The sequence below is a fragment of the Mobula birostris genome, chromosome 32, assembly GCF_030028105.1.
Source record: "Mobula birostris isolate sMobBir1 chromosome 32, sMobBir1.hap1, whole genome shotgun sequence".
In the NCBI taxonomy this organism is placed as follows: domain Eukaryota; kingdom Metazoa; phylum Chordata; class Chondrichthyes; order Myliobatiformes; family Myliobatidae; genus Mobula; species Mobula birostris.
In genome coordinates this window covers 8,319,150-8,558,384 of record NC_092401.1, presented here as the reverse complement: position 1 = coordinate 8,558,384, position 239,235 = coordinate 8,319,150, and the positions used below count along the sequence as shown (strand labels likewise).

Sequence of the window (239,235 nt, the reverse complement as noted above, 5' to 3'; positions counted from 1 at the left end):
CAGGCCCCCTTTAAATCTCCCCTCTCACCCTAAATCTATGCCCCCTAACTTTGGATTCTTATACCCAGGGAAAAAGAGTGTTATCGTCCACCCTATCGATGCCTCTCCTAATTTTGAAAATTCATATAAGGTTGCTCCTCATTCTCCTACATTGCAAGGAATAAAGACTTAGCCTGGCCAATACCTCAGGCCCTCTAGTCCTAGTAACATTCCCATAAATCTTTTCTGCACTCTTTACAATTTAACCCTGTCTTTCCTGTAACAAACTTGACAAAGTCTGCAGTTGCTGGAAATCCAAAGCAACACACACAGAATGCTGGAGGAACTCAGCAGATCAGGCAGCATCTATGGAAAAGAATAAACACTTCTTCAGGACTGAGAAGGAAGGGAAAAGTTGCCATAATAAAAAGTGGGGGGAGAGGGAAGCTAGCTGGAAAGTGATAGGTGAAGCTAGGTGGGTGGGAAAGGTCAAGGGCTGGAGAAGAAAGAATCTGATAGTGGCCAATAGGGGGAGGGGACTGGGGGAGGTAATAGGCAGGTGAGAAGACATGAAAGATCAGAGTGAGGGACAGAGGAAGGGGTTGGGGGTTATTTGTTCACTGGTAGGAGAAAATAATACTCATGCCGTCAGGTTGGAGGCTACCTGGATGGAAGACAAGGGAATACACACAATGTGCTGGAAGAACTCAGCAGGCCAGGCAGCATCTATGGATGGAAGTAAACAGTTGACATTTTGGGCCCAGACTCTTCGGGACTCAACCAGTACTGGATGTTAGCAGAGAAAGGAAGTGTGATTGAGGTGAATGAAGAGCGGTTTCTTAATACTTTGGACTATGAGAGCAAGTGACTGACCATCCATCCATGATCAAAGTGAACCTCAGCTGTATTATCCCAGTGTGAGCAGATGTTTTTTTTTGTTATGGGAGTGTGGTCTGATTCTGATTAATACTTGAGTTGTCAGACCTCTGGATGTGCAAGCATAAAGACCCCCAGGCTAGTTCTCCAAGAGGAAATCTGCAGATGCTGGAATTTGAAGCAACACACATAAAAGTTGCTGGTGAACGCAGCAGGTCAGGCAGCATCTTTCAATTAGTCCTGACGAAGGGTCTCGGCCCAAAACGTCGACTGTACCTCTTCCAATAGATGTTGCCTGGCCTGCTGCGTTCACCAGCAACTTTTATGTGTGTTGCTTGTAGTTCTCCAAGATTATGAGTTTGCTGCAATGTCAGTTATAGTGAGAGTCCGTCTATGCTAATCACATTGGGATATTGTGAGGGATAATGTAAAAGAACTACTTTTTCCTTTGTAGGACAGACAAAGGATTTAATTGTTGGAACCCACCAATGCATTCCTTGCGGCCTCATTAAGAACACACCTTTATTCCAGCTGTGGTCACCACTGATTTCAATCTACCCTGCCAATTTTTTAAAGACTCTTCACTGCCTCATTGGTGCAATGGACAGGAATCGTCAATTTCCCCTCTTGAGGAGAGGAAACTTCTTGCCATCTTCCTGTTATCTATCATTCTCTCTCTCCTCCTCAGCCCCCATCCCAGTCAGCCTTCCCCCCAACCCCTGCCTCCTATTTCCTTGCATGGTCACCAATCCCCTCTTCCTCTTGATCCTCTCCCAGTTATTTTCAGGTATGCGGCTGTCCTCGGCTGTTGGTATCTAATTGCAACTTCGACTCTGTGTGTGTGTGTGTGTGGAGTTTGCATATTCTACCCAAGATTACATCGGTACACCATTTTGGGAACTACCCCAAGTGTAGGTGAGTGAGGAGACGAAGTAAGTTGATATTTCAGAGAGGATAGGTAACAAGGAAATAAAGTGGGTTGGTGAGACTGATGGGTTTGCTCTGAGAACCAGCATGAAGTTAAGGGGCTGAATGGCCTTCGTCCTAGCAATGTCCTGCGATGGGAAGTCAGGGTCGCGCATGCGCCTCGCTTCAATGCCGCCGGCCTGCTGATGGCGGTGACTTGAGTCCGGTCCGGTCCCATCGCTCTGTCTATGGGTCTGAGTGCGCGGGTCCTGGGACGGTGCAAGGCACTGACCCCGCGGCAGCCTCTGCGCTACCCCCGCAGGCCCCATGGAGCCCCAGGCCTGCAGCTGATGCTGGCTTCCAGCCCCGCGCTGCTCCGCCGATTATCCCGGGACATAGAGCTGCGGCCCGACTTCCTGAGCCCGGCCGAGGAGGCGGCCCTGCTGCGGGAGCTGGAGCTGGAGCCGCGGCTGAAGCGGCAGCGCTACCAGCGGGACCACTGGGACCAGGTAGGCCGCAGGGACCGGAGCAACGGGGAAAACAGCGTCTGTCGAGCCGAGACAACCGGCGGTCTCACGGCGGGAGAGGTGGTGCAATGAGGGGCAAAGGCGATCAGTATTGAGCGATGATGGTTGAGGGTTAAATATAAACACGAGGAAGCCTGCAGATGCTGGAAATCCAGGGAACACACACATAATATGCTGGAGGAACTCAGCAGGTCACGCAGCATCTACAGAAATGAATCTTCACACCTCTTCTATTCCCCACTTCTTCTTACCTGCCTTTTACTTCCTGGGTCCAGTTCTCCCATGGTCCACTCTCCTCTCCTATCGGATTCCTGTTGCTCCAGCTCTTGACCTTTCCCAACCACTTGGCTTCACCTGTCACCTTTTGACTAGCCTCCTTCCACTACCCTGAGCCCCAACCTCTTCATTCTGGCCACCTTCCCCTTCTTTCTCAGTCCTGAAGCGGGTCTCTGCCCGAAACGTTGACTTCATTTCCATAGTTCCTCCAGCATTTTCTGGGAGTTGAATAAGGTCTTCCTCTTCCCGCATAAGTCAGCGGTTGGGACCTACATCGAAAAGTAAGCACACAGCCATGCAGCACAGAAGTTGTTCTGTCTGTCTGCACTAATGCCACTGGCCTGGGTTATGTCCATATCCTGCTATGCCAAAGTAAATGTATTATCAAAGTTTGTATATGTTACCATATGATAATAATAGGCATCCATTAGTCTCGTGAGACCATGGAAGGTTTCCGGGGCGCAGGCCTGGGCAAGGTTGTATGGAAGACTGGCAGTTGTCCATGCTGCAAGTCTCCCCTCTCCACGCCACCGATGTTGTCCAAGGGAAGGGCATTAGGACCCATACAGCTTGGCACCGGTGTCGTCGCAGAGCAATGTGTGGTTAAGTGCCTTGCTCAAGGACACACACGCTGCCTCAGCCAAGGCTCGAACTAGCGACCTTCATTTCACTAGACGAAGGCCTTAACCACTTGGCCACGCACCAACACCATATACAGCACTGAGGTTCATTTTCTTGTGGGCATACTCAGCAAATTCGTAGAATGGTAACTATAACAGGATCATTGAAAGATCAACCAGAGTGCAGAAAGCAAAAAAAAACTGTGCAAATGCAAATATAAAGAAATTGCAATAAATAATGAGATATAGAGTCCTTGAAAGTGAGATAGTTGGTTGTGGGAACATTTCGATGATGGGGCAAGTGAAGTTGAGTGTAGTTATCCCCTTTTATTCAAGAGCCTGGTGGCTGAGGAGCAGTAACTGTTCCTGAAACTGGTGGTGCGAGTCCTGAGGCTCGTGTACCTGATGGCAGCAGCGAGAAAAGAGCGTGGTCTGGGTGTTGGGGATCTCTGATGATGGATGCTGCTTTCCCTTGACAGCACTTCATGTAGATGTGCTCAGTGGCCATGCCAATTCAGACACAATGGCTTGGCTTCTACAGCTGCCTGTGACAACAAATTCCACAGATTCACCATCCTCTGGCTGAAGTAATTTCTCCTCATCTCTGTCCTGAAGTACATCCCTCTATTCTGAGGCTGTGCCCTCTGATCTTGTGCCTTCCCCTACATAGGGAGCATCTTCTCCACATTCACCTTATCTAGGCTTTTCAACATCCGATAGGTTTCAGTACCCTCCACGTACCCATTCTTCTGAGGAAAGACATCCTTGCCATAGAGGGAGTACAAAGAAGGTTCACCAGATTGATTCCTGGGATGGCAGGACTTTCATATGATGAAAGACTGGATGAACTAGGCTTGTACTCATTGGAATTTAGAAGATTGAGGGGGGATCTGATTGAAACGTATAAAATCCTAAAGGGATTGGACAGGTTAGATGCAGGAATATTGTTCCCAATGTTGGGGAAGTCCAGAACAAGGGGTCACAGTTTGAGGACAAGGGGGAAGCCTTTTAGGACTGAGATTAGGAAAAACTTCTTCACACAGAGAGTGGTGAATCTGTGGAATTCTCTGCCACAGGAAACAGTTGAGGCCAGTTCATTGGCTATATTTAAGAGGGAGTTAGATATGGCCCTTGTGGCTACAGGGATCAGGGGGGTATGGAGGGAAGGCTGGGGCAGGGTTCTGAGTTGGATGATCAGCCATGATCATAATAAATGGCGGTGCAGGCTCGAAGGGCCGAATGACCTACTCCTGCACCTATTTTCTATGTTTCTATGTTTCTAACTTCCAGCAACTAAAGGCTCAAAGCTATCAATTGCTCCTCATACATCTTTTCTTAAATAACAGCCCAAAACTACTTGCAGCACTCCCAAGTGAGGCCTCACCAATCTCTTATAAAGCCTCCGCATTATATCTTTGCTTTTATATTGGAATTGTAGCCATCTCTTTGGAGTGTGCTTTAGATTTTCCTTAATCTTGGCTGCTAGTCCCATCTTGTGCCTCTACTTTGCCCTGCTAACTGCATTGTGAAGAATATTCTCCTGTAAATGGTTCGGGGTTTTAACTGAATTTTTTTTTACTATGTTAACTGATGTGAGGCAATCCATGGGTATCGGGAGATAGAGAAGTCCCAGTGGACTGAGCAGAACACAGCTGTCCTGCAGCGGCTTCGAGATGTTGCCTTCCTGCCAGGTGTGCCTCAGCTCTCAATGGTACATGTGTTGGACCTTGAAAAGACTGGCTTCATCAATCCCCACGTGGACAGCGTGAAGGTTAGTGACCGAGGCTGCTGTACGTTCTCTCCGTCAGTCGCAAGTTTGTTGTGCCGCATGTTGGGCTCTTCTTTCTTCCACCCTTCCTTTTCCACTCTGAGAATCAGAAAATTACAACACAGAAACAGGCTATTTGGCCCAGGTCCTTGTGTTGAGTTTGATCTCTGCAGTCTATTTGGAGAATGTTGGCACTGGGGTTAAGAGAAATATTTGTTGCCCCTTTGGAAAGTTTCATTTACTTTCTCTTCCTAATTTAATTCTTCAAAGTCCTTGTTGAGATCTCCTTCCATAACATATTTGGGCAGCACACCCTAGAACAGAGCAACTTGCACTGTAACAGACTTTTCTTGTTCCCCCTTGTATTATTTTGCTAATTATTTTTAAATATGCATGCAGCTGCTACTGAATTCTGCTTCTCACTGCAAAGATGCCTCCTATCTCTGCCATCAAACCTCTATAAGCTTCTAAGGAGGGTCTGCACATCTGAAACCTCTGGCAATAAATCTCAATAAATTGCCCTTGCATATTTTGAGTGTGGAGCCAGAATTATATACAGTTCTCCAGTGGGCCAGGCTTACAGTTTGCCCTGTTTAGCAGGAATTCCTGGTTCACTACTTTGTCATTACTTACAAGTCAACTAATTACTGGCCATTACACAGCTGGTATTTAGGGCAGCAATGAAATTCCCCCATCTCCAACAGTGTTCAGGGCTTCCTTCATCGTGTCAGTAGTTTCCTCTTGGTTTTCACCACTGTCGGTTGTGCAAGTCCTAGGTGGAGACTCAGGAATACTGTCACACTCAGATGTAGGAGGATTCTTCATTGCTGTTTCTGTAACAGTTTTATTTTACCAGTCAGGGTTGTTAGCCCTGAGTTAAAACCCCGAACCTGGAGGACCTGTGGGCCACTCTTAGTCCAGCTTCTATCCTTTGACCTGTTTGGCACGGGTGACCCTACCAAGAACCAAAGCGTAAAGCCCTGACTCTGGCCAACATAGCTCTCCAGGTCATTGAGGCACACAAGCCTCCAGACCCTTCGACAAGCTTGTGGTCCTCTTGGAGGACAGGTCTTTAGGCTTCCTCCAGTACTTTAGCATCTGAACATCTCTCTCCAGTTGGAAACAATTCTCTTCACTGCTCCTTGACCTTTTTTTTCCCCTCAGGTATTGGCATTCTTATCTCAACATTGTCCACTGGTGCTCTTCTGTTTGTATCAAATGATTTTGGAGCTCCATGAGTACTGCAATTGTTAGCTTAGACCAAGTATGCCTTCAATAAATTTGTGCAGTGTACTCTTTAGTGATTAGTTCTTTTTCCATTGAGAATTACTGCCATGAGCATTAGTCTCTCAATGTTTGCCTGCTGCTGATGTTAACCTCATTGTAGTTTCTACCTCATTTAGACTTTTCCTCTTTACACTGAAGACCTAAGTTTTGCAATGCGCAAGGATCAAATTTCAAAGTAAATTTATTACCAACGTACATACTGTATATGTCATGATATACCACCCTGAGATTCATTTTCTTGTGGGTATGTTCAGTAAATATATTGAATGGTAACCATAACAGAATCACTGAAAGACTGCCCAACTAAGGTTGTTCAATTAGAGTGCAGAAGACAAGAAACCATGAAAATAAATAAAGAAATAATAAATAAATAAATAATCAATAAATGTCAGGGACATGAGGTGAAGAGTCCTTGAAAGTGAGTCCATAGGTTGTGGGAACACTTCAGTGATGGGACGAGTAAAATTAGCTCAAGATCCTGATGGTTGAGGGGTAGTAACTGTTCCTGAACCTGGTGTGTGAGTCCTGAGGCTTCTATACCACCATCTTGATGGCAGCAGCAAGAGAAGAGTGTGTTCTGGGTGGTGGGAGTCCCTGATGATGGATGCTGCCTCCCTGCAATAGTGTTTCATGTACATGTGCTCAGTTGCAGAGAGGGTTTTTCTCAAGTCAAATCCAATCAAAATCAAATTCAGGTTTGGTTATCATTCGACCATACATGAATACAACCAAATGAAACAGTGTTCCTCTGAGGCCAAGGTGCAAAACACACACAGCACATTCAAAACAGCGAGCACGCACACAGTCACGCAAAAAAAAAACCATAATGAGCCCAAGTTCCTTGGTGACATGTCCTGCAAAGTGATGGTTCAGTTCCTGGCAGTGCGCAGACGGACATATGCTGGTGATCCAGCTAGTCATTCTACCGATCGAACACTGGAGGGCAGCACTGACAGGAAAGGTCAGCCCCCAACCGAGTACGATGCCACACTACACCACCTCCGGCGTCTCCTCACCTGGACTGCAACAGCAGGCACGGCCACAGCTTGAGGCCTAGTCCTCGCTACAACCGAGGCCACGCAGCTCCCTCGCTGTCTGTCACACCACCAAACAAGGGAAACAGGTAATGCCCAACAGATTCTTGTGATTGTGAGAGAAACATTCAATACAATCACCCATGGTTACACTGCATGCTGCCTTCGCACATCGACTCTGATGCCGTCGATGCTTTTCAGTAGCAGGCAGCAACACGGTCTGCACCTAGTCTAGCTCCTCTTATCAACGGGCAGCTTATTTATGGGTTAGACCAGCAGTACCCAAAGTTTTTGGGAGTCCAGTATTGTCTCGGGATTGTAAAAAAAAAGTTTAACAAAGAAAAAAATACCTTTGGTTGGCCCCCAAAAGGCCGCTATGTCTGAAGGCACCACTATCTTACTCATGATGGACTGGGCTGTATCCACTACTTTTTGTAGGATTTCCTTTCAAGGGCGTTGGTGTTTCTGTACCAGGTTGTGATGCAGCCAGTCAATATACTCTCCACCACGCATCTATAGAAATTAGTCAAAGTTTTAGATGTCATGCTGAATCGCCACAAACTCCGAAGGAAGTAAAGGTGCTTCCTTGCTTTCTTCGGAATTCTGCTTATGAAGAAATTGCCCCTACATCCAAGGAAGATTTAAGGATTGCCATCAGAGCTCATGCTGGTGCCTCACCATATTCTCTTGTCAACACAGGATAAATCTGAAGTGACTTATTACCATGAGTAATGTCAGTCATCTTTTCTTCTTGTTTCCTGGTGAAGATAGGATTTGCTTTTACCTTGGATATACACTCTGTGGCCTTTTTATTAGGAACCCCCTAACCTAATGAAGTGGCCATCGAGTGTAGGTGGTCTTTTGCTGCTGTAGCCCATCCACTTCAAGGTTCGACGTGTTGTGCATTCAGAGATGCTCTTCTGCATATCACTGTTATAACAGTTTCAGTTACTGTCGCCTTCCTGTCAGCTTGAAGCAGCCTGGCCGTTCTCCTCTGACCTCTCTCATTAACAAGGCATTTCCACCACAGAACTACCATTCACTGGATGTTCGGTGCATCTTTGAACTGTGGGAGAAAACTCTACACTGTCACGGGGAGAACGTACAAAACTCCTTACAGGCAGCAGTGGGAATTGAACCTGGGTCTCTGGTACTGTAAGTCGTTGTGATAACCAGTGCACTACCCACTTTATGGAGCTGAAAATTCCGAGCTTATTCTATCCATTTCAAGACTTGTTGCGCACACCCATGTCTCTGTTGATTCACCCCCATTGACAGTGCAGCTTTGTTTATATCACCTCTGCTCGTTCTACCAAAGCGTCTTACTGACGTTCCCACTGTTGGCGAATATGCAGTTAGAATTGTTGTAAAATTTTTGCTGATGGATTTTGACTCTGTGTGTGTGTATGAGTGAGAGAGAAGGTGTACGGCTCTATAGAGACCATAAGACAACGGAGCAGAAGTCGGCCATTCGGCCCATCGAGTCTGCTCTGCCATTTTATCATGAGCTGATCCATTCTCCCATTTAGTCCCACTCCCCCACCTTCTCACCATAACCTTTGATGCCCTGGTTACTCAGATACCTATCAATCTCTGCCTTAAATACACCCAATGACTTGGCCTCCACTGCCGCCCGTGGCAACAAATTCCGTAGATTCACCACCCTCTGACTAAAAAAATTTCTTCGCATTTCTGTTCTGAATGGGTGCCCTTCAATCCTTAAGTCATGCCCTCCCGTACTAGACTCCCCCATCATGGGAAACAACCTTGTCACATTCACTCTGTCCATGCCTTTCAACATTCGAAATGTTTCTATGAGGTCTCCCCTCATTCTTCTAAACTCCAAGGAATACAGTCCAAGAGCAGACAAACGTTCCTCATATGTTAACCCTCTCATTCCCGGAATCATTCTAGTGAATCTTCTCTGTACCCTCTCCAACGTCAGCACATCCTTTCTTAAATAAGGAGACCAAAACTGCCCACAGTACTCCAAGTGAGGTCTCACCAGCCCCTTATAAAGCCTCAACATCACATCCCTGCTGACATATATGCTGACATGTCAACACCCCTCTCTCCCTCAAAGTTCTGCGGGGACACGATTGCGGGCATGTGCCTCCTGTCGAGCAGTGTGATGCGGCTGGTGAGTGAAGACAGCAGTGAGGACTGGGTGGATTTGCTACTGCAGCGCCGATCTGCTTACGTCCTGAGGTGAGCTGCAGAGTGGGCTATGTGTATGGCGGGGGGTGGGGGTATGATTGAGAAATGGGAGGATGAAGAGGACAAATGATGGAGCCCACCTATTTTAATTCCACATCCCATTCCCGCCATTCCGATATGTCCATCCACGGCCTCCTCCGCTGTTGTGACAAGGCCTCACTTGGGTTGGAGGAACAACACCTTATATTCCATCTGGGTAGCCTCCAACCTGATGACATGAACGTTGATTTCTCTAACTTCCTGTAACGCCCCTCCCCACCCTTCACCGTTCCCCATCCCCTTTTCCCTCCCTCACCTTATCTCCCTGCCTGCCCATCGCCCCCCTCTGGTGCTCCTCCCCACTCTTCTTTCTTCCATGGCCTCCTGTCTCTTTCACCAATCAACTTCCCAGCTCTTTACTTCATCCCCCCACCCCCAGGTTTCACCCATCACCTAGTGTTTCTCTCACCCATTCCTCCACCTTTTAAATCTACTCTTCAGCTTTTTTTCTCCAGTCGTGATGAAGGGTTTCAGCCCGAAACGTCGACTGTACTCTTTTCCTAGATGCTGCCTGACCTGCTGTGTTCCTCCGGCATTTTGTGTGTGTTGCTCTGATTTCCAGTAACTCTTGTTTGTGATGGGAGGAAAGAAAAAGAGGGTTTTGTGGGAACGGTAGAGGGACAACGCGGGGAGGAAATGAGATAAGAGGACTTGGGGGCACAGTAGTGTAACGCTATTACAGTAGCAGTAACCTGGGTTCACGTCCACCGCTGTCTGTAAAGAGTTTGTACGTTTTCCCTGTTACTGTGTGTGTTTCCTCTGGGAACTCCAGTTTCCTGCTACATCCCAAAGATGTACAGTACCAGTTAGGAGGTTAATTGGTCACATGGGTATAACTGGGCGGTGGGGCTTGTGGGTCAGAAAAGCCTGTTACCGTGCTGTATCTATTAAAAGAAGTCTTGTGTCTTTGTGTGTCTTTCTGTCTGCACGTGTGTCTGTGTGTGTATGTCTCAATGTGTGTGGGTCTGTTTCTGTACCTGTGTGTACATTTTTGCACATGGAAGAGGGGAAAGATGATATGGGGTGTGAAGGGAAAGGGGAGAGAGTGTGGTGTGGGACGAGTGGGTGAGATTACAAGGAGCTACAGATACTTCTTCATGGGTATGTTTTACAGGGGAGCTGCCCGATACCAGTTCAGCCACCAGATCCTGAGAGACGAGGAGTCCTTCTTCGGAAGCCGGAAAGTACCTCGAGATCGGCGGATTTCCATAATTTGCAGGAACCTGCCCATCAGCTCAGAGTCAGCTGATCATCCCTCATATACCCATGGTAATTTATAAACCAACGTTCATTTATAAATTAATCCAGCTTGTGAGTTGTGCTGTTTGGTTTTGTTGGGCAATTTCTCCCCGACTCTCACACTGGCTCACAGTAATCACACTCTGGGCTGACACAACAGAGGTCTTTATTTGAACAGAGGGAATAAGTCCAAGCGTTTTAACAGCATTCTTTAAAATAAATAAATAATTTAGATACATAAATATTTCTGACGATACGAACCACCGGCGATCTCAGCCTCCAGCTGCTTGTCACTGAGTCAACCTCCTACTCTAACCCCCACCCTGCCCCACTCTAAAGATCGAATTACCTTCGTCACAGATAATGGAAATGTTAAAGAGCGCCAGGTTCAGTATAAATACTTACTGTATTTACAGCATCGAGCTTAGCGGCAGTTCAATAGGCAACAGAAAGTCTTATGTTTCTTGAAACTCCTTTATTCTCTCCTTGAACACCACAACCTGCCCCCCCCCCACCCAATCCCCTCTCTGAAACCCTCGGTCCGATGAGGCATCAGTTCCTTCATTCACCTCCTCTGTTACATCTCAAGTGTCTGTCTGTCTGTTTCTGTGTGCAAAGTTCCTTGGGCCGGTGACTGCAGAGTGTGAGCAGTGTGGGAACAGCACGTAGGACCTGCGATCCACCCCTCCAACCGCTCAGGGTCGTGCTGACATATTCCCAACTGCCTGCCTGCTGGTATCAAAGCACCTAGCCCAACCCTGGAGAGATGAGGAACTTGGGATGGAAAGGAGATGCACAGGAGAGAGAGAGATCTCCACCATATTGAGCCCTCCCCTCAACCACTATCCCAGGGACCGGTCTCAGTCATTTACCCCAACACAACCTTTTTGGATCTTCGGTTACCCTGTGGAAGGGGTTCCATTCATGCCCACACCCTGACCTTTGTTCTTCACCCCCAACCAGCTCAAGAATTTGCCTCGTTTGGATTCCCACTTTGGTCTCCCTAAATTCCCTCACAATCCCTCCACCCCACCCCCCTCCCGCCAGCAATGGTTACCCGATACAGCTGCACTCTGAAGCTGACAGCTTTTCCACCCTGTGCCAGCGGTTCTGGTTGTCCAGGAAGCTGACATCCTTGAACTGTGTGGGCCGGCAGCATGGGTCGCTGACGATCTTCTCCCGGGACAGGTTGAGGAAGTCGGCCTTGCGCAGGAGGAGGGAGAGGGTGAGGTCGTGGTTGGTGCGAGCCAGGGGGCAGCTGCCACTGCAGTACTTGAAGAGGATAATTTCGTCGGAACGATAGCCCAGACCCAGGTCCTGCACCCGCAGCTGCAGTGCCCGCAGCCGGCAGCTCCTCTCCTCCCACGCCTCTCCCTTCCTCGTCACGGACATTTTCCGCTTTCTTCGCGACCTCCCCGCATACGGCTGTGGGTCTGAAGCTTCGAGAGACGAGACCGATGAAGGGGACGGTGAAATGATGAATTCCCCATCTGGATCTCTGTCGGATCGTCGGAGTGTACTCGCCCCCGTCTCTGACAAAAGCAGAAAATGAATTCATACAGTATTTCATTTCATCCATTTCATCAGAAGTTTTATTCACTAACCGCAGAGCCTTTACAAGCAAAACTAATGTCTGTCCACTCCTGGAGTAAGGGAGCAGCTAATCACAGCTACTGTGCTGGGTCTGCTGTTTTTTTAGACCAGGTATTGAAAGAATATTAGTGAACCAGACAGGTTGTTTATAAAAATCCCGTGGCTTGTGATCACGTTACTGATACCAGCTGTTTATTCCAGGTTTGATGAATCTGTCATGGGAGTTTATTTGAAGTTGTGGTGGAGGAAGCACGGGTGCAAATTACCGGAGTAAAACTTCAGGGAAGTTTGCCTCTTTCCGACAAAAGCTACAAACGGGGGAATCCCAGTTTAACATTGACTGGGATCACATCCCAGGCCCTGTTTATGTAATCCAGGTTCTCTGTGTGGGTGGAAACAGATCCCTCTGTTCACCTGAGTAGGTGTTTCCAGCAGGAGCCACGAACCTGGTCTCTGTTCCTTCCAGTACTGGATATAGACTCTAAAACCGTACTGTGGCCTCACCCGAATGGAACTTCCTTTGGATTATGTTTTATACGATTAATAATCTTGGTGCAGGTTATTTTATGAAACAGACATTCAATTATAAATATATATTTATTTAGAGATACAGCCCTTTGTACCGCACCGCCCAGTAATCACCCGATCCAACCCTGGTCTAATCATGAGACACTTTTCAATGGCCAATTAACCTAACTGATACGTCTTTGGACTTTGGGAGGAAACCAGAGCACCCAGAGGAAACCATATGCACACGGGAGGGAACTTGCTTACAGAGGAAAACGGAATTGAACTCCAAATTCTGACGCCCAAGTTGTAATAACGTCATGCAAACTGCTACACTACCCTGACAGCCTCTGTGTGTGTGTGTGTGTGTGCGCACACTATCTTGAAACTCGTGTTGATAAACTGAATGCGTGAGTTTTACTTACCTGGCAGATGCGGCATTGGATCCCTGTTCTCTGGAGATCCGCTTCCCCTGGCTGGTTGATAAGCAATGGGAAAGATGACCAGGAGCGTTAGCAACAATGGGGATGTCATTGTCCCAGTGTGCAGAAAGCCTCTCCACAGAAGAAGATACTCTTGTGATGACCAAGCAGAGCGAGTTCCCTGCGTTTGCTCTGATTTCTTTATCTGATTTTAATTTCAGCTGCTCTTGCTTTGCTGCTGCAGGATGTTTGTGATGGAGTGAGCGAATTGGAGTATTTAAAGCGCATCTGTACCCTGAATCCTTGCACTGACACATATTTCATACGACATTCCTGGCATGGCTAGCCGGTGAGCTGCCGGGTGTCAGCAGGTCCAAATACCTCAGACTGCTGCAGAAACCACGTTAACCGTGAGCAAAGCAAATCTCATCCAGCTCCAGCCAATGAGTCATCAGCTGTAAGGCAGCAGTACCGGCAGAGTCCACCAGAGGCAGCACGTGCCTCAAGACTGCTCCAGGAGGACCTCCCTCACATCGGCCTGCTTTATTCTTAAACTTCCTTAAAAGGATGGCAGTGGAGCAGAGACAGCTCTCTGGCTCCTCTATTAACCTTGGAGTAACAATGTCTCTTCAGAAATTGCAGTTCAATCCTCTTTAAGTCTGCACAGAGTACTGCATTCACCAGACCCTTACTGTAACACACATGCACATGTTCTACACGTGAGCACACACCAGACCAGTGGTGCATTCGGTCACATCCGGGTTGGCTCGTGCACCTGGGTCTCATTTGAAGCCTGTGCCACACCCAGACCCTCTTGCACCTGTCCTGTGAATCAGACCCATCGTACACCCGTGCCACATTGAGAACCCAGGTCTCATTTTATACCTGTACTCCCATGATACTTCCAAAAACCCATCAGACAGCCGGGCTGTGTTCTGAAACCTTTGCACGTCTACACTCTGTCCAGAACTCGCAACACATTCGAGCCCTGTCCAGTGCCCCTCACACGCCAGAGTCCAGCACGCTTGTATTGTGTAAATAATCTGGGCCATAAATGACCTTGGACTTCAAAGTAGCAAGCAGCGTTTACGATCACGAGAACCAGGTGATGACCATCATCAACAGCAAAACCTAATCACATTTCATAATATTGAGCATTCGCCAGTTCCCTGCAATCGATGTCCGAGTTGACGAGGAATTTAACTGAACAAGAGGTCCTCTCTCCTCATCACCTACGGCACACAGCAGGAGCACAGTGGAATGTCTGCCATCTGGAAGAAATGCAAGTAACTAGTCAACAAGCGTGACCGAGCAGCTGGTTTGGATCGGGAGCTCATCCAACCGAAACTACGGTCACTCCACAACTGGTAACACAGCGGCTTCAGCGTGTAATTTGCTGAGGCTAATCTGGCAAGACCTTTCAAACTCTGTGGCCTTTACCACCAAGGAGTAGAAGCCTTTGAAACAACAAGAGTATGACTACCACGTTCCCTCCACTTCGCCTCATGGTCACTCACTCCTCACTGTGCCATTACTTTTTCCCTTGAACTATGGGATTACAGAACGCTCCACAAGCACAACCTCGTTATTTTTATTTAGAACATAGAAGAGTGCAAGCACAAGAGCGGCCTTCTCAGCCCACAAACCAGCTAAAGAGCAAATCAAAAGCACCCAAAACTAATCCCTCCTACCTACGTAATAGCCCTATCCCTCCACCTTTCCCACAGTCATGTGCCTACCTAAACGTTTCTTAAAAGGCTCGAATGTGTTTGCCTCTGCCACCACACCAGGCAGAGCATTCCAGATATCCACCACTCTCTGAGTAAAAAAACTTACCCCCACATACCCCTTCTCACTTGCAATGGTTTTGGATGTTTCTACCCTGGGAAACATGCTCTCTGTCCACTCTATCTGTGGCCTCTCATTATCTTATAAACCTCTATCAGATCTCTCCTCAGTCTCACCACTCCAAAGAAAACAACCTAAGTTTATAGTCATAGTTATACTTTATTGATCCCGGGGGAAATTGGTTTTCATTACAGTTGCACCATAATTAAATAGTAATAAAACCATAAATAGTTAAATAGTAATATGTAAATTGTGCCAGGAAATAAGTCCAGGACCAGCCTATTGGCTCAGGGTGTCTGACCCTCCAAGGGAGGAGTTGTAAAGTTTGGTGGCCACAGGCAGGAATGACTTCCTATGACACTCAGTGTTGCATCTCTGTCGAATGAGTCTCTGGCTGAATGTACTCCTGTGCCCAACCAGTACATTATGTAGTGGATGGGAGACATTGTCCAAGATGGCATGCAACTTAGACAGCATCCTCTTTTCAGACACCGCCATCAGAGAGTCCAGTTCCATCCCCACAACATCACTGGCCTTACAAATGAGTTTGTTGATTCTGTTGGTGTCTGCTACCCTCAGCCTGCTGCCCCAGCACACAACAGCAAACATGATCACACTGGCCACCACAGACTCGCAGAACATCCCCACCATCATCTGGCAGATGTTAAAGGACCTCAGTCTCCTCAGGAAATAGAGACGGCTCTAACCCTTCTTGTAGACAGCCTCAGTGTTCTTTGACCAGTCCAGTTTATTGTCAATTCATATCCCCAGGTATTTGTAATCCTCCACCATGTCCACCCTGACCCCCTGGATGGAAACAGGGGTCACTGGTACCTTAGCTCTCCTCAGGTCTACCACCAGCTCCTTAGTCTTAGCTGAGCTCTCCTGATCGCACATGCCCTTTAAACCAGGTAGAACTATTGTAAGCCTCTTCTACACCCTTTCCAAAGCCTCAATATCCCTCCTGGCAAAACAGCAAATTTCATATCACCTAGTGGTGATTGATCTTTCGTACTAAGCACTGTGTATCTTGTCACCTACTGTACCTTCAGTGCTCTGTATGTGTCACCCTTCACATTGTGTGTTCTATAAACCATCAGCACTACACCACCTCCTGCACCATCTACCAGCTCCTTGCCCAGCACACCTCTCATACACACAGTGTGATTGGATCCGTCAACACGGTGAACCGCAGCTGCGGAACAACAGAGAAGACGGCCAAGGACAGACAGTCGTGGAGGACTTTCACTGCTGCCCTAAACACCAGCAGTGTAACAGGCAGTTACTAACTATTGGAATCCACACTCCCATCAAATTATAAACGTCAAGCTAACATAATGACAAGAGTAACAGACACAAAATGCTGGAGGAACTCAGCAGGTCAGGCAGCATCCATAAAAATGAATAAAAAGTCGATGTTTCAGCCGAGATCCTTCTTCAGGACTGGAAAGGAAGGGGGAAGATACCGGAATAAAATGGCGGGTAGGCTAGGGGAAGGTGAGTGGAAATGGTCAAGGGCTGGACAATTTGGGATCTAATAGGAGAGGAGAGTGGACCATAGGAGAAGGGGGACTTGGGGTTTAACATAGTGGGTTGCTCTGATTGCTGTACAACTGGCCATGGGTTAGGTGCCATCACACCACCAGCAGACAACCCTCTGTTGAGTGCTGGATGGTTATTCAGCAGGAAATGGTATCCTCACTCAGGAGCGGGAGAGCCCAGGAGTCTTGCAGTGGTGTGTGGTGGGCCGGAGAGGGACGGTCAGTCAGCCACCGAGCTGGCTCCTGCAGCCTCGACTTCTTCGCAGACCTGGAATGCTGAGGGAATTCCTGTGGACTTTCTGAACGAGGTGCTTCTCCCATCAATCTATCATGCACAAGATGCTTTTGACATTCACAATACTTTGAAATGCTCAGTCAAATTTTCTCCGAGTAATCCTGCAGACTTTCCTCGTAAATCCCTCAGCACCTCTTGTCAGCCCTTCACAAATCACCCTTTCTGTTTCAGACAGAATATTTCCACCGACGAGCTCCCCTCGCTGCGACCGTGAGCAAAAGCATTAACAGCTATAAGGCAGGAAGCACCTGCCTGCATTGACCATTGGTGGGAGTGATCAGAATAGGTTGTGGTTGCATGGGGTCTCAGCTCCCTTTGTTCTGACCACCTTCCCCACAGTCAGGGCCAGGAGATGGTCTGTACACCGACTGATGTGGGTCTGCTGCGCAGAGTCACTCTAGGTCAAGTCACCAGTAAAGAAGGCTAATGCAGCGTTAGCGTTCATTTCAAGAGGGCTAAAACATACAAACAGGGATGTATTGATGAAGCTTTATGAGGCTTTGGTCAGACTGCATTTGGAATAGAATAAGGAATTTTGGGCCCTATGTAAAACCAATGATGTGCTGACCCTGGCAAAATTGATTCACAAGAATGATCCCTGGAACAAAAGGTTAAATGTATGTGGATAATTCAATAGCCCTGGACCTGTACTCAGTAAACACAAAATAATCTGCAGATGCTGGGGTCAAAGCAACACCCACAACACACTGGAGGAACTCAGCAGGTCGGGCAGCATCCGTGGAAAAGATCGGTCAACGTTTCAGGCTGGAATCCTTCATCAGGACTGTAGAGGGAAGGGGCAGAGGCCCTATAAAGAAGGTGGGGGGAGGGTGGGAAGGAGAAGGCCAGTAGGTTCCAGGTGAAAAACCAGTAAGGGGAAAGATAAAGGGGTGGGGGAAGGGATAGGCAGGAAAGGTGAAGAAGGAATAGGGGAAAACAATGGGTAGTAGAAGGAGGCGGAACCATGAGGGAGGGGGCAGAGTGAAACTGAGGGAAGGGGAGGGAATTACCGGAAGTTGGAGAATTCTATGTTCATACCAAGGGGCTGGAGACTACCTAGACGGTATATGAGATGTTGCTCCTCCAACCTGAGTTTAGCCTCATCATGGCAGTAGAGGAGGCCATGTATGGACATCAACCGACCTTTTCCACGGATGCTGCCCGACCTGCTGAGTTCCTTCAGCATGTTGTGAGTGTTGCCTGTACTCAGTGTTCGGAAGGATGAAGGAGAATCTTAGTAAACAACTGAATATTGATAGAGTGGGTGTGGAGAGGCTGTTTCCATTAGTAGGAGGGTATAGGATCTGAGGGCACATCTTCAAAATAAAAGAAAATCCCTTTAGAATTGAGGTGAGGGGAAATTTCTATAGCTAGATGGTGAGGAACCTACAGAATTCATTGCCACAACAACTGTGGAGGCCAAATTATTGGGTGTTTTAGGCAAAGAATAATAGGTTTTTGATTGGTAGTGGGGATTACAGGGAGAGGGCAGGGGAATGAGGTTGAGAAAAATGCCAACTATGATGAATAGCAAAAGCACTGTAAACCCGTAGAATCCTGGCTCGTCCTACACTGTGCATTGAGAAGAGCTGGTAAACTATTGACTGAGAGGTTAAAGTGCCCTGTGTATCACACAGTTCCCCATAGAATGTTCAGGTCAGTAAGGGGATGCTTACCCGTATTACGTGGGAAGCTGATGAAGGAATTTTCACCATTTCAGCAGGTCTCTGTACACCCCGCCACACACACACCAAGTCAAGTTTATTGTTATCTGACTGTACATATACAACCAAACAACACAACATTCCTCCAGACCATGGTGCACCTGTGATACATAATTCACACACAGCACAGAAAATAAAGTATTACCATAAATATGTTAATACAATTTAATTCAAAGTGCAAATGAAATGTGCAGTGTGAGTAAACGGTGAGCAGTACAGTAAACAGGTCCCTGTCCTTGTGATGAGATCTCAGTGGTGGCAGGACATTCATTAGTCAGACAGCCTGAGGGGAGAAGCTGTTGCCCATTCTGACAGTCCTAGTCCTGATGCCCCTGAACCTCCATCCTGATAGTAATGGATCAGATTGTGGAATAGATGGTTGGGATTCTTAAAATTGTTTTGGCCCTTCATATACAACGGTCCTGGTAAATCCTCAGTTTCCATACCACACAGTGGTGTAGCCAGTCAGGACACCCTCGATGGTGTTCCTATAGAAAGTTATTAAAATGGGAACGGGGAGACCTGCACGCCTTAATCTCCTCAGAAAGTGTAGACCATACTGTGCCTTCTTGACTAATGAGGAGGTTCTAAGGTGTTTGCCTAACTCCTATAATCTCAAAAGCAGATTTGGGTAAACCTTTCCATTCTGTCTGGTGTGGAGCGAGCCAGAATGCCCCAAATACCCAACCATTCCAAAACCAGAAGAAGGATCTTGTCCTAAGATTTTGACTGTGTGTCTCCCACTGCAGATGCTGCCTGATCCTTCAGTAGTTTGCTTTTGGCTCCAGGTTCCAGCATCTGCAGTCTCTAATGTCTCCAAACCCCGATACCCCTATACATATATTCTAACACAAAAGGAATTCCATTTCTCCAGATCCCACCAATCAAGGAAAATCCTTTATCCAAATTCTTTCACTCCAGGAACTCCCTCTGAGCTCTGGTTGTTGGTGGGCAATATTGATGGAGCTGGGGGGTGGGGGGGGTGCGGGGGGTGGAATTGAACACTGAAAGTGGAAGTTCTGTCTAGAAAATTTGAATTAGGCCTTTCAAGAGGAAAATGAGGGAACATTTCTTTCCACAAAAAGCTGGTGGAAATCTGGAATTCTTGCTCCAAAAGGATTGGCTGCAAAAGGACATTTGGAGCTTCTAAGGCATTGCATTTTAATTGGGAAAGGATATCAGAGGATGAAAGGGCTGAGTAAAGGATTTAAGTATCAGTTCCAAGAGCCACATTACCTCCCAGTTCCAGGGTGGATATTCCACACTGAAGTACATTTGCAGGGGCTTTCTATTAATGTTGAGGAATGGGAATTATTTTCCAATGACACATTCTTGTGTGTTCTTTCACTGATAAGGGATGAGAGCTTCAAAGACAGACTCTTCCTGGAATTTAACTCCTGAAGACCAGACCCCTCTCTCTGGTAATTAAGTCTCAAAATTCAACTAAGACCATCCCATTTTTGCTCCTTATTTCTCAATTTTATCCTCCTTTGGGCATTTACCCTTTTTCTGCATGAAGGCTCTGATTGAACTAGTCAACCGGGCCACTGACCTCATGTTCCAACCATTCAGAGTCTTGTGATGTTCACCGCCCTCTGGGCTGTAAAGTGACCTTTCACCCCAACTCCCATCGTCCTACTTATTGGCCAATCCTCTTTAACAGGCATCTCAGGCTACGCAATCTTCGGCCACCTGAAATAGTGTCTGTTTACTTTACCTAAACCCTTCTTCCACCAAATCTCCTCTTGATGTTATGGACTCTAAGAACAATCATGGAATTGGTTGTGGACTTCAGGAGGGGGAAGTCAAGGGAATACAAACTCATTGAGGGATTGGCAGTGAAAAGAGTGAGTAGTTTCAAGTTTCTGGGTATCAACATTTCTGAAGGTCTTCCCTAGATGCAACATATTGATGCAATTACAAAAAGACACGCCAGTGGTTATATTTCTTTAAGAATTTGGTATGACACCAAAGACCTGTTAATTTCTACAGATGTACTGTGGAGAGCATTCTAACTGGGTGTATATCACCATCTCGTTTGGAGGGGCCACTACACTGGATCAGAAAAAGCTGCAGAGGGTTGTAAACTCAGCCAGCTCCACTATGGGCACCAGCATCCTCACATCAAGGACATCTTCAAAAAAGCATCATCTGTCATCAAGAACCCATCACCACCCAGATCATACACTCTTCTCGTTACTATGGTCAGAGAGAATGTACAGGAGCCTGAAGGCACACACCTAATGTTTTAGAAATGGCTTCTTCCCCTCACTGGATTTCTGAATGGACAATAAATTATGTATTTTACTGTACTGCTGCCATTACACAACAAACATCATGATATAATGTCCATGATAATAAACTTGATTCTGATTTTGATCAATTCCAACTTTTCCAGTCTTTCATTCCAGGCACAGTCCAATATATCCCTCAATATTCCCCTGAACTTTCCATGGCTAGAATTGGACTCATATTCCAGGTAAGGTCAAATTAGTGTTTTATATGAACGTTCAGCATACTCTTTTGCCTTTTGTACTAAGTTCAGGGTGTCAAATGATTCATCAGCTGTCTGGTTAATTGGTCCTACCATGTTCAGCTGTTGCATACGAGCAAGTCTGGTCTCTGTCCTCGGAAAGCAGCATCCATCATCGGCAACCCCCACCATCCAGGCCATGCTCTCTTCTCACTGCTGCCATAAAGAAGGAGGTACAGGAGCCTTAGGTCCCACAAAACCAGGTACAGGAACAGGCATTACCCCTCATCCATCAGGCTTCTGAATCAGAGTGGATAACCTCACATGCCCCAACACGAAACTGATTCCACAACCTACGGACTCACTTTCGTTTCTAATTCTGCTCCTGCATGTTATAGTCCTGCCCTGCCTCGATGGCATAAACCTACCCAGAACCCCCAGCAAGTGCTCCCTAAAGAACCACCACATTTCTGTTGTGCATTTCCGAGTACATCCATTCCCAATTTATGCTCCCCAGTTCCTGCATTGTAGTTCACTTTCCTCCAATTAAATTCTTTTCCTTGCTGCCTGCTCCTACCACTCTCCCAGGCCATGGAGTTGTGGTCACTCTCTCCGAACTGCTCACCCACCAAGAGATCTGACACCTGACCTGATTCATTGCCTCATACCAGATCCAGGATGGCCTCTCCTCTAGCTGGCCTGTCTACATATTGAATCAGGAATCCTTCCTGGACACACCTAACAAATTCTGCCCCTTCCAAACATTTTGCACTAATGAGCTACCGATTAATATTAGAGAAGTTGAAGTTCACCATGACGACAACCTGTTACTTTTGTGCCTTTCCAAAATCTACCTCCCAATCTGTTCCTTGGTGCCTCTGGTGCTATTAGGGTGTCTATAGAATATGCCTGATAGAGTGGTTTCTCCCTTCCTATTTCTGACTTTCACCCATACTGACTCAGTGGACAATCCCTACATGATGTCCTCTCTCTGTGTAGCTGTGACTCTACAAATGAAAAGGTTCAGACCAAACATCAGGATGGGGAATAAACGTCATCTCAGTGACTTTGATCGTGCAGTGATTGTTGGTGCCAGACAGGGAAGTTTCAGTTTCTCAGAAACTGCTGATCTCCAGTGATTTTCATGCACAACATTTTCTAGAGTTTACAGAGAATGGTGTGGGGGGGGGGGGGGGGACCCAAAATCCATTCAGTGGCATTTCTAAGGGCGAGAATGCCTTGTTAATGAGAGAGGTCAGACTGGTTCAGGAGGATGGGAAAGTAGCAACAGTGGGATACAGAAAAGCATCTCATATGGTATGTCAAACCCTGAAGTGGATGGGCTACAGCAGAAGACCACGAACATACTCAGTGGTCACTTCATTAAGTACAGGAGTGTGGCTACTGAGTGTGTGTGTAATTGTCAGTAACTTTTCCAGGTACTGTAGTGAAGATGATTTGTATTTTCTAGAAGCTCCCCAGTTTCTGTGCAGCAGGTGTCTTGCTGTTTGAATCTGGCTAATTCATAGGTTACATCTCATCAATGGAATGTGCTTTTATCTCTAGTCTGAGTATGAGACAACCATGGTTTCTTTTTTTCCCTTCTTTGTAATAAAATGGCCATAACCATCAAATTTTATTCCTCATATTGACTTCCGAAGAATCTCCGGATCAAAAACTCCAGATCCAACATCAGTCATATTTAAATAATGATCAGACAGGTTATGGGCCAGAGGGTAACAGATACCAGTGACTACAACTAGCCAGCTGCTTTTTGGGGAGGAAGGAAAATTTCAGGAATTGCAGTGGGAGAGAAAATGGTCACGTGTGCTGAACCATTCTATGTGCTATGTTCTGAAGAGACCAGAATCCCAGGGAATGATGGATTAATAAATAAACAACAAACTGAGAGAGTTTCCTCTCTGAGTCCCAGAACTCACCAAGTTAAAGCCCCCCTTCCATCTCAAAGGAAGCAATGGGACTTGTTTAATGTGATAACATGGCCTGTGCTCCAGCCACTCAACCTCTACGTGAATGATTTGCATTTATGATTAATCCCTTGTGTCTACAAACATCCCGTCTTGCTGCAGCATAATCTGAGGTCAAAAGCAGGGAGTTGTAGCCACATTGTCTCGCAGGCATGCTTCAACAGACTGAGTCTTGGGATGATGGGATCGTTCTCTGAGGATAGCTGGAGTAGGAGTTCCCTCAACACAGTGGAGGCAGGAGGACTGAGAGCTGACCTCATTGGCTGGAGCAGGGTGAAACTCCAGTGAAACTCTGATGCATTGTCTCCTTGGCGGCCACACTCTTCCTTAGGCATGGTTTCTCCAATAGCCGCCACAGCTGCAGTGAGGGCTCCAGTAAAGGCCAATGTACTGTTTTCACTCCTAACTGTGTACTTGCATGTTAACTTCAGCTAAACAAGAACCCGTCGTATTACAGAAAAGATACTGGTATGGACAGAAGACTGGCTGACAGGCAGGAGGCAAAGCAGTGGATATACACAGGACCGTGTGGGAGGCTGAAAACCACACAGATGAGACCTTTACTGATCATAGTTGGGAACTTAACATCCAAGGATATGTATTGTATCGAAAGTACAGGTATCATTATCGGAGGAGCAAAGGATTAGCAACTCAAAATTCCTTGGTGTTATTATTTCGAAGGACCTGTCCTGGGCCCAGCACGTAAGCGCAATGACAAAGAAAGCAAGACAGCACCTCTTCTTCTTAGGAGTTTGCGGAGAAGGCCTCTCCTCCAGCTGGCCCATCTACGTATTGAATCAGGAATCCTTCCCGGGGAGTATATTGATAATATCAGGGACCTTCACCACCCATGACATGCTCTCTTCTTGCCGCACCATCAGGAAGAGGGTACAGGAGCCTCAGGACTCACCCCACCAGGTCCAGGCTCAGTTATTACTCCTCAACCATCGGGCTCTTGAACCAAAGGGGATAACTTCACTCAACTTAACTTGGCCCATCATTGAAATGTTTCCACAAACAATGGACTCACTTTAACGGACTCTTCATGTCATGTTCTCAATATTAATTTCTTATTTATTTATTATCTTTTTGTATTTGCACAGTCTGTTGTCGTCTGCACATTGGTTGAACACCCCAGTTGGGTGGTCTCTCATTGATTCTGTTATGGTTATCAGTAAATAGATTTATTGGGTATGCCCACAAAAAATGTATCTCGGGGTTGTATATGGTGACATATATATACTTTGATAATAAAATTACTTTGAATTTTGAAATTTGAGGTAGGCAGAGGGATGGTTCTGTTGGTAAAAATGAAATCAAATCCTTAGAAAGACGTGACATAGGATCTGAAGATGTAGAATCCTTGTGGGTAGATTTAGGAAACAGCAAGGATAAAAAGATCTTGATGAGAGTTATATACCTGCCTCTGAACAGTAGACTGGATATGGGATATAATTTGCAGTGGAAGATTAAAAAAAGGTATGTAAAAATGGTCATGTTACGATAGTCGTGGTGATTTCAATATGCAGGCAGATTGAGAAAATCAGGTTGGTGCTGGATCCCAAGAGAGGGAATTTGTAGAATGCCTACAAATTTGAGAGGTATTTAGGTCAGCTTGTGATTGAGCCCACTAGGGGAACAACAATGCTGGAATGGGTGTTATATAATGAACCAGATTTGATTAGGGAGCTTAAGGTAAAGGAACCTTTAGGAAGCAGTGATCATAATATGATCAAATTCACTCTGCAATTTGAGAGAGTGAAGCTAAAGTCAGATATATCAGTCTTATAGTGCAATAAAGGGAATTACAGAGGCACGAGAGAGGAGTTGACTAAAGTTGATTGGAAGGGGACACTATCAGGGATGAAGGCAGAATAGCAATGGCTGGAGTTCCTGGGGGCAATACAGAAGGCACAGGATATTGCAAGGATAAATAAATATTCTAAAGGGAGGATAATGCAACATTGTTTGACAAGGGATGTTAAAAACAGTACAAATGCAAAAGAGAGGACGTAAAATATAGCAAAAATTAGTTGGAAGGCAGGGGATTGGAAAACTTTTCAAAACCAACAGAGGGCAACTAAGAAAACCATAAAGAGAGAAAAGATGAAATATGAAGGTAAGCTAGCCAATAATATAAAAGAGGATACCAAAAGAGTTTTCAGATATATCGAGTAAAAGAGAGATGAGTGTGGATATCAGACAGCTGGAAAATGACACTGGAGAAGTAGTAATGATGGACAAAGAAATGGCAGGTGAACTTATCGAGTATTTTGCATCAGTTTTCACTGTGGAAGACACCAGCAGAATGCCAGAAATGGAAGAGTGTGGGGGGGGGGGCGGCAGAAGTGAGTATTGTTGCTACTACTATGGAGAAGGTGCTTGGAAACACTGAAAAGTCTGAAGGTACTGTAGCTAAGTCATCTGGACCAGATGGAGTACACCCCAGGGTTCTAAAAGTGGTAGCTGAAGAAATTGTGGAGGCATTAGTAATGATCTTTCAAGAATCAGTGGATTCTAGAATGGTTCCGGAAGACTGGAAAATTGCAGATGTCACCCCACTCTTCAAAAAATGAGAGGGGCAGAAGAAAGCAAATTATAGGGCCAGTTAGTCTTACCTCAGTGGTTAGGAAGATGTTGGAGTTGATTGTTAAGGATGAGGTTTCAGGGTATTTGGAGGCACAAGATAAAATAGGCTAAAGTCAGCATAGTTTCCTTAAAGGAAAATCCTGTCTGACAATTTTGTTGGAATTCTTTGAAGAAATAACAAGCAGGATAGACAAAGGAGAATCGATGGATGTTGTCTATTTAGATTTTCAGAAGGCCTTTGACAGGTGCTGCACATGACACTGCATAGCAAGATAACAGCCCAAGGTATTACGTGAGAGATGCTAGCATGGATAGAAGATCGAATGTTACAACTTAATTAACTTGTATGAATATAGGGGAAGGAGTCTTTATATGCGATTTAGTATAATGTACTGATATATTTTTTTTCCTGTACTCTGTATTCTTATATGTAAATTAGTTAATAAAAATATTGGAAAAAGAAAGAAGGTTGACTTACTGGCAGGAGGCAAAGAGTGGGAATAAAGAGAGCCTTTTCTAATTGGCTGTCAGTGACTCGTGATGGTCTGCAGGGGTCAGTTTCAGGACTGCTTCTTTTCAAGTTATACGCAGTGCCTTGAAAAAATATCCAGCCCCCACAACTATTTTCACATTTTAATATCTTGTTTTCTAAATTTAAGATATGTCGAAGTAGGCTTTTTTGTACTAATCATCAAAACATTATGCCTTATGTCAAATAAAAAGAAAAATTCCAAAACCTGTCTACTAAAAATTAAAAACCAAAATTGTGAGGTTTTATAATTACATGCCAACTTTCCTCAGGTATATTACCTTTCCTACTCACCCAATTTGATGATGTATAAAATTAATTTTTTCAATGAATTCATAATAATAAATACCCCCTTGCTCTGTAAGGTCCTACAGTATGGTAGATTTTCAAAAGGCCAAACCAAAACGAAGACAAAAGAGCATTCAAAACAAGTCAGGGAAATGATAACAGAAAAGCACAACTCTGGGGAAGGGTACAAGACCATCTCAAAGGCACTGGCCATGTCTCAGGGTTCAGTGCAGTCCATTGTGAAAAAGTGGGAAAAATATGAAACTACAGCCACACTGTCTAAGTCAAGCCGCCCCTCTAAACTTAGTCACTGAAGAATGACACTTGTAAGAGAGGCTACTGTGACACCAACAGTCACTCTCAGTGAGCTGCAGAAGCGAGTGACTACAACTGGAGATGAAGTTCATGGCTTCACAAGCTCTAAGGCCTTCCTTGCATAAAACGGGTTTATGGAAGAGTGGCAAGGAAGAAGCCCTGGGTAAAAAAAAAATGCAGTGTATCCTTGCCCATGAAGACATTACAAAGCATCACTTAGAAGATACTATAAAGATGTGGAAGAAGGTTTTGTGATCGGATGAGACTAAAAGAATGGTCTAGGCATGAAATGGCAACTGTTTATTCATTTCCATAGATGCTGCCTGGAGTGCTGAGTTCCTTCAGCACTTTGTGTTTGCTGCTTTGGGGTTCCATCATCTGCATACTTTCCCGTGTTGATAAGTGGAAATTTTTGGCCTCAACATTAAGTGGTATGTGTGGCGTAAATCAGCAAAGTAACACTGTCCCTACGGTGAAGTATGGTAGAAGTAGCATCATGCTATGGGGATGCTTTTCAACAGCAAGGACTGGAAATCTGGTCAGGTTGATGGGAAGATAAATGCTGCTAAATACAGAGAGATCCTGGATAAAAACCTGCTAGTCTCTAGTCTCTGCCATAAAGCATAAACTGGGAAGGTAGTTTGTCTTTCAGCAGGACAGCAACCCAAAGCACACTGCCAGCACATCGATGGAGTAGCTTCAAATGAAGAAAGATGTCCTTGAGTGGCCCAGTCAGAGTCCTGACCTTAACCCGATCAAGCATCTTTGGCAATGAATCAATCATCTAAATGATAGAATTCAACCACAAACAAGAGAAAATCTGCACATGCTGGGAATCGAAGCAACACTCATAAAATGCTGGAGGAACTCAGCAGGCCAGGCAGCAACTGTGGAAAAAAGTACAGTCGACGTTTCGGGCCGAGACCCTTCATCTGAGTGATGGTATTGATGGCTTTGTGGTCAAGCTTGCAGAAAATACAAAGATAGGTGGAGGGGCAGGCAATGTTGAGCAAGCAGAGATTCTCTGGAAGGATTTGGTCAGATTAGGAGAAGGTGCAAAGAAGTGGCAGATGGAAGATACTGTAGGGAAGTGTATGGTCATGCACATTAGTAGAAGGAATTAAAGTATAGACTGTTTTCTAACTGGGAAGAAAATTCATAAATTGGAGGGGCATAGGGACATGGGAGTCCTAGATCAGTATTCTCTAAAAGTTACCTTGCAGCTTGAGTTGGTGGAAGGAATGTGAATGCAATGTTAGCATTCTTTTTTGCGAGGAGTAGAATATAAAAGCTGGGATGTAATGCTGAGGCTTTATAAGGCATTGGTGAGACTGCATTTGGAATATTGTGAGCAGTTTTGGGTCTCTTTTCTCAGAAAGGATGTACTGGCATTGGAGAGGGTCCAGAAGAGGTTCACAAGAATGATCCCAGGAATGAAAGTGAAAGTTCTGGTTCTGATTCTGAAGAAAGAGGTGGCAGGGGTAGGGGTGATTTGGGGATATCAGTGAAACCTATGGAATATTGAAAGCCCTACACAGAATGGATATTCAGAGGATGTTTCCTATAGTTGGGAGTCTGGGGTCAGAAGACACAGCCTTTACCACATCCCTTTAGAACAGAAATGAGAAGGAATTTCTTTAGCCAGAGGGTGGTGAATCTGTGGAATACATTGCCACAGACGGCTGTGGAGACCAGTTCATTGTGTATATTTAAAGCAGAGGTTGGTAGGTTCTTGATTAGTAAAGGTGTTAAAGGTTACCGGGGAGAAGGCAGGAGATTGAGGTTGAGAGAGGTAATAAATTAGCCATAATGGAATAGCAGAACAAACTCAATGGCCCAAATAGCCTGTTTCTGCTCCAAGGTCTTGTGGTCTTGACACCCCTTGGTCAACATTAGCTATTTCTCCTTTTGGTATAAAATATTGTTCTTCCAATAAAATCAGTAATCCTGTATTTTCCTATATTATGCACAATCTTTTCCCCTTCAGTTCTCTGGTGGAGTCTCTGCATCCTTTTCACAGGCAACTTTATCACCCTTGTATTTTTTATATCAGTAGCAAATCTGCATGCAGCACACCACACCTTTGTCAATAACGGACTTTAATTAAGTGAGTGTACAGATCCCATAAGGCATAGGAGCAGGAGTAGGCCATTTGGCCCATCGAGTCTGCTCCACCATTTCATCATGGCTGATCCACTTTTCCTCTTAGCCCCAATCTCCTGCCTTCTCCCTGTTTCCCTTCTGCCTCTGACTAATCAAGAATCTATTAACCTCAGTCATAAATATACGTAAAGACTTGGTCTCCACAGCTGCCTGTGGCAAAAAATTCCACAGATTCACCACCCTCTGTCTGAAGAAATTCCTCCTCGTCTCCATTCTAAAAGGATGCCCCTCTATTCTGAGGCTGTGTGCTCTAGTCTTAGACTTTCCCACCGTAGGAAGAATCCACTCTCTCAAGGCCTTTCACCATTCAATAAGTTTCAATGAGGACACCCCTCATTCTTCTGAATTCCAGTGAATACAGGGCCAGAGCCATCAAACGCTCTTCATATGACAAGACATTCAATCCTGGAATCAGTTTCAGCACATCCCTTCTAAGATAAGGGACCTAAAACTGTTCACAATACTCCAAGTGAGGCCTCGCCCATGCTTTATAAATTCTTCGTATTACATCCTTGCTCTTATATTCTAGTCCTCTTGAAATGAATGTTAACATCAACATTGCTTTCCTCACTGCTGACTCAACCTGCAAACTAACCTTTATGGAATTCTGCACAAGCACTCCCTAGTTTCTTCATGCCTCAAGTTTTTGTATTTTCTCTCCATTTAGAATATAGTAAACCCTTTCATTTCTTCTATTAAAGTGCATGACCATAAGCTTCCCAACACTATTCCATCTGCTACTTCTTTGCCCATTCTCCTAATCTGTCTAAGTCCATCTGTAGCCTCTCTACTTCCTTAAAACTTACTGCCCCTCCAGCTATCTTCATATCATTTGGAAACTTTGCAACAAAGCCATCAATTTCATCACCCGAATCATTGACATAATGTAAAAAGAATCAGTCCCAACACAGACCCTTGTGCAACACCACTAGTCACCGGCAGCCAACCACAAAAGGCTGCCTTTATTCCCACTCTTTGCCTCCTGCCATCAACTACTGCTTTATCCATGCTAGAATCTTTCCTGTAATACCATGGACTCACAGCTTGTTAAGCCATCTCACGTGTGACACCTTGTCAAAGGCCTTCTGAAAATCCAAATACACAACATCAACCAATTTTCCTTTGTCTGTCCTGCTTGTTATTTCTTCAAAGAATTCCAACAGATTTGTCAGCCAAGATTTTCCCTTGAGGAAACCACTCTGACTACAGCCTATTTTATCATGTGGCTCTGTGTACCCTGAACCACATCCTTAACAATCGACTCCAACATCTTCCCAACCACTGAGTTCAGACTAACTGGTCTATAATTTCCTTTCTTCTGCCTCTCGCCCTTTTTGAAGAGTGGAGTGACATTTGCAATTTTCCAGTCTAGAACCTAGTGATTCTTGGAAAATCATTACTAATGCCTCCACAATCTCCTCAGCCATCTCTTTCAGAGCCCTGGGGTGTACGCCATTTGGTCCAGTTATCTGCCTTCAGACATTTCAGTTTCCCAAGAACCTTCTCTCTAGTTATGGTAGGATCACACATTTCACGACCCCTGACACCTGGAACTTCCACCATACTGCTAGTGTCTTCTACGGTGAAGACTGATGCAAAATACTTATTCAGTTTGTCCGCAATTTCCTTGTCCCCCATTACTAATTCTCCAGCATCGTTTTCCAGCAGTCCGATATCCATTCTTGCCTCTTTTAGACTTTATGTAGCTGAAGAAACTTTTAGTATCCCCATCGGCAACAGGCTAACAATGTGAGAATGACTTTTCTTCCTACACTCTGGAAATAATTCAAAGGTACATTTAATATCGGAGTACATACAGTATACCACCTGAAATTCCTCTTCACAGACATCCATGGAACAAAGAAACCCCATGGAATGACTGATAGAAACATTGAAGTCCCAAAGCCCTTCTTAGACAATAGACAACAGACAATAGGTGCAGGAGTAGGCCATTCAGCCCTTTGAGCCAGCACCACCATTCACTGTGATCATGGCTGATCATCCACAATCAGTATCCAGTTCCTGCCTTATCCCCATAACCTTTGATTCCACTATCTTTAAGAACTCTATCCATCTCTTTCTTGAAAGCATCCAGAGACTTGGCCTCCTCAGCCTTCTGGGGCAGAGCATTCCATATATCCACCATTCTCTGGGTGAAAAAGTTTTTCCTCAACTCCGTTCTAAATGGCCTACCCCTTATTCTTAACCTGTGGCCTCTGGTTCTGGACTCACCCATCAGCGGTAACATGCTTCCTGCCTCCAATGTGTCCAATCCCTTTATAATCTTATATGTTTCAATAAGATCCCCTCTCAGCCTTCTAAATTCCAGAGTATACAAGCCCAGTCGCTCCAATCTTTCGACATATGACAGTCCTGCCATCCCAGGAATTAACCTTGTGAACCTACGTTGCACTCCCTCAATAGCAAGAACGTCCTTCCTCAAATTTGGAGACCAAAACTGCACACAGTACTCCAGGTGTGGTCTCACCAGGGCCCTGTACAGCTGCAGAAGGACCTCTTTGCTCTTATACTCAATTCCCCTTGTTATGAAGGCCAGCATGCCATTAGCTTTCTTCACTGCCTGCTGTACTTGCATGCTTGTTTTCAGTGACTGATGTACAAGAACACCTAGATCTCTTTGTACTTCCCCTTTTCCTAACTTGACTCTATTTAAATAATAATCTGCCTTCCTGTTCTTACCACTAAAGTGGATAACCTCACATTTATCCACATTAAACTGCATCTGCCATGCATCTGCCCACTCACCCAGCCCTCCAAGTCACCCTGCATTCTCATAACATCCTCCTCACATTTCACACTGCCACCCAGCTTTGTGTCATCAGCAAGTTTGCTAATGTTACTTTTAATTCCCTCATCTAAATCATTAATATATATTGTAAACAGCTGCGGTCTCAGCACTGAACCCTGCGGTACCCCACTGGTCACCACCTGCCATTCCGAAAGGGACCCGTTAGTCTCTAGTCTTCCCCCTCCCTTCACACAAGCAGCACCAAAAACATCAATCCCCCCCCTCCCCCAAGCCCACCTTGCAAGCAACAGCTGGAGCACCAAACAGTCCTTGACCTATATTTGAGTAGAAGGCCATCAAAGGTACAGGCTTGAGGAGGAGGGAGGTAGGTGGAGTTAAAGGCTTTAAACCCAAGGATGATCAAGGGGTCAGAGTTGAGGCAGTGGAGATCCTATGAAGAGGGGGCAGATTGTGGGGTGAGGTGGTAGGGGTTGGTGGTTACAGAGTTACTGACTTTGTCAGCCAAGAAAGGAAGTGTGGCTGAAGTCCTGAGGAAAACCCTTCAGGGCCAGCAGAGGGTGATGTCCGGGAAGAGGAAAGAGATGATCAGTAGCAAGGGGAAAGGAGGCAGTTAGCCCGTGGGGGCAACGTGGGGAGGGAGAGCATGGGTGAGAAAGTAGACTGGGGCCAGGAGATGCCTAGATAGAGCAGAGGTGATCCAATATGTACTCCTCCTGATTTGGGCTCGACATCAGCCTAATCAACAACTTTACCCTCAACTCCTGCCCATGGTCAGACGCACACTCGCCCTTCATCAAAGTCTAATTTCAGATTCCTGAGAGATCAGGTTTCGCATTCCCTCGGGGAGGTAAATTTACCAAATAAAGAGAGAATCTTTGCGTTTTTTTTTCATTAGACTCGCTAGTTTTACTGTTAAATGTTTTGCAATCGTTCAATGAATACAAACTCCGCGCGGGATTATCGATATTGTCGCTCTTACCCGTCGCCAACAGGAGCAACTTGGCTAACCCACAACTATGCAGGAAAACTTAGAAGAATGGGAGGAATTCTGATAGCAGCCAAGTAGGAAAATACCGAAATTTATAAATACAGAATTGCTGTAAATCAGACTGCTTTTTGTGGTCAATAGTTGTGGGATCCAAGTGTGCGATGGCTGTGCGCGTTCGAGTTTGATCTTCACAGTACCTGTCTGATGGGATCCGCCGATGTCCAGACTCCCGAGGCAGTAGGGCTACGAGCTCCAGCGCTGACCGGCACCTGACCTGTGAATTGTAAACACGCACGGTGCAGGACGGGGACACGGGGAAGAGTGGACAGACATTACGGGCAGGCGAGCCGGGCCTGAGAAGGTCGGGGTTGCGTCTGTTTATCGAGAGGACGCACATCTGCAGTGTCTTGTGGCTCTACAGAGACAGAAATTGGTGAACTGATTGAGAGGAGGCACCCCACGCAAATCGTAAAGGCAGACACAACACAGGGACACAGGGGTTACAGTTCTCAGTACAAAGAGGCCCCTCCAGTTACAGAGCAGCGGTCGATCAGGCGAGGGAGTTCACCAGCTTCCGCTTTCTTCCCCAATACCAACACGAAACGCAGACATCACACCTACACAATCCCGATTCCTCACTCGGTACAGACTTACAGGCACTGACACTCACCGGAGTACAACAGGCACCGGCTCTCGCTGGGGTACAACCCCACGGAGCCGGACTCTCACAGGGATACAGTCGCACAGAGACTAAATCCATAGGGATATAGTCGCACAGAGACTAAATCCATAGGGATACAGTCGCACACACTGCAACTCTCCCGGGGTATAGTACCACAGGGACAGATTTCCACTGGAAAACATTCCTACAAGGGCACCAGCTTTCATCAGAGTACAGTTCCACAATGACACGTGAGTACAATTACACAGACTCTGACTGTTGTGGATATCTCCACCAGGGTACAATTCTACGGGCTTGCATCTCTCTGGGCTGCAGTCCCACTGTGATAGTTGTCAGACAGCGACTCTCACTGTTGCACAGATTCATCAAGTCACTCAGCACAGAGACCGGTCCTTCAGGTCATTCCATACTGACCATCAAAAGCACTCCCGGTTACACTGCCTGGTGTGTGGACCTCCATGATCTGGGAACGCAGATGCCTCTTTATAGTCATAGTCATACTTTATTGATCCCAAGGGAAATTGGTTTTGGTTACAGTTGCACCATAAATAATTAAATAGTAATATGTAAACTATGCCAGGAAATAAGTCCAGGACCAGCCTATTGGCTCAGGGTGCCTGACCCTCCAAGGGAGGAGTTGTAAAGTTTGATGGTCACAGGCAGGAATGACTTCCTATGACGCTCTGTGTTGCATCTCGGTGGAATGAGTCTCTGGCTGAATGTACTCCTGTGCCCAACCAGTCCATTATGTAGTGGACGGGAGACATTGTCCAAGATGGCATGCAACTTGGATAGCATCCTCTTTTCAGACACCACCAGAGTCCAGTTCCATCCCCACAACATCACTGGCCTTACGAATGAGTTTGTTGATTCTGTTGGTGTCTGCTACCCTCAGCCTGCTGCCCCAGCACACAACAGCAAACATGACAGCACTGGCCACCACAGACTCGTAGGACATCCTCAGCATCGTCCGGCAGATGTTAAAGGACCTCAGTCTCCTCAGGAAATAGAGACGGCTCTGACCCTTCTTGTAGACAGCCTCAGTGTTCTTTGACCAGTCCAGTTTATTGTCAATTCGTAACTCCAGGTAATTGTAATCCTCCACCATGTCCACAATGACCCCCTGGATGGAAACAGGGGTCACCGGTGCCTTAGCCCTCCTCAGGCCTACCACCAGCTCCTTAGTCTTTTTCACATTAAGCTGCAGATAATTCTGCTCACACCATGTGACAAAGTTTCCTACTGTAGCCCTGTACTCAGCCTCATCTCCCTTGTGAGACCTCATATTCTGTGAGAGTCTCCCAACACCTCAGGTTTATTCCCAATTCCAACCAGCCTTTGGGCAAAAGATTCTTCTTTAAACCTCTAACTCCTCAACTTAAACCCAATGACCACTCTGTCTGTGTCCCCTCATCTCCTTGTACCCTTCTACTGGTTACCCCCACCCCCCCCAAGCCTCCTCCGCTCCCAGGAATACAGGCCCAGGCTGTCCAAGTCTCTCCCTTAACCCATATTCAGTTCCGAGTCATCGAAAACTACAGCAGAGAAACAGGACCTTCCTCTCCATCTAGTCCGTGCTAAACCATTCCATCGTTTGCCCATTCTCTGTCGTTTAAAGTGCCTGACTTTTGTTTGAGTTTAGTAATTTGTAGACCACATCTTTACTGCTGTTTGTGGGCCTGCATACAACTTCCATCAAGGATTTTTTTTTACCCTTACAGTTCCTTAGCTCTATCCACGATGATTCAATCCCTTCCAACCCTGTGTCACTTCTTTCTAATGGTTTGATTTCATCAATGCTGTCCTCTCTGCCTTCCCGCCTTTCCTTTCCATACAATGTGTACCATTGGACATTAAGCTCCCAGCTATAATCTTCTTTCGGCCATGACTCAGCGATGCTTATGGCATCATACCTGCCGATCTGTAACTGCTGCAAGTTCATCTACCTTATTCCAGATACAGTTCACATTCAAATATGTACAACACCTTCAATCCTGTATTCACTCTTTTTAATTTTGTCCACCTCTTATGTTGTAACTCATCTTGTTGACTGCAATTTTGCCCTTTCAGCAGCCTCTCCTCGCTACACTTTGCCTCTGTTTGTAAACTAGCTACCTCATCTTCAGCACTGTTACTGAATCCGCCTTTCCTGCGATACTTCTTACATTGAAATATATACAGCTCAGGACACTAGTCGCACCATGCTCAGCTTTTTGAAACCCAACTTTGGCTGAGGTCTTACCTCCACAACCTCTCCACTAACTGTGCTGGCATTTTGGTTCCCATCCCCTTGCAACTCTAGTTTAGACCCCCCTGTGCACCATTTACAAACCTTCCCACTAGGATATTAGTTCCCCTCCAGTTCAGGTGCAAACCATCCCTTTTGTACATGTCCCAACTGCCACGGATCCAAAAATCTTATGCTCTTCCTCCTAAACCAGCTCCTTAGCCACGTATTAAACTGTATAATCTTCCTGGTTCCGGCCTCACTAGCATGTGGCACGGGTAGCAATTCCGAGATCACAACCCTGGCGGTCCTGCCGTTTAACTCAGCACCTAACTCCCTGAACTCCCCATGCAGAACCTCGTCACTCGTCCTACCCATGTCATTAGTACCTACGTGGACCATGACTTCTGGCTATTCACCCTCCCACTTAAGAATTTTGAGGACTCAATCTGAGTTATTCTGGACCCTGGCACCGGGGAGGCAAGATACCATCCAGGAATCTTGTTCTCGCTCACAGAACCTCTTATCAATTCCCCTTACTAACGAATCCCCTATCACCGCAACGTGCCTCTTCTCCTCCCTTCCCTTCTGAGGCAGACTCAGTGCTAGAGATCCGACTACTGTGATTTTCCTCTGTTAGATCATTCCCCCCGAAAGTATCCAAAGTGATATACCTGCTGTTGAGGGGGGTGGCCACAGGAGTATTCCACACTGACTCCTTCGCCCCTTTCCTTTTCCTGACTGTCACCAGTTTCCTGTGTCCTTCACCTTGGGTGAAACTGTCCCTCTATACTGTATTTCCTATCAATCACCCCCTCAGCCTCCCGAATGATCCAGAGTTCATCCAGTTCCAGCTCCAACTCCTTAATGTGGATTGTTAGAAACTGCAGCTGGATGCACTTCTCACAGTTGTAGTCATCAGGGGTACTGGAGGCCTCCCCGCTTTCCCACATCCAGCCCTACTATCCTAGCTGAGCAGATATAAAGAAGGGGCGGAAAAAAACTCGAGTTTTTCTTTTCTTTTGCTTTCTCTGTCTGAAGCCTCTCTTTCCAGCAGCCTCGAGATCACCACTCGGACTGTCCACTCGAGATCACCGCTCGGACTCTGTCCACTCGAGATCACCACTCTGAGTCTGTCCACTCGTGATCACCGCGTGACTCTGTCCACTCGAGATCACCGCTCGGACTCTGTCCACTCGAGATCACTGCTCGGACTGTCCACTCGAGATCACCGCTCGGACTTTGTCCACTCGAGATCACTGCTCGGACTGTCCACTCGAGATCACCGCTCTGACTCCGTCCGCTCGAGATCACCACTCGGACTCTGTCCACTCGAGATCACCGCTCGGACTGTCCACTCGAGATCACCGCGTGACTCTGTCCACTCGAGATTACCACTCTGAGTCTGTCCACTCGAGATCACCGCTCGGACTGTCCACTCGAGATCACCACTCGGACTCTGTCCACTCGAGATCACCGCTCGGACTGTCCACTCGAGATCACCGCGTGACTCTGTCCACTCGAGATCACCGCGTGACTCTGTCCACTCGAGATCACCGCTCGGACTGTCCACTCGAGATCACCGCTCAGACTTTGTCCACTCGAGATCACTGCTCGGACTGTCCACTCGAGATCACCACTCGGACTCTGTCCACTCGAGATCACCGCTCGGACTGTCCACTCGAGATCACCGCGTGACTCTGTCCACTTGAGATTACCACTCTGAGTCTGTCCACTCGAGATCACCGCTCAGACTGTCCACTCGAGATCACCACTCGGACTCTGTCCACTCGAGATCACCGCTCGGACTGTCCACTCGAAATCACCGCGTGACTCTGTCCACTTGAGATCACCGCTCGGACTGTCCACTCGAGATCACCGCTCGGACTTTGTCCACTCGAGATCACTGCTCGGACTGTCCACTCGAGATCACCGCTCTGACTCCGTCCACTCGAGATCACCACTCGGACTCTGTCCACTCGAGATCACTGCTCGGACTGTCCACTCGAGATCACCACTCGGACTCTGTCCACTGGAGATCACCACTCGGACTGTCCACTCGAGATCACCGCGTGACTCTGTCCACTCGAGATTACCACTCTGAGTCTGTCCACTCGAGATCACCGCTCGGACTGTCCACTTGAGATCACCGCTCGGACTGTCCACTCGAGATCACTGCTCGGACTCTGTGCACTCGAGATCACTGCTTGGACTGTCCACTCGAGATCACCGCTCGGACTCCGTCCACTCGAGATCTCCGCTCGGACTCTGTCCACTCGAGATCACCGCTCTGACTCCGTCCACTCGAGATCACCACTCGGACTGTCCACTCGAGATCACCGCGTGACTCTGTCCACTCGAGATTACCACTCTGAGTCTGTCCACTCGAGATCACCGCTCAGACTGTCCACTCGAGATCACCACTCGGACTCTGTCCACTCGAGATCACTGCTCGGACTGTCCACTCGAGATCACCACTCGGACTCTGTCCACTGGAGATCACCACTCGGACTGTCCACTCGAGATCACCGCGTGACTCTGTCCACTCGAGATTACCACTCTGAGTCTGTCCACTCGAGATCACCGCTCGGACTGTCCACTTGAGATCACCGCTCGGACTCTGTCCACTCAAGATCACCGCTCGGACTCTGTCCACTCGAGATCACCGCTCGGACTGTCCACTCGAGATCACTGCTCGGACTCTGTGCACTCGAGATCACTGCTTGGACTGTCCACTCGAGATCACCGCGTGACTCTGTCCACTCGAGATCACCGCTCGGACTGTCCACTCGAGATCACCGCTCGGACTTTGTCCACTCGAGATCACTGCTCGGACTGTCCACTCGAGATCACCGCTCTGACTCCGTCCACTCGAGATCACCACTCTGAGTCTGTCCACTCGAGATCACCGCTCTGACTCCGTCCACTCGAGATCACCGCTCGGACTCTTTCCACTCGAGATCTCCGTTCGGACTGTCCACTTGAGATCACCACTCGGACTCTGTCCACTCGAGATCACCGCTCGGACTGTCCACTCGAGATCACCGCGTGACTCTGTCCACTCGAGATTACCACTCTGAGTCTGTCCACTCGAGATCACCGCTCGGACTGTCCACTCGAGATCACCACTCGGACTCTGTCCACTCGAGATCACTGCTCGGACTGTCCACTCGAGATCACCACGTGACTCTGTCCACTCGAGATCACCACTCGGACTGTCCACTCGAGATCACCGCTCGGACTTTGTCCACTCGAGATCACTGCTCGGACTGTCCACTCGAGATCACCGCTCTGACTCCGTCCACTCGAGGTCACCACTCTAAGTCTGTCCACTCAAGATCACCGCTCGGACTGTCCACTCGAGATCACCGCTCGGACTCTGCCACTCAAGATCACCGCTCGGACTCTGTCCACTCGAGATCACCGCTCGGACTGTCCACTCGAGATCACTGCTCGGACTCTGTGCACTCGAGATCACTGCTTGGACTGTCCACTCGAGATCACCGCGTGACTCTGTCCACTCGAGATCACCGCTCGGACTGTCCACTCGAGATCACCGCTCGGACTTTGTCCACTCGAGATCACTGCTCGGACTGTCCACTCGAGATCACCGCTCTGACTCCGTCCACTCGAGATCACCACTCTGAGTCTGTCCACTCGAGATCACCGCTCTGACTCCGTCCACTCGAGATCACCGCTCGGACTCTTTCCACTCGAGATCTCCGTTCGGACTGTCCACTTGAGATCACCACTCGGACTCTGTCCACTCGAGATCACCGCTCGGACTGTCCACTCGAGATCACCGCGTGACTCTGTCCACTCGAGATTACCACTCTGAGTCTGTCCACTCGAGATCACCGCTCGGACTGTCCACTCGAGATCACCACTCGGACTCTGTCCACTCGAGATCACCGCTCGGACTGTCCACTCGAGATCACCGCTCGGACTTTGTCCACTCGAGATCACTGCTCGGACTGTCCACTCGAGATCACCGCTCTGACTCCGTCCACTCGAGGTCACCACTCTAAGTCTGTCCACTCAAGATCACCGCTCGGACTGTCCACTCGAGATCACCGCTCGGACTCTGCCACTCAAGATCACCGCTCGGACTGTCCACTCGAGATCACTGCTCGGACTCTGTGCACTCGAGATCACTGCTTGGACTGTCCACTCGAGATCACCGCTCGGACTCCGTCCACTTGAGATCTCCGCTCGGACTCTGTCCACTCGAGATCACCGCTCTGACTCCGTCCACTTGAGATCACCGCTCGGACTCTTTCCACTCGAGATCTCCGTTCGGACTGTCCAGTCGAGATCACCGCTCGGACTCTGTCCACTCGAGATCACCGCTTGGACTGTCCGCTCGAGATCACCGCATGACTCTGTCCACTCGGGCCATGGCCGCTGTACTTGCCCCGCCTTCTTTTAATGAATTCTTTCTAATCATTCTCAAATGCCAAGTGATCGCTGGTCAAATCTTTTTTTCACTATGCGACTTGCTGCTGGCATTTCACCTAGGGCAGTGACCCTGACTGAAATCACCTACTCTCAAATCTTCTGATGTCCGATTGGCGGTTGGTCAAATCTCAATAAATAAATAAGAATCCGGGTTGGGGGCAGGGTGAAGAATAATAGGAATGTCCGGGGAAATAAAGAGGGATCAGTGTGGCTAGATGGTTGATAGTGAGCACAGAATAAATGGGCTGAAGGGCTTGTTTCTGCTCTGTGTGACTCCAAGTTTTCTATTGCTTATGTTTTATGATGGGGCCATTGCAAGGTCCGAGGAGTCCCAACCGAATGTCTAGCCACAGACGCTGAGCTCAGGAAACTCAGTGACTCTGGCCAAAGCTCCTTTGGGCATCAGTACCACCGAGGACAATTCACAGGATGTACCTTGTGGCTCCTCTTTGGAAAATCATGTCCCGTTTGCTTTCCTTGATTCGCAAAGGGACAATCTGATTCTTGGCAGTCTAGGACTTGAGACAATGCAAAAATGAGAGAGTGGGGCCTGTCAGAAGAGATCAGGAAACGCATCCGTCTGTGAGTATGCTGGTGGAACACTCCAACGCAAGCTCCAACTGATGCTAGGACAAATATTCATTTTGTTTCTGAGATTGACAGACTTTTTCACCAAAGGTATTGAATAATACAAGGCAAAGGTGGTTAGATGGAGTCATATCACTGATTAGTCATGATTCCCATTGAATAGTGGAAGAGTACTGAATGCACCCCCCCCCACCTCCAATATTCAGTGGAGCAGCAAGTAGTGCTGCTGTATCACACCTCCAGGGACCTGGGTTTAATCCTAACCTACGATTCTGTCCGATATTCTCACTGTGATGTGTGGTTTCCACTGGGTGCTGCAGTTTCCTCCCACATCACCAAGACGCTGGGGTTGGTGGGTTACTTGGCCAGTAATGGCCCCTATTAGGGGTCAGAAGATTCAGGAGATAATGGGCAGGTGAGAGGGAAAAGGTTTCGGTGAAATAAGCAGGGGAATGGGATTACTCTCAGAACCAGTATAAATCTGATGAGCGAAAAGGCCTCCTAAGTAGCAAGAAGACCCAACAACATACATAACACTCCAAACTCACATTGTGTCGGGACTGAGCAAACCCTCGGAGAGCAGCTGAAGGGTTACTGCGAACACAGAAGCCAGTGCTGAAATAAACAGATTGTTCTTTAGGACTCTGACTAGAAAGAACTTTCAGAAAATACAACGTGGGAACGCAGACCCATCAATCCTCCACACTTCCTCAGAGCCGTCCAGTGTCAGCTCCTAATTCCAGGTAATCTCCTGATAGTTGAAGAATTCCAGCCACCTGTGCTTTGGAAGAATTCAAATCGGAATCAGCATACAGAAGCCATACCTTTCCCTGCGAGATGCTTTTCTTGGCAGCCCCTGTCAACCTTGACTAACTCTCCTTCAGCCCAGAAACTCATCTGTCGCAGAGGCGCCCAAAGATGGCAATGGAGAGAAGGATGAGGGGCAGTTGGAGGAAGACAGAATCAAGTGAACAAGCCATCAGCAGATTTCAGCAGCTAAAAAGTAACTCGGACTCAGCTGTACTGACACTCAGAGAATCAATGAACCATGCATGAGATTTAATCCCAATTAATTTAAAGCCACTTACTGTCCCTGACCAATGCAGTATCCTAAACAATCATTCATGCTGCCTTCACTGGCTTCTGGTAAAATAATTCTAGGTTACAGGATGGTTACCACCCAGATAATTCATTCCAGTCCGGCAAACTCTTTCATTGTACTCCTTCCCCCAGTAACCTTTCTGGTACCATCGGAGATTTGCTTCATCCTAACCAGACAGCGTGGAAATTTTTATATGACATCTTGATTTTAACCTAATCTTCAAACTCCTCCATGGCTCTGCGATTTGTTGGTCACCATTATATTTATTGAATCCCTTAACTCTCTCCTCCAGCCTCCATCTAACCAACCACATTCCACATCTCTCTATGGGTCCTGACATCAGATTGTAGAATCATAGAGTCATAGAGCACAACAGAGCAGAAACAGGCTCTTTGGCCCATCTAGTTCACGCCAAGCTATTATTCTGCCAAGCCCATCGACCCCGATCTGGACCATAGCCTCTCCCATGTGCTCATCTAAACCTCTGTTAAATGTTGCAATACTACCTCCATCCACCACTTCCAATCTGCAGTTTGCTCCTCACTTGCATCACCCTCTGAGTCAAGAAGTTTATCCTCTGGTTACCTTTAAATATATCACCTTTCACCCTTAACGTATGACCTCTAGTTCAAATCTCATCAAACAGCAGTGGAAAAAGCCTGCTTCCATTTACCTGCCTATACCCTTTATAATGTAAATATCTATAAAATCACCCCCTCAATCTCTTACAATCCAGGGTATAAAGTCCTAAACCGTTCAAACATTGCCTATTATTCAGGTCCTCAAGTCCTGGCAAAACCCTTGTAAATGATCTCTGTATTCTTTCAAGCATATTGGCATCTTTCTAGTAAGTAGGTGATTAAAACCTCACACAATACTCTGGCCTCACCAATATCTTATACAACTTCAAAATAGCATCCCATTTCCTGTACTCAGTACTCTGATTTATGAAGGTCAAGGTGGCAAAAGTTCTCTTTACGACCCGATCTACCTGTGACACCACTTACAAGGAGTTATGGAAGTGTATTCCAAGATCCCTTTGTTCTATCACATTCCTCAGTGCCCTATCATTCACCATCTAAACCCTACCCTGGTTTGTTCTCCCAAGTGCAACACCTCACACTTGCATGCATTAAATTCCATTTGTCTTTTTCCACCCCATTTTCCCAACTGGTCTAGATCTTCCTGCAAACTTTGATAGCCTTCCTCGCTGTCCACTATACCCCCAATCTCAGAGTCATCTGCAAATGTGCTGATCCAGTTAACCACATTATTATCCAAACCATTAATATAGATGACAAACAACAGGACCCAACACCTATCCTTGCAGTCATATACTTATCACTTTCTTGGCTTCTTCTGTGAAGCCAATCTTGAATCTAATTTGCTACTGTAACATGCTGTAAGGATTTACTGATAATGTAATGGCTTCTCTGTAATGTTCAAAGTAACGGTTTCTCTGTAGCAGCAATGTTTGTGTTATGGCTGGATATAACAGGACTGTGGTTATACATGTTAGCCAATCAGAGATTGTTGCTCTGTCTTGTGAATCTGGAAGGATGTTTTTTTCACGGTCTTTTGTTGAGGAGAGATGAAGAGGGAAGACGCGTGTGGAGAGAGCTGGTAGACCACTGAACAGAGTGGTCTGGGATCTGAGGGTCCAAAGGTCGGCGATGCTTGGAGACCGATGGTGGAAGAATGACTACTGAGTGAGCTCCAACGTGAACTTTTGACTTTTCCTTGAATTGGGCCTTTTTTTATTTTCATAGTCATAGTCATGGTCATACTTTATTGATCCCAGGGGAAATTGGTTTTAGTTACAGTTGCACCATAAATAATTAAATAGTAATAAAGCCATAAATAGTTAAATAGTGATATGTAAATTATGCCAGGAAATAAGTCCAGGACCAGCCTATTGGCTCAGGGTGTCTGACCCTCCAAGGGAGGAGTTGTAAAGTTTGATGGCCACAGGCAGGAATGACTTCCTATGACACTCTGTGTTGCATCTCGGTGGAATGAGTCTCTGGCTGAATGTACTCCTGTGCCCACCCAGTACATTATGTAGTGGATGGGAGACATTGTCCAAGATGGCATGCAACTTAGACAGCATCCTCTTTTCAGACACCACTGTGAGAGAGTCCAGTTTCAGCCCCACAACATCACTGGCCTTACGAATGAGTTTGTTGATTCTGTTGGTGTCTGCTACCCTCAGCTGCTGCCTCAGCACACAACAGCAAACATGACAGCACTGGCCACCACAGTCTTGTAGAACATCCTCAGCATCGTCCGGCAGATGTTAAAGGACCTCAGCCTCCTCTTCATTACTAACTCTATATTCAGATTAAGATTCATTAAGTTCAATCATTTAATTGCATATGGTGTACTGTCTGATATTTTGCGTTGTGGGTTTGTAACTGGGCGGTACATTACACAGCATTCACACAAGCGTAATTTCTCAGCTTGGCAGGGCCAAAGGCTGTTCCCCCCCCCCAGACGAACACGAGCTGGGCAAGCCTGAGGGTTACACTACTTTATCCTGAATGCCAAGTATGATTTGTCCATCAGTGCTGATCACCCCATCCTTGACCAAGCTGTTCCACCGTGAACGCGATCTGTTATGAGTCAACATGATGCTTTCAGATTAGGTCATGCATAGCACGTACCTCTGCCGCACCGCTCAGGTGTGTTTCTGGGGTACAGGGGCTAGTGACCCTTGGGCCTGTTATCTGAGCAGCAGTGAACCATCTGATTGGCCTGTCAGAGTTCTCTTTGGGAACTAGTTGACTTGATCAGCATTTCTGATCTGGCTATTGTTCATGACTGCACTTAATAAAAAAAAGTAACTGCACCTTCCTGACCAGCCTCTCATGCAGAACTTTGTCAATGGCCTTGCTAAAGTCCACGTAGATAATGTCCACTGCCTCTCCTTCATTAACTTTCCTGGTAACCTCCTCAAAGAACTTTATATGTTTGGTTGACATGACCTGCCACACACAAAGCCACGTTAACAATCCCTAAAAACTACAGACAGGAACTCAGTCTTTTAAAGGTAGAGAAAGTGGAGAACGCTTCATGATTAACTCACCGTGGCGCACAAACATGGTGGTTTCTGTCTCAATCCTTCTCACCTGACCTAGAACATGTAGCAGTCAAGTGTCGTCCATTTTATCTGCTGAGCGAGTTTTCTGGCACCATCTCAGTAGTGGTGTACATTCCACCTCTGGTTAATGCCAGACAGGCAAAGGAGGAGTTGAGCACCATGATCAGCAGTTATGAAACAGTGTACCCTAATGTCTTTCCAATCATTGTAGGGATTTCAACCAGGCCAGCTTGAATAAGTACCTGAACAACTACCACCTACGTATCACCTGTGGAACCAGAGGAGCCAACACACTTGACCACTGTCAAGAACACTTACCATGCCATTTCACAACCACACTTTGGAAAGTCCAATCACCTAACTTCTACTCCCAGTGTAAAGGCAGTCTAAAGACTGCAGCAGTAGTGGTGAGGACCAAGAGAGTTTGGTCAAGGGAGGTGGAGATTGATTACAGGACTGCTTTGAGTTGGTGGACGGACAGCATTCAGGGATTCATCTTTGAATCTGAATGAATACACCACAGTTGTCTCCAACTTCATTTAGTTCTGTGTTGATGTGTCTGTACATTTACTGTACATCCCCAAACCAAAAGCCATTAATGAACCAGAACTATATAAGAATGTATTTACTTATTGACACACATTGCAAAGTAAGCCCTTCAGACCCTTTGAGCTGCACTGCTCAGCAATATTCCAAGTTAATCCTACCCTAATCACGGGACAATTTACAGAAGGCTATTTTTAGAGTTAAAAAGAATTCCAATTTAAGTTACAGATGGAATTGGATATACATCAGCTCTGGCAGTGTTTGCAGACTATTACTTCTTACAAAGCGAACTCTGTAACATGATGAATGACAGTGAAGCTTCACTCCCAGATGAACTCAATGCCTCTTATGCACACGTTGAAAGGGAGAATAAGATTACACTTGTGCAAGTTCCTGTAGCATCTGGTGACCCTATAAGCTCTCTCAGATGCTGACATCAGAATATCTTTCAAGGGGGTGAATCCTCACAAGGCATCAGGGCACTTAAAACCTGTGCCAACCAACTGGTGTGAGTGTTCAAACACTTCTTCAATCTCTCACTGCTGCAGTCGAAGGTTCCCATCTGCTTCAAAAAAGCAGCAATACTTATGCCCAAAAAGAGCACAGTGAGCTGCTAAATGACTATACCGATTACACTCACATCTACTGTGATGAAGTGCTTTGAATGATTGGTCATGGCCAGAATCAATGCCTTCCTAAACCAGGACCTGCATTTGCTGCAATTTACCCATCACCACAATAAATCTACAGTGGATACAATCACACTGGCTGTCCACTCGGCCTTGGATCACATGGACAACAGCAATACTTATGTCAGGCTGCTGTTCATTGATCCCAGTTCAACATTCAATACAATCAGACCCGCTGTACTAATCGACAAGCTCCAAAACCTGGGCCTCTGTACCTCCCTCTGCAATTGGATCCTTAACTTTCTCATCTCATTGAGGATCACATTTCAGATCTCCTGAGGCAAATGATGTGCATTTGATCGATAGGTGTTCCAAGTCAGGGGAACAGGAGTTTGACATAACCGTCATGTCGGTATATCAAAGAGAAATGACCAAAAAGCACATGCCGCCACCCTCTTCCTTACCAAAGTTTGATGGCAAGCACAAGCACATGGCACAAGTAACAATCTCGACTTCACCACCCTAGTGATCCTGACCTTTAACTTGGCTCCTAACATCCTGAACTCGCTTTGCAGGGCCTCATCACCCTTCTTGCTTATGTCATTGGTATCAAGGTAAACACAACCACAGGTTGCTCATAATCCTTCTGAGATGCTCCTGACCCTGGCACCTGGGAGGAAACATGCCAACAGGGAATTTCATTCTCAACCATATAACCTCCTGTCTGTTACCCTAACCAATGAGCTCCCTGTAACTACTGCTTGCCTCTTCTTCCCCTTCCCCTCTGAGTCAGAGCCAAAGACCTAAATGCTGGGGCTTTACTTTGTTAGATTAATAGAATCCACAACAATATACTTGTTACACACATCAGTCCTCACTGAGGGATCAGAAGTGGAGAGAGTGAGCAATTTCAAGTTCCTGGGTGTCAATATCTCTGAGGATCTAACCTGGCCCCAACAAACTGATGCAGCTACAAAGACACAACAGCGTCTATATTTCATTTGGAGTTTGAGTAATTGTCACCTAAAACACTCACAAGGGGACAGTTATACCGTGGAGAGCATTCTAACTAAGCATCACTGTCTGGTATTGGGGGAGGGGCGGGAGGTGTGTGGTGGTGGCACAGGATCAAAGTAAGCTGCAGAGAGTTGTAAACTTAGTTAGCTCCATCATTGGCACCGGCATCAAAGAGCGATTTATCATTGCTACCATCAGAAAGGAGGCACAGAAGTGTAAAGGCACACACTCAATGATTCAGGAACAGCTTCTTCCCGTCATATGATTTCTGAATAGACAATAAACTCATTAACAATACCCAACTATTTTTTTATTTCCATTTGTGCACTACATATTTAATATATATACTTACTTTAATTCATGTTTTTTTTCTATTATGTTTTGTAATGTATTGCTGCTGCAAAGTCAATGAAATTCATGACAGGTACTGGGTATATTAAACCTGATTCTGAAGGAATTGGCCATAGGAATACACTGGATCAGCTGCCTGACCCAGACAGTCACCAAATTATCTGTGTCCTGCACTTTAGGTGTAACTCCCTCTCTGTATCTCCAATCAATCCCTCTCTTGAATGAGCTGAAGGTCATCCAACTACAGCTCAAGTTCCCTAATGTAGAGCTAGATGCGTCTTTCAGGTGTAGTTGTCAAGGATACTGGAAGTCTCCCTGTTTTCCCACATCCCGCACGATGAACACTGCACTATCCTGACTGTCATTCTCACTGCTCTACTGAAAGAAACTTACCTTAGCCTCCAACTATCCTTGCTGAAGCCTCTTGAACCAAAGCCTCGGCTACCCACTCTAACCCTGGCCGCTTTGCTTAAACCTAACGTTTTATTGGCCTTTACCAAGTACCAAATAACCCATTTAATTTCAAGCTCCACAGAAAGTCTTAACAGGTCTCACTCACTTTTTAAACCTGATCAGATTTTCTAAAATCCTTCCAGGGAGAAAGATGCCACTGATTTATAAAACTGTGAGAGTCAAAATATCTGTGGGACTTGTAACCAAAGTTAAAATCCAAGCCTGTGGAAACTGCATTCAGTGAACGACGTCTGTGGAATATGTAGAGTTGTAAAATTCAGGGTCTGTGGTCCCAGTGTCTGTGATAACACTGAGTTCATATCTATATGGAGCAACAAGTCTGTGACACCCAGTGTTGCTGCAGAGTGCCACGTCAGCCACTGGAGTGGTTGTGGAGTTGAGTGCTGTTACTCACGGAGTAAGAGTATCGCAAGCATTTCAATTTGCTGCCTAGCCTCTGGCTCATCAGCAGCCCTAGTCTTCACAATGCAAAGCAGTAGAGTAGCATAGAGGTTAGCATAACGCTTTACAGTGCCAGCAACCCGGGTTCGATTCCTGCGGCTGCTTGTAAGGAGTTTGTACGCTCTACCTGTGACCCTGTGGTTTCCTCCGGGTGCTCCGGTTTCTTCCCACAGCTCAAAGATGTACTGGTCGGTAGGTTAACTGGTTATAGTAAATTGTCCTGTAATTAGGCTATGGTTAAACATGGCGTTGCTGGGCGTTGCAGCTCCAAGGGCTGACTTTGCACTGAATCTCAATAAATAAATCTGTCTGTAACAAATGAGCTCTTGTGCAAGAGGAAGCAGAAATGGAGGTTGTTTTTGCTGTTGTTGCTTGTGTTGTTCTGCTAAACATTGTGGGCATGCTATGTTGATGCCAGAATGTGTGGCGGCACTTGCGGGCTGCCCCCCAGCACATCCATGGGCATGTTGGTTGTTAACACAAATGACACGTTTCACTGTCTGCTTTGAGTATGTATGACAGTGAATCTGACTAGACAGCACTCAGTGCCCATCGATGCAGTTGTGTTGAGGAAACAGATTTTCTGTGCAATTTCTCTATGTTACTCATTCCTGAAGAGCAGGCTTCATCCTGTAAACAAATTGAACTCAATGTAAAGCCGCTAGAATTTTGTTTTTACAAGGAAATTATTCCGCAGCGTGGTTCTGTACAGTCAGACAGCTGGCATTGTTTTGAGATTTAACAGATGGTTGGATCACCAGGGTAGGAATGCACTGCTGGTACTGGAACTAGGAAATGAAAGACAGGTAATTGTCCAACCCCAAAACCTTCAACTCATAAATAAATTTCATTACTGGAAAAATAACCCTCTTTTGGTTTGAGAAATGTGTGCGCTGCAGTGAGGATGGTTAACAGGCCTATCGCTGCTTGCCGGCATCTCCTGGAGGTGACACTGAGCCTCTGGAATGCTTTGAATACAGTTGCTAACTCGCAGCATGTCTGTGGTATTAAGATGATATCTCAAGCATTTGAAGCGAATGCTTAGTCCCAGGCTCACCGCATCCCTAGTCTTCCACAGTGTTTGCAACACGACGCGACACCTCCAGGCACATGACTCTGACCTGGTTAGCCAGCGCACTGTCCAGAGCAGATCATCACCACAGGTCCACACCCTCACAGGACAAATAGGGGATAGGATATGTCAATATTTGGATAGGCAGGGCCTGATTAGGGTAGTCAACATGGCTTTGTGTGGTGTGCGGTGCCACAGTAGCATTGCACTAATTGCCCCATGCCACTATTGCACCTCAGGGTATGGGAGTTTTAAATTTAATTCCGATGTCATCTGTAAGGAGTCTGTACTGTATGTCCTCTCTGTAATGAGTGGGCTTCCTTTGAGCTCTCCGGTTTCCTCCCACAGCCCAAAAGATGCACCCATTAGTCTGTTAATTGCTCATTGTAAATTATCCCACGATTAGACTGGGGTTAAATTGGTAGGTTGTTGGCACAATGGCTTGAAGGGCTGGAAGGGTCTGTTCTGCATTGCATCTATAAACGAACACACAATCTGATAGTTTTTTGAGGTTTAGCAACAAGATTGATGAAGGAAAGGTAGAGGATGTTGTCTTCATGGAATTTAGCAAGGTCTTTGATAAAGATCTACATTGGAGGGTAGTCCAGGAGGTAAGGTCGCTTGACATTCAGGATGAGGTAATAAATTGGATTTGACATTGGCTTTGTGGGAGAAGCCAGAGAGTGGTAGTGGATGGTTGTCTCTCTGACTGGAGGCCCGTGACTAGTGATGTGCCGCAGGGATTAGTGCTGGGTCCGTTGTTATCATCTACATTACTGGTTTAGATGATAGTTTGGTAAACTGGATCAGCAAATTTGCAGATGACACCAAAACCGGGGTGTAATGCACAGCGAGGTAGTATCTGCATCAGCTGGGAAAAAGGGCTGAAAATTGTCAGATGGAATTTAATGCAGACAAGTGTTGGGTGTTGCACTCTGGGAGGACTAAGCACGATAAGACTTGCACTGTGGTAAGGCACTGAGGTCTATGGTAGAACTGAGGCGTCTGGGAATACAGATCCAGAATTCCTTGGAAGTGGTGTCTGTCACAGGTAGACAGGCTGGTAAAAAGGGCTTTTGGCATATTGGTCTTCATAAAGCAATGTACTGAATTCAAGAGTTGGATGTTATGTTGAAGCTGTTTAAGATGTTAGTGAGGCTGAAACTGGAGTCTTGTGTGTAGTTCTGCTCACCCGACCTACAGGAATATATCAAAAAAGCTTGAAAAAGTGCAGAGAGATTTACAAGGATGTTTCCAGCACTTGAGGACCAGAGCTGTAGGGAAAGGTTGAAGGACTTTATTCCCTGGACCATTAGAGAATGAGGGGAGGCCTTAAAAAAGGTGTATAAAATTATGAGGGGTACAGACAAGGTGAATGCTTGCAGGCTTTTTCCCCGTCAGGGTGGATGAGACATAGGATCAAAGGTGAAATGTTTAAGAGTAAATTTCTTCACTCGGAGGTTGATGCAAGTGTGGAATGAGCTGCCAGTGGAGGTGGTAGATGCGGTTTCAATTGCAACATTTAAATGAAATTCTGATGAATACATGGATGAGAGAGGTATGGAGGACTACGGTCTAGGTGCAAGTAGATTGGTCAAGGCAGAAAACCAGGCTGGTATAGGTTAGTTGGGATGTAGGGCCTGTTTCTGTGGCTGTAGTGCTCTATGACTCTATAACTGTGATAAATGCAGTCAGTTATTTAGGATGGTGGTGAGTATCAGTAGCTCGGGTTGAAGTGTTTGCTGAACTTAGCAATTAGCTTGCGGGTATCTCATCACCAGTCGAGGTGACATCCTCAGTGCGCAGTTGTTGGTGTTTCTCTCTGGGAGTGTTTGCATTTATATAGCCCCCTCCCCCCTTCCCTTGCCTCAGTCCTGATTGGCTACCCCTTCAGTTGATCTTTGAATTCTATTGGCTCGCTTCTTTTGGCTCTTAGCGGTTTGTAGAAGGCACCTGTTTCGATATGTTTGTTACAGAGTTATCAGAAGGCAACTACACTTCTAAAAATTCTTGAGCCTGCTTCATGTTTGTCTGAACCTCCACAGTGTCCCAGTTAAAGTGATTTCCTTCTTTGTGTTTATGTACCAAGATCAGCGACAGCGTCTCCGTACCCCCAGTTTGCGTTCCCGTAAATAAGTTGAGAGTTTACATCCTGTCTGGCCGACAGTTATGACTCATAGGAAAGCGCTCTGGTCTCCGAGTGAAGAGAATGAACGTATGGTGAACTTCAGACATGAGAGTGCTACCCCATGATGGGACACTGAATGCCATTCCTCCCCCTGCATCCCGCAGCGTGAAATGCTGGCTGAGGCAAAATCTTGGAAAAAAAAGACCGTCCACAAGTTCAGGCAGCATCTGTGTGAACGGACAGGGTCAATGATCTGGATCTGTGTCAGTGCCTTCAATCCAAGACCTGCATTGTTGTCTGTGTGGAGCTTGCACGTTCTTCTCACGTCTGCATGGGATTCCTCTCACAACCCAAACTCATGCAGGTCAGAAGGTTAGCTGGCTATGATAACTCAACTGTAACTTGCATTGCTGAGAGTTTAGGAATAATGAGGTTATGGACAAGTGGCTGGTTGCTGGCTCACACAGTGCACTGAGCAATCTGCTTCCACCCTGTATTAGCTAGGAAGGAGAGAGATGCAGGTAAGTTTACGTTTGGTATGAAGGTGAGGGTAGGATGCTTAAAGCAATGCAGAGCCTGTAACAGGACGTTGAACAAAGAACAAAATGCTGAAAGAACTCAGCAAGTCGAGCATCATCTACTTAGGCAAAAGAGTGGTCACGGCTTCCAGTAAAGAGCCTATGTGAGGATGAGTCAAAATGGCTCAATGGGGCCAGCTATCAGCGTGTTAACCTACCAGGCCTGTGCAATGAGTTGTGAACAGTGAGACAGTGGGACCTGCCTGGTAGGCAGGATGTATATCTGAAGGATCAGGGAAATTTCGCAGCACCGGTGTTTGCTTCCATCTTCCAAATTCTGTGGGTTTAAAAAAAATTAATTTCCTGGCACTCATGGTGGGTGTTACATTATTGACCCCTGTGGGGCACTGTCACAGCGCCCACCTGCTGGGGTTTTGCCTCACAGCCCATCCATGGGTAGGGCGATTGTCACACCAGCACCCACCAGAGGGGATGTCGTCTCACTGCCCATCCACAGATGGCGTTGATTGTCACCCCAGTGCCCACCAATGGGTGTGTTGTCTCACTGCTCACCCACAGGTAAAATGGGGAGATTGTCACCTGAGTGCCCAACTGTGAGGGTGTCGTTCAAGTGCCCACCTGTGGGGGTGTCATCCCAGTGCCCACCTGTGAGGATGTCGTTTGAGTGCCCACCTGCGAGGATGTTGTCCCAGTGCCCACCTGTGGGGGTGTCACTCCAGTGCTCACCTGCGAGGGTGTTGCCCCAGTGCCCACCTGCGGGGGTGTCGTCCCAGTGCCCACCTGCAAGGGTGTCGTCCCAGTGCCCACCTGCGAGGACGTTGTCCCAGTGCCCACCAGTGGGGGTGTTGTCCCACAGCCCACTCATGAGAGGGAAGGGGTGTTGTCACCCTGGTGCCCTCACAGCTGACCGGCCGACTGCAGTGATGAAACAGACGGGATGAAAATCATTGACCGTTTTATTAGAGGGTGGGTTCTGTCTCAGGAACACACTGAATATCACAAACCACGTCATTCCAGAGTCCATGACGAGCAAGGCAGCTGCTGACAGAAGCGGCTCCGGGGATCGTCACTCAAATCATGCGTTCCAGTGCTGGCCCCCAGTCACAATGATGCCCCTGGGTCAGTCCTATCATGCCCGGGGCTTTGCTGGGGTCTCAGTCTCCACTGCAGATGGTGTGTGTCACCAGCCCTGGTTCATTTGTTTGGGTAACTCCATCTGACTGTGATCACTTCTGTGGTCAAACGGCGATGGTGCAACAGTACTGGCAGTAGGGAAGGTGATGTGTGGGGCTGGGGAGAAGGGGTTTAAAAAGTTAGAGGGCACTCTCCTTGCAAACTCAGCTGTACTAGCAAGCAGCATTCTTTTCAAATTACATACCTTGGTCCTGGCTTGGATGTGGATTGGTCCTATTCGGGAACGGAGCCTTTATTGTGAAGCCAAAAGCTTCCCTGTGGCATTCCCGCTAAAAATTGCTGCCTGGTTGGGAAGGGAGGAGTGATAGCTCCAACAAATGGAGGCAGTTCTCTCATCAGCCTGGAGACAACCGCCCCCCTGTGTCTCTGGGAAGTTTTTCCTATCTCACACCCCAAGCCCATCTCAGGTAAAGCCCTCCACCCTCACTCCATGAACCACGCTAGGAGGGTGAAAGGAAAATGCATGAACCACAATTAACGTAAGGCGACAGACTGCTGGGATCACCCCTTATACTGAAAGAGTCAGAAAGCTACATACACACACTGGCTGGCCAAGCCCTCAGTTGATTTCCTTGAGGAAGAAGTGCATCTTGTCGTTGATCATCTTGCGCTCGGGGTTGAGCTTTTTCAGGATCTGTGCCAGCACATTGACTGTCTGCTCGCTGCTTAACCCGGTCTTCTTGGTCTGGAACTTTTTCAGCAGGTCCTTGGTGGTCATAGGCTTCCGGGTGAGGTATCGGCGTACAGCTTCTTCTGTCAGTTGGATATCGCTGGGAAGAACAGGCAGAGTTGTTATCATAGAATCACAGAGCAGGGAAACAGGATCTTCTGCCCACCGACTGCAACCTCCCAATTTATTCTGCCCACATTGTCATTAACCGCCCCCAGATTCTACCCCTCATCTACACGCGAGGGGCAATTTACAAAGGGCAATTAACTAACAATATATCTACACACGGGAGCAATTCACAATGACCTATACATCTACACACTATGGGCAACTTGCGTAGAACGTAGAAATCTACAGCACATAACAGGCTCTTCGGCTCACAATGTTGTGCCGACCATGTAACCTACTCTAGAAACTGCCTGGAATTTCCCTACCGCATAGCCCTCTATTTTTCTAAGCTCCATGTACCTATCTAAGAGTTTCTTAAAAGACCCTATTGTATCTGCCTCTACCACAGTCGCTGGCAATGCATTCCATGCACCCACCACTCTCTGTGTGAAAAACTTACCTCTAACATCCCCCCTGTACTTACTTCCAAGCATCTTAATACTATGTCCCCCTCGTGTTAGCCCTGGGAAAAAGCCTCTGGCTATCCACACGATCAATGCCTCTCATCATCTTATACACCTCTATCAGGTCACCTCTCATCCTCTGTTGCTCCAAGGAGAAAAGGCCGAGTTCGCTCAACCTATTCTCGTAAGGCATGTTCTCCAATCCAGGCAACATCCTCGACAATTTACAATGGCCAATTAACTCACCGATACATCTCTGAGGGATGGGTGAGAAGGAAACAGAACGAAGAGTCACAGGAGGAACACGTAAACACCACAGAGACAGCAGCAGAGGACTGTAGCGGGTGGTCAGAGCTGTGAGATAGCAACTCTACGAACTGTGCCGTCCCTGGATGTGGAGACTGTTTTACACGAGGAGAAGTCTCAATGATCAATCGCACCCAGGTCACTGCTGGCCACAGCACATCACACCCACCCCTCCCCACCAGGAACTCAGCCCCCCAAAAATTCACCTCCTCAGCTCCACCTTCAGAATCACTTTCATAGTCTCTCATTCTTCTTCAGAATCTCTCCTCCACCCTTTACGCCCATCTCTGCAACACCTCAATCCCAATCCTGCATCCCACTCCTGCACTTACCTGCTGCTGGGGGTGGATTTGCCCGACTGTGGTTGAGGGGTGGATTTTCCAGATGCCGACTGTGCTCCTGTATCCATTTTCAGCCGTTTGGCCACAGGCGTTTCCGCAGATCCGGCCTGGCGTTTCCCTGGGAATGAACAAACAGGCAGAAGATAAAACAACCTACTTCCCAGATTTAGAATCCTTGGACACTGGAAATAAAATTAGAACTGGTTTATTACTGCTACGTACCAAGATACAGCAAAAAGCTTTTCTTGTGTAGTTTATACAAATCAGACCATTGCACAGTGCACTGAAGTAGAACAATGCAGAACAAAGTTTAGCAGCTACGGAGAAAGTGCGGTGCATGTAAACAATAATGTGCAAGATCATAATGAGGTCAAGAGTCCAATTTATGCACTAGGAAACTATTTAACACGGTTGGCATCTGTGTGCAATACACAGGGCAATCGGGGGTTTGCAAAAGCCAGCACCGGCGCCTGGGTCAGCAGCTCCTTCAGTGACTAAAAGGCCTCCCCACATTTTGCACCCCTCCTCGGCCCAAAGGGCTCCAACAGGCTAAGATGTTCTCCACCCTCCTCTCCTTTTCTCCCCCCTCCCTTTCTTCCCCAACAGTTTCCTCGTGCAATAAATTGATAGAAGCTGTTCTTAGTCTGGCGGTACATGTTTTCAGCACTTTGTGTCTTCTGCCCGAGGAGACAGAGAATAAGAAAGAATGTCTGGGGTGGGTGGGGTCTTTGATTATGCTGGCTGCTTTACTGAGGCAGCAACAAATATAGACAGAGTCCATGGAAGGGAGACTTATTTCCGTGAAGTACTGAGCTGTGTCCACTACTCTGCAGCTTATCGCAGTCACGTGCAGGGCAGTTACCATACCAAAGTGTTCTACATCTTGATATGATGTCTTCCATGGTGCATCAATAAAAATTGGTAAGGATCCACAGGGACATGAAAATTTATTTCAGTACAGCACAGGAACAGGACCTCCACCCTACAATGTGCAAAGCTGATTAAGCTAATGACATCTAATCAAACTTGTCCCCTCTGCCTGCATATGGTCCATATCCCTCCATCCTCTCTACGTTCTCATTTTTATGCCCCACCTGTGACCTGGGTCCCTCTGCACGTGAAGAAGCCATCCCAACTCCACACTGTAACCAGCACCCTCCATCTTCCACAACTTCGGATACACAAATACATAATTACAGCACTAAATAAAAAATAGAAGCAGGAGGTGCTCACAAATGCTTTACCATTCAATAAGATTATGACTGATCTTTTATCTCAGAGCCACATTTCTGTCCCAATCACATAGGTCTTGATTCCCTTAATATCAAAAAATTCTTATCAATCTCTTGTCTTGAATGTAATCAGCAACCAAACTTCCAGATCTCTCTTGGGTAGAAGATTCTTTACCCTCTGGCCAAAATTATTCTTAGTGCTGAATGGCTGACCCCTTACACTGAGGCAGTAACAGTAACATCCCTGCATCTACGTCTAGAGGGCTATGTTGGAGGGAAGGGTTAGATTGATCTTGGAGTACATAGAGCATCAAAGCATATTACAGGCCTTTTGGCCCACGATGTTGTGCCAACCTCTTAACCTGCTCTAAGACGAATCTAACCATTCCTCCCGACACAGCCCCCCAACTTCTGAACATCCACATGCCTACCCAAGAGTTTCTTAAATGCTCCTAGTGTATCTGCCTCTCCCACCATCCCTGGCAGGGCGTTCCACATACTCACCACTCTCTGTATAAAGAAATTACCTCTGACATTTCTTATACTTCCCTCCAATCATCTTAAAATTCCATGGGTTGGAAAGTTAGCACAAGATTGTGGGCCAAAGGATCTGTATACTGCTGCAATGTTTGATGCTTCACGTACTCCATCATGCCGTATGGGAATTTTCTATCTTATTTTTTCAAATTGCAGAAGAGGACAGGTGCAGTCTATTGCATCTCTCCTCAAAGAGAACCCGTCACTCCACTGCATATTTATCATTCATTAGATAGGGATGCTAAACCTAGAAACAATATTCCAAGTGCCAGTAATATAATTCCAGTAAGACATCCAGGCCTTGGCCTCAAATTCTACCTCCGTATGACTTTGCACATTATTGCTTACTATACTCTTCTACTTAGAAGCTCTTGCAAAGGTGGACACACCTCTAGCTTTCCCCGCTGCAAGGGCACGTCAGTAATTGATGCACAAGGATACCCAGGTCGCTCTGAACATTGACAGCTTTTAACCTGTGACTCAAAACATGCCTCTCCCTTCAGGCTGGACTTTAGGGTCATCAAAATTCCACCACCCTCCAGACTGCCTGCCCCTTCTGGGCTGTGTGATGGGCCAGTCCCTGGGTGAACCACCTCACCTTGTTCCAGTTTGCTGGCCGCTGCTCTGAGAGTGTTGGAGGTGCTGATTTGCGGGGTGGGTGTGCCTGGGCGACTGTTCCCTCGTGAACTGTTATTTGAACCTCTCCAGTCTTTCTTTGGAGGAGTTTTCTTTTTCTTGGGGCAGAAGCAGAAAGAAGAGTTTTAATCATCAGTCAAGTTCCAGGGGCAGTGGCTCCGGATTCTAATCCACGATACTCACCAGCATGAAGAGGGCTGAGGCGGCTTCTGATTCAATGTCACTTTCATCTGACGATTCAGACTCGTCACTGCTATCTGTAAGAAGCACAAAGGATGCATTCAACTTGTTATGAGGTTAGGTTTAGTGACTCCTGAGAGTCAGAAGTATGTATGGGGGACTCTGCTACGGGAGAAGGACCATGGACAGGGTATTGCATGGATGTCTGGCTCAGTCAAAGCACAGTGTTTCTGTTCTCCAACGATGCTGCCTCCAACAAGATTAAAATCAGCAACAATCAGACAAATCTTGGGGAAATAGGAGCCATTGATGACATTTACCTTTTTTATAATAATAATAATAATAATGATATATAAAGTGTACAAATTTGAAGAGATGGGTAGAAGAGCTTCAAGCAGTATCAATGAGTTCCAAGTTCCTGGAGTCACAGAAACCCACCACCAAATCCCAAGTGACAGGAGATCCAAGTGATCAGATCCTGAGCTCTGGGTCCCAGAGCAGAAACGCCCATCTAACACTGGGAATTTGGAGCAACCTGTCCCTCCCGGCCAGGGTACAGCAGTCTGTGTATGTGTATGGGGTGTCGGGGGTAGCACCCCTGGTGGGGGAACATGTCCTGTCCTTTTCAAGGCGGTTAGTCCACCTTTGGTCCCCACCTGGCACTCAGCTCTCACCTGTGGCTCCCCGTAGCTGTTTGCATGTGACAGCGGCCACACCCTGGGCAACGGCTTCGACAAGCTGGCTAAACCAGGTGAGGGTAGCCGACGGGTCTCAAACCCTCGGTGAGGTAGGGAATTGTCTATCCCAGCATGTGAAGACAGACTCCGGCGGACTGAGCGGACGAGACCAATGGAAGGTCCAACGGTCAAGAAGGCGGTCTCTGCAAGCGTTGTGGAACGTGTAGAGCAGGACAAGACACAGAAGACGTCTTGGTCATCCATTGCGCCTAGTCCCATCTCCAGCCGTCTCGACTCTGTCTTGCCACTGGATCCAGATGGGAATTGGGAAGAGAGAGTGAGGCTGACGCTGCGCAACTCTCCCTCACTTAAATCCATAATGGTGTCAAGGTCCTCAACGACGTCGATGATGGACGGACATGTGACCTTGGGACAGAAGGGAAGATGGAGAGGTACAGTGGTCTCCATAACATATGAAGACTGCTTGGGGGGCCATAAACAGCAAAGGAAGGCTCAGAAGATTTGGGGAGGTGATAGCATGTGGGACCAACTGCAGTACATTGAAAACAATAAAAACAAATGACGAAGGAACAAATAATGTACAGGCTGTGATCATGGGCTCCTGGTAACACAGTGGAGAGCGGCTATCCAAAGTACAGCATAACACGACTAGAACAAGGGACTCACTCAAACTCACCCTTCTTCTTCTTTTCCTTTCTCTCAGGGCCCGTGGATTTCTTGTCATCATCGTCCTCTTCTTTGTCTTCAGCGGGCTTCTCCTCTTCACTCTCCTCACTGCTCTCCGAACCTTCATCAATTCCTGCAGAGCAAAATTCCACATCTGGAATACCCAAAACACCCAAGGACTGGGAGGGGCAAAGGGTGATAGAGGTGGGGGGGGGGGGGAAATGGAAGTAAAGAGAGAGTCCAAAATGGGCAGTGTGTGAGGAATCCCCATTCTTTTTATGTGAACTATTTCTCTGTCTTCTAGGCCTGTGGCTGCCATTAATAGAACTGGCCATTTCTAGGACTGGACCAAGAACAGTCTAATCCTGTTGTGTATATATTGGGTATGCATAATCTCAAAGACACAGTCTCATGAAAGGTAAGGGCTTATTCTTGACTGCACTCAACACTCAGCCAATCGAGTAACTCGAGGTTTAGATTAGAGACCATGTCTTATGAGGAAAGGTTGAGCGAGTTAGGGTTGTTCTCTTTGGAGCCAGGGAGGATGAGGTGTATAAGACAATGAGGCATAGCTAATAGTGGACAGCCCGTGCCTTTTTTCCAGGGAGGTAATGGATAATGTGAGACAACGCAATTACAAGATGAGTGTAGGAAAGTATAGGGGAAATATCAGGGGTAATTGTTTCTTACAAAAACACAGAGTGGTGAGTGCCAGGGACGCACTGTTGGGGGCGGTGGTAGAGAAATTTTTAGTGGACTCTTAGGTATGCACATGGCTGAAAGGAAAATGTGAGCTACGTTGGAGGGCAGAGTGAAATTGATTTTGAAGTAGGTTAAAAGTTCAGCACCACATCGTCGGCTGAAGGGCCTGTAATGGACTGTACTGTTGCTCTATATTCACATAAGTACATTATGCTCTTTACAAATGGCAGGCGTCTTTACCCCAGAAATGAAAGGTTTTGTGCTATGAAACCACTTCCTGTATTACGGGTAGGTCTAGGAGGATCAGCAAACATCTGTCTCCACCTGGTGCATGAATTCCAATGGACGCTGCCCTCCCACCCCAAACACCAGCTGTCTGCATGGGTGATGTTGGGCCAAGCACCAAATGATTAGTGGTATCAACTTGCGTTTACCTTTTGGCCCATCCTCCTCTTTGTCAGTCTTTGCTTTCTCCGTTTCCACTTCGTTATTATCGCTGGAAGTCAGAACACAAAGTGCTGTAAAACCTTGAACTTCTATCCATTGCTCAGCAACTCACATTGCAGACTGAGCTCAAAGGCTTCCAACAACTTGTAAGTTATTTACTGTCCACTTGAGTCTGCCAAGGTTCCATGCCATCGCCCCCTGCTGGAATGTGTTAGCAAGAACAGCAAGAGCAGGATTGAGGTTGGCCAATATGGTCCAATATCCTGCACCAAGCCTCTCTTAGAGAAGCTGCTTGGATAAGTGCACAGCCTCGTCTCTCCTTACTGAACGCTGCCCTCCCACTCCGGTGTGAACCCTGCTTTGAAAGACAACAGCCCCCCTGCAAACCTTTGTATAGATCAGTATCTCCACCACTCCTGGTAACAACACACCACCCCTTCGTCCCTACCAAAATCTTGTGTGAAGATCCCTGTACGGGAGCTCTAACTCCATGCCCCCCACCCCCTGACTCTAGACGGGAGCAGATGACCCTGAGATTGGCAGCAGACAGAAGGCACCGATACCTGGAATCATCATCAGAGATGTAATCTACTTCTTGACCCTCAAAATCACCGTCATCACTGTCCTCAAATGCTTCATCATCCGAGCCTTTCTTCTTCTTTTTCTTCGACGCAGCTTTCCCTTTCTTCTTGGCCTTTGTGTCTCGTTTGGTGTCACCTGGAGAGGACAAGTTGCATGTCTGAACCCAAAACCATCAACCCATTGGGAGTTGCCAACCTGTCCTGAGAGATGAGGGAAGGAACCTCAAGTGCAGCAGATATGAAAGGATCAGGGACAAAGCTCAGACAGAGTTATCCCAGGCAATGACCCATCTCTGTAGGGGTGTGTCATAATGATCAGGGCCATCCAAAACAGATTGTGGTCAGTTTGAAGAGGGTGATTATCTTATCCAGCACTGCCTCCAACATTTGAAATCCAAGGTATGATATTCATAGTGAAATACAAGTATCAGAAGATAATTAGGACTGTTTAAATATCGGCATTCACGGGGATAGGAATTTTGACCTCAGTCCCCACAGTCTCCAATCCCAACTCTCCATAGATGCCGAGCACCATGATTACAATAGGCACGGCAATACCTTCCACGCTGGAGTGGCGGGATGGCGGCTACAGTGTTATCCATTCTCCCACTCCTGGACAATGGATTACTAAGGACCCACATCACTCAAGACATGCCTTGTTCTCATTGCTACCATCAGCAAAGAAGTACTAGAGCCTGAAGGCACACACTCAATGATTCAGTAACAGCGTCTTCCCCTCTGCTATCTGATTTCTGAATGGACATTAAACTCATGAACACTACATCACTACTTTTTTATTTGTTTTTACACTACTTATTTAATTTAACAATTTAATACATACAGTTGCAAGAAAATGTTTGTGAACCCTTTGCAATTACTTGGTTTTCTGTTTTACTCATAAAATGTGGTCCGATTTTCATACGTCACAATAATAGACAAACACTATCTGCCTAAGCTCATAACACACAAACAATTATACTTCTTCTCATCAATACTGAGTACATCATTTAAACAATCACAGTCTAGGTTTAAAACAGTATGTGAACCTCTGCGGTAATGCCTTCTACAAAGCTATCTGGGGTCAGGTGTTCCAATCAATGTGATGAGATTGGAGGTGTGGGTTGCAGAGGTGCCCTGCCTGATAAAAAAGACACACTAAGTGTGGTTACTGATAGAGCTTGCTCTTCTCAAGAACAACCTGTTTATGTGTACCATGCTTCAATCAAAACAACTTTCAGAGGGCCTTAGAAGAAGAATTGTAGAGATGCATGAAGCTGGAAAAGGCTATAAAAGCATTTCTAAAGACCTGAGTGATCATCAATCCACAGTAAGAGGAACTGCCTCCAAATGGAGAAAAATCAGTACTGTTGCTACGCTCTTTGGGAGTGGATGTCCCACAAAGATCACACCAAGAGCCCAATGTGCAATGATGAAGGAGGTGAAAAAGAACACAAGCGTAACAGCAAAAGACCTTGAGAAATCTCTACAACTCACTAAAGTCTCTGTCCATGTGTCCACTGTAAGAAAAACACTGAACAAGAACGGTGCTCATGGAAGGCCACCACGGAGGAAACCATTGCTCTTCAAAGAAAAAAAACACTTCTGCACATCACAAGTTTGCAAAAGACTACCTGGATGTTCTACAATGTTTCTGGGACAATGCTTTGTTGATAAGAGTAGAAAAACGTTTGACTTTTTGGCAGAAATGCACACCGCTATGTTTGGAAGAAAAATGACACTGCACACCAATACCAAAACCTCATCCCAACTATGAAGCACGGTGGAAGGCCCGTCATAGTTTGGAGCTGTTTTGCTGCCACAGGGCCTGGATAGCTTGCAATCGCTGAAGGAACAATGAATTCAAAATTGCATCAAGACATTTTACAGGAGAATGTCAGGGTAGCGGTCTGTTACCTGAAGCTCGAAAATTCGGATGATGCAACAAGACAATGATCCAAAACACAAAAGCAAATCAACAGATTGGTTTAAAAAGAAGAAAGTTCATGTTTTGGAATGGCCAAGTCAGAGTCCAGACCTTAATCCTATTGAGATACTGCGGCATGACCTGAAGAGGACCTGAAGGTATCCTAGAAATACTGATGAACTGAAACAGTTAAGTACGGAGAAATCGTCTATAATTCCTCCTCGTTAAGCCTTATCAGCAGATACAGGAAACATTTGGTGTAGGTTATTGCTGCTAAAGGAGGCTCTAGCAGTTACTAAATTCAAGAGTTCACATACTTTTCCAGCTTGGACTGTGAATGATTAAACACTGTGGTCAATAAAAACATGAAATTGTTTTGTGTTATTAGTTTAGGCAGATTGTGTTTGACTATTATTGTGACTTAGATGATGATCAGATCACATTTTATGAGTAATTATTGCAGAAAACCAGGTAATTGCAAAGGGTTCACAATCTTTTTCTCGCAACTGTGTATACTTACTGTAATTCACAGATTTATTTCTGTTATTAAGTATCGCATTATACTGCTGCCACAAAGACAACAAATTTCACGACATATGCCTGTGATATTAAACCTGATTCTGGACATGTACAGCTCCCCTCCTTACAGACTGGAGCAGGCTGCTGTGAAGAGCCCTTAGCCAGGGCACTGGAATTGCTTGGAGCTCTGCTCCAGGTTACAAGGAAGACCCATGCCTCGCTCACACAGAATCCAAATGCAAAGCGCAGCGGGAAAGTCGCAGTGCCCTTGTGCTACTCACTATCATTGCCACTCTCCCCGTCACTCTCGTCCGAGCTCATTTCCAGGTCGTCTTCCAGTTCGTGGATTCGCAGGTCATTTCCTTTCTTCTTCTTCTCTTTGCCTTTCCTCACCTTCTCTTCCTCCTCTTCCTCTTCCTCTCGGTCCTGATCCTTCAGCCTCTTCTGCAACATGATGCTGAAATGATTCACCACCTTGTTGCGCCTGAGTGACGGAGGCCACGTTGGAGGGTCCCCAGGTAGCAAGTTAGAAGAATGTAAATGGCAGAAGAGAAAAAGTAACATGTGATTAGCTATGTTAATCCTTTACCTTTCCCATCTACCACCTCCCAGCTTCTCACTTCACCCCCTCCCCCTCACCTGGCTTCACCTGTCATCTTCTAGTTTATATTCCTTCCCCTCCTTTCCCCCCTCCTTGTTATTCTGGCTTCTTCCCCTGACTTGAAACATCAACTCTTTATTCCTTTCTACAAATGCTGCCTGATTTGCTGAGTTCCTCTAGCGTTTTCTGTGTGTAAGCTCTGGATTTCCAGCATCTGCAGAATCTCTCGTTTTTATTATTCTCAACCCTATCCACTCTCCCCTTCCTTATTGAGGATCCATCAGGCATTAAAACCCTGGCTCCGGATTAGCTTGATCCACATATGCAAAACTAACACCCATTTCCCTCCACCTAGTTCCTCTGCTGTGATCTCTGTGCTTTTGTGCCCTCTAGCTTGGCAACTTCACCCTGGTCAACCTCCCAACCTCATTTCAGCTGCCTTAATCTTACACTAATCTAGTCTGTCCTTATCAGATTTCCCACAGCAATTAGGATAAGGAACAGAAATTTGGAAACTGCTTGTATGAAGCCAGATTTTGCCAGCAAAGGCTTCCTGGCCTTAATAAGTTGCTGAATTGGTGCCAAGTGGTGCAGGCAGTAGAACTGCTGCCTCAAAGTGCCAGTGACCTCTGTCATAGTCAGTTGGGGAACTGTCCACTCTCCCTGTGACCAGGTGGGTTTCCTCCTACATCCCGACAACATACATGCTGGTGGGTTAACTGGTTCTTGTAAAATTGCAGTGTGTGTGGTAAAACCCGGAGACAGCTGATGAGAATGCGGAGAAAATAGAAAAAGAAAGGGATTAATCCAGGCTAAGTGGAAATGGGTGGATGATAGTTGGCATGGTCTGGATAGCTGAAAGGGTAGGTTTCCATGCTACCTGTCTCAATGACCTCTGCAAGCCTAGGGCTATGCTTTGGATTCAAATCAATTAACTTGCTGCTGTGGGTAGGAAGGAAAATGAATTTAAATTTTACACATTATACCACCTCTGTTATTGTATGGTAACTAATTCAGAGCTTGCCAAAATAAAGCTTGATCCTACTTACAAAGATTCAAGTATAGAAAGTTTGCTGCACCATAATTACAGCCTCTCGTAAGAACACATGTGTGATGAAAGCAGAGTTAAACTACCTGATGAATTATATATTATCAATTACTCGAACAGAACAGGACCAGGTAGAAGTCATTAATGTCTGCACTGTGGAACCCAGATTAGGTCAATGTTGATCAAACGAGAAACCATAGTTCAATGATATGATAAAACAGGCCTAGTCAGCATGGTTTCCTTAAGGGAAAATCTTGCCTGACAAATCTGTTGGAATTCTTTGAAGAAATAACAAGCAGGATAGACAAAGGAGAATCAGTTGATGATGTGTTCTTGGATTTTAAGAAGGCCTTTGACAAGGTGCCACATGAGGTTCATTAACAAGTTAAGAGCCCATGGGATTACAGGAAAGATTCTATTATGGATAAAGTAGTAGCTGATTGGCAGGAGGCAAAGAGTGGGAATAAAGGGAGCCTTTTCTGGTTGGCTGCCAGTGACTAGTGGTGTTCCACAAGGGTCTGACTCGGGACTGCTTCTTTTTACTTAGTACGTCAATGACTTGGAAGGCTTTGTGGCAAAGTTTGCAGACTATATGAAGATAGGTGGAGGGGAAGGTAGTTTTGAGGAAGTAGAGAGGCTGCAGAAGGACAGACAAATTAGGAGAATGGGCAAAGAAGTGGCAGATGGAATACAGTGTCAGAAAGTGTATGGTCATGCATTTTGGTGGAAGAAATGAAAGCATTGACCATATTCTAAATGGATCGAAAGTTTAAAAATTTGAGGTGCAGAGGAACTTGGGAGTCCTTGTACAGGATTTCGTAAAGGTTAATTTGCAGGTTGGGTCAGTGGTAACGAATGCGATCTTAGCATTCATTTCAAGAGGACTAGAACATAACAGCAAGGATGTAATGCTGAGGTTTTATAAAGCACTGGTGAGGCTTCACTTGGAGTACTGTGAGCAGCTTTGAGCCCCTTAGCTAAGAAAGGATGTGCCGACATTGGAAAAGGTTGAAAAGAGGTTCACAAAAATGATCTTGGGAATGAAAGGTTTGTCACATGAAGAGCATTTCATAGCCCTCAGCCTGTACTCACTTGATCTCAGAAGAATGAGGGGTGACCTCATTGAAACATCAAATGTTGAAATACCTCGACAGCGTGGATGTGGAGAGGATGTTTCCTGTGGTGGGGGAGTCTAAGACCAGAGGACACAGCCTCAGGATAGTGGGGCGTCCTTTTAGAACAAGAGGAGGAGGAGAGCGGTGAACCTGTGGAATTTGTTGCTAAAACTGGCTGTGGAAGCCAAGTCATTGGATATGCTTAAGGCAGAGGTTGATAAGTTCTTGATTAGTCAGGGCGTGAAAGGAATCGGGGAGAAGGCTGGATATTGGGGCTGAGTAGGAAAATGGATATGCCATGATGAAATGGCAGAGCAGGCTTAATCCTTCTTTATCTTATGGTGTTAGTTATACACTGAGGGAAGGCGAAGTTCATGAACTTGCGTTTGAGGCTTTACCTTCCCCACTCCTCCTCTGCCTCCTCCGCAGTCAGGGTCTTGTGTTTTGCCACCGGGACAAAATTATACCAGGCGTTAACAGGAAAGGCTTCAAACGCCCCATCCGGACATTGCGTGAAGATATAGTAGGATGCATTTTCAGTGACCCCACCTTTCCTCTGACCTTTGAACCTGAAAAATTGAAAACTCCTGTCAGATGAGTGAGAGGGCTGTCTCAACCAACACCTGTCTGTGCACCTGGCTGGATTACTTACTTACGACCTGCCTTTCCATTAACTCTCAGCAGCCAGGGCTGGTCTTCTGCCTTAAACTCCCGCGTAACAATCCCATACTTCTTCTTCCGCGATTCCTCTCGCAGTTTCTTGCCGTACTCGCTGCCAGCGCCAAACACTGGCTGCTCCTCTTCCTGATAAATCTTCTTGTTGCTTAGATCACGCTCCATTTTTGCCTACAAGGAAATATGACGTTTAACATTTCAGCTCCCAACAACAGCAGCAAGCACTTAGAGCCTTTGCGTCAGTGATCTCCATCCAGGATACACAAGGACCTCTCCCTCTATTATACCCAGCTCACGACAGACACAGCTCAGGGAAAAAAAAAACCCTACCCTGGTAGTAGATAAATACATCAATTTCCTTCCCACCCATTTCTCAAATATACACAATGGAAAATCTCCCAAAAGGCAAAGAGTGAATGTTAAAAAGAACAATATTTTTGGCACTCTATAGAACGGAGTAACGTTGAGCTGACATTGTTAGGTCAAAATACAGCAAGAAGTCACAACCTTATTGGAAAAGCTTTTGCACAAGGAGATGACATTTCCATTGCTGGCACCTTTATAGAAAGAGAAAATTCCATAAACGGTAGCAGGCCTGACAGCATCTTAGGTTTTAAAAAAACACAACAGTTCAGCTTGGTAAGGGCCCTTCAGCCCTCCACGTTGTGCTGACCCATATAAACCTACTCCATGATTAATCTAACTCCTTCCTCCTACACAGCCCTCAACCCTCCATACTGCTTTCATCCACGTGCCCATCTGAGAGTCACTTAAATTTCTCTATTTATCTGGCTCAGTGACCATCCTGGCAGTGCATTCCAGGCACTTACAGTCTCTGTGTTAAAATAAAAAATACCTCTGACATTTCCACTACACCTTTGTCCTTTCACCTGAAAAGGATGTCCTCTGCTATTAGCTACTGCCACCCTGAGAAAAACTCACTGGCTATCCTCTCTCTCTATGTATCTTAATCTTACACAGAATCAAAATTAATATCACTGGCATATGGAGTGAAATTTGTTTCCAAAAAGCCAACCCGAGCAACCAATATTCCACGATATTTCAAATTACACTACACACACACACACGCACATATATAATATATAATAGTTAAATTAACTAAGTAGTGCAAATAGCTAGATATAAAATAAGTAGTGTTCATGGGTTCACTGTCTATTCTGAAATCGGACGGCAGAGGGAAAGAAGCTGTTCCTGAATCACTGAGTCTGTGCCTTCAGGCTCTGTACCTCCTTCCAGGCATGTCGTGGGTGGTGGGAGCCCTTAATGATGTCTTACTGGGGCATCGCTCCTTGAAGACATTCTGAAGACTCTGGAGGTTAGTGCCCATGATGCAGCTGGCTAATTTTACAACTCTCTGCAGTTTACTTTGACCCTGTGAAGTAGCCCCCCTACCCCCCCCACCCCATACAGCTGGTGATGCAGTCTCCATGATAATCTGTAGAAATTTGAGTGTTTTTGGTGACATTCCAAGTCTACAATCTATCACGTCACCTCTCATCCTTCTTCGCTGAAGAAAAAAGACCCAGCTTGCTCAACCTTTCCCACCGATTTGAAAAGGGTTTAAATGCTTCTTGACTCAAAAACTTCCATAGATGTACTGTGGAGAGCATTCTGACAGGCTGCATCACTGTCTGGTATGGGGGGGGGGCACTACCACACAGGACTGTAAGAAGCTACAGTGGATTGTAAATTTAGTTGGCTCCATCTTGGGTACTGGCCTACAAAGTACCCAGGACATCTTCAAGGAGTGGTGTCTCAGAAAGGCAGTGTCCATTATTAAGGACTTCCAGCACCCAGGGCATGCCCTTTTCTCACTGTTACCATCAGATATGAGGTACAGAAGCCTGAAGGCACACACTCAGCGATTCAGGAACAGCTTCTTCCCCTCTACCATCCAATTCCTAAATGGACACTGAACCTGTGAACACTACCTCACTTTTTTAGTACTTATTATTCCTGTTTTTGCATGATTTCTAATCTATTCAATATACAAAAACTGTAATTGATTTACTATTTACTTATTACTATTTTCATTTTTTTCTTCTTCTATATTATGTATTGCATTGAACTGCTGCTGCTAAGTTAACAAATTTCAAGACGCATGCTGATTTCTTACAGCAGTTTGATTTTTGCTCCAGACAACATTTGCAGTCGTGTGTTAGCCTGCTTCTTTGGGTATAAAGATTGGACGGTCAGCACTACAAAGGCAGACACAACAAAGGCCAGTTGCTAAATAAAATGGCAGTAACTGGGCACAATCTTGGAGGAATGAATTTTGTCACAGAAAATGTCTGACATATAAGCAAGCCACTTGACCTATTGCACCTACACCAACCAGAAAACAGGAAAGTAACTTTGTATGCATTATGATCAGAGATTAAGGGAGCTAGGGCTTTACTCTTTGGAGAGAAGGAGGATGAGAGGAGACATGATAGAGGTGTACAAGATGATGAGAGGAATAGATAGAATGGATAGTCAGCGCCTCTTCCCCAGGGCACCACTGCTCAATACAAGAGGGCATGGCTTTAAGGTGAGGGGTGGGAAGTTCAAGGGGGATATTAGAGGAAGGTTTTTTACTCAGAGAGTGGTTGGTGCGTGGAATGCACTGCCTGAGTCAGTGGTGGAGGCAGATATACTAGTGAAGTTTAAGAGACTACTAGACAGGTATATGGAGGAATCTAAGGTGGGGGCTTATATGGGAGGCAGGGTTTGAGGGTCGGTACAACATTGTGGGCCAAAGGGCCTGTACCGTGCTGTACTATTCTATGTTCTATCCCAACACCGCAGGTTGTGGCTCTTCAAGTCTACACCCAAGTACAGTATTGTGCAAAAGTCTTAGGCACATACATATAGCTAGGGTGCCCATGAATTTTGCACAGTACTGTAGTAAATTTATGTATTGCACTGTACTACTGCTACAAAAAACCCCAAAAAATTTCATGACATGTGAGTGATGATAAACCTGATTCTGATATGGGTTTCTATTGTGGACTGAAGTGGGAAGGGGGCAGGGAGAGGGGAATCATGGTTGGGAAAAGGGGAAGGGAGATGGTAGGAAGCAGGATGCACCAGAGAGGTCTTCTGTAGCGAGCAATAAACCAATTGTTTGGAATTAAATGACCTTGCCTGGTGTCTTGGGGCTGGGTGTGTCTGTACCCACGCATTTTCCTGAATTTCCTTCATTTGTAGTACTGGATTTCCTCCACTTTTAGACAATTTCTCTTACTGTGGACTGATGAACACTCAGGTTGTTAGAAATGTTTTTGTAGCCTTTTCCAGCTTCATGCATCTCTACAATTCTTCTTCTAATGTCCTTTGAAAGTTGTTTCGATTGAGGCATGGTGCACATAAACAGATCTTTCATGAGAAGAGCAGGTTCTGTCAGTAACTTGATTTTGTGTGTCCTTTTTATCGGGCAGGGCATCTCTGCAACCCACACCTCCAATCTCATCTCATTGACTGGAACACCTGACTCCAAATAGCTTTTGCAGAAGGCATTATCCCAGAGGCTCACAGATTTTTATGACCCTAGTTTGTGATTTTTTTTAATGATGTACTCCATATTGATGAGAAGTAGTACAATAGTTTGTGTGTTATTAGTTTAGGCAGATTGTGTTTGTCTATTATTGTGACTTAGATGAAGATTGGACCACATTTTATGAGTAATTAATGCAGAAAAACAAGTAATTGCAAAGGTTTCACAAACTTTTTCGAGCAACTTTATATGTGCCTGAGACTTTTGCAGAGTATTGTAGAGTTTAATTGTGAAAAGGCTTTCTGATTCCTCCATCCTCTGATTTCCTTACCCTTCTTTACTCCTTCCACCAATTTAAATGCATGCCCTTTAGTTTTTCATCTTCCTGCTTAGGGAAAGTAGTGCTTCCTATTCATCCTGTCTGGGCATTTCACATAGATTCAATACTTAGGAACGCCACAAGTACAATTCACCAGCAACTTGTCCTACAGTGCACACTGAGCAGCCAAAACCAAGACTGCAGAAAGTATGCAGGCTCCTGAACCCCACAAGCTCTCTCCTGCTCCCTAGCTTATCTACCTCACCAAACTAGCACCCTTCCCCAGTCCCTGTATCTTCACGCTAATCTCTGTACCTTCTCCTCCAACTACCCCTCCCATGAGCATCCATTTCCCCACAGTCTCCTGTCCCTGATCACTCATTCCCCCAAAACTCTATACAGTACCACCTCAAACTTCAGTCATGATAAAGTTTACAGGCGCTGAAAATCCAAAGCAACACACACAAAATGCTGGAGGAGCTAGGCAGGCCAGGCAGCATCTATGGAAATGAACAAAGATTGGCTTGTTTCCTTTCTGTCAGTCAGCAGGTCACAGCAAGTGGATGGGCTTCACCTCACCCCGGGGCCATACCTGAGTCCATGTGGAGAAGTTGATCTTATCAGCAGCGTTGAACGCCATAATGTTGTGCTTCTTGGTGTTATTCCTGTACGGGGAGAAATTCAGCCAATTAAAGTGTGGCCAGACCCACTGACCCCAGCTCTATCACTCCCACAGCAACTCACTTCCCCATAATACCCTCCTGTTGTTCCAGCTACCTACTCTTACTCCTTCCCCCCACGCAGACCTCACTCTCCTCCATTTGCCAACATCTCTGACTTTCATCCACACTGCTCCCAGCAGATCACCACCGTCACACCAACTACTCAACAAATCTTTTTTACTCTCCTCTCCTCGCAGTCAAACCACCTTCACTCTCCTCTCCTCAATCAAACCACCTTCACCCTCCTCTCCCCAATCAAACCACCCTCACCCTCCTCTCCCCAATCAAACCTTTCCACACTGCCTTCATACTTTAGCTGCTCACGGCTGCACTTTCTTTACAGCTCCTCAGTTCTTCCTCTCCCTCCCTCGCCACCCGATCCGAGCAACACCGTTCAGCCATGAACCTGATCTGTGATTGACTGCAGCCCATTCAGTCGCACTCAAACCCCTCTCCCCCCCCATTACACAGACACACACACACACACACTAAAGACTCTGTAGGGGTTCTGTGAGAGGTACACTGCTGGAATTCCTTGGCATGATCCTGACTGATCTACTGGTTTGACATGTTGTGGGTGCCTGGGATGGAGGGCACTCGGTAAATGCACTCCTTATACACACCTTGTTATACTGCGGTCTTGCACAGAGCGTGTGCAATTTCATGTCTTCCTTGGTCTATCCTAAACTGAGTTGATGCTCAGGTTGGCTTCATGGTGCCTTTACTGCCATACTGGATGGAATATTTCATTCCTTTAGTAATGGGGATGTGTAAATGTGTAATCGTTTTTGTATACTGTATTTAAGGTAGACACTTCTGTTTAGTTTGTAACATGATTGTAACTCCATTGTGGGGTACATTATATTCCAATTCATGTACAGTCTTGTTAACTTTGGGCAATTAAGGACGGTATGTCCTAAATTGAATAAAAAAAGGGGGGGGGGGGGAGAGAGAGAGAGAGGGGAGAGGGGAGAGGGGAGAGGGGAGAGGGGAGAGGGGAGAGGGGAGAGGGGAGAGGGGAGAGGGGAGAGGGGAGAGGGGAGAGGGGAGAGAGAGAGAGAGAGAGAGAGAGAGAGAGAGAGAGAGAGAGAGAGAGAGAGAGAGAGAGAGAGAGATGAGAGAGAGAGAGAGAGAGAGAGAGAGAGAGAGAGAGAGAGAGAGAGAGAGAGAGAGAGAGAGAGAGAGAGAGAGAGAGAGAGAGAGAGAGACTGAGACTCTCTCTGTCTGGCAGGAGGTCACGTTGAATAACAATTTCTTAGGCATCCGTTAGTCTTGTGAGACCACGGATCTGCACCTGGAAAGTCTTCACTCTCCAGGGCGCAGGCCTGGGCAAGGTTGTACGGAAGACTGGCAGTTGCCCATGCTGCAAGTCTCCCCTCTCCACGTCACCGATGTTGTCCAAGGGAAGGGCATTAGGACCCATACAGCTTGGCACCAGTGTTGTCGCAGAGCAATGTGTGATTAAGTGCCTTGCTCAAGGACACAACACACTGCCTCGGCTGGGGCTCGAACTCACGACCTTCAGATCACTAGTCGAACACCTTAACCACTTGGCCACATGCCCACACTGAGTAACAATAAATACGGGGCTATTAGTTTGTTTTCTGGTAGATATACTCATGTAAATGCTGGCATTTTCCTTTAACTAATTTTTGTAAGTTTTATTTTTGATGCACCTAATAAACACCCTTGAACTAAAGAGCTAAACGACTCCAGCCATTCTTCCTTTGGTCACAACTCACGTTTGAACAGTGTTAATGCAAATCTATAATAAAAAGAACTGCTTACTTGGGGACACGGACTATGTATTCAGTCACTGCTTGGCTGCTGGAACCCTGTCAAAGGAAACAAGAAATGCAATCAGTAGTGAGCTATAAACAAATTGCAGTCTTCACTTGTGATTCAGTAATTGCAATAATCCTTCCAATGGTAACCATTCAGATTCCCATCCCAAAGCCCATTTCAATCTGCCTTACCAGATTTGCCATGGTGATAGTTTGTTTTCAGCTTCCAATCAGATCGTATTTAGATTCTGCAAGATTAGTAAAAATAAAGACAGATTAACCTGGGTTATTCCCCACCTTCCTCTGTACCCTGCATACTTCCCTCTGGGAGGACGGTTGGAGGGGAAAACAACATTTAAAAATGGCCACAATTTAGAACTACAGTTAACAGTTTGGAAGAAGTCAAAGGCATTGTATATAGAACATAGAATACCGCATAGGAGCAGAACCTTTGGCTCAGAATGTGGTGCTGAGCCAACTGAAAAGCAGATTAAAAAAAACAGAAATGAATCCCTCCAAACTAGACAATGTCAATATCCCTCCATTTTCCACAAATTCATGTGCCCATCCAAACATCTCTTAAAAGCCTCTACCACTGTACCAGGCATCCACCACTCTGAGTAAAAAACTTACCCCTCACATCCCCTTTGATCCTACCCCCTCTCACCTTCAATGCATACCTCTGGTATTAGACACTTCAACCTTGGGAAAAGGATCCTCCGTCTACCCTATCTATGCCTCTCAAAATCTAAATCTCTGCCTCCGCTGCTCCAGAGAAAACAACCCAGGTTTATCCACCCTCTCATGATAGCAGAAGCCCTCTAAACCAGGCAGCCTTCTGGTAAACCTCTTCTGCACCCTCTCCAAAGCATCAACATCCTTCCCTACAGTGGGGTGACCAGAACCGTATGCAATACTCCAAATGTGGCCTCACCAGAGTTCTATAAAGTTGCAACATAACGTCTTGAATTTTGAACTCACTGTATCATATAAAACTCAAAACAGAAGCACAAAGATGACACGCTTTACAAGAATGAAGTCAACGCATGGTAAATGGAGGTACAACAAGGTTGTCTAAACATGATTTTTGAAGCTGACACAAATGATTAATAAAATTGTGGTATTTGAAACTTTACAAGTAGAGGAACAGGGTACAAAATCCAGGGAGTTAAGCGTTTAACACACAGGACCATGCTTTAAAAATGTTGCAAAAATTTAGGGAGGGGAAGGGAAAAGATGAAAGTTACTTGTTTCATTCCAGAGACAAAGGATTTATAGTGCAAAGTTCAAAAGCTCGAAGTACATTTATCATCAAAGGATGTATACTATATACAACCTTGAGATCTGCCTTCTTGCAGGTAGCCACAAAACAAAGAAACTTAATGGAACCCATGAAACAAAAGAGCGTTGAACACCTCAATGTGCAAAGAGAGAGAATAAAACAAACTGTGCAAACAGTAAGAGTAAGCAAATGGCATTCAGAACTGAAGTTCACAGAAGTGAGTCCACAGTCAGGCAGCTTCAGTTGCAGGCCGTGGCCTCAGTTCAGAAACGAGACGAGTAAACTACGGAGCAGTGAGCTGAACCGGCCCGGCCCTCGCCTCCAGCCCCAACTCCTGACCTTTCCCTCCGGCCAAGTGCTTAAACTGACCAAAGCTCAAAAAGTGAGGTCTATTCAAACCGTGGGGAATATCGTTATGGTAGAGGTGAACATGAGGAGATATGGTGGAGGTGTGTACAGTATATCATGAAGGTTTAAGATGGGTAAGTAAAAAGAAAGTTTCCAGTGGCTGAAGGACTGATAGCCACAAAACACATTGATAAGGTGTTCAGCAAAAGTAGAGAGCTGATGTGGCAGTAATTTTAAGTATAATGAGCAGCTTTGTTTCAAAGACAGTGGAAATCTTTACAACAGCAACCTTCAAAGGAAATTAGGTAAATACTTGAAGACTGGGAAATGTAAAAGACTGGCACTAACTGGTTTGCTCATTGCATTAGACAGCAGGAATCTGATGGAGTGAATGGCCTGCACTCTACTCTCTAAACTCAGTTGTCTATGCAATGATTGGTCAGCTTTCTTAAAGGACTGTCTCTACCTCACCTCCTGCAGGCAAATTCTGCAATTGTTTCTCTGAGTGAGGGCATAGTACCAACAGACAGGAGCAGTTCAAAGTTAAGGGGTGGCATGCTAGTGCAGTGGTTAGTACAACACTACTGCCTGTAAGGAGTTTGTACGTTTTCCCTGAGACCACACGGGTCTGCTCCGGGTGCCGCAGTTTCAACATCCAAAGACATTGGTAGGTTAATCAGTCATTGTCAATTGTTCCGTGATTAGGCTAGAGAGGCTGGGCAGTGAATAGGCCAGAAGGGCCTATTCCACACTGTATCTCAATAAATTAAGGCTGAGAGTTTATATGAAACAGAAGCTCAAGTGCTCAAGACAGAAGATGCATTGGGTAGATGATGATAAAAGAGAAGCACTTATGAAACAAAAAGGGAGAGGAAGAGAGAGAGAACGAGAGCGTGAGAAAAAGAGAGAAGGAGAGAGACATTGAAATGAAATTCACCCTAGCCTTCAATGTGCCACATTTGCTCGTTTGAGGAAAAAGATATTTGAAGATCAACACCTCAGACCGAGCACAAACTCACTAATCTATGGGGCACAGGTTATCTCTGTCCTTCTGAAACATGTGCAATGTCACTGGAAAAATATCACTGAAGCTGAGTCTAAGAATCCTCCAACTGTACTTGACGGAGAAGAACACCAACATCAGAGTCCTCTCCCAGGCCAACAACTTCACTATTGAGACCCCTTTTGTACCAGTTGGCTACAGAGGGCAGACCATATTATTTGCATGCTCAACACTAGATTCCCGAAAAAGACACTTCATGTGGAATTCTGTCAGGGTAGATTATCAGGCAGCCAGTGGAAAAGATTCAAGAATGTGCTCAAGGTGCAACATCCTCTTTGAGAGGGTGGATGGGTGGGGAGGGAGGCAAGGCTATAGGTGAGTGGGGGACAGGGGATGGTTAAAGCTATGATGGGTGACAAGGTTCACAGGATTAGAGAACAGGTTAAGTGGAGGTTGTGATTGGTAGTCCTTGGGGGGGTGGCTGTATAGAGCAGTTCAAGATTCATTTCCATAGGTGCTGCCTGACCTGCTGAGTTCCTCCAGCATTTTGCATGTGTTGCTTTGGATTCACTAGCTGTGTGGAGCAAGATTCATGAGTGGGCGGAGGTCAGAGGTCAAGGTTCAGAAGACACTGAGGGACAGGGTGTCATTTCCAGAGACAGAAGAGGCTAGAGATGCTGGAATCTGAAGCAACACACGAGATGCCGGAGGAACTCAGCAGGCTAGGCAGCATCTTTGGAGGGAAATAACCAACATTTGGACTGATGAAGGATCTCAACCTGAAACATCAACTGTGTATTTCCCTGTATGTTGCTTGATCTGCTGAGTTCCTCAAGGTTGGCTGGGTGGGAGAGTAGGGGTTGGGTGGTTGGGTGGCTGAGTGGGACAGCAGGGGCTGGCTGGGTGGGAAGGCTAAGGTCTATGGGGATCAAGGTTTAGAAGAGAGTGGGGATGGTTTGAGGTTCAGTGACGGAGATAGGGACAAATAAAGGATGTGTCGGGAAATTGAGGTTCACAGGGTTGGTGATCTGGGGAGTAGGGTTGGCCTTAAGGTCCACAAGTGGGTGCAGGGCTCCGTAGAAATTGGTAAGTGGTTGGGGAGATGATTTAAAAACGTGCGGTACATAGATGAGGGGTGAGAATGACAGGAAGGGGAAGAGGAGGGAAGAGGAGAAGAGAGCACCGCATGCTCACCCGGGATTTACAACAATATCGGCTTTTTTTCATACAAAAATCGCCCAATCGACAAATCAATAACTTAATGACTGGCCACGTGGGAAAACACTGTGCTGAAAAGAAACACAAACGAAAGATCTAATGTTAAGCCCTTCACTTCCTCCCGTTGTCCAAGCTCAACTCACCGGAATTCAGTCCGACACTAAACCCACTCCCGCCAGAATCCGGTCCGTTACTAAACCCAACCCCGTACGGCGCTCAACCTCATCCCGGCGAAATCAGGCCCGGCAAAAACTTCCCAGCCCGTTCACCCTCCTGATTCGGCCGTGGGAAACTGTTCAAACCACAGGAGCCATCGATCCGACGGAACGCTGACCTAGACAGTATATTTACCGAACCATTAATTGCGCATTTCCAAGATTTTAGTTGCTCAGTGCGTACAATCCGCAGAGTTCTCTTGATCACGATAGTGCACAGTAGAATTTTTGGAATGAATGCGCTCGAACCCTTTATAAGAGGCACAGAGACTATCTTGGAAGTAAGCTGACAACATGGACAAGAGGCTGTGAGGCACACTTGCAGCTAGCAGTTACTTGATATACAATTTGCAAGATATTAACTAAAAGGGATTATCACAGCGGGGCCCTTAAAACAAGTTGAGGTTTTTATTTGGACACACAATCAAGCAACGAATACAGTCAGTGTGGCTGCTAACCTTGCAAAAAAAAAATCACAGATGAACCGAGAGAGCCTTTTGGCAGTCAAGCAACACACAAAATGCTGGAGGAACTTGCTGATGTTGTTTGGATTTCCAGCATCCGCAGATTTTCTCGTTTGCCATTGACAGTTCAGTTTGTCACTCTACCTCTAAGCTAAGGTTCATAGCAGGATCACACACAAAACGCTAGAGGAACTCAGCAGGCCAGGCAGTATCTATGGAAAAGAGTACAGTTGACGTTTCGGCCGAGACCTGACCTGCTGTGTGTTCCTACAGCATTTCATGTGTGTTGCTTGGATTTCCAGCATCCGCAGATTTTCTCGTTTGTTCATAGGAGGGTGCTCATTGTCACGTGTGTGTGTGTGTGTGTGTGTGAGATTATTGCAGGGAATGTAGAGAGTGTGCTACAGAAGATCTACCTGAGCTTCAGTGAGGAGACGGTCTGACCAGTCTGGCCAAGCAGACGCAGAACGTCATAGTAAGCAGGGCCGCATTTACCATGGAGGAGATGGCTAATCTGGTACATCTGCTCTTGTGAGGAAGACTTTCCCCTATCCTCTCCACAAGAAATCATTGACACCATTTCACATAATATCTATTTGTCAAATTAACAGGCACCAGGTCTTGTCCATATTGGTAAAACACCCTTTCTCCGCAGTCCAACAGTCTTGGCACATCACTGCTATAGCAAACTGCCGTCAGGATTACTTCCTTCTGGGATTCTACTTTGCACAGGAAGAAATATTTGGCACTGGTATCTTCACACCCAATATCAGAAGACTGTGCTCTATAGAGTGTTGTTAGGGAAACATACTTCAACGGGCTGCCAAAAAAACCCCATTAATTTAGGGAAATGGGTCCTATGCTCCAACCAAAACTTTCCTGCTTTTAGTCTAAGGACCTGCCACCTGAGTCTTGCTCCCTCACTCTCCATGCTCCAGGATGCACTAAAATTGTAACCTATGCAAAGGCCCTTTGGGAGAAGGCTACTTTGTAATACATACTAGTTCTATAGGAATATTTTAGAGAAATAAACTACTGAATATTGTGAAAACATTTCTCCTTCAGTAATCTAGTATTACTTTTCCCCTCTCTCTTTTTCAATTGCATGCTTAGTCATCACCCCCAAAATCCCTCTGAACTGCATCCTTCCCAGTAATCAGATAGGAACAGTTTAGGAGAAATCTCACAGGTCTCTTTACATTTGACCTGACTGATGTTTGACAAGAAACAGAAAAAAAGAATCAAGAGGTTAACCAGAACAAAGAGTATGACTAATAGGAAGCTGGACCTCTGTTCTGTATTCTAAAAATAGGTTGATCTGTCAGAAATCTTTAACATTAGTAATGAGTTTGTTAGCTGGTCACTGAAAGATTTCCACTTCTTAATAAGAACAAAACTAGGGCTGTAAATAGCAATTATTAAATGAAGTAACGAATTCCAGAGAAACCTTACTTCAGAACGAAACACAGCTCCTAGGGCATGGGGGGAGGGGTGATGGTTGTTGAGCTAAGTCGCTCAGAATGCAGAACCTGGATAAATACAAGGTTATTCATATGGGCCTGTTTGCATTTCAAGTTTGATATAATTCTGTGAATTGGCCATTCCGATATTCCCAGTTTGTTCCTGACTTTATGGAGGCAACCTGAAAAACAATGGAATTTTGGCCTCTGTGACAAACTTCACAGATCAGTTTTGGCACACAGAATTTCTCTGGTATTAATTTATTGCACAGGAATACATTAAAAAGTCAGGAGTATCAATACATTATTTACGTTCATGCACAGCTCAGGAACTGTCTGCATCCGAGTTGGAATCAGAGTAATCAGCAACAAGTGAGTTGGCACTGACATCTCGATCCGTGTCCCTCACAACCTCAGACTGTGGGAGAGAATCAGCTTCCCCTTTAACACTGCCGCTTCTCTCTTGACCCATACAGTCTGAAATTAAGCTCCTTTGATTCTTTCCATTCCCCGTCTCCATCGTGGTCTGTGTATCCCTGCTGATCAAGTCTGGCTGCTCCTTCTGGTTCACCGAAAACTCCGCTGATTTCTTTCGGATTATTCCCAAGTCATTAGCAACAATTCCACTGGGACTATTTACGGGTCTGGTGGTTGATATTTTGCTCACTCCCAGTTTCTTCAAGACATCTCCAGTCTTCTCTCTCGATATGGCTTGGGGAGACGAAAACCAGGACCTTGAAGTGATCTCCTTCCGTTTCAACCTCTGCTTGTCTTCATAGGCTGCATAGGAAACACAGTCAGAGTCACTGGTGTAACTTGTTCGACAGTAACCGTACTTTACTCGAGGGATCACTCTACCTACATGAGGTCAGGCAGCAAGAATCAGCTGTGAGGTTATTGTGAAGATACTGGGTCCTCAAACCTCACTCTTTGTGGGCTTACCCACATCTGGTTCAAGAAGGTAGCTCACCACTTTCGCAGATGCGCCATTAAATGCTGCCTCAACCTGTGAAGACCACATCCCTTGTATGAATTTTAAAAAACCGTAGATTCCAGCTGAGGTAACTGGACAACAATTGATCAGTGTTGGGATCCCAAAAGTTATAGAGACCATGCGATGCTTGTTTGTATAGACTGCTCAAAGCAGCGAAATTAGCACAGCCTGGGGGCCAAGCAGTGTGTGATCGTATCGCAGTGTATGATCATGCCATTGTGGCAGCATTTCCCACCCACTCAGAAACCAGGGCAGGCGATCCATTTCCTCGAGTTTTTATTTTGCCAAACATTTAATCTCTTACAGCAAGGGTTCCAACCTGGGGGTCCACGGACCTCTTGGTTAATGGTAGGGGTCCATGGCATAAAAAAGGTTGGGAACCCCTGTCCTGCAGGCCACGTCAATTGCAGCAATCTCATTTTTTTTTGGAGGGGGGGGAAATTCAAGTCACTTTGTAGAAAAATCCTCTCTGATTTTTGAGTTTGTCCAAGACATTGTAGCCACCATCAACTAGTCTCCACTAATATTGCTTCCATGTCTGGCACTGATCCCCTCAGCTATCATTCCTTGCCACCCTTCTAGCCTTAGCTGCTGTGTTTTGAGGAGTGTACACTGCTTGTTGTAACTTGAGATTACTTACTTGGTAACTACTGATCCCAAATTTGTGCATAAATTGCAGCTCACATTTACGTTCAAGTCACCCACTCTTAGCCCCAGGATCAGAAGAAGACCTACTGCAAACCTCCAGGTATTCGATTAATCAGTTTGGAGCCATTCTTTTGGTGGAGGAGGAAAGATCTAAATAACTCGACCAAATGGACTTGGTTTCCAGAGTTCAGGTGGGGGCTGTGGAGACCACTGAGGTCAGAATAGGAGCAGGGCATCCAGCTCTGTTGTGGAATAGATCGCAGCTGTTCCAACATTCCTCAAGTCCTCTTTCCTGCTCTCTCCCATAACTCTCAAATGCCTTACTGATTAGAAGTCCATCTCCACCTTAAATTTTTGCAAGGACTCAGTCCTAACCTCAACAGCTCTCTGTGGCAAGTTCCAATCTTTAGAGAACAAATTCTTCCTCATTCTAGTCTTAAATGGGTCTCTTCATCTTCATCTCATGTTCTTCATATTTATTGCCTCTTTTGGCTTTGCACATTTTGTTGTCTGCTGCAATCTGGTTTAATGCCCTGGTTGGGCAGGCTTCCATTGATTCTGTGGTGGTCATTATTCTATAGATTTATTGAGTGTGCTCACAATAAAATAAATCTCAGGGTTGTATATGGTGACATATATGCAGTTTGATAATAAAACTTTGAACTATATTCTGAGATCATTTTCTTTGTATTCTCCGATCATGCACATAAGGATTCTAGGACCGAGGAGCAGTCAGTCAGTCAAAAGTAGCTAAACTTACTGAGCACAGACACAACATACACAATCCCAGAATGTGAAGGTTCCCATTTCAAACTGAGATGAAGAAGAATTTATTCTCTTGGAAGGTTATGATTCGTTTGAACTCCTATGAGGAAACATCTTCGGCATTTCCCTTGTCTTGACTCCAAGAATCCTACATATTTCAGTAAAATTATTTATCATTCTTTTAAACCTTAGTGAGGAGAACCCAGCCTGCCTCACCCTCCTTCTAAACCCCAGTGAGGAGAACCCAGTCTGCCTTAGAATGCAAGAGCGTTCTTTTAAAACAGTGAAAAGAAGGAATTTCATTAGCCAGACAGTGGTGAATCTGTGTAATTTAATACCCAGACAGCTGTGGAGGGCAAGTCATTGGGTACATTTAAAGCAGAGGTTGATAGGTTCTTGATTTTTAAGGGCGTCAAAAGTTACAGGGAGAAGGCAGGAGAATGGGGTTGAGAAGGATAATAAATGAGTTAATAATGAATGGTGGAGCAGACTTGGTGGTCTGAATGGCCTAATTTGCTCCCACGTCTTATGCCTAATATCCTTCCATATTCATGTGCCTATTTAAAAGCCTCTTAAACGCCTCCATCACTCCTGGTTAAGTGTTCAGGCAAACCTCACTCTCTGTGTAAATCTTCTTTGAACTTTTCACCTTATATGCAAAGAGATGAAGGAAACCAGACCTACTCTACCTGTGTCTCTCATAATTTTATACATCTCTATCACTTCTTCCCTCAGCCCCCGCTGCTCCAGAGAAAGCAACACGATTTTTCCAACCTCTTCTTGTAGAACTGCCCTTTGATCTGGGCAACATCTTGGGAAGCCTCTTCTATACCCTCCCCAAAGCTTTCACATGCTCCCCATAACAGAGTGACCAGAGCTGAATGCAATACTCCAGGTGTGACCTAAACAGTTTTAAAAAACTGCAACACAACTTGATGATGCTTGAACTCTATGCCTCAACTAATTAAGGCAAGCATGCCATACACTTCATCTACCAACCTATCAACTTGAGTGGTCATTTTCGGGGAGCTATATACTTGGACCCTAAGATCTCCCTGTGCATCAACTCTGTTAAGTGCCGTGCTATTGACTGTGTACTGTTTGATTCATTGGCTGAATGTAGTTCACTTTCTCCCAAACTTACAGTCTAGAGCACGTAATTTGAGGAGGGAAGCCAGGTGTTTATCTTCTTCAGACTCCTCAAGTAGTGGGATGCTGAGACATGCTTTGTTCCGAAGAGCTTCATCTTTCTCTTCCCCCTCTTTCAGTATCTTCTTCTCATCCTAAAGGTAAATCAAATCTGGAATCAGCATTCCTTTGTAGGTGGAGCAAAGCCATTGAAGTGATGTGATTCACAGGCACACAAAGGATAAATTAGAAGCAATATCCTGCTGATGCTGGAAATATGGTCACAAATCAGATGATGCTTGAAATGTTCAGCAGACGGGAAAGGAGTTATGCAGTGAGAAGTAGAATTAAATTTTCAGTAAATGACCTTTATCAGAAGCTGCCTGACCTTTTGAGTATTTCCAGCATTTCTCTTTCTTGGAAGGAAAATATGATGGCAGAATATAGTATTAATGGTAAGACTCTTGGCAGTGTGGAGGATCAGAGGGATCTTGGGGTCCGAGTCCATAGGACACTCAAAGCAGTTGCGCAGGTTGACTCTGTAGTTAAGAAGGCATACGGTGTATTGGCCTTCATCAATCATGGGATTGAGTTCAGAAGCCAAGAGGTAATGTTGCAGCTATATAGAACCCTGGTCAGACCCCACTTGGAGTACTGTGCTTATTTCTGGTCGCCTCACTACAGGAAGGATGTGGAAACCATAGAAAGGGTGCAGAGGAGATTTACAAGGATATTGCCTGGATTGGGGAGCATGCCTTATGAGAATAGGTTGAGTGAACTCGGCCTTTTCTCCTTGGGACGACGGACGATGAGAGGTGACCTGATAGAGGTATATAATATGATGAGAGGCATTGATCATGTGGATAGTCAGAGGCTTTTTCCCAGGGCTGAAATAGCTGCCACAAGAGGGCACAGGTTTAAGGTGCTTGGGAGTAGGTACAGAGATGTCAGGGGTAGGTTTTTATACGCAGAGAGTGGTGAGTGCGTGGAATGGACTGCCGGCAACGGTGGTGGAGGCGGATACGATAGGGTCTTTTAAGAGACTTTTGGATAGGTACATGGAGCTTAGAAAAACAGAGGGCTATGGGCAACCCTAGTAAATTCTAAGGTAGGGACATGTTCGGCACAACTTTGTGGGCCAAAGGGCCTGTATTGTGCTGTAGGTTTTCTATGTTTCTATGAAAATAGCACTGACATAATTAACATAGCTGGCTTTAGATTTCATGACTACCTTCACACTCACTGACTGATTTCCTACAGTAATATGATAAGATGTCAGAGAGGAGGAATACCTTCAATGAAGAAGCCTTGTTGAGGAAATTTTGCACATTAACTGGTGGTATTGAATGGGAGAGGTAGTTGCGGACTGACTCATACTTCTTGGGGGAATTAATAACCACAGAATTATGTTAACTCTCAGTTGAGGGTACAGGGTGGGCAAAGGGACACTGAGCCATAGTCTGGTGCCTTTACTCTGATATTTATCATTTGCCCTACCCGGAATTTCTTGCGTAGCATGCTGTTAATGGCAAAGTCGTCTTTCCATGCGTTCTGCATTTCCTGGATATTGGACAGGGTGGGAATAGCAATCTTTAGCTTCTCCTGGTCATCCACTCCATGTTCTAGCTTGTACATAGGATCCGTTTCCAACTTCTTCTTCTCTTCATGCTCTGAAGAATGAATGGTTACATTGTCACCTCATGGTTAAAAAACGTAAAGCACAACACTCACCCAAATCTCAAATACCAACTTTACATATAGAACCAGCCATTACACATCACAGGTGTAAGAGCCAAAGCAAAATTTGAAGCAGAACATCCACACAGAAGCATCTTGCTCTATATTTTAACGATTGGACCTGATCTCATAACTCAGCACTGTTTTCCCACTTTATCCCAAAAGAGTCCAAAATTCTATTAGATTCAACTTTGAAAATACAAATACTGAGTTTCCACCTCCCTCCTGAAGCATAGAATTCCAAAGATTTACAGGCCTTTGTGAAAAAGGTATTTATCCTCATCCCAGTCTTAAGGGACTGATGCTTAGCTTAAAGGATATGCCCTTTAATTGTAGATAAATAGGAAGTAGTCTCCTGGCATCTACCTCGCCAATCCTCTTCTGAATCTGTATGCCTCAGCGAGTTCCCATTCTTCTAAATTCTTGTAAATAAGTTAGTTTACTCAACTTGTCTCATGTTCAGGACCCTCATCCCAAGAACTGATCTTGTAAACCTGAGCTTCCTCAGTAAAAGATCAAAACTGCAAACGGTACTCCAAATATGGTCTCAACAACCCAGTGGAATTTCTGCAATATCTCCTTACTTTTGTCCTCCAGCCACCATTTGACACTTGCTTTCCTAATTGCTTTGTGTCTCCTGGACCAGTCCACATCCCTTTGAACACAAGGGTTTTCCAGCTTTTCACAAGTTTTATTTAGTTTCTCTGTTTACTCCTACTAATGTGCACAATCTTGAATCTCCTCATCAGATTGTATCTATATTTTCTTGCCTTTTAATGAACCTATATCATTTTGCAGATTCTCTGTTGTTCCTTTCCGCTCTTTGTGGCGCATCAGGCGGCATTTTTGTAGCGTTTGTCTGTTTTTCTCAAAGGCTTGACGTACAACCCAGCACGGATGGAAAGTGTGCAAGGAGCTGACAGAATCCGAACTGAAAAGTCTGGTGCTGATGCCACGACACCACCAGCTGGCAGATTCTCTGTGTCCTCTGTTTACTTCACAAGGCCAATCAGTCTCTAATTTCCTATTTTTCCCCATCTTCTTCCTTCCACGAAACTGTGACAATTGCTGCTTCCCAGTCTGGGGGATAGCTACAGACCACAGGCATACTGCAAGATCAGCATTAATGATTTCATTCTTTTCTCTGCAGTGCTTCCTTTTGAACTAAGACATCCATGGTATTTGTCAGGTTTTAAACTCCTTAATGTCTTTAGTGTTTTCTCTTCAGAAATATGAACTACCATCCTACTATACTATTTTTAAACATCTGGTTTCCTTCTATTTTTGGTGGGAGGAGAAGATGGTGATACGCCTGCGCAGCCCTCTGGTGAAAAATGATATCGTATCTGTTAAATAGGGGCCATGGACAATTCTGATTTGATGGAGAATGGACGCGAAAGCATAGAGGAACATCTGGAGAAATTTCTGAAACGCCCGTTAGCTGCTGTCGTTACTGTGTGGTTGGGAATCTTTTGGAGGGTAGGCCTCAAAATCCCCGGCCTCGCCTGCTTTTGACAACCGAGAAGGAGGTCGAATCGTTCGGACAGAGATGGCGCTCAGTACTCGGTGTCGGAGAGCTGATCAGAGCTCGAAGTTTTCGGATGACTCAGAGTCGGATTGTGGTCAGCATGGCAGGGAGAGTTTTTCTTCCTTCTCCCATCTGCGTGAGGTGTGGGACGTTTGAGAAACTTTGAACTTTACTGTGCTCACGGACTTCTTCATCAAGTTATGGTATTGTTACACTGTTTGTAACTATATGTTATAATTATGTGGTTTTGTCAGTTTTTTTCAGTCTTGGTTTGTCCTGTGTTTTGTGATATCACACCGGAGGAAATATTGTATCATTTCTTAATGCATGCATTACTAAATGACAATAAAAGGGGACTGCGTGTCTTCATAATCACAATCATAGTTCTGTTAGCTTTTCTTTGTCTTCTACCATGAAGACAAATGCAATAGTTATTTAATACCTTTATATTGTTTTTTGTTGTTCCCCATAATAATGTTACCTCCATTTGTCCTGAAGACCCTACAGTCATTTCAGCTATCCAATTATTTTTCCTTAAAATAAAAACATAGCTTTGGACCTCTTACAATCCATTTATTTCGTATAAATTTATTCTCATAACCTATACTTCAATTTTTCAGTTAATTGTTGCTACTTCCTACAACTTTTCTAATACCCTGCCAAACCACATATTTTTGGTATATTAAGTTTTTTTTTAGAATTTATTATCCTTGACCACCCTAGCTTGCCACAGATGCCTCACACCTATTGTGATTTTTTTGATGGAATGTACATTAACCATATAGCAATTACAGCACGGAAACAGGCCATCTCAGTTGGCTGAAATATTTGAAGTATTTCCTTAAACATCAGCTAATTTGTCAATTGACAAACCATTTCATCTATTTTCCCCAAACTGCCTTAGCCAATGCACACCTTACATCTGCACAATATCTGACCTTAAGTTCTGGCTAAACTGTTTTCTCCCCCATCTCCATACAAAGCTTCTATCACATCAAAAGCACAAAGAACACAGCAGGGGAAATGGGTGGAGGGAAATGGGCATTAGCTTGACCTTTCATCAAGACACCAGATTTGATGAAAGGTCAAGCTAATCCGGAGCCAGGGTTTTAATACCTGGAGGAACCTGAGCAAGGAAAGGCATAGTGGATAGGGCACAGGATAATAAAAACAAGATATTATATAGATGCTGGAAATCCAGAGCTATACGCACAAAATGCTGGAGGAACTCAGGTAGCATCTGTGGAGAGGAATAAACAGTCAACGTTTTGGGCTGAGACCCTTCTTCAGGAATTGAAAGGAGGAAGAAGCCAAAATAAGAAGATGGAGGGATTAAGATGAGCACCATTGCAGGATTTCCCATGGGCCACTAATTTTAATCCTACTTTCCATTCCCATTCTGACATGTTGGTCCATGGCCTGCTCCATGGTCATGATGAGGCCATCTTCAGGTCGGAAAATCAACATCTCATATTCTGTCTGGATACACTCCAAACTGATGACATAAACATTGATTTCTATAACTTCCGGTGATATCTCCCCTCCTTCCCCTTACCCCTTTTTCCATTCTCCGTTCTGGCTCCCCTCTTACCCCTTCCCTTTTCCTCACCTGTCCATCACCCCCCTCTGGTGCCTCCTCCTCCTTTCCTTTCACACATCTTCTTTGTCCTTTTCCCTCTTCTACCCATCACTTGCCAGCTTCTCACTTCACCACCCCTCCCCACCACCTTTCTCCTCGCCTATCACTTTCCATCTTGTATGCCTTCCTTTCCCCCTATCTTCTTATTCTGAATTTTTCCTCTTTCCTTTCCAGACTTGATGAAAGGTCTTGGCCCGAAACATTCCACCCCCCCCCCCCCACCCGACAGCGACGCTGCCAGACCTGTTGAATTCCTCCGGCATTTTGTGTGTGTTACAGGATAATAAATGCTGTTGCATAGGAGTTCAGCATGGAACTGCCAACTGGAGAGCCACTATCAAATGACACGTTGACACTTAGTGTATGCTCACCCACCTCACAGTGAGCTTCGCTGCAATCACAGCCTGTCCGATTGGCCATCAGCACACACTCCCAGCCCTTCATAATCTGCAGGGTACTCTGTTTCCATTACCCTGCAACCTTCTCCCACCACGACCACGTTTCTTCTCCCCCCCACCACACCCCACCATCCAACAACATCTCTCCACTGGCAACTCCTTGGTTACGAACCAGTTGTTAAAATCTGTTCATTGTCCTTCATGTCCCAGCGCTCTTCCTTCCGCCGGGCGCCGCTCACGATCACGTAGTCACAGTTCGCTGGGTCAGTCTGCATCTCAATGTAGTTTACACACAAGTGACACTTCATCCGAAATCTGCAATATCCAATGTCGGATTCTTACCAAAGCACAGCCTTAAGGACCCATTACCCCCAACCACCCCAACCATCCCAAATAAGATAAACTGAGGCATACGTGGATACAAATCCTGTCTGCGCCACGGGAGAGGTAGAGAAGACAGAAAGATGAACACTGATCTTGCCCACAAGCTGACAGAGAACAAGGCAAGGATACAGTATAAGCAGATATTAGAAAGGATGTAATCCCTGTGAATCACATCACTAAAAGAGGTTCATAAGTCATATCTTACAGTCAATCATTCACGATCTGGAGAACAGTGTACTGGGCTCTAATTCAATTCGTGGTTAAATGACAGGCAAGACTTAAAACACCAGAATCGCACAGAACTTGAGGAAAATGAAGTCACTCTTATTTAAGCAATAATTATTGAAATGCCTCTTTGTAAAATTGATGAAGATTTTCCTGTACAAATTCATCAATGCCAAAGTTGCAAAGAGGGCAGATGTGCTCATGAGGGTTTTTTTTTATATAGAGGACAGAAAGAACTATGTCTTGAAATGGTTGTGGATCAGCTGGGTCAAATAACAAATGAATGGTGAAGCGCTGGTGGTACCTGTAAATGGGTGTTGTGTAGTAGTTTCCAACTTTTTTCTTCTCTGCATTGTACCGGACACCTGAAATCAACGAAGAGATTTGTCAACAGCTGTCTAAAGCCAGAGGAAAGCTTCACTGCTGCATCCAACAATCTTAGGAGTAGTAGTAGGAGGTAGGCATAGAGTAAAGCTTTCTCTACACAATCCCATTACCCTCTGGGTATTAGGGTTAGAAAATGAAGAGGACATCACTGTACTTGGAAAATGTAACTGCATTTTATTCTGGACAGCCACACTCAGCATCTCAACATGTTCCATTCTGCTATCAGAACTAATTTTGCCAGTGATAAATAGATGATAATCCAACTGACATGCTTCCACCTACATTGACAAGATGGTGAGATAAACAGATCTGGTTCATTGATGTCTTTTTTGGAGAGAAATTTCCCATCCTTATCTAGTTTGCATTATTGTGAATCAAGACCCATTTACAGGGCAGGTTTACTAGAGCTGTTGGGAATGGTTTAAACTAATATGACATGGGGGATGGGATCCAGTATGATAGAGCTGAGGATGAGCCAGCAAGTTTACAAGTAGGTGATGTGTGTAACATGATTGTAATGAAGGACAAGCCAATGATTGGGTACAAATGCAGACAGAACCAAGAGTTAAATTGTACCACAGAGGCAAAATTCAAAAGGATGAAGAATGCAGGACTGAAGGTGCTGTATTTAAATGCAATAGCATTTGGAATAAGGTTGACGAACTTGTGGTGCAATTAGAGATTGGTCGGTACGATGTTGTGTGAATCACTTGAGTCGTGGCTGAAAGAAGACCATAGTTGGGAGCCTAACATCAAAGGATATACTTTGTAACAAGAGGACAGGTAGGAAGGCATAGGCAGTGGTGTGGCTCTGGTGGTAAGAGATGGAATTACATCTTTAGAAAGAGGTGGTATAGGGTCAGAGAATGTTGGAGCTTTGTGGGTGGAGTTAAGAAACTGCAGGGGTAAAAAAAACATTATGGGAATCATATATAGGCCTCCAAATAGTAGTCAGGATGTGTGGCTGAGATTGCAAAGGGAGCTGGAAAAGGCATGTAAGAAGGGTAAAGGGTACAATTGTAAAGGGGGCTTCAATATGCAAGGGGATTGGGAAATTCAGGTTGGTGCTGGATCACAACAGAGGGAATTTGTTGAATGCCTATGAGATAGCTATTTAAAACAGCTTGTGCTTGAGCCTACTTGGGGAAAGGTCATCTTAGATTGGGTGTTGTGTAATAACCCAGATCTTAATTGGCAGCTTAATGTAAAGGAACCCTTAGGAGACAGTAATCATGAAATTTGAAAGGGAGAAGCCTAAGTTACATGTATCAGTATCACAATGGGATAAAGGGAATTACAGAGGCGTGACAGAGGAGCTTGCTCAGGTGGATTGGAGGAGGATACTGGTGGGAATGATAGCAGAACAGAGATGTCTCGAGTTTCTGGGAATAGTTCACAAGGTGCAGGTTTGATATATCCCACTGAAGAAGTAGTTCTCAAATGGCAGGGGTATGCAACCGTGGCTGACATGGGAAGTTAAGGACTGCCTAAAAGCCAAGGAAAGGGCATCTAATGTAGCAAAAGTGAGTGGGAAGTTGGATGATTGGGAAGCTTTTAAAATCCAACAAAAGGCAACTAAAAAAGCTACAAGAAGGGAAATATAAAGCAGGATACCAAAAGTTTTTCCAGTTATATAAGGAGTACAAGGGAGATGAGAATTGATATTGGACCACTGGAAAATGATGCTGGTGAGATAATAATAGGGGACAAAGAAATGGCAGATGATCTTAACGGGTACTTTGCATCAGTCTTCACTGTAGAAGACACTAGCAGTGTACCAAAGGTCTGTGACTGTCAGGTAGCAGTGTACCAGAGGTCTGTGAGCGTCATTGCTATTGCAAAGGAAAAAATGCCAGGCAAACTCAAAGGTCTTAAGGTGGATAAGTCACCTGGACCAGACAGACTACATCCCAGAGCTTGAGAGAGGTTGCTGAAGAATAAACCGATGCATTGCATGATCTTTCAAGAATCACCTGATGCTGGCATGGTCCCAGACTGCAAATGTCACTCCGCTCTTTAATGAAGGGACGAAAGCAAAAGGAAGGAAATTATAGGCAAGTTAGCCTAACCTTCATGGTTGGGAAAGTATTGGAGTCTATTATTAAGGATGAGGTTTCCGGATAAAATAAATCAAAGTTAGCTTGGTTTCTGTAAAGGGAAATCTTGCCTGATAAATCTGTTAGGAGTTCTTCAAGGAAGGACAAAGGAGAGGCAGTGGATGTCATTTACTTGGATTTTCAGAAGGCATTTGATAAAGTGTCACATATGAGGCTGCTTCACAAGATAAAATCCTATGGCGTAACAGGAAAGATGCTGGCATGGATAGAGGAATGGCTGACAGGCAGGAGGCAGCGAGTGGGAATAAAGGAGGCCTTTTCTGGTTGGCTGCCAGTGACTAGTGGTGTTCCTCAAGGGTCGTTATTGGGACCACTATTTTTCACATTGTTGGTCAATGATTTGGATAATGGAATTGATGGTTTTGTGGCCAAGTTTGCAGATGATATGAAGATAGTTGAAGTGGTAGGTAATGCTGCGGAAGCAATGTGATTGCAGTAGTACTTAGACAAATCGGAAGAATGGGCAAAAAAATGGCAGATGGAACACAGGGTTGAGAAATGTATGACAATGCATTTTGGGTAAAGGACAATAATCCAGACTATTATCTAAATGGGGAGAAGGTTCAAATATCGGAGGTGCAGAGGGACTTAGAAGTCCTCATGCAACACTCCCAGGAGGTTAATTTACTGGTTGAGTCTGTGGTAAAGAAGGCAAATGCAATGTTGGCATTTATATTAAGGGGAATAGAATATAAAAGCAAGGAGATAATGCTGAGGCTTTATAAGACACCAGTATGGTCAACAGTTTTGGGCCACATATCTCAGAAACAATGTTTTGTCTTTGGAGAGTCCAGAGGAGGTCCATGAGGATGATTATGGGAATGAAGGGGTTAAAATATGAGGAGTATTTGGCAGTTTTGGGCCTGTACTCATTGGAATTTAGAAGAATGTTGGGCGGGGGGAGAATCTCTTTGAAACCTACCAAATATTGAAAGGACTAGATAGGTTTGATGTAGAGAGGATGTTTCCTATGGTGGGGTATCCAGAACTAGAGGGCACAGTCTTAAAATTGAGGGGTGACCTTTTAGAACGGAGGTAAGGAGGAGTTTAGAAAGTGGTGAATTTGTGGAATGCTTTGTCATAAACTGTGGTGGAGGCCCAAGTCCATGGGTATATTTAAGGTGGAAGTTGATAGTTTCCTGATTGGTCAGAGCATCGAAGGATATGGTGAGAAGGCAGGTGTATGGGGTTGAGTGGGATCCGGGATCAGCCATGATGGAATGGCCGAGCAGACTCGATGGGCTGAATGGCCTAATTCTGCTCCTCTGTGTTATGGTCTTACGTATTTAACACAAGTAGCATAAACAGGCCACCTGATAGTGGGAAATCAGTGATGAATGAAAAAACCAGCCTTGGCAGTGAAACTGCAATTCTCATAAAGTAAAATTTACCCTCCTTACCCATTCCGATATGCTTTCCACAACCATCACACCAGATGTTGTATGGCATCTCAAACCTTTGAGAAAGAAAATAACTTGGTTATTGAAAAACATCAAATTACTAAACCAGAAAGGCACTGCACAGGAGTAGGCCACCATCTGATGTCTCTCCCAAAAGGCCACGGTGTGAACACTGCCAGGCTATTTGACAATGCAGCTGTCCACACCAAGAATTATTACTGAATGAACACTGGAGGGCATTAGGACAATGGAGAGAACCATTAAACTTTCACCCAGGGTCTGTTGTAACTTAGTGGTGCTTGGGACAAAATTTGCACCCCCCCTCCGCACCAAACACACTTCATAGAGCACAACATATAGTTTTGAATAAAAAACTTACCGGATGATGAGGATACCTTGAGAGAGTTTCCGGGCCCTTTCCCGGAGAGGGTGACTGTTCCTGTATTTGTTGAGGGAGCCATGCTGTTGGGTTAAAAAGGCATATTAAGAAAATACAAGAACAGTATGTGGCAAAACTCATTCGTAGGTTGAGTAAATACCCCCACTCTTCCACTTATCCTGCTTCTTAGTGCTTAGTAGCCCTTTTGCAACGTGCTGTGAGTTCAGTATTATCTACACTTGTCCTGGAGGCAGTGCAGCATAGTTAACATAGAACAGTACAACACAAGAACAGACCCTCCAGCACAAAATGTTGCGCGAACCAGCTAAAAAGTAAAACCCCCCCAAAAACGAATCCCTCCTACCTAACAATGTCCATATCCCTCCATCTTCCTCATATTCATGCGCCTATCTACATGTCTCTTCAAAGCTTCTAATGTATTTGCCTCTGCCACCATACCAGGCATCCACCACTCTCTGAGCAAAAAGAGACTTTGAAAAGAGAAAGAAATACCTTGAAGTGTGCATGTGTTCACTGGAGTTCAGAATAATGAGATTTTATGGAAAAATGCAAGATTCTGAGACAAATTGGCACATTAACACTGAAAATGCTTCCTGTAGATATAGGGGACCAGATTCATGATAAGTGGTAGGCCATTTTGGATTCAAGTGAGATTTTTTAAGAAAGTACAGGGTAGCAAATGATTATTTATTGAGATAAGCTCAAAATGGGGAGTGACGTGTTATTGCGCTCTGAAAGAATTAAAAGTTAAGGGAATCAGACAGGAAAAGGTTAAGGCCAGGAACCACTTCAATTACTCAATGGCAGATTGAATGCATCTAAACTTGGGAACTGTCCAGATGTTCAGGATTCTACTATATTTGTGAAAATAATCAGGACTCTGGAACTTTGGAGCAAAGTACTGGTTGATTTGGGCTAAAGAAGCCTGCTCCCAGGACCATCAGAGTGCAGTTACAGTCACAGCTGTCCATGTACTTACAAGAGCTGTAGCCCAGAAAGTCTCAGAATTGGAAAAACTCTAAAGCTCCCAGATAGGCTTTAAGGACTGCACCCATTATGTTCTTATGATTAAGATTGCTAACACACACACACACACAGAGAAAAATCATAGTACTATGCATTGCTCCACAACTTTTCAGTGGATACAATTTTCATTTTCACTCACTGTTCAGAGTGTTTCACCATACACAATGAATACTAACCTTGGCAGGATCAAAGTCGGGTGGGTAATATTTATTCACACCCTTCCGTTCACCCTGCAGAAGAGAAAAGAAAATGAACTATGAGTAAAAGGTCCTTTTCCTTTGAATGTGCCCCTCCCTTCCTCCAAGAAGCACTGATTCATGAGAATGTAGGTCCCATTGGGAAGGTTACCCTCTGGATCTCAAAGCCGTTTTTTATTAGACAGCTCCAGAAGAATAGTAATCAGTATTATCCACACTTGCCCTGTAATCAACAAGGTCAACATCACGCCAGCGTGCAATACTCCCTTGGTTCACATCTTGCAGATAGCTCACAGAAATAACTTTTTTTACTTCTTTTAAATCTGTTTTTCCACCTTAAATGTGTTTCTGAGATGGTGAGTGCCTGCAATTTACAGCTTGGAGATCATTTGAGTGACCCAGTGCTTTGCTGGCTTTGAGAAGATTCAGGGGAGCAAGTGCATGCTCGGATGGTCTGAAAACTTCGAGGCAGGCTGCAAGCTGCTGTCCAATAGGTTTCAATAGGTACATTTACTGTCAGAGAAATATACTTTATTGTCGCCAAACAATTGATACTAGAACGTACAATCATCACAGCGATATTTGATTCTGCGCTTCATACATTCTTTTTCTTCGCAAACATCCACAAAACACAGAGCAGTGCCCCAAAGAATGAATGATAATTAAATTTTAGAACCCCAAAGCCCCCCCAGCTCCCCCTTACCACGCATAAACAGCAGCAAAGCGATGACCCCCTCCCCCAAAAGCAAAAAGCATCTGCACCCTCCACCGAGCACTCAAGTGTGCAGCAAAGCATCAATAAAGACACAGACTTGAGTACCCCAAAGACTATTTGTTCACCTGGTAATTTGACATACCACAGGCTCTCTGTCTCCCTAATAAGGGAAAAAGAGGTGTCCTGTTTCAGAGAGAGAAGGGAGACATAACAAAATGACTCGTTGATTTATGGTGTTAAAAGTCTGTTGCGTTGCCTTTTCCAAGATCTGTGCCCAAAGAACTTGGGTCTCTGGGCACACCGCCAGCTCGCTGCTTTCGATCTTCTGTGTACTCCCATGACACATCAGGCGGCAGCACCAACCTCGAATCTGCCCGCCTCTAGAGCCACAAAAATCTGCCAAGTGTCCTTTAATCATCAATTAAAGTGTTGAGGCAGTTTGAGACATCGAGGTGAATGTGGAAGGTGAGCGAGAGTTTCAGTGGCGACTGCCTGCCTTTTGATTGCTGCCGGAGTCTGTGAGCAGCCTATCACTGTGTGGCTCACTGTGGCAGGCGGGTAGGCCTCTGCCTCGTGTGCTGTTCCTCTCTTTTGATGAATATCAATGATATTGTAGGATGGCATCATAGTTCTGCATTTATGGACTATGGACTTTTTCAGACTTATGGCTTTTACTTCTGTGTTCTATTTTTACCGCCTGTTCCTTTTCCGTTTTGTTGTGTGAGGGGAGGTTGTTTGGGGATTGATATTCTGGTAGTTTTTTTGTGCAGGGGAGTGGTTGTCTTTTGGGGGCCGATGTTCCTATTCAGTTTTGTCCAGCGACAGGGGAGAGTTGGCGGGGGTGGGGTTGATGAATCGGGATGCTGCTCTTTTTTGTATGGGGGGGGGTAATGTTTCTCTCTGAAAGATTTTCACGTCCTTTCTTTGTTTCGTGGCCATCTGGAGAAATACAAATTTCAGAGTTGTATATGGATACATGCTTTGATAATAAACGGACCTGTGAACCACTGAGCCCACTCAGATCCTTGCTCTGGGAACCAGCTGTTCTGTATATTAATCAGCAGGACGGAACTCTGCTGAGGCTTCTCCTATATCCAAGGCCACTCTCCAAAAAATGGATAGATAATACGCCATACCAATACCTTAGGGAAACACCTTCCCTCAATGGATAAGTTTTTTCAGTCTGAAATAAAAACAGTAAAGTCTTTGGAAAGATCAGCGGTAACTGAAGAGCTCAGTTTAATGGCATAATTTACATATTACTATTTAATTATTTATGGTGCAACTGTAACGAAAACCAATTTCCCTCGGGATCAATAAAGTATGACTATGACTACGACTTTTTCATCTGAAACCTATCACCAGGATGAGAATGTGACCATTAGTATATATTGTATTAATTCTTTCTCATTTCCTGTGTTTCTGATTGACAAAGAACTGGTTACACTTTCCGTTGTTCTTATTCCTCCTAACCAGGATGTTAACTTTTGCAGAACTCAATCCATCCCTGAGCAATCTCTCTGCAACCAGTAACACAAGAGCTCAAACGAGGCTGAGGAAAGGAGAGAGGGGCAGAGGGACTCACATGTCAGAATTAGAATCAGGCTTAATATCACCAGCATATGTCGCTCAATTTATTGTCTTGGCGCAGCACATTGATGCAACACATTATAATAGAAAAACATGAATTACAGTAAATAAATATTAAATAGTTAAATAAGAGGTGCAAAAATAGAAATAAAAAAGTGACATCATATTCATGGTTCAAAATCGATTCAGAAATCGCATGGCAGAGGGGAAGAAGCTGTTCCTGAATCACTGAGTGTGTGCCTTAGGGCTTCTGCACCTTCTTCCTGATGGCAGCGATGAGAACAAGGCAGTGCCAGTGATAGGGTTCTTTATGATGGACACCACCTTTTTGAGGCATCGCTCCTTGAAGATGTCCTGGATACGACAGAGGCTGGTGCCTAAGATGGAGCAGTTTACAACTCTGCAGCTGATTTCGATCCTGTGCGGTAGCAAACCCACCCCCCACACCAGACAGTGATCCAGCCAGTTAGAATGCTCTCCACGGTACACCTGTATAAATTGCGTGCATCTGCGGTGACATACCAAATCTCCTCAAAATCCTTATGAAGTATAACCTCAGTTGTGCCTTCTTTGTAGCAGCATCATACGCCAAGTCTAGGGTAGTTCCACAGACACCCAGGAACTTGAAATTGCATACTCTTTCCACTTCTGATCCTTTTATTAGGACTGATGTTCCCCCATAGTACCATTTCTGAAGTCCATGAATAGTTCTTTGGTCTTATTGACATTGAGTACACGGTTGTTGCTGTGACACCACTCAACTAGCTGATATATCTCGCTCCTGTACACCCTCTCATCACCATCTGAAATTCTGCCAGCTATAGTTGTATCATCAGCAAATTTGTAGATGGTATTTGAGCTATACCTAGCCACACAGTCATGGTTGTAGAGGGAGTAGAGCAATGGGCTAAGCACACGTCCTTGAGGTGCGACAGTGTTGACCGTCGATGAGGTGGAGGTTATTTCCGATCTGCACAGATTGTGATCTTCCGGTTAGGAATTTGAGGATCCAGTTGCAGAGGGAGGTACAGAGGACCTGGTTCTGGAGCTTTTCGATCAGAACTGTAGGAATGATTGCATTAATCGCTGAGCTGTAGTCAATAAAGAGGTAGGTATATATGTATTAAATAGGTATTTATATTGTCCAGATGATCCAACCTGCTGAGACAGGAGTTAATTCCATCATGTTAATGCAGGAAGTAGATGTCTGGGACTGTGCACTGGCAAAGTTCTAACAGTTTAAAACCTTGCAATGTGATCCCAACTTTCAACAACACATACAACTTAGTCTGGCATAATGCAGGAGTAAAAGAGCAGTTGTTTCATGACTGCAGAGATCAAGGTTCACTTCTAACTTCTGGTGTCAGCAGTGTGGGGTTTACATGTTCTCCCTTTTCCTCCAGAGTTCCAGTTTCTCAAAAGATACTGGTTGGTATGTTAAATTCCCACTCATTTACCCTTAGAGCAACCTGGGAGAACTGATGGGAATTCAAGACTAGATTGCAAGGAAAAACAGTGGGGAAAAAGATTGCTCTGAACCATCATAGAGTCAGTGGAGCAAAACAGCCTCCTATTTTGTCAGGAAATATTGAAATTTCTATCCACATTCCACTGATACAGCAGTTAGTGGCTTCACCAGTTGTAATCTTGAGTTTTCAGCAAAACACCATTAAGGTCAAGAAAATTAGGACAGTTAGGTTTGGAAGGAGGTAGAACACAGGTCTCAAAAAGAAAGTCCTTGGCTATGCATCATCAGCTCCTATAATCTCAGTCTTTGTCCAGTTTCCATACCAAACAAGTATTGCCAGATCTCAATAAATTCCCAATCACTCTCAAAATATTAAACCCTGTCGACAGACTTACCATTATTTATTCCTGAGCTCTTAATCGAACTCCAATGGATCCTTCCACAGTCAAACACACTGAACAAACAGAAAGAGACGGTAAGTGCACATTGCTGGTGCATCATATTCCTTCAGCTTCCTTTGAACAGTCCAGCAAAGAGAAATGACCTCAGAAGACAGGGATGTGGAAGTTGTTCAAGAATGGGAGAGGGAGCTTCTCAGGTGATCCCAGGAAGGCTGTGAAGCCTCTGTCACTGGGTGTAATCAGGAAAATGACCAATAAATTTGTGAATATTAGCGGAAATGAAAAAGCATACAGCTAGTGAAGGAAAATGTTATACAGGCAAATGATCGACCATGATCTTGCTTAATCATAGAACGAGAAAAAGGGCTGAATGGTCTACTCTTGACTAATACCTGTCGGATTATTTTGGGTTGCATGTACTCTGTTGAGGGGGGGGAAGGGTAGTGTGACAAGGTGGAGGGGATGTTGCTGCTCAGGCACTGGAAAAGGCTGCAGGCTGTCAGGGGAGGATTGAGGGGTGTGCCGGCTGTCCAAGGAAAGTAGATGGGAATAAGGAGGGTGAACTGGGAATGCCAACACATCCAGTAACCCCAACCACCACCCCAGCCTGATCTTCCTACTCTCCGTCCCCTTCCTCAATGTGTTGTCCACCACTGCTCAAAACCATTAAGTTACTGCCTGATAAAGAACGAGCAGGATAGTGGAAAATAGAAGAGAACTTGAGCCACGAGAGGAAGGGCATGTCCAAAATTTGGAAGGGGGAAGGGGTCATAACCCTTGACCTCCGAGCAGGCGAGGGACAGCGTTAGACACATGACCTAGAGACGCCGCGATGAAAAGCTGCGTTGTACCCAGGCCTAGGGTTAAAGAGCACCCCCTGATATGCCCCGAGTTCAATTGCTGCGGTAACTTTAGCCTTTCTCCCTTAGACAGGGGCAGGAAAATGAGGCGATCGAGGGTCGATAGTCGAGGGTCGGGGTCCAACACAGGCCCGGTTTCCACAGTAACCCGCCAGCGGAAGAACGGCAACTTTACCTTGAGCTGGCGCGCAGCTGCTCACTGCGCAGGCGTGCACTCCTCCGGCAACGCGTCAGGCCCGGTGCCGGTGCCTGTGCCTGCGCCTGCGCCGTCGAGCTGCCCCGGCCTCCCTCACAGTCCATCAACGCAAACGCAGGTAAAACGCCGCTGAAAATCTGAATTCGGAACGGCGACTGCTGGAAATGGACAGCGGAGCAGCCGTGGAGAGAGGACAGTCGCCACCTGTGCAAGATTTAAAGCGCAAGGGCGGGCACGGAGAGGAACGAGGGCAGCCTTTGAGAGGCTGGAAGCGACAGAGCCTCCACGGCCCTTTGGAATAGAGAATTCTGAATAATTCGCCACCCCTGAATAAAATTCTCTTCAGTTTAGCCCTGACCAGCATTCTTCTGAGCAACACAAACAAAATGCTGGAGGAATTCAGCAGCTCATGGAAATGAATAGATAGTCAAAGTTTGGGGTCGGGACTCTTCTCCGGGATTTATTATGTTGATATTCTGTTCTAGTCTCAGCAAGGGAGGTATCCTCCTCATACCTATCCTGTTGGGGCCCTTAAGAACTATTTACACTTCAATGAGATCACCTGCCTGTCTTCTCAACTCCAGCCAAGCTCACCCAATCCATTTTCATAGGTCATCTGTACGTCACAGTTGCAGCACTGACTCTATAACAAGTAGCTTTTAGGTAAGGGGAACTTTGTAAATTAATATTTTTTTAATCTTATCATGTAAAAAATGTCAAGCATTTCTACTGGTTCTACTTATGTACAGAACTTCACAGTTTTTCCCACATTTTATTCCATCTGACCTTTTGCCTCCTTGTTACTGCAGATGTATTTTACTGATATCTGCAGATGACATTTTGATAAAGAATCAGAATCAGGTTTAATATCACCGGCATGTATTGTGGAATTTGTTAACATTGCGGCAACAGTACAATGCAATACATGGTAATAGAGAGAAAAGACTGAATTACAGTGAGTGTGTATATGTATGTATACCTGTATATAAAATAAATAGTGAAAAAAAAGAAACAAGAAAGTAGTGAGGTAGTGTTCATGGGTTCACATTCAGAAATCAGTTGGCAGAGGGAAAGAAACTATTCCTGAATTGTTGAGTGTGTGCTTTCAGGCTTTTGCACCTCATTCCTGACGGTAGCAATGAGAAGAGGTCATGACCTGTGTAATGAGTGTCCTTAATGAGAGATGCTGCCTTTCTGTGGCCTCGCTCTTTGAAGATGTCCTAGGTACTGCAGATGCTGGTGTCCGGGATGGAGATGGCTAATTTTACAACTCTCTGCAGCTTACTTTGATCCTGTGCAGTAACCTCCCCCTCCTCCCACGGTGATGCAGCCAGTTAGAATGCTCTCCACGGTACATTTGTATAAATTTGCAAGTGTTTTCGGTGACAAACAAATCTCTAACTGCTCATGAAATATAGCCGCTGTCTTGTCACATCAAAACATTATTGCTCTGGTTAGATGACATTGGATAACAGGAAACAGAGTGGCAGAATCAATATGTTTCTACTCATTTCATCCTCACCTGCTCCAAGCTCTCTTTGTGTTAATCCTTGAGCTCATTATCAAACCATCAGATAAGGCCAATGCCACTGTGGACTGAGCTCTGTCTCTCCTGGTTGCAGAGACTAGAGGGTACTAGCTCTAAGCACCTCCTCATATTTTTGGTGGACCACAACTTCACCAATGAACACCAAGCCATGCCTTCTTGGACTAATCAGATCTTACCATGTCAGTAGATCTCTCCTCTGTAGCCTCTAACCTGACAGTGCCTCAAACCCACAGTGCCCACTTTTGTCTCTTACCTAAATTTACAAACAGAACTGGTCTTCTTAGAAGACCCATAATTTCTAACTGCCGTTTCCCTACTGAGTGTGTATCTCATAGTCATCCCTTCTCCTGCCCAGTGCCTTCCAACTAATTCTGGGGCAACTCCCCTGCCCTCCACCATTTTGACAACTTCCAAGTTCCTGGCTCCAACCACTCCTCCTCCAGAATCCGAATAAGGTTTAAAATCACTGGCGTACGTCATGAAATTTGTTTTGTGGTACTAGTACAGTGTAATACATAAAAAATTATAAATTACAATAACATATACAATGGATTGCATTTAATTGGGTCATTTCGGGACCAGTATATTTTGGTCCAATTAAGTGACTGCCCCAATTAGCTGAAGTTCATAGAAATAGTTAAAATGTACAAAAAAAATATTATTTAACTAGATAACAAATTATATATGTAAATGAAATATAGAACAAATTAGAATGCTACCAATACCTCTACAGTACTATAAAACTGTGTATTAGTTTCTAATAGTTATCGACAGAGGAATTAGTCTAGTGTATGCTGCTGTGTTCTTTTGATTGACTGTAAATGAACAAAATTAGAGCCAACACTTAGTGCAAATGATGGACTACCTTGAAACAATATTTTCTTTAGTGCATCCTCCAAGTCTTCATTACCATTGTAACATTCAAGATGATTGTCGATGCCTTCAAGTTCTTCATAGTTCCTAATTTGTTGAAGTAGTGAAATTGATAAATTTTCACTGCTGGCCGTTTCTGGCATCTTTAAACTTGGCTGCTTGACACTGCAGTGAGCAAAACAGATCTGAGTTGTCTTACAGCTTATTACTCACCAACTATCAGTAACAAAAATCACTGCTGTTTGAACACAAAACACACACACACAAGTGACACTATTTAAAAATACTTTGCTCAAAGCACTGTGTAATATCTAGCGACCCCATGATATGCATGTGACTGATGCTAGTTAGAAACTGGCAACATTCTCCTATCCTAATTAAGTGGCATAGTGTCCCAAATTTAAAAAAGGAATCCTAGCTATTTCTTGGTTTGTTTTTGTTCTTCAAGAGTTGTCCCAATCAAAAACATAAAACTAATTGAAAGAAAAAGTCGGAATCCCAGGAGAACGTGTACATTTCATTTTTATTTTAAGTGAGGCATGCACATGTGACACGGTGGCTGATGACATATGCCATTCACATATTTCATTCATATAACCTGCAATGAATTAGGCAAACAAGAAAGAATGCTTAAACAATATATTTACAATATTACTCAAATATTATTGATATATTAAATATGCAAGACTCCTCCGTGCTTATTTATAAGCTCCAATTCAAAATAGAATACATCTCAACTTATGTACATACAGTATATACAGTATAATACAAATACTATATAGATATCCACAGCACAGTGAATTTTAAGTTGTCACATTCAGGCCCGAAGATCTAATCGCAGTGGGAGAGTTCTTACACTTATGTGATAACGTCTTTCCTTACAAGGGAGTGATCACTCTGGTTGGCAGGTGAGACTTGTGGCTGTGGATCAGTTTCAGGTTCTGGAATTTCCTCCATGGTGGTTGTAGGACTTGACTCTGAGATTGCAGGAAGTGGTTCTGAACAGCTTTCTTCTCCAACTATTGATTCTACTCTCCTCAACTGACCAATATGCCATCTCCAGATGACATCAGATGCAATCTCCACTGTGTAGGCGAGTGGTCCAGTTCTGTCCTTAGTCTTTCCCAGTACCCACTTTTGATCACCGCTCTAGCCCCTCGCCAGAACCGCTTGTCCATTGGCGAAGCATAGAACCTCTCTGTTTTGAGGAGCCCTCAACTGGTCTCAGTTGTTTGTCCTGCATACTTCTGAAACACAGTTTGAGGAGATCCAAGCATGAGCACAAAGGATGGCCCAGAAACAGCATAGCTGGTAAGTGGTTGATTGTGGAGTCTGCTGTATTGTGATACGCAAGGAGGAAATTGGCGAGCCTCTGATTCAGTGTCAGTGTAGTGTGTTCAGTTGACATTGCTTGTAGTGTGTTCCTTAGACTGAACAAACCCACTGTGTATATAACGCAAAGATGCTGGAAATTCAAGCAACACACATCAAAGTTGCTGGTGAGTGCAGCAGGCCAGGCAGCATCTCTAGGAAGAGGTACAGTCGACATTTCAGGCCGAGACCCTTCCTCTTCCTAGAGATGCTGCCTGGCCTGCTGCGTTCACCAGCAACTTTGATGTGTGCCACTGTGTATATACTTATTTCTGGAACAAAATTATCATCTGCAGAACTTGTTCTTACCCTCACTACTTCTTTTTCAATACCTCCCACTTCCATTGAATCTAAGATGTACCTATGGGCCCTTGTATAGGCTATAGCATTTCTGTCTTTTTAACTAAATGGAACAGTAACTGTTCCAAGCCTACTCTGGCATCTTCCTCAACTCTTTCTTCACTACTCTGATGATTGAATTGTTGTGGCTTTCTGCAGTCATGCGGATCTCAGCAGTTTTATCAGCTTTTCCATTCCTCTGGAACTTTCTAGCTTCCACTCTACTCTCAAATTCACTTGGAACATTTCTGACACTTCTCTCTCTTTTCTGGATCTCTCTATCTCTATTCTGAGAGACAAGTTATCCACCAATAGCTACAATAAACCCACTTAGCTACCTTGACTATCCCTTCTCCCATTTTGTCTCCTGTATGCTCAAAGTTTACACTTCAAAGTAAAATTTATTATCAGAGTACATACAAGTCACCACATACAACCTGAGTTTCTTTTTCTGTGGGTATATTTAGCAAACCTATGGAACAGTAACTGTAAACAGGATCAGTAAACTGTTAACATCAGGAAATGTAAATTGTATACAAACTGCAAATGCAGATAGTAAATAAATATCAATAAATACGGGCATGAAATAACAAGATAGAAGAGTCCTTAAATGAGTGTAGTCATCCCGTTTTGTTCAAGAGCCTGATGGTTGAAAGGTGTAACTGTTCTCTAACCTGGTGGTGCGAGTCCTGAGGCTCTTCTACCTTCTACCTGATGGCAGCAGTGGGAAAAGAGCATGGCCAAGGTTGCGAGGACCTTTGATAATGGATGTGTTTTTCTACGGCAGCATTTCATGTAGATGTGCTCAATGGTTGGGAGGGTTTTACCCGTCATATACTGGGCCAAATCCACAACCTTTTGTGGGATTTTCTGCTCCAAGGCATTGGTGTTTCCAAACCAGGCTGTAATTCAGCCAGTCAGCACACTTTCCACCACACATCAATAGAAGTTTGATGACATGCTGAATCTCCGCAGACTCCCGAGGAAGTTGAGGTACTGTTGTGCTTTCTTTGCAGTTATATTTATATGTTGGGTCCAGGACAGGTCATCTGAGATAGTGACACCCAGGAATGTAAAGTTACTGACCCTCTCCACCTCCGATCCTCCGATGATTACTGAATTCTGGACCTCTGCTTTCATAGAAACATAGAAAACCTACAGCACAATACAGGCCCTCTGGCCCACAAAGCTGTGCCGAACATGTCCTTACCTTAGAAATTACCTGGGGATACCTATAGCCCTCTATTTTTCTAAGCTCCATGTACCTATCCAGGAGTCTCTGAAAAGACTCTATCATATCCACCTCCACCACTGTCACCAGCAGCCCATTCCATGCACTCACCACTCTGCGTAAAACACTTACCCCTGACATCTCCTCTGTACCTACTTCCAAGCACCTTAAAACTGTGCCCTCTCGTGCTAGCCACTTCAACCCTGGGAAAAAAGCCTCTGACTATCTCCATGATCAATGCCTCTCATTATCTAGTACACCTCTATCAGATCACCTCTCATCCTCTGTTGCTCCAAGGAGAAAAGGCCAAGTTCAGTCAACCTGTCTTCATAAGGCATGCTCCCCAATCCAGGAAACATTCTTGTAAGTCTCCTTTGCACCCTTTCTATGGTTTCCACATCCTTCCTATAGTGAGGCAACCAGAAATGAGCACAGTGCTCCAAGTTGGGTCTGACTAGGGTCCTGTAGAGCTGCAACATTACCTCCCAGCTCTTAAGCTCAGTCCCATGATTGATGAAGGCCAATGCACCATATGCCTTCTTAACCAACAGAGTCAACCTGCGTAGCAGTTTTGAGTGTTCTATGGACTCAGCCCCTAAGATCCCTCAGATCCTCCACACTGCCAAGAGTCTGACCATTAATACTATATTCTGCCATCATATTTGACCTACCAAAATGAACCACCTCACACTTAGCTGAGTTGAACTCCATCTGCCACTTAACCCAGTTTTGCATCCTATCAATGTCCCACTGTAACCTCTGACAGCCCTCTACACTATCCACAATACCCCCAACCTTTGTGTCATCAGCAGATTTACTAACCCATCCCTCCACTTCCTCATCCAGGTCATTTATAAAAGTCACGAAGAGTAGGAGTCCCAGAACCAATCCCTGAGGCAAACCACTGGTCACCGATCTCCATGCAGAATATGACCTGTCTACATCTGCTCTTTTCTTCTGTCGGCAAGCCAGTTCTGGATCCACAAAGCAATGTCCCCTTGGATCCCATGCCTCTTCACTTTCTCAATAGGCCTTGCATGGGGTACCTTGTCGGATGCCTTGCTGAAACCCATATACACTACATTTACTGCTCTATCTTCATCAATGTGTTTAGTCACATCCTCAAAAAATTCAAACAGGCTCGTAAGGCACGACCTGCCTTTGACAAAGCAATGTTGACTATTCCTAGTCATATTATGCCTCTCCAAATGTTCATAAATCCTGCCTCTCAGGATCTTCTTCATCAACTTACCAACCACTGAATTAAGACTCACTGGTCTATAATTTCCTGGGCTATCTCTACTCCCTTTCTTGAATAAGGGAACAACATCTGCAACCCTCCAGTCCTTTGGAACCTCTCCTGTCCCCATTGATGATGCAAAGATCATCGCCAGAAGCTCAGCAATCTTCTCCCTCACCTCCCATAGTTGCCTGGAGTACATCTTGTCCGGTTCCAGTGACTTATCCAACCTGATGCTTTCCAAAAGCTCTAGCGTATCCTCTTCTTCTTACATTGGAATGTACCTGTGCAAAACCCCATGCAAATATCCCCTGAACATTTGCCACATTTCTTCCGTATGTTTCCCTGAGAACATCTGTTTCCAGTTTATGCTTCCAATTTCCTGCCTGATAGCCTGATATTTCCCCTTACTGCAGTTAAATGCTTTCCTAACTTGACTGTTCCTATCTCTGTCCAATGTTATGGTAAAGGAGATAGAATTGTGATCACTATCTCCAAAATGCTCTCCCACTGAGAGATCTGACACCTGACCAGGTTCATTTCCCAATACCAGATCAAGTGCAGCCTCTCCTCTTGTAGGCTTATCTACATATTGTGTCAAGAAACCTTCCTGAACACACCTAACAAACTACCCCATATAAACCTTCACTCTAGGGACATGCCAATCGATATTTGAGAAATTAAAATCTCCCACCACAACAACCCTGTTATTATTACACCTTTCTGGAATCTGTCTCCCTATTTGCTCCTTGATGTCCCTGTTACTATTGGGTGGTCTATAAAAAAAACCCAGTAGAGTTATTGACCCCTTTCTGTTCCTAACTTCCACCCACAGAGACTCTGTAGACAATCCCTCTATGTCTTCCTCTTTTTCTGCAGCCATGACACTATCTCTGATCAACAATGCCACGCCTCCAACCTCTGTCGCTTCCCTCCCTGTCCTTTCTGAAACATCTAAAGCCCGGCACTTGAAGTAACCATTCCTGCCCATTGAGCCATCCAAGTCTCTGTAATAGCCATAACATCATAGCTCCTTCTCCTGGTCTACTATCAGTTCCTTGATCATATTGACAATGAGTGATACTCCACTGAAACAGACCCTTTGGCCCATCTAGCCTGTACCGAACCATTTAAACTGCCTAGTCCCATTGACTTATGCCCTGACCATAGCCCACCATACCCCACCCATCCATGTACTGTACCTATCCAAGCTTCTGTTAAAGGTTGAAATTGAAATCACATCCACCATTAGTGCTGGCAACTCATTCCACACTCTCACCACCCTCTGAGTGAAGAAGTTTCCTCTTGTTCCCCTTCAACACTTCACCTTTCATCCTTAACCTATGACCTCTCATAGTCTCACCCAGCCTCAGCAGAAAAAAGCTTGCTCACATTTACCCTAGTTATACCCTTCATAATTTTGTATACCTCTATCAAATTTCCATCAATCTTCTATGTTGTAGGGAATAAAGTTCTAACCTGTTCAATCTTTCCTTGTAACTCAGGATTCTCCAGCTCCAGTAACATTCTTGTAAATTTCTCTGTTCTCTTTCAATGTTATTTACATCTTTCCTGTAGGTAGGTGGCTAAAACTGCACGTAATACTCCAAATTAGAACTCAACAGTCGTATACAACTTCAACATAATATCCCCAACTTCTGTATTCAATACATTGATAAAGGCCAATGTGCCAAAACCTTTCTTTACGACTCTATCTACCTGTGACACCCCTTTCAATGAATTATGGACCTGTATTCCCAGATCCCTTTGTTCTACCCCACTCCTCAGTACCCAATTGCTCACTGTGTAAGACCTACCAAAGTGCAACACCTCACACATATGCATTAAATTCCATCTGCCATTTTTTCAGCCCATTTTCCAGCTGGTCTAGATCTCACTGCAAGCTTTGATAGTCTTCTTCACTGTTCACTACACCGCCAATCTTTGTGTCATGTGCAAATTTGCTGATCTAGTTAACCACGTAATCATCCAGATCATTGATACAGAGGACAAGCACTAACCTACCCAGCACTGATCCCTGCAGCACTCCACTAGTCACAGGCTTCCAGTCAAAGAGGCAACCATCTCCTGCCACTTTTGGGCTTCTCCCGCAAACCAATGTCTAATCCAATTTAGTACCTCATCTTGAAGTGACTGAACCTTCTGACCAAATTCCCATGTGGGACCTTGTCAAATGCCTTGCTGAATTCCATGTAGACCATACCCACTGCTATGCCTTTATCAACCTTTCTGGAAACTGGAAGTTCTAGAGGTAGATAAGTCACCTGGACCAGATGGTATACACCCAGGGTTCTGAAGGAGGTGGCTGAAGAGATTGTGGAGGCATTGGTAATGATCAAGAATCGATTGATTCTGACATGGTTCTGAAGGAATGGAAAATTGCAAATGTCACTCTCCTCTTCAAGAAAAGCGAGAGGCAGAAGAAAGAAAATTATAGGTCAGTTAGTCTGAACTTGGATGTTGGTAAGATGTTTGAGTTGATTGTTAAGGATGTGGTTTCAGGGTACTAGGAGGAACTTGATAAATAGGCCGTAGTCAGCTTGGTTTCTATCAGAGAAAATCTTGCCTGACAAATCTGTTGGAATCCTTTGAAGAAATAATAAGCAGGATAGACAAAAGAGAATTGGTGGATGTTGTGTACTTGGATTTTCAGAAGGCCTTTGACATAAACGCTTGTCATATGAGGAGCATTTAGTAGCTTTGGGCCTGTACTCACTGGAATTCAGAAGAATGGGGTGGGGGGGGGGTGGAGAATCACATTAAAACCTGTCGAATGTTGAAAGGCCTTGATAGAGTGGATGTGGAGAGGATGTTTCCTTTGGTGGGGATGCCTAGACAGAGTACACAGACTCAGATTAGAGGGTTTTTTTTAGGAAAGGAGATGAGGTGGAAGTTCTTTAGCCAGGGAGTAGCAAATTGTGGAATTCATTGCCACAGGCACATGTGGAGGCCATCATTGGGTATATTTAAGACAGAGGTTGGTTGATTCTTGATTAGCCAGGGCATGAAGGGATACGGGGAGAAGACAGGAGACTGGGGCTGAGAGGGAAAATAGATCAGCCATGATGAAATGGCAGAACAGACTTGATGGACCAAATGGATTAATTGTAGTCCTATATCTTATGGGATCTGTACTCTCAATTAATTAAAGTCTGTTATTGACAAAGGTGTGGTGTACTGTATGTGGATTTGCTGTTGATATAAAAAAATACAAGGGTGATAAGGTTGCCTGTGAAAAGGATGCAGGTTTAATTCTGATCCTTTATCTTATGGTGTTATAAGATGTTTCTGCTTGTGGGAGAATCTGGAACTGGGAGTCATTGTTTAAGAAAAGGGGCTGCCTATTTTTCTGAGAGGAGGAGTCATGTCTTTGGATTTCTTTTCCTCAAAGGCAGAGGTTTTAATTATTTTTTAAACTAGAGATATTGGATATGATGCAAGATAGTGAAAGACAACTGGGGATTGTTGAGAATGGGGAATTGAGGTTAGAATCAAATCAGGAATGATTATCTTGAATTGTGAAGCAGGAATGAGCACCACTGCTCCTAATTTGTTTTTTTGAATACCTACTTCCACTTGAACTTCCTTTGTATCCTTATCAGCACTTATATTCATCCATTATACCTGCCCTAATTTTTTTCTTAATAATTTTCTTCAGCAGTTGAACAGGGCAGACTGTGCAAGCACGTGTAAGTCAGACCGTGAGGCAGCGGGGGTATTTAAAAGAGGTCAGACTAACGGAGCGGGCGACGGAGTAGAGGAAGACAGAGTAGGAAGGCTTTGGCTCCTGAGGCTTCGGCAAGCAGAGGCTGAGGAGGAGCTTCACTCCAAGTGAGGTAAGACCGGGTAAATTCCTTTAATAAATCTAATTACCTTAAGAGTAGGTAATGGAGGCAGCAGTTAGGGCAGTTGAGTGCTCCGTTTGCAATATGTGGGAAGTCAGGCTGAGCACAATCGTCCCTGATGACTACACCTGTGAAAGGTGCATCCAGCTGCAGCTCCTGACAAACCGAGTTAGAGAACTGGAGCTGGAGCTGGATGAACTTCGGATCATTCGGGAGGCAGAGGTAGAAATAGAAATGGAGAGGAGTTACAGGGAGATAGTCACCCCTAAGAGTCAGGAGACAGGTAGCTGGGTGACTGTCAGGAGAGGGAAGGGGAATAGACAGAATGAGCAGAGCACCCCTGTGGCCGTTCCCACCAATAATAAGTACATTGTTTTGGATACTGTTGATGGGGACGACCTACCAGGGACAAGTTGCAGTGGTTCCGTCTCTGGCACCGAGATGAGACCCTCAACTCAGAAGAGAAGGAGTGAAAAGAGGAGAGCAGTAGTGATAGGGGATTCGATAGTTAGGGGGACAGATAAGAGGTTCTGTGGAAGAGATGGAGAATCCCAGATAGTCTGTTGCCTCCCTGGTGCCAAGGTCCTCAATATTTTGGATCGAGTTCTCGGTATTCTCAAGAGGGAGGGTGAGTAGCCGGATGTCGTGGTCCATATTGGGACCAATGACATGGTAGGAAGAGTGAGGAGGTCCTGAAAGGTGAGTTTAGGGAGTTAGGCGCCAAGTTAAAGGACAGGATCTCCAGGATAGCAATCTCAGGATTGCTACCAGTGCCACGTGCAGGTGGGTTTAGAAATAGTAAGATAGCGCAGATCAACATGTGGCTGAAGACATGGTGCAGGAGGGCGGGCTTCAGGTTTATAGATAATTGGGCAGTTTTCCAGAGAAGGTGGGACCTGTTCCGGCAGAATGGTCTACATCTGAACTGGAGGGGGACAAATATCCTTGCGGGTAGGTTTGCTAGAGAGGCTCCAGTGGATTTAAACTAGATACGAGGGGGGAGGGGAACCAGAGTGTAGGAACAGATATAGGGAAGAAGGAAGAAAAAGAAAATAGTAAAGTTGTTTGCACTGATAGTGATAAACAGAGAGTAAGAGGTGGAAAATTTCTTAAATGCATTTATTTTAATGCTAGGAGAATTATAAGAAAGGTAGATAAGCTTAAAGCATGGATTGATACCTGGAAGTATGATGTGGTAGCTATTAGTGAAACATGGTTACAGGAGGGGTGTGATTGGCAATTAAATATTACTGGATTTAATTGCTTCAGGTGTGATAGAATTGGAGGGACAAGAGGGGGAGATGTTGCATTGCTTGTCAGAGAAAATATTACAGCGGTGCTCTGGCAGGATAGATTAGAGGGCTCGTCTAGGGAGGCTATTTGGGTGGAATTGAGGAATGGAAAAGGTGTAGCAACTCTTATGGGGGTGTATTATAGACCAGCAAATAGGGAGCGAGAATTGGAGGAGCAAATTTGTAAGGAGATAGCAGATATTTGTAGTAAGTACAAGGTTGTGATTGTGGGAGATTTTAATTTTCCACACATATACTGGGAAGCCCATACTGTAAAAGGGCTGGATGGGTTGGAGTTTGTAAAATGTGTGCAGGATAGTTTTTTGCAGCAATACATAGAGATACCAACTAGAGAAGGGGCAGTGTTGGATCTCCTGTTAGGGAATGAAATAGGTCAGGTGACGGAGGTTTGTGTTGGGGAGCACTTCAGGTCCAGTGATCACAATGCTATTAGTTTCAATATAGTTATGGAGAAGGATAGGTCTGGACCCAGGGTTGAGATTTTTGATTGGAGAAAGGCTAACTTTGAGGAGATTCGAAAGGATTTAGAATGAGTGGATTGGGACAATTTGTTTTATGGGAAGAATGTAATAGAGAAATGGAGGTCATTTAAAGGTGAAATTTTGAGAGTACAGAATTTTTATGTTCCTGTTAGGGTGAAAGGAAAGGTTAAAAGTTTGAGAGAGCCATGGTTTTCAAGGGATATTGGAAACTTGGTTCGGAAAAAGAGAGGTATCTACAATAAATATAGGCAGCATGGAGTAAATTAGGTGCTTGAGGAATAGAAAGAGTGTAAAATGAATCTTAAGAAAGAAATTAGAAAAGCTAAAAGAAGATATGAGGCTGCTTTGGCAAGTAAAGTGAAAATAAATCCCAAGGGTTTCTACTGTTATATTAATAGCAAAAGGATAGTGAGGGATAAAATTGGTCCCTTAGAGAATCAGAGTGGACAGCTATGTGTGGAGCCAAAAGAGATGGAGGAAATTCTGAACAATTTCTTTTCTTCGGTATTCACGAAGGAGAAGGATATTGAATTGTGCAAGATAAGGGAAACAGGTAGGGAAGTTATGGAAACTACGATGATTAAAGAAGAGAAAGTACTGGAGCTTTTAAGGAATATAAAGATGGATAAGTCTCCAGGTCCGGACAAGATATTCCCTAGGATCTTGAGGGAAGTTAGTGTGGAAATAGCAGGGACTCTGACAGAAATGTTTCAAATATCATTAGAAACGGGGATGGTGCCGGACGATTGGCGTATTGCTCATGTTGTTCCATTGTCTAAAAAGGGTTCTAAGAGTAAACCTAGCAATTATCGGCCTGTGAATTTGACGTCAGTGGTGGGTAAATCAATGGAATATATTTTTAGAGATGGTATATATAATTATCTGGATAGACAGGGTCTGATTACGAACAGTCAGCATGGATTTGTATGTGGAAGGTCATGTTTGACAAATCTTATTGAATTTTTTGAAGAGTTACTGGGAAAGTTGACGAGGGTAAAGCGGTGGATGTTGTCTATATGGACTTCAAGGTCCCACATGGAAAACTGGTTAGGAACGTTCAATCGTTAGGTATTAATATTGAAGTAGTAAAATGGATTCAGCAGTGGCTGGGTGGGAGACGCCAGAGAGTGGTGCTGGATAACTGTTTGTCAGATTGGAGGCCGGTGACTAGTGGTGTGCCTCAGGGATCTGTCTGGGTCCGATGTTATTTGTCATATACATTAATGATCTGGATGATGGGGTGGTAAATTGGATGAGTAAGCATGCAGATGATACTGAGATAAGTGGAGTTGTAGATAATGAAGTAGGTTTTCAAAGCTTGCAGAGAGATTTAGGCCAGTTAGAAGAGTGGGCTGAAAAATGGCAGATGGAGTTTAATGCTGAAAAATGTGAGGTGCTACATTTTGGTAGGGCTAATCAAAATAGGACATACATGGTAAATGGTAGGGCATTGAAGAATGCTGTTGGTGCATAGTTCCCTGAAGGTGGAAACTCATGTGGATAGGGTGGTGAAGAAAGCTTTTGGTATGCTGGCCTTTATTAATCAGAGTATTGAGTATAGGAATTGGGACGTAATGTTGAAGTTATATAGGGCATTGGTAAGGCCAAATTTGGAGTATTGTGTACAGTTCTGGTCACCGAATTATAGGAAAGATATCAATAAAATTGAGAGAGTACAGAGGAGGTTTACTAAAATGTTGCCTGGGTTTCATCTCCTAGGTTACAGAGAAACATAGAAACATAGAAAATAGATGCAGGAGTAGGCCATTCGGTCCTTCGAGCCTGCACTGCCATTCAGTATGATCATGGCTGATCATCCAACTCAGAACCTTGTACCAGCCTTCCCCCCATACCCCCGATCCCTTTAGCCACAAGGGCCATATCTAACTTCCTCTTAAATATAGCCAATGAACTGGCCTCAACTGTTTCCTGTGGCAGAGAATTCCACAGATTCACCACTCTGTTGAAGATGAACCAAAGGTTGAAGAAGTTAGGTCTTTATTCTTTGGAGCGTAGAAGGTTGGGGGGGACTTGATAGAGGTGTTTAAAATTACGAAGGGGATTAATAGAGTTGACGTGGATAGGCTTTTTCCATTGAGAGTAGGGAAGATTCAGACAAGAGGACATGAGTTGAGAGTTAAAGGGCAAAAGTTTAGGGGTAACATGAGGTGGAACTCTTTTACTCAGAGAGTGGTAGCTGTGTGGAATGAGCTTCCAACAGAAGTGGTTGAGCCAGGTTCGATGTTGTCGTTTAAAGTTAAATTGGATAGCTATATGGACAGGAAAGGAATGGAGGGTTTTGGGCTGAGTGCAGGTCGGTGGGACTAGGTGAGAGTAAGAGTTCGGCACAGACTAGAGGGGCCGAGATGGCCTGTTTCCGTGCTGTAATTGTTATATGGTTAAATATATCTTTAGCATTGCACCAAATTGAAGGATCATACCAACTGATTCATGGTAATGTGTCTTACTAGTTACGTAAAATAACATAGCACATTTGACAAACATAAATCAATGAGATGGCAAAATTAGTGACAGTGCAAAGTTGCGGTGGTGATTGTGAGATAGGTGAAGAAACTTTACTGTCATTCAGGCTTCACATTGAAGTCAACAATTTTTGATAATGACCACTCTCTCATTGTTTCATATAGCAAGTATAGGTAATGAATCTGCAGTTCACCTTTTCACTGTCGACCACTGGACCCCCTACTACTCTGTTTCCTTTTAGATTGCTTCCCAAAAAGATTACGTTCTATTAATTTTTCCATCTTCATTACTATTGCTTAGATGAGGCCTGCTGTCTGTCATGCTGCTCTTTATTTACACTGTGTTGGCTCCCCTCCATTTAATTTCCCTCATTTCTTCTCCCAAAGCTTTTCCCGCATTCAGAACCAGGGCGGAACCCTTCTTGTCACAAACATAGTCCTAAAGAAGGTCTCGCCCAAAAAGTCGACTGTTTGTTCTTTTCCATAGTTGCTGCCTTGTGAGTGTTCTGAGGACTAATTTTTTCCTCATATTCCCCTTTGCCAAGCTCCAATTACCATTATTTGGCATTTTACGACTTATAGCCTTCATAAAACTCCTTTTTTTTACCCAATTTTCCTTCTAGTAAATCTATGGAGTTATTTGCTTCAGGGGACTTTTAATTCAATTCTCAGTCACCATTACACCCCTTCTGTTCTTCCTGCAGACATAAAAGATGCATTAATTGCTCTTTTCTCACCATCCTTAAATTGGTGAGAACCCCAAATGATCCTCTCACCTAAAGAAATTATATATTTAGAGCAAAGGACGATACAACACAGGAACATGCGCTTCAGTCCACAATGTCTCTGCCAAACACAATGCCAAATACTTACTTCAGTTCAGTGCACAACCTTCAATATTTTACTTTGCGGTTTTCTCTATTATGGGGAGATCAGATGGACACTGCAAGCTTGAACCTAGGTAATACACACAAAATACTGGAGGAATTCAGCAGGTCTGGCAGCATCTACGGAGAGGAATGAACAATCAACATTTTGGGCCGAGACCCTTCATCAGGGATACTGCCTGACCTGCTGAGTTCTGCAGGCATTTTGTGTGTGTTACACTGGATTTCCAGGATCTGCAGATCTCTTGTTTTTTAATCGTGAACCTAAATTTATTTATTTATTGAGATACAACGCAGAACAAGCCCTCCTGGCTCTTTGAGCTGCGTTGCCCAGCAACTCCGATTTAACCGTAGCATAAGCATAGGACGCTTTATAATGATCTATTAACTTTCTAACCGCTACATCTTTGGACTCCGGGACGAAATTGAGGCACCTAGAGGGAGCTCACACGGTCACGGAGAGAACAATCAAGCACCTTGCAGACAGCGGTGGGGTACACTCTTCATTTTCCGTAAAGCTGTTGCTGCTGATTGCCTTCTTGAAATGTCAACTATTTCTCTTCACACAAATTCTACACGTACTTCCAACATCAAACAAGAGAAAATCTGCAGATGCTGGAAATCCAAGCAACACACACAAAATGCTGGAGGAACTCAGCAGGCCAAGCTGCATCAGTCCTGCCGAAGGGTCCCAGCCTGAAATGTGGACTGCGGTTTTTTCCATAGATGCTGCCTGGCCTGCTGAGTTCCTCCAGCATTTTGTGTGTGTTGCTTGTACTTTGAACATTTTCTGCTGTTATCTTAAATTTAACCATTCCTATCAATATCTCAGCTATCCTCTCCCAGACAGTGAAACATTTTTGGAGTCAGGTCACTTCTGTTATGAAGAAAAAAAATGCCAGTTTTGAACCAAAGATTCCTACAATCCACTTTGTGATAATGAGCTGATAATGTGCTGGAATAATGTTTGATTGTAAGATAAGTATGCAGCGGAACTTTTCTGGTCTTTGAAGTATTACAATGGGATTTTTCAAAATACCATGAGAAAAGATAAGACGGTTTAGTATCTAATCTTGAAGACAGAGCACCCATCCCAACTCCTATCATGTAATATTCCTTCATATTGCACTGAAATGAGGGCCTATTTTTATGCTCTGATGCGGGACTGGACCTGTTAAACAGCAGCTGATACTAACTGTAGCTTTTGATTTGAGACATATGAAAAAAGTGCAAGAAATAATCATTCAACCATTTGAAGCTCATTTTATCTGTTACTATTTGTTACGGATTTTGTCTTTTTGCCTCCATGTCATTACTGAAAACCATTCAGAAATTTTGATTGTGACGCAGTGGGCAATGATTTCCTTTCTGATTTGAAAGGAAGGCATTAACCACTGTATCATAAATCAGCGGTCCCCAACCACCGGGCCGCAAAGCATGTGCTACCGGGCCGCGAGGAAACGATATGATTTGGCGATATGAGTCAGCTGCACCTTTCCTCATTCCCTGTCATGCCCACTGCTGAGCTTGAATGCACACGAGGTCATTACCCACGCGTCATCCATGTCAGCGCGGGAAGAAGATCAATTCTTCGAGCTTGCAAATGACGGCGGACTGAAAAGTATGTTTGACATAACATCTCTGCCGGCATTCTGGATCAAAGTCAAGGCTAAATATCCTGAGATAGCCACGAAAGCACTGAAAACATTGCTTCCATTTCCAACATATCTCTGCAATGAATGCAACGAAAACCAAATTGCGGAATAGACTGGACATAAGGAACCTCCTTCAAGTATCGCTGTCTCCCATCACCCCTCGATAGGACCGTCTTGTTGCAGGGAAACAAGCCCAGGGCTCCCACTGATTCAGCGATATTGGTGTGTTGCAATGATTTTATATGTTCATACGGGGAAAATATGTGCTGTGTGTTTAATATCCACACATTACTTAAAATGTTATGATGCTATTGACTTACTTATGTAACCATATAACAATTACAGCACGGAAACAGGCCATCTTGGCCCTTCTAGTCCATGCCAAATGCTACCCTCACCCAGTCCCACCGACCTGCACTCAGCCCACAACCCTCCATTCCTTTCCTGTCCATATACCTATCCAATTTTTCTTTAAATGATAATATAGAACCTGCCTCTACCACTTCTACTGGAAGTTCGTTTAACACTGACTTCAAGCTCTGCTGATAATTGACTTATCACTATATTCATGCGAGGAAAATATGCGCTGTGTGTTCAATATTAAATTCGTTAGATAAACCCTTTTAGAAATGAAATTGAGTGTATTAGCCACTTATCACCTATATTCCAGTCGTGATTAACACCCCCCCTGAACAGAATCGCCAAAAATGATTTGTAGAAAGAATCGGCACGTACATGCATGCGCACTTGTGCCCGCGCAAGGCTTCATGGTCATTGTAGTCTCTGGGGGTTAACAATGTATTTGACTGCTACTCTTGCCCATTGGCAATCCTACCCGCACCCCCTTCCCCTCCCCCCGGTCGGCCGGTCCGCAAGAATATTGTCAATATGAAACCGGTCCACAGTGCAAAAAAGGTTGGGGACCCCTGTCATAAATGAATCTTACTTGATATAGAAGGGTATAGAAACAGAAAACTGAGTGTGTTGTTAATTTAAACTTGTTACTTTTATTAACTCTTTGCTCATACTTACAAGGAACAAGATGGAGCACATTTCATGTTTGACCCTTGGTGTCAGTGAACCTCCCTCCCATCATTTGGATTGCTCTATGTATAGAAAAGGTTTAGAGGAATGAGACTAGCTTGGTCAGCATTGGAGAGTAGGGGTTGAAGAGCCTGGTTCAGGACTACTATATAGCTAGTGACTTCATGACTCTTTATGTTTTGAGTTATTAGCAGTAAATGGAAGGGATCTGACTGAATATCCAGCTGGGCTTCCTAATTCCAATTCATACACTCTGCTGTGCCCAGGCTGTAGTGTCAGCAGAGACAGACAGAAATCAAAATATTATGGTTCAATTTAATATACAACCTGAAATTCTTACTCTTCGCTGACATCCACGAAACAGAAAACAATCCAAAGAATGAATGACAGAAAGCATTAGAAACCCAAAGCCCCACCCCTCTCATGCACAAGCAGCAGCAAAAGCATCAGCTCTTCCCCTTCCCCCCCGACCACGTGCTCTAGCAAAAGCACTAACCTACACCTCCCACCATCCAAGCAATAGAAAAGTCCCCAAAGAGACCATGATCTAGTGTCCATCAAAATCTACTATCCATCCCAACACTTAACGTCTCAGACAGGCTCTCTCTCTCTAACTAGCAAGGGAGAGAGTCGTCACTCCGGGCAACAACAGGAGGGGAGACCAGCAGCTCACTGTTTCGATGTTACAACTACCGCGTTACTTGTCCGAGTTCTCCAACTCGAGGGCCAACGGACTCTCGCCATTAAGAGAGAGATAGTGGTCGCTCGAGTACAGGGGCCTCCCTACAGCAACGCACATTGCCTGCTGCCCTGATGTTTCAACATCCCGCAGTGCTTCATTTGGTGACCTTGGCATGGAACTGGGTCATCCACAGGACCGTGCCCCAAAGGCACACGTCTTCTAGACCACACCTACAGTTTGTGTGATACTTCTTCCCACACCAGTAAGGGGGTCAAATCTTGCACTCAGCGTCAGTAAGACCAAAGAGTCAATTGTGGACTTCAGAAAGGGTAAAATGAGGGGACACACACCTGTCCGCATAGAGGGATCAGACGTGGAGAGAGTGAGCAATTTCAAGTTCCTGGCTGTTGATATATCTGAGGATCTAACCTGGTCTCAACATATCAGTGCATCTATAAAGAAGGCAAGACAATGGCTACATTTCATTAGGAGTTTGAGGAGATTTGGTGTCTCACCTAAAACACTCGCAAAGTTTTACGGATGTATTGTGGAGAGCATTTTGACTGGCTACATCACTGTCTGGTATTGAGGGTGGGGGGAATGTGGGCTGCTGCACAGGATCAAAGTAAGGTGCAGAAACTTGTAAAATTAGTCAGCCCCATCATGGGCAGCAGCCTCCATAGTATCCAAGACACCTTTAAGGAGCAGTGCCTCTAAAAGGCAGCATCCATCATTTAGGATCCCCACCACCCAGGACAGCTTCAGGACAATTTATATCATATACACTTACTGTAATTCACATTTTTTTCTATATTATCATGTACTGCATTGTCTACTGCTGTAAAGTTAAGAAATTTCATGACATATGCCGGTGATATGAGACAGCAAGTTACAGGGAGTTGATGAAAGTTACAGGGAAGTAGTCACCCCGAAGTTGCAGGAGGCGAGTAGCTGGGTGACTGGCAGGAGAAATGGAAATAGGCAGTTAGAGCAGAGCACCCCTGTGGCTATTCCCCTCAAAAATAAGTATACCACTTTGGATACTTTTGTGGGAGATGACCTCCCAGGAGAATGCCACGGCGACTGGGTTACAGGCACCGAGCATGGGTCCGTGGTGCAGAAGGGAAAGAGAGAGAAGAAGGGAGCGGTAGTGATAGGGGACTCGATAGTGAGGGGAGCAGACAGGAGATTCTGTGGACATGATGGGACACCCAGATGGTATGTTGCTTCCCAGGTGCCAGGGTCGGGGATATCTCAGATCGTGTCCACAACATTTTGGAGAGGGAGGGGGAGCAGCCAGATGTCTTGGTACATATTGGTACCAATGACATAGGAAGGAAGAGCAATGAGGTCTTGAAAAGAGAATTTAGAGAGCCAGGTAGAAAGCTGAGAAGCAGGACCTCCCGGGTAGTAATTTCTGGATTGCTACCCGTGTCACGTGCCAGTGAGGGTAGAAACAGGATGATTTAGCAGATAAATGCGTGGCTCAGAAGCTGGTGCAGGGGGCAGGGCTTCATGTTCTTGGATAATTGGGATCTCTTCTGGGGCAGGTATGACCTGTTCAAAAGTTGTGGGTTGCACCTGAACCCGAGGGAGACCAATATTCTTGCGGGCAGGTTTGTTAGAGCTGTTGGGGCGGGTTTAAACTAACTTGGCAGGGGGTTGAGAACCGGAGTGAAGGGGCTCAGGAAAGGACGGATGGTAAAAAAGTAAAGATAGCGTGCAGTCAAATTGTCGGGAAGGGCAGGCAGGTGATGGGACTTAGTTGCAGTCAACAGACTGAGTATCAAATCATTAGGGGTGCAGAGTCAGAAAGAACAGCAAATACAGTACTCAAAGTGATGTATCTAAATGCACGTAGTATAAAAAATAAGGTGGATGATCTTGTTGCACTTCTACAGATTGTTGGGTATGATGTTGTGGCCATCACTGAATCGTGGCTGAAGGATGGTTGTAGTTGGGAGCTGAATGTCCAAGGTTACACGTTATATCGGAGGGATAGGAAGGTAGGCAGAGGGGATGGTGTGGCTCTACTGGTAAAGAATGGCATCAAATCAGTAGAAAGATGTGACATAGAGTGTGAATAAAGGGATCCTTTTCTGGTTGGCTGCCAGTGATTAGTGGTGTTCCGCAGGGGTTGGTGTTGGGACCACTTCTTTTTATGCTTTAGATGATGGAATAGATGGCTTTGTTGCCAAGTTTGCAGGTGATACAAAGATTGGTGGAGGGGCAGGCAGTGTTGAAGAAACAGGTAGGATGCAGAAGGACTTACATTAGGAGAACGAGCAAGAAAGTGATAAATGAAATACAATGTTGGAAAATGCATGGTCATGCACTTTGATAGTAGAAATAAATGTGCAGACTATTTTCTAAACGGGGAGAAAATCCAGGAATGTGAGATGCAGAGGGACTTGGGAGTCCTTGTGCAGAACTTGCAGGTTAGGTCAGTGGTGAGGAAGGCAAATGCCATGTTAGCATTCATTTCAAGAGGTCTAGAATACAAGAGCAAGGATGTGATGCTGAGGCTTTATACGGCATTAGTGAGGCCTCACCCTGAGTATTGTGAACAGCTTTGGGCCCCTCATTTTAGAAGACATGTGCTGGCATTGGAGAGGGTCCAGAGGAGGTTCACAAGGATGATTCCAGGAATGAAAGGGTGAACGAGGAACGTTTGGTGGCTCTAGGCCTGTACTTGCTGAAATTCAGAAGGATGTGGGGGGAGATCTCATTGAAACCTTTTGAATGTTGAATGTTGAAAGGCCTAGACGAGTAGATGTGGAAAGGATGTTTCCCATGGTGGGAGAATCTAGGACAAGAGGGCATAGCCTCAGGATAGAGGGGCGCCCTTTCAAAACAGAGATGCAGAGGAATTTCTTTAGCCAGAGCGTGGTGAATTTGTGGAATTTGTTGCCACATGCAGCTGTGGAGGCCAGGTGGTTGGGTGTATTTAAGGCAGAGATTGATAGGTTCTTGATTGGAAATGGCATCAACGGTTATGGGGAGAAGGCTGGGAACTGGGGTTGAGGAGGAGAAAGAAAAAAGGATCAGCCATGATTGAATGGTGGACCAGACTCGATGGTCCAGATGACCTAATTCTGTCTTATGATCTTATGGTCTTATGGATGTTAAAGCTGATTTTGATTGTGATTCTGATTCTCACTTAAAATGCTGTAAGCATTGAGGATATCAGATTGACACTATCCACTAGATGGCAGCATCTAGTCAGGTGTGATGGCTACTTATGGGAGTCAGTCCAGAGTTGATACCATATTTGTGTTGTGCACACAGCATTAAGGTCAGTCTCATTGATGTCTCCAACATCAAACACTACCCAGTTACAGAATAGTGGCTTGCCAAAACTCTGGAAGTTTCCAGTAATTTATGAAACTAAAAAAAAATAGTAGGGAGTTGAGCATAAACTCCGGATCTCAGAACAATGCCACACAGTACTGTGTATGTGGCAAAGCTCATTTGGAAATACTATCTATTTCTTCACTGATGATTGGCTCCCTGTGTGGGTTGGGTAATAGTGATGACACAGTGTTGTACTGCAGTTGGTAGGTAACTGTGGGACAGCGGCTGGATTGGCTTCCCACTGCCCATTGTCTCCTATAGCCAGGTATAAGAAATGGGGCGAAGCTGAATGAGTTCGACAGGTCGTTTATAAACTTCCCATTGACCTGAAGTGTAGGTATTTTGCTTCATCCATTTCTTTTTGAAATGTTAAAAATAACTGCACAATTTCCAAGCCTCTGACTACCAATTGTCTACCTGACCACTACAGAGGAATGCACTATGCCATCTCCTCCCAAGGCATAGAGATCCTGTTCTTTGATAAGCTGTGTTGCCCAGTATGTGTCGGGAACCGCAGTGTGCGGGATCGTTGAAGTTACTGTGCATGTAGAGTTGGTGTAACTGTTAGGCCATAAGACCTTAAGATATAGGAGCAAATTAGGCCATTTGGCCTATCACATCTGCTCCACCATTCAATTGTGGTTGATATATGAGTTTTTGAGTAAAGGAATCCTGGCCAAGTTCAAAGTCAACAAAAACTCAGGGAGTCTGGAGTTTGGAGAATATAGCTGGGAATGAATGATCAAAAATTAGACAATTTCTGGGTGTCATTCATTAATTTATCTTTCCTGGTTTAATTAATTATTGATTAACTAATTGGAGGTTATGAACCTTAAAATAGCAGGCACGCTCATTGTAATATCAAGAACACCTCCAAAATGCAGAAGAGCATTTTAAATAGGATCTTTTAGAATTTTGTTTCCTCTCTGCACCTGATGTTTCCTGTCAGTGTAGGCTGCTCAACTAGATCACTGTATGACGCACAGTGAACAAACGGGGTTTGTGGGGTGATAAATCATGAGTGGAATATCAATGAGATTTTTCTTCCAGATTGAGAATCACTAAATGTTTTTACTTTCAGTGGAAGTCAAATCTTTGATCTTTTGTTCCATTACATTTAAGACCTGATGAGGTCTCGTGTTATTTTGTGGAGACTTTCTTTTTCCATTTCATATCAAACCTGACGATCATCTGATTTGACTACCATATCCTGACTGTCTCCCCTATGAAATTATTTTCCTTGTACCCAGCCTAATAACAAGTGGGCACAGAACAATAGCACTAGATTGTCTTTAATTTGAAGTTAATTTCGCTAGAGAGCACAGAGTGAAGATGTTGAGTTTCACAATCTGCGTATGTGGTTAAGGTCCAGTTGTCGGATGTCAGGTTGAAATACATCACCAGTACTTGTGGTGATGAGCTTAGTATATTAACGTACTCCCTGTGTGTGAGAGAGAGAGAGAGAGCAGGTGCATGCCTGCGTGTGTCCGTCTCAGCTTCTGTGTATCAGTTCACACATGTACATTGTTCATTATGCACTCCTATTGCCATAAGACAACATTGAAAGATGCAGGAATGTTATCAGGCTAAATTAAGTGACCAATATCTGGGCCTTAGAGGTAGATATGAGGGAGTGTCTTAAATGAGTGAAAGTAGCAGGTATATTTGCAGAGTCTGAGGTCTTAGCATGTGAAAGCAAGCCCACAAATAAATTCACGGCAATCATGGCAAACAGAATTGGAATGTAGTGATCTCAGTTGTTGCAATGCACTGAGAAATAGAGATAAAGGAAGAGAATTTTAGATCAAAACATTGCTTAACCCCTGGAGCCTGTGTAGGTCAGCAGGCAGCAGGGTGATGGCTAAATGCATCAGGGCATGTAAAGACTGTGAAGTAGAATTCTGATTAGTTTTGAAGAGTGAAATTGAGGAACATAGCCAGAAGTGTACAGTCACGTTTAAAGGTTATAAAAGCATGCATGAAGGTTTTAACTTACAGGTGAGCTGAGAAGGGCAGAGCTAGGTTTGAAATGAAGATGGAAATCTGGGGTCTTTGTGGCATAATGTGATTTTATTGTCTAAAATTGATCTTTGGCTCGTGAAGGGAACCAAGGTGCTTTGAGTTTTACTAGAGAAAGATGCAATAGAAACATTAAAATATAGTTTTGAGTCTATTATAACTTGATGTATTTATTAATTTTTTTGTAAAATGGGGGAGTCCTGAGGAGGGCAGAGAGAGTGGAGAGAGATGGAGACAATAGGTGTGTTCAAAGTAAAATTATTATCTATGTCATCATATACAACACTTAAGATTAATTTTTCTTGTGGGCATACTCAATGAATCCATAATAGACTACTGTAGTAACCATAAGAGGATCAATGAAAGACACATCAACTTGGGCTTTCAAACAGAGTGCAAAAAACAACAAACTGCACAGGTACAAAAAGAAAGAGATAATAATAAATAAATAAATAAATAAATATGTAATAAATATCGAGAACATGAGATGACGAGTCCGTGAAAGTGAGTCCATAGGTTGTGACAACATTTCAATGATAGGGCAAGTGAAGATATCCCCCTTTGGTTCAAGAGTCTGATGGTTGAACCTGGTGGTTTGAGTTCTGAGGCTCCTGTACATTCTTCCTGGTGGCAGCAGTGAGAAGAGAGCATGTGCTGGGGGCCCCTCATGATGGAAGCTGCTTCCCTGTTTTGTGTAGATGTGCTCAGTAGTGGGGAGGGCTTTAGCCACGATGGACTGGGCCATATCTACTACTTTTTGTAGGAATTTCCGTTCAAGGGTATTGGTGTTTCCATACCAAGCTGTGATGCAGCCAGTCAATATACTCTCCACTACACAACTATAGAAATTCCTTAAATTTTTAGATGTCATGCTGATTCTTTGCAAAGTGAGTACAGGCACTGCTGTGCTTTCTTCGTAATTGCAATTATGTGCTGGGCCCAGGACTGGTCCTCCAAAATAATAACACAGAGGGATTTAAAGTTACTGACACTCTCCATCTCTGATCCGATATAGACTGGTTCGTGGGCCTCTGGTTTCCTCCTCCTGGTCAATAATCAGCTCTTTGGTCTTACTGACATTGAGTAGGAGGTTTTTGTTCTGGCACCACTCAGCCAAATTTTCAATCTCCCTCCTGTATGCTGATTCATCACTACCTTTGATTCGGCCCATAACAGTGTGTCATCGGTAAACTTGAATATGTCATTGGAGCTGTGCTTAGCCACACTGTCATAAGTATAAAGTGAGTAGAGCAGGGAGCTAAGCAAAGAGCCTTGTGGTCCACCTGTGCTGATGGAGATCATGGAGGAGATCTTGTTGCCAATCCAAACTGACTGGGGTCTGCAAGTGAGGAAATCAAAGATCCAATTGCACAAGGAAATATTGAGGCCAAGATCTTGAAGCTTATTGATTAGTTTAAGGGTATGTTGGTATTGAATGCAGAGCTGTAATTGATAAAGAGCATCCTAATGTATGCTTCTTTGCTGTCTAGATGTTACAGGGCTGAGAAAAGTGCCACTGAGGTGAACACCTGCTGTGGACCTTTTGCTATGGTTGGCAAATTGGAGTGAATCCAAGTTGCTTCTTAGGCAGGAGTTTCGTTACCAACCTCTCAAACACTTCATGACTGTGGATGTATGTGCTACTGGACGACAGTCATTGAGGTATGTTACCACAGTCTTCTTAAGTGCCAGTATAACTGAAGCAGGTGGATACCTTAGACTGCCAATGTGAGAGGATAAAGATCTCAGTGAACACTCCAGCCAGTTGGTCAGTATGGAGTTTTAGTATTTGGCCAGGTACCCTGTCTGGCCTGGATGCTTCTTGTGGTTTCACCCTTCTGATGGCTGCTTGCATGTCGGCTTCAGAGACTGAAATCATAGGATCGTCAGGGGCTGAGGGCATTCTTCTATGTTTTGATGGTCAAAATGAACATAGGAGGGGCTTTGAGTTCACCTGGAAAGGAAGCCCTGATGTAGCCTATGTTGCTTGATGTAACTTTATAAGAGGTGATAGTATTCAAGCCCTGCCACAACTGTCGAGCATTCTTTGTTGATTCAAGAGTAGTTTGTAATTTCCACCAGCCTTGAGATGGCTGGGTTAAGATGGAGCTACTGAAGATGGGCGACAACTGACTGGAGGTTCATAAAGCAAGAAACATGTGGAAAATTGAGGTAAACGATCACCACACAACGAAGAGGCGAGCGAAGTTGAGGCGGACTCGAGGGTTGAGGCGTGCGGGAGCAATGCTAAGTTGGAACAAGGTGAAGGCATGTTCAAGACAGAGTTCGGGCATGCGGAGCAGAGAAAGGTCAGAGTGGAGGAGTTTCTGGAGTCTGTCCACCTAAACTGAGAGCATGGTTGGATTGATCTAAGGACTGGGCAAATTTGGAAAGCTCGGGTACAGGCCAGAATATGGGGGTGATGTCCAGGCCCAGTGTTTAAAAACCAGGCCTGCTGGACTGAAAATGCAGGGTGTTGGGACTGGAGGTGAGGATTGGGCTGGTTCTGCTTGTTGCTGTGTGGCACAGTGGATGAGACTGTAAGGTTGCCCTGGCTGTACCAGGCTGCGAGCTCTGCGGTGATCTGCCCCTCTGTGTGATGAGCTGGGGCTGAGGCTATGGGCCTGCTCCGGGCCTCATGTCTTGGATTCATTTTTGTTATGAACGCTGTTTGCTTGCTTTGATTGTTTGCAAAGTGTGTGTGTGTGTGCTTCTTTTTCTCTCTGTGCATTGGGTGTTTGTTGGTCTTTTTTTAAATGCTATTTTTCAGGTTCCTTGTTTTGTGACTGCCTGTAAGCAGACAAATCTCAAGGTTGTATAACTTAGACATACTTTGATAATAAATGTATTTTGAACTTAGAGACTGCTTTCCAGAGGTCATACCTGAACCTCTTGTAACTTTCTTGGTCGCCAGACTTGAATGCCTCTGACCGAGCCCTGAGCAGGATGTGGATCTCATGGTTCATCCAGGGCTTCTGATTGGAGAAGACTCTGAATGATTTTGTGAGGACACAGTCATGTACAACTATTTTAATAGTGTCTTTGACTATCATGGTGTACTCATTCAGATCCACAGATGAGTTCTTGGACATGGCCCAGTCCACTGACCTGGAGCAATCCTGTAGCCGCTCCTCTCCTTCTTGCAACCACCTCTTTGTTGTCCTAATCTCTGGAGCTTTGCTCTTTAGCCTCTGCCTGTATGCAGGTAGGAGAAAGACAGATCCAAGAGAGCCCAAGTGAGTGCATAGTTCATTGGTCGGTTCATTTCCTGCCACCCCAGTATTATCAGTGTCACCACATCCTGTTCAAATGAACAACTCAGCTTTACACATTGACTGAGTTATATGTAGAATTTCACAAAACTACAAAGCAGGAGACCATCTGTCTTATCACCCCCACATTAAAGCAGCAACTCACGAGAGAGGGGAGTGATATTTGAGAGGTGGTCCTGAAGCACAGAGAGTTTGTATAGCCAGTCTCTTGAGCTTCCTGGATTTCTTAGTGACTCCGATCACATTCCTGTTTCATTTGCACTGCCCATTGAGTCCCATTAACGAAACAGAAGAGGATTGGTCATTGACTGGAGAACCTGGTGGGCTGATAGGAACAACTAGGAGCCCTGACATCTGAGCGCACAGAGTCTGGTGGGTTTTCAAGTACAGATATTCAATCTTTAGTGATCAGTTCCACCTTTACTCAGTCCGCTCCACTCCCAATCACACTTTCCACCTCATAGCTGTTCACTGGAACTCCTAACAGACTGTTTCCCTCAAGACTGCAAGTTGGGTTGCATTGTACTCAAGGCCTTTGCAAAGCTGGAGCCACACAGCTGTTGAATTGTTTGCCTGAGGTCATTAACAGAGTGATGTCAGTCTGTAAATAAACTATAAAATACACAACAGTGAACCCAACAAGTATGGGGACTGAGTCAGGAAATTCACAGGGACATGAGGGATTCTGTAGATGCTGGAAATATGGATCAGAACATACAACATACTAGAGGGGCTCAGTGGCTCAGGCAGCATCTATGGAGGAAAATAAGCAGTTAACGTTTTGGGTTGAGACTCTTCATCAGGTCCTGATGCTATCCATGATGTCGTTTTGACTCTTAAACCTACTCCAAGATAGATCTAACCCTTCCCTCCCATGTAGCCTTCCATTTTCAACCATGTGACCATCAAAGAATCTCTTAAATGTCCCTAATGTATCTACCTCTACCAACACCCCTGGCAGTGTGTTCTACACATCCACCATTCTCTGTGTAAAAAACCTGCCTCTGCATCCTATATTTTCCTTCCAATGCCTTAAAGTTATGCCCCCTCGTGCTGTGTGTGTGTGTTGACCCAGGAATCCCAAGGTTGATTGCTGGTTTGTTTTGCTATTAAGGCTGAGCTTGAACTTCACAGCCCTGCAAAAATTATAACTTGCTCCTCTGATCATTTCCAGTCACTGTTCGAAAATTTGACTGTGTCTATCCACAGGGGCTGAGGTATCTGCCATCACCAGGCCCTGTCTTCTATACATGGGCCCTACCAATGTGTTTTTTTTGTTACCTCTTGGCCCTGTACCTTTGCTTGGGGCATGTCATCTAGTTCTTCTGCTGTCACTCTTCTTCTCTTCCTTGAACACTATCTCCCATCCCACTCTCTTGGCCCTTCCCTTTCTTGGACCCAGTAATCTTTCTCTGTACCAAGACTTCCCTGTCCCTGCCTCGTGTCTCTGGGTCCTGCACTATTCCGTCCAACCTAATGGTATGACCATCGATTTCTCTAGCCTCCAGTACTCTTTCCTCCTCCCCTTTCCTCTTGTTCCATCCCCCACTCATGCTCCCCACTTGCCTCTTCTTCTCACCTGCCTATCATCTCCCCCTGGAGCCCTTCCTCCTTCCCTTTCTCCCATTTCCTCTCCTATCAGATTCCCTCTTCAGCCCTTTAACTTTTCCACCTATTACCTCCCAGCTTCTCACTTCACCACCCCTCCCCCACCCACCTACCTTTCACCTCACCTGACCACCTATCACCTTCTAGCTTGTACTCCTTCCCCCCCCCCCCCCCGCCACCTTTATATTGAATAGACAAATTACTGCACACACTCAAAATGCCAGAGAAACTTAACAGACCGGGCAGCATTGTCAGAAGGATCTCAGCACGAACCGTCAACTGTTTATCCATTTCCATAGATGCTGCCGGACCTGCTGAGTTCCTCCAGCACCTTATGTGTGTTGCTTTGGATTTCCAGCATCTACAGACTTTCTGGTGTTTAAGATTACTGCAATGCACTCTTAGCGATCTAAGACAAACTTCACCTGCGCGAGAAATTCTATTTGTTTCCGCCTCCAACCTGATGGCATGAACATCGATTTCTCAAACCCATTCCAACATGTCAGTCCATGGCCTCCTCTGCTGCTGCGATGAGGCCACACTTAGACTGGAGGAGCAACACCTTGTATTCCGCCCGGGTAGCCTTCAACCTGATGGCAAGAACATTGATTTCTCCAACTTCCAGTAATTGCTGCCCCCCTTCACCATTCCCCCAGTTCCATTTCCCTCTCTCACCTTGCCAATCATCTAGCTCTGGTACTCCTCCTACTTCCCTTTCTTCCACGGTCTTATACCCTGTCCTATCAGATTCCCCCTTCTGCCCTTTATCTCTTTCACTAATCAACTTCCCAGCTCTTTACTTCACCTCCCGCCCCTCCCAGTTTCACCTATCACCTACCACCTTGTACTTCTTCTTCCCCTCCTTCCACCTTCTTACTCTGACTTCTGATCTTTCTTTCCAGTACTGATGAGGGTCGCTATCTGAAACATTGACTGTGTACACCTTTCCATAGGTGCTCCCTGGCCTGCTGTGCTCCTACAGCACTTTGTGTGTGTTGCTAAGACAAATTTCAGCTCAGTCAAAATACTGCTGCTGGAATTTTAACTAAAACCAGGATGAGGAGCATATCACTCCCACCCTAGCGTCTTTGCGTTGGTCTCATGTATCTTTTAAATTGAGATTAAAGTTCTCTTACTTGTCTTTAAAGCTCTCAGTGATCTGGGACCAGAGTACATCAGAAAATCACTTTTGTTTTAATATCCTGCTTGAGCTCTCTGGTCTTCTGCCAATCTCTTAAATGTAAACAATCTCCCTCAAAAGATAATGGGCCGGTCAGCTTTTTTGAACTATGCTCCTAAACTGTGGAACTCAACGCCAAAAATGTGAGGGAAGCAGACCCGGTTGACCCATTTAAACGCCAGCTCAAAACCTATTTATTTAACCGTGCTTTTAACTAACATCACTTTGTCTTTTATTTTCATGACTGAATGGTACTTTATACCATTCACTTTGAAAAGTGAATGAAGGCCAAGCATTTGGAGGGCACACCACAATCAATGACACACTGATGATATCTCCTTGCACGGTGACAAAATGTCTGCAAGTAAATTGCAAAGACTGGGAAACAACTCAACCCGATTTTGAAATACATTGTCTGTATGAAAAGTACTCTCTATATGTATGTTACTATTATTATTATTCCTTTCCAGTCCTGATAAACGTGCTCAGTCTAAACATCGATCTTTCATCTCTCCGCAGATGCTACCTGACCTGTTTGGCTCCTCCTGCATTTGGTATGTGTTAATCTGTCTCTGCTTGAGTTTTACCTTGGTCCCTGAGCAGTTTATAAATGTTGAAGTGACGCAGAACTGCTGTAGCTCTCTAACCTTCTTAAGGGCATGTTTGTTTCATTGACTGGGTGATGCTACATCAGCTATGATACAATATGACAAAAATGCAGTATTTGGAGCAAAGATTCGGAGAGGTCAAACTCTTATCAGCTCAGAATTTAAGGCTGAATAGAAGTGTGAACTTGCATGATTTCAGTGTTAATATCTATTAAGAAGGTGACTACAAAGGATGAGCATCAGCTGTTTGCAACAGGAAATTAGATACGTACTAGATATGTAAGTGCGATCCTCATCAGGCTCAAGTCAAGCAGTTTCTTGGTACTGGTGTTAAAGCTGTTCTCATATTAGCCATGTGGTTAAGTGATGTGGAAAGCTGATAAAATGGAAGTATATACAGAGGAATGTGAGAGAAATAATTTCTGGTAAGCTTCTTTCTTTCTTTGTCTATTAGTGCCTAGCTAGAGTAGGAAGAACAGTTCCAGGGTGACCGGTGAGTTCTTCATGTCAGATGTGGGAATTCTAGGAGACCTTGTGTTGTACATGCATTTTAGTAATGTGTTTGGTAAAGTTCCCCATAATAGGCTTATTCAGAAAGTCAAGATGCATTGGATCCAAGGAAATTTGGCTGTGCTGATTCAGAATTGGCTTGCCCATTGAAGGCAGAGGGTGTTAGTAGATGGAACATATTATGACTGAAGTTGGTGACCAGAGGTGTTCTGCAGGCATTGGTTCTGGGACCCCTGATCTTTGTGATTTTTACAAATAACTTAGATGAAGAAGTGGAAAGTAGGTTAGTAAATTTTCAGATGACACAAAAGTTGGTGATGTTATGGATGGCATAGAATGTAGTCATAGGTTACAATAGGACATTGGCAGGACACAATGCTAGGCTGAGAAGAGGGCGATGGAGTTCAACCAGGACAAGTATGAAGTGATTCATTTTAGAAGGTTGACTTTGAAAGCAGAATACAGGATTAATTGCCGGATTCTTAGCAGTTCTGAGGAGCAGATGGATCTTGGGGTCTACATCCATTGATCCCTCAAAGTTGCTGCAGAAGTTGATAGGGTTATGATGTGATAGAAGGTGTATGGTGTCTTGATCTTCATCAGTCGGGGGAATTGGGTTCAAGAGCCACAAGGTAATATTGAAGCTGTATAAAATCCTGATTAGACCGTACTTGGAGTATTGTGTTCATTTCTGGTGGCCTCATTATAGGAAAGATGTGGAAGCTTTAGAGAGGGCTCAGAGGAGATTTATCAGGACGTTGTTTGGATTAGAGAGCATGTCTGATAAAGAAAGGTTGAGCAAGCTAGGGGTTTTCTCTTTGGAGAGGAGGATCAGAGGTGACTTGATAGAGGTGCACAAGAGATAAGAGGCATTGCTTGAGCAGATAGGCAGAGATTTTTCCCCAGTGTGGAAATGGCTAATACGAGGGGGCATAATTTCAATGTCTTTGGAGATAAATATGGTGGGGATATCAGAGATAAAATTTTCTCACAGAGAGTGGTGAATGTGTGAAATGCCCTACCAGAGGTGGTGGCAGAGACAGATACATTAGAGATTTTTAAGGAACTCTTAGATAGGCATATGGATGATAAAAAAAAATGGACGGCTATGTAGAAGAAAATGGTCAGATTGATTTTAGAGTAGTATAAAAGAATGGCACAACATCATGGACTGAAGGACTTGTACTGTACGGTAAGTTCTATGTTCTGAGTCCTTAATGCCTTTGGGGAAGTGCAACAAGGCAAGGGAATATCAGCAAATGAGAAAGTGTTCATTATGGGGAGGGACAGTTTAGGTGCTTGTTATGTCCTGTTTTCTTGAGCCCTGCAGACAGGGTACGTGGTGCCAGAATGTGTGACAACATTTGTGAGCTGCCTCAGCACGTCCCTAGGTGTGCCGGTTGTTAATGCAAATAACGGATTTCGCTGCATGTTTCGATGTACGTGTGATCAATAAATCTGAATAAAATCCGAATTTATGTTTAAATATTCCAAATAAAAGTAGGATATTTGAAGCACCTTCAATTACTCCAAAAGACTGAGGTTTGGTAAAATACTGAAAGGTTTTTATTCGCTGTACAATACGACCTCCACAGTGAGTGTCCAGACAGGTAACCGAGTTACAACATATATACATGGTTTACCACAACATTGTAGATCAGTTTGTTTAAAACTTATAATGGGGAATAGTTTGCACAACTCTGTTTTGAATGCAATCAATGATTGAGCCTCCACAGCCTTACGAAGTGAAGATATATCTCATTGACACAATGGGCAAGCCTGTCCTCTAATTATGAAACTGTGTCGCTAGATTCTGGCTCTTGCAACTTCAGTTCTGCCTCTTTTCTGAGATTCTAAACTTGACTCATCCTTACCACATAACAAAATAACAGTACAAGAGTTTAATGCAAACCATTCCCCTGTGTCCCAGGCCCTCTGTTCAATCAACTGTGCCGTGCCTAGTGACCAGCATACAGCACAGTTTTCAACCAAGATCAAGGCCAAGTGTTCTGCTGGTTATCATAATCTGCTTCTCGTGTCCAAATTATCTCTATGTTTTCCCTTATCTTTCTGGTCCCATTACCCCTTCACTTCACCCTTCCATGCCCTCATGGCCTGCCCATCATCAACACCTTCCTCTTTCTGGTTCCCCACCTCCTTCCTTTTATTCAATGGTCTACTCTCCTCTCCTGTCAGATTGCATGTTTTTCTTTCCTTTGCCCCTTCCACCAATCACCTCCCAGCTTCCCACATCATTCCCACTTCACTCTTTACCCCACCTAGCCTTCTTCTCCCCCCTTTCACCTAGATTCACTTATCACCCACCAGCTTATGCTTGTTCCCTTCCCCTTCCCTTTCCCTTTCACTTTCATTCTGGCTTTCAGTCCCGATGAAGGGGCTTGGCCCGAAATGTCAGCTGTTCATTTCTCTCTGTAGATGCTGCCTGACCTGCTGAGTTTCTCTAACAGGTTTTTTGTGTTTGTGTTTCTGTTTCTAACATTGGCAGACTTTCTTACATCTTCATGTAGACGGTATTAGTGTTATAAGGTTGCTATAACAAACTTGAGAGATTGTATATTAGAACTTCAGTATATCGAAGAATTCCGCAAATGGTGTATCCCATGGTCCCCTTGTCCTATGGCTGGTTAATGTGACCTTCAGCAGTCATAACCATTTTTCATTGTGAGGGTACAATTCCATCCATTGGTGGTTTACTTCCCCCCCTTGAAGTACGCAGACCAGCGTTATCATGGCTCCTTCACGCCTAACCTGATCAAATACTGACGCTGTCAAGGGCAAGCATTTTCACCTAGTCTGTGATTGTGACTGACCATTTAGTTAGAGCGGGGGTTCCTAACCTTTTTTATGCCATGGGCTAATGCCATAGTATTGAAGGCCTATGTGAGTCAGCTGTCTGGTATTTTGCAGCACCTTTACAATTTGAGTCTGAGTCTGGAAAAGATACTGGTGCAATGGAAGACTCCTGTACCAAGGATGGTGACTCCATCTGAATTGAATGACTACTGAACAATTGCCCTCACTTCTCACGTGAAGAAGGTGCTGGAGAGGCTGGTCCTAATTTATCCTGGACAAAAAGTGAGATCTTCATTGGACCCTCTACTGTTTGCCTACCAACCTCATGTGGGAGTGGATGATACCATCATCTACCTATTGTAGAGAGCTCATTCCCACTTAGAAGATGCTGGTGGCACTTTGAGAACCACATTTTTTGATATCTCTAGTGCCTTCAATACAATCCAGCCACTTCTTCTGAGTGAGAAGCTGTAAAGGATGGGTGTAGACAAATCCTCTATCTCTTGGATTACTGACTACCTGACAGATAGACTCCAGTTTGTACGGCTGGCTGATTCTCTGTCTGAGATACTGGTGAGAGGCACTGGAGGATCACAAGGGACTCTCCTGTCTCTGTTTCTGTTCACCCGGTACACCTCAGACTTTCAGTACAAATCTGAGTCTAGTCACTTGCAGAAGTTCTCTGATGATTCTGCAGTGGTTGGGTATATCAGAGATGGGCAGGAGTCGGAGTACAGAGGACTGGTGGACAAGTTTGTGGAGTGGTGCAGGTGGAATCACCTGCTCCTGAATGTGGTTAAAATCAGGGAGATGGTGATTGATTTTAGGAGGAAGAGGACTGTGACGAGTCCTGTATATATTCTGGGAGAAAAAGTTGCGGTGGTGCAGGAGTACAAATACTTGACTGGAAAATCAACACGCAGGCCGTTTACAAGGGGATGAGCAGATTCTATTTTCTAAGGAAGGTGAGATCCTTCACTGTGTGCAGATGTTGGAGATATTTTACCAGTCAGTTGTAGCGAGTGCAGTCTTCTTTGCGGCTTTATGTTGGGGGAGCAGCATCGGTGCTGATGATGCAAAAAGACTAAATAAACTCCATCAAAAAGGCTGGATCTGTCCTTGGCTAAAACCCGGACTCTTTTGAGTTAGTGGTGGAGAGATCACTGAACAGTTATCCATCATGGACAATCAGGCACATCCTCTCCACGACCTACTGCATAAACAGTGGAGAACCCTTTTGAATAGGCTCATTCTGTCACAAGGATGGTTACAGAAAACTTTTCCTACCAAATGCAATAAGCATATAGAATAGTTATCTCTGTGTGACAGGAGAACACACATCATAGTACAATAGACTCTGTTTTATTATTTTATACATTATTATTGCACAGTATTGCACATTGGTAAGTTATTATCATGTATATTATTACTCTGTGCTTTATGAGTAGTTAATTTTATTATTATATTTATTATTATTTTTAAGTGTATTTTTAAGTGTTGCTGCTGTAACAAAATAATTTCCCTCCTGGGATAAGTAAAGTACTTATTATTATTATTATTAAACAAAGAGTCCGTGGACCCCAGTTTGGGAACCCCTGAAAGAGGTTGTGTTTTAAGGAGCATTTTAAAGGAAAAGGAGCAGGAAAGCAATAAGGTGTAGCAACACACACAAAAAACGCTGGTGAACGCAGCAGGCCAGGCAGCATCTCTAGGAAGAGGTACAGTATGTTTCGGGCCGAGACCCTTTGTCAGGACTAACTGAAAGAAGAGCTAGTAAGAGATTTGAAAGTGGGAGGGGAAGGGGGAGATCCGAAATGATAGGAGAAGACAGGAGGGGGAGGGATGGAGCCAAGAGCTGGGAAGTTGATTGGCAAAAGGGATACGAGGCTGGAGAAGGGAGAGGATCATGGGACGGGAGGCCTAGGGAGAAAGAAAGGGGGAGGGGTGGAAAACCGAGAGGATGGGCAAGGAGTTGTCGTGAGAGGGATAGAGGGAGAAAAAAAGAGAGAAAAAAAGGGGGGGGAGAGAGAGAGAGAGAGAAAATAAATAAAGAAATAATGGATGGGGTACGAAGGGGAGGTGGGGCTTTAACGGAAGTTAGTGAAGTCAATGTTCATGCCATCAGTTTGGAGGCTACCCAGATGGAATATAAGGTGTTGTTCCTCCAACCTGAGTGTGGCTCCATCTTGACAGTAGAGGCGGCTGTGAATAGACATATTGGAATGGGAATGGGACGTGGAATTAAAATGTGTGGCCACTGGGAGATCCTGCTTTCTCTGGCGGACAGAGCGTAGATGTTCAGCAAAACGATCTCCCAGTCTGTGTCAGGTCTTGCCAATATATAGAAGCCAATAAGGTGTAGCTCCAGACTTTAATCCTCAGAAGTAATTTGGGATTAATTTCCATCAAATATAGAGACGAGGAAGGGGGTATCTCAGAAGTTATTGTCTGAATGTTACAGAAATAAAGAGTTGAAAATAGACAGGGTGTGAAACTGGGCCAACACTCAGAATGAATATTGAAGGCCTAGGTTTTGGAATGTAAGAGACTACACAGTGTGTGTAGTGGGAGTAGTAAGAGTCATTACAGTACTCGGGTTAGTTCACCCTCAACAATCTGCAAAACACTTCATGGTTTCCAGAGAGGAAAATTGTAGCAAGAGGGAAGAACCAGAGACAGAGACTAATTCAACATGGTGCATGGTGATGAGTTTTGATATACTGAATAGAGACTTAGACCCACCCTGCTGCTTCACAAGTTGAGTGGCTATTGATGTGTTGTATGGTGGATGGATTATACAGTCTCTCTCCAGAGCACTGATTAAATTATATGTTAAATCTCAAGGTGCAATAACAAACAAATGCTGCTCTGATAGAGGGGAGATACAGAGGGAATGGTGCATTGTCAGAGAAAATAAGAAATGAAAGAAACAGGAACAATAAATACTGGTCAGCATGGATGAATTAGGCCGAAGGACCTATAGCTGTGTGTTGTATTACTCTTATGACTTCATGAATAAGTTGATTTAGGTTAATATCACAGAATACAACCTGAAATTCTTCCTCTTCACAGACAGCCACGAAACAAGAGAGCCCACAGAATGAATGATAAAACATTGAAGCCCTAAATCTCCCCTCTCTACCCAACCTTCTGCTCCATCTTCTAGTTTTGGCCTTGACATAATTTTTCTGTTCTTTTCCCCTACTGGAAAGTAGTGGTGAGGGACAGCTGCATTGTTGGAAATGGAATCCTTCAGGTAGGACATTGACATTTCCTTTCTGTGGGAGATTCAAAAGATCCCATGGAATTATTAGACAAAGAGGAAGATTTTGTGGGACCATGGATGTGCATGGAACTTGGTTCCAAGTGTTGATAAAGTTTCAGCTGACAACACAATTCAGAGATACTCAACTCTGCAGAACTTAGTGACATTTTGAAAACAAGGCAGGCACGGTTAAACTCAGCCTATTCTCTCTTCAAAAGGGAACTGCTAAAAAGTGAACTGTGAACAAAAAGTGTGGGGTCGGGGTTGGTAGGTCCTCTGAGCCCATTCTGCCTCTTAAGAAGATAATAGCTGACATCAGATTTAGAAAGTCCTTGCAACTTAATGGTGCACCCACGTATGTTCTAGATTTTCAACCTTCTTGTACTCCGAAAGATGTTATCTGCCACTATTTGACTGTCACCTCTCACAGCTGTTTCTCGTTGTATTCTGAGCAACAAGCTTTCATATCCTGCTTTAATTCTGTCTGTATTTCAGATACACACTCGCTTACTTGGTGTTAGGTACAAGGCTCAATACCAGCATGAAAAAGAAAGAAATGGATATCAGACTACAGAGGGGACCTCTCACAAAGCGTTAGTGTTAAATCATCCCAAATCAAAGCCCAGTCCCACTGCGGCTGCAGTCCCACCCCGCCCACTCCTTGAAAGCCACATTGAAAAACTACAAATCCAGAGTTTCTCAGTGGTCTAGTTTTTGAACCCAGAGTCAGAAACCATGCTTAGAGATTTTCTTTAGAAAAAGTTTATTTTTCATTCATTTCGTTTTCAGTGAACAGACCCCCAATGGGATCTCGTACCGTTTACTATTCTATATTTGGCATTTTATTAAACGTTAGGTATTTAATACTGCCGTTAGCTGTAGTGTTGTCACTTAAACGTTGTAACTGCACAACCTATTGTTTCACCTTCATTGAAAGGGCAGTCCACCTAACTGGCCATGGATGTCCCACCCAATTCATTCTCATTAACTTCCTCCAAAACAACATCATCATAGAAAATGCTGGAATTTTGGCTGAAGTCAAGGCAGGGAAAGGCTGATGAAAACACTTTAACTGTGTCCATCTTTACCTTTGTCACACAAGGAAAAGGAGGTCACAACACCAATGAAGCTTTCACCCGCAGGCTTAAGTGTAATTTTAATAGAAAGATAATTCTAACATGTTCAGTGTTGAACTGCACATCTTTCCCCAAAGATGGGGGTGAAAGATTGGGGAGAAAGGAGCCAGGGTTCTCTCAGGGATAGAGATTCTGATGTGGGGACTGATTCCACGTAAAGGGTTAAATGCCAAGTCAAGTGCAGGCTGCCCTCTCAATCTTAGAGCTGTGCTTTGTCTTTACAAATCCAGTGTCTGGCCGAACAGCGATGATTCCTGAAATGTGCACAGAAACTTTTGAAATAAAAGTTCACTTGGAGACTGTTTCAAAGTGAGTGTAAGGAAGAGGGACAGTTGCAACAAGCAGCATGTGCATATTTCAAAGAATTGTAAAGACAAACATTTCTAAATTGCATGTATCACATTTAAAACAGAACTGAAACATGAATATTAAATCAGAGATGAGCAGCAGTAACACATCTTTAATCTCCACATATCACGAATCAAATTCAATGCGTCAGCCATTCTTCTGTTGCCAAGGCAATAGTCTGAATAGGTTCTGCTCATTGATTCTTTTTTTTTCTGGGATGTGTATGTTGTTGGCATTCATTACCCATCTCTAAATGCCCCCAAGGAACGAGTGCCCTTTAAGAACTGCAGCGGTCTGTGTGGTAAATGAGCTGCACGGTGCTACTGGATAGCGAGCAATAAAGACTACCACTGTCCATTTCTAATAAGCTGGGATAACAATTGCACAGTTATGCTGCTTTAAGGGTGACCCAGGTCAGGCCAGGGTCACTGGGTACTGTGACTAGTTTTACACAGGGGCATTTGCGGTGGACCAGAAATGGGGAGGTGAGGAGGGCTGTTAGAGGAGAGCGGACCATAGGAGATAGGGAAGGAGGAGGTAATTGGCAGATGAGAGAGGCATAAGGCCAGAGTGGGGAATGAGAGAGGAGGGAGACGGAAATATATTTTTACTGGAAGGAGAAATCATTATTCATGCCATCAGTTTGGAGGCTAACCAGACAGGATATAAGATCTTGCTTCTCCTCGCTGAGGGTGGCTTCATCTTGAATGGTCTGTGTTTTTGTACCAATGCCCACACAAATTATTTTATTTCCTCCCTTCTGCAATGCATTATTAACACATGTGGCCTCCTGGTGACCTTCAACCCATTGGTTGTGGGCCAGTCATTATGTTGGTGAAATACATTCTCAGAGTGCTCTGGTCACGTCGCAAAGTCTTGACAACCCATTATTCCTGGTGTGGCTGAAGAAGAAGTTCTCTTGGCAAGGTTATTTCCTTTTGATGGGCTGGTGGCAAATGAGTTCCAGGATAACAAAAACAAAATCCCACTGGTCAGCTGATGTAGTTAGATTGGGTGTCAGATCCAACTCGTCTCCTGTAGTAGAGAGATAGCTGGCATGGGGATTGACCAAGGCCATGTGCGAGGAGCTAGAGTGTAGAATGCATGGGCTAATTGTGCCTCTGACCTTGACCCTCACCACCTGGCCCTTGTAAACCACAGGCATCACACAAAGGTGGTACATTCTGGCATCGTTGGTGACTCTAGTGTCGTGTGTTTATGGTAAGACCGATTCAAGGTACTGCCGTGGCGAAGTGTGGGGAAGCAAGATGCCATCTGAGCTTTTTTGTCCATCATTGAGCAACAGCAGAGAACATGCAGGAATGCCCTGCGCATATCCCTGCTCCTCAGGGTGTAAATGATGGGGTTCATGGCAGAGTTGAGGGTGGCCAGGCCCAGAAAATACTCAGCTTTGTACAGGATCTTGCAATCACTCCCCTTGTAGGCAAAATCTAGCAGCAAAATGATGAAGGTGGGTGCCCAGAAGACTATGAACACACCAAGGACAATGGTCACGGTCTTCAACAAGGCCAGGGTCTGTGGGGCTGCTGTTTCACAGTGGCTAGATCGTACAATCAGGTAAATCCGCACATACAGGATGACGATGGATAGCAGGATGATGCTCAGGATGGTAATACAGAATAAGATGTAGTTTTTGGAGAAGAGAGGGAGGACGGTTGAGCAACTACTCAGGTCACACATGCAGTTCCAGCCCATGATTGGCAACCCACCCAGCAGCACTGAGGCAATCCAACAGCTTCCAATCAGCAGGCACATTCGACTGTTCTTGTCACTGTTGTACAGTTTCACCTTCACAATGGCAGCATGTCTCTCAATGGCGATGGCCAAGAGGCTGAGGACCGAGGCTGACAGTGCAATGAACATGGTTCCCTCTCGGAAAAACCACTGCAGTGGGGTCAGAGTCATGGTCCGGCCGCCCGAGAAAACAAGGTTGAAGATGTAAGCAATGCCCGCAAACAGGTCGGACAGTGCCAAGTTGCCAATGAAGTAGAACATGGCCGAGTGGAACTTCTTGTATCTACAGATAGCCACGAGGACCAGCAGGTTTTCAAGGATGATGAAGGAACACAGAATGATGAAGATAACAGACACGACACTCAGGTCCTTTGACTTGTACTTGTCTTCACGAAGCTTACCAGTCAGGTTATAGTAAAAACTGATTAAGTTCTTGTTGTAGTAATTGCTGAAGGAGCCCACAGGCACCTGGCACAGTCCAAACTTCTCATCCATTTCTACAGAAGTCTCTGGCAGCTGTCGGTGGCCGATTCCCTCATGGGCATAATGGGTTCTGAGTTGTAATCCCACTGTCAGACAGAGGTGTGAAGGTTGCAGCTTGGATGCGATCCTAAAGTGTAAACTTCACATAGAGCTGCCATTGTGGTTCTCCATCACCTGTAAAATCAACAAAAGACTGATTATATCAAATGTAGCTAACCAATTAACATTAACATTCTGCAACATTTCCTATTTAATACCATTAAGGTCTTATTTTCCACTGAGTCCACACTGGGTCGTAACAGTAATCCCATCAACCCCATTCCCTGTAATACCTTTTATCTCACCCCACCCCACTTCTTCTTCTACTCACTAACACCAAGGGTTATTTATAGTGTCCATTTGACCTACCAACAGCGCTTCTTTGGCACGTGAGAGAAAACCAGAGCATCCGGGGATGGGTGGTGGTGGAGGGAAACCATATAGTTACAGGGAAGAGTGTGCAAAGCCTCAGACACTTATGGCGCCTAATGTCACGATTGAACGCGATCACCGAAATGGTGAGGCAGCAGCACTGACTGCTGCACCTTTGGGGTAGGTGAATGGAGGAGGCAAAGTGAGGATACAAGCCCTTGCCATTAGATTCCAGGGGCACAGGGAAGGAGATTCTTGTCTGTGTCCTCCTACATCAGGCATCTATCCTTGAGAGCTAAGTTGCATGGGCCAGCTGGACTCCAGGCTATGCCTCTATAAAAGGTGGCTCTCTTGTCATTTCCTTACTTACCTGGCTGTGGAATGGAGTACGGATAAAAGAGGAATAAGATTCTAATATCCCAAATGTTGTCATTGACTAGAGTACTCCCGCTGATGCATATCATTGGTTGCTACAGATCCCAAGGAGCTTGTTGTCAACCCCAATCCAAACACAATGGTGCATTGCAATGCTTCTGAATTTTTGTATTACATCTAATCTTATTTACCAAGTATCTGCCGGCAAAGCTTCACTAGAAACTTGACTCTATCAACCAAACAAATAACATCAGTTTAGTTGAAAGGCATTGCTGCTGGTTGGGCCTGACTTGGCCTGCATCACTCTATATCCGCAGTCCTGTAACAGACTTGGCCCTCTGAGATCTAAAATCCCACTAGCATTAACCACAAAGAACAATTTCATTCTTCTTGACCTCAGCACAAGGATCCAGTCAGTAAATGGTCCCGTATGAGGCCACTTCCTGTCACACGATCTCTCCTGCTCAAGCAGATGCAGAGAAGGGGCCCAATATAGGTTGTGGCAAGGTCGAGAATACAGTGAGCTGGATAGGTGAAGACTGGTGAACTGGTATGGGGAGACCAGGTTTGAGGGGTCAGATTTTATTTAGAGAATTACTTTCAAACACTGCCAAGCAGCTAGAAAGGCTAAAGCCACTGATTAGTCACCACAAACCGCCTTGATCTAAACACAAATAGCAAGCTCAGCATTTCTTCAGACATATGTCTGTGTACTAATTCCAAAAATAACAATTCAGCATTCCTATCCTTCCTATAAAACCATATATTTTCTTCTTCAGGCAGCCCCCCACCCCCACGCCGGTCTGTGCACCAAGAGACTGAAGAAGTCAATATATGACCTACAGATTCTGCAATAGGTAGGGCAGGAGATGCCTGACAGAATGAATGGAAGGGGAAGAATGGGAGATATCACACTCCTACTGTTATGATTGGTGTTCTTTGTACTCCCAGCAAAGAGATATCTGGTTCTCAGTATCTTCCAGATCTTCTTGTTCTACTTTGAACAGTCAAAGAGTCATACAGCGTAGAAAGAGGCCCTTCAGCCTAACTGACAAGAATTCCCATAAGTCAGTTGGAATGTTATTTTTTTTCATCTGATAACCTTGTACTAATGCATAGTTTGAAGTAGAGCACTTACTTTGGGAGTGTAGTGTCAGTTCCTGAACCACGTTCATCCACTGAAACTGTAATTGGAGCCTCAATAATGCAATTGTTCACCCTGGAGATCATGCCACATTGCTTTGTTTTTTTCCTGCCAGTCAGCTTGGATAATTCTATAGTGGTAACTTTAGCAGTATCTCTCCAATGCTGTGTGGTGCCTACTATAGGTAGTTCATGTCTCAAAAGCAAACACAAGGTTGGCCATCAGAGTTGCATGGTGGACCATGTGTTTGGTGTTGGGTTAATCCCAGTCATCAAACACCTATCCTCAAGCTCCCAAAGACAGCCTGGTGCAATGGAGATGTCAGGGAAATTCACCATCAATGCCTACTTTCACCAACTTGAGAGTTTAAGATGGCATTGGTGATGCCCAGCAATTACTTACCAGTAGCAAAATACAAAACAAAGGAAACTACTAAACACTTTATTAATAACACTTTCTTAATAATAATCACCACTAACAATGGAGAGGTATACAGAGGTGAGCGGAGGTGTAAGGAGTAAGGGAAGTTCTGATGTCTGATTGATTTAAGCGCTGGGACAAATTGGAAAGGTCAGGTACAGGCTGCATTGTGAATTCTGGGTCCAGGCCCCAAAGCTGTCCAAGAGCGAAGAACAACCTGATTTAAGCACAGGGCCAGATTGAAATGGTCAGAGTGTCAGGACCAGAGGCAAGTGACAGGCCAATTCTGCCTGGTCCTGCTCGCTACTCCGTGATGTTTGCTCAGCTCCAGACTGAACCGAGGCCGTGCCCTGCTCCAGCTACAGTGATGCCTGGCTTCATGTCTTTTGTACAACTTCAGTTCTGAAAGCTATGTGCTTACTTATATTATTTGCATGAATTTTTTTTTCTCTGCGCATTGGGTTCTCTTCTTAATGGGTTCTTTTGGGGTTTCCTTGTTTTGTGGCTACCTGTAAGGAGTGAATGTCAAGGTTATATAATGTATACATAGTTTGATAATGAATGTACTTTGAACTTTGAGAGTTGTGTGTATGGGCTCTTGTCATAGACCTTTATAATTGGGAGCCAGTATCATTCAGAAGGTGCTTTGTGTTACAAATATTTCATCAAAAAGGCATTCATTCCCTTTGGTGAACAACTCAATGACTCCCTGGATGACATGGTAGAGTAGTGGTTAGTGCAATGCTTTACAGTACCCTGAGTAATCCCTGGTGCTGCCTGTAAAGGAGTTTGTACGCTTTCCTTGTGACTGTGTGAGTTTCCTCCAGGTGCCCTGGTTTCCTCCCACAGGCCAAAGGTTAGGGTTAGTAAGTTGTGGGCATGCTATGTTGGCAATGGAAGCATGGCGACACTGGTGGGCTGCCCCTAGCAAATCCTTGGACTGTGTTGGATTTCAAAATTCAACATAGTCATTGTAATGAACAATAACAAGTGCAATGGAGACAAAATAATTGCTAGCCTGGATCCGATGCAGGGCAAAAAATAAAATAAGAGAAAGAACACAATAATAATAAACACAACAAATATAAGTTCTTAAGATTGCTTATATACATAGATTGACTGTATGTCCATAAAGATGCTAGGCTATACACTAGGTGAGTGACTGGAAATAATAAAGTAGTGGTGGAATTAGTGGGTGGAGATGTTGATCAGCCTTGCCGCTTAGGAAAAATAACTTTTTGAGTCTGGATTCTGGTGTGGATGCTATGTAACTTCCTCCCTGGTGGGAGTAGGACAAACAGTTTGTGAGCAGTCTCTTTCAACATTTCAATGTATGGTCCATGTGGCAAATAAAGCTACTCTTCAAATCTTTAAAGGGTTCATCCACCAAACATGCATAGGAGTATGGAGGGCTAAGGTCCCGGTGCCGGTGCATGTTGATGGGTCTAGGCAGTTTAAGTGGTTCAGCACAGACTAGATGTGCCTTTAGTTTCTTAGAGGTTTGCGAAGATTTGGCATGTCATCTAAAACTTTGACAAACTTCTGTAGATGCACAGTATAGAGTTCACTGACCGAATCATGGCCCAGTATGGAAACACCAATGCCCTTGAACAGAAACGTTCACAAATACTGGATACAGCCCAGTCCATCATGGGTAAAGCCCTCCCCGTCGTTGAGCACGTCTACAAGGAGGACCATTGCAACATTCATCATCAAAGACCCTCGCCATCCAGGATCTTCTCTCTGCTGCCATCAGGAAGGTGAACCAGGAGCCTCAGGTCCCACACCACCAGGTTCAGCAACAGTTATTTCCCCTCGGCCAGCAGGCTCTTGAAACACAGGGGACAACTTCACTTAACTTTATTCACCCAGCATTGAACAGATTCCTATGGATTCACTTTCACAGACTCTACAACTCATGTTCTTGATATTTATTTTCTATTTATTGTTATAATTTTCTTTGTTTTCTCTTTTTGTATTTGCACAGTTTGTTGTCTTTTGCACATTGGTTGTTTGTCTTTGTTGTGTGTGGCCTTTCATTAATTCTGTTGCGTGCCTTTGTGTTTATTGTGAATGCCTACAAGAAAATGAAATTTAGGGTGTGACATATATGTATAAATTTACATTGAACTTTGAGTTGTCGCAATGCCTGAGTGGAGCCTTTTGTCTGCCCAGGAGAGTCAGCTTCCTCAGGAGAGAGAGGAGTATGCTTTGGACAGGGTAGAGCAGTATCTTGTCCTGTCTTGTCCATACTGCACCAACCGCCGCCACTGGGCATAAATGTGCAGGAGCAATGTGTGGTTGAGTGCCTTGTTCAAGGACACAACACACTGCCTGGGCTGAGGCTCGAACTCACGACCTTCAGATCACTAGTCCAACGCCTTAACTACTTTGGCCACGCGCCCAAGCGAAGAAGAGAAGAACACAGATCAGCTGAAAAGTTGGGTGGAGCAGTGGCAGATAGAATTTAATCCTGACTGTGGCATGTCAGGTTCTGGTGGCTCATATGGAGTGAGTGGCAGCGACTTTAGGAGCACTGATGTCAAGAGGGACCTTAAGGCCCAAGTCCATAGTTCACTGAAAGTGGAAGCATAGATGGATAGGTTGGTGAAGACGACAGATAGAATGCTTGCTTTCTTAGGAGGTGGGATGTCATAATGATCCTGCACAAAACATTGGCTAAACTGCACTCAGAGTACTGCATATAGTTCTAGATTGCATAGCTCAGAGAGGTTGCGATTGCATTTTGCGAACAAAATTCACCAGGGTGTTGCCTGGAATGGAGGGCTGTAGTTAGAAGGAGAAATTGGATAGGGTGGCTTTATTCTCATCAGCATTTAGGAACATGAGCAGTAGTCTCTTGAGGTTTGTAAAGTTATGAGGGGCATAGGTAGAGTAAACAGAATCTTCTTTTCCAGAGGAATCTAAAACTAGAGGTTGCGGGTTTAAGGCGTGAGGGTGAAATTTAAAGGAGATATCCTAGGAGGAGTTGTTCATTCAGAGGGTGAAGAGAACATGGAACAAGCTGCCAAAGGAAGCAAATGCAATTGCAATGTTTAAAAGACATTGTAAAGATACATAGTTTGGAAAAGTATAGAAGGTTAAGGGTCTAACGCAGGGAAATGGGATTAGTGTAAATGGTATAATTAGCAATAATGATGTGTGCTGAAAGGGTCTGTTTCTGTGCTATGATTCCATGATTCAGGGGAACTGTTCTCCACATTCACAAGGGCCAAACTATCTACCTGTATGCCACTTTCAGCAAACTACAGATTTGAACACCAATACTTGTAATGTCCCTGCTAATTGCTCCATATGTGCTACCTTCGATTCTCCTTGGGGACTGCACTCCAGGGAGAACTGGCACCTTCAGGAGAGGGAGCTGTACTCCAGGAAAGGTCACCATATACAAGAAAGGGAAATATACCCCAGTCTGAGTCAACACTGTTCAGATAGACAGAAATGTTGATTGGATGTTGTTGGTTCATGAAAATGATTCCAGGATTGAAAGGCTTGTCATATGAAGAGTGTTTGATGACTCTACACCTGTGCTCACTGGAATTCAGAAGAATGAAGGGTGACCTCATTGAAATCTGTTGAATGGTGAAAGGCCTTAATAGAGTGGATGTGGAGAGGATGTTTCCTATGGTGGGAGAGTCTAAAGATCACAGCCTCAGAATAGAGGGGCTTCCTTTTAGAACACAGATGAGGAAGAGAGTGGTGAACCTGTGGAATTCGTTGCCACAGGCGGCTGTGGAGGCCAAGTCATTGGAGTATAGTTAAAGCAGAGGTTGATAGGTTCTTGATTAGTCAAGGCAAGAGGCAGGAGATTGAGGCTGAGAGAGAAATGGATCAGCCATGGTGAAATGGTGGAGCAGACTCAATGGATCAAATGGCCTAATTCTGCTCCTACACCGTAAGATCTTATGAATGGGATTAGCACTTTTGAAATATAAAACCCAGCAAAGAGCAGATAGGTTGAACAGGCCATTTCTACAATACATGATCAACACTGTATGATGAACAATGCTATTCACTGAGCTTCTTCTTGCTCTTGATAAGTAGTTTCAGAGGTCTGAAACACTTGTGTGAACAATATACAAAATATGCCTGTCCCATGTGTCGAAATCTGTGCTTAATTTCCAGTTGGCAGTCTGGGGCTGGGTAATCCTCTGGGAGATGGAGAATCATAGAGTATTCAGAAAGAGACGCTCAGTCCATTGTGTCTGTGCCAGACATGGAAGATTTTCCAGCCTGATTCCTCCTTTCAGCACTCGGTCTGTAGCCCTGCAAGTCATTCTGCCCTTTCACACAATCTTCCAGCCTTCTCACTCCCTCTGGATAAACAAAAAATCCTTATCTTGTCTCTGATCCTTCTACCAGTTATATCAGTGTGCCCGGACTTGTGATGGCTCCATCTAGGCCCCTCAGTTTATACACATCAATTAAATGTCCATACATCTTCTTTTGTTCCACAGAAAACAACCCCAGCCTGTCTAATCTTTCCTTACATTTATAATTTTGCAGTCATGGCAGCATCCTTATAAATCTCCTACATAATCCCTTAAATGCAATCATATAATCCCAATAATAGTGACCAAAACTAACCATGCAATTCAAGCTGTTGTCTAACTACTGAAGTTTTGTAACAACTCTAGTATACCTTTCCAGTTCTGACATTTTACGTCTCATTAATTAAAGCAAACATCCCATTTTCCTTTTTAAAATCCTTATTTACTTGTTCCGCTACACTTAGTGATTTATTTATGTAGACGATGAGGACTTTTTGTCCCCGAATATGCCTTTTTTTTCTCTTTGTCTTACTTCACCTCCCTAAAAGTATTATCTCATATTTCTCTGGATCAAATTTCATTTGCGGCAAGAAACAGTCTGCTGGAGGAACTCAGCGTGAGGACGAACCATGGTGGGAAAGGAATTGTCAGTGTTTCAGGGCGAATCCCCTGCCTCGTTGACGATTCCTTTTCTCCTGCAGATGCTGCTTGTCAAACTCAGTTTCTGCAGCAGATTCTTGTTGCTCCAGATTACAGCTTCTGCAATCTCGTGTCTCCTAATTTCACCTGCCATTTTTCTGCCCAACCCTGTATCCTCCTGGAACCTTAATCACTTCACTGTGAAGCAATTTTGTTTTGCGTCACCTGAATATTCTTTTATTATTCCTCCCCCCCTTGTTTAGATACAAGATGTTTACACAGGGGTGTCACAGTGGCAAAGTGGTTAGCATAACATTATTATAGTGGCAGCTACAAGAGTGGGCTTTGTACATTCTTCCCGTGACCGTGTGGGTTTCCTCTGGATGTTCCAGTTTCTTCCCACATTCAAAACACATAGGGTTAGGGTTTAGTGAGTTGTATACATGCTACATTGGCACCAGAAGTGTAGTGGCACTTGTAGGCTGCCCAGCACAATCCTCGCTGATTTGACACAAGTGATGCATTTCCATAAGACTATAACAGACAGGAGCAGAATTAAGCTATTCAGCCCATTGAGTTTGCTCTGCCATTCCATCAAGGCTGATTTATTATCCCTCTCAACCCTATTCTCCTGCTTTTCCCCATGCCCTTTGACTCTGATTAATGAAGAACCTATCAACCTCCACCTTAAATGTACCCAATGACTCGGCCTACGCAGCAGCCTGTGGCAATGAATTCCACAGATCCATCACTCTCTGAGTAATATTTTTTCTCATCTCTGTTCTAAATGGACATTCTTCAATTCTAAGGCTGTGCTCTCTGGTCCTAGCATCGCCCCCCCCCCCCGCCCCCCACCATGATAGGGAACATCCTGTCCGGTATTTCGCTGTAAGTTTCAATGTACATGTGACAAATAATCCTTTAATCACAGAATAGTATGCCACTTAGCACTACTCACAGGAGAGCTGATTTGTTCCAGCCCTCCTCGTCTTCTTTAGTACAGACACCCACAGTGCATAGTATGACAGCTTCTGCTGCTTGTGGTTGTGTTTGGAAATCTGGTGTGAGCAGCTGCCCTCCACCCCGACAAGAGCTTCTGCCTCTTGGACTTGTTATCATGGAGAAATCTGGAGAGAGATTTGCAGTCTTTTATGGAAAGAGGGAGACAGCAGCTCCGATCATGTCCAAGACAAGGTGATGAGAGAGACTGGCATCCAGCGGGGCTATCGACATACATGTGCTTACACACCTGCCACGCGAGTCTTGTGCTCTGTGCCCACACCACTCATACTAGCCTACCCACAGGCAGCCTCTACACCCATGTGTTGAGATAGCAGCTTTGGTGTTGGTGCTGCAGGCGCACTAGCAGGGGCAGGATTTTGCATACAGTTCCATGTGCACAGCAGCACTCAGTAACACAATTCTCTTAATATAATGCTACAGTACCCTTTCTGGAGTTGATTCTTGTTCCTGGATGGCCATCTTGAGTTCCAAGTAATGTGTCAGTATATATTACAAAAATATTAGGGATTGAATATTGATTCACCCATTAAAAGAAACACTACAGGTTGAATACCCCTTATCTGAAATGCTTGGAGCCGGAAGTGTATATAATGAAATAGCTTGGGACTGTCATCATTTCCAACTCTGAATTTATGTGCTATCGGTAAGCATTCCTTGTCATACACTTGTTCATTACACATATGTTCTGATGCAGCTGTTCAGTATTGTAGATTTTCATCAGCGACAATCTTGGCATACTTATCAATGAATTTCTCTGCTGCTTCATGATCAACAGATGCTTTATCACCACAAATCTTCAAAGGTTTAATGTTGTGTCTTTACCTAAATTTCTGCAACCAGCCTGCAGAATATTGACAATTACCCTCAATTTTCAGTTTGTTGTGATGGGTCTTTGCTTGGTTTCATGGTCAGCATACCGTTAAGCGGCACATGTTCACTCTGACGAATCCATTATTTCAATACACGATTGAGATCTTCATTTTTTGCTTTATGCAGTAATTTTCTGTTTTTCATTAACTTCTGTTCATTACATATGTGAGGTCACTTCTCAGAAATCTCTGTGAGGTATGGAGACCTGTGCATCATCTAGGAACCTTCCCAGCACCTTGTGGAATTTTCCATTTGTGACGTCATGTCAGCGCTCAAAAAAATTTTGGATTTTTGGTGGCACAAGTGCATAGTGGTTAGTGCGTTTTACGGTACAGGCGACCCAGTTTCAATTCCCACCATTGTCTGTAAGGAGTTTGTACGTTCTCCCTGTGATTGTGTGTGTTTCCTCTGGGTGCTCTGGTTTCCTCCCACAGTTCATAGATGTATAGTTGGTAGGTTAATTGGTCTTTGCAAATTGTCCTGTGATTAGGCTCAGATTAAATTGGGGTTTGCTGGGTGGCGTGGCTCGAAGGGCTGGAAGGGCCTACTCCGCACTGTATCTCAATAAATAAATAAAAAAATAGTTTTGAGAGTTGTTTGGATTTTGGAATTTTGGAATCCTGTCAATAGCCAATTTTGGCACATAATTTTACTTGTTTGACTACATAGCCACATGCAACCTTGTCAAAGTATTTGCTCTGCCCTCATTGACCCACTTTGTTTCCTCAAAAAAATACAGTCATCATTCAGGCACTATCTGGGGTAAAAATAACCCCAGTTTCTCACCAGTTCAGTAGTATTGTAAACATGGCCTTTACCACTTTTTATTTATTGAGATGCAGTGCAATATCGGCCTTTGCAGCCCTTCGAGCCACACCGCCCAGCCATCCTCCAATTTAATCCCAGCCTAATTGCAGGACAATTTACAATGACATACTAACCTACCAGCCGGTACGTCTTTGAACTGTGGGAGGAAACCAGAACACCTGGACTAAACTCACATAGTCGCGAGGAGAACGTACAATCTCCTTACAAGCAGCAGCGGGAATTGAACCCAGATCGCTGGTACTGTAAATTGTTATGCTAACCAACATACTATGGTGCCTCTTCACTGATACTTTTGCTGCTCATCTTGCCTCTAATCCTCTTACACTGACTGTATCCTACCTAAACAAGAGAAATTGAATCCCAAACCATCACTGTTCTCATGCTTTTGCATGTCAGAAAACTGGCTAAAATTTTTCTCTGGACAGTTGTAAGTTTACCTAGACCTCTATGCAAAGTGATCACCCCTTTGTTTGCCCATGCCATATAATCTGATTCACTAATCCTTCTAATAAACCATCTTTTCTCTCAGCTGTTAACCAATACTGCCACCCACTCAGCTTTTATGATTTCTATTTTGTCTTAAAACCCTATTAAAAGAAATACATGCTGCCAGTTTTGTTCCTCTTTCAAACATATTTTAGTGTAGCTGAAATATCTAGTTGGTGTTCTTGTACAAAACACCAGTTGGGAGGTCCCTGGCACCTCCCCATGCACTAACCCTCCCCCAGCAGAGTAAGACAGTGGCAGAAGGGAAAAAATACTGAACTGGCAGATGATCTCACTGGAGTGTTTAGCCATTTTGATTGTGACGTCAATGAAGTCTGCTGCTTACTGTAAAAGCCACGTTGGGATTTTCCATGGTGCTTGCAGCTCAGCCTCTGTGGCTTAATCCCAACTATGTCTTTACCAGAAGTAGTTAGCTACTTTTGTGGGGATAAGAACTGTTGGGAAGCGAGGCTGCAGAAAGGGTCACAGCCTGAACAGGAGGAACTGCCTCTGTGTCTCTCAGCAGCCCGGAGATGAATGTGTATCATCAAAGTGGTAGGCCCTAGACACAAAAACGAGCCCTGATAATCAAAGCACCAGTTTTGTTGGGGGAGGGTGGTTGAAAGGAGGAGGCCCCCTCCTCATCAGGAAGGCTAATCATTCACAAAAGTGGACAGAGTGAGCAATTTCAAGTTCCAGGGTGTCAATATCTCTGAGGCCTTAACCTGGATACAACATATCAATGCAGCTACAAAGAAGGCAAGACAGTGGCTATATTTCATTAGGAGTTTGAGGAGATTTGGTATGTTACCAAAAACAGTCACAAATTTCTACAATTGTATTATGGGAGCATTCTAACGGCTGTATCACTGTCTGGTATTGGGGGAGACTATTGCACAGGATTAAAGTAAGCAGCAGAAAGTTGTAAAATTATTCAGCTCCATCATGGGCACTAACCTTCGTAGCAACCAGGACATCGTCAAGGAGTGATGCCTCAAAAAGGCCGTGCCCATTGTTAAGCACCCCCCATCACCAGGACATGCCCTTGTCTCATTGCTACCATCAGCAAGGCGGTACAGAAGCCTGAAGGCACACTCTCAGTGATTCAGGAACAGCTTCTTCCCCTCTGCCATCCGATTTCTGAATGGATATCGAAACCATGAACACCACATCGCTACTTATTTTTTTGCACTACTAACTACTTAACAGATATATACCTACTGTAATTCAGTTTTTTCTCTCTATTGTTATGTATTGCATTGTACTGCTGCCATAAAGTTAACAAGTTTCACAACATATGCTGGTGATACTAAACCTTGTTCTGATTCTGACATCTCAGCATTTTCATGTTGACTACAAGAAACCCTTCTGGGTCTTAACCATACGGAAGAACCTGGTCAGATATCCTCCTGCCTTCTCTCACTCTAAAATTTTAAACTGTTCCAGTTGGCATTACTGTTAACACAGATGATCGCTGCATTACTGAGATCTCTCTACAACTCAGTATCATTATTTTTTTCTTTATTATTTGCACAATTCGTCCTCTTTTGCACATTGAATTAATTCTATTGTATTTTTTTTCTTGTAAATGCCCACTAGAAAATGAAGCTCAGGGTAGTATATGGTGACATATATTTACTTTGATAATACATTTACTTTGGCTTTGGCAGTGTACACTTTTGAGCTTGGGTAGATCACTGCCTTGATAATAGATTTACTTTGAACTTGAATTTTGAACTTTGTATCTTTCTGCAATAGATTAGCCCCATGTCACTATTATACGACATAGTCACTCTATTTTTGGAAGCTAGCTGTGGGTAAAATGATGCTGCACTTACCACATTACAATGGTGATACATGCAGGGACTCATCAATGGCCCAGAAGTTACTCTAGCCAATCACATGACCACTGACATGCAGGTCTCACACCAGCTGCCCTGCAGAACCTTGTATTACTCATTCATTCATAAAATGATGACATCATTAATGATATCATCTGTTATTGCTCCTGAACTGAGTGTTGAGGGCCAATCACTTGAGTGGGTCTGGATGTACGTACAGATCTCACCAGCTATGGAGAGCCTGGTTCCTCTCCTTAAGGAGGCCAATGAATCATCCACGGGTTTTGATCACAATCCAGCTTTATGCTTACTGATACAACGCTTTTATTTTAAAATTAAAGTTACATTTAAGATAAAAATTTTAAATTAAAGAAGTCTAATAGATCATAAATTAAAGGGGCAGAATTAGGCTGTTGGGCCAATGGATCCAACTCTGTCCCTCAACTGTGGCTGCTTTTTTTCTCAACTCCCTTCTCCCACTTTCTCCCTGTAACTTTTGTCTCCCCCTCATCAATCAAAAACCTAAAATTCTCTGCCCTAAATACACCCAATGATGTGATCTTCATAGCCTTGTGGCAAATCCCACAGATTCACCACCTTCTGGATGAAGAAATTCCTCCTCATCTCAGTTCTAAAGGGATATCCCTTTATTGTGAGGCCGTGCCCTTAGATCCTAGAGTCTCCTTCTAATGGAAAAATCTTCTGAATGTCCACTCTATTCAGGGGCCTTTCAGTACTCAGTAAGTTTCAAAGAGATCCCAGCACTGCCATCCTCTGAACTCAACTGAGTACAGGTCAAGAGTCATCAAACACTCCTCACACATTAAGCTTTTTTATTCCCGGGATCATTTATCAATCTCCTTTTGACCCACAGCACGGCCAGTACACATTTCCCTCGATATAGGGCCCAAAGTGTTCACAATTTTGATCCTCCAGCAGGCATGGTGGCACTGGAACTCATATCTCTGGAGCAATCGTTCTGAAGTTTCAAAGTGAATTTATCATTGGCTGCAAGTCTAGTGACTTAACCACAATGTTATCTTGCCTTGCAGAAACTCACCTAAATCTCCAGGCTTTTCCATCATAATAATTCATATTCACCATTCAACAGCATCCGGAGCAGGTCATGAATGATAATTTATTCACCAGTTCCTACAGTACAGGCATAATACAGTTGCAGTGCGCCCTACCTACCAAGTACAAAATACTTATTCACCTAATTACCGTAACAACTTATCCATCATCTTTAAAGCCAAAAATGGTATGTGCAACCATCACATGCAAACCTGACTACTTACGTATGACCCCGTCTGGTTGTGTATGATCCTGACATGGAACTACATCAGTGGTCTTACACCATCATTGGAACTCGCCCCCCAAACAGCAATTGACTAGATGAGCTGCAAAACTTGAAGCTGGTAGTTCACTACCATCCTTAGGGGTATTTATCAGAGGGCATTAAATACTGGATCTACCATTGACACCCACATTCCATAGATGAGGAAATTTAAAAAACTTAAGACCATAAGACATAGGAGCAGAATTAGGCCATGCAGTCCATTGAGTCTGCTCTACCATTCCATCATGGCTAATTTATCATCTCTCTCTAACATTGTTTGTCATTCATTCTTTAGGTTTTTTTTCCCCTCTTTGTTTCGTGGATGTCTGCAATGAGTAAGGATTTCATGTTGTCTACTGTATATATTCTCTGGCATTAAATTGAACCATTGAACCACTGAACCCAGTCTCCTGCCTTCTCCATGGAACCTTTGACACCCTTGCGAATCAAGGACATATCAACCTCCGCATTAAATATACCCAATGACTTGGCCTCCACAGACATACGTGGCAATGAACTCCACATATTTGCTACTGGCTGGTTAAAGAAATTCCTCCTCGACTCTATTCTAAAGAGATGTCCTTGTTTTCCAAGGCTGTGCCCTTTGGTTCAAAGAAAACATCCTCTCCAACTCCATTTAACCCTTTCATCTCTGGGATCATTCTGATGAACCTCCTCTGGACTTTCTCCAATGCCAGCATATCCTTTCTTAGAGAAGGATCCCAAAACTCTTCACAATACTCCAAGTGTAGTCTAACCAATGCCCTACAAGTCTGAGTGCCTTATAAGTGCTTGCATTCTGTGAAGTGCCTAGCTTTCTTCAAAGGAGTGAGTGGGACTGGATTTGATCAAGCTGAAATGCCCAGGATGATCTGAGCTGACAAATCTCTTGGATTTCCTTTAAAAATTAATGAACCATATAAGCAGAGTCAGCTCAGCCTGTTTTGTTTAGTTAGATTTCTGCAAAGCTTTTGATAACAACAAACACAGGAGATGAGCCCTCAAGGTTTGAATGCGCGGCTTCAATCCAGCATGTCTGTGTTGGATTAAAAACTCGTTGAACAAGGGGAAGCGAGGAGTGTCTGGAAGTGGAAAGAATTGGCTGTTGTTCCGCAGGATGTGATATAGCAGAGCAATTGCAGGATTCTGAGACGTGAAGGGGATCTGGGAACCAGAACGGTTTACACAGAAGAACAGGCACATGAATGACTCAGTTTTCAAGGAAATTGCTAGAGAAAGCAGAAGTATGTTGATGTATAAATCCAGGCAAGTTTATTGTGGTTACAAGTTCTACAGTAAATTTGATAAGGGAGAGATGTAAAGACTTTAAGCAAAGGCAGAGAAAATCTTGCTTAGAAGAATTGAACCAGTGGGTTCAAGAGAGAGTTGGATCAGTGCCAGGTGAAAACTCTGAGGTGTTCAGAGCACAAGACCCGAGCCTGACCCTCCCTTCTTATTGCTCTCTTCTGTAAAAGGCCACTTGGTTGCTTGCCAGATTGTCAAGGTGTCTTTTCTCACTCAGTGGTCATGACATGTTATTATCAAACAGAGAGCCTGTTAGGACAGCAGGTACATGTCAGTGTTTATGCTTCAATTACGCCAGCTCCTTCCCCTCTTCATTTCAGAATCAGGTTAAATATCACCAGCAAATGTGAAATCTGTTGACTTTGTGGCAACAGTACAATGTAATACATAATAATAATAAACAATTAATTACTATATATTAAATAGCTAAATTAAATAAGTAGTGAAAAAATGGAAAAAAATTAGTGAGGTAGTGTTCATGGCTTCAGTGTCCATTTAGAAATCAAATGGCAGAGGGGGAAGAAGCTGTTCCTGAGTTGTAGAGTTTGTGCCTTCAGGCTTCTGTATCTTCTTCCTGATTTTAGTAATGAGAACAAAGCATGACCCGGGAGATGGGGGTCCTTAATGATGAACACCACCTTTTTGAGGCACCGCTTCTTGAAGATGTCCTGGATATCACAGTATGAAGATATCCTTCTCTCTTTCCACTGCAATGTGCTTATTTAGTGTTTCCCGTGGTACTCAGCTCCTCATTCTCCCACTCTCCAAGAGAAGACATTTCTGAAGAATTCCCAGTTGGATTTACTAGTTGATGCCTTTTGCTTATGGACCCTAGTTTAGCATTTCTCAAAACAGAAAACAGTCTATGACTATCCTACTGAATGACTTCCTAATCTTAATCACGTCCCTTAGGTAAATCTTAATCCTTCCCTTTCTTGGAGAGAAGCTCCATTTCCTCAATCTTTCATAATTAGAACCCCTTATGCCTGGTATCATTTATCTCCAGTGCTCTGATAGCCTTTCTGAACAGCGCAGAAGATTGAACAATATAATCTCAGCTAGCTTCTGTACAAACTCGGGATACATACAGTGTCTACTTTATTTGATACCTCCTGTACCTAATAAAGTGGCCACTGAGTGTATGTTTGTGGTCTTCTGCTGCTGTAGCCCATCCACTTCAAGGTTGGACGTGTTGTGTTTATAGAGATGCTCTTCTGCACTCCACTGTAGTACTGCGTGGTTATCTGACTTACTTTCACCTCCTTATCAGCTTAAACCAGCCTGGGCATTCTACTCTGCGCTCTCTCATTAACAAGGCATTTTTACCCACAGAACTGCCTCTTGGTAGATTTTTTTAGTTTTTCACAGCATTCTCTGTAAACTCTAGCGACTGCTGTGCATGGAAATCCCAGGAGATCAACAGTTTCTGAAATACTCAAACCACCCCATCTGGCACCAACAATCTATTCCACAGTCAAAGTCACTTAGATCACATTTCTTCCCCAGTTGGTCTGAACAACAACTAAACTTCTTGACCATGTCTGCAAACTTTTATGCATTGAGTTGCTGCCGCATGATTGGGTGATTAGGTATCTGCATTAATGAGCAGATATACAGGTGTACCTAATAAAGTAGCCACTCAGTATAATTCCATTGTGTTTTATTTCTGATTCACTGGATTCAAAACTTCTTACTTGACCCCTCAGTTTCTAATGTTGTTCAAATCTCAGTAAGAAAAATCGTCGTTGCGAAAGGTCGTTGTGTGTTTGACACCATTGGGAATTGGTCTGCTCACAGCTCTGAGAGAAGCAGTGGGACTCACCATTTGCAGATGTCAGCCATCAATTCAAGCTCACTGTAGCAAAGTCTGAATGTAACCAGAGCATTTGACTGTGACCCAGATAAGCAATACCAGTCTACTACAAATACATTCATTTATATTCAGATACTGAGGGCATGGTGGCCAATGGTGGAACAATTGAACTTGGGGATATTGAGAGAGCTCATTAGAATGTCAGAAATAGCAGAGTCCAGGAATCTGACTGGAATGTCAGTACTAATATGTTTAAGGTCTCAGGATCCTCTGTCCCCTATGGTAGAGAATTCCAAAGATTCATGCCCCTCAGAGACACAAAATTCCTCTCCTGTGTCTCTTGAATGTCAATTTCTGATTCTGAAATGTTACCCTCTCATTCTAGATCCCCAGGTGAGGGTGTGTGGGATTTGGAGAAACAACCTCTCAACAGCTACCATGTGAAACCAATCAGAACCTTATACTTTTAATTAAGATATCCTCTCATTCCTCAAAAGTGCAATGATCATGGATTCAAACTGCACAGTAAAATATTTCTCTACATAATTACCCTTTCATTTCAGGAATCCAACATGAGCGTGCACCTCTCTTAAGAATTTGTAAAAAAACCATGCTTTCATTCTTGGCCTGCAGTATCACAGCAAGACTTACCTATTTATATATAATCTCTTTTGATTTTCTAGTTATTTGCCGTACCTGCCCTCATCCACATCTCCTCCAGTTCCCGGACATCCGGGACATCTTCCTGCTGCCTTAATAGGGATAGAATTCCTCTTGCCCTAATCTGCTACCCCATGAGCTTTCACAACCAACACTTTATTCTCCGCATCTACATAGGGATACCACCACCAAACACATCTTTACCTCCACTTTCCACAGGGATCACTTCTTCTGTGATTCTCTTGTCCATTTGTTCCCCCCCCCCCCCCGCACTAATATCTCTTCTGGCACTTAACCCTGCAAGCAGCCAATGTGCTACGCCTGCCTATTCACCTCCTCCGTTCAGGGCTCCAAGCAGTCCTTCCAGGTGAGTCAATACTCCACCTGTGAACCTGTTGGGATCCAAGGTCGTCGATTGTATCTGATGCTCTCAATGTGGCCTCCTTCACATTGGTGAGACCCACCATAAATTGGGGAGCCACTTCATTGAGCACCTCTGCTTCATCTGCCAGAGATGGAATTTTCTGCTGGCCAACCATTGTAATTCCGTTTCCCATTCCCATTTTGACATATTGTTCCGTGACCTCCTCTTGTGCCATGATGCGGCCACCCTCAGTGTGGAGGAACAGCACCTTATATTCCATCTAGGTAGCCTCCAACCTGATGGCATGAACATCAATTTCTCTTTCCAGTAATTTTTTTCCCTTCCCCTTCCCTCTCCCCCACTCTGGCTACTTATCTCTTTTCACATGCCTATCTCCTGGGTCCCCTCCTCCTTCCCTTTCTTGTACGGTCCACTCTCCTCTCATATCAGATTCCTTTCACTCCAGCCCTTGCCCTTTCCCACCTATCTGTGGAGGCTATACCATCGGAAACCACATAAAAAGTCTCGAGTGCTCAAGGCTTTTGCACAGTACTGTACGCATCTACAAACTCACTGTTCTCACAACTTGCTTTGTCACCTATTTGTGCAACAGCTGCAACTCCGGCTTAATACACCTGGTCTGTCCATCCGTTATCAAATAGATTGTAAATAGTTGAGACAGATATAGTTGATGCCCCAGTGCTGCTCCCTAAGGCACTCCATTAGTTACGGTTTGCCAACTTAAGAATGATTTGTTTAAATGCAAAACATGAACTCTTGGCTCTGTGCCATCTACATCAACCATATCAGCCAGATCTCTTTATCCACCCAACACACATCAAAGTTGCTGGTGAACGCAGCAGACCAAGCAGCATCTGTAGGAAGAGGTGCAGTCGACGTTTCAGGCCGAGACCCTCCGTCAGGCTTGTTACGTACTCAAGTTACCTCAATACATTTAACTGAGACAAATTTGCGTTTCATGAAACTGTCTTGATTCTGTAATACTATTTAAAATTGATTCCAACATCTTTTCCAATTATAAACTCTTTCCACGTTCTTGCTTCCCAATCCCTCTCAGCAGCATTACATTTGAGGTTTTCCAAGTCACAGGAACTTTTTCAAAATTACTAGATTCTGAACGGTTTAATGGTTCAATTTACTATCAGAAAATGTATACAGTATACAACCTGAAGTTCGTACTCTTCACAGACATGCACAAAACAGAAAAAAAACAAAAGAATAAATGAGAGAAAATGTTAGAACCGCAAAACCTCTCTCTCCCTCCTATGCACAAACAGCAGCAAACTCTTCAACCTTCCCCCCCCACCGCTCCAGCAAATGCATCAATCCCACCCCACTCACCACTCAAGAAATAGCAAAGCCCCCCAAGGAGACCGTGATCTAGAGTCCACCAAAAACTGCTGATCCGTCTAATGCATCCATTATCACTTTTAAGTATAAGGCTCTAGGGTCTGGTCTATTGGATCCAGGGAGCTAGTCAGTCTTTAGACACATTAGTTTGCCTAGTTTTTTTCTATTAACAATATTGAAATTCCTTTCTTCCTATTGCCACAATGTTTTTTTTTAATCATCTAGATGCTTCAGTGCCTTACACTCTGATAATAGATATAAAACAGATGTTGAATGTTTCTGCTGTTTCTTTATTTATCACTAATTATAATTGGTGAGACAGTTTGCTATCACAAATGCTCCTGAAAATACAATTACTTTATAATAATAAAGTAATACAATATGCTACGTGAGTAGAGCATACACATCAGTGTGATTGCAAACCAATATATGTATACTTTACTACCGAGCAGGTGAGAAGGGCTCTGGGGAAACTCAGTCATGGCAAAGCATTGGGACAGGATGGTGTGAACCCCAAGGAGTGTGCTGAACAGTTGTGTGGAGTTCTCCAGCACATTTTCAATCTGAGTCTCAGCCTGGTAAGGGCCCCACTGTATGCAAAACATTGTGTGTGGTCCCATTATCCAAGAAGGGCCAACTGAAGGTCTTGAATGACTACTATTCAGTGGCCCTGATCTCACACATCATGAAGACCCTAGAGAGGCTGGTTCTGGTTCACCTCCAACTCCTGGGCTGATCAGCCCTCTATCCCCTGCAGTTTGCCTGCCAGGAGCACATTGGAGTCGATGATGCTGAACAGAGCCTGCTCCCATTTGGATAAGCAGTCCAGCACTGTGAGGAACATGTTTTTTGATTTCTCAGCTGCCTTCAATATCAAACGGCCCTCATTGCTGGGGGAAAAGCTCCATTCAATGCAGGCTGGCATTTCCATTGTTTCCTAGATAGTGGACTGGCAGACCACAGTTTGTGCGGCTTCAGAGCTGTGTGTCAGACATGGTTATAAGCAGCACTGGGGTCCCATGGGGACTATATTGGTTCCCTTCCTGTTTACCCTGTATACTTTGGACTTTAGATACAACATTAAGTCATGTCATCTGCAGAAATTCTCTAATGACTCAGCAATAGTTGGGTGTATCGGGGAGGACAGGAAGATAAATACAGGGCCTTTGTGGAGGACTTTGTCAAATGCTGCAAGCTGAATCAGCTTAACATCAATAAGACAAAGGAGATGGCAATGGACTTTAGGAAGACTAAGCCTGGACTGCTATTAATGATGGTGAGGATATGGATATGGTGAGGACCTACAAGTACCTCGGGGTGCACCTGGATGGCAGACTTGAGTGGAGCACCAACATAGAGGCTGTGTATAAGAAGGGCCAGAGTTGACTCTACTTTCTGAGGAGACTGAGGTCCTTTGGAGTATGCAGGCCTCTCCTTCACATGTTCTACCAGTCTGTTGTCACCAGTACAATCTTCTGTACGATGGTGTGCTGGGGCAATGGCATCAACACAGGTGAAGTGGTGACCCCCTCCTGTTAGACTGTTTAAGGTAATTTATTTTTTATTCTTTCTACTTCTCTTCTAATATTTGTATATCTGTGCACTTGTAATACTACTGTCACAGTGTAATTTCCTTTGGGATCAATAAAGTATCTGTCCATCTATATACATGTATCCACAATGCATAGAGCAATGTGTGAGATATTTTTATAGCCTTTCTAAAACCTGTCCTGCCATACAGCATCCTCCCTTCCTTGCCTAAGCACGTCTGGACAAGGTAGAAAACTTCCCAGCTTACATTGAGGGCAACATATTAATTGACTTGAATTATGAATTGAAATAACAAATATAGGTGATTTCAAAAAAAGTAAGTGCATGATAGGGAATTTTCATTGTGATTTTCATGATCAGCAGCCCAACATCTCTAAGATACACCCAAGAGTATTCAGGATGAAAAACCTTTGTTGTCCAGTGTTATTCAAGCTCACTGAACTGTGAAATGATTTGCTCTGTATGAACAGTATGCAAAGACAAGCTTTTCTCTGTATCTTGGAATATGTGACAATAATACACCAATAGTAATTCCTGAGTTTCGTTCCCTAAAGAACTAATACCTTAGCCACACTTCTCATTTTTGTGTACATGTCCGCTCTTACTGTATAACATATTTGTTTACTATCAGAAGCCAGATTTTAAAATTACCTTTATCTTTTAAAATTATTCTTTTCTGATTTCTCTTATATTCCCAAGCTTCTGGCCTGCCACTAATTTTAATTACATTTTATATTGTTGAGTTTGATTTGAAACCAGAATTAACTTTCTTGCTTAGCCCTAGATTGATTACTTTTGTTGAAAAACACCTACGTTAGTTATTAACTATTTTACCTTTTAATCTGTTTGGGCAATCCCGCCTTCATGGTTTTGTTATTGTATTTAAAGTCCTAAATTAAATTTTTTTAACTGTCAAACAGAATGTGAAATACTGCCATGTTATAATCAGTCTTCCCCAGAGGATCCTTTACAATAATATTAATTAAACCTCATTATACTTAGCCATATCTAAAACAACGTATTCTTTGCTTAGTTCCACAATGTATTGGTCTAAAAAAACGTCTAAATTCATTCAACCAACACACATCAAAGTTGTTGGTGAACGCAGCAGGCCAGGCAGCATCTCTAGGAAGAGGTACAGTCGATGTTTCGGGCCAAGACCCTTCGTCAGGCCTAACTGAAGGAAGAGCTAATTCCATGAATTTGTCTTCAAGACTACCTTCTGTCAATTTGATTTTGCCCAGAATCTAGTTCTGTTCTGGGGATAGGCAGAAGTATACAGTGCTTCAAACGCAAGGATGAGAATTTTAAATTTAAGGCATAATTTACAACAGACCAAAATGTAGGTCAGAGTATATGAAGGTGATATTGCAAGTTAGGGCAGAGGCAGCAGAGGTTTGGAACAAAGCTGGCCAGGACAGCACTGCATTGCACAGAGACATACAGTCTGTTGAAAAGGTCAAATTTAAGAACCAAAGCATTTTCTTGACAAGCCAGACACAATTTTATTTATTTATTTAAAGATTTAGCACAGAACAAGTCTTTCTGGCTCAACGAGCCATTCTGCCCAGCAGCCCACTTATTTAACCCTACTCTAATCACAGGACAACTTACAATGGCCAATTAACCTACTCACTGGTATCTTTGGACCATGGACGGAAACCAGAGCAGCTGGAGAAAACCAACACAGTCAAGGAGAGACATACAGACTCCTTACAGAGGGCACCAGAATTGAACTCTGAACTCCAATGCCCCGAGCTGTAATAGCATCATGCTAATTTCTGTGCTACTGTGGTGCTCTTTCTGTTCCTAAGAATAAGACAAAAAACACTTGGTTTAACTTTGCACCTAAGTGACACCTACTCATTAAATATACCTACCATCCTTCGACGCACTTCATTAACTAGTGTCAACTCATATGTTTGGCCCCCTGATACTCACTGTTCACTTTCTCTTTGAATCTCAAATCATAGGTGACGTCTGGTCAGCTGCTGCGGAAGTTCCCCTTTTAATGATTGTCACGTAGTGTAATGCAATAAAGCATGGCTCACTCTACCATCTAATCAGAATTTGGTGAACTGTCAACAAATGGCTGACCCTTCAGTGAACTTATCAACTTGTAGTTCACGAGGGCCAAAGAACATTACATGAACTCATAGGCCTGGACAGGGCAAAGTTCATCCACTCTCATCAGTGAACAGATACAGTATATCATATGATTCCAGAATGACTGGTTACTTTACTTGGCGTCTATTAAATCATAACCAAGGCTCAGAAAGAGTAGCAAACTCAGGACAGCAATCTGAGAAACATCATGAATTGGATTCCAACTGTGAGGGGAATTGAAACAAACTTGAATCTATTCCCCCAGGCTGAAGAGGTCACTGTGACCTATGCAGTCTTCAAGGAATTATAAACAGTCACATTCCAAATGTCTTCTGCAGGGAATCATACATTTTCAACTGATAATGACTTATCTTCAATCCAGAGTTAGCCAGGAAATCCAATATATTCTAATTCTGGAAAGAACTCTTTCCAAAACTCATGCCAACAAGGAGTGAGCTGCCATCCCAAGTTACAATAGCCCACTCATGACTTCCTCCAAGAGGACCACAGCCTTGTTGTCATTTGGAGGTTTGTGTGCCTCAGTGACCCGGAGAGCTATGTCGGCTGGAGTCAGGGCTTTATGCTTTGGCTGCTGGTAGGGTCACCCATGCCAAACAGGTCAAAGGGTAGAGAGCAGACTAAGAGTGGTCCACCGCTCTCCAGGGTTGGGGATTCAGCTCAGGGCTAACAACCCTCACTGGTAAAACAAAATTATTACGGAAACAGCAATGAAGAATCTGAGTGCGACGGTATTCCTGAGTCTCCTCCCAGGACTTGCATGATTGACAGTAGTGAAAACTGACAGGAAGTTACCGACATGATGAAGGAAGCCTCGAACAGGGGCAGAGATGGAGGACCTTCATCGCTGCCCTAAATGCCAGTGGTGTAACTGACAGTAAGTAAGTAGGTACTCATGATTTACTGTTCAAATGGAACTGCAAGTAAATAAGTTACTGCACAGCCTGACTTCTACAGAATCGTTCGTGATCATTTGTTGAAATGGCAATGATTGATGCTAGCATCTACGGGAAATTACTGGGCAGAAATAAGCTCACATGGACAAAATAATATGACCCTCAAAATAATATGATCTCTTACTAGCCCTTCCTTCAGTTAGTCCTGACGAAGGGTCTTGGCCCGAAACGTCGACTGTGCCTCTTCCTCGAGATGCTGCCTGGCCTGCTGCGTTCACCAGCAACTTTGATGTGTGTTGTTTGACCCCCAAAGTGTTTGTGCACCGTTGTGGGCCTAGTTATGTCTCTTCCCAACACCTTGGGTTACTGATCCAGCTCCCTTGCATTAACCTTTGATTCAGTGACGAAGGAAGGACAGAAATAAAAACTTGTAATGAGGCTGGTGTGTGACTTGTGAAACAGAGCTTTCTCTGTCACCTTCTGCCCTTGTACCTCTGGATGGAAAAGGTGTGGTTGAAAGAACCTAGGCACGTGCAGGTTGTAGCTGTAGTGAGCAGTGGCTGATAGAATGTTTAGGGTGGCAATGGGCTGTTGAACAAGCAGGCTAGTTTAAGTGATTCCAGCTCTTTATCATCTAGACCATGTGTTCCCAAAATGGGGTCCACAGATCCCTTGGTTAATGGTAGGGGTCCATGGAAGAAAAAAGGTAGGAACCTCTGGTTTGGACTTTCAGAAGTTGTCAACTATGGGTTAAAGGAAGGGAAAAAGGAGAACTTCCAAGTGTAGGAAAGACTGACATTTTGGGATCGAAGCCAAAAGGATGTCGTGGATAACAACGAAATGTCAGGACTGAGCTGGGTCACAGTCCTTGCTGGTGTTTTTATAAAGTCTCCCTTGTATATATTAAACAAGAGCTGAATGCTTCCATTATGGGACTGAAAAGGAGCCATAAATATAAAGCAGCGTAGAACAGGCATTAATTTGTCTGTTTAACATTCCAGTTCAGTCCAGTTATAATAAAATCCCATTGAGATCATCAGCCGTTCTCACGGATGGTACCAAGCAAATCTCCCACATTACACTCAGAGTAGTTATTGCAGTAACTGTGAAGATCATTTTGTATTGTGCAAACAAACGCGATGAATTATGCTTAGTTTGGTAATTCAACTCCCAGGGACCAGACTTGTAATTACCCAACACTGAAATCACATGGAAGCAAGGAGACATTTATCCTGTTGGACTGACGTGGATGACAGCCTGAACTTAAGACCTTATTTCTCACAGTCATGCACTGAGCCAGATTGGCCAGCAGGTCACTACATATTTAAGTTAATACCAATGTAAACACAAGTCTTGCTTTGGATTTGACAGGAAGTAAAAGAGAGGGTTACAGAGTCGATTGATACATTGGCACTCAGCTTAGTTTAGAGTCCCTGTCTCTGTTCCATCATCTCCTTATTGTACAGCATCTCCAAAATTCAAAGTAAATTTATTATTAAATGACATATACGTCACCATATACAATCTTGACATTCATTTTCTTGTAGACATACTCAATAAATCCATAGGATAATAACCATAACAAAATCAATGGAAGATTTTGTGCAAATACCAAAAGAAAGAAAAATAATAATAAATAAATATCAAGAACATGAGATAAAGAGTCATTGATAGTGAGCCTATTGGTTGTGGGAACATTTCAATGATGGGGGCAAGTGAATTTGAGTGAAGTTATCTCCTTTGGTTCAAAAGCCTGATGGTTAAGGGGTAATAACTGTTCCTGAACTTGGTGGTGTAGGTCCTGAGGCTCCTATACCATCTTTCTGATGGTAGCAGCGACAAGAGAGCATGTCATAGGTTGTGGGGTCCCTGATGATGGATGCTGCTTTCCTGCAATAGCATTTCATGTAGATGTGCCCATTGGTGCCTTCACGAAGGACAGCACCCTGCTGTCCAGCACCTGCAGAAGATTCTCAGAGTCTGAGGAGCGTTCCACCATACTCTGACCTTACTAGATGGGGGAAAAATAACCCTCATCTCTCTCCCTGCCACTATATCAGGATACTGATGACTAAACTCCACCCCTCCCTCTGGCCTACGATAGGTTGCAGCTGCAAAGTTAGTTTATAATATTTGGCAGGCTTCTGATGAGAAAAGGCAGATCACAGGCGACCTGGTTCTGATCAGCCGAGCACAGGGACTGACATCACCAAGCTCCATCTGGCCGTTCTTGTATGAGCTGGGGAGGGGGGTGGTGGGGAGGAGCTGCTCTCTCAGACCCTCTCGAGTTTAACCGTTGCACTCTCTGTCCCAGGGGCTGCTTGTTGAACATAAGCAGTATCGAGTTACTCCTTGCTTCTGAAATGTCGGCTTGTGCGAACGGGTCCATCACAGCGCATGCTTGTAGCCCCTCACTGCCTGGCTGGGGACACAGGATTACTATGTGCCTTGTTCTCTCTCTCATTGTCCCACACTTCTTTACAAAGAGAGTCTCAGTCTCAGCATCTGTTCTCAGACCAGGCTTGCCCTCAGGGCTTTTTTTCTGGTCATTCCCTCCTCTTTGAGAGTAAATACAGAATGCTTGATTGTGCATAATTTGCAGACAGTGAAATTTAATGATGTGAGTACCCACTCACCACCACCTCCCCCCCCCCCCAATCCTGGTGGGCTCACTCAAACACTGCGATTATTCAGCACAATCAGCCACTTGTTCTGATGTTGAATTGAAATCCAAACACTGAGTGCTCTCTTGGCAAACTCATAAAAGTACGTCAGGGTACAGAGGTGAAGGTAACCATGGCACAGCCTGACGGGCCGAGGCTGGGAAGTGTTTACAACAGAACTTTGTATACTAGTTGCAGCCAGCAGGGAGCTTGTACTTTAAAGGTTTGCTGACTGAGTGTCTGCTTCATTTGTCATCAATCCAACGATCAAATCGGCCAACCAACCTATCAGTGTGACCAATGATAAGCTAAAGAAGGAGGCTATGTAATTAAAGGGACTTGCAAACAGCAGTATGCCCTCATTCCTTGGAAGAGGGGTTAGGGATACTTCCTGATTGCCCCTTACGCCACTGGTGTTTAAGGGCAGAAATGAAGGTCCTCCATCTGTGTCTGCCCTCCGCCTCCCCCGGCCATCTTCATACTGTCACACACAGATGCAGAAGGAATCCTCGTTGCTCTTTCCCTAACAACTTTGTTCGACTAGTCAGGGTTGTTAGCTCTGAGCTGAACCCCTGAAACTGGTGGACTGATGGACCAATCTTAGTCTGGCCTACTCCAGTCAGATACTGTCTGATGTGGCATGGACTGTGCAAAATGAAAGGGCTGATTATACCTGGAACACTACCACCTCCCCGGGGGTGACACCTTTGTCTCCTCGTGAACTGAGGTCTAGGTTGCTGCCTTCCTTAAGGGTGTGCATCACAGATTCCAGGGACCCATACACTGTGGCCACAGCTGTTTGGTTAAATTATTAACGTCACGTTTGATAAAGGGATGAATTTTGTTGTGTTCAGGCTCTAGACTCTCTGTGTGGCCAGTGTGACTACAGTTACAGGTCACACAAAGGACTACTCCTTGTTTTTATTGTCAAGTCAACATTAGAATTTGGCTACACACATCAAAGTTGCTGGTGAACGCAGCCTGCGTTCACCCAGCAACTTTGATGTGTGTTGCTTGAATTTCCAGCGTCTGCAGAATTCCTGTTGTTTGCATTAGAATTTGGCTTCTGTGTTCTATCCTTTTCAGAAACACTAACATTGGAAATACCCCACTTCTTTAGTACAGATTTTTGCCAATCCTAAGTTCACAAAGTCGTTATAAGCTGCTATAATGTTCAGCTGTAAGCCCACAACATGAAAAGACACACAAATACATACAGGTATAGGGTGGCCTGGTAACATAGTGGTTAGCACAACACTTTACAGTACATCAGACCTGGGTTCAATTCCTGCCACTGCCTGTAAGAAGTTTGTACGTTCTCCCCGTGACCGCGTGGCTTTCTTCCCATGGTTCAAAGACGTACCAGTTGGTAGGTTAATTGGTCATTGTAAATTGTCCCATCATTAGGCTAGGGTTAAAATAGGGGTATTGCTGGGTGGCACGGTTTGAAGGGGCAGAGGAGCATCTAAATAAGTAAGTCAGTGACTATGTATAAGGAAGACTCACAACACGCTGGGGGAACTCAGCAGGTCGGGCAGCATCCGTGGAAACGATCAGTCAACGTTTCAGGCTGGAACCCTGCGTCAGGACTGAAGAGGGAAGGGGCAGATGCCTATAAAGAAGGTGGGGGAAGGGTGGGAAGGAGAAGGCTGATAGGTTCCAGGTGAAAAAACCAGCAAGGGGAAAGATAAAGGAAGCACCTGTAGATCTTCACACATACCTGCACTGTCCTGAGTATAAAGGGACGTTCAAATAGACTCCTGGTGTCCTGGACTACTCTTGTGAGTTTTATAACCACACGTGGTCTGTGACATGGAGCCAGACATATGGCCTTCATACAACTTCCACTTTCACATTGATTGGGAACTAGATCAGTCAAAGCAGACTATGCAATATCGGTGACTGATTCATGTATTCTGGTAAAATAAACCTAACAATATGAGAAAAAGTCCCCTGTTCCATTGGTGTTTCATTTGGGGAAGTCTGTAGACTGCAGAGGTTATATATATATATATATATATATATATAATTATTTATAAAAATAACCATCTCCAGGATTGAGATAAGCCTTTCAGCAGTCTTGAAGAGAACCTGGGACTAGAGACTAGAGAGGTCCAGACCGTCTCTCTGAGCTCCAGGAGGGTAGCCACAGCCCTAGATTGTCCAGAAAGAAGATGAAGGGGGAAATGGCAATATGACTACAGATTGAAAACCCAGACATCTGGAAGTCCAAGTTTTAAAAACCAAGTCATCTGGAGCTCAGTATTTATTTATTTATTGAGCTGCAGCATGGAATAGGCTCTTTTGACCCTTCGAGCTCAGCAATCCTCAGAATTAATCCTCGACAATGTACAATGGCCAATTAATCTACCAACTGGTACGCCTTTGGACTGTGGGAGGAAGCCTTAGCACCCAGAGGAAACCTATGCGGTTATGGGGAGAATGTCCAAACTCCTCACAAGCAGCAGCAGGAATTGAACCCGGGTCTCCTGTACTGTGAAGTTTTCTGCTAACCACTACGCTACCATGCTGCCTTATAAGAAACACACTGCAATCAAGCAACTGGAGAAGGCCGTATATCAGAGTTGAATAGTGCATGCATACTTTGATAGTAAATAAACCTTTGAGCCTTTAACTTCATTCACAGGGAGCATCCTATTTCACAAGACAGAACAGAGCCCCAATCATCCTGCACAAAATAAAAGCAAGATGCTGTGTTCTCACTGCCTAAATAACAGCTTGTGGGAAGGATATACCTTCTCCCTAGCACATTCTACCTGGCCTTTGCTTATCCATGAAAATATTTCAGAGATCTTTACTGAATACAAGCTGAATAAATTAACACTGAATTTCTTCTGACATTAAAAACAAAAGATTAAAAAGAAATTTAGTGTTCAAACCGTTTCTCTGAAGAACTCAACGTACACTTTGTGGCCACTTCACTAGGCATCTCCTGTACCTAATAAAGTGGCCACTGAGTGCATGTTCATCGTCTTCTGCTGCTGTAGCCCAGCCACTGTAAAGTTTGATGTGTCGTGCATTCAGAGATGCTTTTCTGCACATCACTGTTGTACCATGTGATTATGTGGGTTACTATCACCTGCTCGTCAGCTTGAACCAGTCTGGCCATTCTCCTCAGACCTCTACCATTAACAAGGTGCTTTCCCTCACAGAGCTGTCACTCACTGGATGCTTTTTTGTTTTTTGCACCATTCTAAAGTGATAAACCCTAGACTACATGAAAATCCTAGGAAATCAGCAGGTTCTGAAATACTCAAACCACCCCATCTGGCACCAACATTCATTCCACAGTCAATGTAATTTAGTTCACATTTCTTCCCCATTCTAATGTTTGGTCTGAACAACAAATAAAACTTCTGACCATGTCTGCAAGCTTTTATGCATCGAGTTGCTCCCATATGATTGGCTAATTAGATATTTGCATTAACGAGCAGCTGTACAGGTGTACCTAATGAAGAGGCCACTCAGTATAATTCCATTGTGTTTTTATTCCTGATTCACTAGACTCAAAGTTATTATTTGACCCCTCAGTTTCAAATGTTGCTCAAATCTCAGTAAGAAAAATCGTCATTGCGAAAGGTCGTTGTGTGTTTGACACCACTGGGAATTGGTCTGCTCACAGCTCTGAGAGAAGCGGTTGGACTCACCACTTGCAGATGTCAGCCATCAATTCAGGCTCACTGTAGCAAAGCCTGATTGTAACCAGAGCACTTGACTGTGACCCAGACAAGCAATACCAGTCTACTACAAATATATTCATTTATATTCAGATACTGAGGGCACGGTGGCCAATGGTGGAACAGTTGAACTTGGGGATATTGAGAGAGCTCATTAGAATGTAAGAAATAGCAGAGTCCAGGAATCTGATTGGAATTGGGGGAGGGGGGAGAGGGGAGGGGGGAGGAGGGGAGGGGGGAGGAGGGCAGAGGGAGGGGGAGAGGGAGGGGGAGAAGGGGGAGAAGGGGGGAGAGGGGAGAGGGGGGAGGGGGGAGAGGGGGAGAGGGGGGGAGGAGAGAGGAGAGAGAACTATTATGCAAACATAAAAAGTATGCATCACCATTCAGAACAAAAGTGAGTCCATTGACCTGAAGCCCAGAGCAACCAGAGCAGGCCATAGCCTCAGCCTCAGTTCATCACTCGTCGTCGAGCTCGCAGCCGGAGCAGGCCCACAGGCTCAGCTTAAGTATGTTCTGAGGGTATGCATGGGATATGTAATTACAATAAGAGATGGTGGGTTTATCAGTGTGTGGTCTATCTTTAAGAGCTATGGACTGTCTGTTAGAACAGTCCATAGCTTTTAGGTTGTAGAGAAGATTAATAAGCTGTGAGTGAAGTGTGGAATATTATTGTTACATTTCTAGCTATGTGATCTACTTGAAGGAAATAAGAGATAGTGGGATGCATTAGTTAGAGTAAGGGGTGTGACATGTCCTGTTTAATCCCTGTATATTAGCATTGCCTTAATGGGTGGGATGCATAAACCAGTGTTGTGGGATGTATCAGTCAGATGTGTGGGTACACCAAAGGTGTTACAATGAGTGTTGTGGGGAGTATGTTCTTCTTAGACCGTCCCTTGTGGTTGAGGATAATTTTCTTCCACTTGGGTCTGAGAAATAAAAGGTGCCAGTGTGAAATTGGTTTCAGTGTAACACTGAAGCATGCTGTGTATCAGGAGATCACAATGAGGAATGTGTCATGCAACAAAGCAGGTTTCTATTTTTGAAAAATGACTTGGTTAGAGAGTGAAAATTTCTATCAACTTAAACCTTATTTGTGTTAACCTGATAGTAGAATCCCTTTGAAAGTACAAGATGGCAAGATTAAACAAAATGTGTGAATCTTGTGTGCCTTCTTTTGAGGAATTAGACAGATTGCAGGCTCTGAATTGTGCTTTCTGTCTTAAAGATCAGTTGCCGCTCTGACAATGGTCATAAAATATAGGAACAAAATTAAGCCATTTGGCCTATTGAGTCAGCTCTGCCATTTCATCATGGCTGATCCATTTTCCCTCTCAGCCCCAATCTCCTGTCTTCTCCCCGTAATCCTTCATGCCCTGACTAATCAAGAATCTATCAACCTCAGCCTTAAATATACCCAGTGACTTGGCCTTCACAACTGCCTGTGGCAACAAATTCCACAGATTCACTACTCTCTGGCTAAAGAAATTCTTCCCCATTTCCATTCTATATGACATCCCCCTAATCTGAGGCTGTGACCTGTGGTCTTAGGCTCCCCCACCATAGAAAACATCCCCTCCAAATCCACTCTACTGAGGCCTTTCAATATTTGATAGATTTCAATGAGATCCTCCCAATTCTTCTGAATTCCAGTGAGTAGAGGCCCAAAGCCATCAAACGCTCCTCACATGACAAGGCTTTCAATCCGGGAATCATTTTTGTGAACCTCCTCCAATGTCGGCACGTCCTTTCTTAGATAAGGGGCCCAAAACTGCTCACAATACTCCAAGTGAAGCCTCACCAGTGAATTTCAAGCCTCAATATTACTTCCTTGCTTTTATGTTCTAATCCTTTGGATTGTGCAATACCCTGGCTTAAGACCATGCTTTATTAATACAGTTATGATGTTTATTTTCTGTGGATCTCCTCAAAACACAAATTGAAAGAAGTATGTTCTTTGAATTACATTGTACAATCAGGTATTTCATTTTACTGTTTAAAATAAAAATTCAGTTGATTAAGTTAGGCTCATTGAATTAGCCAGTAGGATTTGCCTTGTTAATATTTTGGCCAATAAGGTGCCAGGAAAAGAATGGGTAGCCATTTTCTAGAGGGAGCACAGGATTGACGGGGCTTCTAATAAGAAGAAGGAAGATGGACGAAAGAAAACAGACAACAAATATAGCGGAAGAACATGGTGAAATGCTCACAGAACCCAATTTGGAAAGGACTGATACAGATGTCAGAAAATCCTCATGCAGATTATGGTCTCATGGCTAGCACACAACATTGGAGAAAGTTTGACGACTATTTTCTTGGATGTTGCGTGGACATTTATTTTTCTGTTTTTTACTTGGATCGGTTTTTCAGTGCAGAACCATGAGTAAGCAAAGTGAAACAAACTGGATCAATTACATAACAATGAGCTTCAACAATTGCATGCACATTTTAGACTAATATATATATGATAGGCCCTTTATTTTGTTTGTATTTGTTTAGAATATTCGGTCAATACAAATTTAATCTAAGTTTATACTGGTGTGAGCTGAATTACTGTTTCCTTGCAAACAATTAATTTGCATGGGTATGTCAGAATTCATACAGTAAATAATCATGTTTTCTCTTAAAAGAAACATTCAAATATTTATGTTTTGTATTCATCCAAATCATTTTCATCCTAGACCTGCTTATCAAATCAAATTCATGTTTAATTATCATTCGACCATACAAGGATACAGACGAACGAAACAGCGTTCCTCTGGGTCAAGCTGCAAAACATACACAGCACATTCAAAAACGCAGCAAAAGAACTTAGACACACACACACACATATTCCATGATCCTGAGCAACATGTCCTACAAATTAATTATACAGATTCCTGGCAGTGTGCAGCCACTGCCCTCCAGCCTATCATTTATTTACTGGTAATGGCCTTTCATTGTTACTCCTGTGCATTGTAGAGTTATGTTGCTGTTAGTTTGTCTTCACAGTGGTAGCTAACTTATTATGAGCTTATGTGAGAGTGTTACAATTGTAATATTACACAATGTTTTTAATACTGATTAGTATCCAGTGCCTGAGTAACCAACAATGTCAAATGGGTATCTGAAATACTTATATTGATAGCAGAAATTGCCCAAGTCCTGCTCTGGACGGTAAAATGCAGTTATTCCAGACAGGTATTTTTTGGACAAATGGATGGATGCTAGTATTCAATAATTACAATTTATGGCACATTTATTTTCTTTCTCCTTCACTGCATTACTGCTATTTGCTGCATTTTCTCTCAGTAGCTGTAAGTTCCAAACTCTCAACACTAGTAAAGAGATGTATCCACAGTCCAAAAGTCTACATCAGCCTTAACATTCAATGAAACATTTTGTTTTCACCTCAACAAGAATATTTTAAAAAATAATAAAGCACTTTTAACAAAATAGGAAAAGAATCTCTCTGTTTTTTTCAAATTGCCAAAGAAATTTTGTCTTCTGTGTCTTTCACAGGAGAATATTGGAGACTCTCGCTCTCTCCTAAAGGGCTGGCAACACCAGACAAGATAGTGATGGACCTCTCACCTCAGCAAGGGATTAATGGAAACTGGACTGCTTGGAAAAGTGCAACACCACCTGTGTCATAGGATAGACCGAGTGTACGACAGGTAATAAACGGGTTTGCAAAGAGGACACAAAGAGTGTGGACAAGGTGGACAAATGGGTGCTGTCGGCAGATGGAGTTTAATGTGGTAAATTGTGACGTCGTCTTTTGAATGAAGAATGAAAGAGCAAATTATTATTATTTATATGGAGAACATAGAACATTACAGCTCAGGAACAGGCCATTCAGCCCACAGTATTGTGCTGAACCAGCTAAAAAAATCAAAAACACCCAAACACTATTCCTTCCTACCTACACCATGTCCATACCCATCCATCTTCCTCACATCCATGTGACTATTCAAACATCTCTTAAAAGCCTCTAATGCATTTGCCTCCACCACCATACCAGGCAGTGTCGTCCAGACATCCACCACTCTCTGAGTAAAAACTTACCCCTCACATCCCCCTCTTACCTTCAGTGCATGCCCTCTGAGACCACAAAATGTAGGGAACTGAAGGATCTGGATGTCTCTATACATAAAAACACAAAGAAAAAGGTTATCATGTAAGTAGAGGAGGAAAAAATTAAGAATGTTTATGGAATATTGGACTTCATTGTAAAGTTTATAAAGTGCAAAATTGGTAAAGCTTTGAAGTGATTATACCAGCCATTGCTGGGATAGCACTTGGAGTATGTGCAGGGCTTTGATCTCTGTACTTGTACAAGAGGCAGTACAGATTCCTCGGTAGATTCCTGGACCTGACAGAAATATAGCAGGTCAGGCTTGTACATATTTTGGTGAATTTATTGAAATAAAAGAAGGTCATCAACAGCTACAGGTCTATGACACAATGACTGGTTCTGATGCACAGCAGAGGAGGGCAGAGTCAAAGAAAGCTGTAGTGGGAGGAGACTCGATAGCTGGGGGACAGACGGGATACTCTACAGCCTTGAGCGAGACTCCAAGATGGCATGTGCCTCCTGGGTACCAGGGTCAAGGATATCTCTGTGTGGTTCCAAAATATTCACAGGATGGGGGAGCAGCAAGAGGGTTTTGTACACAATGGTACCAATGTCACAGGTAGAGAAAGAGACGAGGTCCTGCAGAGTGAATATTGGGAGTTAGTCAGAAGGATGAAAAGAAGACTTGTAAACTCTGGGTTATTCCCAGTACCACATGCTAGTAAGGGTAGGGATAGGATAAGGCAAAGCTGAGATGCTGGTGAAGGAAGGAGAGATTTAGGTTCTTGGACCATTGGCTTCTCTTATGACCTGTATCCAGGACATCTTCAAGGAGCAGTGTCTCAAAAAAGCGGCATCCGTCATTACGGACCCCCATCACTCAGGACATGGCTTGTTCTCATTGCTATCAGCAGGAAGGAGCTACAGAAGCCTGAAGGCACACACTCAGCAATTCAGGAACAGCTTCTTCCCCTCTGCCATCTGATTTCTGAATGGACATTTAGCCCATGAACAATATCTCACTACTATTTATTTCTGTATTTTTGCATTACTTAGTTAATTTAACTATTTTATCTATATACATGTTTACTGTAATTCACAGTTTTTTCTCCCTATTACCATGTACTGCATTGTGCAGCTGCTACAAAGTTAACAAGTTTCACGACGTATGCCTGTGATATTCAACCTGATTCCGATTCTGCACAAGAAGGAAGGGTGGGGGAACTAATATCCTGATAGGGCGATATGTTAGAGTTAGTCGGGATGGTTTAAACTAGTCTGGCAGAGGAGTGGGATCCAATGTAGCTGTGTAGCAGAGAAGAAGTTGTCCATTCAAATCATTTATATAAATAATAAATAACAAAGATCACAACACGAATCCTGCTGCACACCATCAGTCACTGGCCTCCATTACAAGGAACACCCTTCAACCATAGACTCTGCTTCCTAATCTCCGAAGGATGGGAGAAGTCGGGGTTAAAGTGATTCTCTTTTTTTGGGATAGAGGAGGATGAGGGGAGGTGTCAAAGGATGTCTATACAGTATAACTGTGGAAGTTTACAGGCAGGACATGGAGTGAAACTATCTATCCTTGGTAAGAAGAGCCGAGAGCCAGAAGACACGGAAAAGGAGAATGGCGAAACAAGATTAAATATTCAAAGTACATTTATTACCCAAGAGTATACAAATTATACAACCTTGAAATTTGCTTGCTCACAGGTCGCCACAAAACAAGAAACCCAAAAGAACCCAATTAAAGAAAAAAAAAGACCAACCCTCAATGCACAAGAGAAAGAAAAAAATACAAATCATGCAAACAACTGAAGCAACCAAATGAAATCAAGGAAAGTTGACATGAGAAAATATTTTTCTTTTATAGGTGAGTAGTTAGGAAAGTAATTCCAGGCTGGGTAGTGGACAGAGATTCAATCCCAGCCTTTAAAGGAGTTGGAATAAAAGGAAAATTGCAGGGCCATCGCTGAGTTTAGGATGAGGCTGAGTTAGGATGCTTTTACATCGAGTCAGCCCAAGCTCGATGGGTCCAATGGTCTCTTCCATGTGGAACTTGTGACTTTTTCAATTCCAACATTGGATTTATTCATGAATTCTGTGTTTATGGTCTCTCTTTTTAGTTCTCCACATATGGAAACATGTCTAGTTTGACCCTTTCAAGGTGCCATGTAGATCTTTTAATAAAATGTACTCCAGCCCATTCCATTGTCCCTAATCGCAGAACATTATGGTTTTGCCATCATTACAACCAAATCATTTGGTGGGAAAGCCTTTGTAGAGGCAAGTAATCTCTGTAGAGGGAGCAACTGAGGATTAATAACTGTTTACAGTGGTAATTAAATGTTATTTATTTATTGAGATGCGCAGTCACAGGGAGAATGAAAATTCCTACAGGCAGTGGCGGGAATTGAACCCAGTTCACATGTACTGGAGAGTGTTGTGCTAACCACTATGCTACCATGCCACCTTATGTTAAGGAGACTGAGGGGGATATAACACTCTCCCCTCCTACCCCTCCTCACAGTCCCCCACCCTGCTCTCATGACTATACCCCTTCCCCACACGAAACCACCACGGTGGGCTTCACAGCTGAACAGGTGAGAAGACAGCTGAAACGTCTCAATCCAAGCAAGGCTGCAGGACCGGATGGTGTCAGTACCAGGGTGCTCAAAGCCTGTGCCCCTCAGCTATGTGGAGTACTTCGCCATGTCTTCAACCTGAGCCTGAGGCTCCGGAGGGTTCCTGTGCTGTGGAAGACGTCCTGCCTCGTCCCTGTGCCGAAGACGCCGTGCCCCAGCGGCCTCAATGACTACAGACCAATGGCATTGACCTCCGACATCATGAAGACCCTGGAGAGACTTGTTCTGGAGCTGCTCCGGCCTATGGTCAGGCCACACTTAGCTCCCCTCCAGTTCGCCTACCAGCCCCAACTAGGAGTTGAGGATGCCATCGTCAACCTGCTGAACCGTGTCTACGCCCACCTGGACAAGCCAGCGAACACTGTGAGGGTCATGTTTTTTGACTTCTCCAGTGCGTTCAACACCATCCGCCCTGCTCTGCTGGGGGAGAAGCTGACAACGATGCAGGTGGATGCTTTCCTGGTGTCATGGATTCTTGATTACCTGACTGGCAGACCACAGTACGTGTGCTTGCAACACTGTGTGTCCGACAGAGTGATCAGCAGCACTGGGGCTCCACAGGGGACTGTCTTGTCTCCTTTTCTCTTCACCATTTACACCTCGGACTTCAACTACTGCGCAGAGTCTTGTTACCTTCAGAAGTTTTCTGATGACTCTGCCATAGATGAGGCTGAATACAGGGCTATGGTAGGAAACTTTGTCGCATGGTGTGAGCAGAATTATCTGCAGCTTAATGTGAAAAAGACTAAGGAACTGGTGGTAGACCTGAGGAGAGCTAAGGTACCGGTGACCCCTGTTTCCATCCAGGGGGTCAGTGTGGACATGTTGGAGGATTACAAATACCTGGGGATACAAATTGACAATAAACTGGACTGGTCAAAGAACACTGAGGCTGTCTACAAGAAGGGTTAGAGCCGTCTCTATTTCCTGAGGAGACAGGTCCTTTAACATCTGCCGGACGATGCTGAGGATGTCCTACGAGTCTGTGGTGGCCAGTGCTATCATGTTTGCTGTTGTGTGCTGGGGCAGCAGGCTGAGGGTAGCAGACACCAACAAAATCAACAAAGTCATTCATAAGGCCAGTGATGTTGTGGGGATGGAACTGGACTCTCTGACGGTGGTGTCTGAAAAGAGGATGCTGTCCAAGTTGCATGCCATCTTGGACAATGCCTCCCATTCACTACATAATGTACTGGGTGGGCACAGGAGTACATTCAGCCAGAGACTCATTCCACCAAGATGCAACACAGTGTCATAGGAAGTCATTCCTGCCTGTGGCCATCAAACTTTACAACTCCTCCCTTGGAGGGTCAGACACACTGAGCCAATAGGCTGGTCCTGGACTTATTTCCTGGCATAATTTACATATTACTATTTAATTATTTATGGTTTTATTACTATTTATTTATGGTGCAACTGTAACAAAAACCAATTTCCCCCGGGATCAATAAAGTATGACTATGACTATGATTATGACTATGACTATAAGTTACGAGAAGTGTGGATAAGATAGAAACTGTAGTTTTGTGGTTGAAATTGGAACAGACTTGATGGGCTGAAGGCCTGTGTCTGCACTTTAAACTGCTATGATTCTATCTGTAATAGACAAACTTTATGAAAACTCTAACAGAGATTGACAAACAACCAATGTGCAAATGAAGAAAAATTGTACAACTAATAAAAAATGTAAATAAATAATACCAAGAACGTGAGCTTAGAGTCAGTTCAGTGTTGACTGGAACATCACTGAGAGCTGCATCAACCATATCTAACAATAATGAAGTGTCAACCTCATAAAACTACAACACAATAATACAATCTAAACAAGAAAAAATTGCACAAGAAACAAAGTTAATCAGTCCCAAAGTCAGTTGTTCCTTGTAGATTCTCAAACAGTGAGATTGTGTTTGGTGCTGCCCTTATTTACTTCCAGATTACTAACCCCTGTTTACTACTGGGGCAGAGGGGCCCCAGTAAGGATTTGTGAGAGAGAGCAGGCATAAAGTGGTCCCCCCCCCCCCCCAACCCAGATGCCTGGTTCCCTGATGACTCTGATCTTAGGAGGTTTCAGACACAACCAATCTTCATCCCCTTTGGACACCATAGGGAATAGACAACACAGGAGAAAACTGGACTGGGATGTTCAAAGTAAATTTTATTATAAGAGTACATACATGTCACCATGTACAACCCTGAGATTCTTTTTTCTGTGGGCATACTCAGCAAATCTATGGAATAGCAACTGTAACAGGATTAATGAAAGATCAAGTAGAGCATAGAAGACAACACAACTGTGCAAATGCAAATATAAATAAATAGCAATAAATAACAAGATAAACAAGTCCTTAAAGTGAGATCATTGGTTATTGAAACATCTCAATAGCTGAGTGTAGTTATCCCCTTTTGTTCAAGAGGCCGATGGTTGAGTGGTAGTAACTGTTCTTGAACTTCCCTCAGGATCAATAAAGTATATCTATCTATCTATCTTTCTATCTTCATGGTGGGTGTCCTGAGGCACTTGTACCTTCTACCTGATGGCATCGGTCAGAAAAGAGCGTGGCCTGGGTGGTGAGGATCTTTAATGATGGATGCTGCTTTTCTACGGCAATGTTTCATGTAGATGTCCTCAATAGTTGGGAGGGTTTTACCCGTGATGTACTGGGCCAAATACGCTACCTTCTGTAGGATTTTCCATTAAAGGACATTGGTGTTCCCATACCATGTTGTAATACAGCCAGTCAGCACACTTTCCACCACATATCTATAGAAGTTTGTCAAAGTTTGCTGTGGATCTTTATGTCTGTGTGAATGTTTGATGCAAACAAATTCAGAGATGGAACTCTTAGCTCCAGGAACATCCCTGTCATCCAGTGTTGGCAGTGTCCATCACATCAATGACTAAACCATTTGCAACCATGACTAGCCACATATCCGAGCGGATGGAGACTGCAGGCACTGGAATCTGGAGCGACAAACACTCTGCTGGAGGAACTCTGCAGACTGAGCAGCATCTGTGGGAGGAAAGGAACTAAGCTTCAGATCGAAACTCATCATTGTCTGCCTCTGCAGATGACGATGATGATATTGATCTCTGTGGGTCTAATGAGGAAGAGAAAAATGCTAAAGGACAGAGGGTCAGGGAAGAACAGCTAATTTAGCTCAACATGAAGCTAAAAAAGGCCAAGAAGCTGGTCCCCATTATTAAATCATCTATTTTACTGGATGTAAAACCATGGTATGATTGAACACATGAACAAATAGAAGAATGTGTGCATTTTGTCATAATGGATGGCTGTTTGGACCAGTTTGTCCAAACTGGTTCCAGAGGACTATGGCATCAGGAAATCACAGATTCAATGTACGGTGAAAGACGATAAGGTGGGAACAGAGGTGCTGGAAGAAGCTCTCACTGCATTTGAAGTTTACATAGAACATAGGACAGTGCAGCACAGGAACAAGATTGTGCCAAATCAGCTAAGAAGTAAATTTAAAAAACCCCAAACACCAATCCCTTCTACTCACACCATGTCCATATCCTTCCATCTTCCTCACATCCATGTGCCTATCTAAACATTTCTTAAAAGCCTCTAATATGTTTGCCTCTACCACCATACCAGGCAGTGCATTCCAGGCATCCACCACTCTCTGAGTAAAAAACTCACCCCTCACATCCCCTTTGAAACCTTCCCCTCTGGTATTAGACATTTCTACCCTGGGAAACAGATGGAACAGATCCTCTCGGCCTACTCTATGTATGCCCCTCATACGTTCAATCTGCTAACATTGCAGCCTTCAACAAAGTCTAAAGCACCAAATAATGAACACAATTAAAGTTGGCGTCTGTGGGATAAAAAAGGGTGAAACGCTGCATCAGGACTCGAATTGGATGATCCATCTCTGCTTTTCCTTGAGCCCCCATCACGGAATTCTGCCTTCAGCTAATCCATATTACTCCATGCAATTTGAAGAATGAACTGAGAACGCAACTGGTGACAGATTTGGCATAGCTAGTTGAGCCGCCGCCTCGCAACTTCAGCCCCTTGTGTGCAGTAAATGGAAAAAATATGGCGGGAGTTGATGTGAGCATGGGGAGGATTAAGAATGAGATTCGTGTAAATGAATACTTGATGGTTGGTGCAGTCTCTGTGGACTGAAGGGGTTCTTTCTGTATGACTATGAATACAGGACACAGCAAATGACATGAGACTGGACCAAATCCCCCTGTTGAACTGAAAACCCAATCTCTAGCACTAGCTGCCTCTCTAAGCTGTAGCAGTATGGTTACAATAAAATATGGAAAATTGGCCAAGTATGTTCAATTCATAACAAGGACAAATCCAACCCAACTCTTTGCCAAGATTGATTCTGCACTCAATCATTAGCAAAGTGGAGAAGTTATCAACAATACTGTAATTGGCATAAATACTAGCATACCTATACCCAGAACTAATTGGCTCTACACTTACCGGAGTAGCATGGTAGTGTAGTGGTTAATACTTTACAGTACCAGCAACCCAGGTTCAACTCCTGCCACTGCCTGGAAGGAATTTGAATGTGACCACATGGGTTTCCTCCAGGAAGGCTGTACTGGTTGGTAGGTTATTTGGTCATTGTAAATTATCCCGTGATTTGACTCAGATTAAGTTGGGGGATTGCTGGGCGTTTTTGGCTCGAAAGCCCGGAAGGGCCCATTCTATGCTGTATCTTAATAAATAAATAAAATAAATTACACATAGCCCTGTCCAAACCTGTAACAGCCCTTGACAAGAAGTCAGTGTGTAACAAGACTTGGCTTTAATGAGCTTTGGTAACTCTAAAGTCCATGACCATTAAAAGGGAAACATCACACATCTGGTGATCTGGTGTCCACCACCCTGGGAAGTAGAGAATTCCAGAGGTAAACTACCCTCAGGGAAAATAAATTTCTACACACCTCAGTTTCAAATGACTGGTCCCTTATGTCCTCTGTTCGTAACTACCACACTTGGGAATGTATCTCAACATTTACCCAAGCCCCCTTAGGAACTTATATATTTTTGAATAAGGTCACTGCTTATTCTTCTAGGTGTTGAGGTACGAATACCAGAATTATCCAGGTTCCCCTTAAAGGACAACCTTCTCACCCTATGAATTTGCCTGGCAAATCTCCTTTGGCCTCCAATACCACCATTTTATAAGTAAGGACACCGAAACTGAGGTGTGGCCATACCATCACATTTTACAACAGCAATGAAACCTTTTCCTAAATTCCAACCACTTTGAAATATAGACATTTGCATTCTCAACTGCTTGTTGGATGTGCCTGCCAACTTTTCATAATTCATGCACTAGAACATCTAGATCCCTCCGAGGGGAGGGAGCGGGAAGCACCAGAGAGACATCTTGTAATGATTAATAACCCAATTGTTTTGAATCAAATGACCCTGTCCAGTATCTCAGGGCTCCCCGCCCTTGGCATTCCTTCTCTGCCAGCAGTCCAACACCCCTCCTGTGATGCTCCACCATCACCGTTCCCAACATCCTCTGCTCCCACCAGATTTACAAACTTGCATTTTGCTCCACGTTGACAAATACAGTATTGCGCAAAAGTCTTAGGCTGCTCCGCTATATATATATGTGCCCAAGACGTTTGCACGGTACAGTATAAATATTGGAGGTGTGTCCCTGTACATCTGTTAAAAATACCTTTTCTTAAACTTCAACCTTGTTGAAATAAATCCCTTCTTGCCCAAACAAACAAAAGACAGAACAGCTTATGGACGTTATGGACATTAAGGAGAGCACTAGACTATTCACAAGGTCAGATAAGCTAGTCATTTTGGAGCTCAACAGTTGTCCAACAAGATTTTAAGTCTTTTTTTCTTGCTGAGAACAGTTTATGTTCTGTTGAAGCCATTTTTTATATAGATAAGAAGTAAGACACAGCTGGCTAGTTTTAGGAATTTCTTGCCTGAACAAACAAAGTACAGACAATTTCACCCAACTACTCACACATCATATAGGCATTACAGTCATCAAGGACACCAATAACTTATTCTCAGAGACAGATAAGGTGCTCATTTGGAGCTGAATAGTTGTAAACATCAAGCAAATGGTCCTGAGGACTTCACACTGTCCCGAGAAACTGAAATATTGGTCCTGACTCCACATTCCCCCATAAAAGGGCATGTAGACTTCAATATGTTCAATGGAGACACAAGACATGTAGATGCTGAAATATGAAGGAACACCCAATTGGCTGGAAGATCTCAGCTCAAAGGAAGGAAAGAAATTGCTGATGTTCTGGGCCAAAACTCCATTTCAGAACTGAGACTGGAGAGGTGAGACACTCCCCTTGTTTCTACACTGGTCTTCTCACCTCTCCAATGAGAGATAGTAATTTTATTTTTTTATTTAGAGACACATTATGGAACAGGCCCTTCTAGTCCAACAAGCTGCACTGCTGAGGATCTCACCTACTTAACCCAAGCCTATCACAGGACAATTTACAATCACCAATTAACCTACTAACCAGTACACCTTTGGACAGAGGGAGGAAACTGAAGCACCGAGAGGAAACCCATCCTGATATGGGGAGAACATACAAACTGCTTACTGGAGGGCCTAACTCTTCTCCTTTGTCTTATGGCTTCGTTGTCTTATGGTCCTGATGCAGGATTTTGGCCTGAGACATCAAGAATTTCTTATCTCCTACTGATGCAGTTCATCCAGCTAGGTTCTTCCAGCAGACCGTGTGTGACTGTAATATGGTTGCCATGCAGAATATGCTTAGATGAGGATAATGGACAAAAAAGGATAAGAGTTGGCTGTTAGCCACGTATTGCCGAAATACAATGGGTGTCTGGTCACCCGTACATTTCAGAGCTAAGCATTTCTCATGATCACTTGCTCTTCTATGGCAATTTTCTGGTGCATATTGTGTTTGCTTTGCCATATTTCCTGCCACTAAACTTAGCATTAGGATTGAGTGAGTGTTCCATCTGTTCTCCATCAACCTCCACAAAAATGCTTCAGAGGGATTGGCCAGTGCTAATCAGTCCTAGAATAAGTGGTAGGAGAATCAGGGGAAAACTGATGGGCATGAGAAAGAGTAACAGGCTACAGGGAAAAAAGTAGGGGCAACAGGGGAATGGGATTGTCCTATGGACTTCATGTGCCAAAATAACCTCCTCCTAAGTACATATTAAATAAAATATAAAAGTGGGGAATAACTTAACTGTTCAGTGTCATGCTCAAATGTACCCACCACTGGAAATACTCTGTTGTATCTCCTTTCATTATACCATAATGCCCACTTCTCAATGTTCCATCTGCTATGATGAGGTGCTTTGAGAGGTTGTCTTTTGCACATTGGTTGATTGTCACTGTTTGTATTTTTTTAGTCCTAGAAGCAGAATTAGGCCATTCTGCACATTGATTCTGCTGTACCATTCCATTAGGCCTGATTTATTATCCCGTTCAACCCCATTCTCCTGCCTTCTCTCTATAACCTTTGATGCCCTGATTAAAAAAGAAGGGTCTTGGCTCAAAACGTTGACTGTTCATTCTTTTCCATAGATGCTGCCTGGCCTGCTGAGTTCCTCTACTATTTTGTCTGTGTGTTGCCCATCAACCTCCACTTTAAATATACCCAATGACTTGGCCTGCATTGTTTTTATATTGATTCTATTGTTTTTCTTTGTATTTACTGTGAACGCCAATAAAAACTTTAATAATAAATTTAATTTGAACTTTATGTTCAGAATTATGTAGATTAGTCCGTTGACACTTTCTGGCCTCAGTCATAGAAAAACCACCTCAAGTAATATGCAGAAACATATTGGCAGTGTATTTTTTTTCTTGAACATAAATCTAGTTCAGTAAGAAGTGAGAAGTAAGAGTCATCGTTTGAAATGTTAAAGGGCAGGTGTAAGTTTAATGTCAGAGGTGGCTCTTGAATCTCAAGTATCTGAGCACTGGAATAAGCCACTGTCTCAAGCAGTGAACACTGATTGGTATACACACTTCCTTCAAGTGATTTCTCTGCCACAGACCACTTTGTATAAAATGACATCAGTTTTAGAGGACTGGAGGACAGAAGGAAAGTTGTATCTTCTCCCAAGTATATGACTTTTTCTGAAACCAACAGATTCCTTTAATGTATTATTCTAACTTACCAAACTCAGTAAAGTTATACAGTCAACATATAATCATACACAACTGTATCTAGGGCATGGAATATCCCCTACTGGTCTTAAAATTTTGGTCACTTTCATTGAAGCTGTGGTGTAGCTGGATTCTTCCATCTATCTCCATTCCGAAACATAACACTTACTTACTCACTGCCCATTACACTGTTGCCATTTAGGGCAACAATGAAGGTCCTCCATCTCTGTCTATCCTTGGCCACTCAGGTCGAGAAGCATTGTTCGGTACTGTTTCTGTATCAGTTTTGTTTCACTAGTCAGGGTTGAACCCCAAACCTGGAGGACTAGTGGACTACTCTTAGTCTCTACCCTTTAACCTGTTGGCATGAGTGACCCTACGAAGGACAAAGCATGAAGGCCTGACTCCAGCCAATGTAACTTCCCGGGTCACTGAGGCATGCAAGCCTCCAAACCATGACAGGGTTGTGGTCCCCTTGAAAAAACACCTAACACATTGACCTCAAAACACTTGTGTGGTTACCCTCTACACAAGAGTGCCCACTCAGAGTTAAGGTCCATGGGAAACTTTGGGTTAATTCACCTCCTTCCTGACTCTGTTTCTTATTCTCTGCCATCGACCTCCTGCATATCTAACCTCCTCATTCCACTCTCAGCTGGGACCTTCAGGACCCATTTTCCCTTCTCTGGAACAACTTCTCTGGTTTACTGCCATTTTTCCCCAGGTCAACTTTATTGTCATTTAAAAACCTGGTGACTCTGTTGTGTTGGGCCTGGAGTTCATTGCTCTGCAGACATGGTTGCTGTAATGTTCAAAGATAATTTGTAGAACCTTTAACATAGTGAATTGCCTGGGTGAACTTCTGGACCAGGTGATGGGTTCATAGAGGCACCTCAAAGGATAGGAAATGAAGAGGCAAGAAGGTGTGGGCATAGAATTCCAGAGCTCAAGGTTTCTCCAGTTTTTACACAGAGGTCATAAATGAAAAAGCACAGAGGAGTCCTGGGACAATAAAAACCATAGAAAAACTACAGCACAGAAACAGGCCTTTTGGCCCTTCTTGACTGAGGTGAGTATTGATAATGCTGAGTCCACTGATGTTTTCAAAGTTCAAGCTAAATTTATTATTCAAGTACATATATGTCACCATATACAACTCTGAAATTCATTTACTTGCGGGCATACATCCACAATAGAATAATAATGGAATCTTTCATGTCCTTGTCACCAATGTGCAGTGGAAACTACCCCTCCACTGGAGCCAGTGAAAACCAGCACCATTATGGGCTATCTTCTCCTTATTGTTATAACCACAATCATATCATCCCACCCCGATCTCAAGGCTTCTAGCCTTCCACCAGCTCACTGACACACAGCTGATCTCTGACCATGCAGCGTTACCTAAGGTTGTGCAGCGCTCCCTCCCTGATAGTGCGGCGCTTCCTCCGCCAGGGCGGCGCTCCCTCGGTACAGGACGGCAAGGGACCCAAATCCCCGGAATGGGGCTTAAATCTGCATCTGTGCAACACTCATCTTGTTTCAATCCTTCACAGGCAATTAAAGGAAAAATCGGCAGGGCTCTAGGGAAACGAGCTGGGAATGAAACTGCTGACGGGTCTTAGCAAAAGCCAGATGTGCGGAATTGCTGAGTGTACTGTACTACATCGCCTAGAACTGCCGCCGTGCCTTCCCCTTCTCGTGGGCCCCTCGTCTGGATTCACTCTGTTCCCTCCCCTGGATTCCACCCTCTTGGGCCAAATGCTAAAAGTGGTGGTGGCCCTTCAACCTCTCCCGCTCGTTCTATCTCTCAACGAGACCGAGCCCGTGGTCTGCGCACCCAACTCCACGAACTCACCGTTGCCGAATTTCTGTAAATACCTCGGGTTAACAAGATCTGTCAATCTCAGACCGAATATTAACCACTGACATCTATCTTCCGACCGACAGTGGGAACGAGTTCGACAGGACTGGGTGTGGAAGCGTTTCCAAAATCTGAGCGCGCCTCGCTGAAACATTTTATCCACCCCCCCCCCACCTCCGCGTCTCAGGGTCATCGGGTATTCCATCTATTCCTATCAGTCTGCCCAGAAATCTCGGTACTTTGAACCAAATCGCTTCACAATAATTGCGCGGAATGCATTCCCTTTGTTTCGGGTTAGCTCTTGGAGCCTGACTGCTCGCCGGGATCACCTACTACTCCCAGTCTCATGCCCGAAAGTGGTTTTTCTCAATTCTCATTGAGCACTGACCTCGCTGTCTCCACCATTCGCGATGCATTGTTTACTATGGGCGAGGGTTGTGCAGAAAATCCGTGCCCAAAGCGATATCGACTGCAGCCGACGGTCAGCCGAGACGCGCAGCGAAGTGACGATTTCCCGATTAACTAGGGTTACACTTCCACGGAGTAACTCCTGGCGCACTAAACTCACGCTGATATTTTACCTTCTTGACAGATTACAAAAAAAACCGCGATTCATTCGAGGTGCTTCTGTGAGTTGGCCGTTAATAAAGACTGGCTCTGAACTGCCAGAAACAAACGTTTGCTTTGATGACTATTCCACAATCATTAAATGCGCCTGTTAAACATTACCACCTCGCCTCAAAGCAACCCTTTTGGAATGCTTCAGCTGCGGACAATGAGATGGCGTAAGGAGTCACCGCGGTTTTCAGGGACGTAGAGAGGTTGTCAATAGTATAATTAGGGGGAACTTGGGGGTAGTCGCTGAGAGAGACTGAACAAAGTTTCTTACCATGGACCGGCTACAACGCCCGACACTGGATCTCCAGCGGGATTCACTGAGAGCTCCCGCTATTGGGAGCCGCTTCGCCCGAGACCCTCCCTGGAGTCACTTTGTCAGACCCTGCATGGGGGCTTGGCTGGGAGAGGGGTTCTTCTGGATTATCACTGATATCGGGTGTTGGCGGAGAAAATCAGGGCGGTCTTGCTGCCTAACTCACGTCCGTTGGATTGGACAGACAGACCTGCGAGGGAGGAGGGCGGGGGAGGGAGGCAGCTCCACTGCCTCGGGCTGCTGTTGCCGTGCTCCTGGCAGCTTCCCCGTCTCTCGCTCCTCCCACACCAACTCTCACCTGCCACCATCTCCCCGGCGCGTCTCCAGTCGGCAAGCCCGCTCTTCCCCCATTCCCCGCTAACCCCGTCACTCTCCTGATCACGTCCTCCCCAGCATCTCACTGTCCACCATTCCCTTCAAAGCTCGGGGTAAACTTATTATTCAAATTCATTTACGTCACCGTTTACAACCCTGGGATTTCTTTTCTTGCGGGCATACACAGTAAATCCGTGGAACGCAACAGCATCAGTGAAAGACCGCGCCCAACAGGACGGGCAACCAATGCGCAAAGGTCAACACATTGTTCAAATGCAAAATAGAAAAAAAAATAATAAATGAATAAACAATAAATATGGAGCACATGAAATGAAGAGTCTTAGAAAGTGTCCCTAGGTTGTGGGAACAGTTCAGTTTTGGGGCAAGTCAAGTTGAGTGGCTATCCCCTTGGTTCATGAGACTGATGGTTGAGCGGTAGTAACTGTCCCTGAACACCAAACACTAGAAAATCTGCTGATACTGGAAATCCAAAGCAACAAACACAATAAAAAGTGCTGGAGGAACTCAGCAGGTCAGGCAGCATCAATGGAAAAGAGTGAACAGTCGTTATTTCGGGCCGAGACCCTTCTTCAGGACTGGAAAGGAAGGAGGAAGAGGTATAAGGTGAAACTGGGAGAGGGGAGGGTGTGAACTAAAAAGAGCTGGAAGGTTGATTGGTGAAAGAGATAAAGGGCTGGAGGGGAAATCTGATTGGAAAGGGTAAAAGAACATGGAAAAAGGGGAAGGAGGAGGAACACTAGAGGGAGGTGATGGACAGGTAAAGAGGTATGGTGGGAAAAGGAAATAGGAATGGGGAATGGTGAAGGGGGGGGGGTCAATTACCAGAAGTTTGAGAAATTTATGTTCATACCAGCCAGGCAGAATATAAGTTGTTGCTCCCCCAACCTGAGTGTGGCATCATCGTGGCAGTAGAGGAGGCCACCGGACTGACAAATGTACTGGGAAGTGGGATTGAAACCGGTGGCTGCCAGGAGAACCCACTTTTTCTGGTGGATGGAGGGCAGGTGCTGAGTGAAGCAGTCTCCCAATCTGCATTGGGTCTCACCAATATACAGCAGGCCACACTGGGAGCACTGGGTACAGTAGATGACCCATTCTTCTGACCTTTCACCCTTACCCCATCCTCTTCCCCTCTTTGCTATAGCCACTTGAAAGTTCAATGTAACTTTGAACTTATATTACCCTGGGATTCATTTTCCTGCAGGCGTTCACATTAGAATGAAAAATACAAGGGAATCAATGAAAAGCTACACACGAGGTCTGACAATGTGCAAAAGACGACATACCGTGCAAACACAAAAACACAAATAATAGTAATAAATAAATAATATTGAGAACATGAGTTGTAGAGCGCTTCAAAGTGAGTCCATAGGTTGTGGAATCAATTCAATAGACAATAGGTGCAGGAGTAGGCCATTCAGCCCTTCGAGCCAGCACCGCCATTCACTGTGATCATGGCTGATCATCCTCAAAGAAATTCAGTGTTGAGCTGGGTGAAATTATCCATGCTGGTTCAGGAATAACTGCTCCTGAACCTGATGGTGTGGATCCTAAGGCACCTTCTCGCTGGCAGTAGCAAGAAGAGACCATGACCTTTGTGGCACTTTTCTTCCCCCTTGGCAGAGCCCTTCTCCCTCTCAATCCCACCCCACACCTTTCATTGACTTGATCCGCTCTTTAACCCCCCCCCCCACCATCCCCAACAACTGCCAGCTTAGTTCTTTCCCTTATTAAATCATCACAGCTGAAGTTAGGAAGCCTGCTGGGACAGCCCATGAGCTCCCTGCAACTTGACATGGCCCAGTCTCAGTGACTTCTTCAGCCCCCGGTCCTGTAGGGGACACTGAAATGCCCATGTCATCAAGAGATGGACGTGTCCGTCCACACCCATATGTTGAGGACACATCTGCAGGATGGTTGCCCCCACTTGGGACATCTTCATCAGCCTGCATGGGGTATGAGGCCACTTCCCCTGTCCTGGGGAACTGGCACAGAAGAGGATTTGAGGCCGGCATTGATCAGTCATGATCATACTCAATAGCAGGGTAGGCTTAATAGACTGAGTGGCCGCTCCTGCTCATATTTCCTTGTATACAGGTGCTGACTGACCCACTGTGTATTTCCAGCGTTTTAATTGCAGGGAATTCTGAGTTCACTTTTGGTCATCCTGCTAGAAGAAAGATGACGTTAGATGGAAAGAGTGCCAAAGAGATTCATGTGGATGTTGCCTTGAGAAAATGTGTCATAAGACCATAAGATATATGAGCAGAAGTAGACCATTCGGCCCATTGAGTCTGGTCCACCATTCAATCATGGGCTGATCCAATTTTTCCAGTCATCCCCACTCCCCTGCTTTCACCTCATATCCTTTGATGCCCTGGGTAATCAAGAACCTATCTACCTCTGCCTTAAATACACCCAATGACTTGGTCTCCACAGCCACTCGTGGCAACAAATTCCACAGTTTTACCACCCTCTGACTAAAGTAATTTCTCCGTGTCTCAGTTCTAAAAGGACGTCCATCAATCCTGAAGTCGTGCCCTCTTGTCCTAGAATCCCATACCATGGGAAGTAACTTTGCCATATCTAATCTGTTCAGGCCTTCTAACATTTGGAATGTTTCTATGAGATCCTCCCTCATTCTCCTGAACTCAAGGGAATACAGCCCAAGAGCTGCCAGACGTTCCTCATATGGTAACCCTTTTATTCCTTGAATCATTCTTGTGAATCTTCTCTGAACTCTCTCCAATGCCAGCATATCGCTTCTAAAATAGGGGCCCAAAACTGCACACAATACTCCAAGTGTGGTCTCACGAGTGCCTTATAGAACCTCAACATCACATCCCTGCTCTTATATTCTATACCTCTAGAAATGAATGCCAACATTACATTTGGCTTCTTCACAACTGACTCAACCTGGAGGTAAACTTTTAGGGTATCTTGCACAAGGACTCCCATCTGTTTGCATCTCTGCATTTTGAATTTTCTCCCTATCTAAATAATAGTCTGCCTGTTTACTTCTTCCACCAAAGTGCATAAACATACACTTTCCAACATTGTATTTCATTTGCTACTTCTTTGCCCATTCCCCTAAACTATCTAAGTCTCTCTGCAGGTTCTCTGTTTCCTCAACATTACCCGCTCCTCCATCTATCTTTGTATCATCGGCGAATTTAGCCACAAATCCGTTAATACCGTAGTCCAAATCATTGACATACATCGTAAAAAGCAGTGGTCCCAACACCGACCCCTGTGGTACTCCACTGGTAATTGGCAGCCAGCCAGAAGAGGATCCCTTTATTCCCACTCTCTGTTTTCTGCCGACCAACCAATGCTCCACCTACGTTAGTAACTTTGTAACTTCCCTGCTCTTATCTTGCTAAGCAGCCTCATGTGCGGCACCTTGTCAAAGGCCTTCTGAAAATCCAAGTACATCTCGTCTACTGCATCTCCTTTGTCTACCCTGCTTGTAATTTCCTCAAAGAACTGCAGTTGCTTTCCTTTCAGGCAACCATGTTAGCTTTGGCCTATCTTGACATGTGCCTCCAGGTATTCCATAATCTCATCCCTAGCAATCGATTCCAACAACTTCCCAACCACTGATGTCAGGCTAACAGGTCTATAGTTTCCTTTCTGCTTAAACAGCGGATGACATTTGTAATTTTCTAGTCATCCGGTACAATGCCAGAATCTATCAATTCTTGAAAGATCATCGTTAATGCCTTCACAATCTCTCCAGCTACTTCCTTCAGAACCCAGGGGTGCATTCTGTCAGGTCCAGGAGATTTATCCACTGTCAAACCATAAAGCTTCCTGAGTACCTTCTCAGTTGTAATTTTCACTGCACAAACTTCACTTCCCTGACACTCTTGAATGTCCGGTATACTGCAGATGTCTTCCACTGTGAAGACTGAAGTAAAATGTGCATTCAGTTCCTCTGCATCTCTCATTACAATATCTCCAGTGTCATTTTGTATTGGCCCTATATCTACCCTTGACTCTCTTTTATCCTTTATATACTTAAGAAAGCTTTTAGTATCTTCTTTGATATTAGTCGCCAGCTTCCTCTCATAATTCATCCTTTTCTTCTGAATGACCTTCTTAGTTTCCTTCCGCAAGTTTTTAAAAGTCTCCCAATCCTCTATCTTCCCACTAGCTCTGGCTTCCTTGTATGCTCTCTCTTTTGCTTTTACTTTGGCTCTGACTTCATTTGCCATGGTAGTGTCCTTCTTCCCTTTGAAAATTTCTTCTTAGTTGGAATATATCTGTCTTACACTTCCCTTATTTTTTGCAGAAACTCCAGCCATTGCTGCTCTGCTATCCCTCCTACAATTGTCCCTTTCCAGTCAACTTCGGCCAGTTCCTCTCTCATGCCATTGTAATTTCCTATATTCCACTGAAATACCGACATATTGGATTTTATTTTTTCCCTCTCAAATTTCAATGGGAACTCGACCACTGTTCCCCAAGGGTTCCTTAACCTTAAGCTCTCTTATCACCTCCGGATCATTGCACAGCACCCAGTCCAGCACAGCCCATTCCCTAATGGACTCAACAACAAGCTGTTCTAAAAAGCCATCCCATAGATGTTCTACAAAATCTCTCCCTTGAAGTCTAGTAGAAGAAAGAAGGAGAAGAAGGCCCTTTACTCTGAGTGGAGTCATCGGGACGTCATCATGATGGCGTTTTTTTTAGCAGGCTTTCTTATTTTTATGAGGCCGGGTTGCTAGCTCGATTCTCAACCCAGCGGAGGTGGAAAGTGTGCAAGGGAGCTGGCTGGATTCGACTCGGGAGCCTTTGCTCTGAAGTCCGGCACTGATGCCACTACGCCACCAGCCAGCGCTTGAAGTCCAGTACTGACCTGGTTTTCCCAATCCACTTTCATGTTAAAATCCCCAACGATGATCATGACATTGCCTTTCTCATAGGGAGAGATTGGGTAGGCTTGGACATTATTCCTCAGAGTGTAGGAGAATTATTATTTTATTTAATTATAGAGATTTTTTTTTTAGAGATACAGCATGGTAACAGGCCCTTCCGGCTCAATGATGGACAATTAACTTACTAGCTCATATGTCTTTGGACTGTGAGAGGCAACCGGAGCACCCGGAGGAAACCCACGCCTTCACAGGGAGAATGTACAAACTGCTTACAGACAACAGCAGGACCTGAACATGGGTAGCTGATACTGTAAAGCGTTGTGCTAACCACTACTCTACAGTTTCGCTATTACACAGAGGGTAGTGCGTATTTGGAATGAGCTTCCAGTGGAGGTGGACAGGGCAGGTAAATTAACAACATTTAAAGACGCTTGGAGAGGGACCTAGTTCAGGAATGTTTAGTGATGGGTTAGCCTTGAACAAATGGGACTCAGTCCTGATGAAGGGTCCCGGCCCGAAACGTCGACTGTACCTCTTCCTATAGATGCTGCCTGGCCTGCTGCGTTCACCAGCGTTTTTTGTGGGTGTTGCTAGATTAGATGTGCATCTTTGCCAGCATGGACAAGTTGGGCTGAATGGCCTTTTCCTGTTCTATATGACTATGATGGTGGGGTACACCGCTATGGAATATTTTGAACATTGAGAATCTATTTCCATTCCAGACTGGAGTTTAAATGTTTATATTTAAATCACGTTTTCAAGATACAACATTGGTGTGACATTACATGAATATACAACTTCTGTTTATTTATTTGAATTACCCAAACTATCAATAACATTTCTCAGAATTAATTGGAGTATCTCATTCCATTTTCTTGGACATTATTAATTTATAGGGTGAACAATATCCCTCCTGTTCCCAGGCCTGTCTGTGCAGCTTCCCATCAGAGAGTAGACCAATAAGTGGTTCTGCCTCGTCTAATTCCTCCAACCTCCTTGTTTTCTCTCTCTCTTGGTCATCCATGCTTACTTTTAAAGGGACAGCCTGCCCCTCAAATGAGGAGTGTTTGATGGCTCTGGGCCTCCATTCCCTGGAAATCAGAAGCATGAGGGGAGATCTCATTGAAACCTGCTGAATGTTGAAAGGCTTTGACAGAGTGGATGTGGAGAGGGTGTTTCCTGTGGAGGGGAGTCTAAGACCAAAGGACACAGTCTCAGAGGGATGTCCTTTTATAACGGAGATGAGGAGTGATTTCTTTAGCCTGAGAGTGTTGAATCTGTGAAATGCGTTGCCATGGGCAGCTCTGGAGGGCAAGTCTTTACATATATTTAAGGAGGAGGTTGATAGATTCTTGATTAGCCAAGGCATGAAGGGAGAAGGCAGGAGATTGGGACTGAGAGGGAAATGGATCAGGCATGATGAAATGGCGGAGCAGACTCGATGGGCCAAATTGTCTAATTATCTTTTTGTCTTATGGGGGTCAGTGTGGACATGGTGGAGGATTACAAATACCTGGGGATACGAATTGACAATAAGCTGGACTGGTCAAAGAACACTGAGGCTGTCTACAAGAAGGGTCAGAGTCGTCTCTATTTCCTGAGGAGACTGAGGTCCTTTAACATCTGCCGGACGATGCTGAGGATGTTCTACGAGTCTGTGGTGGCCAGTGCTGTCATGTTTGCTGTTGTGTGCTGGGGCAGCAGGCTGAGGGTAGCAGACACCAACAGAATCAACAAACTCATCCGTAAGGCCAGTGATGTTGTGGGGATGGAACTGGACTCTCTGACGGTGGTGTCTGAAAAGAGGATGCTGTTCAAGTTGCATGCCATCTTGGTCAATGTCTCCCATCCACTACATAATGTACTGGTTGGGCACAGGAGTACATTCAGCCAGAGACTCATTCGACCGAGATGCAACACAGAGCGTCATAGGAAGTCATTCCTGCCTGTGGCCATCAAACTTTACAACTCCTCCCTTGGAGGGTCAGACACCCTGAGCCAATAGGCTGGTCCTGGACTTATTTCATAATTTACTGGCATAATTTACATGTTACTATTTAACTATTTATGGTTTTATTACTATTTATTATTTATGGTGCAACTGTAACGAAAACCAATTTCCCCCGGGATCAATAAAGTATGACTATTACTACTACTACTACTACTACTTAGTGTGGTGTGCAAGTCTCTGACTAGCAATGATTGGGGTGAATGAAGAGGATTTTTTGCAGGTGTAATGTTCATTCCCCCATACTGACCTCACACCTCGTGTCCATGTTGTGTAATGGTCAGTGTGCCCTTTCTGAAGTTCTGTTGCTTTGAGTAACTGTAATAGAAAGGATCTGAATGGGGGATCTTTGGACTGTTAATTTGTGTAACCAGAATCAGAAACAAAGAAAAAAAGAAGAAAACCTTAACAGAGCAGAAAATGCTAAAAACGGCTGGGTCTGTCAGCACCAGTGCAGACAGACAGAAGGGATCTGACAGAGGGTCTCGACTCCCCGGAGACAGAGTAAAGCTCCCTTCACACTATCCTGTCAAATACTAGCAGAGCATACTCAATAAGGCTCTGACTCCCTCATCACTGTCCTGTCAAACACTCCCACAGCAGGTTCTGAGTCTCTGGGTTGAGGAAGGCTGTCAGATACTAGATTAGATTTTAGATTATGAGGACACGCAGTCCTCTTTTTTTGTCATTTAGTAATGCATGCATTAAGAAATGATACAATATTCCTCCGGTGTGATATCACAGAAACACAGGACAGACCAAGACTGAAAAACTAACAAAAACCACATAATTATAACATATAGTACAGCAGTGCAACAATACCATAATCTGATGAAGAACAGGCCATGGCACAGTAAAGTTCAAAGTCTCTCAATTGTCCCACATCTCACGCAGACGGGAGGAGGAAGAAAACTCTCCCTGACACGCCCGACCACAGTCCGACTCTGAGTCATCCGAAAACTTTGAGCCTCCGATCAGCCCTCCGACACCGAGTACCGAGCACCATCTCTATCCGAACACTTCGACCTCAGCCTCGGTCCCCAACAGCAGACAAAGCCGGGGATTTTGAGGCCTTCCCTCCAGAAGATTCTCGATCGTGCAGTAACAACAGCAGCGAACGGGCGTTTCAGAAATTTCTCCAGATGTTCCTCTGTGCTTTCACGTCTGTCTCCATCAAATCAGAATTGTCCACGGCCCTATTTAACAGAGACGATATCATTTCACTGGAGAGCTGCGCGTGCTGCATCGCGCTGCCATCTTCTCCTCCCACCTTACTAGATACTAGTATGCATCTGAACCCAAATGACGATCCTTTGGAGAGGTACCTGTCACATGGTGTGCCCTGTCTGAGTACTGCCTTCAGAATGACTCGCAGCTCCCAGTGGCAAGCATTGGCCCACTGTTCTGCGGGGATTACCTGTCTTACTGGGACCTGTGTGTGGGACATGGTCACCTCCAGTCAGGGTGCACTCTTGCTGAATGGGGAAAGTGCTCTGGCTGCCTGAGCAGGTAAATGAAGGGTGGGGGAGACTTGTGGCCAAAGCCTCTGGACATCCATTGCAACAAGTGTTGGGAGATTTGTTGAGTGTGGGACAATCCCAGCCGAGCTGATCCTTGCTCAGCCAGAATCGCTCATTGGACCCAGGTCCTAAAACCCTCCACAGGAACTAGTTCTGTAGTACAAGAGTGCCCGCATTGGTCTGCCTCTGGGCCTGGGCAGGCCCTGACAACAGGCTGTCGAGGCGTTTGATGTTGCAGTGTTTGCCGAGCTAGGCAATTCATTTGCAGATGTTTTACTAACAGTCAAGGTGACATCCTCACACAGTTGTTGGTGTTTCCCTCTGGGAATTCTCGCATTTATATTGGCCCCCATGTGCTTGCCTCGGTCCTGAATGGCTACCCGTTTCAGTTGATCTTTGAATTCTATTGGCTCACATTTCTTTAGCTCTTAGGGGTTCGTAGATGGCATCTATTTCAATGTGTCAAACATCAACAGAAGAGGTAGCCAATCAGGACTGAGGCAAGTAAATCGGGGCCGATATAAATGTGAGTACTCCCAGAGAGAAACACCAACAACTGCCCACTGAGGATGTCACCTCGACTGGTGATCAAACGTATATAAGCTAATTGCCAAGCTCAGCAAATATGTAACAAACTCCCCTCATCCCTGTCTTGTCAAAGACTTCCATGAAAAGTAACCAAGAGGAAATCTGCAGATGCTGGAAATCCAAGTAATACACACAAAATGTTGCAGGAACTCAGCAGGCCAGGCAGCATCTACGGAAAAGAGTATAGTTGATATTTTGGGCGGAGTCTTGGCCCGAAATGTTGACTGTGTTGGCCATTTTGGATTTAAAATATGGAAGAAAATGTTGAGCTTGAATGGGTCAAGGACAGTGGAAGCAAACAGATCAATTGTCTTTGTTCCTGCCATGTGCATGGAGATGGAGGCTGCCATTTTGTGGAACTGTTTACGCCCTCCATTTTGTGAGATGAAGTTGCTTTGCTTTCAGTGTTTTAAAGTCGACACAATAATGTTTCAAGTAATCTGCTGGACTGGAGATCATTTCCAAATAATTTATTTGTGAGGTGTTCTTTGTTGGGGTTGATGCCTGCCTGGAATGTTTCGAGCTGGTTACTGAAGAGAGCGAAGAGCCATAAATTATCAACTGTCACTTGCTGGGAAGATGGCAATAAATGGATGCTGCCCTGGAGCAGACCCAATAAAAAAGGTTTTAAAGGTCAATCAGATGATTTACAGCTAAAGACACTGGAATGCAATATTTGATTTCGTAAGCTCAAGTGTGAGCTTCGATTAACTACGAGCTGTGTAGTGAGTTTCCTAACCTAGTTCTGTTAACGAGTGGTCAACAGACTACTCTTTTCCATAGATGCTGCCTGGCCTGCTGAGTTCCTCCAGCATTTTGTGTGTGTCACTTCCATGAAGAAAAATGGAACACCCTCTTCATCTTTGGTCTCTTGTATGGGAGGGAGGAGAATGCCGTAGTAAACCTGCTCCTAGGGCTGTCTATGACTGCTGTCCGCAGGACCTGGAGACAGGCAGCACATGGTTCTGCACAGTCTGACTGCCTAGCAAAGTTCAGGGTTGTACGTCCATGTCTAAAGAACATGTGGCGTCCTCGGCTAACAAGGAGGTACTTCAAGACCGTTCCACACTGTAGGGGATAAGTACTCACTCTCTCTATCTCATGTTCTTGATATTTATTCCGTATTTGGTTATTATTATTTTTCTTTTCCTTTATATTTGCATAGTTTGCATTATTTGCATATTGGTTGCTGTCTGTCCTGTTGTGTGGGGCCTTTCATTGACTCTAATGTGCTCCCGAAAGAAGATGAATCCCAGGGTTGTATATGGTGACATAAACTGAACGTATTTTGATAATAAATTCACTTTATTATTCACTTTATAAAACTTCAATTTATAGTTGCTTCTTTTATTGTTAAATAAAGAGACAGGTTAGATGTTAAACTCCCTCTATATTGTCTCATCAAATATGTCCAAAATAGGAACATTAGCTCCTGTAACATAATGACATTTTCTGAATACGATGCCCCTAGTACATTTTGGACAAAAAAAAGATCATGACTTCAGGGACTTAGAATAAAGGGTCTCCAAGTTGGGGTCTTGGACTGAAATCCTGCTTTGCTATTTGGTTTCACCTCTGTAAAGCAATAGAAACTAGCACACCAAGGCTGGTCAACCCATTGATTGTCATTTAAGTTGTTGACTAACCTCTTTAAAGAGATTGCACACTCCATAAAACAAGGCTTAGATAAGAGTCTTTCTGGACGGCCTTGTCAAAAGCTTCCCAGCTGGGTACTGCACAGTGTAGGCACCCAGCAGAATCCCATCTGTCTTTCCACCCTTCAGAAACCTTCACCGAGCCCTCTCCTCTAAGATCCTCTCAGCATTTCACTTCCTTATGTTCTCTGTGATGCTGGAAGTGGTGGAGCAAAGGCCCAGCTATCTTGGACTTCATATACAGGGCGTACTTGGGAGGCCCATCGGCTGGTCTGTCCGAAAATATCTGAGCAGACATTGATTCATAATGTTTACAAATTTATAGGAGCTCTCTTCCCTCTCACAGATGCCATAAAGGTTGGTAGTAGTATGGATAATGTGGAAGCTTGTTGGTTACAACAGGATATTGACAGGATGCAGAATTGGGCTGAGAAGTGGCAGATGGAGTTTAGTCCGGAAAAGTGGAACGTCAAGCTAGAGGGTGAATGGCAGGATTCTTACCACTGTGGAGGAACAAAGGGATCCTGGGGTCTATGTCCATAGATCCCTCAAAGTTGCAGTGCTAGAATGGTTAAGAAGGTAGATGATGTGCTGGCCTTTATTAGTTGAGGGAATGAGCTCAAGGAACACGAGGTAATGTTGCAGCTCTATAAAATTCTGGTTAGACCGCAGCTGGAGTATTGTGTTCAGTTCTGTTTACCTCCTTCAAGGAGGAACGTGGAAGCTTTAGAGAGTGTGCAGAGGAGATTTACCAAGATGCTGCCTGTATTAGCGAGTATATCTTATGAAGAAAGATTGAGCGAGTTAGGACTTTACTCTTTGAAGCAAAGGAGGGTGAGAGGTGACTTGACAGTGGTGCATAAGATGATATGAGGCATTGATAGAGTAGACTTTTTTTTCCCAAGGTGGACATAATTTTAATGTTGTTGGAGAAGAGAATAGGGGCAAAAGTCAGAGGTAAGTTTTTTTTTACACAGGAAGTGGTGTGTGCATGGAACATGCTGCCAAAGATGGTGATCAAGGCAAAATAGGAACCAGCCACGGTCATTTAAGAGACTGTGGATGAAATAAAAATGAAGGGCAATGCAGGACAGAAGCATTAGATTGATCTTGGAGTAGGATAGAAAGTTGGCACAACATTGTGGGCTGAAGGGACTGTACTGTGCTGTATTGTTCAATGTCTTTTCTGTCTATGAGCTATTTTCATTCTCTACACTAACAGTCCTGCAGCATGACGAACCTGGACTTTCAATGTAATTCACTGATGAGATAGATTTGCATGTGGGTTCTTGCCCACTGGGTCTCCAATCACTTGGGGCCCTTCCTAATACTACTACTACTACTACCACGTCGACTCAGACCTAGGCGTTCCCAATACTAACTAGGAGAAATTTCCAGGAATTTCCATCACATTGGTCATAGACGGACTAGAACTTTCAACCCAGATTATCCTCCATGCTGAATAGGAATAGACTCACCTTGAATCTCAAATCTCTGTAGTTGAAAGAAACAGGACATTTTTAAAATGGTAAACGCGAGGAATTCTGCAGACGCTGGAAATTCAAGCAACACACATCAAAGTTGCTGGTGAACACAGCAGGCCAGGCAGCATCTCTAGGAAGAGGCACAGTCGACGTTTCGGGCCGAAACCCTTCGTCAGGACTAACTGAAAGAAGAGGTAGTAAGAGATTTGAAAGTGGAAGGGGGAGGGGGAGATCCGAAATGATAGGAGAAGACAGGAGGGGGAGGGATGGAGCCAAGAGCTGGACAGGTGATTGGCAAAAGGGATATCAGGCTGGAGAAGGGAGAGGATCATGGGACGGGAAGCCTGGGGAGAAAGAAAGGGGGAGGGGAGCCCAGAGGATGGGCAAGGAGTTATAGTGAGAGGGACAGAGGGAGAAAAAAAGAGAGAGAAAAAAAGGGGAAATAAATAAACAAGGTCATGTTTATGTCTCATATTTATAGCTCTACCGCATTTTGTGGGGGCAGCGTGCTTTAACTTTGAGAGGGACACCTTTGAAATTTTCAGTGTGCAACCAGCAGAGCCCAGAGGTAATTTTAGCCCAAGATCTGTCTAATGAGTCAGTGTGGATTTCCCTAGAGCAGACGAGGCCAGAACTGAACGCATTCTGCCGACAACCTCCTACCTGCCTCCACCCCCCCACCCCCGAAATTAAATGCCAGACTGTGTCTGTGGTCGGGTAATTCAAATTCCTGGAGATGACCATTGATGTATGAAAGCAAGTTATCTCATCACTAGGAAAGCCCAGCAGAGTTTGTTCTTTCTACATCAGTTTGGGAAATTTGACACCTCAGGGCGAATTTTGACTCTGCCGCCATTGAGAGTGTAGTGATCACTTTTAACACTGTTTGGTTTCCCACCACTTCCTCCCTCTCCAAGTGTGGGTTGCAGTGAGGGGTCCGTTCAGTTCAAATCACTGGCTGTCAGCTACCGACTTTAAAAGACTTGCTCATCTCTAGAGCTAAGAAAGGAGCTGAAAAAGTTTCTGCTAACTCCACCCATCGTAGCAGTCACCTATTCACCAAATCGCCACCAGGGAGACACTGCAACCCATCACCACCAGGACTACATGTCACCTCTGAAGCTTCTTTCCTGATTCTCTGCAGAACTCACTCAGCTGTAATACCCTAGATATCCCTGCACAACATCCATTACATAGTCTTTCTTGCTGTCCTTGTTCTGTTGATAATTATTGAGTCTGTTTGTAGGTTCACATTTATTTAAGTTTGATTATTGACACTTGCACACGTGACCATTCTGCTAATTATTGATTGCTCATGGCTGTTTGCACTATTGTCTTGTAAACTGTTGGTTGCTTTTGTGTTGTCTGTTACAGTATTGTCTTGTGTTTTATACTTGGCACCAAACCACAATCATATCTGGCAATAAACTGATTCTGATTCTATTTACAGTTTCATTTCCAGTGGGAAACCTCGTTGTCTCTACCCTCTGCTCCATGTTCCCCTCTCCTTCCCTCACACCTACCCAACTACTCGTGACTGACCCTCACATTGTCTTTCCTTCATGATGTATGGATTTTGAAGATGTTTTTGGGGAGAGCAATTGATGGGGGGAACTGCCTGGAGTGTGAACTGATGGTTAACTTGGATATCAAAATTCAAAGTACAGTTATTATCAAAGTATATATACTTTATACAACCTTGAGATTCATCTTTGTCTCGGCACCCACAAAACAATGAAACCCAATAGAACCCATTAAAAAAAGAAGACAATCAGATGCCCAATGTGTAGAGAGGGAAAGAAACAAATTTTGTAAACAATAAAAGTAAACAAATAGCATTCAGAACTGAAGTTCATGAAAGAGAGTCTGTGGACGCGAAGCCAGCCTTCACTGCTGCCAATTCAGGAGCAGACCACAGCCTTAGTTCAGCGCAGAGCCGAGTCAACGTTGCTGAGTGGTGGGCTGAACTGGCCTGTCCCTCGCCTCTGGTCCCGACTCCCTGACCTTTTGAAATGGGCCTGGTGCTTAAATTGTCCAAACCTCAGGTTGTTCCTTTGCATCGGACCCGGGCCCTCGTGCTTCGATACGCTCTCGGCCCGGAGCCTAAGCTCCCAACCATACAATATGGTTCACAAGTTTCAGGAATCAGAAGAAGGCTGCTCCTATGGCCAACACTTGGACATCATCATTTAATTGACAAACTGAGAAAACTCTCTGATAATGAAACATTTGACAGCTCTGGGTAACTGTGCAGTAAACAGAGGCAGAAAGAACGTTAGGAACCTGTCACAGAGTGGAAGTTGCTCGTCCTGTTTCTGACAATGCAAAACCTGTTAGAACCTCTTGTCATCAGGCCAAGGTTCACTGATGAGCAGGGATGCAAATAGAATGCAGTAGCATGGGAACCCCTTCCCAGTCCTCTCCTCCACCAAACAGAACAACATTACACAGCTAGATGGTGACAAAGAAACCCAGTAGTATCCAGGATATCTTCAAGGAGCAATGCCTGAAAAAGGCAGCGCCTATCATTGAGGACACATCACCCAGGTCATGCCCTTTTCTCATTGTTACCACCAGGAAGGAGGTACACATGTTCAATGATTTAGGAACAGCTTCTTCCCCTCTGACATCAGATTTCTGAATGGACATTGAATCCATGAACTTTACCTCACGACTTTTTAATCTCTATTTTATATGTATACGCTCTGTAATTCATAGCTTTTTTCTCTCTATTATTATGTATTGCATTGTATTGCTGCCGCAAAGTTAACAAATTTCCTGACAGTGTTGGGTGAGTGAAGTGGAATGAAGTTATCCCCTCTGGGTCACCTGCCTGTTGATTGAGGGGTGATATCTGTTCCTGAACCTGGTGGTGTCAGACCTGAGGCTCTTGTACCTTCTTTCCTGATGGTAACAGAGAGAGGAGAGCAGGGAAAATAGAGTTGTGGGGAATAACCAGATCAGCCATGCTTAGTAAGTGGCCAAACGTCCATTGAAGTGGAAAATGGTCAACTCCTGCTCTTACTTCTTGTTGTATAAACTCTCCTATGTTACACTCTGTGTTCATTGTGTCCAGGTAGCCATTACAACGTCCAGGTCCCATCAAGGGCTCAGTGCAATCATTCCTCCAACAGCCCCCAGCCAGGGCTCAATGATGCAGGTAATTACCCTCCCTTCCCCACCATCCGTCCTTTTACCAGCTGAGTAGAAGAGTAGGGATCTCATGTCACAGCTGTAGCTGGAGAGTAGAGTGCAGTTCCAGTCGTCACGTGACAAGAAGAACATAGTGGCATGAGAAGGCGACCAGGAGAGAATCAGAAGGACACGGCCCAGAATGGAAGGCTGTAGTTATAAAGGGAGTACACACAATGTGCTGGAGGAGCTCAGCAGGTCAGGCAGCATCTATGGATGGGAATAAACAGTCAACGTTTCAGGCTGAGACACTTCATCGGGGTCTCTTCTGTCTATAGTTATAAAGGGAGATTGAATAGACAGGATTGGTTCTCACTGTAATGGAGGAGGCTGAGGGGTGACCTTATAGAATTTATAAAATTACGGGGGATATAGATACAGCACTGTGCAGAAGTTTTAGGCACATATATATAGCTAGGGTGCTGAAGAGTTTTGCACTGTACTGTATTTGTCAATGTAGAGCAGAGAGCGAGTTCGTAAACCTGGCGGGAGCATAGAATGTTGGGAACGGTGGCGATGGAGAACTGTGGGAGGGGTGTGGTACAGTTGGCAGAGAACGAGCGCCAGGGTTTGGAAGGTGCTGCGGATGCAGGCACATCCTGCCCTGAGACACCAGGCAAGGTCATTTGATTCCAAACAATTGGTTTATTGATCATTACAGAATGTTTCTCTGGTGCTTCCTGCTCCCCGCCCTCTCCCTTCCCCTTTTCCCAACCATGATTCCCCTCTCCCTGCCCCTTTCCCACTCTCAGTCCACAATAGAGGCCCATATCAGAATCACGTTTATCATCACACACATATATCATGAAATTCTGTTTTTGCAGTGGCAGCAGTAGAGTGCTGTACATAAAATTACGGTAACACTGTGCAAAAAATCTTAGGCACTCTAGCCATATGTATGTGCCTAAGACTTTTGCACAGTACCTTTAGGTTGATAGAGACCTTTTCCTAGGGTGGGGTATGTCTAAATTTAGAGGGTATAGCTTTAAGGTGAAAAGGGAGAAATTTAAGAGCCAGCTATATCATATGATTTGTTCATCATATTAGCAAGCTGTACCATGCGTTTAAAGTTTTATGAATAAGTGTCTGCAGGTCCAGTGGTTTTGCACCCCCTCCCTGAAGTTTGGATAAATTATGTAGTCTTGCAGCATGGAAACAGGCCCTTTGGTCCAAATGGCCCACATCAACTTGTTTGACCCAAAACATTCTAGACCTTTCCCGTCTATGTACTGTACCTATCCAACTGTCTTTTAAAAAGTTGTTATTGTACCTGCCCTCACCAGCTCATCCCATATACATAACATCCTCAAGGTTCTATTAAATCTTTCCACTTTCACCTTTAACCTATGCCCTCTAGATCCTTTTTCACTATGCCCTCTAGTCCTCTAGTTCTTGGTTCACAACAATGAGAAGAATTTCTGGAATGAGGAAAGTGGTGAACTGCTGTGTGGCTCGCTGTGGCAGGCAGGTAGGCCTTTGCTTTGTGTGATGTCCCTCTCTTTCAATGAGTGTTGATGATATTGTAGGATCATGGTTCTGCGTTTATATATTGGACTTTTGCATTTATGGACTGTGGACTTTTTCAGACTTATGGTTTTTATATTCTGTGTTGCATTCTAACCGCGCGTCCTTTCCCGTTTTGTTGTGTGAGGGGAGGGTGTTTGGGGATTGATGTTCTGTTGTGTTTTGTGAGCTTCTTTTTGAGGGGAGGGGGTTGTTCGGGGGTGGGGAGAGGGCTTTTGAAAGGTTGATGATCGGGATGCCATTCTGTTTTGTATAGGGGATGTGGGTTTGATATTTCTCTCTCAACGACTTTCATGTTCTTTCTTTGGTTCATGACTATCTGGAGAAGAGGATTTCAGAGTTGTATACGGATACATGCTTTGATAATAAATGAAGCTTTGAACCTTTGAAGCTGTGGAATTCATGGCCAAAGACAGCTGCAGAGGCCAGGTCATTGGGTATATTTAAAGCAGAGGTTGATAAGGTCTTGATTAACATCAAAGGTTACAAGGAGAAGGCAAGAAAATGGCTTGAGATGAATAATATATCAATCGTGATAGAATGGTGGAGTAAACTCGACAAGCTGAATGGTCTAATTCTGTTCCTGTGTTTCATGGTCTTAGAAAGATTGAGTGAACCCTTGTCTATGCCCCTCGCGGTTTCATATTCCTCTTTAAAGTCACCTCTTAGTCTCCTGTGTTCCAAGAAAAAGAATCCCTGCCCTGCTCCCCCTCCCGGATTGAAGGCTTCTCCTGTGCTCCCTCTCCAGAGGAACCAATTCATACCTAAATTATATCAGCTTGTGACTCACTGGCAACGTGCTGTTGAAGGTTTCTGCTCCCGTCTTCATTCTTTATATTGATAGCTTTTGTGAGTGTAAAGTGCAAATCATAAATAATTGACTAAATGTGGGTTTACAATGGCCCTGGTAAAGCTCAGTGACCACCAGCTGTTGGCAAACAAAACAAAGAAAACAATTCAATAATTTACTCATTACACTTTTCCTGCTAAACGATCACTGCAAAATAGCTTCCCAGTCGCAGTTGAGCTTTTGAATTACCTGTACGACCTGGCATCTTTGTGATGTGAGGGTTCAGAACGGTTATGGCATGGCGTGGACAGGCCAAAGAATGGGGAATGAGCTAATATTTGGCCATTGATGGAGCAGACTTGTAGGCAATTTGGTGCGGCGGAACCGAGACAAAGTGAGCAGAATGGCTTGAGACAAAGTGAGCAGAATGGCTCAAGACAAGGCGGAGCCTAGGCTTGAGAGAAATGAAAGAGCTGAGATTTAATTAATTTAAGCACCGAGCCAAGTTGGAAAGGTTGGGTATGGGCTGAACTGAGGCGCCGGGGCTCAGGTCCGAGAGAATTTGAAGTGGCAGGGCCCAAGTCTGAGAACAAGGAATGATCCAAGGTTTTGACGACTTAAGCACCGGGCTAGATTGAAAAGGTTGGGGTGTTTGAGCCGGAGGCGAGGAATGGGTCTGTGAGTTTGACTCATCTCTGCTGGTTCCTGAATCGTCTGCAGACTCTCTTTCACTAATTGAATTGAATTGAATCAACTTTATTTCTTAGATCTTCACATATGTGAGGAGCAGAAATCTTTATGTTACATTTCCATCTGAATGTGCAATGTGAAAATTATAGCAGTTTGTAATAAATAGTATGTACAATAAGATATACAACAGAATATAGCACAGAAATACAATATAATCAGTGTGAATTTATCAGTCTGATGGCCTGGTGGAAGAAACTGTCCCGGAGCCTGCTGGTCCTGGCTTTTAATGCTGCGGTACCATTTCCTGGATGGCAGCAACTGGAACAGTTTGTGGTTGGGGTGACTGGGGACCCCAATGATCCTTCAGACCCTTTTTTACACGCCTGTCTCTGTAAGTGTCCTGAATAGTGGGAAGTTCACATCCACAGGTGAGCTGGGCTGTCCGCACCACTCTCTACAGAATCCTGCAATTGAGGGAGGTACAGTTCCCATACCAGGCAGTGATGCAGCCAGTCAGGATGCTCTCAGTTGTGCCCCTGTAGAAAGTCCTTAAAATCTGGGGACTCATGCTGAACTTCTTCAACCATCTGAGCTGAAAGAGGTGCTGTTGTGCTTTTTTCACCACACAGCCGGTATGTACAAACCAAATGAGATTCTCAGTGATGTGTATACCGTGGAACTTGAAACTGTTCACCCTCTCAACCCCAGATCCATTGATGTCAATAGGGGTGAGCCTGTCTCCATTCCTCCTGTAGTCCACAACCAGCTCCTTTGTCTTTGCGACATTGAGGGAGAGGTTGTTTTCTTGACACCACTGTGTCGGGGCGATGACTTCTCTGTAGGCCACCTCGTTATTATTTGAGATAAGGCCAATCAATGTAGTATCATCTGCAAATTTAATTTGCAGGTTGGAACTTCAGTTCTGAATGCTATTTACTTACTTTTATTGATTTTCTCTGCAGATTGAGTGACGATCTTCTGTTTTACTGGGTTCTATTGTTTTCTTGTTCTGTGGCTGTCTGTAAGGAGACGAATCTTAAGGTTGTATAAAGTATACATACTAGTGTACTTTGAACATTGAACATTATCTATTTATAACCAGAGATACATTGATTCTATTATTAAACCCTGAAAGATTCCACACCACCATTGGCTTATGTCCCTTGGCCTGTTACCACTATTGGAGAATCAAGGAACAACTTTATTTGCAATACACGTTTACATGTACAGTGTTAGGAGTTTGATGTGGTTTGTTGGCACCTCAAGCAACAAGAAACAACATTCAACAATTCTAAAGAATAAAGAGCCACATAACAATGGATAAATAATTTATAAAATAAATAAAAAGGAACCAAGCATACTAAAATTGTCACTGTCACTTTACATTAATATCATCTTTCAATCATTGAAACTAATCAGGAAAGTGATTGTTGCTGCTGAATATTCATCACCTGTTTATGATTCATCCTCCCTCAGGCCATGTTAAAACGTTGGCCGGTGCATGTTTAATATTTCAGTATCAGACTCTTTCTCACAGTGCCAGATCACCGGGGCAGTCATGGTGAAGTCTTGAATCAGTCTTTTTCACATTGCTGAATTCATAAGATTGTCTTTACTGGACTGCATTAAGTTCATCACGAGTAAACTAACCATGACCCCAATGCAAGCTAACCAAAGTAGGTCAGCTCATATGTGGGAAAAAGCCACAAGAGTCTTGTGAAAGCAGCTCGTTAATTGCGCAAACACGTAAAGTTGTCCGAAAAATAAACAGCCAAGGACAGCAACATTACCTAAACCTCACCTGCTCCACTCCCAGCCACTGATTTCTCTGATCTCTCGAATGTTAGTAAAATATATTGACTTGGAATGCATTTACTGCAGATGTATTTTCACAAAAGAGAATGTAGACTCGAGTGTATTACACTTACGGGAATACATGCCGGTGTGTTTAAATAGAAGGCTGGCCTGACATTGAACTCAAACACTCGGCTGTCTCTTCTGCATTTTATTAGGTGAAGGTTGAAAGAACAGGCAGCTTATAGCCTTGTGAGATGGGAAGAGAGCATCAGCCCCCTGCCCCCTCATCGCCCTACTATGGTAATAAAGTGCCCGTCCCCCTGATCTTGCCCAATGGAAGAGCCCTGATCCATGATCTTGCTCAATGGAAGAGCCCTGATCCATGATCTTGCCCAATGGAAGAGCCTGTCTCCCTGATCTTGCCTAATGGAAAAGCTCTGATCCCTAATCTTGCCCAATGGAAAATCCCTGCTTCCTGATCTTGCCCAATGGAAAAGCCCGGCTCCCTGATCTTGTCCAATGCAAAATCCCTGCTTCCTGATCTTGCCCAATGGAAGAGCCCTGCTTCCTGATCTTGCCCAATGGAAAAGCCCTGATCCTTGATCTTGCCCAATAGAAAATCCCTGCTCCCTGATCTTGCCCAATGGAAAATCCCTGCTCCCTGATTTTGCCCAATGGAAAAGCCCGGCTCCCTGATTTTGACCGATGGAAAATCCCGGCTCCCTGATATTGGCCAAAGGAAAAGCCCTGATCCCGGATCTTGCCCAATGGAAAACCCTGCTCCCTGATTTTGCCCAGTGAAAAAGCAGAAGGAAAGACTAATCCAGCCACCTGAAGACCTACCAAGAGACAATCCCTTAGGAGAATATGATACTTGACCTGCGGGATCGTAATACTATCGTCGGTCAACTGAAAGGTCCAGCAAGTCAGGGGAGATTCATGTGGTGCCCAGCCACAAAGGAGGAGACCCCTACTACAACAAAGTAAATACCATTATGTTAGTTAACAGATCCTCTGCAAGTGATGTTTATTATGTCTAATCAGTTTCCATTTTATCCCTGCTGTGGTGTGATTGGTGATCAGCGTGATAGGGAAAGGCCCTGACAGTATAGAGATGACTAAGCCCTGAGCGCATTATGAGGTATTACTGAAGGTGAGATTTCTACACAATCTTTTTGTATGTTCATTCAGCTTCTGGCAGCTGGCACCTCACGTACCACATCTAATGAAAAACCAAACATAGAACATAGAACATAGTACAGCACAGTACAGGCTCTTTGGCCCACAATGTTGTGCCGACCCTCAAACCCTGCCTCCCATATAAGTCCCCACCTTAGATTCCTCCATATACCTGTCTAGTAGTCTCTTAAACTTCACTAGTGTATCTGCCTCCACCACTGACTCAGGGAGTGCATTCCACGTACCAACCACTCTCTGAGTGCAAAACCTTCCTCTAATATCCCCCTTGAACTTCCCACCCCTTACCTTAAAGCCATGTCCTCTTGTATAGAGCAGTGGTGCCCTGGGAAAGAGGCACTGGCTGTCCACTCTATCTATTCCTCTTATTATCTTGTACACCTCTATCATGTCTCCTCTCATCCTCCTTCTCTCCAAAGAGTAAAGCCCTAGCTCCCTTAATCTCTGATCATAATGCATACTTTCTAAACCAGGCAGCATCCTGGTAAATCTCCTCTGTACCCTTTCCAATGCTTCCACATCCTTCCTATAGTGAGGTGACCAGAACTGGACACAATACTCCAAGTGTGGCCTAACCAGAGTCTTATAGAGCTGCATCATTACATTGTGACTCTTAAACTCTATATGAAAGCTAACACCCCATAAGCTTTCTTAACTACCCTATCCACCTGTGAGGCAACTTTCAGGGATCTGTGGACATGTACCCCGAGATCCCTCTGCTCCTCCACACTACCAAGTATCCTGCCATTTACTTTGTACTCTGCCTTGGAGTTTGTCCTTCCAAAGTGTACCACCTCACACTTCTCCGGGTTGAACTCCATCTGCCACTTCTCAGACCACTTCTGCATCCTATCAATGTCTCTCTGCAATCTTTGACAGTCCTCTACACTGTCTACAACACCACCAACCTTTGTGTCGTCTGCAAACTTGCCAACCCACCCTTCTACCCCCACATCCAGGTCGTTGATAAAAATCACGAAAAGTAGAGGTCCCAGAACAGATCCTTGTGGGACACCACTAGTCGCAATCCTCCAATCTGAAAGTACTCCCTCCACCACCACCCTCTGCCTTCTGCAGGCAAGCCAATTTTGAATCCACCTGGCCAAACTTCCCTGGATCCCATGCCTTCTAACTTTCTGAATAAGCCTACCATGTGGAACCTTGTTAAATGCCTTACTAAAATCCATATAAATCACATCCACTGCACTACCCTCATCTATATGCCTGGTCACCTCGTCAAAGAACTCTATCAGGTTTGTTAGACACGATCTGCCCTTCACAAAGCCATGCTGACTGTCCCTGATCAGACCATGATTCTCTAAATGCCTATAGATCCTATCTCTAAGAATCTTTTCCAACAGCTTTCCCACCACAGACGTAAGGCTCACTGGTCTATAATTACCCGGACTATCCCTACTACCTTTTTTGAACAAGGGAACAGCATTCGCCTCCCTCCAATCCTCCGGTACCATTCCCGTGGACAACGAGGACATAAAGATCTCAGCCAGAGGCTCAGCAATCTCTTCTCTTGCCTCGTGGAGCAGCCGGGGGAATATTCCGTCAGGCCCCGGGGACTTATCTGTCCTAATGTATTTTAACAACTCCAACACCTCCTCTCCCTTAATATCAGCATGCTCCAGAACATCAACCTCACTCATATTGTCCTCTCCATCATCAAGTTCTCTCTCATTGGTGGATACAGAAGAGAAGTATTCATTGAGGACCTCGCTCACTTCCACAACCTCCAGGCACATCTTCCCACCTTTATCTCTAATCGGTCCTACCTTCACTCCTGTCATCCTTTTTTTCTTCACATAATTGAAGAATGCCTTGGGGTTTTCCTTTACCCTACTCGCCAAGGCCTTCTCATGCCCCCTTCTTGCTCTTCTCAGCCCCTTCTTAAGCTCCTTTCTTGCTTCCCTATATTCCTCAATAGAGCCATCTGATCCTTGCTTCCTAAACCTCATGTATGCTGCCTTCTTCCTCCTGACTAGATTTTCCACTTCACTTGTCACCCATGGTTCCTTCACCCTACCATTCCTTATCTTCCTCACCGGGACAAATTTATCCCTTACATCCCGCAAGAGATCTCTAAACATCGATCACATGTCCATAGTACATTTCCCTGCAAAAACATCATCCCAATTCACACCCGCAAGTTCTAGCCTTATAGCCTCATAATTTGCCTTTCCCGAATTAAAAAATTTCCTGTCCTCTTTGATTCTATCCTTTTCCATGATAATTATAAAGGCCAGGGAGCGGTGGTCACTGTCCCCCAGATGCTCACCCACTGAGAGATTTGTGACCTGACCCAGTTCATTACCTAGTACTAGATCTAGTATGACATTCCCCCTGGTCGGCCTGTCCACATACTGTGACAGGAATCCATCCTGGTCACACTTAACAAATTCTGCCCCATCTAAACCCTTGGAACTAATCAGGTGCCAATCAATATTAAGGAAGTTAAAGTCACCCATGATAACAACCCTGTTATTTTTGCACCTTTCCAAAATCTGCCTCCCAATCTGCCCCTCTGTGTCTCTGCTGCTACCAGGGGGCCTATAGAATACCCCCAGTAGAGTAACTGCTCCCTTCCTGTTCCTGACTTCCACCCATATTGACTCAAAAGAGGATCCTGCTACATTACCCACCCTTTCTGTAGCTGTAATAGTATCCCTGACCAGTAATGCCACCCCTCCTCCCCTTTTTCCTCCCTCTCTATCCCTTTTGGAAAGCGGCCAGAGCGTGAGTGGGCCAGTGAAGGAGTGGAGCTTTGAGGCTTTGACTCGAGAGGCTTTGATGAGAAGAGGCGGAGGACAAGCTAGATCGCAGTTAGTTTTTACAGTGTCTCCTGAGATGGTGATGTGCCTCTCATGTGAGATGTGGCAGTCTTGGGGGAACTCCTCTCTCCCGCAGAGTCACATCTGCCAGAAGTGCATACGGCTGGGCGATCTGGAAGACCATGTAAGGAATCTGGAGCAGCAGCTGGATGACCTTCCACTCATAAGGGAGAATGAGGCAGTCACAGATGAGAGCTACAGGGAGGTAGTCACACCTAGGCTGTGGGAAGCAGGTCATTGGGTGACAGTCAGAGGGGGGAAAGGGAAGGTGAGCAGACAGGTAGTGCAGAGCACCCCTGTAGCCATTCCCCTGAATAATAAGTTTACTGTCCTGGATACTGTTAGCGGGGACAACCGACCAGGTGTGAGCCACGGTGGCAGGGCCTCCGGCACTGAGTCTGACCCTGTGGTGCAGAAGGGTGGGACGGAGAAGAGGAGAGCTGTCGTCATTGGAGACTCTATAGTCAGGGGAGCAGACAGGAGATTTTGTGGACGTGAGAAGGACACCCGCATGGTTTGTTGCCTCCCGGGTGCCAGGGTCCGGGATGTCTCTGACTGGGTACGATATCCTGGTACGAGAGGGAAAGCAACCAGAAGTTGTGATACATGTTGGGACCAATGACATAGGCAGGAAGAGGGATGAGGTCCTGAAGTGCGAGTTTCGGGAATTAGGCAGAAGGCTGAAGAACAGGACCTCAAGGGTGACGTTCTCAGGATTGCTGCCAGTGCTACGTGACAGAGATGGTAAGAATTGGAGGAGATGGCAGTTGAATGCGTGGCTGAGGATTTGGTGCAGGGAGCAGGGTTTAGATTTTTAGATCATTGGGATCTCTTCTGGGGAAGGTGGGACCTGTACAGATTGGATGGGTTGCACCTGAACTCGAGGGGGAGCAATATCCTTGCCGGTAGGTTTGCTAGCATGGTTCGGGAGGGTTTAAACTCCCGAAATTTGTGAGGGGGATGGGACCCAGAGCGATAGAGCAGTGAAAGAAGTGCATGGAGTAAAGCCAGATCTAACATACAGAGAGGCTTTGAGGAAAGAGAAGCAGAATAAACAGTATAAAGACAGTAAGGTAGAAGGGCTGAAATGTGTGTACCTCAATGCAAGAAGCATCAGGAACAAAGGTGATGAACTGAGAGCTTGGATACATACATGGATTTATGATGTAGTGGCCATTACAGAGACTTGACTGGCACCAGGGCAGGAATGGATTCTCAATATTCCAAACATATTTTTAACTTTCGCATTGGCTTTAATATCATTTCCTGCCAACTATCTATTGCACAGTTACGCAGAACTATGCTCCTACTGTGAAACATATGCAGAGTCTCATTGGTAGAACTTTTCATGTCCAATTTCTCTCTTATTTCTCACCTCAAAGATGTTGACCCTAATCGGGGTACATGTTCCCACAGAGACCGACCTTGAGTGCAGTACACATCTTCCATCACTAACCCTCCTTAGTGTCACAGACACAGATACTTCCACTCAGTAACAGAAGAGGTTCAGCAGATGCTGGAAATCCAGAGCAACACATGCAATGTGCTGGAGAAACTCAGCAGTTCAGGCAGCATCCAAGGAGGGGAATAAACAGTCGACGTTTCAGGCCAAGACCCATTACCGGGATTGGAAAGGAAGGGTTCTGGCTGCTTTTCCCTTCCTTTCCAATCCTGATGAAGGGTCTCGGCCTGAAATGTCAACTGTTTATTCAATTCCATAGATGCTGCCTGAATTGCTGAGTTCCTCCAGCATTTTGAGTGTGTGCCCTTCCACTCATTTATGAGTCCTACAGACTCCAGCTCACCCAGAGTGCCATCACACAGATACCAAGCCTCACTGGGCAGAGGTCCCACAAACACTGTCCTCCTCCTGGGGTACCAGTTTCCCAGATGCTGACAATCGCTTGAGTACAGGCACAGACACTATATCTCCCTGGGGTTAGATGCCAAGGACACCAACAGTGTCTGGGGTACATTTCCACAGAAAGAAACTTTTAAGAATGTACTAGTCCTACACAGATTGACACACTTATGGTCCCAAATACTCTGAACCCCTCTGAGGAACAGACCACATACACCGATGCTCCCCAAGTATCAGTCTGGAGCTTGAGGCCTAGTGTTCAGTGATCGGATGGTCCTGGGGTTGATGCCGATGACCAAGGCCCGAGGGTCGATTGGATGTTGAGACACCCTGAAGCCCTGATTCTGCGCATCTTTGGAAGTCCTCTGGAGAAGTCAAAGGGATAATATCTGTGGCTCCAAGGCGGTCTGCCCTGGGGTTGGAGAACTGTCTAAGTGCACGGGTGGGTGGGCGGGATGGAGGAATGGACCTTGTTCTGCTGTTGCTGCTTTGTTGTGTTCTGCGTTGTTCTGCCAAGCATTGTGGCATGCTATGTTGACACCAGAGTGTGTGGTGACACTTGTGGATTGCCCCAATGATGCATTTCCTTGTACAGACCATAGAAGAGTGCTGCACAGGAACAGGCCTTCTGGCCCACAGTATTGTGCTGAACCAGTTAAAAAACCCCCACAAACTAATCCCACCTGCTTATACAATGTCCATATCCCTCCATCTTCCTTACATCCATGTGCCTATCCAAATATCTCTCAAAAGCCTCTAACGAATTTGCCTCTACCACCATATTCCAGCACATTCCAGGCATCCACCACTCTCTCCACATCCCCTTTGAACCTACCCGCTCTCACCTTCAATATATGCCCCCTGGTATTAAACACTTCTACCCTGGGGTGTATGGGGTGTCTAGGGAAGGGTAGCACCTCTGGTGGGGTGGGGCCTGACGTGCCATTTTTCAGGGCAGCTCATCCACCTTTGGTCCCCACCGGGTGCTCAGCTCTCACCTGTGGCTCCAAGTAGCTGTAACACGCGCAGCGGCCACACCCTGGTAAACCGTCTCGGCAGACGGGCCAAACCAGGTGAGGGTAGCCGACGGGTCTGCGACCCACGGCGAGGTAGGGGATTTGCCTGTCCCAGCGTGTGAAGTCTGGCCGTGGCAGACTGAGCGGAAGAGACCAATTAATGGTCCAACGGTCAAGAAGGCAGGCCCAGCAGGCGTTTGCGGAGCGCTAAGAGCACGACAAGACACTTTGACATCCTGGTCATCCACTGCAAGAGGTGGTGATCTCTTTAAACTCACCCAGCAGAAGGCAAAGGCAAACCACTGCTGTAACTTGCCGAGAACATGATTTCCCAATATGTCAGAGCGGCGAGGAGGGAAATTGTCCACCAACTGGAAATTCCAGATGCGACCTGACGACGACCCTGGGAGAAAGATACTGTTCGCCTACTCTATCTATGCCTCTCATAATCTTATAAACCTCTCTCAGATCTTCCCTCAGCCTCCGCCACTCCAGAGAAAACAGCCCAAGTTTATCCAGCCTCTCATGATAGCACCTGCCCTCTAAGCCAGGCAGCATCCCGGTAAACCTCTTCTATACCCTCTCCAAAGCCTCAACATCTTTCCTATAATGGGATCTTCTTGTAGCAACTTTTGGGCAGGAGATACAGAAGTCTGAAGTGTCACACCACCAGATTCAAGAACAGCTGCTTAGCTTCAACCATTCAGTTCTTAACCCAACCAGCATAGTCCAAACCGTTACCTCAATACAGCCACACTATGACCATTTTGATCCCTGTGCACCACAACAGACCTATTTCTGTGTGCTCTTTTGAGTGATTTTATATAATCTACATTTAGTTTGTGAATGCTGTGTCTGCAATGCTGCTGCAAGTAGGTCTCTCGTGGTACTTGTGCATACTGGAGGCGGCACAGAGGCGTAGTGGTTAGCGCCTCGTTTTACAGTGCAGCTGTAAGATAAGCGTTTGATTCCTGCTGCCGTCTCTGCGTTCATTGACAGTGCTGTTTCCTCCAGGTGTCAGTTTCCTATGCAAAGATGCACGGTCAGGGCTAGTGAGCCCTGGGCATGCAATGTTGGTGCTGAAAGCGTGGCGATACTTGTGGGCTTCTCTGCACAATCCTCCCTGATTTGAATTGACACAAATGACACATTTTCACTGTTACTTTTGATGTACGTGTGACAAATAAATCTAATCTTCTAATATGACAATAAACTCAACTTTGACTTTGAAGCATCTTCATGCCATATACTGTTGAGCCTCATCAGAATGTGATTGATGTGATCAATGTGATAGTCTCCCATTGATTATGGGTTCATTCCACTCAGTCAATCCTCATTAGAGAATCTCCTCACCTTCTCCCATTCTAAATGAGGACACTCTTTGTTAAATATGAAGATGGAGATTGCACACTGTGTTCTACATCTTTTCAAAACCCTGTGCATTTGCAACGAGACTTCTTTCCCTTACATTCCATCCCACGGCATTCACCTGCAGTATTGAGGGATGGGTTAAATCATGGGCACTAGTCTCCCCAGCATACCAGCTCCTCATGGGCACTAGTCTCCCCAGCACACCAACTCCATCATGGGCACTAGTCTCCCCAGCACACCAACTCCATCATGGGCACTAGTCTCCCCAGCACACCAACTCCATCATGGGCACTAGCCTCCCCAGCATACCAGCTCCTCATGGGCACTAGTCTCCCCAGCATACCAGCTCCTCATGGGCACTAGTCTCCCCAGCACACCAACTCCATCATGGGCACTAGCCTCCCCAGCATGCCAGCTCCATCATGGGCACTAGTCTCCCCAGCACACCAACTCCATCATGGGCACTAGTCTCCCCAGCATACCAGCTCCTCATGGGCACTAGTCTCCCCAGCACACCAACTCCATCATGGGCACTAGTCTCCCCAGCATACCAGCTCCTCATGGGTACTAGTCTCCCCAGCACACCAACTCCATCATGGGCACTAGTCTCCCCAGCATACCAGCTCCTCATGGACACTAGTCTCCCCAGCGTGGATAACCTTCAAAAGGCAATGCCTGAAAGAGGCGGCATCCATCATTAAAGATCTCTGTAACCCAGGATATGCCTTCTCATTAGGAACAGCTTCTTCCCCACCATCATCTGTTTTCTGAATGGACATTGGATTAACCCATGAACACTACCTCACTATTTTTGTTCTCCTTTAGCACAAACTATTTAAGTAAATTTATATATATTTTTTTCTTACTGTGATTTACAGCTTTTTAAGTATTGTTCTGTAGCGGTTGTTTGTTGTGTCTGACTGTGACGGGAGGCCTGTGCAGGAGAGCTTTTAAAGTGGAAAAATTATTGCACTGGGACAGTTCCATTCACTTGACCTCGGAGGTCTGGGTCCAGTGGTACGAGCAAGCATCTCAAGCTGGGGTCTTCCTGGGTTGCAGTGGATGACCATAACGTCTTCTGCGTCTTTTCATGCCTTTTGCTCTCCGCGAATCATTGCAGAATTGCCTTCCTGGCCGTTGGATCTGACTGGAGATCTCATCTGCCCAGTCTGCCAGAGCTGACTTCGCAGGCTAGGACAGGCATGAGCCTATCTCACCGGGGTATGAGGGCCCGCCGGCTTTCTTCACTTGGTTTAGCCCACTTGTACCGGGATGTGGCATGCAAACACAGCTACTTGGAGCCACAGGTGAGAGCTGAGTGTCCGGTGTGTGCATGAGGTGTCCATTCTGGGACAGCTCACTCACCTTTGCTGTTGTAAAGCAACAAATTTCACGACATCTGTTAGTGACATTAAACCTGATTCTGAGGTAACTTTTTTTTCGAGTGGCCCAGGCTCCATGAGCTGAAAGGCCTTGTGTACTGTAAAATCTCTCTGAGCCTACATGTGAGAATACTTAAGCCTGCTGCACCATCAGCAACGATCGACCTTACCTCATATTGGAGCCGTGGGGTAGCATAGCGGCTGGCACAGTGCTTTGCAGTACCAGCAAATCAAGTTTAATTCCTGCCACTGTCTGTAAGGAGTTTGTACATCCTCCCCGTGACTGTGTGGGTTTCCTCCCACAGTCTAAAAGGTGTACCTATTAGTAGGTTAATTGGTCATTGTAAATTGTCCCGTGATTAGGCTAGGGTTAAATTGGGGGATTACTGACTCGAAGGGCCGAAAGGGTCTGCTCTGCTCTGTATTTCAATAAATAAGCAAACAAACAAGCACAGAAACAAACAAATAAATAAATAACTTATATATATATAATTTTCTGCTATTCTATTGTGGTGTTTGTCCACACTGTCTTCCATCAGTCATTTGCTTGACCACTTACTTTGTCCTCTGTGGACACAGTTTTGTTTTTACAATTTACTTTATCCTCTACCCCTGAGGTTTTGCCACTTGCATAGCTCTCTGAGCTTAGGAGCTGCCAGGGAAGCCCACTTGGACTGAGTCAGAATAAAGCTACCCGTGAAAGGGCAGATATATTTGGAGAGAGGGGTTGGGGGAGTAGGGTTGTGAACACCGATTCCACAGATGCTGGAAATAAAGAGCAAATCACATATAACACTGGAGGAACTTGGTAGGCCAAGCAACTTTTAATAAATAGTCAACGTTTCAGGCCAAGATCCTTCATCGGGGCTGGAAAGGAAGGGGGAAGATGCCGGAATAAGAAGGAGGGGTGAGGAGGGGAAGGAGGGCAAGCTGGAAGGTGAAAGGTGAAGCAAGGTAGGTGGGAGGGGGGGATGAAGTAAGAAGCTGGGACGTGATAGGTGGAGAAGGTAAAGGGCTGGAGAAGATGGAATCTGATAAAAGAAGGGAGTGAACCATGGGAGAAAAGGTAGGACAAGGGGTACCCGGCAGAGGTAATAGGCCATAGAAGGAGTCAATCACTAGCTCGACCAGTTATAGTGCTCTGAGTAGTCAGCAAGGAATTCATAAGCACCCTTATTAAACACTGGGTTACTCAGTTGTAGTCACTTCAACACTCACTGCGATTTCTACATCACTGTTCTTCTCAGGTAACAGTTGGTAGAGGCTGGGGCCCAGAGTCCAAAGCAAAGAAGGAGGCAGGCTGTGGAACCATATTGGCTATGGAACTAAACAAGGAGATATGTTGCTCAATATCTGCTTACTAGGCAATGTCAACACACTAAAGGATAGCATTAGAATTAGAATCATGATATGATATGGTTATTAAAGGGCCCATTGTAATTCACGTATTTTTTATGACTTCTCTGGACTATGGGACTGAACATGGAGATATGTTGTTCAATATTAGACCATAACACCATAAGACATAGGAGCAGAATTAGGCCACTCAGCCCATCGAGTCTGCTTCACCAGTCCATCATGGCTGATTTATTTTCCTTCTCAACCTCATTCTCCTGCCTTCTCCCCACAATCTTTGACACCCTGATTCGTCAAGAACCTATCAATCTCTGCTTTAAATATACCCAATGACTTGACCTATACAGCCGTCTGTGACAAAAACTTCCACGGATTCGCCACCCTCTGGTGAAAGGGTTTTACCCCACCTCTGTTCAAAATGGACATCTCTCTATTCTGAGGCTGTGCCCTCTCTAAAGGACACATCCTCTACATATCTAGGCCTTTCAATATTCAATATGTTTCGGTGTGATTCCCCCTTCATTCTTTTAAACTCTAGTAAGTACAGGCCCAGAGCCATCAAACGCTCCTCGTCCATTAACCCTTTAATTCCTGGAATAAATCTCGTGAACCTCCTCTGGATGCTCTCCAATGCCAGTACATCTTTTCTTAGATAAGGGGTTGTAATCTGCTCACAATGCTCCAAGTGTGCTCTGACCAATGCCTTATAAAGACTCAACATTAGATCTCTTACTAGCGCAAACACGAGGAATTCTGCAGATGCTGGAAATTCAAGCAACACTCATCAAAGTTGCTGGTGAATGCAGCAGGCTAGGCAGCATCTCTAGGCAGAGGTACATTTGACGTTTCGGGCCCAGACCCTTCGTCAGGACTCCAATGCTTTACAGTACAGAAGACCGGAGTTCAAATCCTGCCTCTGCCTGTAAAGTGTTTGTACGTTCTCCCCATGGCTGTGTGGGTTTCCTCCAGGTGCTCCAGGGTATCCCATAGTCCTAAGATGTCCTTTGTATTCTAGTCGTCTCAAAGTGAATGTGAACATTGAATTTGCTTTCCTCACCACCGACTCAACCTGCAAATTAACCTTTAGTGAACTCTGCACCTCAGATTTTAGAATTTTCTCTCCATTTAAAAAATATTTATTTTACCAAAGGGCATGACCATACACTTCTGGACACCGTATTCCACCTGCCACTTCTTTTCCCATTCTTCTAATCTGTCTTAAATCCTTCTGTAGCCTCTCTACCTCTTCAAAACTACCTGCCCTTCCACCTATCTCCATATCATTCACAAACTTTGTCACAAAACCATCAATTCTGTCATCCGTTATTGACATATAACTTAAAAAGAAATGGTCCCAATAATGACCATTGTGGAACGCCATTAGTCACTGCCAGCCAACCAGAAAAGGCTCCCTTTATTCCCACTCTTTGCCTCTTGTCAACCAACCAATGCTTTATCCATACTAGTATCTTCCCGGTAATACCATGGGCTCTTAGATTGTTAAGCAGCCTCATGTGTGGCACCTTGTCAAAAGCCTTCTGTAAATCCAAGTACACAACATCCACCAATTTTCCTTTGTCTATCCTGCTTGTTATTTCTTCAAAGAATTCCAACAGACTTGTCGGCCAAGATTTCTCCTTTAGAAAGCCATGTTGACTTTGACCTATTTTATCATGTGCCTCCAAGTTCTTCATAAACTCATCCTTAATTATAGACTTCAACATCTTTCCAACCACTGAAGTCAGGCTAGCTGGCCTATAATTTCCTTTCTTCTGCCTCTCAACCTTCTTAAAGAGTGGAGTGACATTTGCAATTTTCCAGTCCTCTGGAACCACTCCAGAATTTAGTGATTCTTGAAAGATCATTACTAATGCCCCCACAATCTCTTCAGCTACATCTTTTAAGAACCCTGGGGTGTAGTCCATCTGGTCTAGTTGACTTATCTACATTCAGACTTTCCAGGTTCCCAGGCACCTTCTCCTTAGTAATAGTAATGATACTCACTTCTGCCCTCTGACGCTCTTGCATTTCTGGCCTATTGCTCGTGTCTTCCACAGTGAAGACTGACACAAAATACTTAGTAAGTTTGTCCATTTCTTTATTCCCATTATGACCTCGCTAGCATCATTTTTCAGCAGTCTTCCTTCTCAGTCCTGTAGAAGGGTCTCAGACCGAAACGTCAACTGCTTATTCATTTCCAAATCTGCTGCTTGACCCACAGAGTTCCTCCAGCACTGTGTCTGCGATGCATTAAGTTTATCTTTGAATTGAGTCTATCGACTCCTTGGTCAACACTTTGACTAAATATTGAGTTAGGTGCTTCACTTTAAGTTGGGACGTAGCCTCTCTGTGTAAAACTTGTCAGTTGGACGAGATTGCAATATGGTTGAAAAACCTTGCCACATACATTCCGTTATCAAAGTATTTCTTCATGACGTTTGAATAGTATGATCAATGCTGACGAGCAGAAAGAATTGAAGATTCTCGTACACAGTTCGTTTTTCCCTCAGTGCCGCATTCTTATGAGACAGTGCTGCTTCTTGGATTGCTGCGTGCTGCTCTGTAACTTGGTTTCAGAATTGTAATGCACTTAATGAAATATCCTCAGGCTCTCTGTAGATAAGATCCTGATCCACCTGTTCTTCCCTTTCACTCTCATGAACCACTAACCATGCAGCACGCAACACAAGGAGAAGTATCACGGTTTGAACGTTTCCCCCTCTTTGAGTTGTTCCACATAACAGAAAGTAGTGTTTGGAGAGGGAATCTCTAACCGATATTAGGGTTACATAATATATAGTGTTATGTAACAGACAGGCAGATAGGATTCCTGAGATTTAAAAACCTCAAAAGGGAACAGTTTGAGGGAAATGATACCCAGGCCTCAGAAGGTCTGAGTCACGTCATGAGCTTTGAAGGACGATATTCCAGTTTGTCAATGGTGTGCTATATTTCTGCAGAAAATTAAACAGAGTGGGCTATTGTTGGCCAGGGAGTGGAATGGTGGAATTGGAGGGTAACCAACAACAGTTCATCCAGATATCTGAAAATATGTGATGGTGACTCCAAGCGAAAATAAAAACTCAGATCAAAATTTGCAAATGAGGTTGGAACATAGTCTTGTTTTATTTGGGAGATGCTGATAAGACAGGGACTGCGAGTAGGATGAAGCAGCACAGTAGCGTAGTGGTTAGCACAACGCTTTACAGTACAGGCAACCCAGGTTCAATTCCCACTGATGCCTGTAAGGAGTTTGTACACTCCCCCTGTGACTGGGTGGGTTTCCTCTGGGTGCTCCGGTTTCCTCTCACAGTCCAAAGATGTACCAGTTGGTAGGTTGATTGGTCATTGTAAATTGTCCCATGATTAGGCTAGGGTTAAATCAGGGGATTGCTGGGTGGAGTGTCTCAAAGGACTGGCAGGGCCTCCTCTGTGCTGTATCTCAATATACACAGGTCTATGGTAGCCGCCATGTTCTTGGGCCTACACTCATCTCTGGAGCATCTGGACAGTAAAGACACCAATGTTAGATGATCATTTATTGACTATATCTCTGCCTTCAATAATATTTTTCCAGACAAACTCATCTCAAAAGTCTTAAACCTGGGAGTCTAAGCCATAACTTTGACTTTCTGACCAGCAGATCACAGTCAGTAAGGAATGTGGCAATGCCTCCATCGCGTTTATCCTCAACACTGACACACCCTCAGCCCCTAACTCCCCTCACTCTACAGGTACAACAATGTGGCCAGATTCTGCTCTATTTCCTTTAAGTTTCCAGACAGTCCCACTGTATTGGGGCTTATATCAAATAACAGTGGGCTATTTGGACTGAGATACAGAGTTTAGTAACATGTTGTCATGATAACATCCTTAATGTCAGCAGAATAAAAATGCTGAGCGAGGGTGTGGAGAGTTTCATGATGCTCAGAATAAACATTACCAAAAATCAGTTCTGGTCCAACCATGTTGACATTATGGGCAAGAAAGCTCATTGTTGCCTCTAATTCCATAGAAGGCTAAAGAAATGTTCATGTCTCCTTTGACCCAAACCAATTTTTATCGATTACCATAGGAGGCATCCTATCTGGCTGTGTCATGGTTTGGTATGTCAACTGCGCAGAACGGCAGGGAGTTCAGCACATCACCTGAAACAACCTCTCCTCCGTGGACTCAATCTACACTTCTAGTTTCATTGACAAAGCAGTCAACATCATCGAATGTGTCACCCATCCCAGATATTCCTTCTTCTTCCCCCTCCCATCAAGCAAAAGGCACAAAATACTGAAATCACACACCACAAGGCTCAAGGATAGCTTATATCCCACTGCTATCAGGTTATTGAATGCATCCCTAGCACAATAAGGTGGACCCTTAACCTCACGATCTACCTCATTGTGACATTGTGCCTTACTGTCTACCTGACAATTTCTCTGTAATGTTACACTTTGTTTGACACTCTGTTATTGTTTTACCTTCAACTACCTCCATGCACCATTGCAATGAATTGATCTGTATGGGCGGTATGCAAGACAAGTTTTTCACCGGACGTTGGTGTATGTGACAATAATAAACCAATTTATTTGCTTACCTCTCACCAATTTACCAATACTCCTCTACTTGGAAACCATCTTGCAAAACCATGTCTGATCATGTCTGGTCACTGTTCCTCATGTTTCCTTCCTTGAACTGGAGCCCATCTTCCGACTAAGCACTTCTATTGACATGAAAGGCAATGTGCAAATCCATATTGAAATTGTTGATTAATTAATATCTTGATAACTTTGTCTACTTGCTGAATTTCTGAAGCTGACAGAGCAACGGCAAAGTGAACAAACTGTTAACTTGCACAATCTGCCCTCACCACAACTTATCACCACTGAAGCAATATCTAACCAGCACACAGCGTGTGACTGTTACTGGGACATATTCCCAGTCAACCAGACTTCCTGTCTGTGTATATTGCTCCAACTCTACCCACTCTTTAGCTATGATCCATGCTTGCATGCCTCTTGAATGCTGCGCAATGTGCACATTTGTGTCAATTGGATCCAATCTATCTTTATGTGAAATATTGCGGAATATTGGCCGTTCAGGTTTGGCTATTTGGAAGTTTGGTTGATCTCTGAGCTTGGCAAAATGTTTGCAGACGTTTCAGCTCCAATCGTAAGTGCACACTGATCATAAGACCATAAGACAAAGGAGCAGAAGTCGGCCATTCGGCCTATCAAGTCTGCTCCGCCGTTTTATCATGAGCTGATCCATTCTCCTGTTTAGTCCCACTGCCCCGCCTTCTCACCATAACCTTTGATGCCCTGGCTACTCAGATACCTATCAATCTCTGCCTTAAATACACCCAATGACTTGGCCTCCGCTGCCGTCCGTGGCAACAAATTCCATAGATTCACCACCTTCTGACTAAAAAAATTTCTTCGCATTTCTGTTCTGAATGGGCGCCCTTCAATCCTTAAGTCATGCCCTCTCGTACTAGACTCCCCCATCTTGGGAAACAACTTCGCCACATCCACTCTGTCCATGCCTTTCAACATTCGAAATGTTTCTATGAGGTCTCCCCTCATTCTTCTAAACTTCAAGGAATACAGTCCAAGAGCGGACAAACGTTCCTCATATGTTAACCCTCTCATTCCCGGAATCATTCTAGTGAATCTTCTCTGTACCCTCTCCAACGTCAGCACATCCTTTCTTAAATAAGGAGACCAAAATTGCCCACAGTTCTCCAAGTGAGGTCTCACCAGCGCCTTATAGAGCCTCAACATCACATCCCTGCTCCTATACTCTATTCCTCTAGAAATGAATGCCAACATTGCATTCGCCTTCTCCGCCACCGACTCAACCTGGAGGTTAACCTTAAGGGTATCCCGTACGAGGACTCCCAAGTCCCGTTGCATCTCAGAACTTTGAATTCTTTCCCCATTTAAATAGTAGTCTACCCGTTTATTTCTTCTGCCAAAGTGCATAACCGTACACTTTCCAACATCGTATTTCATTTGCCACTTCTTTGCCCATTCTTCCAATCTATCCAAGTCTCTCTGCAGGCTCTCTGTTTCCTCAGCACTACCGGCCCCTCCACCCATCTTCGTATCATGATGATGGCTTCTCAATTGGATCTGAAACATCTGCAAACATCTTGCCAAACTTGGCGATCAACCAAACTTCCAACCTATCTTTATCTTTATCCAGGAAGTGTGTGTGTGTTTGCACACTTGTGTCTGTATGCACGCATTGCCTACTTACTGCCCGTTAGGCTGCTTTCGTTTAGGGCAGCGGTGAAGGTCCTCCATCTCTGCTGGTGTTCAGGGCTGCCTTCATCATGTCAGTAGCTTCCTCTCGGTTTTCACCACTGTCAATCACACAGGCCCTGGGTGAGGACTCAGGAATATTGTCACACTCAGATGTAGAAGGATTCTTCATTGCCGTTTCCGTAACAATTTTGTTTTACCAGTCAGGGTTGTTAGCTGGACCCTTGAACCTGGAGGACCAGTGGACCACTCCTAGTCTTGCCTCTATCCTTTAACCTGCTTCGAATTGGTGACCCTACCAAGAGCCAAAGCATAAAGCCCTGACTCATTGAGGCACGCAAGCATCCAAACCCAATGACAAAGTTGTGCTGCTCTTGAAGGACATGTGGAAATGTTCAAAGTTCAAACATTCTAAGTAAATTTATTATCAAAGTACATATGTGTCACCATAAAAACCCCGAGATTCATTTCCCTTGCGGACATTCGCTATAAATTCATAATAAAATAATAACTATAACAGAATCAATGGAAGACCGCTCCAGCTTGGACATTTGACCAGTGAAAAAAAAAGACAACAATCTGTGTAAATACAAAAGAAAGAAATAACAATAAATAAATAATCAATTGATGATAGCAATAAATCTATGTCTGTGCCTGCAGCCACGTCTGCTACTGTGCAGCTTTGTGTAAGGCAGTTTCTTGTGACGGTTCTACAGACAGCATCAGATTAAATCTCATAATATTTGACAAGATTTGCATATCTTTTTCTACTTAAAATAAGTAGTTGTAAAAGTAATAATGCCACAGAATACAAGAATGATTTTAAGCCAGTTGTAAAGCTATCATGTGTATTTATATTTATTGTGGCTTTTATTATTGTGTTCTTTATCACCTCCTCCCTCACCTCCATTCAAAGCCCTAAACATAACCTTGCAGGAGAGGTAACACTTCACCGGCAAATCTGCTGAGGTTGCCTACTGTGTCCAGTGCTCCCGATGTGGCCTCCTCTGCATTGGTGAGATCCATCACAAACTGGGGGCCGCTTTGTCGAGCATCTCCACTCCATCCGCCAAGAGCAGAACTTCTCAGTGGCCAAACATTTTAATTCTGATTCCCATTCCCATTTTGACATGCTAGTCCATGGCCTCCTCTTGTGTGATGATGAGACCAACCTCAGAGTGGAGGAGCAACACTCTACATTCCGTCTTGGTAGCCTCCAAACCGATAGTACGAATATTGATTTCTCTCTCCAGTTAAAAAAAATCCCCTCCCCCCTTCTGTTCCCCACTCTGGCCTTTTACCTCTTTTCACCTGTCCATCACATCCCACTGCTGGGTCCTCTTCTCCTTCTCTTCCTCCTATTGTCCATTCTCTTCTCCTATCAGATTGCTTCCTTGCCAGCCATTTACCTTTCTCAACCGCCTGGCTTTGCCTATCACCTTCCAGCTATCTAAACTAAACACAAAATAATCTGCAGATGCTGAGGTCAAAGCAACACTCACAACACAATGGAGGAACTCAGCAGGTCAGGCAGCATCCGTGGAAAAGATCGGTTGACGTTTCGGGCCGGAACCCTTCGTCAGGATGCTGCCTGACCTGCTGAGTTCCTCCAGCGTGTTGTGAGTGTAGCTATCCAAACTAAGCAGGTGTGACATCTTACCCAAGGGTGACCAGCAGGCTAGCGGAGGGCTGGAGTGCCACTCCTGTTTTGGTAGAGAAGTGTCTCCACCCTGCCACCCAAACGTATATCAGATAGATTAAAAGATAATAGTTCTCTTTCATGAAGAACATTAATGGAGGATTTACAATTTTTTACAATTTGAACTCTGCCCTCTGAACATGTTGGACAATAGCATCTGTAGTAATAATCATTCCAGACAGGAAACTCATGGAGATGCCTGTTTAGTTTGTCTTCCAGGAACTCTTGATTAACAATTTACAATGAGATGGAGGTACTCAATGCTGGCTTCATGTGCAACCAGTACTGAGGGTCCCAACACGAATGGCCTGTGTCGTGGAATTGAAAGATAACACTCAGTCGTTGTTACGCATGCAGTCAGTGTAGGATACACTCAGTAGCCACTTTGTGAGGCACAGGAGTGGAACTGGTCTAGCTTTCTGCTGCTGTAGCCCATCCATTTCAAGATCTGACATGTTCTTCTGCACACCACATTGCAACGCGTGGTGAGCTGAGTTACTGTCGCCTTCCTGTCAGCTTGATCTAGTCTGGCCATTCTCCTCTAATCTCTCTAGGTGCTTTCACTCACTGGGTGATTTTTGATTATTGCACCATTCTCTATGAGCTCCAAAGACTACTGTGTGTCAAAATCCCAGAAGATCAGAAGTTTCTGAAAAACTCAGACACCATGGTTTGGCAGCAACTGTCACTGCATGGTCAAAGTCACCATTTCTTCCCCATTCTGTGGTTTACTCTGAACAGCTTTCTCTGTGTTTCTGTCTCTGCCCCTCGGTTTGTGCCTGTCTCTCATTCTCTGTCTCTATTTGTGCCCTATTTTCTCTCTCTCTCTCTCTCTGAAGTAGATGACTGTTACACACACAGTCAGTGTTTGGACTACGTCCTACACAGAACATGCATGTAACAGGGATGGTGTCCTACACAGACCGTGCAGGTAACAGGGTCTGTGTGCAAACACTGACTCTGCAGATGTTGACTGTGTGTGTAACAGGGAATGTGTCCAACAGGGACAGTGTGTAAAAGGACTGTGTCTCACACTGGCTGCTGTGTGTAACAGTGACTGTTCTACACCGACTGTATGTAACAGGGACTGTGTCCAAACACAGACCATGTGTTTTTCACAGACCGTGTCTTACCCTGACTGTGTGTAACGGGGAGTGTGTCCAAACGTTGACTGTGTCCAAACACAGACCATGTGTTTTTCACAGTCTGTGTCCTACCCTGACTGTCTGTAACGGGGAGTGTGTCCAAACGTTGACTGTGTGTGTAACAGGGAATGTGTCCAAACACAGACCATGTGTTTTTCACAGACCGTGTCTTACCCTGATTGTGTGTAACAGGGCGTGTGTCCAAACGTTGACTGTGTGCGTAACAAGGAATGTGTCCTACACTGATTGTGAGTGTAACGGGGGCTGTGTCCCGACGCTGAATGTGTGAGTAACTAGGACTGTGTTCAAAGACTTACTGTGTGTGTAACAGGGACTGTGTCCAACAGTAACTGTGTGTGTAAAAGGACTGTGTCCTACACTGACTGTTTGTGTAATAGGGACTGCGTACTACACCAGCTGTGTGTATCAGGGACTCTGTACTGCACTGACTGAGTGTGTCTAATAGCCCTGTCTTGTATGATGATTGTGTGTGTAATAGGCACTACAATTCTTATGCTTATCAGCAGCGTGTCGAAAAGCTGACTGTGTCTAACAGGGACTGTGTTCTACTCTGAACACGTGTAAAGAGTCCGTGTCCAAACACAGACCATGTGTGTTTCAGAGACCATCCTACAGTGACAGGTGTGTGTAACAGGAATGGTGTCCTACACTGACTGTATGAAAAGGGCCTGTGTCCTACCCTGGCTGTGTGTAACGGGGACTGTGTCCTACACTAACCATGTGTGTAACAGCAACTGGTCCTACACTGACTGCATGTGTAACAGGGACAGTGTCCAACACTGACAGCTTGTGTAACAGGGACTGTATCCTAACCTGACTGCGGGTAACAGGGAATGTGTCCAAACATTGACTGTGTGTGTAACAGGGACTGTGTCCTACGCTGACTGTGTGTAACAGGGATGGTGTCCAAACACATACCATGTGTGTTCCAGAGACCGTGTCCTACACTGACTGTCTGTGTAACAGGGAATGTGTCCTACAGGGAATGTGTGTGCGTAACAGGGACTGTGTCCTACACAGACCTTATGTGTTACAGGGACCGTGTCCTACACTGAATGTTTGCGTAACAGAACTGTGTCTAATAGGTTCTGTCTTGTATGATGGTTGTGTGTGAAATAGGGACTGTGTTGTACGATGGTTGTGTGTGTAATAGGGACTGTGTTGTACGATGGTTGTGTGTGTAATAGGGACTGTGTTGTACGATGGCTGTGTGTGTAATAGGGACTGTTGTACGATGGTTGTGTGTGTAATAGGGACTGTGTTGTACGATGGCTGTGTGTGTAATAGGGACTGTGCTGTACGATGGTTGTGTGTGTAATAGGGACTGTGTTGTACGATGGTTGTGTGTGTAATAAGGACTGTGTTGTACGATGGTTGTGTGTGTAATAGGGACTGTGTTGTATGATGATTGTGTGTGTAATAGGGACTGTGTTGTACGATGGTTGTGTGTGTAATAGGGACTGTGTTGTACAATGATTGTGTGACTCAACAGCTGTGTCCAAAGCTAACTGTGTGTAAAAGTGACTGCGTCCAATGACAGACTGCGTGTGTAACAGGGACCGCGTGCTACGCTGACCATATGCGCAAACAGGACTGTGTCCTACACTGACTGTGAATATCAGGGATTGTGTCCCAGCACTGACTGTGAATGTATCTATTAGTCTCTGTCTTGTACAATGATTATATATGTAATAGGCACTGTATTTTACGATGATTATATGTATCGGCGGCTGTGTCCAGTGACTGACTTTGTGCGTATAACAGGGACGTGTCTGAACACAGACCTTATGTGTAACAGGGACAGTGTCCAATCACAGACCATGTGTGTTACAGGAATGAGTCCTACATTGACTGTGTGTTACAGGAACTGTGTCCGATGACAGTGTGTTGTGTCCTACTCTGACCATTTGTGTAACAGGGACTGTGTGTAACACTGACTGTGTGTGCAACAGGAACTGTGTCATACACTGACTGTGTTTAACGAGGACTGTGTCCTACATTGACTATGTATGTAACAGGGACAGTGTCCAATCACAGACCTTGTGTATTACAGGGAGCATGTCCTACGCTGACTGTGTGTGTAACAGGAACTGCAACTAAGCACTGATTGTGTGTGTAATAGGAAATGTGCCATACACTGAGCGTGTTTAACAGGGACTGTGTCTGACACTGACTGTGGATGTAACAGAGAGTGTGTCCAAACAGCGACTGCCTGTGTAACATGGACCGAGTGTGTGTGTAACAGGGACTCACCTACACTGACTGTATATGTAATAAGGACCATGTCCTATTACAGACCATGTGTGTAAAAGGGACCGTGTCCTACATTGACTGTGTATGTAAAAGTGAGTGTGTCTTACACTGTGTGTGTAACAGGGACTATGTCCAAACATTGACTGTGTGTGTAACAGGAGCTGTGTCCTGCACTGACTCTGTGTGTAACAGGGACTGTGTCTCACACTGACTGTGTGTGTAACAGGACTGTGTCTCACACTGACTGTATGTGTAACAGGACTGTGTCTCACACTGTGTGTGTAACAGGGACTGTGTCACACACTGACTGTGTGTGTAACAGGACTGTGTCTCACACTGTGTGTGTAACAGGGACTGTGTCACACACTGACTGTATGTGTAACAGGACTGTGTCTCACACTGTGTGTGTAACAGGGACTGTGTCACACACTGACTGTGTGTGTAACAGGGTCTGTGTCCCACACTGACTGTGTGTGTAACAGGGACTGTGTCACACACTGACTCTGTGTGTAACAGGGACTGTGTCCTGCACTGACTCTGTGTGTAAAAGGAACTGTGTTCTACACTGGCTGTGTATGTAACAGGATCTATGTCCTACACTGACTTTGTGTAATAGGGACTCTGTCTGACACTGACTGTGTGTGTTCAACAGGGACTTTGTCTTTCAGTAACTGTGTGTAATGGGGATGTGTTCTACTCTAAATGTGTGTATAATAGGACCGTGTCCCCATACTTACTGTGAATGTGTCTAATAGGCTCTGTCTTGCACAATGATTGTTTATTTAATTGAGACTGTGTTGTACGATAGTTGTGTGTGTTTGTGTAACAGCGGCTGTGTCCAAAACTGTCTGTATATTAGTGACTGTGTGTGTGTGTGTGTGTAACAGGGACTGTATCCAAGCACAAACTGTGTGTACAGGTCTGTGTCCTACACTGACTGTGTGTGTAACAGGGACTGTGTCCTATACTAACTGTGTGTGTGTGTGTGTAAAAGGGACTGTGTCTCACACTGACTGTGTGTGTAACAGGGACTGTGTCCTATACTAACTGTGTGTGTGTGTGTGTGTGTGTGTGTAAAAGGGACTGTGTCTCACACTGACTGTGTGTGTAACAGGGACTGTGTCCTATACTAACTGTGTGTGTGTGTGTAACAGGAACTGTGTTCTACACTGACTGTGTGTGTAACAGTGATGGTGTGTGTAACAGGGTCTGTGTCCTACACTGACTGTGTGCGTAACAGGGTCTGTGTCCTACAGGGACTGTGGCTTACACTGACTGTGTATGTTACAGGGATTATGTATGTTACAGAGACTGTGTGTGTAACAGGGTCTGCATCCTACACTGACTGAATGCGTGTGACAGGGTCTGTGTCCTACACAGACTGTGTGTGTAACAGAACACTGAAAATCCCAGTACTGTGTGTGTAAGAGGATTCTAGCTCTGACTGTATAAATTGGAGGACTGTGTGTTGCAGGCTGGTCTACAAATGAGTAGGCCTGGGTCATAGCACAGACTGATAGCTGGAAACGATTGCATCTTGCTGTGTGTCATGCTGGAGCCCCAGGAATTTTCTTACAAATCAGCTCTAGGTTGTTCCAAATCCTGTTTGAAATTTTCTCAGCATGGATTTAATCTGGCAGCAAGGCTAGAACATGAGCCTCTGTGAATCCCAGTGGGACCACCCCCTAAATCTAACACTTCCATATCACTAATCTGCGATATGGAAATCAGGGAATGCCATCAGTCCATGAAGACACATCATTCACAACATTAATGGCTGGTGCGGAGGAGCCAGAGCAGCTGGGGAGACAGAAACATTTCCCTGATCACTTGAAGGGAGCTGTGAGACATTTATACCCCAAGATCCATCCTTTTACAGAGGCGGCTGAAAATATCTGGTATTGTTTGGAAACAAGGCTTCTCAGTAGGTCCTTGTCAGACTAATTATGACAATCAGGTGCTTTAAAATTTATTTTACACCTTCATAAGGGTCTTTATGATAGTCTTTTATACTCAAAAGTTCTGGGAAGGGGATTTGTCACTCCCCAACTTGGAGACTCAGATCCTCCTGTCAATTATAAAGAAGTATTTGGATTTTTTAATGCAAACTAAAGACTTAATGAAAACCACGATTAAAAAATCTGTTTAATCACCAAGGCAACAAAGTTGGGATAAGGAGAAGCAACGACTGAATTATATCAAATTCAGAGGACGGTGGGAAGTCAACTTGGAAATGGGTATAGAAGGAGAGAAGTTATACCTACACGTCTATGTATTGGACATTCCAGATTGAATAATTCCCTGCTCTGAATTAATATGTGTGTTCCTGGCATCTGTAGGGAGTGCACTTGCCAAGAAACAATGCAGCAGATATCGTTTGTATGCAGTTCCTGTGAGATGCAAAAAAAATATCTAATTGCTCTATTGAGATCATTGGGTCAGGCACAGTTTGTGAGGATGGAAATTTTGTTAGGATGTCACTGCTACTGTAATGTAAGTATGTGGGGATTTGACTTTCTGAAAAGCATTGGACCTGTTGATACTATCTGTGATTTTTTTGGGGAAGGGCCTCTTTCTAATTTGCTGGGATTGAGATTGAAGAAATAATATAGTCAGTGGTTACCTTATTAGATACCTGAGTGTATGTGGTCTCCTGCTGCTCTAGCCCGTCCACTTCAAGGTTCAATGTGTTGTGCATTTAGAGAAGCTCTTCTTGCACACCACGGCTGTAATGTGTGGTTATCTCAGTTGCTGTCACCTTCCTGTCAGTTCTTCTCTGGCCTCTCTCACTAACAAGGCATTTCACCCACAGAACTACTGCTCACTGCATGCTTTATGCCTTTTGTGCCATTCTCTGTAAACTCTAGAGACTGTTATGCATGAAAATCCCAGGAGGTCAGCAGTTTCTGAGATACACAAACCACCCTGTCTGGCACCAACAATCATTCCACGGTCAAGGTCACAGACCACATTTTTTCCCCATTCTGATGTTTGGTCTCAACAACAATTGAGCCTCTTCTTCCTGTAAAGTTTAATGGCGGTTGACAGAACAACATAAGGTGCATTACCACCAACTGTACAGTTGGAGTGTGGAGCAAAGATTCAGGAAGTATACCCAGTAAAATAGCTTCTATCAAAAAAACTCAATTAATATCAAAAAGTCTAATGCTCTTCAGAGAGTCAAATCCCTACTTACTTAGATCATGATGGCAGTGACATCCCAACAAACTTTCCATGTTAAACTGTGTCTGTCCCAATGATCTCAATTGAGCAATTAGATATTTCTCTTGCACCTCATGGGAACTGCATTCAAACGATATATGCTGCACTGTTTCTTGACAAGTGCACTCCCTGCAGATGCCAGTAACACACATATTAATTCTGAATAGGGAATTATTCAGTCTAGAATGTCCAATATGTAAATGTGTAAGTATACCTTCTCTCCTTTTATACCTATCTCCCAGTGGAGTTCCCACCATTCTCTGTATTTTATGTGAATGCTGTCCGATATTCCGCAATGCTGTCCTTTATTTTCCTTATCCCAAAATTTGTTACCGCGGTGAATGAATAGATGTTTTAATTATGACTTTCATCTCCCCCTATGCAAAGGTGCAAATACATCTTTATTATTAAATCATTATTTCTAGCGGTGATGAAACAGCCTACAGAGGAGAGGTTAACACCCTGACACAGTGGTGCCCAGACAACAACCTCCCCCTCAATTTCCAAAAAACAAATGAGCTGATCGTGGATTACAAGAGGAATGGAGACAGTCTCACTGCGATCACCATCGATGGGACTGCAGTCGAGAGGATGAGTAGTTTCAAGTTCCTCAGTATACACATCACCGAAGATTTCATCTGGACTGTGTGGCAAAAAAAGCACAACAATGTTTCTTCCACCTCAGGCAACTGAAGAAGTTTGTCATGAGCCCCCAAATCCTCAAGACCTTCTACAGGGGCACTACTGAGAGTATACTGACTGGCTGTATCACCGCCTGGTACAGAAACTTTCTTCATGGGCAACAGCTTGCTCTCCATATTATATGGCCCAGGCTTCCATATCTAGACAGCTAGGACACAATATCCATGGTCATCTGTGACTGACAGAGGCCTCGTACTCAGACTTAGAATGGAAATTACACAGGCATGAGAAAAGAGTTGGCCAGAATTGATTGGAAAACAACACTGGCAGGGATGATGGCAGAGCAGCAATGGCTGGAATTTCTCGAAGCAATTCAGAAGCCACAGGATATATACATCCTAAAGAGGAAGAAGTTTTCTAAAGGCAAGATGACACAACCATGGCTAACAAGGGAAGTCAAAGTCAACATAAAAGCCAAAAAGAGGGCATATAATAGAGCAAAAATTAGTGGGAAGTTAGAGGAATGAAGGCTTGCAAAAACCAACAATAAGCAACTAAAAACATCATTAAGAAGGTAAAGATGGAATTCAAATGTAAAGTAAAAGTGAAGTAAAGGCATCCGTTAGTCTTGTGAGACCATGGATCTGCGCCTGGAAAGTCTTCACTCTCCAGGGCACAGGCCTGGGCAAGGTTGTATGGAGGACCAGCAGTTGCCCATGCTGCAAGTCTCCCCTCTCCACGACACCGATGTTGTCCAAGGGAAGGGCATTAGGACCCATACAGCTTGGCACCGGTGTCGTCGCAGAGCAACGTGTGATTAAGTGCCTTGCTCAAGGACACAACACGTTCCCTCGGCTGGAGCTCGAACTCACGCTAGTCCAATGCCTTAACCACTTGGCCACGTACCCACACGATATGTCACAAAAAATATCTTTATCCATCCTCCACCTTTCTCCGCTCCCTTCATGATTCCATGATTCCCTTGTCTATACGTCCGTCCCCTCTAATCTCACTCCTTGCTGGGTTTTTGTTTTTTTTTTTGGGGGGGGTTCTTTGTAATATCCTTTTCTTTTTATTTTTTCCTCTATGATTAACTATATCAAGAGTTTGAAAATCTATTACACTTATACTATTTGTAGTCTTTTTCTTTGTATGTGTTTAATAACAATAAGGTAATTCCATTCTCTTTGTATCACTATTGTTATTATGCTTATGCACTTGAAAATTAATAAAAAGATTAAAAAAGAAAGAAAGTAATCTCACTCCCACCACTTATCCCGGCAAGTGGCCTTAAGTGCTCCACCTGTCCACACACCTCCTCCCTCAGCTCTATTCAGGGCCACAAACAGCCCTTCCTGGTGAGGCAACACTTCACCTGTGAATCGGCTATGTTCGTCTCTCATGTCGGGTGCTCCCCATGAGGCCTGGTGAGACCTGTCATAAATTGGGGGAGCACTTTTGTCGAGCACCTCCGCACCACCTGCCACAAGCGGAACTTCCCAGTAGCCAAACGTACATCTTAATTCCGATTCGCATCGCTGCTCCGACATGTCGGTTCATAGCCTCCTCTTATGCCCAGATGAGGCCACACTCAGAGCGGAGGAGCAGCACCTTATATTTAATCTCGGTATCCTCCAACCCGATGGCAGGTTCTCCTCCCAGGAAAAAAAGTTCCCTTCCATCCTCAACTCTTCCTCTATTCCCCACTCTGACCTTTTACTTTTTCTCCCTAGGTACCCTCCTCCTTCCCTTTCTCCCATGGTCCACTCTCCTCTCCTATCAGATTCCTTCTTCTCCAGCCCTTGACCACTTGGCTTCGCCTCTCACCTTCCAGCTAGCCCCTTTCCCCTCCCCCCCACCTTTTTATTTTGGCGTCTTCCCCCTTCCTTCTCAGTCCTGATGAGGGGTCTCAGCCCAAAACATCAATTGTTCATTCTTTTCCATAGATGCTGCCTGACCTGCTGAGTTCCTCCAGTATTTTGTGTGTGTTCCCATGAAATTTGTTTTTTTTTGTGGCAGCAGTATAGTGCAATACATGAAATTACCACAGTACTGTGCAAAAGTCTTAGGCACACTAACTATATAAATGTGCATAAGATTTTTGCACAATACTGTATGTCACAAACAACAGCTCCCTAGCATCAATCCCTTGTCATTGGAATATCTATTTTTATTTTGAAAGCTCTCGGAGAGAAATCAGCGTGGTTGATTCTGTGGTACAATAATCACCTAGAAAGTACTAAAAATGTCCAGAACAATCCCCTTCCTTTCCTGTCAGGAGATATTTGGAAATAAACCTGCAAATGCTAGCAGTCTGAAATAAAAGCATAAGATGTTGGAAATACCCAGCAAATCAGGCAGCATCTGTGAGTAGAGAAAGAGTTAAAGACTCTTCATCAGAGCTGAGAAAGAGAAGTAAAAAGTAAGAAAGTCAGGGAGGTATTGTAAGGGTAAAGAGTTGGATTGTTGACAAACTTATTTGGTTGATAAGTTAATAATACCAGTTAGAATGAGAGTGAACAAATGTGAAACTGAAATTGTGTGTTACAGATGTTGGAAATCCCCGGTAGGCCAGAAAATGTTAGTGCAGAGAGAAACTCTCTTACTATTGCAGACAGATAAACTACTTTGTGGGCCAAAGTGTGTGTACTGTGCTGTAGTTCTATGTTCTATGTTCTACAGCAGAACTGGGTAGTTTGGATACAGTTTCAGGCAAGTGGAGGCTTGGTGTTGGCTCATGTAAACTGAACACAGTTCACTCCATCTGTATTTGATTTCTCCAGTGTAGAGGAGACCATACAGAAGTTCCAAATGCATGACACAGGCTAGAAAAGAATGTCATTTGCTGCTTCATTTCACCATCCAGGGAATCAAACATTTGAAGAAAAAAAAGACGGGTTTTGTTGAGGAAGGGAGGAGACTGGAGAGTTGGTGGAGACTGAAAACTGAAAAGTGGACGGTCAGTTGGGAAGATCTAGAGGAGAGAGGAGGGGAAAGACTATCTGGAATCTCGTCGATAATGGTAGAAGTTCCGAAGGATGAACCATCCAATGTGAAGCTGATGGGATGAGAAGTGGGAATTGAGTGTATTCTATCCTTGATCTGCTTTAGATTTAAGGGGATCATTACAGACAGACAGGGATCTTGTCAGACTGAGGAAAAGTTTTTAATTAGAGATACAGCACAGTAACAGGCTCTTCTGACCCAACGAGTCCATTTCACCTAATTATATTCATTGACCAGTTAACCTAATAACCAGTATGTCTTTGGACTGTGGGAGGAAACTGGGGCACCTGGAGGAAACCTATACAGTCACGGGGAAAACATGCAAACTCGTGACAGACGGTGGTGGAGTTGAACCTGGGCCGCGGATCCTGTAATAGCAGTACACTAACCGCCATGCTACCATACCTCACCCAAGGGGCAAATCAAGCTTAGGGACGATGAAAATCTCAGAAGCACGTTTGTGGAAAGTCTCAGCGTCCGAGCAAATACAGGACAGGTGGAGAAATTCAAAAGTTCAAAGTAAATTTTATTATCAAAGTACATATTTGTCACCACATACAACCCTGAGATTCATTCGACAGTGGAAGATTGTAACATTGGAACAGCGAGTTGCAGGAGCAACCTCTCTCTCCCTTGATGGACAGAGAGAGAGAGAGAGAGCCTGTCTGAGATACCCAGGTGCTGGGTAATAGACTGTAGTTTTGATGGATTCTAGATCAACGTCTCTTTGGGGGCTTTTGCTGTCGCTCGTGTGGTGGGGGGGATAGGTAGGTTGTTGCTTTGGCTGGCACAAGTGGGGGGGTAAGGGTCGATGCTTCTGTTGCTGCTTGGGCGTGGGAGGGGGAGCGGGGTCTTTGGGATTCTGATGTTTCTATCGTCCTTTCTTTGGTGTTCCTGTTTTGTGGATCTCTGCTAAGAGTAAGAATTTCAGGTTGTACACTGTATACATTCTCTGATATTAAATTGAACCATTTTATTTGACTTGATCCATTTTCTTGTGGGCATACTTAGTAAATCAATAGAGTAGTAACTATTACTGGATCAATGAAAGATCAATCAGAG

General features: G+C 44.5%; 5 protein-coding genes and 1 long non-coding RNA gene across 21 annotated transcripts; 2 read left to right on the top strand and 4 right to left on the bottom strand.

Annotated features, from left to right (window-relative positions):
• The first annotated feature begins 1,927 nt into the window (after positions 1-1,927).
• alkbh7 (alkB homolog 7) lies at positions 1,928-59,524 on the top strand. Of its 8 annotated transcripts, none has more exons than XM_072248501.1 (6): positions 1,928-2,270; positions 4,782-4,955; positions 9,357-9,481; positions 10,644-10,798; positions 21,110-21,177; positions 59,492-59,524. In XM_072248501.1, exons 1-6 carry the CDS (start codon positions 2,010-2,012, stop codon positions 59,507-59,509), a joined length of 801 nt encoding a protein of 266 aa, XP_072104602.1. In that variant the 5' UTR covers positions 1,928-2,009; the 3' UTR covers positions 59,510-59,524. The 8 variants fall into 8 exon arrangements, with proteins under 8 accessions (XP_072104602.1, XP_072104597.1, XP_072104598.1 ...); XM_072248496.1 differs by lacking the exon at positions 59,492-59,524 and adding an exon at positions 23,841-26,137; XM_072248497.1 differs by lacking the exon at positions 59,492-59,524 and adding an exon at positions 23,591-23,915.
• Positions 11,818-21,370, bottom strand: LOC140191259 (neurturin-like). 2 transcript variants are annotated; one of them, XM_072248505.1, is made up of 2 exons: positions 21,286-21,370; positions 11,818-12,300 (listed from the first exon to the last, which is right to left on the bottom strand). In XM_072248505.1, exons 1-2 carry the CDS (start codon positions 21,338-21,340, stop codon positions 11,822-11,824), a joined length of 534 nt encoding a protein of 177 aa, XP_072104606.1. In that variant the 5' UTR covers positions 21,341-21,370; the 3' UTR covers positions 11,818-11,821. The 2 variants fall into 2 exon arrangements, with proteins under 2 accessions (XP_072104606.1, XP_072104607.1); XM_072248506.1 differs by lacking the exon at positions 21,286-21,370 and adding an exon at positions 13,294-13,392.
• gtf2f1 (general transcription factor IIF, polypeptide 1) lies at positions 53,098-77,155 on the bottom strand. Of its 2 annotated transcripts, none has more exons than XM_072248494.1 (14): positions 77,115-77,155; positions 73,313-73,368; positions 73,125-73,171; positions 71,207-71,279; positions 66,777-66,970; positions 66,523-66,693; positions 63,642-63,844; positions 60,900-61,053; positions 60,324-60,385; positions 59,198-59,320; positions 57,827-57,900; positions 57,606-57,741; positions 55,230-55,356; positions 53,098-54,119 (listed from the first exon to the last, which is right to left on the bottom strand). In XM_072248494.1, exons 2-14 carry the CDS (start codon positions 73,322-73,324, stop codon positions 53,909-53,911), a joined length of 1,587 nt encoding a protein of 528 aa, XP_072104595.1. In that variant the 5' UTR covers positions 73,325-73,368; positions 77,115-77,155; the 3' UTR covers positions 53,098-53,908. The 2 variants fall into 2 exon arrangements, with proteins under 2 accessions (XP_072104595.1, XP_072104596.1); XM_072248495.1 differs by lacking the exon at positions 77,115-77,155 and adding an exon at positions 76,948-77,103.
• A 2,175-nt stretch (positions 77,156-79,330) lies between these two features.
• On the bottom strand, positions 79,331-99,338 carry yju2b (YJU2 splicing factor homolog B). 2 transcript variants are annotated; one of them, XM_072248402.1, is made up of 10 exons: positions 99,293-99,338; positions 98,252-98,310; positions 94,063-94,116; positions 92,840-92,922; positions 92,461-92,516; positions 88,861-88,921; positions 88,120-88,262; positions 84,143-84,315; positions 82,662-82,800; positions 79,331-79,890 (listed from the first exon to the last, which is right to left on the bottom strand). In XM_072248402.1, exons 2-10 carry the CDS (start codon positions 98,252-98,254, stop codon positions 79,436-79,438), a joined length of 1,167 nt encoding a protein of 388 aa, XP_072104503.1. In that variant the 5' UTR covers positions 98,255-98,310; positions 99,293-99,338; the 3' UTR covers positions 79,331-79,435. The 2 variants fall into 2 exon arrangements, with proteins under 2 accessions (XP_072104503.1, XP_072104504.1); XM_072248403.1 differs by lacking the exon at positions 99,293-99,338 and adding an exon at positions 99,109-99,275.
• LOC140191222 (uncharacterized) lies at positions 99,115-177,944 on the top strand. 2 transcript variants are annotated; one of them, XR_011883791.1, is made up of 5 exons: positions 99,115-99,976; positions 109,599-109,773; positions 130,281-130,315; positions 174,295-174,449; positions 176,570-177,944. It is a non-coding gene; the product is annotated as an uncharacterized lncRNA (long non-coding RNA). The 2 variants fall into 2 exon arrangements; XR_011883790.1 differs by having other exon boundaries at positions 109,596-109,773.
• On the bottom strand, positions 137,639-188,632 carry LOC140191220 (sphingosine 1-phosphate receptor 2-like). Of its 5 annotated transcripts, none has more exons than XM_072248404.1 (3): positions 188,397-188,632; positions 174,861-174,918; positions 137,639-140,854 (listed from the first exon to the last, which is right to left on the bottom strand). In XM_072248404.1, the coding sequence occupies exon 3, from the start codon at positions 140,690-140,692 to the stop codon at positions 139,607-139,609; it is 1,086 nt and encodes a 361-aa protein (XP_072104505.1). In that variant the 5' UTR covers positions 140,693-140,854; positions 174,861-174,918; positions 188,397-188,632; the 3' UTR covers positions 137,639-139,606. The 5 variants fall into 5 exon arrangements, with proteins under 5 accessions (XP_072104505.1, XP_072104507.1, XP_072104508.1 ...); XM_072248406.1 differs by lacking the exon at positions 188,397-188,632 and adding an exon at positions 187,896-188,311; XM_072248407.1 differs by lacking the exon at positions 188,397-188,632 and adding an exon at positions 187,502-187,598.
• Positions 188,633-239,235: the final 50,603 nt, after the last annotated feature.

Coding starts and splice junctions, on each gene's coding strand:
- LOC140191220 (XM_072248404.1), bottom strand. CDS start 140,692: ATGGATGAGAAGTTTGGACTGTGCCAGGTGCCTGTGGGCTCCTTCAGC.
- alkbh7 (XM_072248496.1), top strand. CDS start 2,010: ATGGGTCTGAGTGCGCGGGTCCTGGGACGGTGCAAGGCACTGACCCCG. Junction 9,482..10,643: donor CGATCTGCTTACGTCCTGAG/GTGAGCTGCAGA, acceptor TATGTTTTACAG/GGGAGCTGCCCGATACCAGT. Junction 10,799..21,109: donor TCATCCCTCATATACCCATG/GTAATTTATAAA, acceptor CTTTCATTCCAG/GCACAGTCCAATATATCCCT.
- yju2b (XM_072248402.1), bottom strand. Junction 92,923..94,062: donor CCGACTTTGATCCTGCCAAG/GTTAGTATTCAT, acceptor TTAACCCAACAG/CATGGCTCCCTCAACAAATA. Junction 88,922..92,460: donor TGGAAAGCATATCGGAATGG/GTAAGGAGGGTA, acceptor CGTTGATTTCAG/GTGTCCGGTACAATGCAGAG.
- gtf2f1 (XM_072248494.1), bottom strand. Junction 57,742..57,826: donor CCTCAGCCCTCTTCATGCTG/GTGAGTATCGTG, acceptor TTCTGCCCCAAG/AAAAAGAAAACTCCTCCAAA. Junction 54,120..55,229: donor AAATCCACCCCCAGCAGCAG/GTAAGTGCAGGA, acceptor TGTTCTTCCCAG/CGATATCCAACTGACAGAAG.
- LOC140191259 (XM_072248505.1), bottom strand. CDS start 21,340: ATGCTGCTTTCCGAGGACAGAGACCAGACTTGCTCGTATGCAACAGCT. Junction 12,301..21,285: donor GTATGCAACAGCTGAACATG/GTAGGACCAATT, acceptor TGCTTTTGTCAG/AGACGGGGGCGAGTACACTC.